The following is a 288,358-nucleotide window of genomic DNA, read 5'->3' as shown; positions in this document are numbered from 1 at the left end:
TGCAAGGACACCTTGCGACTGGCGAACGCGTTTATGACCAGTAGAATCTTGCATTCGACTCCTTACCTGCGGAAACAGGAGGAGGATGCCCTCGAGGTCATCCTCCGCAATATCGTGAAACAAGCGCTGGACCTCCCGGTCTCTACCTCTACCAGCCACCTCATGGCGCAGGGGGTGGTGAACACTTTCAGGGAGCTTCGGGAGGCCCACCTCAACAACCAATTCACTCGTCTCACAAAGACAGGGTCGGGTCGCTACCTTCTATCCCGACTTCACATCCAGCACACCCAATGCACAGAGGAGAGATGCCGCCTTCCGTAACGTGAAGACGCGCCCTCCACGTGCGGCCTGTCCCCACTATGTCCAAAGAGGATAATGGCAGGCGCCTGGCGCGGGCGGAAGCTTTGCACCACCACTTTGGCATTGGTGTTTCCGGAGGATGACACCGTCGGTCAAGGTGTGTACAGCTTGTAAAACGTCCCTTGGTAAAAGCCAAAGGTCCTTTCAATTGTGTAAGCAGTGTTTACGAGTATTTTCCAAAACCGGAGAGGAGGAGGGAAACTTTATTCATTGTCAAGGGTTGGGAGAAGGCGTGCTGTTGCTGGCACTAGGTTCCGGAAGCCCCTGTCTCTCGGCCACCTCCCTCGGTTGAACTCTGCAGTCGAATGAAAGCGCTCGCCTCGTGTATACCATTCATGCAAGTGCAAAGACTCCTGTACGACAGGCGGCAGTACGACGCGAAAGGCCACATCGTTAATGTTCTATTTAGCACGGATAAAACGCTCACAGTTTTGCCTCTAAATGTAAAGGATGAGCGAGAAATTCGCGTTAACAGAGAGAGCAGAATGCTCGGAAAGTCTGTGTAACTGTCGGACGTGGTGTTTAGAGACATGCTGACGCAATGGAACGAAGTTCTGCAAAACTACCGCGATACGGGAATTACGATGTAAAGATCAATGTTTCCAAAGTTGCCGAGCTATGTGAAAGTTCGGAAGAGCCATCCGAGCGCAATGTAGAAGCAATGGGCGGTTGCGTTGATGTCACGTCACCGATTCGGGGATTGCCTCTGGGCCCATGTCTTTCGACAAACATACCTTCCTCTGCGACGATGCTATCGTGATGTGTACAACCCCGGGCGAAGGACGAAAGCGATCAGTGTGTTGTATGACATTCGCGCCGAGGATATTGCCGTTCTCTCAGATTTACCTTGGCCATGCTGGTGGCACCGCACCCAAAGCGAATCCTACCCCCTTCACTATTTGCCTCGAGTGAATTCAAGCGTTCGGACTGCAGTGGTGCAACTCCTGTGAATGCCGTGTGCATGGCAATGAAAGATTGCGATTTCGGATATCGTCGTACATTATTCCAAGCGGGGGCCGTTCTTGTGCACTTGAGAGCCACCACGAGGGCATAAAAGCCTACCCAAGCGGTGAGGCATGTCCTTATTAGGAAGATGATACCGGGAAAAACCTCGATACGCAAACCGCAGGAGGGAGTCTAGTTGCAAAGTAGCGACGGCACAGCAAGTACGCGGTCGGTCAGCGACAGTCGGCGACTTGTGCCGGTGGGCGTGAGGAAAGCTTCAGCCGAGAAGGACAGGACATCGTCGTATTTTCGCTGTGGGGGTCGCCACAACCAGCAGGACTGTCGCCGCATCAAGGTAAGGTGCTACAGCTGTTCGCGGACGGGACATTTAGCTGGCATGGGCACTGCACGGCAGAACGATTTCAGCGGGTAGGAGGACGTGTCTAGTTTAGAAATGTATACACTAGCGGAACGAACTAAGCCGTGCAAAGTTTACATACATAAATGGGCGGTGTTGCAATGGGAATAGACAGACGCTCAGCGGTGGCTATTATTCCTGAAAGTGACCTTGTAAAACATTCTGGTCGTGTGTCCCATAAGCCAATGTAGTTTCGCTTACGGACAGGAAATGGCTCCAGGGTGCCATTGAAAGGCAGTGTTACTGTAACTGTACACCATGAAGGCACTTCTTGTAGGCTGCCACTCGTTGTGGCTGCGACTGAATAAGGACGCGTGGTGCAGACATTAATGGGTTGAAGCATATTCATTTAAAAAAATTAGAAATCTTCGAAGTGAACACAATTAGCAAAAAGGATTGGCTGCAACACAGGTGAAAATGTTTAACTGGGACCAGTTGAAAATCCATCTGGTTTTATTTAACTGGACTAAATGAAAACCAAACTGGTTTCAGTTGGGCCAGTTCCAATCCAAATGATTCCAGTTAGAAGCCAGCTGGCTGACCAGAGTGAAGTCAACTGGTTCCCAGCCGGGAGCTAACTGGCCCAGTTCAGAGCCAATTGGTTTCAGGCAGGTTCCAGTTAAGTCAGTTGGTTCCTGTTTAAGGGTCAAATGGCTCCAGTTGGTTTGAACTGGAAGTGTCAAGTTTAATGTCTTTAATGGCGGAAATGTACTTCTGATTAAGGATGCAGTTGGCAATGAGTCGGACTCGATCAATGGCCATGTAGGAGGATACAGCTAATGAGAGGACCAGCCCCTAAGTGTGCATTCAGTGTTATCAAGTAGAAATCCTAAATGATAACCTATCTGTTATGATTTATTATCATCAGTAACTTATACATTCATATAGGATGCAAGACTTGGCATGCAGCCAGCTGAGACGGGTATAACTTGTAGTTTAGTTTGGTTCACCTTAAGTTCAGTTTTCATTAGAACAATAGTTTTGAACGGCCTGACCCCAAAACTGGGAAAATCAACGAAATAGTAAATCAAGGAAAAACAAATACGGACAGGGAAATATGCATTCTGCTTCACATATTTAACCTCCAATTAGCAAAAACAAAGGTTTTCAAAAATAAATGAAGCATATAAAGTCTTTGAAGATAATGCTGAAATTTCTTTCTTGAAGATTAGTTGTAAGGCGGCCTGAGCGCCTAACTACTGAAACAAAATATACTGAGCGAACAATATTACCTTTGAGTAGTAAGTCTCGCCGTCACAGCTCCATTTTACCCCAGTGTTGCCAGGCAGCCTCATATAATCAGAGTCATATCAGGATGACACTGGCCATACCAAAGCATTGAGATTGTTAGACTTTTGCACCGCATACTTGGGGGCAGCTCATTAATTACCATCTGGACAGGTCAAATTGAATACTTTGAGGAGCTAAACAGTGGACACCCATAGGAACTCATCGTCATCGTTAAGTCCATTGAACTCCCCATCTGTTATGTCACATTTGAGGGCAGTGTCGCGAGGCTGAGATATCCTTTCTAAGGAGGTCATCAGGGCTCTGGCAACTTCTTTTGATGAAAGCATCGATGAAAGCTTCTGCTACACTGGCTAGCTGGCAAAAAAATTGCCCTGAGTAGCAAGAGTACTGCTCCCTGAATACCTCTGCCCGCTCTGCATACATGTCAGACGAACATCTTTCCGCTTCTTTGGATCGCCTTCGCACTCGCCGAGCAGACGCATGCAGTCCGGGCAACAATAATGAAACGTGAGGGTGTTCTCCAAAATTCCAGCAAAATTCTTAGATTTTTCGTGTCGGGAAGATCAATCCTTTTTCGCTTCACTTCTATGCGAGTTTCTGAAAGAGCACTTCATGGGAATGCCAGGAAGACCGCAAGGCGCATTTGACTTGGCCTTAAAATATTATTACGACTGCATAAATGCAAATGTTCGCAAATTAAATGTTGCAAGGATGCCAACAAACTTCGCAAGGTTTTCTCTACCTGCGTCCACGACAGCCCAGATTTGACAGCGAAGTCCATAACTAGTGTCGCCATGTGCTCCGCCGAAAAATCGGATTCGGGGAAAGATGCGCACCCGGCCGGATCATAGTCACTTTCCTTGTTCAGCAAGTCGTATTCTTCGCAGTCATCTTCACTCGGAAAGTAGAACGAAGAACTGGACGCGGATGGTGCATTTTCGGGGTCGTTACTTGGAGAAGGATTCAGTGATGTGGCGCTGGGAGCGTACCGTTCATCTTTGGTGAGTGCATCTGACATGGGAGAGTCGTCGCATTCTTCTGGTGCACTTCTGTCGGCATGAGATCGCCGGTATTCTTTTGATCTCGGTAGCCTCCCTTCATCAAAGAATGACTACAAGAAAACCTTGCGGCGCTTTGGCGGCATAATGCCTTGCCTTGCCACTTGAGCAAATACACTATTCTTTTTACCCTGAAAGCGACGAGAAGTGCCACAATTTTCTAGGTGCACAATTCTAATCCACTCCGCACAGCATATAGCACAGCGAGAGGAAGAAACACAGCTGACGCCGCCAACATGGTCGCCCGGTTGAAGTTGGCCCGATTAACCCGCGTGCAACGGAAGCGGAATGCGTAGGTACTTTGTGACAAAACTCAAATGTATGCAAACATCGCAACCTAGGATTTTCCGGGACACCTAGGGGCCATAAGGCGCTAGGTTACATGAGCTAGAGGGCTGGTGTCCCCACGGTGCCTTTTGCTACCATTGCTCGCTACGGATAGACGCGTAGAATATTACCTAGAGGGAAGGCTGCCGCCACCATCTATGCGAGTTTCTGAAAGAACCTAACAAACAAAAAAGAAGACTGGTGCTTCGAAAGATTTACTCGCTTCGCTTCTATGCGAGTTTCTTAAAGAGTACTTTATGGGAATGCCAGCAAGACCGCAAGGCGCACTTGGCTTGTCCCTAAAATATTACTACGTCTGCAGAAAGGAGAATTTTCGCAAATTATATGTTGCAAGGAAGCTTTGTGTTTGAAATCCGTATGTCCTTAAATGAAATATGCTTACTGTACATTGCAAAATAAGTGAGCAGAAACGCAAACGTTAACCGAATTTGCCCATGGCTGGAGAGAGCTTTCTCTTCATGCCGCCAAATATAGCGAACCGTGGAAAATAGTTTTTTGCTTTTAAGAGACACACTTTTCACAATAAATATTCTTTCAAAAACTTTTTAGCACTTAAAATATTACGCTTTAGAAGCTTCCGTTTTCGCATTGTGAAAAACAAACGTTTCATTCGTGGACGCAAAGAACCATGGGCAAAAAATCTGCCAGCTACTTCCGGTTCCAAATTTCTCGTACATGCATGCATCGCTTATTCACTCATTTATTTGTGCTGCGACACCGCTTATTGTACAGCAGCACCGTAAGATCAGCGCGTGCAGCGTATGAACGCGTCCTGAGTGCAGAAATTGACAATAACTAAAGGTAGGTGTGTTTTGTCATGGTTATATGCCTGAGTAGGCTACCCGCTCTGCGTATGCACGGCAGTCAGTTGGACTAGATTAACGCATTGGTCATTATATATTTGTTTTTTTTGTCGCACTACGATGGCAACGAAGGGCTGAAACGTGCGCAATTTAGCAGGCGGTAGATGTATTTTCCTCACAGCATGTAAGAGCTGTAAGTGGGCTAGCAAGCTATACATACATTCCGTTGTGCACACAGCCCGTCTCAACACATCGCACTGCATACGCATAGAAAGCCGCCTACCAATTTTATTATTTTGGTTGCGTTTCGTGCGAAAAAACATGATGAAGCATGGCAGAGTCGATGTCACGTTGGGCTTGCGATGATGCAATACAATAAGTGGTGTTGCAGTGCAAACAAATTGTGTAAGGAGCTGAGGTGGGCAACCTCATGAGTTCGACCTCAACCTAAAAATGACCTCAACGTCACATCATGAGGTGAGGTTGAGGTGAGGTCATCGACTGCTCGAAATTTTGTGAGTGAGGTCAGCAAAGCAGACCTCAACCTCACGCGTGAGTTTGAGGTTGAGTGAGCTCGTCAATTTCGAGGTCGAGACTTTTTGCACTTGCCGCGGATTACTTCGACGAGTGCCGCTTCCGAAGCAGAGTTGGAGCGCACCACCGCAGTGTTCATGCAGTTGCGCTTGGTGTTCGGTTTCACCTGTTTAGACAACCGGATGCCACAGTCCGCTCTTTGCTTTTGGTGCTGCGCCGTAATGTCCATTCAGCCCGAGCCTGCAGGAAGAAGCACTCTTCTGGTCTTCCTGGAAGCAGTGCGGCTGTCACCGCATGCCACTCTCTCTCGTCCTTGCCCCGCTGCCGTAGCGGCCGTAGCCGCCTGCCGGTCGGCTCAAACTCCCGGTTGGGCGCAAAGCACGTAACTCACGTTGACTCATGGCAGCTTTGTCTGATGCCGCAAACAAATAAGTTCAGTCCAACAGGCACGCTATAAATTCGTCGCAGCGCGGAAGGCCCAAAGCAAGACTGCTTCGAAAAAAGAATGAAGCCAGAAAAACCTGTATAACACCATCGAAGATTTTGATCGGTGTGTTCTCCTTTCGAATCTCACACTACACTTCTTTATATTCCCGTTCTGTAATGCAAGCAGATGAAGATATAATTTAGCCTTTATACCCTTCCCAATAACCTCTAGTTGGTCTCCAGTTCCTTGTTCCTTCACGCAAATTCACATATTATGCCAAAGTACCGCAGCACGGGGCGAACATGCGAGCATAGCGGTGTTATAGCGGTAAAATATGCAAAACTATAATGAATGTATTAGGATGCGCATAGCAGCTGATTCCTTTTATTTTTTAAAAATGAAGATGTGTGAATACAATTGATTACGTGCTGGCGCTGTGCTGCCGAGCCGATGTTTCAAACCTTCTAATATGACGTTTAATTGGGCACACTGTTGTTAGCTTCTGTTTTTAGCGTGAGATTTCTTTTTGTAAGTTTCTAATCGTACTCTTTGTTTTTCCCTTTTCTCGTACGGGATCAATTAGGTTGGCGGCCTGCCTTGCAGACGACGCGGCACTTCTCACACTGTTATATTTCCTTGAACTATTTTGTAGGGACCCATCATTCACCCTAAACGACTGCGCAGAATGCTTGCGCGGTGCTTGCGGGTAAAAAACTTCTAATGACCGGCGTACCATTGATTAGTTCAGTTTTTGAAGAAAAACAAGTGATTGACTCAAACCAGCTTCTCTCAAACTGGTCAACGGAATAGTACCCAAATTTCTTTACAGCCGTATACTATTTAGGCGTTTTTTATTTTTGTCCCGGGCGGGGGGGCTGGAAAAGATTTCGCTGTGGCGAAATTTGAGCGGAGAGCCGTGGTGCTCTTGACCGAGAGAGCAATTCACGCTGCCTACGCTAGGCCAGTTGTTTTGGCCCGTGCGATTTCAATAGTCGGCACCGTGTTCGAAGACGTAATTTAGCCCGTTCCTGCAAAGTGCCGCGCGATCACCGAGTGATCGGAGAATTCCCAGGATTTCGAAACTATTACCATCGCCACCTGGACGGAAGTGGCGGAAACGGGGGAGGGTCTTGACCTCCCAAGAGCATCAAGATAATCATTATTATTACCTGCAATTATTCTTTTCCCCCGCAGAATTATTGTCTTCGGATGTTTTTAATTTCATAGCAGTATATCGACTGTGTTTGCCTATTGCCGGTTACTGCGTGAATGAGCGAGAGGCTTCCAACCGAAGAAGTATACGCGAATCAGTTGCCGAATATTGACACTGATATGCTTACAATTAGTGAACGAAGCGTCATGAAAAAAATACCCTCCGACGTACTGGTGGTAACCGCGTAAGGGACCCCCCTGTCCGCAGGCCATAAACTCTCCGAGAGTTCATCCCAGATTATAAGCTTCTCCTATTGCGTGCACGGCAGTAGTATCTATACACGCCTTATTAAATAATTACAGACTGTTTAGTGCCGCTACTATAATAACTAGTAATCACAATTGCATCACCCTCATTTTAGCTTTCCTGTCTCACAGGATTCTCACAATTGTTTTTAACTTGAAAAACTTATTAATCGCATTTGTTTTGTTTTTTGTTTTGTGAGATCGAGTAGCCGACCTCAACCTCAAACTTTGAGGTTCAGGTGAGGTTGAGTGAGGCGAGGTGAAAATTGAGATGAGGGCGTATCAGGAGACCTCAACCTCAACTAATGAGGTTGAGTGAGGTCAGCAAATTTTTTTTTTTGAGGCTGAGGTAAGGTCGAGATTTTTTAGGTCAAATGCCAACCTCTGGTAAAGAGCAATATCAACACAGTGACTGCTGTGAAGTCAGCGAGAAGGGGGAGAAATTTGGAACCGGAAGTAGCCGTAGCAGACGACTTTCCTATGATCATCTGCACTGAATCAGAAAACGCACCTCACCCAATGCGGGACGCACCCTATGGCCGTGCATAGGCTATGTTCGTGCCGTGAGAAACTTGACCGAACCCCTGCTTTTCTATGAGAACTAGTTTGCGCGCACTAGGTGCCGGCTCTCGGCATTTCCTGGCGCTGCGCTTACAGATTCTGCCAAGAAAACCATCAATTAGGAAGCGCAAACCTCTCCTACGACAAGTAAGAGCCGCGTTCATACTGACAAGTGCAACATGCAAGTGTTTGCGTGAATTGATTCATGAAGTGGAAGTCGTTCCTGCATGTAACGCGCGGCCACTGCCATTCTTTGAAATGAATCAAACCCAGTACTTAGTGAGTACGATAAACATTGGTCACTTGTCGAAGAACTCTGCGCTTTTAAAGTGTCCCCGAGACTCCTACGAGAAATGTGCGCGTTTTCAGTTCACGAAAGCTTGTTCCTTTCTTTCATCCTTCAGTGCACAGGTAACAAAGATTCCCGCAGAGCAAAAACAAGCTTGCTGCGTAAATCGCTCCCAGTGAGGCGTCAAACAGACTTTAGGCACCAGACACTGTGCTCAGCTCACTTCGAGCCAAACGCCGCCTTCGGATGCTTCGGATCTCAAATGAACTGCATGCGTAGCTGCAATACACATCCACAAAGAGCACAATACACCAAAACTACAGTGGCGAAAACGAAACTGAATAACAAAATATGCAATCCGTAGCACAGTCAATCTAGATGTCAATCTAGTATGCTGTCTTCCCACCATTCCTCGGGCGTCGATGGAGGATGAAGTGAAAAGCCACTAGCTTTCTCTCTAATGTACAGAAGATACTCTATGGAGAGACGCGTTCGTGGACGGAAGTTTGCGGACGGAAGTTTTTGGACGAATGTTGTCCTCACGAAGTGTCACTCATAAGTTTTATGGTAAATAAAATAAAATGTAAAGTTTGATTAGGAAGCCTTTCATAAGCATCATATATCTGATGAAATAAAAAGCAGTGATGAAAATAACAAAAATAAAAACACAAGATGATAAATGTAAAGGCAAAAACAAAATAATAGGTAAATAAAAAAGAAAAAACGCAAGCAGAAACAGAGGACAGGGAAATGCTTTCGCATTTCCAGACTGAAGTGCAATCCTGTAATTTTTTTTACCAGCCACTGGAGCCTCCAGACTGGCTAGGACCGTACTAGTGGACGTGTACCTAATTAGGCCTTGGGTAAGTGGACCATGCGCCGGCACGTTGACCTTTTCTTTGATTTCGAGAGCTTGTTATGTGGTATGAGATGGGGTAGTCAATATACTACAGAATGTCGTGGAAGCTATTTTCGTCAAGAAACCTGAGCACGCCTCGGCTGTTATATAGTGTTGTCTGGTCAGCCACGTACGTTGGCTTACTTTCTCGTTCTCTGCGGGCCGTCAAGGTCATAGACTGGGCCAGTAAGACTACCGCCTGGGAACTGCGATGTATTATTACATAGCCTCCCGAAGAAAGTGCTTGAAGCGTTCCCTGGATTTTCTGGTTGATGTTGATCGGAACTGCATAGAGAAAAGCCACTACATTGCGCCGACGCCGCCAAGTGGAGCTGAAAGATAACCCTGGGTTATCTTTCATACCCGCCGCGGTCGCTCAGCGGTCAGGGCACTCGGCTATTGATCCGGAGTTCCCGGGTTCGAACCCGACCGCGGTGGCTGCGTTTCGATGGAGGCAAAACGCTATGGCGCCCGTGTGCTGTGCGGTGTCAGTGCACGTTAAAGATCCCCAGGTGGTCGAAATTATTCCGGAGCCCTCCACTACGGCACCTGTTTCTTCCTTTCTTCTTTCACTCCCTCCTTTATCCCTTCCATTACGGCGCGGTTCAGGTGTCCAAAGATATATGAGATAGATACTGCGCCATTTCATTTCCCCCAAAACCAATTATTATTACTATTTTTATCTTTCAGAGATGCAAGCATAATAAAACACAGGACATTATGGGGATACAACCAATATGAAGCACTAAGAGGTATTTAGAAAGCAGTAATAGTGCCGGGGCTTACTTTCGGGAATGCGGTACTGTGCTTAAGGGCAGAAGTTCAGTCGTGACTAGAAGTAAATCAGAAAGCGGTTGGAAGATTAGCACTATAGGTGCCCACGGCAAAACCACAAACGGGGCAGCAGCACAAGGGGATATGGGTTGGGCATCGTTCGAAGCATAGGAAGATAGAGTAAGACACTGAATGAAGAACGCCTGAGGAAATTGGACGATAACAGGTGGAGAGCTAACGCATTTAAATGCTTTTACAGAAAAAGCGCTGACACTCAATATCGGAAAAGAACTAGGAAACTAACCTAGTAAATATGCCGGACACTAAGACGGAGAAAGAAAGAGCATTAAACGACAGGTTAAAAACGCGGAAGGTAAAAATTGAAATAATTCATTGGAAAAGAAACATAGTGTAAAACTATTTCAGTACTGGAAAAGGCAAATCAGGAAGGAAGCGTTCTATGATAACTCAAGAGGCAGTGCCCTATTCTTTGAAGCTAGGTGAGGGTGTCTTAGAACGCGCAGCTACAAAAAGAAATTTAATGAAGAAGATGGCACATGTGCTGTGTTGTAAATCTGTGTAAACAAGTGAACACCTCATACTCAAATGTGATGGTATGCATCCGGATGTCGATGCAGGCACAGTCACTCTTCCTGAGGCCCTACGGTTTAGAGATAGATAACGGTGTAAATAAACCTGCAGTGCAGTGGAAGTTAGCAAAAAAGGGATGGGAAGATTGGTGGCTGAAAAGCAGGGAGGTGACATAAGGTTAGAGGTGTAGCAAAACGTTTTTAAAGACAGGGGCGAATCTTAATAACAATATACAACAGAGTTAAACAAAAATAAAGAAAAAAGCCGAACATGGTGGCAACTGTCAACACCTCGTTTCAAAGGGCACATCCGTCCGTCCGTCAGTCCGTCCGTCCGTGTCATTCCATCCATCCACCCACCCACCCACGCGCGCCCACCCTTTTCAGATTATGTGGGCGCGCGTGCCGATGTAAACCTTGTTTTTTCCGCGCCTGATAAGCTCTCCAAACTCTGCCATATTGTAAACAGCAGGAATGCAAGGATGGTAGGCTGCGATAAGAAACACCAAAAATGTTTTGTAGCATGTAGCAACAATGTTGTGTACAGGTTCCCGCTTTCATGTGGCAAGCACTACACGGGACAAACTGGTCGTTGCCTCAACGACCGGCTGCGGGAACACATCAACAACGTGAGCGGCACCGCGTCCCGTCACCTTGGCATTCATTGCAGAGACTGCACAGAGGAAAGAAAAAAGAACAAGAAAGCGCCGTGTTATCCTGTTTTCAGTCAGTGCCGAGTGCTGTCAGATAATAGAACAAAAATCTCTCGTGAAATCATTGAAGCCCATGAAATCCACAGATTCAAAGATGAATGCGTAAGCGTTGCCTCAATAGCTCTGTCTGATCAAGAACTACGTTTCCTTGATGAGAATAGAAAAATATGCGCAGCTGGTTTTGGGCCACTGTAGACCTGTCCTCGGGAATTGTCATTATCGCCAATCTGTTTTGTGTATCTGTTTTTTGATTTGAGATTGCTTGCCACTGTATTTAAGTAGTGGAAATCCTCAATAAAAACCAGTTGTAAGTTCAGCGCCGTGCATGTGCACTTGTCTCGTCCTTGGACCCCTGCGCTGCTGAAAAACAATGTCACACCAACTTGCCCAAGCTTCTACAGTATCAGCTGACAGCATGTCTGACGCACCGCGCTTCTGCATTCCGAAGACATTCTTGGCATTCCTGCTCCGGTGCACATCGACATCGGCGCACTCCCTATCATTCAGCCCGGTTCTTCAGCCGTCACCTTCAGACGATACCTTCAGATTGGCGCTTCCTGATGACCATCTGCGGCTGGTTTTCCTAGCTACCACCACTGCACATGGCCTATCACGCACCAACGTCATCGACGATGTAGTGCGCTCGCACCGGCTATTTAAACGACCGGCAACCTGACAACATCTTCAGTGGGCGCGAGAGCAGCAGCAGCATGTCTTATAGACCTTTTTCCCTCTATGCTAAGGAAAGCAGTAATCGGTGCTTGCTATTGCTCCCGTGCCCACAAGTGTTTCTTGAGGTTGTTTGAGTGTTTCTCAATGCTCTTCCTGCTACTGCGTTCCGGGGATGTAGAAACAAACCCAGGACGCAACACTCGCTCAGAATCCGCGCTCGAAGACCTGTCTTTTCCGAGCGAGCCTTCCCAACAAATGGCTGCTGTTTTTAACCTTCCTAAGGATGTGCACACACGTTCTGTTCAATCTGCAAAAAATCGGGCTGAGCTTGCCGCAGACATAAAAGCCAGCAAAAAAAGCGTACACAACAAAATGGGTCGCACTCAAGAAAGGCTAGACACTCTGGAAGAGAAAACAGATGCGCTAGACTAATTTGCTGTAAAAGCGACCCACATTCAAAATTCCCTACAAGCCCTGTCAACGCAGCATGATTCTTTACAAACTCGTCTCGACGAACTCGAGGACAGATCGCGTCGCAATAACGTGCTTTTCCGAGGCATTCCTGACTTACGCGAATCCTGGAAAGAAACTGAAGACAGTGTGAAAGAAACCCTCACGGGCATCATCGACAACCTATCGAATTAATCAATAGAACGTGCACATCGCCTCGGCCAGTATTCTCCCTCAAAATGTCGCCATGTCACAGTCAAGTTCAACATCTTCAAACTGAAAGAACGTGTACTTTTGACACGCAGTAAACTTATAAAGACAAGCGTATAACTGTGTCCGAAGATTTTTCCCCCTCCACGCGTACTGCCAGATCTAAGCTAGTGGAATTCGCGAAAAATCTGCCAGGCTCCCCTAGTTTTCAGTTGCGCTACAACAAAATGACAGTAAATGAGAAATTATACGCCTTCAATGCCTCCACTGATGGCATAGTTGATATTACCAACCCACCGAAAACAGATGCTTTCCACGGCGGGGCGCCGCAACATAATATAGCCATCACTGATAGCACAATCGAGTCTGCCACGCCAGATAATACAGATGCTTGCCACGGCGGAGCACTATCGCACGATACTAGCTAGGAAAACGGGAGGGGAAGTGAAACACGCCAGCCAAACATACAGGTATTCTTTTGCAACATACGCAGCATCCTTAACAAGCGTAATGAACTAGCCTTACGAGTTTGCTTCCGAGTCAGATCGACCCGCTACGCCGTGCATAAGATGTATCAATTTGGTTGTAGCTTGTTTTTTATGCCAGTACAACACTGAGCTATAAGACATCGTGTAGTGGTCGCCTTCGGACAGATTGTGACCTACTGGAGTTTTTTTAGCATGTTTCTAAATCTCCGACGCACGGGCGTTTGTGGGCTACCCGCCAATCGACTGAAATGTGGGCCCCACATCCGAGACATAAAGTTGGGCTCAGCACCTGAGCTCAACTCCATACCAAATGTCTTCCGCCTGTGAAAGCAGTATGAATTCTATGAATAAGTGCGCCTGGCTACGTATAAGTACAAAGGCTTGATCTTGATAAATTGCTGCTCCCTGGGCTTCTTGACGTGAGTCGCAATCGGAGAACGCCGGAATTGTTACCTTTCGGACAAGCGAATTTAAAAGTGTTGATTTCCTGGTAGATTATCAATACAGCGGCATCTTGCTCAACAGATATTTTGCTCAGCAGATAATTTCTTCACTTCCTGATTCACCGCACGGGGTAGCAGTTGCAAATAAACTTGCACATGTACATCCTTGCAGCCTTGCCGAGGTATTCGCAACGTGACAACTTCGAAAACTTTTTTTATTACTGTGAATGTGCTTAACACGTGGACCAACGCGTTTTCATTGCCGACCCAAGGTAGAAGCTTATATTAACCAATATGAGCAGTTGTTCCGGAACGTCAACGGATATTGCACAACATTTGCTATAAAACCCCGTTTTGAGAGTGTTTTCAAAGCAGCCATTGCATCCTCTCTCTGAGAAAGCGCGGGAAACAGTGGTCTGAAATCGGGACGCAGACGAACATGGCTGCAATCGTTTGTCACGTTTCTTGCTTGCTTGTCGTAAGTCTAAAGCGCTGTTTCCCGCTTTTTCTGAGGTCATGAGTCAGCTAGCACGATTTAGCATTCTTCTATTTTTTCACTAGGCACCAATGTCGAGTTTTTGCACTTTGTTAATTAAATTTGTTATTCTATAAATTGTACACCTCGTCAGTTGAACAACGGCCGCAAAGCGGCGTTTCTGGGCTTGCGTTCAGGCCGATATTGCCTCATACCGTACGGCTCATATTACTATACCCATTATTCACATCGACGACAAGCATTGTCGTGTAGTTTTGTGCAAGATGTTTCGCAGAAACGCTCAGAAATTAACTGATTTGCTTCAAGCAAGCAGTGTTACACGTGAGCAGGCATTTTTTTTTTGTTGCTGCAATTTTCGCGACGGGGCATCTTTTGTCCACATTCGCAGGTTTCATTCGAGATGCGATGGGCTCGTACGACCCTCTATACATAGCGTTCGCCGTGACCAACGCTGTTTTCACACCAACGTGGGCAGTCACCCTCTGCTCTAAAAGGTGGCGAAGGCGACGGGAGTGGAGGCTCGTCGACGGTTTCACAGGTGAACGACAACGAGCAACTCCGCACATTTTCACAGAACTGCATCATATACAGCTGCTCAGTGGCCGTCCATGTTTAACTAGTGGGTGCTTGCATTTCCCAATAAATACTACAATAGTCTGGATCATTTACGATTAGCAGCCGCCAGGGTGGCTCAGTGGTTATGGGACTTAGTGTTTCTGTATATGCTCCCGCAGGGAGCAGAGTTGCGCATCTGTTTTCCCCCGCCGCTCCGAACGCCATTCGCCGAGAGGCGGTCACATGATCTTCGTGACGTCAGGTGTTCAACTTTCCGTTGGGAAGCTGACTTCACAGGCCCAGTGGCGAGCGAACACTTCTACGCTTCACGTGAGCTCACGCTGTCGGCTACATTTCACACATTTCCCGTGCACACCTGTGGCGTCAGGTTTGGGGTTCTGCTGTGGCAGTGAGCCACGCAGTCGTCAGCTATGACCGCGTGCAGTGCGCCAAACTGCAGCAATCGCACTGGAAACGGCAAAGCGTTTTACGAACTGGCATTTGGAAGTTCGGCGGCTGTAGTGCTTCGGCGATTACAGTGGCTTTTGAGAATGGTAATTAGGTAAGCTAATTATATCAAGGAGAACAAGCACTTTGAAGGTCCTCTAGAGATTCATGATTTCACTGCATTTAGCAACGGGATACATTTTGTAAAATTTTTTAGGCAAGCAATTGAGTTCGAAATTTTTTCGTTAGGTCAGACTCGCCTGTTCAACGCACTGGTGTTGATTTAGTCTGCTTGCCTGTAACAAGCCGCAGAATCATTTTAATGTGTTTCTAGGGAGTTGAGTTTCCATATTTTCCGTGCATAACTCGCACAGAACACGCGGCGGTGCTAGTTGTTGAAAAAGTTTCATCGCAATGCTCTTTTTTTTTTCTCAAGACGCGCACCGATGAAGACAGGGCGGGAAAGACGCTGTCCCATCCGGCATGGGACTGCTTGTTCATCTGAAATTACTTGTTCCAGAGAAAAAAAAACCTCGAAGCCCGTTTCTAGTATTTTTCGTCAATTTGTCATGACTACAATTTGCTGTTAACCTTTGGCGATTTTTCTTATGCGGTATACAGGCCCTCGGCAAATCACAGATTAGTTTTTGGGGTTACGTTTAAAAAATTGCTGTCGAGTGTAGTTTTTACGCAAAAAAAAAAAAAAAAACAAGCCCAAGCGCTCTACACAGCGAGCCTATGAACGTCGCCCCTGTGCGCACGAGCGGTGGCTTTCCCGCACAGTTTGCAACATGATGGCGGACCTTCGCGCAACTCTGCTCCCTGCGGGAGCATATACAGGAACACTAATGGGACTCGGCTGCTGACCGGAAAGACGCGGGGTCCATCCCGACCGCGGCGGTCGCATTTCGATAGGGACGAAATGCTAGAGGCCACTGCACTGCGCGATGTCACTGCACGTTAAAGAACCCGAGGTGGTCGAATTTTGCGGAACCCTTCACTACAGCGTCCCTCATAGTCTGAGGTTTATTCGGTGTTACAACATTTAGAAGGGAGTTCTCGGTTGGTAGGGATCAGAAAAAAAATTTATACAGCTACACTGTGGTGAAAGTCGGTACATTTCTCGTTAATTTTTAGTTTTAGTTTATATTCTGAAGTCGTACTTCCTACCCGACTGTGCAAAAAAGGAATGCAATTACATTTATGTATCATTGCGGCGAGTTGTATTTATCATAGCCACTTGAGTCATATACTGCCATTTACGAGCATTAATGGCTTGCACCAAATCTTCTCTGCGTGAATCTGCTCGAACATTGCAGCGAGAAAAAATAAAATTGTTGAAATGACCAGAAGATGGATAGGCACCCTCGGCTGAGGAGTAATGCGGGTCATCCGTATAATTTTTACCCGTGTGGCGCTTTGTTACGCTTTCTATAAATCAACTGAATTTTTCTTCACTCATTTGTTATTTTAATAGAAGTTTATGCACGCCTCCCGTGGTTCTCGTACGATCCCTTCGCCTCTCAGTATCTCGAACTTCTATTCGGGCCGCGCGGCAATTTTTTTCACCTGTGCGTCTTTCTGCGCCTCATAACGGCGTCCTATATTTGACCCAACAGCCGATTCCAAAGCCTCCGGAGGCTGTAATACTTTCGTTCATGGTCCATGAGGGTTTAACGTCCCAAAGTTACTCGGGCTACAAGGGACGTCGCAATGAAGGGCTTCGGAAGTTTCGACCACCTGGGATTCTTAACATGCACTGACATCGCACAGTACACGAGCCCCCAGCATTTCGCTTCTATCTAAATGTGATCGGCGCGGCCGGGATCAAACCCGAGTCTTTCGGGGTCAGCAGCCGAGCACCATAACCACTCAGCCACCGCGGCTGCCCACTGTTATACTCGAACGAGAGTTTTGCGTCACGTGAAATAACTTCGCTGCTCGGTGAAAAACACTGAAAATCATAACGATCTTCAAAGTGACATTAAACTTATTTACCACCTCTGGGACAAATAACAAAATGCTGACCAACAGAGTCTGCTGATAATGACATGAACTGTGTTCTTGGTTATCAGTGTGTTTCCCTTCATCGCGACAAGGGATGAGGTGGTGGCGTAGCGCTATATTTTGCGCCACATATACAGTACACGAAGAATTTACTGTTAGTTTGTCTCACGTTGAGAGCTTAGTTGCCAAATCGATTAGTCATTTTCGCGGTTGTGAACCGTCCTCAATCAGAAGCCGTTTAAGACTTTTCTCAAACAGCATGGAATCGCAGCGCTGGCAGACAAGGACACAGAGAGGACACACACATACAACAGCGATGTGTGTCCTCTCTCACCTCGACAACTACCAAGTAGCCCAGCAGCATACCCTGCATTGACTTTTTGCGTATTCTAGATACTTTTCTACATTTTGTAAACACTACAGATCAGCGGTTGGTACTTCAACATACAGCTTCTCTCACCTAGGACTGTTCAAATACGATTTTTGGACCTTTGTGCAACGAACTCTGAAGTAGATCATATGAAGTAGATCATGGTGTCTTTTGCTTTGATCTTAGTGATCAGCGACCTACTTGTACTTTATTTTTGTTGAAGGCTACTGCGAGATAGAAACCAAGCAACGTGATGAAACGATGCCGCAAGGTGCATGATGCTAACATTGCCATTTTTGTGATTTAATCACGACTCGGAGCATTAAAAATGTGTCTGAGGAGAATGATCCCGCCATAGCCTATGATCTTTTCTTAGGCAAAGTTCGAGACGGCTGCAATTCTGCTTTTCCAGAAACTGATTAACCCCCCCCCCCCCTTAAAAAAAAAAAACTTAGGTGTCAAAAGACGCATATAAAAGAATAAAAGGAAAGGTTAAACTTTTTTGCGCACTTGCTGCAAACATGAGTAAAAGAGGATTTTTAAAAGTACAAAAAAAGGAACAAACTGAATTCAGATCTACTAAAGACACAAAAACAGTACTTTACAGTGAAATTTCTGATGCTACACATGCGCATGACTCAGCGAAGATATGGAGCGCTTTCCAAATTCAAAACACTAAAGTCTACTGACATTCATCGCACTAAAATTTCTATGAATGTTAACGGTTCCGAATGAAGCGGCACAAATTTGGCAGACATGTTTAATAACGATGTTCTTTCCTTTGGTAACTTCCCTTTTGGGGAGAGCAGCAATGATTGGTTTCAGGCTGTATGCAACATGCCATGATATGAACAATATATCTGCAGTCTTGCGACTCTGAAGAGGCACTCAACCACTTCATTTCTTATATCTTATCACTCCTTTGGCTACGACTACACAAATCTTAGGCCAATTAAAGCTGCTTCGCGATCCCTTTCTGTTTCATTAGCACATATATTTAATCGCATGCTAGTAATTGGCCTGTTTGCAAACAACATGAAAATAGCGCGAGTTATCGTGCTTAATAAATGTGGATGAACAGATGGCCTCAACAACTACCGCCCAGTCTCGCCTCTCCCCGTTCTCTCTAAGGTGTGGAAATACCAGGGGACAACAACCTTCCGCCTCGCACTTCCACACCGCGGATGCAGCGTTTCCTCTCGCTAACCGCGGAGGGGTTCGTGCTCGAGGGAACAAAGGGAGGGACGATAAAGCGTGAACACTCATATGCTATTTATTACACTTGCAATTAATACACAGAGCTGGCCAGCTAGCTACAGAACACCAACGAGGCATTCCTCGGAAATAGAAGGCTACGTAAGAGGGGCTTCCGACTTACTGGCTGGGGCAGGGGCGCGACTTCGGAGGTATCGGCGGCGAACGTTTGTATGCGCCGATAATGGCGGTCGGGTTTTCCCCTGCGCTGCATTCTTGGGCCAAAGCCATTCCCGAACATTTGCTGGGGAAGGGGCTCACTTTGCTGCCTGGAACCAGAAGTTCAGCGGCAAGGCATGACAGATCTCCGTGAGCCTGCTGCGGAAGGTGACGAGAGCGTGCGGCTGCAACCACTCGCGACCCTGACCGGATACCGAAGAGACTCTCTCCGGCTCTGCTGAGTTCCGCGTTGCCTTCGAGGTGGCGTTCCCGTCACTGCTTCGGCTTCTCTCATGATGGAGACTTCCCTCCTCACCCACCCGGTGCTGTCCTGACGCACGATGATGAAGGTGGTCGGCCGCGTTGAAACGGAGGGGGGAACAGGTTTTCCACATAGGTTGCTGAGCAGATTATTTTTACCCGACTGTCCAATTACTTCTCTACACATTGCACAGTTACTAAAAGTAGTATGGTTTTCAAGAACAAATCAGTCGAAGAGGGCGTTTTGTCGATCATAGACACGATCGTCAAGAGCTTAGAGGAATAGAAACTGTCAGCATTAATTTGGATTTCAAAACGGCTTTTGATTACGCTAAGCACAGTATCTTACTAAAGAAAGGAAGAAGTTTACGGAAGCAGAGGCACGCTATTACAACTTATCAGGAAATAATTAAGGGTGCGCGTTCATCTTCCGGAATTGTGAAGTACGGGGTTCCGCAAGTCTCTATCTTGTTATATAATATTGTTTTTTAACATTCTACTCACTCAAGAGGTCATATTATATGCGGACAACACAAATGTACTTTCTCTGATCAAAAGTTGGAAAGCTTCGAAATTAAATGCAATAATTGGTTAACAGAGCTTGGGAAATGGGTAAACGATACCAGCTACAATTAAAGTTGATGAAAAGTAACTACATGTTATTTCATGCACGACACAAAGGAAGTCAACATTGTTTCGACCTTCCCTTCGCGAGCTACTCCTTGGAACGTAAAGAATCACAAGAATTTATCGAAGTCATTTTTTATGAGCATCTGTGCTGGAATTCTCACGTAGCGAAATTAAACCAAGTATCTCGAGGTCCCTTGACGTCATAAACAAATGCACGTATCGAAAAATTTTACCATCCGGCTTAAAACATTACTACTCACTCATAGAACCCCGACTTTGGTATTGTTTGTTGATCTGGTGCAACACGACAAAGCAGAATCTTACCCCATTGTTTATTGTGCAAAAAAAGGCGGTTCGCGCCATTTACCGTCTATGAACTCAGGATCATAAAATACTTCGTTTAGAATATGTTATTTCGCTTTTTACTTCGTGCTTTGTTACCTCACAAGAAAATTAAAACAAAGCTAAATTATTTCAATGCGACAATCATAAAACATTATGCACACTGCCTCAGACCCACACTTAATGTAACTCCTCGCATTAGAACTATGGTATGCAGACGACCTCCTATGTTGTTTTGGCTTTTATTAGTAAAATTCCTTTCATATACAACTATAATGTCAGGGTTTTAAAACTGTTCGTTCATATAAGTGTTTTTAGAATTTACCTTGTTTCAGCCATTGCGCCGGACATTTGTTTCAATAACCTCATTGTAAGAGGTGTTAAATTTCTTGTCCTTGGAACTTTGTTATTTATTTCGTATCATTACGTGGTGCCCAGAACCCCACCAGGTAGTCTTATCTTCTTTTAGCTCTGGGTTCCAGGATTTTTTGATAATAAAAGAAATAAAATTCCAGTGTGACAGGGTACATAGAGCCCTGCGTCCATGAGGTTGCGCAATCATTAATACGCTTAAAGAAGGACATTGTATCACCTGGGATCCTTGCATCCTTGCCACGTAATAAGACGCTGTCAATTGTTCACCGCTCGACTTGAAGAGCGAGGCCCCGTATGTAGAGCCTGCCTACGAAGACGAAAAAGACGTGCACGTGTAGAGACCTGCTTTTAGGTGTGTTAGGTTAAAAAGAAGAAGAGACCTGCTTTACGCATCGCTCCTTGCACCAGCAGAAAGGAATGCAAAAAGCTTGAACTTATCAACACTTTTGTTTTTAGTTTTAAAGGGGCCGTGGCATGGTCGTTCTTCATATTGCACTTTTGTGCTTCAGTAACTAGTACAAGAGCTTATGATTCAATTTCCGAAATTTGGCTGCTCTGGACGCGCTGTATATTCCAAAAAATGCGATCGAAATTGAGACCGGGAGACTCCTCCCACCGGCAGCGACAGCAATATTGAATGCTCTCGCGACGTCACTAGGGCATGCGCGGAGCAACGTCGTCTGCTCTCGTTGCGGCAGTATGCGCAGCGAGGTCTCATTCCCCCTGTAGTATCGCGGGCGATCGAAGTAGCAGTCGTCCCCCCTATATGAGTGACTGGTGCCGCAAAAGGGATAATAACAGTAATGCAGTTTTTCTTCGGTATATGTAGGGTCCGGACACACTAGGCCGATGCGACGGCGATCGACAGTCGGTGGGCTGGTCAGTATGCAAATGCCGTCGCTGACGCACTGGTTTGTAGCTCTAGACTGATGACAACGCCAGCACGATCAACGACCGCGTATCGTAGTAATGCTAAGAGCCAGCTTACCGGGACCCAAAATAGTGTAGTGGGGGGCTAGTTGGTAGGACATTCTATAAACCTAAGAATTTTAAAACTTATTCGACTTAATGCTAGCCACGGCGACGTAAGCGATGTGCGTGCACCAGCGATGATGTACTTTCAATCGGTGCCTGCGCATAGAACCGATCGGCGAGGCAAGCGACACGGGCAGAAAACGCCACACGACGGTGCCACTCGTCGCTCGCCGCCGTCGACTGGGCTTGCGCGGCCGAGCGAAAGCTTCGCTCCCGGTGAGGCGACGGCCGGAAAAACTGCGCTTGTTTACCTTATCCGTATCTAAAAATGCGAAACGAGCGGCTACATATCATATCTTCGCACTGTTCTTACTAATCAGTGAGGAACTCTTGCCATATTTTTGAATTTCGGTCGACGCTGGACCGCCGGCCCCTTTCGTGACGATGCCTAGCGAGTACGCATGATTCGCATGTGCGATTTCGGCGATTGCGGAGAGCGAATTCGCAATTTTAGTGCCTGAAAACAGCTGTCGAACGTAGTTTTGGCAACAGTGCCCTCAAAGCGACGACTGCTTACATCGCAGGACGCGAGTTCAATAAGGGGGAAGTGCCGATATATGTGACCCGGTCTGCATAGCATGTGCAGAAGGCAGCCGGCAGCAGCCGTCGGCGTCGACTGTGGACAACAAATCTGGCTGTTCTCATTAATTCAAATAATGTTCGAACGTATTTTTAGCTAAAGCGATTTAAAATTAAATCTTGGCGACATAAGAGGAAGCATATACAATTAGCGGGAAGCGCCGGTATCCAATGCGAAGTGTTTGCCAAGCAGGCGATATAGCTTCATTTGCTCTTATGGCAGTGTTATCACAGTGTGTAAATGAGTAAAACTACAATTTGTGAGCAAGAGTACGTAATATTTAAGATAAGGAGAAACCATCTTCCGTTTTCTGTCACGGAAACGAGCAGTAGTGTGTGCGTACAGCCATGTAAACAACCTCAGCGCGGGACTGCAGTTGTCGTAATCGTCGCAGTCCTGTGCCACAATGCGCACGCACAGCAAAACGCTAAATGATGAACTATTATTTTTAAGCACTCATTTATACGTCGGCGATTATTCATCGGTGCGCGCAGTGAAAGCATTCGAGTCGCGTAGGGTTTTTCAAGCGGCATGGTTCCTGCAAAAGGGTTCTACGAGCCTAAGGAAATGTATGTTCGACTTACAAATGCACACATGCAGCGGGGAAGTTGTCGGACTCGACACTTTGCTCCTTTCATGCCTCAATTTTACTCTAGTGCCACATTTTGATAATTTGAGTTAAAATTTCGAGCCGATGAATAGCGGACAAGAACTTGGCAGCCAGCTACAAAATGCCGCGGCTTTCACGGCGCACATCGGCAAAGGCGTGCACGGTACGTGCAGCTTTTCATCCACGGGAGCACTTGACTGCTCCAAAGAGCCCACGCTCATAACGTACGAACAGCATGCTTCTAAGCGTAAATAATAAAGCAGGGGTCCATAGATTTGTTTCCTCAAGAATCGGAAAACGGGTGCCACGAGCAAGTCCGCTTTCTCAAGGATCCTTCAGCTCGCGTACTAAGTTGCAGGCTTCCGAAAAGAAAACACGGAAATACATTTTATTTCGCTAAGCTAAAAGAAAATCTTTTCGAGCGACCGCCGTCTACGGTGTGCATGCAAACACCTCAACACCTCGTAGCAGACGACGCGGGGCGGGTATGCCCTTGTGACGTCGCCAAGCAGAGGTTGCCAAACCAGGAAGCAGTTCGCAGAAGAAACGAAAAAATAGTTTAAAAATATTTACCGCACAGAATCAACTGAATATTTGGGGAATTGTAATTTAACGTGTAGGGAATTAAAGGCAATAAGCAGGGTATGCGTGAAAACAGGCTGCCATGGCCCCTTTAAGGAATGTTGTTGAAATTTGTAGCCTCAATGATACCATCAGTTTGAAACGGTGCTTGAAACTTTTTGCGCTAATTTGGTTGCATCGCTTCAGTTCAGCACAACTTGTCCTAGCTAACACACAGCTTATGTGCAGTGTTAAGAGCTTCGGTGAAAACTAGTCTTGGTTTGCATCTTCATTGGCGGATGTTACGCAGTCTCCGTGGCCATAGAGAAAAACAGTAAACGAGAAGCTCACAAACAACATTATTTACATAGACTCGCTCAGCGTACTTAGAGCTCTTTTTTTTCTAGAAATGAAATCCTTCCGCTGCTCGGTGACATGCTTGGAAACATAAAACTCTGCTGGGTACCGAGTCATGTTGGAATTCAATTCAACGATAGAGCAGACTTGTGCGCTGCTTAAGCTGATGGCAGGCCGCTAAAAAAATTAAATGTACCGTTTAAGGACTGCATAAACTTAAAACCCTGTAGTTTAAAAAACTAATGACAGTCGGCCTGGAACAGCGAAGTAAAGAACAAACTAAATTTGATAAAGCTAGTTTTAGGTGAATGGTAATGTTCCCGCCAGGTGCGTGTCATTCAAGTTATTTGAGGTCGTCTCCATAAAGGCCACTCGCACTTTACACAAAACTTTCTATTGACAAAAGAAGACAAACTTGTTAGTGAAAACTGTGGCGATGAACTAACAGTTAATCACATTTTATACTGATGCATGAAACTTGAAAAACTAAGAAAAAATATTTGACTCAGTTTTACAATGAACGCACTCCTTTACACCCAATCTTGCTCTTGGGTGAAGATGCAATGGTGGACACGTTTTGTGTTTTTATTTTTTTATGAGAAGCAGGTTTCCTCTGCAAACTCTAAATTTTTACCAACTGCTTTTCTTCATTCTTTAATACACCTAAACCATTTTCTCAATCCTGAAAAGAAGATGGAGGTTTTTCATTTTGATTTTTTAAATATCTTACATTTTTCATCGCCAGTACTAACATATTAGGTGGTACAACAGCGATGATTTTTCACATTTGTATGAAACTGTGTAGGAAACTTTTCTTATTTTTTAGCTTGGCGCATTGACGGCATTTGTTGCTGATGTGCCATAAGAGCCAACACAACACAATTTTTGGTTCGGTAACCGAATATGTTCGATAAAAATCTCATGAAAGGTGTAGTCGTATACCTGAGAATAGAATCTTGTCAAAAGCAGTGCGTAACACAAGATCCGTGCATAAGAAGAAAGAACTGGCATAGTTAAATGACGTCCATATAAACTGGGCACCAATTTTGGGATTCCTAAACCTCTTACTAAGGACGGACACACGGCCTCAACCTCTACTAAAGTAAACTGCAGAGGTGGTCCTCGGTGAGACTCCTACCTCTACAAGCGCCTTCGGATCATTTCTTTCGATCGCGGCGTATCTTCCTGAGCTGTCCCTGTACTGTCTCACTGTCAGAAAATCTCTGGCCTGCTGTACCAGCGGGTACTGAGGGTCGGCGGTTTCCACCTGGAGTTGTGAGTGTGTGCGGTTGGGTTGAGGGGGGGGGGGGGAAACATCAGCACGCAACCGTTAACGTCCACATCGCATATACGATGATATCAGAAACACTATGTTTAGGTTCACTGCTATGCAGTAAGTTCATGGCTGTTTCATCTGGGTCAGTGTGAGTCATCATTAATGTATGATTTGAAGCTAAACAGAAGTCCGAAAGATAAAGCAAAGCCACGAAAGGCATCGCTTAAAGTAGCCCTTCAGAGCGCTGTTTAAACAGTTAGATCCTGTATAAATGAAGGCGCGATCAAAAGAGCTTGCAGGCTTCTAGCTTCGTTTCAAGCCTGTTTCAAAGGTGGCACATGATCACATGATTCCATAACGAGTAGTGCACTGTGTTAAACGTTTTCCCAAAGCCATAGTTCAGTGAGTAGGTGCAGCGAGGCATCACCTGATAAGGGGAGAGCAATGATGTCCCAAGGGTGGCTTTGACGTATTTACGAGGCACCTATTTAGCCTTCCTTGTACAAACATGCAGAAAGAGTCCCGGCAGATATCTTCTTTTATGAGCCTGATGTTGCGCAGTTTGTGATGTATGCGCGCGCTTACCGTGAGCCTGAATTCAGAGTCGCTTGACTTGGTGCTGATGAGAAACGTCACCATGCCATTTTTGTCAGTGTGCAGCGCCATCGGCTGCACTCTGCCATTTCCGCTGGTCAGCTTTGTCGGCAAATGGGCAGCTGGCTTACCGTTGGCATACGTCACTTCTGCCCGCGGAGAGGGCAAAAGAACGCACGTCTCGACACGGCCACCTGCTGCGACAAAGAAAACCATATGTGATGGCAAGCCTTGATGACTGTTACTCAAAGCTAGCTACAGTATGAAGCAGCCTGAAACAACACCGCAAAGGAGAAAATGTGGTGTGGAGGCGTGATCACGAAGTGCTAATTGACAACTCATTTTGTCGCCTCTTCTGGGCGGAATATTTAGTTATTTATTTATTTGTTCCTCAAAGGTCCACAATGAAAATTATATGAGGGGTGGGTTGAGAAGACAGTTAACATGAATACAGGTGATCTTCGATGGCGGTTTTGAATCTGCTGCAGTCGACGATGGTTGCCACTTCGGATGGAAGGTCATTCCAGTCTCGAGCTGTTTTCAGGAAAAAAGACTAGTGATATGTTTCGGTGCTGGCTTTCACAGGGTAGACGGCGTTAGGGTGAGAATTACGGGAAACACGATGAGCGCGTGCGATAGGAATATCTTCGTGATTAAAAGTATGGTAAAATTTATGATATAAAGAAAGATCTTGCGATCTTGCGACGACAGGCCAATGTGGGGAGATTAAGCTGAAATTTTTGCTCGGAAACGCTAGTGTGGTATAAAAAATTAGAACAAATGAATCTTGCAGCGCGATTATAGACAGATTCGGGCGTGCCAATCAGGTTAGCAAAGTTAGGATCATAGGCGGCGCATGCAAACTACAATTTCGAAAGTACAAATGTTAAGTAAACGTAAACAAGCAATTTTATGGAACGCGGTGCTAAGGCAATGTTACGGCGCAGGTGCCCTAAAACTTGATTAGCTGAATGGTGAACGTGTTGCTACGAGGTTCGATTTTTACTCAAATAGATGCCAAGATATTTATAGGAATCTACTGATTCAATGGGAAGGTTGTTAATTCTATAAATTGCATCCTGGTGGTTGCGCCGACGGTGGAATGAAGGAAGAGAAGTTCTAGCAGAATTTAATGATATTAGCCAGGTTTTACACTACTCTTGAACGCGTAGCAGGTTTTCTTGGAGGATGGTGATGTTGGTTGACTATTGGTTGACTGGTTGTCTATTGTGCGATAGATGACGCAGTCGCCAGCAAATAGCCGTATACATTGGAAGTGATGTTACAGGGCAACTCATTTATATAAATAAGAAACAGAAAGGGGCCTAAGACAGATCCTCGCAGAACGACAGACAGAACAGGGGAAAGTGAGGAAGAAAGAGAATTAGCGGGAAGGAATTGATAACGGTCCATTAAGAAAACACGGATCCAATCCAGAACCAAAGGATGAAGGTTTAGGCGTGCAAGTTTAAGAATGAGGCTTGCAAGAGGGACTTTATCAAAGGCTTTTTTTCAAAATCTATGAATATGGCATCCGTAGGAATGTTATGATCTAGATATGCATGTATGTCATTAAGAGAGCTAGTTATGTATCACATGAACCACCTTTGCGGAAGCCATGTTGATTAGGATGGAAAAATAATGCGATGATAGAAACTTGGCACTTGGGAATATATTCCATGTTCCATGAACTTACAGCAAACACTTGTTATAGAGATTGGTCCGTAATTAAGTGGCGATGATCTGTTACCTCTTTTGTAGACAGGAATGACCTCCCCGATCCGCCACTCGCGTGGTAGTGAGGACGAAGAAAGCGACTGCTGAAAAATTGGAGATAATATGACACTACACAGAACTTTAGTATTTTTAAGGATTTTCGGGTTGATGCCGTCAACACCGGCAGGTGATGAATTTGGTAATGTTTCTATCATTTTTAATATTCCACTCGGCTCATAGATAACGTTTTTCATAGGGGAATCATTAATACAATGGAGTTCATGGAGTTTATCGAGAGGTTCATCAGTGAATACAGAGGAAAACAGATCATTTCGGATATTTGGAACCTCTAAGGCAGAATATGTAAGTCAAGAATGATCAGTTAGAAAAATTTCTCTAGACTTAGAGGCAGTGCTAGTTTGCCAGAATCGCTTTGGGTTATTATGCAGCAGATTAGGCAAGGTGTAAGAAAAGAAGTTACCCTTAGCTGTGGATATACTTCGGCGTCATAGTTAGCGGAGGCAGTGAAATATTTGTTCCAAGCGTGAGCCATGTTAGTAGCTTTTTCCTTTTCTTTCCTTTTTGTCCTTTTAATTTCTTTTTTTTCTTTTTTTGGCGAATGCTCCTCTTTTCTGTTATTACGTTCCCTCATCGCCAGACGAGATTCCGTCAAAGACTCGACTAGTAGCTTTAGCTGTACGAAATAATCGTTTCTTTTCTTTGTTTAATCTTTTTAGCATTTTATTATAACATGGGGAACTAGGCCGCTCTGTTATTGTAATAGTAGGAATGTGTATACCGATAAGGCGTTGTATTTCGGACTTAAAAAGTAACGAGTTTGACTCCAGTGAATGAACTTGAAAATCAGGAGTAAAGTTATCAAGGAAAGCAGCGAGGTCATGGTTAAAACTGTTGTAATCACCTTTATTACATAGAGTAGGTGTTTTCTCTTTCATTTTGTTATTCTGTAGATGGTATGAGAAAGTAGCATGAACAGCCAGGTGATCACTAAACCCTTTTAGATAAGTTATAGGTGCAAAGCTAGTAGGTTGGGATGTCTGCACAAGGCCCAGAATATTAGCAGAATGATTTGTTATTCTAGTTGGATGATCTATTATTTGTTATAACCCAAAAGTAAGGCATGTCTGAACAAATTGGCTATCAAGAATATTTTTTAAGAGAGTGGATGCAAGATTGGACCAAAATTAGGGAAGGAAAGTTGAAGTCACCGAACAATAAAATCGGAGTGTTTCGATAGAGGATTTCGCCATTGATGCGAGGATGCATTCAGCTAGAATGTAGACCCTCTGGGAGTTGCATAATTGGATGTACACTTAGTTTGAGAACTGCGATGCAGAAGCATGAGGCCTACCTCGGTGTGTGGCCCTGGGCTACACTTCAGATGACATTTGCGGGCTCAGGGTTGCCATGACTTGCCACCTAAGCGGGACTGATGTGCTCCTGTCATTCCTTATAGGGTCAAGAGACTAAGGTGTGCCCCCTATATGGCTTCGAGTGCGCGCACTTCGAGTGCGCGCGAAGGGGTTTGGTTCCAAGCCATGTGGTGGGTCTCTTAAGCACATTTGACAGCCCTGAGCTTAAGCGGGTTGGCGAGTTCAGTTTCTCCCGCCTTCATGAGGTTAGTGTCTCTGAGTATGCGAGAGGAGCCGCGCTGCGGGGCTCAGAACCGGACCCCTTGGACTGTATACTTTTTACGAACACTACACCTGTCGCCCTAACCGCGTAATTTCATTCACAACAACATCTCGGAGTTCGGCTGCCAGATTTTGGTCCCTTTAATTGCAGAGCAGAGTATCTCTAGCTTTTTCTTCGCATAATTTCTGTGCGGAAAGTTCGTCCATGATCTTGTTCAGTCTTAATTTTCAGAAGGGTAGCGGATCGGGCTAGTTGGTGCAGATTTGACATTTTCAGAAGCGCTAAAACACCGAGGACGCAGAGGGAACAGACAGGGAGTTGGAAGTAGCGCTCGTCCCTGTCTGTTCCCTCTGCGTCCTCGGTGTTTTAGCGCTTCTGAAAATGTCTTAATTTTGTGTGTATCTCTTTGTGTAACCTTGTGTGACTGTAATTAGAAAATAGATACGCTGTGTGTTTCAATAATTTCTACCGCTGTCATTGAAGCTGTCTAAGGAAAAGTTATCGATGCATATGAGGCTCCTAAACTTTTCTGGAGTTATAAAATTTTCTGCTACACAGCCGCGAGTAGCAGTAATGTCATTTTCCTCAAAAACTGCGTCCTTTCATCTTCAGAGCGTCACCGGCTCCCTGCAATCCATACCTGCAATCCATAATACAAAGTGACAGAGCATTGGTTCCGTGGAGACGTTTTTGCCAGCGTTGAATTCCGCCGATGAGTCGCTAACTCCAGGTAGCTGTAACAGTACACGTGTCCGCAACAGGTGCAAACCGGAAATAATTGCAAATCAGTGGGAGCGGACTCAATCAGTGGGAGTGAACTCGGCCCGGTGATGAGTTGCAGTAATAAGCTATTTCTCTTTCTAGACTGACGGCAAAGATCGTGGTGATGAATGTGGCGTAACAGAGCAGCAGAATCGGAGCCTTGTAGGGCTGTCCCCAGCTCTCACCATCACGTAGAACTCGACGCCCGCCTTGAAGCTTCTTTCGCTGAGCGCCGTCGATACCGGGTATGGAGAGCTGGAGAAGACGGCTGGACTGCCGTATTCCCGTGGCTTCCTGGACGACATTGGCCTCGACTACCAGGCGTGCGCGGCCGTGGAACAGCGCGGACAGCAACGCCTCTCCCTGCTTGGCGACTACGGCGGAGAGGCTCAGCACGTGCGTGCAGCTGCCGGCCTTGAACTGCGAGCCATCATATTCGTCTTGCGAAAAAACCATTGGAGATTTTACTTCGGTGGAAAAGAGAAAGAAATAAGCATGGCCCTGCAATGCTGCTGCGAGGCATTTTCGCCGTTTTCACCTTAAAAGAAATGAAAACTGCGCAGAAAAAGGACTGAGCAAGAGAGAAGCACAGGGAACGATCGCTTCTTCGCGCTCGTCTAGAGTGCTTCTTCCCTCCGGTCCCGTCTTTTTGTTTATTTGTTTATTTTGGCAGAACGGGTATGTGCTGTGCAAGTGCAATAGTAGATAGCCTAAAAGGTACTGCCGTGGTCAACGAGGCAAAAGGCGTTTAGCTAACTCCTGACGAGGCCTCGTCTCCGAATACGTTGCACTTCTAGATACTATAACGGTCGTTCACGCGATAGATAAGGAACCATAAAGAAGAATCGATTTCAGAACACGCATATACTGAATAATCAATTCACAATAAAATCCAAGTTCACCAATTCATTATACAGCATATGTGCGGGATGTTTCACCTAAAACTTTACAAAGTTTAAAAAATTGGCTTTTTGACGGTTAAAAGAGCGCTTTTTTCGGCATAGCACTGGCAGAAGTGTAATACATCAAAATACAGATATGGCGTGCTGACAAGCAGGCTGTTTACATAATATTGAATAGTTAACTTTTTAGCTATCACTCTCAGGCTCTTTAATTATTGAATAGCGTGTAGTAACCGTAACTAATATCCATATATACACTTATAGAATCTATATAGAAAACGCGGTTACCTTCGGCGCTGTGGGCCTACAAATTTTGGCTACATCGGGCCAAAATACTTGCACTCTGGCGAATCATGTAGGCAAGGCAACCTCTCCAGTGCATGTAACTCGTCGAAATAGCCAAAATTGCCTGTCTGTGATAGTTAAAAAGTTAATTATCATAAATTAGTTAAGCGCCTAACATGTTAAATTTATTCACCTGTTTTTAATGTCCGCCAAAGCAAGTATTATTGCGCCGCAAAAGCCGCCTTCATACTTCAAAAGCGTATTTATACAAATTTTGGTTCATCTCCGCTGAAACGCCTTGTATAGTCACGAAATATGTTCATTAAGTTGAGCTGTTAATATTCATATAAAAACCCTTGCGTATGTTCGCGTAGAGATTAGTGTTTGATAAAGTGATTTTTTTTTGACTGATATGAAGGCGTTACTATTACCTTCTCAAGTTGTGGCCCAGACTAATATGCAGTATTTCAGCAGTGAGTAACTATATGCGTAGTACAACTGTCGCTTGATCCACGTGGGCAGTATGTATCTGAATCTGTTTAGCACACCCAGAGTTTTCGAAATGCAGGTGCAAATGCTGTCAATGTGTTTGTCCAGTTAATGTTTTCATGGTAAAGCACGTGAGTTGAGTTTCCCCTTCCGGTGGCGATGAGAGGAAACTACATGATGAAATCGGGGTTTCTTGATGACCCGGTGGTTCTACTCGCAAACGTTCACATTACTCAAGGAAAGGAGAAGGTTAACTATTTATTTACAACACAGGTAGAAAAACGAGAAGAAACAAAGCAAGGAGAAAACTATTTACATGACTAAATCGTGGATCAGACGAATTCTGCCCCCGCTCAACCCAGAGCGCTTGGTTTTAAACCCTCTGTCTCCGCCCTTAGCGGGGACAGCAACCAATAAGATAACAAATGACCCATCTCGCCAATCAGTGGTTAGGGAAAGGAAAATAAGGATTTCCGCCAACTAATCACAGACTGGGGAAAGAGTGCTGATTAAACATTTGGGAAAGAAGAGGTTGCAATCAAATAGACAAACAGCACAAACGCGACCACCCTCTCCCACGGCACCCACGACCCAGCCGTTCCCACTTTCCTATCGCACACGCGACCAAACGATCCCTAAAGTGTTTACTGAATACACCGCACGAGACGAACACAGTCGTTACGGGAATAGTGGGTTTCCGGTCACTCGGCTAAAGTGTTTATTGAATACACCGCACGAGATGAACACAGTCGTTACGGGAACAGTGGGTTTCCGGTCACTCGGCTAATACTCAGCCATATCTCGTGCGCCCCCGAAACCTCGTCAGCCCCTTAACAACCACATGTCGACAGCTGTACTTGGTTAGCGTTTTTCCCGGCGGGTCATCCCCGTGACGGCGCGGCGTAAACGAGGACCTCCGCTGCACGAAGGGGAGGCAGGGACAGGACGGGCCGGGACTTCCGATCCCGCTGGAGCGGCCTTCCTTGCGAACACAAGGCCAACGAGTTCGCAGAAAGGTCAGCGAACTCCGCACCTCCCAACCAAGAATGTCACGCGGACACTTGCTGTCAGTGTGACATTAAAGTCCGGCCACAAGGTTCCAAGCAGCACTGCGCACACACATACACAGCCTCAATTCGTTCCGTGCACACAAGTTTAGGACACCAATCTGCACATTCCATAATCCACCATGTCAGATCGGTGCACCAAATTGGCAGAATGATTTCTAGCCACCTACATCCCGAAACAGAACATTATGTTTCTGTTGAGCGTTATACACAAGATTCGACCAAAATTCTGATTTATCCGGAACGGCGCCTGTCGTAAAGACTGCCGCCGCTATCGGATCTCCCTTGTCGCTTTTCTCAAAATTAATAGAGCTTACAGACTCCCCACGGGCCACGAAGGCTGCTGTTGGTATTGCGTCTGCATTCGCCCCTACTTTGCATTTTAGAATAGGGTTGGGCCTGTCATCGGTAACTTGACCTACATTTTGACATGCAGTTTCCGGCAGTGCTAGCTGTTTTCAGCGTTGGCAGCCGGCGTTCTCCTCAAAGAAAAGCATGCGCTCATTCGTTATCGTTTTACGATCATCTTCGCCGCCCTGCTTCCACACTTCTGCTAATGGGGCAGGTTGCTCCATGTGGAAACCTACAGGAATGGAGGCACTGCACGCATCCACCAGTTTCCTATGTGCTGCGAAACTCTTTACAGCTGTCCCTGTCTGCTCCCAATCTGATGCAGAAACATTTGCAGCTTCCGGATTTGCCTGAAGCTCCACTGAAGCCTCGAGTCTGTCTCGAACAGATTCGTGCGAGATTCTGAAATGCTCATCGAAATCTGAGCTCTGATGTTCTTCATCTCGCTGGTCCCTTTCTGGCTGCTCTAGTAGCGAGTGTGTTTCCGATGTTACTAGCTGCCCTACACCTTCAGCTAGATCTGTCAGCGCGCACAGTGTCAGCACCGGCTGGCAAAACAACTCATCTTTGGCGGCTAGATTACTATCGACTGCAAAGAGCGTTCTCACAATCAGATCCGCCTTCTCCCCGTCCTCGACCCTTGATGCTGCGTCAGAGTTAATGCACACTGGCTGGGGCGCGATGCTGAACTCTTGTTCGCGAGCAATACACTGAAGTGTCTCCTGGGTCTGGTCTATATTGGATTGATCTGACAGCATGTTCGTCACAGGAGTGACTAACACTCCTATGCCTATCTCTTCTGGCACGACACACAAGGTTAGGCCCTGCTGTCTAACCGCTGCAGCTGTCAAAGCTGTAGTCATCGGCACACACGTCAGATTAGCGTCCGCTACCTGGAGAACCGCACCTTCCTCTTTTGTTTCTTCAGAGCACTCACCCCTAGAAAGTGACTGAATTTGTTCTCCTGGTAACGTTATTTCAGTCCATGAATCCACACAGGTTTCAGAACTCTGACCTTCGGTATGCAAGTCTCCGCATGCCAGATCCTCTGTCCCATCTGGTTGACTGACCTTATTAACAGTCATCTCCGACTGGGAATGTAGCTTATCAGGCGCCAGTATCTCTACCTGAGCTACTAGTTTGCACACATCTGTCCTCACCGCGGGAACATCTTGTTTTTGCTTTGAATTCGGGCAGTCAATAATCGAGTGTCCAAATTTCATGCAGGTATAACATTGAACTGCTGCGAATAAGACCTGGATATCAACTTTCGTCCCCTGTCTTAATTTTAACTGCATCTGTGCAAGTTTTCTCTTTTCCAGTTCAATTTGCAGTTTCAAATTTTCAATTTCACTTAGCTGTTCAGCCTCCTCCTGCTCAATGCATCGCATCCTGCCCTCCTGATCATACCGTACGGCAGCCATCTCCGTTTTCCGCGCTATCGTTTCTAGCACATAAACACTACACCGACTTGGTGAATTCGGAGAAAGCAGAAAAGTCTCCTACCTTACTGGATGCTCTCTGCCCCGGTGATCTCGGCGTCCTCCGTGATGACGACAGGCTCCTCGATGCGGACGACTTGAGCTCGGGATCTCTCAGCAGCTCGCTGACTTCTGCCTCGTGTGACTGGGTTGACTTGGTCGCCTGGTTACTTTTCAGAAGCTCGCTGACTCAAACCAGTTCGAGGTGGACGCCTGGTTCTTTTCATCAGCTCGCTGACTCGAACCCTCGATGGCTTGTTGTTGCCCGGCTCCTTCAGCTCCTAGCTGACTTGAGCCTCCGACGTCCTCTCGAACTCGACCCGTGATCCTGAAGCTTTCGACGTCAGTCTTGCGACGCAGCTTCACGTTTTCTCCTTTACGACAAACAGCTTGTCCACCGACTTGTTCTTCTCACCTTCCGTCCAATGCCTTGAGTAGAAAAAAGTTGCGATCCTGTGTCGACTGCGCCAGTTGCGATCCTGTGTCGACTGCGCCAGTTGAGTTTCCCCTTCCGGTGGCGATGAGAGGAAACTACTTGATGATGAAATCGGGGTTTCTTGATGACCCGGTGGTTCTACTCGCAAACATTCACATTACTCAAGGAAAGGAGAAGGTTAACTATGTATTTACAACATAGGTAAAAAAAACGAGAAGAAAAAAAGCAAGGAGAAAACTATTTACATGACTAAATCGTGGATCAGACGAATTCAGCCCCCGCTCAACCAAGAGCGCTTGGTTTTAAACCCTCTGTCTCCGCCCTTAGCGGGGACAGCAACCAATAAGATAACAAACGACCCATCTCGCCAATCAGTGGTTAGGGAAAGGAAAATAAGGATTTCCGCCAACTAATCACAGACTGGGGAAAGAGTGCTGATTAAACATTCGGGAAAGGAGAGGTTGCAATCAAATAGACAAACAGCACAAACGCGACCACCCTCTCCCACGGCACCCACGGCCCAGCCGTTCCCACTTTCCTATCGCACACGCGACCAAACGATCCCTAAAGTGTTTACTGAATACACCGCACGAGACGAACACAGTCTTTACGGGAATAGTGGGTTTCCGGTCACTCGGCTAAAGTGTTTACTGAATACACCGCACGAGACGAACACAGTCGTTACGGGAACAGTGGGTTTCCGGTCACTCGGCTAATACTCAGCTGTATCTCGTGCGCCCCCGAAACCTCGTCAGCCCTTTAACAACCACATGTCGACAGCTGTACTTGGTTAGCGTTTTCCCGGCGGGTCATCCCCGTGACGGCGCGGCGTAAACGAGGACCTCCGCTGCACGAAGGAGAGGCAGGGACAGGACGGGCCCCTTTGTTGGGGACTTCCGACCCCGCTGGAGCGGCCTTCCTTGCGAACACAAGGCCAACGAGTTCGCAGAAAGGTCAGCGAACTCCACAACGTCTAGAAAGTTTTGCTTTTTCACATGTGCTGTCGTTTCTTTCCTGAAATTCCAACTTTAGAAAAGAGTTTGCGGCCTTTTTTTGCTCAAAATATTATGTAGTTTGTTTTATCCGTGTTAAGAACCAGCTGATTCTGAGCTAACCAGTTAGATAGCTGCCCAAGCTATGTATCTGCATCAGCTAATACACTCGCTATGTCGAAGCCTTGAAAACAGAATATTGGCGTCATCAGCGTATAAAATATTCACTGTTCGTGGTGTACATACAATATCATTAGTGTATAAAAGAAATAAAAGGGGACCCAAGATTGATCCTTGCGGCACACCATACTGTATTAGCTTGGAAGTCTATGTAAAGTTGTCGTTGATTGCAAACTGACGAATGTTTTGAAAATAACTTTTATAAAGTCAAGCGCGATTCCGCGAATGCTGTAGTTATGAAGTTCACTGTAAAATATGTCATGTTCAATCGAACCAAATGCTTTGTTAAAATCTAAGAATATGCCCACAGTGTACAGCTGATTTTCCAGATTAGTTGCCGCTACTTCTTTAACATCCAGCAACGCAGTTTGCACTGATTTCTCTTTCTGAAAACCATACTAGTGTTTGGCTATTGTGACTTTCTTTGACACAAAGCTGTAAATTCTATCGTTTATTATGTACTCAGGAATCTTCGGAAAAATGGGAAATACAGAGATAGGTCTGTAGTTTACGAGAACATTCTTAGATCCACCCTTATGTACGGCACAGACGCGAGCAATTTTCATCTTGTATTGGAGTATACTACGCCGCATTGCGCAGTTCAACATGTGGGAGAAGAGCACGGAATATGGTGTCAGACACTGCTTTCACTGGACGGACAGCAATGCCATCGTAGCCACATGCAGAATATTTCATGTTTTATCACTGTTTCAATTTCAGCTGGCGTGGTTGGGGAAAAAAAAACGAAACATATCTCACTATTACCAAGATTTATAAATGAACTAGACGAGTTTTTGCGAGATGCACCAGACGTAAAAAAATTACTGTTAAGCTTGTTTGCCATTGATTCGCCTTTATAAGTCACGGTATCCACGACTAATTCATGTGGTATAGCGCAACCTTCCTGGGACTTGTTCATGTAATACGCTGTAGAGGCTTCTTCAACTCGCCACTTATTTCGTAATTTTTAGTTTTTTAGTAGTGCGTTGTGGTCTCTAGGAATAATATATATATATATATATATATATATATATATATATATATATATATATATATATATATATATATATATATATATATATATTGAACAGCTCAATTCGCACATTTATCTTATGCCATAAGTCATCAGTAATTTAAGATTTTCTTGCATTTCTGGGATTTGTAAGGATTCTTTCAGGATATGACTCGGAATACTTTTGATGTATTGTACCGAGCAAGATATTCCATGCATAGTTCGAATTGTCAGCATTTAGGACATCTTCCCAAGTGACATTACACAGAATGTAACGGAAACATGCTATTCCAGTTGCATTGACAGATCTTCGCGATAAGGTGGGCTGCAGTGCCTGTTTTTGTGGGGCGATGGGCACGAAGAAAGATATTGACATGTGGTCACTGTTGCCTGTTGACAGAACTCCGGTGCGCAAGTTATGGCCATGGGAACTTCTTAGGCACAACTCAAGATTTGACTGTATGCGGTTATGCGAGTGGGCATGTCAATGCCATTAATCGATTGGCCTTAATCGGTTCTCGTCAGTGCAGTCTCTCGTGCAGAGTGTAAATGTATGAAAATATATGAACGTCGTACGTGGTTCTTGAATAAGATTGTTTTAGGCCACCATTGCAACATTGTTGGAGAGGGCTTTTTTCCGCGTTTTGAAACACGCTGTATTTGGTTCTTCGCTGGCATAGTTTAATTCTGAAAACAAATATCGGCCGATGGCAGTTTGCGACCTTTTATTTCAGCACTCATGGCACCAATGTCACGAGCTGCTTCGCTAATGGCGGCACGAAAAGAGTTGGGTAAATAATCAGTTCAGAATTGTCAGTCTGTTATCCTCCAAGGACATTTTTTGTCTTTCATAAAAACAAAGAGCAAGCTTTTATGAGAGAAAAAAAAGTGAGCCAAACTAAATATTCAGCAATCGTGCCATTTTCGCTATGAATTCTCTTCTTCCAACTTTAGGAAAGAGTTAAATTATCTGATTTTGTTTTCAGTTTGTGAGTTTGTTTTGCGGCCTGGTGACAAAATAAAAGCAAAAAATTAAAACGACGCAAAAACTCGATTTTCGTACCTTCCTGGGTGTCCCGCTGGTGCCGATCTCTACCAAGTGGCAAAGGGTGTTCCTTACGGAGAACCGAAATGAGGCGGAACCGCGAATGATTTGCTGGTTGACAAACCTGTAGAGAAAAGTTGTGGTAGGGATCAGTATTTTACAGGGAAACGCTATGAGCCCAACGCCGGCTGCTCCGCCTGTCGTAGTTTCTGCGGAGCAGCGGAAGGGCTGCTCCCGCTTGCTTGCTGCTGTGCGCTGGCGTTTTGACCGTGCGTCTCCGGAAAATACCTGACATAATTACAATGGCGGCTATACGCAGTCTTTACGGAATCGAGTGGTAATCAGATCAATATACAATTATTAATATTAGAAGCGGGTTTAGGCTAGCAAAACTCGATTCCCCTCCCTGAGGAAAATAGGCGCGCGCCTTTTTTAAGACGTGAATTGGAACGAACCCTTTGGAAATATCGGGAAAAAAAGGATACTGTTATGGGAATGTGATAATTTTCTGTGTGGCTAAGCTGCCTGTAGCTTTTTGTGTGCAGGCCGGCTTCGACAAGCAGCTGCTGAGACTGGTTAGCGCTGGCTACCCGTATCTGATGATAACAGCGATATGTGAATCTCTGCTACAAAGAATCAAGGTCACTTCTAGCGGTGATACGCAAAGCAAGCAGAAAGACAAGAGGCCTACGGTGGTAGTACCGTACATGCATAAGATAGCGCAAAACATCAAGAAGATAGGGGGTCGATATGGTGTAAATGTGTTGTTTTCAGCTCCATGCAAGCTTGCAAAAATTTGCTCCATGATGAACAGAAGACCCCGAAGATGCGCTATCAAACATCAGATACGGTTCACCGATTGCAAGTCCGAAGTCATATATCGCATACCGCTCAGCTGTGGATCTGACTACATCGGCCAGACTGGCCGGTGTTTCAACGAGAGAGCTAGCGAGCACAGAAGAACAATTAAAAACAATGACAGGGGCAACCTGCCGGATCACTGTAGGGAATGCAGAGATTGCGGACCGGTGTTGGAACAGGCAACGTTTATCGACAGAGGCAGGGAGCGATTTGAAAGAGAGATAATCGAAGCCTATCATATACAGAAAGCTGGGTCCACGTGCATTAGCACTTCATCGATTAAACTCTGGCGCCAGGAACTGGGTTTCTTAGACGGCCACTTGTAGTTCTAGATTCTGGGGTTTTTGTTTTTTGTTTGTTCTTGTGGATTTTTCTTTTCTGCCAATGGTGTTTCGAAATGCAAATTCAAGCCATGATTATGTGTTTTCCTGCTTCAGGTTCGTGGTTGATATGATTTGGCTTATAAAAGAGGATGTTTCCGCAATAAACTCAGTTGGTAGTAGGCGCTCTTTGTGTCATTCCCCTTTTTTCCTGTGTGTGTGTGTCTTTTGTGCACTAGTTACGGTTGACATTTAAGGTTCTTATGTGCTAAAGAGATTTGTCCTAAAGGCCTTCATCATAAAGGTATTTGGCCTAAAGGGCTTTTACGTAAAGGCGTTTACCCGGAAGGCATTTACTATGAAGACCTTTTGGTAAAGACCTGGGTTAATACCAAAGGCCTTCACAAAGTTGAAGATCTGCCAGGTGTATACACCTGGCAGGTACACCCGGCAGGAGCCAGACGGCATTTACCATGAAGGCCTTCGCCCTAAAATTCTTTACTATAAGGCCTTCACTTCAAAGGTGGGCTGCCTGCCAAAAAGCACGCTTCAGGGACGTAGGTACAGCTTTTTTCAAAAGTTTAGAGCCTAGGGAGTTTGCTTCCAAGCCACGTAGTGCGGCTCCTAAAACGTTTGTGGACGTCCTGCCCGCTCGATGCGGCAGGACCAAGAATATTGCTACGATCAGAAGATTTTAATCTCTAAGGGTGCATTACAAGCCACACGGTGCTTCTCAAAAGCAAACCCCTTGGGCTCTAAACATCTGAAGAAAGGCATGCCCAAAAACGGAAAACGCGCCTAGTAGCGCTACTGCACTAAAAACAATTTGGGCCTTAACCAGATCCTTCAAGAAAATGCGATAGCATTTGGAAGCTGGGCCATGCGCCTATATTTCAAAGGACCTCCAAAAAGTTGGAGTTGGCCCGCCTGAGAAAATGGCTGAAGATGGATTAGTGGGTGGGTTAAAGTACATTTTCGAACTGCGCAAAGGACACACGCACACGCACACGCACACACGCACACGCACACGCACACGCACACACACACACACACAACGTGCAAGAATGTGTCGGATTATTATAATCCCATATGATAATTCAGTGGAAGGTACTGGTTCTAGTCCCTAGCCGCCGCGGTGGCCGAGTGGTTATGGCGCTCTGCTGACCCGAAAGACATGGGTTCAATCCCGACCCCGGCGGTCGAATTTCGTTGGAGGCGAAATTCTAGAGCCCCGTGTACTGTGCGATGTCAGTGCACGTTAAAGAACCCCAGCTGGTCGAAATTTCCGGAGCCCTTCACTACAGCGTCCCTCATAGCCCAAGTAACTTTGAGACGCTAAACACCTATGAACCAAACCAATCGTTCCAGTCCCCAGATTTTCAAATTTGGCTGTGCTGATGACGTCACCAACCTCTTGACCAATCACACAATTTTGTTACAGAGAAACCGGTTGGGTTTTGCGAAACGGCAACCTAGACGCTATCACATTAACGAGTGGCCAAAAACAATCTTGAAGAATAGGCAGAAAACACACAGACGTTTTCTAAGCACAGAAGCAACTATTAAAGCTGAATTTCTTCGCTGCGTGGAGACGCAGCCTGAAATTTACGTGTACACTATGCCGGTCGCGCAGGGGCTGTGGAGAGCACACATTTCGGTTTGTGGTTGCATGTTTAGATTGTCGAGGAGCTTTTCCGTGGCTTTCTTCTTACAAAGCCTTTTGAACGCATCTGTACAAAAGCCAAAATTGTTAATTGCTAAGAAGGACAAATGAATCTTTTCAAATTTCACCTGCGTCGCGCAAGTCACGTTCCTGATATTCGGGGAAATTTTCTTACGTAATCGTATACCCTGACTGCGCTGACATTTCACTTCAAAATTTCCATGAAATATAATAGTATCCGGGGCCTTCGTCAAGTGCTGTTTTTTGGCAGCTTTTATAAAACAACAATTGAGAGATTTAACTTCACGCTAGAGAGACGTCTGCACAGACAGGTATGCGGTATACATGGGGTATACATTTCTGTGAGCTAAATCTTAAAACAGTCAAACCTACAGTCAGAAGATTACAGCTTCTTACCCCCGGAAACGTCGAGTAATCAGTCCTAGGTGGTTCGCGGTTTAACAGAGTCGTGTTGCCACGCATGACGACCACTCAAAAAACACAAATAGTCACATTGACCTGTGAGTGATGCGGGGCATTAGTGACTGAGGGAAAGTGTACTCTGTATCACGGTCTGGCTAGTGCCTTCGGTCTAGATTCGGTTGTCCAAGCTGGCCTTCGTCGGAGCGTGGAGTTCAGGCTAGAGTGGCCGCAGCGTCTCTGTGTCCTAGCCGACAGCTTTTTACATGTCTAAAGCTATCGTTGTTTATGCCTTCTTACGGCGAAGCCAGGCATGCGAACGGAACGACAACACCAAACACGCAAAACCAGTAGTCCAAAGAATACTGTACTGTGAAAATGCTCCATATGTATACGCTAACACTATCCCGGTGCTGACGAGATTTTGTGCAAGCCAAATCCTATATCTTGCGCACCCATCTTGGAGAGAAGTGAGAACGATTGTTGTGCCGCACCCACTTCCCCCCAAATACTTCCAATACACATAAGGAATTCGAATTCTGCTGTTTCTTTACGAAGCTGAATAGCAATTCAGTGCAATATTCAAATGTCGAAAGTTTTGCACAACCCTTGTTCGCGGCCGCAACCCAGTCAGCATAAAGTAGTACATTTTGCAGAGGCGGTCCTTAACCGTTATTGATTCCAGAGATTTTACGCTTACCGGTGGAGCCCGCTTGGTGAATGCGCTTGTCCGTCTGCAGGAAAAGGTGGCTGGCAGAGGAACCGTCCACGGGATTTACAACTTCGCTCTTCCACAGCACTTCGCAAGTTACTTTAAGTATCACCATCGCCTCTCCTTTTGTTAGCTCTGAGTCCGGCAAATCACCGGGCCTAACCCACACTTCTATGATACCTGGAGAACCTGCGCACAAAACCACTTCTTAGCGTACGCCGTCACAGAAAAAATAAAGTTATTGTTTACAACCGTCACTTATACTTTTGCTGCATGTACAGCTACTGTAGCTGCTTCTATTATTACTGCTATACCACGACCATTTCCACTGCAACAACTAATATCAAACTGTCTCTTCTAATTTACAATTATCAAGCATACAAGTACGCTATACAACTATTACTATCGCTACTCATTATTGTTAGCATCAGTATCTCATCATCATCACCGACGGCTCGCGTAGCGCCCACTCTTACGGTTGGAATGTTCATCGCCAAACTTAACGGTAATATGTTTCTTCCGCGTGCCGTTAAGCGTATTGAATCCGTGTTGCAATCGCGACTTGTTTGGCGTGAACAACGTCCTAATCGCAGTCTAGCTCGGCTGTCTGTTACAGTGGTGCGCTGTTAATAATCTTCTCAACTTCATGACCCACGCGTTAGAACCACTTCATAGGAGAGGCCACCATCGTGTTACGATATCCAGTGGGAGTCCAGCTTTTTATGTCATTTTATGCGCTTTCCTCATTTCGAAAATGTTATAGTAAGAAAAACTCTCGGTCTTCGTTTCTTCCGAGTATGAAAACACGAAGCCCTTTCTATCTCCGTTTCATTGCGAGGCCATCGCTGACGTCTTCTGGCTATTGAGCACTGCTTGCCCTTCACTCTTGAATTATGCTACTTTGGCCGCTATTTCGTGATAATTTGCTTTGATATCTGCCTATGATAGAAATAAATTGGCAATGTTACAAACTTTGACTCTCTTTAAAATTCGGGAGTCGCCAAAAACATGTTTGCTTCAAACAAGTTAAATGCTGAAGTGACTTTGTTAGTGAACATTTAATAATTTCTGCTCTTCATTATTAAAGGGGCTCTGAAAGGGGATCTCTCTAGAGGCATGGTATGCACGGGATGTTAAAGGACGCCGCTCCAATAGCAGGAATTTTTTGAACACGTTCTTTGGAAGCTGAGTTATCTATAGAGACTGAATTTCAGCGTTTTCGCGCCTTTTCCTCTCCTCTCGTCTGAAAGGCCGGCGCTCCTCCGCTAGATAAAACAGTTCTGTTTTCAAGAGCAAGATCGAAGGTGTGCTGACACGTCTCCTCGTGTGGACGGTGAGTACCTTGTAGATTTCCATGGCTGTTTCTCTTGGTATCTTCTTAAAACGCGCGTCCGACGTAGTTTCGGTGGCAGTCTTTACAATTTTTGCAGCAGATTGCTTGCTGCGCAAGTCCTGTCAAGTCCTCAGTTGCTCCAGAAAGCATTTTAAGAAGATCTCAAGAGAAAATACCCTGGGAAATGTACGAGACCTCCATCACCCGCACGACGGGTGCGACTTGCGTCAGCCCAACTTTGATCACGTTCTTGAAGAACTGCTTGCCCTGAATTGTTAAGATTTCGTATCTCGTGGAATTTTTTTGGTCATTTTTGTTGCTTTTTGTCTCCATGACCACGTGGTGTCTTTAAACTTTTGTTGTTGGTATGTATTGCGCATGCAAATGAAGTATTTTCTGTGGGTAGTATTCACCGCGTGCGGTGTAATTTTTTTGCTTCGTTCTTGTTAGTCCCTCTGCTTTGACTCTTCTTAACGAATGAAGCAACTGGACCATTTTGCCACTCTACATCCCTGGCCTCGGATACCTTTGTCGTCACCATCTGCTCTGGTCATTAATTCGTCTGTTGAGCTGCTTATTAAGGTCAGCACATCTGGAATATATATAGCGCAAAACAGAGGCATGGATAGAAATTCATAACAGGTGTTTTTATATTATGCATTAGTCATTATTTGATCTCGTATTAAAAAAAAACACTTCGAGAAGATTTGTTTTCCTGATAAGACGGCCTGCGTGATAGCGTCATTTCTACCCTGGCGCACACCTGTCTCCGTGTTCTCCCTGTATCGTACCGTATATCTTACTATACAAGGTTGTCTATCATTCCCTCCAACAAGTCCATCAAAACTTCAAAATGCGGCACTACCCGCTTTGTAGAGGAAGAGCAGAGCTTTCTTCTTTCACATACCTGAAGCCACGTCCAAAGCCTTCTCAAAAAAGGCACCGCGCACGGGACGAAGGTTTTCGAGCGAGATGTTCACTTTCTGGTCTTTGCCGCTCACCATGGACACCACGGTCTTCCTGGCGCCCAATCGCAGCACATGGGGGCCACGACGGCGCAGTCGCTGCGGGTCAAAATGGAGGAAATGCCGTCTCACGCATCATCTTGACAGTAATACCTTCTACTCTGATCTATATGTGCCCTTGCTTAAAGCGAGGTTAAAAGAGCGAATGCATAAAGAGCCATATAATTTCGAAAGGGACGGCTTTGCATTTATGAGAGCTTTAAAACCGACGAGACCTCAGCTGTTGCAGTGGACACGGTGTACAAACACTGTTCACTGCAATATGAGCTCATCATTACAGAACCATGGCTACTTACCCTAACCATCTCGCTGTCAATCCTGATGAGATATCGCCAAGCAAAAAAACACAAATTAGCAGATCCTCCGCTTAAGGACCTGCAGCTCACTAATCTCGGGAAGTGGGAGACCGCTTTGCTTAGCTCACATCCGGTCGTGCAACTCCGGGCCAGGGAGCGTGCAATCGATGTCTTCAGGGCCCAAGACCTCCTGACCAACTGGTTGTTGGTTGGCCTCAAATAAAGCTGGACTTGCCCACTACGGGGAGTGGCCAAGACACAGGCGGCGAAGTGCTGGAAACAGGAGCGTTTTGAAGGAAAAAGCAGTAGTAATACTATAGTAGCAATGATTATGACCACCATCATGACCTCTACCTCCTTTTCTGGTATCAAATTTATCCAGCCGTATTATATCGGACCCTTATACCCAAGCTATTTTTTACAAATTAGAAAGCATGCAGAAAAAGGTGCTACAGTTCACATATAACTGTGACGGACAACCATAGTTAATATTTCTTTATCAGTGACCGCTATGATGTAGATAAATTTCATGCTTTAATTTACACTGATATCTACTCTCGTTATGAGGCTGCGGCATTACCTGCAAAAAATGACTCTTCATTCATTTCGTCTTTCATTTCATTTATTGATACTGTCAGTCCCAGAGGAACTAATACAGGAGTGGAAAGGGCGAATTTGAACACAATAGCAATAATAAAATACTATGATGAGCAGATTTTCAACTGCGAATAAAAGCACATACCGCATTTGAAAATACAAACTCTTGGCACAAAAAAAAACTAAACATCATAAACGCAGAAAAACAGCAGTTCGCTTGAGAGAGACAATGTAGTTCTACTGCTTTGTCTCAGTGGCAAACACAACATTCTCAATATGATAAAAGCACTCTGTCACTGTAGATGATGATACAGCGGCGTCTGGGAGAGTGCTCCGTTCATTGCAAGTGCGGGGGAAATAGCTGAATTCAAAGCTGTCATTTCCTTTTCTTGGCGATGTCTGGATGCTTCGTTAGTTTTGATTTCGAAATATTCTGATTTGTTTATCTTAAATTAATTGCAGATAATAATATAAATGGATTTGAATCTTTCATATCTGGTTCTTGATTCGTGAGTTGGGGGCTGAGCTTGTATTAAAAAAAGGCTTTGACAAAAGAAGAAGGCGCCGACCAAAAGAAAAGATGGGATGACGTTTCGGCTCCCCCATGGGAGCCCTGTTCACAATAAGGCATAACGTAGCTTCGTCCTTTATTTATACACGGCGCAATGAGCGACCCTAGACACCTGGCGTAGATTGGCGGCAAGTTCCCGTCATTTCGATTGAGCGTGTGCGCTGTCGTCTGAAAAATCAGTGATTCCAGATAGCGCCGTGACTTGCTGTCCCTTTCTTTTGCAATCACACGTGCCTCGGCCCAGTCTATGTTGTGTGCGGCGGAAATCGAGTGCTCGGCAAGCGCATTTTGACCTGCGTGCCGGTTTCTGACGTCACTCTGGTGATTCCGTATTCTTCGTTCAAAGTCATCCGACTCGCCGATATACAGAGATGGGCAGTCCGCACAGGGTATCGAATACACGGCACCTGGGAGCTTTTCTTTCTTTAGCTTGTCTTTGACGTGCACAAGCTGACTCCTCAGTTTTCGAGCTGGCACGTGCGCGGTCTTAACTTCGTAGGGCCGTAATATGCGCGCCAAAGGTTCGCTGATGCCAGGAACATGGGGAATCGCGGCTCGTTTCTGGGTAGCGGGACTAGCTTGCAGCCTAGGGCGTTCCATTTGGCGTTGTACGGAGTCCATGACGTGTAGAGGATAGCCACATGTGGACAAGTCACGCCGTACACGCACATCTTCAGCAATCTGGTCTTCTCCTCTGGAACACATATCTTTTCGTCGGAGGAACGATGACACCACAGAACGTTTCCGGCAATCAGGGTGAACGGACTTAAAACGTAGGTACCGGCCGGTGTGCGTGGGTTTTTTGTAAATGGTGAAATTTAGACGTGAGGACTGTCTGGAAACGAGTATGTCTAAAAATGGGAGGCGGCCGTTGATTTCCTCTTCAACGGTGAACTGTATGCTAGGCTCCAAACTGTTGAGGTGAGTAGTAAAGTCATGCAATGCTTCTTTCTTCAGGATGCAAACGGCCTGCCAAAGATTCACAAGCCTGACGTCCCTCTGCGCCCTATAGTGGATTTTACGCGCTCGCCGCTTCAGAATCTGTCCAAGTTTCTGCACAGAGTTATCTCTCCTCTCGTCGGCAGGAGCCCTACGCACCTGCGCAACACCCAGCACTTCATCGAAAAGGTTCAAAACCTTAAAATCAACGCCGGAGAAATCATGGTTTCATTCGACGTAAAGTCACTCTTCACAAGTGTGCCGATTGACCTTGCCGTGGAAGCATGCACCGCTGCATGCTTGCATCAGACCCATCACTGCCCTTGAATCAGACCCATCACTGCCAGAAAGAACCCCGATATATGTGCATGACCTGACCCGCCTTCTGAGATTTTGCCTGTCAAACACGTACTTCACTTTTGAGGATGTCCCGTTCTGGCAGATTCACGGAGCCGCCATGGGTGCATCGATTTCTGTGACAGTTGCGAACTTGGCCATGGAAGAAATCGAAGGCCGTGCTCTTGCGTCCTTCACGCCTGCCCCAAAAGTATTCCTGAGGTACGTGGACGACTGCTTTTGCATCCTGAAGAAAGAAGCATTGCATGACTTTACTACTCACCTCAACAGTTTGGAGCCTAGCATACAGTTCACCGTTGAAGAGGAAATCAACGGCCGCCTCCCATTTTTAGATATACTCGTTTCCAGACAGTCCTCACGTCTAAATTTCACCATTTACAGAAAACCCACGCACACCGGCCGGTACCTACGTTTTAAGTCCATTCACCCTCATTGCCAAAAACATTCTGTGGTGTCATCGTTCCTCCGACGAAAAGAAATGTGTTCCAGAGGAGAAGACCAGATTGCTGAAGATGTGCGTGTACGGCGTGACGTGTCCACATGTGGCTATCCTGTACACGTCAAGGACTCCGTACAGCGCCAAATGGAACGTCCTAGGCTGCAAGCTAGTCCCGCTACCCAGAAACGAGCCGCGATTCCCTATGTTCCTGGCATCAGCGAACCTTTGGCGCGCATATTACGGTCCTACGAAGTTAAGACCGCGCATGTGCCAGCTCAGAAACTGAGTAGTCAGCTTGTGCACGTCAAAGACAAGCTAAAGAAAGAAAAGTTCCCAGGTGTCGTGTATTCGACACTCTGTGCGGAAATCTGTGTATATCGGCGAGTCGGGTGACTTTGAACGAAGAATACGGGATCACCAGAGTGACGTCAGAAACCGGCGCGCAGGTCAAAATGCGCTTGCCGAGCACTCGGTTTCCGCCGCACACAACATAGACTGGGCCGAGGCACGTGTGATTGCAAAAGAAAGGGACAGCAAGTCACGGCTCTATCTGGAATCACTGATTATTCAGACAGCGCACACGCTCAATCGAAATGACGGGAACTTGCCCCCAATCTACGCCAGGTGTCTGGGGTCGCTCATGCGCCGTGTATAAATAAAGGACGAAGCTATGTTATGCCTCATTGTGAACAAGGCTCCCGTGGGGGAGCCGAAACGTCATCACATCTTTTCTTTTGGTCGGCGCCTTCTTCTTTCGTCATGTACCAGCCCGACCAGACGGGTGTCCGTCAGACTCTAGACTTCAAAAATAGGCTTTATGAGTTAGAAGAGTGCTTTTTTCGGCTTAGCATTATAAGCGGTGTAGCACGTTAGAATACAGATAAAACGTACTAAATATCAGGCTTGTTGACTAATATTGAATAGTGAGCTTGTTAACTGTTACTTTTAGGCTCCTTAGTAATCGAGAGGATTGTCACCACCAGTTTTTAGAATTTCGAAAACACGGTTACCCTCAGCGCTGTGGCGCAGCTATTTTTGCGCATGTATATTGGCGAGATGTAGCCAAAATGTTTTGGGCCACAGCGCCGCCGGTAACAGCGTTTTCGAAATTCTAAAAACTGATATGGATTTTGCTTACAGTTGGCTACAAGGCTCTCAGTAATGAAGGAGCTTAGTCGTGAAAGTTAAAAGTTAGCTATTAAATAATAGTTAAACAGCCTGCCATTTAGCACGTCGTAGCTGTAGTCTGACGTTCTACACCACGGAAAATGCTATGGCGAAGAAAGCGCTCTTCGAAATAAAAAAGCCTATTTATAACAATAAACATCCTGTATATACCGACATCTCGCAGAATAAAAAAAATTGGCAGTGGTTTAGCTCCGCTATGCCAGGATATACGTAGCGGGAGGTACGTTTCCCTAGCTGAGACATTTGTCGCACACACGACAAACGTGTCCAAACGAATTGTTCGCAAAGTCTGCTTCAGATGTCCGGGTCACAGGTGCCCTTTCGGAAACTCGAATGGTGTGATCCGTCACACGACGGGCCTCCACATCCTTTTCGGTTGGTTTCCGTTGACTGACGCCTTCAATAGGCTCCATCTGGGCGGCTAGCGGCGTCTATTACGCTCGGAAGTCCGGCGTCACCGTTTTGCAAGGCGTTCCTATCTCTGTTCGGGCGTCTCCGCTGCTCTCTTCGCCTTCTGACGCTCATTCTCTCTGTGTTGAGTAGCCAACTGCCAGGCGACACTCTCCTTCTGTGCATCCATACCGAGCGTTGTGATACCGCCGCCGATTACATCTCCGCCTTTTATACATAATGCTGCGCATGCGACGACGCGCTGTTCGGGTGACAGAGCGGCGTGCGGCGAGGCGGTGGTGACGAGAGCGGCGCAGCTGTGGGGTCTCTCTGGTTATGATAGTATCAGCGCATGCGCACAACTGCTCATCCGCGTGACGTCACATTCACCTTCGACGGAGGAGCGGGCGCGCGGCCGCGACGACGGCGGCGACGAAGCGCGCGGCGCAACCACTCATCCTCTCCGGTTGACGTGGTAACGGCGCATGCGCAAAACTGGCCTCTCGCATGTACCGCGAAATGCTCGACTGCTAGCCTGTAATGCTTGAAATGCTCGAAAGGTAGTACACTGTAGCCCAGTGTAGCTCCCAGTACAAAACACGGAAATAAGCGCTCTATGTATCCGACTTTTTCTTGGCGCTGGGCTTTTTCGCGTGCTATTTTTTTTTTTTTGAAGTGTGTCCGACGACCTATTCCATACCTTACATTGGGTTCGAGATTCTGGCTCGGTTGGAGCTGGAAATCGCGATTTGAACAAAATTAGCTTTGAATAAGTTTCATCGTACGGGACACACGGGTCGCGACCCATTTTATGCCACACTGAGCTCGTGCGCAAGAAAACCCAACCAGCAATTAGAGTTACTAGACGAGGTGTGTCACAATAAACCCCGGTGAAAATCTGTGTATTCGTGCATTTTCATTTCTTTTCTTTCTTTCTTTTACTAGAGACAAACGCACCTTGTCAGCCATTTCTAGCGCATGTTGTGTTCAGGTTAACGTGGAATCTGAGCACTGACATGCGGTTTGCTATGAAGACATATTATGGACTGTACGGGAGTGCACACTTATTCTACAGGCGGCGACACTTACTCGGTTGCCTGTGCAAATTCTGATAATGAGACGACCACGCAGACGGCCCACAGAATGCGGGCTCCTTTCATGCTGGCGGCTTACAGCAGACAAGTCGCGATCGCCGTCCGGACCCGGCGAGAAGAGTTTGTGGACCAGGAACTTGGCAGCAACTCCCCTTTCCTCACTGAGCGTACTTGCCTCGCGACTTGCAGTTTCTGTGGCCTGCCGTATCACCACGAGATAGGAGCGAATGCGCCGAGCTTAGGTTGCACTGATTTAGAATCTCTGGCTCGGAAAGCTCCATTTGCAGACGTTTTCGTACAAATGCACTTTTGAATTGGTTTTACATAGTATTGTCATGACGTGTTTGCGGGAACGTACGGCACACAGCAGCACAGTGGAAAACAAGGAAAAATCAATGACTCGCGATAACTTGTAGGCGCGCCATTTGTTTCTGTGTGTGGCTTTGCCATTATTAAGGAGTGTGGTTGTCCGTTTTCAAGGACATTATTCTAGAACACTATCCTTTCCGTGGCGAGGCCTTTAATCGGGAGCCTCGTCTGGGAAACGGCTTTTGCTTTAGACTGTAGCGAGGACTTCGGGCAGTTTCTTGCACCAGCTGGTGTTATTATGCCTACAGAGATTATCATCGTCATATTAATAATAATAATAATAATAATAATAATAATAATAATAATAATAATAATAATAATAATAATAATCAGGCTGACTGCACCCACTGCTAAATACTGCAAAACTGCTAAAAATATGAAGTCTAGTTTTCTTAACCGTAGGCTTCTACTTCTTAGAACAAATTGGACGGGAGTACAAAACAACGTCGCGCTACAGTGCCAGAATGTTTTCAGTTACGGAGCCCCCATTCATTTCAGCTGTCAAGCCGATTGCACTTAAAAAAAAGAAGATCTTGAGAGTTGCATGCCATGATACTGGCACCGCTAAGCAACTTTGCACTGTCACAAAGTGAGAGAAAAAAAATTACTGAGTGCTTGAAGCTTAGTCGGGTGGTTTGCCCAAATCCTAGAAACCAGCGTCGAAGGCGGCTCTCCAGGCTTGGCCTTATCAGCTGTCGCTGACGGGGAAGAACTCTATGGGTCAACCTCTCCTCTCATTGTGCACGGCTGAGCCAGAATATCGTTCGAGATGTTCGAGAACGCAATTAGTTACAAAAGCGCCAAGTGCGCAGAATTTGGAGAAGCCTTCGATGTGCTAGGCTGTCGCAGAAGCGTGGCCTTATTCCTTCAACGAAGCTAGCGTGATAAAAAAATAGAACTACTAAAAAAAGACTGCATCTGGACGTAGCAGCGCCAGGCCAGTGGTAATCAGCGACGGCCGCGTAGTTGGCCTCTTCCTTGCGCCTAGAGACGAGGAAAAAGATAACGCCGGCCGATGCCTAAGCTGAGCGTCGAAACTTCCTAGCCATGAAAAATAGCGAGTACTGTACATTTCCAATTGCCGTCACTGCAACACGTCACCAGCGGATGTTGCGTTTGCATTGGGGTTCCGGCGCTCCTCATGCGCTGAGTTTCGGTTCGGTGCGCGAAAAAACACCAGACTTACTCGCATGGCAAGTTTTTAGAAAACGACTTTTTCTTTGCTTTAAAAACAAATACGGCGTCGTCATCTTCCCGGCTACAAACTCCCCATTGATAAAAAGCGCCAAACTTCGATAAATGAAAAGTTAATTAGTAACTTTTAATCAGTCAGCAACTAAGAAGTCCGTCTTTCACACTTAATGACGTCAGCCGCAAGTAGCAGTTTCTTCCGGAAGAGTATTGCTTTTTTTCTCGAATAGTCTATGTTTAAGAAATTTTCGAAAGTGCTCGTTGAAACACCCGGCATATCTGTGGGCGTGTTTAAATGAGAGCGCTAATCGTGGTCTGATGACCATTTTTGTTTTCAATGAAATTTTTCAACATCAATCGCATTTAGGTTTGCAGGAGACGCTGCATTTTTTGTGAAAAAAAATCGCATATAACACTAGGTGGCCATCGTGAATTTTTCGATTTCGCAAAATCGCTGGCTTGGGTCCCTGCAGAAAGTAATATAAATATTTTCGCAATCTACTTATTCTTTCAGTAACTTTATGCAAACGTTCTTGTTGGAAGGAGGCAAAAATATTTTTTGGCTCTTATGACATTTCGGGGAAAAAAAGTTGCAATGATTGCTGAAAAGGTAGGGCATTCCAATATTGCTAAATTAGGACAATAATGTTTCAAGAAGGAGCAAGAACCTCAAGTTGAAATTTTGTTCAGTATTATGTTGTTCTTCTTTCTGTCTCCGGACAAAATTTATGCTTCTACAACGTGCGGATGATTTTTAATTAGGCGTTGAAATCATCTTGAAATCAAGAAATCAAAAATGCGAATTCTGACGGAAATTGAAAATGAAACCTCTCAAATTTTCTTCGCAATTTCCCTGGAACACCTTAAGTACCTGCTATCTTTAGTAAAAGAAAAAAGGTGTTCCGTTATATTGTTTTGAACTATAAAATAAAGGCCTAAGAAACCACCATATTTCTTTCAGTTACCATTAATGGATTTTGTGTGATAAAATAAGCGACGGTCATGAATTCAGCTTCGAAAAAACCGCATGTGGTTGCTTTTTGGTTAGGGGAATTAGCAGAGTCTCATTACATACTTTGGAAGGATGTTTTTCTTTGTTAGAGTTTTTTTAAGAAGTCAAAACAAAAATAAGTTTGTGTCTTCACGTGGTTCCTATATGTCTCGATAATGGGATTCAAAATTTTGCCCTATATCAAAAATATTTCATGTTAATTTGGCTTGGAATCAGATTTAAAAACTCTCGCCTGAAACTTTCATAGAGCTCAGATTAACGATAATTCGTTTAACTTAATTAAACTGAACCAGCGCGAATGGTATAGTTGTGCTTTGTGCTTCTGGTACTGCACAATGAGCCTGGCAAGCTCCATTTATCCCTGAAACAAGAAGGTTCTTTGCATACGTCGGCAAGCTAGTGACGCTTGCGCCTTCGACTGATTTCAAGGCATGCAGGAGAATGTGCATCTTTACTCTTTGTCCATTTCATGCTGTTTAAAGAACACCAAGGTACAAAGCATACAGGATATTTGTTTGGCGGCTGTGGAGCCGACTGAGGAAAGGCAACCCTCAGCCATTTGTTGGATTTGTCCTCAGGCAGATCAGGAAAGCATTTATTCCTTCAAATTATGATACATTTGCATCTTCACAGATGAGAAAAAAGTTTATTGGGAAAACATATTCATGAGGGTTACCAGAGGATACTGCCGTGATTTTCCATACCACACAAAGACTGAGATTGGTATTTCTTATATAAGTGTGAGGTCACAAAAAGATACACTACAATGAATATTCGAAAGTAGGTTTCATTTCCGGCTTCCGTAATGACATTTTTGCATCGGTTACACACAGTACCATCCACTGCAGCTGTAATCTGTGGGCACTGGATTTTCCACTTGCGACTTGCGTTCTGGTATCTGCATAGATGCTCTATAGCTACCACATCAGGCCTTATGACAGCTGGTTGGCCTGCAGTTACTGCAGTACTCTGGGTATCCCGTAGGAAATCATTATAAGATACAGATTTTTTTTTTTTTTGCAGGTCAGAAGCCTATGCACTGTCTCATTGCTCCATCTTTTTCATTGTCTCAGGCCGTCTTGAAGCAACCTAACACTACTTCACAGCCACAATGTCCTTGAATGCATTGCTGCCAAAGGATAGAGAGCAGAGAAGATGGAATTCTTGACAGCACAAGGTTGCACAAGTGCTTAAGAAGAGCCCCAGTCCACCGACCAAAAAGACTTGTCTTTGTTAGGCCAAGTGCGCTCATCATTGGCAGGTGTTACACAGTCCCTTCACTCCGAGGAGGAACTAGGCTGGGGTGGAGAAAGTGCAAGGGGTGGTGTTGGGAGGGTTGAAAGGTTGCGCACTTCTACTTGAAAGAGCTCTCATGAAAGCGCGGAGGCTGTGACTACTGATGCACAAAGTAGGGTTACTGGCCACGATAACCTGAAAACAGTGCATTTAAAAATAGTACTACATCTGAACCAAGCACACAAAGATGACAAAACTATAACAGAAAAAATAAATGAAAAAAGGACAGAAAAGCTTGTCTAATCTGGGAAAAGGAAATGACACGAAGGAAAGCAGAAATAGCCGGTGCGCATGAGGAATTAAGTAATAAAGCTGCCATGATGTACCAGTGGTTGTGGTGCTCGGCTGCTGACTCGAAAGACGCGGAGTCGATCCGGGCCGTGGTAGTCGCATTTCGAAGTATTCGACTGTGCGATGTCAGTGCACGTTAAGGAACCCCAGGTGGTCGAAATTATTGTGAGATTTATAAAACGGCGGCCCTCATAGCCTGAGCCGTATCGGGACGTTGAACGCCATATAGATAAAAAATTAGTGATAAAGTGATTAAGGAGAGAAAGTGGGTGTTTTGAAAAACTCAAAGATGACATGAGCAGGTGATATTCGCATTAGAATAAACCTTTGGAAATCCAAGTTATATCGCTTTTATTCCTGCTGGTTGTAAAGTTCTAAGCTCTTGATAAATATGGCTATCTAGATTTGAAACCTGATAAGTTAATGTATATTTTGAATTCATTAAAGTTATGTCTAAATTGATTAAAAAGTTCAATGCACACCAATTAAGAGGACAGATAATTGTCTTTCTCCTCTCTAGCACAACTTCATGTTGTTTTGTCCCCCCCAGGAAGGTTTTCTTCTTCTTGAATCCTTTAAAGATCAATTTTAAAACGCGCTGGGCTAGACAGAACGAGAATGTTATTCATGCAATTTTTTACAATTTAACAACCAAAACTTTCCTGGTTGGATAGCAACTTTATTCTATGCAATGTGTCACAGGTCGAAGCGGTGAGCAGTCTGAAGGTGGAACTTCTTCATGAACGCCTTGATCTCTGGATGTCGGTGACGAGGGAGATCTGGAGGCCGAGCTCAGTAAGATGCGCCAGTTCCCTCTGTAAGTTCTCGTTTAGTGCGAAAAGCACTACTTCACTATCAAAGGTGAAAACACGGGGTATATGTGAAGCCTCAATCTTTGACCTTTGGCGGAGCGCCAGCGGCGGAGGCCTTGCGCAGCTGCTCCGTCAACACAGCACCAACCAGAGCAGAAGACCCGAAAATATATCTTGCTAAGTACGTAAAAAAAATTCCATAATTTCCTCATTTAAACCTAAATTGATATAAAATCGCTGCCTTTAAAATCTCCCCGTTGGCATAAAAAATTAGAGGCAACACTTAAGCTCCGCCTTAAGGGTATGGCGCGATAGCGTAGTGGCTTAATTGCCGCATATGCAGAAGGTAAATCTCTAGTTTGCTTTCATAGATCTCTGGGAGTCCTCATACCGCTCCCATGGCGCAGTGGCGCAGCGTTAAGCGATGCGCCACTGCCTTGCGTTGGCAGGTGTTTCGAGCGGAGGGGTTAGTGCGGAGGGGTTAGTACAACGCCGGCACCGGATTTTCTGTAAAATGGGGCCTTTAACACTCTCGCGTTAAAAAAGAAAAAATATGTTTAGTTGAAAAAGAATCTTTATGCTTTACCAAAACCGAGTTTAGCTGAAAAATTGCAGCCGCGTATTCTTACTTCTGTTGTACTCCGTTCTGCTCTCGGGGAACACTGCAGCCTGTCTCCTTCTCGGGCAACGGCCGCAAGCACGTCCGAGTTTCGAGGATTCCCTACTAATCACCGATCACTCTAATGCCAACGTCGTTTGCCGCGAAAACAATGGTTTCCTCACATTTATCACCTTGGATTTACATCTATCCGAACTAATACAATCCGATGCAGCCTTCCTGCGAAAAACTGGCGAACTGCCGGCATCCGTCTGGCAGATGCGCCTCTTCGTCGTCGATCAGCCGATGTTCGCCGGCAGCGGCCAGTGCGGGTTGTCAGCGCGGACCAATCAAGGCCCGACCGCGTCTGCTGGCGCTCTACGTTCGGGCAACTTGGCCGCCGGAGCGGGACCTCTCGCATCACCACCAATTCGTCGTTGCCGCTACTCTATTCACTGCGTTCACGGCAAACGAAAGGTGTTCGAAGCTTTAGCTTTGTTTCAAGATGGCGGCACCTCAAACTTTTATTGATGAAACGTGTGAAATTTGCATATAGCTTCTGGATTTTCAAAGCTGCTGAACTTATCCAGCACGCGTTGTTTGACGTCAGAGAAAACGGGAGGCTAAAGTAAGTTAAAGATATCGGTTTAGAAAGGGGTCACGAAGAATAATTTGCCTTCTTTGTCGCCATTGAATAAGCATAATGGCGTAATTATAAATGCAAAGCTGTTCTTTGCAGCATTTTACTGAGCACATATAATCACACCGTATCCAGCAAAGCTGAAATCATAACAGAGGCGGCCAGTTCTTCGCCGCATGTGGCGCCGCACGGCGACGGCCCGCCGGCGTTGTCTGCGCCCAGTTCGTTGTGCAAGTTCGCTCCATGTGGGTTGGCCTTCAGGGAATGATATTGCTAAGTGGCGGCCAGCCGAAGAATGAGGCGTGGTGAACGATGGACAAGAGATGATTAATGGTCGCTTGCCTAGCGCGAGCGCTCCGTCCGGCGCCACTGTCAGCTTCGTTTTCTTGGTCACAATACGCGGGTCCACCGAGCGATCGTCCCGGTCGTGAATGAAAGAGAGTGACGAATATGCGCACCAAAATGGTGATGGGCTTGAGACCACTGTACAAGATTGATGGAAAGGTGGCGCAGTGCTGGCCGCCACGATGAAAGATGCGTGAATGAGTCCTGGTCCACAAAGCTTCCGAGCAACCAGTCGCCAAAGCTGACGGCCTAGGTTCTTGGATGCGCCAAACGGAAGGAGCAGGGGTAGAGTGTATTCACATGTGAGCGGCGTCTCGGTTCGGTAGGTCGGGTCAGTCATGGCGTCGGTTCCAGTTCGTCGTGTCGGGTGGTCGGCGCGGGGGAGCAACTTCGATGTCGGTTCGGGTTTGGCAGGCTGGGGCACAGCCGGACAACGCGGACGGAAAACCCGCAGCCGATGGAGTGGTGCAGACACAGGGCTCCAAAGAACGATGACAAGGCCACAGGTCATTAAAATCATGTCATCTCGTCTGTCTGCATCGGGTTGCCGTCACGTAATAGTATTGGCTCAGATATACAGCGTCGCCGAGAAAGCCATCTTACTGCGACACCAAGAGCCGGTGACCTGCGGGACATAGCAGGAGTGAGAGGCCATATAGCAAGGCTTGTGCGTCTATGCCCTTAGAAGTAGCATCACCGCTTTGCGGAAGAGGCAACAGCAGTATCAAAATTCCGACATCCCTCAATTACTTACGAAAGTAAAGAGCTACGCGTGATCCGGTGCTGTGGCAACGTATGTTTCACGCCATCTTTTACAATGCGAGCGACCAAAGATAATCCTCCAAAGGCCATGGATTCGCCCCAAGAACGTCTTTCAAGAATCGGATCTGACCGCAGATCACCTTCAAAGATGCACTCAACTCACTGGAAAGCTATAAGTTCGAGACGGCCACGAAATATTACCCGCTGCCTCCTCCACTTACCCATCTCATCATCATCCTCATCAGCCTGACTACGCCTACTGCAGGGCGAATGCTTTTGCCATGTCTCTCCAATTAACCCTGTCCTTTGCTAGATGCGGCCACCGTATCCCCGCAAACTTCTTAATCTCACCCGCCCACCTGACATCTGCCGACCCCTGCTACGCTTGCCTTCTCTTAGAATCCACTCCATTACCCTTAAGGACCAGCGGTTATCTAATACCCATCTAATACATAATGTAACTTGAAGATGTGCACACCAAAAGGGAAAAATATATTTACAGGGAAACAGCTTACAGCCACGCAGCCGAACAACCGGGCACGCGAAGCCCAGCCGCAGAAAACGCACTTCGTCCTCTTCGCGTTCCAAGCGCGAGCGCACCAAGCACGACCGTTCCAAGCACAAGCACAACCGTAGCATAACTCCCGGCGGCAAAAGCACCGTCCCGGTGCTAAGTGGATGATGTAGCAGGCGTGTGGTACGGTTTGAGACGGACTACATGAACGATGTCAGTCAAAGGGCTAGTGGACGACGTCGGAGCATGAAGAGGTGTAATCTCGTAGGTCACGTCGGTCACCTGACGGAGAACTCGATAAGGGCCACTGTACTGACGTAGAAGTTTCTCAGAGAGACCTACACGGCGAGAAGGAGACCAAAGGAGGATGAGTGAGCCCGGCGGATAGTGTACTGGGCGATGCCGGCGGTCGTAAACTGACTTCTGGTAGGTCTGAGATGCGGTGAGCCGGTCTCGGGCGATTTCACGGGCCATAGTTGCTCGGGAGATGGCGTCACGTGCATACTCTGAGGTCGAGGCAGTAGAAATCGGTAGTAATGTATCCAATGGCAGCGCAGGATGCCGACCAAACAGAAGGTAGAAAGGAGAATAGCCGGTGGTATCATGCCGCGACGAATTATAAGCAAATGTTACATAAGGCAAGGCAACGTCCCAATCGCGGTGGTCGGGCGAGACATACATGGATAGCATATCGGTCAGAGTCCTGTTGAGGCGCTCGGTAAGCCCGTTCGTCTGGGGATGGTAAGCTGTAGTGAGCTTATGCTGCGTGCCACAGGACCGGAGGATATCGTCAACTACTCGGGACAAAAAGTAGCGGCCGCGGTCCGTCAGCAATTGGTGTGGAGCGCCGTGGTGAAGGATTACGTTCTGCAATAGGAAGTCGGCGACATCGGTTGCGCAACTTGTTGGTAACGCACGCGTGATAGCGTACCGGGTCGCATAGTCGGTCGCGACAGCAATCCAACGGTTGCCGGAGCAGGACGTCGGAAAAGGTCCGAGAAGGTCGAGTCCAACACGGTAGAATGGTTCGAGAGGTACGTCAATAGGCTGTAGAAGGCCAGCAGGCAACGTTGGTGGTCTCTTCCTGCGTTGACAGAGGTCGCAGGAGGCAACGTAACGCCGAACAGAGCGGTACAGACCAGGCCAAAAGAAGCGGCGTCGGACCCGATCGTATGTGCGGGAGACGCCGAGGTGGCCTGCGGTCGGTAGGTCGTGTAGTTCCGCTAGGACAGATGAACGGAGACGGTGGGGAACGCCTAGCAGGAGCGGAGGTCCGTCAGGACGAAGGTTGCGGCGGTATAGGACGCCATCCTGAATGACGAACAGTTGCAATGAAGGATCTCGGCTGGCACAGTTGAGGCGATCAATGAGAATACGCAAGGAAGAGTCTTGTCGCTGCTCGTCCGCGATGTTAACCAGATCGGAGATAGCGAAGAGGCACGGGCCGAGGTCGTTGTCTCCAGGATCAGGCGGCTCTACAGGGTGCCGAGACAGGCAGTCGGCGTCTTGATGGAGACGCCCTAACTTGTAATGAACAGTGTAAGAATACTCTTGGAGGCGCAACGTCCAACGTCCGAGCCGGCCTGTGGGGTCTTTCAGTGAAGACAGCCAACAAAGGGCGTGGTGATCGGTCACTACGGAGAATGGACGGCCAAACAGGTACGGTCGGAACTTAGCTACAGCTCAAACAAGAGCTAGACACTCGCGCTCTGTAATTGAGGAATTTCGCTCAGCTGTAGAAAGGAGGCGGCTGGCATATGCAATAACGCGTTCTTGCCCGTGGTGACGTTGGGCTAGCACGGCGCCAATCCCATAACCGCAGGCGTCTGTGCGAACTTCAGTCGGAGCCGACGGATCAAAATGGGCCAGAATAGGTGGGGAGGTGAGTAAGTCGACTAGCGAAGAAAAGGCCTCCTCTTGGGCAGGGCCCCAGGTAAAAGGGGTGTCTTTCTTTAGAAGGTCGGTCAGGGGGCGAGCGGTGCCGGCAAAATTTTTGATGAAACGGCGGAAGTACGAGCAGAGGCCGACGAAGCTGCGCACATCCGTAGACGACTGGGGAATAGGGAAGTCCTTGACGGCTTTAACTTTAACAGGATCCGGGCGGACACCAGAAGCGTCGACTAGATGTCCGAGAATGGTGAGTTGGCGGCGACCGAATTGACATTTCGACGAATTGAGCTGTAGCCCGGCTCTACGGAAGACAGAAAGAATGCTCGCCAGTCTTTCGAGGTGCGTGGTAAACGTGGGCGAAAAAAACACAACATCGTCGAGGTAACATAGACATGTGGACCATTTAAAGCCGCGAAGCAAGGAGGCCATCATTCTTTCGAAGGTAGCTGGCGCATTACAGAGACCGAATGGCATAACTTTAAACTGATATAAGCCGTCCGGTGTGACGAATGCCGTCTTTTCGCGGTCATTGTCATCAACAGAGATTTGCCAATACCCGGACCGAAGGTCAATTGAAGAGAAAAATTTGGCTCCGTGAAGGCAGTCCAAAGCATCGTCTATTCTTGGGAGTGGATAGACGTCTTTTTTTGTTATGTTGTTTAGGTGCCGGTAATCAACACAAAAGCGCCAGCTGCCGTCCTTCTTTTTAACAGAGATTTGCCAATACCCGGACCGAAGGTCAATTGAAGAGAAAAATTTGGCTCCGTGAAGGCAGTCCAAAGCATCGTCTATTCTTGGGAGTGGATAGACGTCTTTTTTTGTTATGTTGTTTAGGTGCCGGTAATCAACACAAAAGCGCCAGCTGCCGTCCTTCTTTTTAACCAGCACAACTGGTGAGGCCCAAGGGCTCGACGAGGGCTCTATGATGTCTTTACTGAGCATCTTGTCCACCTCTTGCTGTATGATGGTGCGTTCTGTACTGGACACTCTGTAGGGTCGTCTGTGAATAGGAGCTGCGTCACCGGTGTTGATGCGATGCGTGACCACAGATGTTCGAGCCAAAGGGCGGTCATCGAAGTCAAAGATGTCGCGAAAAGACGACAGAAGATACCGAAGGTCGTGAGCTTGCCCTGGTAAGAGGTCAGCAGCAATCATTTTTGCATATTCATCAGGTGGTGGGACGTCAGAGTCGCGGCAGTTCGACGAGGGTGGGACGCTTCTCACCGCCGATACGACGCATTCGGCAGCAGGGCACAGCGTGGCGAGCGACATACCTTGTGGGAGCGGCTGAACGTAAGAGGCAAAGTTGAGAACCGGAAGGGACGCTTGATTTGCCGACATGGTGACAACTGTATGCGCAAGGGCAACACTGCGTGTAAAGGGCACATCAGGAACCGGAGTAATGATGTAGTCACCATCGGGAACTGGCGGGACAGAGAAGAAACGGACATAAGTGGCGGCATCGGGGTCCAGGCGGACAAAGTCGGCGGTGCACAGTCGGTGAACAATTGGATCCGGTGGCTCTGAAGGAACAGGTAGAGCGAGTTGAACGATGCTTGTGGCGCAATCTATAAGGGCGGAATGGTCGGTGAGAAAGTCAAGGCCGAGAATGATGTCATGAGGGCAGTGTTCGAGGACAGTGAAGAGCACAGAAGTATGGCGGCCGGCTATTGAAACACGAGCAGTACACATTCCGACGACAATAGACATACCGCCATCTGCAACACGGACCACAGTTGAGGGGGCAGGAGTGAGCACTTTCCTTAGGCGACGGCGAAGACGAGCATTCATGACTGAGACGTGCGCTCCAGTGTCGATCAGAGCGGTAACAGGGACCCCGTCCACGTCGACGTTAAGGATGTTCCGATGAGCATGAAGAGTTAAAGGAGGGTTTTCTGGTCGGGTCGTCAGAGCAGCATCACCCCCAGACGCTGCAGCCATCAGTTTTCCGACCGGGAGCGGGCATATGGGGCCGGCGACGAAGGGCGGCGAGGTCGGGGCGATGGAGATCGACGGCGCTGAGGTGACGACGAACGGTTGGTAAGCGGGGTCTGAGCGTGGTGGCCAGAAGAGGTCGTTTCCGAGGGCGAGGGAGAGCGGCGGGAATATGCAGAACCCGGCGGGTAGCGGCTGTAGGTCGAGGACGGACGGCTTCGGCAGTGTCGAGATATGTGGCCAACTCGGGAGCAGTTAAAGCAGATGGGCCTGTCATCAGGTGTTCTCCATTCATCTGGATTGCGGCTGCGTCGAGGGTAGTATGCACGTTCAGAACCGAGCTCCGGGGACATGCGGCGAGCATATGGGGCACTAACTGAGCAAACAGGTTGAATCCCAAGATTGGCAAATTCTTTGCGAACGACAGCCTGTATAAGGGATACTGCTGGAGTACTGTCTGTTGCGGGTGGATGAAACGCAACGGGGAACATTGCCTCTACTTCTTGGCGCACAAGTCGTGTCAGGCTCTCAGATGTCGGCAGACGGCTCGGTGGAGTCGAGTCTACACAGGACGACGTCGCAGTCGTATTCGGCAACCGCGTGAACTGCGGAGAAATTCGGCGGCTCTTCGCTTGTTCGAACCGGCGGCATTCCTTGATGATTGCGTCAACCGTTCCGCAGTCCTTGTATACAAGAAGGTTAAAGGCGTCATCTGCGATGCCTTTGAGCACGTGACCTACTTTGTCGCACTCTGACATAGTGGCGTCGACTTTCATGCAGAGAGCTAATATGTCCTGAATGTATGATACATAGGACTCTGTGGACGTTTGTGCACGGCATGCGAGCTCCTTCTTCGCAGCGAGCTGACGCCCGAATGGCTTACCAAACAGGTCACAAAGCTTGCGCTTGCAGAGATCCCAGCTGGTGAGTTCATCCTCGTGGGTCTCGAACCATACCCTGGCAGTGCCCGTCAGGTAGAAGATGACGTTGGCCAACTTTAGGGTCGGGTCCCACCTGTTGTGTGTGCTCACGCGCTCGTACATTGCGAGCCAGTCCTCCACGTCGACGCCGTCCGTTCCGTTGAAGGTCCCAGGATCTCTCGGATGGGCAATGAGGAACGCCGGGTTGGCGGACGCCGACGGAGCGGCCCCTTCGCTGGTCATGGTTGAAGAGCCGGCGAGCTGACGACCGCTGCGGAGTTCCGTGCTTGCTGTGGCTGTACCCCGCACCTCACACCAATAATGTAACGTGAAGATGTGCACACCAAAAGGGAAAAATATATTTACAGGGAAACAGCTTACAGCCACGCAGCCGAACAACCGGGCACGCGAAGCCCAGCCGCAGAAAACGCACTTCGTCCTCTTCGCGTTCCAAGCGCGAGCGCACCAAGCACGAGCGTTCCAAGCACAAGCACAACCGTAGCAATATCAATTAATATTGCGCACTGACCGTTTTCGCTTTTTATAAGAGGGCGCACGCTGATACTACCTAGTTCGGTGATGGTGGCGAAATTTTATAGAGTGCTGTGCTCCTTGAAATTAAATGCAATTACATTTTAAGGAAAAAGCCTTTATAGGCTCATGAATCGCCAGCGGGGATATTCGCTGAAAAGTGCCACACTATAGCTGTCAATAAAACGTGGTTGAGCTGTCCACCGAGATTTCGAGATCTGAGAGATACTGCGTCCTTTCCTCAAAAACCTTTCCTTTGCTCAAAACACATGCTTTCGCATTCGGCTGCGTTTTTATGGAGGAAAAACGCTAAGGCGCCCGTGTGCTGTGCGATGTCAGTGCACGTTAAACATCCCCAGGTGGTCGAAATTATTCCCGGAGCCCTCCACTACGGCACCTCCTTCCTTTCTTCTTTCACTCCCTCATTTATCCCTTCCCTTACGGCGCTGTTCAGGTGTCCAATGATATATGAGACAGATACTGCGCCATTTCCTTTCCCCAAAAATTAATTATTACTATTATTATTATTCGCATTCCTTTACGTAAGCAGACAAGTTACGCCCCGTCAAATGATAATTAGTTGATTAGTAATTAGTTAATTAGTAATAAGATAATTCTTATTAGTTAATTGGTAATTTGTTATTTAGTGATACTAGTGGCCGGTGTAGTATGTCGTAAGTGGGAACTCAGTATACGAGAAGGCACTATGCATATGCGCAAGGCGGCAGCAGACAATGCACCTGCTCTTCAGCCTACTGCGCATGCGTGCGACGTCAATCAGTGGCGCCACCATCGTTCGAGAGGATCGCTCCCCAGGCAATCTTGCCAGACGCCTCCTGAACGCCTATCTCGAAGGATATCGCCTAAACGCTCTCCTGTGTCTCCAGCAACCAAGCGCGCGCTAATGAACGTCAGCGAAGGTGCCGTGAAGCGAACGATTGTGCAGACCTTTATGAACATCTTCACCACACATCAGCGACACAAGCAGCAACACCGCGCTAAAGGCTTTCGCCTCACCGCACTTTAGGTCAACAAGGTGCCCCTGAATTTTTGTCGAGGTTTATTCGCACGCCTTTCCCCCCGGTACGACGCTTTCCGACACACAGAGTTGGGTTGCCTATTCAGGAGGTTCAGGCTTTCGGTTGGGTGCTGCGGCACAAACAAGATGGTATGGGCCGTGATGGCCGTTGACGGGATCGATGAGGACGACTCGGCTTGTCTGCGCTTGGCATTCCTGCTAACGACCGGCACGAACCCTTCGTCGGTCGAGGAGTCATCACTCGGCGCCGAGTACACCACATTGTCCTGGCTGTTTGAGTCACTCAGGTGATAGAGGCGCTTTCGCTGGGCGGCCGCTGCCGACCCTCCGGGTTCTTAAGGAGGCTCATCAGCCTGCACTTCCATCTCCCTGGCAAAAAGGGAGCGGCGTCTCCATAGTTATGGCACAAAAATTAAAAAATCTGTACAGTCGTGAAGGCAGCGTTTTCCCACAGAACTTCAGGCATCAGTGGGCACATATAGGTACTGGAGGGTAGGCAAGCACGAGATGCTTGTCGTATGCAACAACTCAACAGTGAAATGGCAACCCACCTTCGAGAAATCAACTTCCGCTTGTGTTTTTGCCTAGCAGTTTCATCATTTAACTCAGTTTCTTTATCGGTGCTAGCACGTTTTAAAGCGAAAGCATTTAATGGCTCAAACTCGCGTCCATCCGTTACATCCTCGGTGACGTGACCGTGTCGTTCCTTAACATCGCCACCGAAGTCACGTGATCACTACCGGACCTGTAAACTTGGGACCTTGGAACGTGCTGGAACTCTTAACTCGGGAACTAAAAAGGTTGGGAGAAAAACCGCTGAAGAATGGTTGCTTCAGATCGTGGAACACAGCATTCAACCCGCAACACGACGAGAGAGCCAGTTGCGGTCACAGTCTTTCGGTAGGGTGGAAATCCAACCTGGAGTGCATCGCATGTGGCACTGCACAGAATTGGAACCCACCTGCTTTCTCCCACGAGTATGCCGAGCTATCTTAATCACTACGACAGAGCTCTGGTGCTGGTACAGGGTTTAGTTGAGATTTGTATACAGTAATGACAGGGAATGATAATGAATTCTAGCACGGAAAATTCATATTCGAATCAGTGCATTCAGTCGCAAACAGCTTGCGCCTTCCCGCGCTTAAAGGGGGCTCTGAAACGCCTTCCGAGGAGGGCACATTAACTCACTTAATCACTGCACTGCATTTCCATGAAAACCGGAGCCAAATAATACTCTTCTACACGCAGCAGACGACCCACAATCACGCGTCAAAGTTGGCGAGCCCTTCCCGGCGACTTTTTCATGCTCGCTCCCTCCTCCGTTCCCCGCATCTGCCTAGACATGGTGAGAGGCGGCCATTGGTTAGATTCTTACAGACGTGAGGCAGCTACCGTGGCCGCGGCCAATAAACCGCTTAGCTAGGGCGGGTCGGGAAGCTCCGCTCCCATAGGGGGGTCGGCGAAGGAGCGCCTACCTTCCAGCGTGCAAAAAGTGACGAGAGGAGAGGGAAAGGCGCGGAGACGCTGAAATTCAAATTTTACCTACAGATAACTCAGCTTCTACAAAGCGCCTTTAAAAAATCCTTGCTGGACACTATTCGTGAAGCGGCGTGCTTCAATATCCCAGGCAGGCCGCAACTTAAGCAGAGCCCCGTTCACAGCCCCTTTAAGAGATGTCTGAGTGCCTCCAACGATTTTTTTTTATTCGACAAATTTGCCACGAGGCATAAATTGACAAAACGAAATGAAAGCACAGGAATAAGTATCCAATTACAGTTGCTCTGACGTATCAGCGATAAGTTCCGCCGTCAACAACGTTAAATCCGCCTCGTGCGGTACAAGCCCATTTGTAGCCCTTTTTTTCTCACCAAGTCGGACAGCCGGAAAAACCGGACTTGCCCAGGACCGCGGTGATACTGTGAGTCGCCTCTAACGGAGGACCTTAGTGTTGAACTTGACGCTGGTTAGAGCGTACAAGCTTTGATTCGAACTCTTCACTTGTGAGTGAAACACGAACCACCTTTGCAGGCTCAGTGTTGGTTTGCCCCCGAAGGGGCGCAGCGGGGTTTGCGGAGCCTCCTCCAAGCACGCGCCCCTGAAGAAGCCGGGCGCCGGGCCAGGGTGGCTTGTACCCATTTTTACCGGTGGGAGTCCGGCGTTGAGTTTCGAACCAATGGATGGGCGACCAGCGAAGGGAGGAAATGCATCAAACGGGGATGGGCTCGTGCCGCTATCCCGCGCCGTTTCAGCGGCCGCACGCACAGCTATGACAGTTGGCGCCTTCACCAGTGCACCCTGGCGAATGCCAGTTCGAGGCACTGCACTCTGTTGCAACCTGCAAGATTACCGCAGACGCGCGCCTTTATACCGATAGCCATCTTGAGTGCTCGCTTTAAAAAGTTATTCCTGTAGCCATTAGACGACGTGCACTTGGCAAAATGTTCCTGCGGCCTATCATTTCTCTTTTCTTCTTGGTTTCTTGCTGGCGAGATGAATCAGTCACTATCAATGCTGATATGAGTAATTACTTAGAATTTGAATACCATTTTAAGCGCCATCACATAAAAGCGGTAGTACGGTCCTTCGAGCCTATAGGGCACCAAGAAAATTTCAGTTTTCAATTTTTTTTTTCAAGGCGAAAGCCTCACTTGCCCCATTGAGCGAAAAGCCGTCTCTTTGTGTGATAGCACTCGATGGTATTCATAAAAGATATCGTCCTGAAGAAGACGGTCGGCGCATCCGAATGTAACCTGACGCGGCAGCTGGCGAGGGAGGGGGGCGCGAAGTGAGCCGACTGTGTTCACGAAGTCCTTGAGGCTGCTGTACGATCGTTTTTTTTTCGCATCCGCGCACGTCCCTGCGACCATGCCCACGGCCGCGTGAGGGCGCGAGGCGGATGATGTGTTTTACGATCAAGTTTGCTGCATGCGACCAACCGGACGACTCCGGCGTTCTGTTGGCGCGTACGTCAGTGCCCCCTGTGCGGCAGCAAAGACATGTGCCGTAGCAAAGCACGAGGATATCTTGCCGTACGAATACCCACACACCGATATTGTGGCTCACTCGAGACATGCTTAGCTGTGAGATTTTTCGTAGCAGGTAAAACTGCGATCGGCTTTGATAGCCATGGATCTCGGCGCGACCGACTCTGACGTCCGCGAACGAAGTCGCAACAAAATTTGCAACATGGCAGGCGAGGTTCTGAAACCGATCCGCTAAAGACCGCCCATATCTGCAACCTTTGGTTGCATCTAAGACTTTTTTCCCCCTAATATTTGAGGAGTACCCCCATTGAATGTTATTCAGCGTTCAATAACGATCTCAGAACGGCGGCGCTTTTCGTATCGCGAATTCTCTAAGCCAAAGACACGGGACCAGAACAAGCTAGGTTAAAAGTACATATTCTATTGTCTGTAATTAACAGGAAAATTCACATAGGTGAGATCAGAAGCAGGTTAAATCATCAATTATTTAAACTAGCACACTGCAGTCTTTTTTCATGTATTACTAATTGCCCCTTAATTTGTGGCTTCACACTATAGTTGTCATCTGTAAACGTCGGTTGTCACTATCATGTAAACAGGCCTCCTTGCTGTCTCACCTCTTAACTGTTATTGCAAAATACACTTATCTATTCATCGATATAAGAAGTGCATGTTTGATTAATGCATGCGTAAAAAATTCTATATTTTAGCACACTGCTGTCAAATACGAACTCAAATACACGAGAAAATTATGACATTCCCAGTACCTTCAAATATGTAAAACAGTTGTAGCTGAGCAGTTCTGCATTTGACCAAAGAATGACCGTGCAACAATACTGCTTTCTTTCTATCATGTTTTTCATTCCATTAGAAAAGCCAAAATTTAGGCACCACAGTGTGTGACAACTAAAGCGGCCAAGCCATGTATAACTGTGCTGAAATTCTTACCCATGTTTTTTGCACAGTAAGAGTGGGCCACCAGTTTTATTTTTTTAGCAGTCATTCGTGAACTCATATTGCCATGAGAGTTGCTCAAGCTGGAATGCAGTAGTGCAAAAAAGCCTGGAGAGTTATGCTCAGGGAAGTCCTTGGTGACACATGCCGAAAAACGATGGCACATTGTCTGTACAACTCCAAAAAATTCTCAAAGTGCCCATGTGAATGAAAACAAAGTGGTTGCTTTGTACTCAGTAAAAGGCTATATATGCCTTTTACCTTCAGTGTAAACATAATACGATGTGGGAGCTGGTAAAGTGGCTTTCGTATAGACGGCTCCTGGTTGAGGCTGGGATATATTTCAGGGAAACAGGATACACTGACCATGCATAGTGGTTATCTCAAGCAGAATTCGTAGAAATATATTTACAGAGTGAAAGCTGTGTTGTTGCAAACTACAGTTAAATAAAAGTAAGCATGTAAGTGTGTGTAGGGCATAAATGCATATATCCTCTCATATAGCTTTACAGTAGTGTTTAAGACTTTTTCTGACCCCCCCAAAAAATGACGGATTGTAACAGTGATTCTGGTTCCCTAAGAGCAGATAAAATTAAGTTCTGTCTGAACCACTTGCCGTATATAAAATTTTGGAACAGACTAGCTGTTGCTTACTAGCAACGTTTTCAGCAAAGTAAAGTTTTTTTCATTGCCAGTTTGGTGTTCAAACTGCCAAAGTTCTCTTTAGGCATACCTTACGTTAACCTTACTTTGCCATACCCTAAGCTGCACGAAGATCTTTGCCTAGGCTATGCCTACTTTTCGGCTTCATATAGAGAGTGTATGTCACTTTAAGCCGTCTTGGAAGGGCTGCATGTATCAGGCAAACAAATGTCAATTTTTGTGGCCTCATTTTTTCGAAATAATGCACCAAAATTGTAATCCTCATTAAGGCATTATATGAAAACTCGTCTTTCTAATGTAAGGAGAACAGCAACTCTATGAATAAATTAATATTGAGTGTAGGATTGTGCCTTTCCATGCGTTTCACTGCCGTCAGTGTAAGGAAATCCCTGCAGCTGTAATCTGACTTCATTCATGACGGCAGAACTGTATGTGAAATTTTGCTTTATTATAGAGGAGAAGGAGGCATCCTTTTATGAACTCTCTAAACGCTGGCCCCATAACATACCTGGTTGGCCATTTCAGATGAGGATAAGGATGAAATGACACAGACACATAAAAGTCACATGCGTAAACATACGCACCTAGCATTTTAACCAGAACACATAATGGAAGTCTCTGTGTTGCTTCGCTTGACACAAGGTAGGATACAAGCAAAAAAAAACATTGTCATATAACAGCTCGTAATGGAGACTCGTATGGCTGACAGTAAAAACTATTAATTATTAATGCAGTCCTATTAACGTTGGCAAATAGGTTATCCTCGAGCATGCAGACGGTTGTTCTGAAGGGTTGGAGGGATAAGGAAGAGTTAACACGAGCCAACCGCTGTTAGCTCGCAAGGATCACTTAAATCCTGCTCAGAGCAGTACGAGGCAAGGCATTATTCTATAAAGGATTTTATCACATGCTTTCTCAAAGAGACAAAGGTGCAAGTGTGTGTCACAAAGAACGAAAAGTTGGCTATCACAGGAATGCTTTTGAAAAAGTGTACCAATTCAGAAGCAACAATTTAATGGGCCACAACAATTTAGCAGTGTGATAGAACATAGTGTTTTTCACAATTAGGAACCCATGCTAGTCATGGAAATGGTGCAATTATTTGGTGCGTCTTATATTATCAGAACTAAAAAAGCTACCACATTCTGCTGTATGGAGCAACTCCTCGTTAATATCCACTTAGTAATATAATGGCTTGAATTATGGAGAGTTTTTCTGGGGATGAAAATTTACCAAAGCACGCATGCCTTGCTAACTTAAAAACTACCTGTTTAAACAACACACAGGGTTTAAAGGCACAAAGCCCAATGGGACCCGCATATTTTTGTCATGTGATATGGACTGCGATGCCCTGTGTTTGGCACAGTTAACGATAAAACCACAGAAATGCCACTTCGGTTTCCAGGAGCTCCATTTCTTTAGTCTCGTGATCAGTGCTGAGGGAGTTCGTCCAGACCCCTCGAAGGCTGCTGCTATGGCACAGTTCCCGCGCCTTAGCGAAAAAAAGTCCTTTAAAAGGTTTTTGGACCTGTGTGCCTACTACAGGCGTTTCGTCGAGGAGCAGGAGAAGAAAACTTTATTGTGCCCAGCGGTTTTGGAGCATCTTCAGAGATGTTTTCTCATTGGCTGTAGTCCCAGGAGGTGTCTCTGTCGAGCTCGTCCACTCTAAATCAATGGACAGTTGCTCTCTGTCCAGGGCACCGCTGGCCACTACCACCCGTTGAGCTCGCTGTACCAGACCTTGTTGGTCTTGACAGCGGTCGCTGGATAGCAGTCTCCCATTGCTCTGCAGTCGGGTTTCGTCGATGGATGAATGGAGCAAACTTTAAGGTCCATTGAATAAGGTGATCTATCCAACATCCCCCCCCCCCCCCCCACGCAGATCAGGGGGCGGGTGCCGCCGCCTCAGATGCAGGCTGGGAGGCCTTGGGTCCCAGCAGCCTCTTCAGCCAGTTGGACAAGCAGGAGCTGGAGCTCAGGGTCCGAGCTGCGCAGCAGGGTCTTCCAGGTGTCTCGGTTGCGGATACGTATAAGTTTGCGGTCGCCTCCACGCGACTGCTTCTCTGTAGTCTAATTTCGGGTCTGGCGGGGTGCCAGTCTACGCTCCTATCTAGAATGCTGCTCTATCTCCCCATATTTTGGCATTATCTCTCCGCTCTTTCGGTCATCGAGGGGCCCTGTAGCGACTCAGCGGTAGAAATCTCGAGCCAGCTCGTGGACCCCCTCGTTGCCGGGGACGGCTTCGTGCGCCGGAGTCCAAATTTTTAAAATTTTCCTCATGAACTTTCTCTGACCTAGGATTCTGAACGCTAAGGGCGAGGTCCTTTCCTTGCATAAATTTTTTATTGCTGTTTTGCTGTCACTGATGACAAACTTCGCTTCTGTTCCAACAAAGCTATAACACGATCGCAATTTCCTCGGCAACTTTTATGCTCGGCCCGCGCAAAGTGGCAGCTGTCACGGGATTGCCCCGCCCAATGACGACCGTTGGCACCGTAAAACCACCACCACCTCCACCGCGTTTACATAGGCCCGCTCATGTTCCGAAATTTCTCCGAATCTAATTTCTAATGCATCGGCTCAGTTTTGCCTCCTGTGTTTGTTATATTCCGGGTGAATGTTTTTTTGAAGGGCGGGGGGGGGGGGGGATTATCAGAATTTTGTCTGATTTCCTATCTACCTGCACCTTTTGCGTGGGACCCCTGTCCGGTTTCATTCCAACTTTGGTGAGGATGGCTCTTCGTGTCCTCGTGGTGCTAAGTCTCTCAATTTGAGAGGTTCGCACCGCATCTGCCAATTCTCCCCAGGAGATGTGTGCCCCTAGAGCCATCAGTCTCTCTGTGGATGTTCACATGGGCAGACCTAGCGCTATTTTTACGCATTTTATCATTAGAAAGTGAATATTCTTTTTACACCGCTTTCAAGTCTAGATACGGCGTTGCGTAGCTCACCCGACCGAAGATGTACGCCTGTATCAGTTTTATCAAACTTTTTTTCTTTAACCCTCGGCCCCTGCTGGCCTCCCGCCTAATTAGGCTCAGGGTCTGCATAGCCTGATTCTCCAGCCTTCTGATAGTCTTGCCATTATTTCCGTGTGACTGGAGAATCAGGCCCTAGATTGTGATTCGCTCGACTATTTGTGCCTCCTTACCCGCACTTTAAATTTGACCTCCGACGGTGGCTTGCACCTTAAGTGCTTCAGATTATATATAAATGCCTCTGATTTCAGCGGCGAGCATGCTAGGCCTCTCTTGGCTTAGTACTCGACTATGATGTCGGTGGAACCCTGGAGCAGGTTTTCGACGGCCGAATCACTTCCCCGGTTGACACAAGGGGGTTATAATCTGCATATATACTCAATTTTAATCCATCGAGCTTTGCCAATTTCTCGGGGAGCTCTCTCATAGCCACGCTGAAGAGTAGGAGAGGCAGCACCGATACCTGGGGCGTACCCCTACTCCCTAGCTCAATAGCGGATTCCAGCGTTGGGAACTTCATACAGGCAGTTCTGCCCGCCAGGAGGCCCTTGATGTACCGATATGTCCTGGTACCTACATTAGCCTTGTTCAGCCCTTCCAGGACCGCCTCATGCTTCACGTTGCCGAAAGCCTTTTTGAGGTCCAGCCCGAAAATGGCTTTCGCATCTTTAGACCTTAAGTCTGTTATGTCATGTTTGATTTGGAGCTTCCCGTCATGTGTACACAAGTGAGGCCAGAACCCGACCATCTCATGTGGCCACAGATCGCTTTGCTCCACGAAGCTCATCAGCATGGTCTGGACGACGTGTTCCATCAATTTCTAAACGCATGAAGTTAAGGAAACTGGTGGAAAATCTGCCAATTGAGGTGGCTTCCCTGGTTTCGGTATTAAAGTAATGCTTGCTTTCTTCCACTGTTGCGGGAGTTCGCCTTTTCCCCACTATTCCTGCACGTACTCCGTTCGTTACCTAATGGATTCATCGTCTAGGTTCCTCAGCATTTTGTTCGTTGCCCCGCCTGGGCCAGGAGACGACCTCGTTTTAAGTCTTACAATCTATGCCCTTAGTTCAGCTTCTGTGATGAGGGCGTCCAGAGCCTCGTTAGGCGCTCCACCATAGTAGGAAGTGGAGTTCGGGAAGATTCCCCCACGTACGTCTCAATTAATTTGCTCATTAAATCATCATCGCTCCCTTCGAACGCGTGCCCCCATTTGGCCAATCTTATACCGGATTGCGTCTTTGAGTATTTAGGGTTCAGCAAGTGCCGGAGGAAGCTCCATGTCTTATACCCCTGTCACAAGGGCACTCTAAAGGCACTTTGAACTAATGCTCCTTTACGCTCCCAAAGGTGCACTACTTTAAGGGAGTTCTTCCGTGCTACACGGTCGCGGAACGACCTTCGCAAGAAGTTGTTAGCGCCCTCATCGGCGAAGAGCGTTATTAAAATTGCAAATCCCACTGCACATGTAAATACAGAAATGTCACATTTTTTAGTAAATTAGTTTTATAACCGTATTATGTTAAAGAAACGCAATTTTAACTGCAATAATGACATGATTTTTCAAGTACAGAGCATAACATCACAGTGCTGGCCACACTGAGCCCAACTCGCTCAGTCTGGCTCAGGCTCAGCTTCATTCTTCGGTTGTTCCCTTTGGTTCTTTTGCCCCTGCGATCGTTGTTTTTGTGGTCACGTTTTTCTGGTATGCCTTGTGTTCGGCGGTCTCCATCCATCACGCGACGACGAGAGAAAATTTGAAATTGCGCTTGCAATGAGTGTGGTTCTGTCGTCGTCCATGGACCTTGCGCTATCAAGGCGAAAGGTGCGTGAAATAAGGCGGCGTCTCTTGGCGAATAACGCCTTGCTTATAGCACTGGCCTCGTCTCGGCGCACAGTGCGGCGGCAAGTGTGGGCATACCCCCGTAACGAACGGTGGTTTGAAGACACGCTGCCTAGTTTAGGTAACCGACAATTCCGGGAATCTTTTCGCTGAGCAATGGAGCGACAAGTCACAAACATGCGTGAGCCCATCCCCGCAGAGAAACGCGTCGCAGTCACTTTGTACAAGCTCTGCTCTTGCGCTTCGGGCGAGGCCTTGCGTGATGGCCTCACATACTTTGGCGTTTCTCTTCTCTGCCCTGAGGCTATCTAAATGCTCTTCTCATATCGCGGTGAGAGCCCAAGTCTCCCGTTCGGTCCACGTGGTGCGCGGTTTTATCGGTTTGGCACTGTCAGACGCCGCAGGTTCACCGCCACTCATTTTGTCGGCGCACACACACAAAAAAAAAACAAGCACGAAACTGTATAAAAAAAAAAGAGCAGTGCAGTCTCGACGTGCGATAATCGTGGGCGAGCAGTGGCAACCTGAGTCTACTGGCAACAGCACCGCAGATGTGACGAGCTGCTCTCCGTCGCTACTCGCTACAAACAACAAACATGGCCGACATGGCGGCATATTTCCCGTGACGCTCGTATATCTGGAACGAGAGTATGGCGTGGCGAGACTGGCACAAAACAAATGATCTTATATTTTAAAACACCACTAATCTTATGAAGTGAATTTATAAAATGAAAATTGAACGTTTCTTTTCTCAATTTATTTACGCTGTTAACTCGCTGGGAGAGAGAGTACTCCCTTGAAGCCTCAAAGGACGAACTCGAGCTGCCTTGTTTCGAAGCTCCTTTGAGATAGGTGTACTTTGGCGCGTCCGTGTGGCAGCGCGTGTTCGTCCTTAGAGTAATAGAGCATTAGTTCAAAGTACCTTTACAGTGTCCGTGTGACAGGGTATTAGAAAGGTTCATGCTCCCCTCCATTTTGTCACACTTGTCCCAATTTTGTGCGCATAATTTGAAAGTATAATATTTGATTTTTTATTATATTTTGTAATCCTCCTTCTGCGGTTGCAGTTCTATTTCTGCTTTTTGAAACGACGCTCCATGCTTTTTAGCTTCCCACATATGCAGAAGACGGCTGTCCGCAATCTCAGGGGCGTTATCCCCTTCTAGCGCTTTTGTCGCCTCTCTAACGTCCGATTTGAGCGCTATCGCTTATTCCTCGATGTTTCTGATGGGCTCCAGTTTTTGAGCCCTCCTGATATCTCTGAATTGATCCCACTCAACGACGGTTGGCGCGTAAGGCCTGCGCTTTTTAAGGGCTTGTTCAATATGGAGACAATTATGTAGTAGTCGCTGCCAGAATTTTGATCCGAATTATGCCATTTTAAACCTTTTACGTTTTTCTTGAATGCCAGATCTGGAGACGTATCCTTACTAACGCTATTTCCCACCCTCGTTAGACTATCGGTGTCCGTGTGCAGGGTCAACCCTAGGTCATGCGTATCCTCCCACAGCTGTCTACCTTTTGGGAATTTTTGAGTGTGCCCCCATTCCTGGTGGCGCGTATTAAAGTCCCGCACTATCTACAGTGTCTGGTTGCTTGAAATTTTGAGAGCCTTGCGAAGCAGAGCCCTGGACCTCAACTTGCCTTGCCTGGGTGAGCTGTATAAATTTAAAAGGAATAGACTAGAGTCCTGCTTACCGGTTAAAATTGCGACAAACACGTTCTTGATCTCTCTCGACTCTAGATCGTGTTCAATAGCCGCGATATTTCTTTTCACGAGCATTGTGACCGAAGATTTCTCCCCCTGGCCACTATGAAATACCTGATAGCCTGACAATTTTGCCGGGCCCCCAGTTTCCATGGCAGCAATCGCCAATGGAGTGTCATCTAATAGCGGAATGTACTGTTTCAGAATCGGCCACTTGCGCCGGAAGCCGCGACAGTTCCATTGCCAGATTTCATTTTCATTTGTGCGCCTAGCCATCTTGTAGTTGCGAGGCGGTCTGCTCCACACTCTGTTGCCAGCCGTTTATGGCGGCCATCTCATTTTTTACCCTTTGGTGTTCCTCGGCCTGTTTCTGAACAGCCGTTAGGACAACTTGAATTTGGATGTTGATATGGTTCATAAATTCATTCATCTTGGAATCTAACATTTCCATATTTTCTATCATTTTCTCGAAAGCATGAATAGAGTCGTTGTCTTGAATTTTGCGTTTCATCGAAGGCGGATGGGTCGCCTCTGTGACCATCTTATCGTCTCCCTGCGGCTGTTGACGTGCCGCTGGGGAGGTCGTTTGTCTGATGGGTTGCTGCGGAGGAGGGGTCGCCTGCCTCTGTGGTTTCTTCAAGTTTTGGATTTCGTCGAAAAAGATTTCAACACTTAGCGAGCCCCTTACACTACTTGCCAGACATAAAGAAAAATGAAGAATAAAAATTGGTTGTTGAGGAAAGGAGATGACGCTGTAACTGTGTAACATATCTCGCTAGACACCCGAACTGCGCCGCAAAGGAATAGATAATGCAGGGAGTGAAAGAAGATATCACGTTCCTTTTGCATGGCACGAGGATCATGAGGCCGCCTTAAACGAGGTACGCTGGCGGCTCCCATTTTGTGAACAAGCTACCACTGAAAGTCATGCTAATGCCAGTAATTTTCGTTCAGTGGCAAGATGGCAATGGGAAAGTTATAGCGTACGCTAGCCACTCCGAACGCATTTGCCTCATCACTGCAGAGCCTGCGGCAAAGAATACAAGAGCATTTGCGTGGCGAGGCTGAAGGACCCCAAAATTTTAAAAACGAGTAAGGATAAGATAGCCCGTGAACTGGTCTAGACTTTCCTTATCAGAGAAGAAGGCAGTGATTGTGGAAGCACCCTTCAATCACATTGTATAGGAATGAAAGCGTTTTGTTCGAAAGATTGAGGTGAGACGCGTGCGTGCTGCTTGCTGTTTCTTCCTGAAACGCATTCCCTTGTGCTCATGAATATATTCTCCTTGCTCTCTTGATGTACCTTATATTGTCTCGCTCACGCTGTGAATAAACACTTCTAAGTTGCGGCTGTCTACTCTTTCTCGCTGTTCGTTGTCTGATTTGGCGCCAGTTTTGTAGCGATAGCTACATTACGCGGGAGAATTTCGAGCCTTCAGCGTGGCGGCGCAGCCACCCTGTGGCTGCGCCGCCACGCTGTCACGTGGTTGGCCACGTGGTGTGGAGCAGCTGCCGACGGCGCGTCGCCGTGGCTGGTCACAGGGTTGGTCACGTGGTTAGTCAAGTGACCAGGCACGAGGTGCGGAGCAGCTGCTGCTTCCGGCGGCGCGTCGCGCCGGAGAAACCGAACTGCCACAGCTGTGCGCATGCGCCGTGTCAAGTGGGACGAATATGAAAAAGGAACGCCCAGCGAAACGAAGCGGCGAAAGACTGACTTTGCAATTCAACTGAGCAAGTTCCACTCGGTCAGCTGCAGCTATCGCGTCACTACAGGTTTACCCAGAGCTAAACCACCGCCAATTTTTTTCTGTTGATGTGCTCCAGCTAGCCCCTACATGTTCTAGTCAAGGAACACATCGCCCCGAATGAGATTTTTCCACACCTCGATTTCTCTTCGCCACCGCTAAATGCATGACTGTTGTGAGAACGCAACGCGCTTGTATTTCTCAATTTCGATGTTTCTGTTTCTCATTGAGTTTTTCAATCTCATGTCTAAGGGCTCCGTCGCTTATGCCAGTTTCTTTAATGAACACTTCATCCACCCAGGAAGTGCCGGCAAGATGTGGCTACATAATTAATTCCTGCCTTGGAATCAGTAACTGGGCTTCGGTGCTCTCCTGTGTGAGCAGATTAAATTATTCTGCAGAATGTTTTTCACTTCTCGAATACATTTAACGCGAGTGAAATATCCGCTCCAGCATGGAATGAAAATTTACAAAGCATTTCTTGGAGGTTTGGCTCCAGAAGAGTGTTATTATTACTGCCGATTCCATGCTTTCAGTTGGCCAAGCCAAATTTGAAACCACATTTTCCCGGCATTTCTGCTCATCTTCATGTTGGATAAACTACCAAAAGCCCCTTTGCCAGCCACTCGAAGTAATTTTACGAGAATTTATGCTACTTCTAATTTGGCCATTTTTTTAGCATATCTAGGGAAATTTTTTCCATATAAATTTTAGGTAACTTTGGCATTGCGATGCCGGGAACGGGAACTATTTTGGTTACTGTCACGACGCAGCTGGCGTACGTCGTGGTAAGGCGTGAGGAGGGCCGCCGAAGGGGAGCAGGGGAACGCACCGACAAAAGGGAGAGGCTCTCAGGGCGGCGTCGCGCGCGAGTGTCGGGAGCCTCGGCCTAAGCGAAGGGGAATGGTCCGATCAGACGCATGTGTCGTAAAGGGTTTCTCTCCGTTCGTTGTGGCATGTTTCTGGTTAGCCACGGCCGCTTGCTCGATGGGCCAGCGCCGGAGGCGAGCGGGCACCCTAGGCCAGAGCGGCTAACAGGACGCATGTGTCGTAAATGGTTTTTCTTCCGCTCGTTGTGGCATGTTTCTAGTTAGCCACAGCAGCTTGCTCGATGGGCCAGCGCCGGAGGCGAGCGGGCACCCGGGCACCCTAGGCCAGGGCGGCTAACAGGACGCATGTGTCGTAGATGGTTTCTCTCCGCTCGTTGTGGCATTTTTCTAGTTAGCCACGGCAGCTTGCAGCGAGCCGTGTGTTCGATATTTTGTGCTTTTCTTTTGTGTTGCAAGGCGTGTGTTTTATATTGTGTGCTTTTTTGTGTTGTGATATGTTGCTTCCGAAATGTGGCGGGAAAGTCACCTATTGGCTGAGGGTGTAGTTTTGGCGGGAGGAAAAGGGGATGTGCGCGCGCTAAGGAGAGCGCGGGAGGTTGGTTGGTGGCAGCCGGACAGATCGGTCGTGTGCAGCCGGTGGTGGTCCCGGGGTCGCAGAGTTGGAGAAGCGAGTTGCTTGAGCGGCGGCCGGGCGGGTTGGCCGTGTGGTGGCCGACGGTGGTCCGGAGTCGCGAGAGTGTTGGAGTTTTGCCTTTTTTTAGTTAAAGTGGAGAGGCCGAAATCTGTCGGCATATGTAAATAAGTTTTGTAGATATTGTAATAAATAATTTTTTGAGGAAAGCCTTCCCAAGTGCCAACGTCGGAAGACCTGCACGCCTGTCTCAAACTTACCAGTCGCGAAGTACGTCCCCCGGGTCACTCATGAGACCCGCCCTCTACCACTCCACGTTAACATCTGGATGCAACAACATCGCACAAGAGAGAGAGGGAAAATCATAAATCGTGACTGGCGCAGCCGACAGGATTAAGGGACCGCTGCTTTGCGACGGGAACGAGGAAGACAGAGGCAACGCAAGTTGAGAAGACGTCGAGCTAGTCAGCTCACCAGCAACATTTGCCCTTGGGTGGCGAAGAAGAGTGGAAAAACGGACATCAAGAAATAAGAACGCCAGCACAAGAACAAGAGACAGCAGACGGATATTCACCGATCATCGCAGCATCGACACCGATGTAGGTGTGGAGAACAATCGTGGACCCGAACAGAGCAAGGGAGGACGGACTTAATTGCAGCGGGACTTGACAGTGTGGCGGCGATTCGTGCCAGGACTGGCGGCATGTTAAAACGAAAGTGATTGTGAGAGAACTCTGGAACTTGGACTGATCGACGATCTTTAAAAAACAAGACGACGAACGAAAACGGTGAGCGAACAGCGCTGCTCTCAGCTTTTGTTGCTTTATGCTCACGAGGGGAAAGAGTAAGCTACTCTCGCCAGAGATGGATGATAGCACGACTGGGGGATTGAGCGAGGCAAGCACGCAAGGGGGCAAACCTGGACCCAATATGCAAATCCAAATGGAAATTGAGAAGATGAGGCTAGAGAGGGCGAAAATTGAATTCGAGACAGAGAAATTACGCAGACAAGGCACAGCTGATCTTTCAGAAGGGAAAGAAGCAGTATTATACTCCACAATGCTGAGCAGTGTACTGCCCCGAATGCCGAAAGAGGAGTCACTTATTCCGGGGTGGTTTGATTCCGTGGAGATGCTGTTCCACTCCTTCAGGGTACCGGAGAGCGTGCAATCCATCACCCTGATTCCTTACCTCACTGAACGCATGCGATCAATGGCGATACAAATTGGGACAAAAGAAATTCTTGAATACAAACAGCTAAAGCGAGTAATTTTGAGGGAACTGAGACTAAGCCCGGCAGAGTATAAAAGAATGTTTGACACAGCTAAGAAAGGACCGCAGGAATCGTGGCGCCAGTTCGGCTACCGGCTTCGCAGTTACTACTCATATTACACCAGCAGTAGAAAAGTGACCGAAACGGAGGAGCTGATGGAGCTGGTAGTGGTGGATAAACTGAAAGAGGTCCTGCCCAGTGACGCGCTGCGACAGATAGCACTTCAGGAGAACAAAAGCTGGCTGAAAATAGACGGGCTTACAGAAGTAGTCGAGGCTGTGGAGAGCAGCCGGGGGAAACCGTCTGGAGCTAGCGTTCGGCGCATGGGTATGGCCAGTGGTGAAGGACGTAGAAGAGAGATGGGTGGGGCATCGCCACTGCACGGGCAAGAACAGATAGAGGTGAAGAATGCGCCATTTAAAGCACATACGACGATGCGCCAGTGTTACCGTTGTGGCCGACCAGGTCACATGGCTAGGGAGTGTCAAGAAACTGAAGAAGAAATAGAAAACAGAGGTGTAAGTGTTCGTTACGGTGCCACGGAGGGGCATTCCTGCGGCAGGGGAATGGGAGCAGGAAAGAGGAAAGAAGGCTGCGTCACCCCCTTGCTGCCGCTGTGGCCGTTTAGGGCATATGGCCCGAGAATGCCTAGAGACAGAGGCTAGGAAGATTACCGCCAGAGTGATAGAAGTAGCCCCTCGCAGCGCTGAAATTCGGTGCCAGGGTCAGGAGCCAAAAGCGAGCACTCAGTTGGCGGGGACACATGTAGGCGATGTTCCTCTGTGTTCGGGCGAATCAGAAATCTTGGCGCGATTGGATTCGGGCACGGATATCACGGTGGTCAGGAGGTCACTGCTGCCGGAGGAAAGGGTAGATTCACGAGGGAAGGTAGCATTGAAGGGGGCCTTCGGACATCATATTGAGGCTGAGCTCGCGCATGTGCCGCTAAGGATCGATCGGGGCAGCCCACATGTTGCCATCTTGTGCGCAGTGACAGAGGAGTTGGCGAGCGAAATTGATTGCTTGTTAACAGTGAAGGACTGTAAAGACTTGGTCAAGCAGAAGCAACCCCTGAGCAAGGAGCATGAGAGCAGCGATGTTCGAGGCTCGCCTCGGTGGACTGTTGTTGTTGCCTTTCTGTTTATTTTTATGCATGCTTATTGTATACTCTGCCTTCACTTTAAATATGCGATCCTGTGGTGTACAGTGTGGTGTGTAGCAGTGTACCTTGCTTTCATGTACTTGCATGCCTGTATTCTTTTTCGGGGTGAATCTCGAGGGGAAGATTTAGTGCATTCTCGCACTGGAGAGAGGTGTGGCCTCCTGAGCCAGCCTAGGGGGAAAGCTTGTCTTTTTTTTTGAACTGGCAAAAAAAAAATGGGGGGGGGGGAAGAATGGAGAAGAGGGGAGGTGTCACGACGCAGCTGGCGTACGTCGTGGTAAGGCGTGAGGAGGGCCGCCGACAAAAGGGAGAGGCTCTCAGGGCGGCGTCGCGCGCGAGTGTCGGGAGCCTCGGCCTAAGCGAGGGGGAATGGTCCGATCAGACGCATGTGTCGTAAAGGGTTTCTCTCCGTTCGTTGTGGCATGTTTCTGGTTAGCCACGGCCGCTTGCTCGATGGGCCAGCGCCGGAGGCGAGCGGGCACCCTAGGCCAGAGCGGCTAACAGGACGCATGTGTCGTAAATGGTTTTTCTTCCGCTCGTTGTGGCATGTTTCTAGTTAGCCACAGCAGCTTGCTCGATGGGCCAGCGCCGGAAGCGAGCGGGCACCCGGGCACCCTAGGCCAGAGCGGCTAACAGGACGCATGTGTCGTAAATGGTTTCTCTCCCCTCGTTGTGGCATTTTTCTAGTTAGCCACGGCAGCTTGCAGCGAGCCGTGTGTTCGATATTTTGTGCTTTTCTTTTGTGTTGCAAGGCGTGTGTTTTATATTGTGTGCTTTTTTTTGTGTTGTGATATGTTGCTTCCGAAATGTGGCGGTAAAGTCACCTATTGGCTGAGGGTGTAGTTTTGGCGGGAGGACAAGGGGATGTGCGCGCGCTAAGGAGAGCGCGGGAGGTTGGTTGGTGGCAGCCGGACAGATCGGTCGTGTGCAGCCGGTGGTGGTCCCGGGGTCGCAGAGTTGGAGAAGCGAGTTGCTTGAGCGGCGGCCGGGCGGGTTGGCCGTGTGGTGGCCGACGGTGGTCCGGAGTCGCGAGAGTGTTGGAGTTTTGCCTTTTTTTAGTTAAAGTGGAGAGGCAAAAATCTGTCGGCATATGTAAATAAGTTTTGTAGATATTGCAATAAATAATTTTTTGAGGAAAGCCTTCCCAAGTGCCAACGTCGGAAGACCTGCACGCCTGTCTCAAACTCACCAGTCGCGAAGTACGTCCCCCGGGTCACTCACGAGACCCGCCCTCTACCACTCCACGTTAACATCTGGATGCAACAACATCGCACAAGAGAGAGAGGGAAAATCAATATCGTGACTGTTGCCTTTAATGTACCGGACCAGAACCTCAGGTTTGCTTGTGGGTGTCGAAGTACGGCTGCAATGGTTTCTCAACCATTCAGTTTCTTCGCGGGGGGGGGGGGGGGGAAGGGGGGGGAGAGTCGGGCGTTTGTTTTATTTCTTAAGAGTTTTTAAGCATTGAGGGTGCTATTAATCTTCTCTCACGTATAGCTTCAGCCCGTTCAGTAAGCAACGAACATAGCGGCTTATGTAGAAGGTACGTTTTAATGCGTGGAGGGTTGTTTTCGTGGTTAGGCAGGTGAAAGCAGCATTTACTGTGACTCATACAAAGTCACTTGAGGTTTCTCAGTTTCTCACTACTACGCAATCTATGCACGAACATGACTACCATGCATTAATCGACGTCAAGTTTTCATGTAATCAATAAAAAAAGCGCTGGCAAAGAGCAACAACATCCAGTCTTGACTACCCAGCACGCCGGTAGTCGGGAAGCCAAAGTCACGGCGGGAAGTCGTATTTTCACCGCCTATTATCATGGCGTTGCCCGAATGCCGCCACAACCACCAAGTGATCGAAGTTCTGCGCCCGCCGCTTCCACTCAGCCGGACGTGAGGCATCTGAAGCCGCATGCTTTGTTTCTTATGACTCAACGGACGCGATCTCAAAAACAAAAAACGTTGCTGCACCATTTGCATTGCATGCAATCTAATGGTTGACAAAACCCAACGCTGAGAACGTATTATTGGCTTTACTACGAAAGTTATAAAGTTATATGTACAGCATTTTACAAATATTACTGTATTTTGTGACGGCCACGTGGTCTGTGACTCGTATAAGCAAAATCTGTTTAATCTGCTTCATCAATCGCACAGTGCTTGGTTGCGCGGCCGCCAGGGCGGCCGGTATAGGAAAACGAGTCCCGTGCTCCAGAATGAGCGGTCGCGCTTGAAGTGGCAATAGTTTCCGGTAGCATGCATCTGCAAATAATGAGAATTTTTTAACGCGTTTGATTTGAAACCATCAAAGCGCTATTGTGCACGATCTAACACGTCAAATAACAAAGATGTCGTCTATTTATCGTCATATATGTGTGCTTCTCATACAAAAGCCACTTAGTCTCGTTGGTCTTCGTTCGCTACCAAACGTCGGCCGCCTTTTTCTGCGCTCACCTAAATGGGGCCGCATATTCGAACCATCGGGCGCTACCTCCTTGAAAAAGCGCGATATAGCGACTGACACTGCATTGAGTGGACAACAGCCATGAACTTAGCAGGGAGTAAAACTAAATCGTAGCCTCCGCAAGCACGGAATGTATGGGCCGTCCTTCAAGCTTATGGCTTCACCTCCTTGCAAATGGCGTTTTCCGCTCTTGCTTTAAAATCTCACAGAAAAATTAGATTGGTGTCATAGAACCAAGATGGTAGTTACACGGCCTTAGTTTTTTTCCCGCTCACTCAGTGTTTGTCTGAGTCGCGGCGATTCAAGCGCTTCAAGGGCTGACCAAGGAAACGCAGCTTGCGAGACACGGTCAGATAGATGACGGCCACGAGGGCGGCTTTTCCAGGCACGCTATTAAATCAGTGCAACCTAAGACTAGCGCGCTCTCGTCTAGCTCGCAGCGATACCCCCGGCCGGAGCAACTGCCCCTCTCTTGCCTCTTCGTGGTGCAAGCGAGTCGCGGCTAAGTTCCTGGTCCGCCGAACTCTCCTCCTAACGTCCATATCGGCCTCGAGCTCACTCTGCTGTCGGCTGCCAACATGAACACGGGCCCCATCCTCTGGGCCATCTGCGCGCTCATCGCATCAACGCCAAATCGGGCCCAGGCGAATAAGTAAGTTTTACAGTGTGATATTTCGGACCTGTTCATTACCGTGCAATGTTTTCTGATTTACGGCGAGGATAATTAGAGCATTGAGTAATAACAATTTGATATTCGGAAGTAACTCCTATTTTCGACTTCACAGTCGCTAAAGTATTCGTAGTGACAAAAAATGCGTTAGCAACGGCTGATAATGCGCGTTTGTCGTACGTCAACGATGAGCGCAATTGCATGTGACGCAACTTTCATGCCTTGTCACAGTGACGGGAGTTCTGCAGCGTTGTCGTCATGGCCGCGCTGTGTCTCGTCAGGAGGGATGGTGCCTAAATTATACATTTTTACGCTTAGGGTTCACCTTAACGCACTTGAGGTTTGTTGCGAAGCAACTTACTTCAGGTAATTTTATTTTTCTCAGGGATTCACAATAAAGCAGCAAGTGAGCATAAATCCTACCGGGATCATAACTGTTTGCATACATAACTATGCGGCGTAGGCGCGCACAGCTGCTCCGAGAAGTTAGCCAAGGAAGATAGCCATGGTAGTCGGGTTGCACGGAAAAAGGCGAACGAGTTTTGACGAGTTCTGCATACGAGTGCTCTCGCTGCGAATGCATTATTGGAAAGGTAATCCTAAATTACTGAATTTTATGCCCTCTACGTTGATTCTATATTCTTTACCAGCCAACGACTAAAAGAAAGCACAAAGTTGCTGCGCTACCTGGTGGGGGGCTTTACCCACGTTCATAAAGACTCCTGGCAGTACCGCTTTTTCGTTTTTTTTAAGCACGATAGTTTCAGAGTTCTGTGAGCCCTTGTCCCCGTATTGACCTGTGCATGATACCGTTGTTCGACAATGGCAAGCTTTTCCTGCCGCGACAGGCATAATTACACAAGGAACCTCATTTCATGTTTTTCCTGGTTATTTTTGACTGAATTATACCAAGGAAATAGCGTGAAAACGTACTTGTTGGTACGTTCTGGTAACATCATACTGATGCTAACTCATGTTCTCCAGTGGTCTCGAAACGTCTTTTTTTAGACATTTTTTTATTTAGCCGGAATAATTTGGAAGCGTTTTAGCTTCTTGGGTGTCATGCCGTAGGTTGGCTGCACGTCATGACTAAACAGCACCGTTTGAACACTTCGCTGGCATCAAACAAGTCCTTTTGCAGGCAGAAATACTTCGTTCTTTGAACCAAATTTTCTGCTGTTAGGCTATGTGTCCGTTCGATAAGTAATTAATAGGTTAGGATGTATTTTGTTGGTATATTCAGAAGAATTGCCCGTTAATAACTTAACAAGAGTTGCTTATATGAGACAAATTGCTCTTGAACGAGTTGCACGGCACTGAGAAATATTGCTTGCTACTTCATACACTGCGATTGGTAAGCTGTCTTGCTATTGAAGCCGATAATTTTCTCGGCTATGTTACAGCTCGTCTGAATTGCATTTGCTGCAAAGCAAGCGGCAGATGAACGCCTATTCTGTGTAACAATATACACTGTCGTCTAAAGTGTTACAGAAGGACTGTACATAAATTTTATGTACACATCGAGCGTCAGCGCGGTTCTTTGAGTTTCTTCGCAGCGGCAGCACGTCGCTATATGCAAGTTTACGCAGAAGCGTCGCGCAGCTTTTTCGTATGCGATGTTACTTCCGTGTACGTCGGGCACCTTGAGAAATCGCACTTGCAACACTGTTAACATGAAAGGAAGCAATAAAATCAGAACGTTTCTGTGTGGTGCATGCGCTGCTTGTTACTTCCCTGCTAGACCTAAAGAAAAGCTCACTTGCTCCTGCTTGTGTAGAATATAATAGGTATTTCAGAGGCCTGGCCACTCATTTTAATAATATGCTTTCTGAAGTTACAATATGGCTTTTCCGGCATAGTAATACCACTATTGCCGATGCATCGTTTCACCAAGTTAGAAAGGTAGCTGGTTACCAAATCCTAATAGTCAACTTTTTGACTATTAGATATGCGCCCGTTTCCAATTAGAAATTTGTAGCTGGCTGATAGCCATACCAGTCCCTAGAATTTTGAAAACACGATTTGCGTCGGTACTGTGTCTGTGCAAGCATTGGCCGTTTATCAGGAAACTCGAAAACTGCGCGGCCATGGTGGGTGCTGAGCAACGCCCATCAATTCGAGTCATCACGGGGCTTGGGAACCTGCGCCATGAAACTTAGCTATTAGAGTTTAGGTAACCAGCTAGTTAACTAGTTCAAAGACTCAATTAATGGCGGGCTTCCTTGAAACGCGTGGTATTAACACAAAACGTGCTCTGTTCAGCTCAACTTGTTTGCTAGCAACCGAACCCTCCGTGCAGACTACGTGTAAGCTCATGGCACTGTATAGCTTTCCAGAGCCTTACCGATGTCCATTAGTGTATAATGAGCTCTTGTTATGCGGAGAGGAATGGGGTTTATCGCTGACAAGATTTACGGCTTTTATTTTTTAACAGAAAGATGATTGCGGGGCATCTCGTGACGAAAGAAAGGCACAGGAGAAACGGTTGCTGTGAGCGATAAGCCAAGCAATCCGGGCATTTGGGCCCATATTTTCTCGTTGCGAAATTTAAATTAATAATGAAAAGGAGAATAATAACCCAAGTTCTGCAATATCGTCGCCTGTGGCTGCAACACATGCCATACGTAAACATCAATTTTGTGGACAGAAAATAGATCCTACGCTGCTCAATGCTCCGAGAAATTATCTGCACTTCCTGTGCACCTCAATTAGATATATTTTTTTTCCGGAAGAGCAGACGAGTGACCAAATTTTTGCAGCCCTTCAAGGCCGACTGCAGCATAGTTTTAGTTTAGATGAAATATTACTAAATATTACTTTCAAGAAACTTCGCCACTACTTTACGAACTCAAAATAAGAACAACAAAATAGTCTCACAATATTCTATCTCAAAGCGTCACTTTCATTTTGCTATGTTGTCTATATATTTCCGGCGATGAGATTTGTTGAAAGTGTGTGCCCTCTTGTTGCAGTCAGGTTTTCGTGGAAACTTCCTTTTTTCAATGTATAGCTTTTGTTTGTGGTTTCACACTTTCATGCATTTGTTTTGTGGTTGCTGACCGCTACCTGTAGTTGCCAGTGTGGGGGCCTGCGGCCTTGTCAAGCTGCCTTAATGACAGTTTTTTCTGCTGGCCTCCGGCATCATGTACGTGTGATGCAAATAAAGTTATTATTATTATTATTAAATAGTTGATTTTCCACGGTATGTGAAATATAATCGTGACAGAGTTCCACACTTGCTCCTGTTTTCACAAGTGTTTAAAAAGCCCTGTGGCAAAAGAAGCGCGCACCTGGGGCCGTGCCGCGCAGTTAGGCAACTTAGCTGCGATGTCGTACTTTCGGGAAACCGAGAGCCCCGCTCAAGCCGAGCTTGCTGGGAGTGGTATCGTGAGCGATACTAAGAGACTCGAGCCGGTGCGTGCCGAACCGGGCCAAAATGCACGAGCGCCGCCTGACGGGGCACTTCTGGTGTCGAGACCGACGCTCATCTGGAGCAGGACGGCGACGCACATCGCGCGCTGCGTTGGCTTCTACCACGTAAGTGCACGTCAGGTGGCGCCCGCATGCAGTTTCGCCTAAAGTCACTGGAAGTGACTTTAGTTTCGCCAGGATCGGGCCCGGTGCATGGGGTCTCTTAATTTCGCCCACGATATAGTACACGTGAGCGGATTATGGACGCCTTGGAGCGGAAGGCTGGGGGCTAGAATGTGGCTTAATACTCTTAGGCTTGGTACACTGGTAGTGTTTTTCAAAACTTGAGTCTCGATAGGGAATGCAAGCTTGTTTTGGCTCTTCGACACTGGCGCTGCATTTCTCCCCTGGCGGAGAGATGCTGCACCACGAGGCAGCGACGGCTGCTGACTGAGTCGGCGCAGCTCGTCTCGTCGAGCAGGCACCTGTGCCGTTCGCCAAAGAAATAAGGTCTTTTATGAGTTGTATTTGAGAGCGGTAGCTCTACTCAACAGAGAAGTCGCTCCCATTCCATGCCTTATTTGACCTTCGTTTCACCTTGAGAAGCACAGAATAGCAAGAAATTGACTTTGGGAGATTGACCTTAGCCGATTTTGACCAAAGAGATCTCAAACAATAACTAAGCGTGCCCGACACGATGGCGAACACCAAATTTGGCCCGGGCCATTGACAAAATGCTCTCGCTCGACCTTTGGGTATAACCTTTGTTAACCCGTGCTTAACTTTTTTCGATTGCTGGGCTTAAAAAAGGCGCCCGTCTCGCCGCACGTTGTGTGTAGCGGTTTGATTGGGTGCTGCATGATGGCGCTACGACTGCACGCCATGCACGAAGGAAATTCATCAGAAACGCACTTCGCCACTCGCTTAATTGGAATATCTCTATTTTACAAGCTCATAGGTAAATTATCAACGCACGCCTCGGTGCATATCTAGAAGATGCGTTTCTTATATATCTGTGCATTGACTAGACGTGCCATAATTCGTTATTGAATATTCCTACTGTTGTGGCGGACTCAATGTCCTTCTTAATTGTTCGTTTAATATATCCCAGGAGAACACAGCATCAATGTACAGAATAAAACAATGGCCAATTGTCTCTGCTGTACTGGACAGACGGCAGTTCACTGAACAGGGCGCAAGTATCTCCTTAGCATGAAGCCATGCCTTCAAAGGTAGCGTAGATGTGCGTCATTGACATCACACCCTACAATATCCGATTTTTTTTGCCTGTCGAGAAAAACAGTGTTGTGCCATATGATCTATTTATGTTGCGGGGACTACTTAGTGTCTGGAAAAACCGCATGATAGAGCGCCCCGCCTAACAACCACGGTCGACGAAATCTTTGTTTCGTGAGCAATGCGGGGAGATAGCGGAGCCGCCTAGCTGGCTCCGCTATGTGGATGCACGTGTGTGCCTCCCAGACTTTTGATATTTTGGAAGGAGGGGTCACGCAGGGGTATGGTGGCCTGGTGTTTTGTGGCGTAAGCATGCTTACAGTTTCCTTTACGACACTATTTCTATGCGATCAAGAATGAGAAGAACAGTTGTGGCGGAGTGGAAGCCTCCCCTTAATGCGCGCTGGTGGCCCGTGTTCGATTCCCACCTTCAGTACAGATTGCTTCTGTTTATTTTATTAATTGCGGACACTTCCATTCATATGTGCGCCGTAACATGACCTTCAAGGTTTTTACACCAGAAGTTGAGCTTTCGCTCTGAAGTTAATCGCTGTCGCCAGTGTTCAAGGGTTAACGTATCAAACGCAGCCACTTGTTTGGTTTTAATGCGACAGCACAATTCCGATGGGTAAACTCCGAGCAAGCGCTTGCGATGTTTTTGGGTTTGTGCCGTGTTAAATAAATATCCAATCAAATAAATGTACGCGACCGTGATTCGAACGTGCGGCGGCGCGAACCGAGCAGCTTGGCTGGCCACTGCGGGAGGGCATGCACAAGGTTATCGCCGCAGCCGGACACACCTCGTGTTAAGCTGCAACACACTCTCTCGCTGTGCATTGCACATCTTCTTCATCAGCTAATATTGGTATTAAACTAATGCGCACGCTCTGAGCGGCGGCATAGTGACAGATGTGTGTTGCATGTGCTGGCTTGGACAACGCTATGGCAGAAACGCTTCACTAAAGCAATACGCGTTGGCGTTGAAAACACTGCTTCAGAAACGCAGCACTGGAGCATAGGCCGCCGGCGGGCGCAAAATTGAACGCGAGTGGAGGAAGCTGCAATAGCTCTCGCATCCGCGGATCCAAATATAGAACGGTTATAACAGATTCTCCCCGGGGCTATAACAGATTCTCCCCGGGGCTGTGAACACTATCTCGCAGGGGAAATATCACCTCTTGCGCCTCTCGAATTCTAAGACGCCCTGCCGTCGATCCAACTCAGACAAACATAATCTGGGCACCTGGCCATCAAGGTCTACGAGGCAATGAGGCCGCTGATGCGGCCGCCCGAGCGCTCACACACCGGGCTCCTCATCCTAGCTCCCCTGGCTCAGAAGCTCATCAACCGCTTTTGGCCTCTGCCAAGGGGCTGAGTAAGGCGGAGGAGCGATCTCGGCGCCGCCTGCAGACAGGAGCTCTTTTCTGTACTGGCGCTGAGAAACACTTTGATCCCAACAAAGATGGGCATTGCCCACACTATGCAGAGACCTGCGATATCTGTCACATGGTATGGGCATGTACTCAGAATCCGCGCCATCCCCCTTCCCCTACCCCTAATCCAAATGCATGGGAGACTCCCCTCCTCAAATGTTCCACTCTCCAGTCCCAATGACCTCTGGCAAAGCGGGCGCGAGATGGTTCCTCGATGGCGCGGTGTCACAGACTAAGGCTTCCGACCATGTAGTGGGGTCTTCTGACTCCCAAACTCTCCTTTTGAGCATTGAAAAAACTTTTCACTACCACCAGCGTATATTGGGCGAATTGGCATTGACGATGAAAACTTGAAGACGCGCTTAACTGCCTCCCTGGGTCAGTGCACACCTCTATCGCAGTTTCAGTTACGTGGTAATGCTGTCCACCTGCAAACACCTGTCATTTCGCCCGATATTTCGTGCTAGCAATGCTAAACCACCAGTCATTTTTTTTCGTACGGATAATGCAGAGAGAAGCATAGATGTGTATACAGGACTTGTTTCGTCGGAGTGAAAATGTATTCCCTCGGCCGCCGATTTCTCGAGGACTGGGGCGACCATTCGCCGATCGGCTTCGTCGGCTTCGCTGGCCTGAAAGCTTGTCACACTATGGCGGTACGAGAGCCGTTAGTTGTGCTGGAATCTAGTCTAGTGTAAGTCTAGTCTAATTCGAGACATTACCAAGCTGTGGTCGCTACAACGCACCTTTCTAAGGAAGTCCACATCCTGCACGATGCCAGAGTGAGCGCACAGTATGAAATCTAATTCGTTTATAGTCGCACCATTGGGCTTCTTCCATATCCACGTCCAACTTTTTCGTTTGCTGAAAAGGTATTCATGATCCGTAAACTGTTTATTTCTGCGAACTCTACTAATAAACTATTCCTAACTATTCCTAGAGCCAACGCCATAGTCACTGTGACGTTCCATGTGTGTGCTACGAGGGTCCGCGTTCGACGGCGCGGCGTAGACGGAGCCCCCAGTGGCGGCAAAAGCACTCAAAGGAAAGCAATTCAGCTGGAAGAGAGGAGATCGGTGACAGCCGGTCTCGTTTTGGAAGTAGCCAGCACACATGTTTCTACTGTATATGGCTGCAAGCAACTTGAGTGGGATTGCTTTCGGGCCTGCCGCCATGGACCGCACTGAGAAGACCCAGGTGACAGCTGCGTCCAATTACCGAGCCATACTCGTTGAGAGTGAACCACCAAAACGAAGGGGTTTAAGCACAACCGGACCCCCTTTCCATAGTGTCGGCACGTGTCGAACGCTGCCGCCGCCGCCGCGGGGAGACGGGCGTTATCTTCCGCAATTGCCGTGACCGTGCCGGGGACAAAAGGCCTCGTTTCGGCGGGCCTGGCCACGTGACAAGACGGCGGGCATCATCACCAACACTCCCGAGCACATCCTAGGACAAGGGACCTATTTCCCGGCCATTTAGTGACCTCGCGTTCCGGCCTTGAGTGGCGAGTGTCATTTGATGGAGAACGGAGGTCGGTGACCCGCGGGAACCGTCAGCGGGCCAGAGACCGTCTACCACAGCCGACGCTACGTCGACGACAACCTTCTTCCCCTCGGACTCAACACGTGACGGGGGCGAGACCATGAGTGCGGTGGTGTGTTTGTGCGCCCAAGTGAAAGCCCTAGGCCCCTCCCACTCCGGCGTGGGCGTCCTCAACCTAGGGAATGTGGGGAATAAGAAGGATATAAAAATCGACAAGGAGTACGGAAGAAAGAACGCTCAGGACGACAACGTTCGCCAAGGGGGCCTTCAGCGCCGAAGCCCGACGGCGTGCAGCTTCTGCCAGCAACCGTTCGAGCTCAACTCCGGAGCCCCTCCATCGTCCCCATGAAGTCGTCGGCACGTAAGCTCGGACACCCCAGCCTCTGGTGTATAATCATAATCATGTATAATTATTGAATATATCTTTTTGTTTAAACTGAGCCATACGGTGTCTCTTTGCCTCTCCGTCCAGTCCGTCCAGTGTGGACCTGCGCATTATGGAGGGTCGTCACACTGGTGTCAGAAGTGGGGTCTCAAAAGCAAATTTCCTCTGAATGCTGCGACATTCATGACTTCAAAATTGTAATCAAAATGGAATCACGGGACTGATTGTGGGACTTTTACCCCCCTCTGAGAGGCTTGAGGCACCGGAGGGCTTGAGCGAAAAAAAAAATGTCTGTATCTGAGGGAGCTCCCACTCCACAGCCGTCGCTCGGAGCAAGCATGCTGGCGTTAGGAAGCGTCATTCCGACGTTTACGGGAGATAAGACAGGGGTTCCAATCTGCGATTTCTTTTCCATGCTAGAAGAGATTGGGAAAATGGGGGGATGGTCCGATGCTCAAATGCTGGGAATGGCGAGGTGTAAGGTGGCAGGAGCTGCTCATGATTTTGCATGGCGAGACGAAGAAGTAAAATCCACAAAATCATTTGCGGAATTTAAGAAGCTCGCGTTTGAGCATTTCGACACTGAACCACGTCACGTGCGGGTACAGAGGTTCCGTGACGCCCGACAGATGGTAGGGGAGGACGTGCGAACGTTTGCGTCGCGGCTTCAGCGCCTAGCACGCGATACGTTAAGCAGGGAGGAGGAAGGAGACCAGCTAAAGAAGAAATACGCGGAGGATCTACTTAAAGAGGAAATGACCGCTTTGTTCGTGGCTGGTCTGCAAGACCCCGTGCGCCGGTTCGTGCTCTCGCGCAAGCCGAGCAATTTCGACCAAGCCGTGGCGGCCGCATTGGATGAGGAACGAAATGAGGCGTTAACGACAGCCGCAGCGAGAGTACGCGTCATAGAGAGAGCGGTGCTCAACCCTGATGTTGCTCTCTTGACAGAGCGGTTAGATCGCTTAGAACAGCTGCTATCTCAGCAGGTGGAACGCCAGGTTGAAGCGCGCGCTCAACAGCGCCCATTCGCTGGAAACCGGAGACCACCACAAAGCTACAGGCGCGGTATGCGAGGTTTTGAAGAAATCGTATGCTTCGCTTGCCAGGGTCGCGGACACATCGCCAGGTTCTGCCAAAACGTGCGCAGTGGGGAGCCACAAAGAGAGGCAGGCGAGACATGCCCTAAGCAAGCCTACAGCGGGGCTCTAGATACCGAGACAAAAAACCAGATTGTCCTCCCCCTCCTGAGGAGCGTGGGGAGGGAGCAGTGGATGATGAGGTGGTGGTGGTTTGTGTGGCCGACGATGCATGCCCTGTTGTGCGTTGCAAGTTAAATGGTTGTTGCATGAAATTATTGATAGATACGGGGTCAAAGGTGACATTGCTTAAGAGCAGTTTTAACACGCTTCGAAGGAAGGGGGACCGCGAGGTGTTGGAAGCGTCTGGTGGTATGGCAACCAAATTTGTTGGCATAACGGGGGATCCTCTTGGCATAAGTGGACTCTACCGGTTACACATCTCTCTCGGCGGAATTGCATTGGAGCACCCCTGCTACGTATGCCCGGACACGGTGTCTCTGCCAAACGGAGTGTCAGGTATATTAGGGCAGGATTTTTTGAGAAAAGGGAAGGTAGTAGTCTCATTCTCTGAGGAACAGGTTAATGCTGGCGGCTCAAAAGTTCCGTTTTTGAACAGGAGAGGGGCTGAGATTCGCATTACAGATATTGACACCCGTCAAACAGTGGGATCATTGGAGAAGGTATATTCGCGGGTTGCCGTCAGGCTGGTCGATGAGGCGGTCGTCCTTCCTTGGTCGGAGCACATTTTGTACGCGAGTGTGCCTTCAGATGTAGAGAGCGGCGCCGTGGGAGTGCTTGAGCCGGTCGACTCTCTCAGCAATGGCCTGAAGGCAGCCGCGTGCCTCGTGACAGTTAATGACGCCCACAGAGTGCCCCTACGGGTGGTTAACTGTAGCCAGCAGCCACTGAGCCTTCCCAAGAACAAAACATTGGCTTTCTTCACCTCTGCGATAGAGAAACGTGAGCCCACCGATACGGTACTCGCAACTGTAGAGCATGCTAGTCCTTCGGCTGCTCCAAAGGCGTCGTTCGATCTTTCTCACGTAAAAAACAGGGAGAGGGAGGCTCTGGCTGGTTTGCTGAATGACTACTCGGAGGTATTCGCCGCGTCCAGCCTGGATTTGGGCTGCTGTGGCGTTATAAAGCACAGGATAGAAACCGGCACTTCATCGCCCGTTTACCAGCGTGCGTACAGGATTCCTTACTCCCAACGTGAGCAGATAGAGCGGCAAGGGCAGGACCTGATTGATCGCGGCATTGTCGAACACTCAAAGTCACCCTGGGGAGCACCAGCACTATTGGTGGGAAATGCCAGATGGCTCGTATCGATTGGTAGTGGACTACCGCAAACTAAATGCCGTAACTCGCATCGATCCATACCCCATCCCCAATATACAGAAGACGCTTTCTCAGCTGGGCTCTGCCAGGTACTTCCCGGTAGTGGACATGGCGGCGGGATTCTGGCAGATAGCAATGGATCCGGCAGATGCCGAGAAAACGGCATTCAACACGCCCTCAGGGCACTATGAATGGAAAAGAATGCCGATGGGTCTGGCCAACAGCCCTGCTGTCTGGCAGAGAACTGCTGATGTTACCCTGGCAGGTCTTCTGGGGAGGCTGTGCTTCGTGTATATGGATTACATAATCATATACAGTGACAGTTTTGAGAACCATTTGCGTGATATTGAGCAGGTTTTGGTGCGACTAAGAGGAGCGGGTCTCAAGCTGAAGCCTTTTAAGTGCCAATTCCTCAAAAACGAGGTGAAATACCTCGGGCACGTTGTTTCAGCTGACTGCGTGAGACCGGACCCTGAGAAACTAAGGTGTGTCTCGGATTTTCCATCCCCGACTAGCGTCCGCCAGGCCCGGCAGTTTCTCGGCCTGATCGGTTACTACCGAAGGCACATAGAGGAGTTCGCCAAGCTCGCTAAGCCGCTCACCGCCTTAACAGCCAAAAATGTCGCCTTTCGCTGGGACGAAAACGCGGAGGATGCTTTTGGGGCCCTGAAAAGGAAGCTAATGAGTGCACCGCTGTTGCGCCACCCGGATTTTAATTTGCCCTTCGTTATGGCCACAGATGCGTCTAAGTTCGCAGTTGGTGCTGTGCTATCTCAGGTTATCGAGGGCAAAGAACATCCCGTTGCTTTTGCTAGCCGACAGCTGAGCTCCACAGAGCAAAAGTACGGAGCTACGGAAAGGGAGTGCCTCGCCGTTGTCTGGGCAGTAAAGCACTTCAGATGCTACCTTTACGGCCGCAAATTCAAGCTAGTCACAGACTGCCATCCTCTGAAATGGGTGATGAGCTTCAGGGACCCTAGCTCGCGACTCGCTAGATGGAATCTACACCTGCAGGAATACTGCTTTGAAGTGGAGCACAAGTCAGGAAAGACACATCTGAATGCTGATGCACTCAGCCGCACAGCTGCCGTGGCAGCTATAGATGAGTTTGTCCCCGTAGTCGACCCCGCCGATTTACGCACAGAGCAGTGCAAAAATCTTGACCTGAAGCGAATAATCGAAAGCTTAGAGGGCGCACCGTCTCACCCCGAACAGCTAGGTTATTTCATTGGCAAAGACGGCACCCTGTGTCGGCGCACGAGGCCAACCAGGAAAGGGAGACCAGAGAAAACCGCTTGGGAGAGAGTCGTCATACCTCGGTCGTGGACAGAATGGGTTCTTAGCGCGTTTCACGATGCGCCATGCGCCGGTCATGTTGGCGTAGCGAAGACACGCAGGCCTGTGGAGCGTTTGTACTTTTGGAGTGGCATGCGACAGGATGTTAGAGACTACTGTGCGAAGTGTCATTCCTGCCTCGAAAGAAAAACACCCAAGGGACGAAGACCAGCTCCAATTCAGCCGTTCCCTGAGGTTTCGGCTCCCTTCGAGCGGACAGGTATGGACATAATGGGCCCATTGCCCACGACCACTTCCGGAAACAGGTACATATTAGTATTCGTCGATCACCTTTCAAAATACGCGGAAACGGTAGCACTCCCAGATCAGAAGGCAGACACGGTTGCAAGAGCATTTGTCGAACAGATCGTGCTCCGACATAGACCCCCGAGGCAACTCTTGACAGATCGGGGAACGAACTTCGTGTCGCAGCTAATGAGGAGAGTTTGAGAGCTGCTTAAGATCGCTAAGAAGCAGAAAACACCGTACCATCCGGCTTGCAACGGCGCGGTGGAGCGACTGAACCAAACCGTGGCCGGGTTCCTGTCGCATTTTGTTTCGCGCGACCAGCGGGACTGGGACTTGTGGCTCCCGTATACAATGTTTGCCTGCAATTCCGCAGCACACGAGAGCACGGGCGAATCTCCATTCTTTCTTCTCTACGGCCGAGACCCGGACCAGCCTAGTGAAGAGCCAGAGGGCCCCCGTCGTGTCCCATACGCTTCACTGGACGACTATAAGGTTGAGCTAGAATCGCGCTTGCAAGTGGCGAGGGACATCGCAAAGGAGGCCTTAAAGAAAGCGGCGAAGCGCAGGAAGGAGGTGCACGATCGCAGTGCTAGAGACGCGCCGTTTGATGTGGGGGACAGCGTGCACATTGAAAACTGCCAAAGGCAGATTGGGCTAGCTCGTAAGGTCCAGACGAAGTGGAGAGGACCGTGCGAGGTTGTCGAGAAGCTTTCTCCGGTAAACTTCAGAGTCCGAGACGTGAACCGGCGCTTGATAAGGATACACGCAAATCGCCTCAAGTCGGCACGGGTTCCGTATTCACGAAATGAGGAAAGGGAAAGCGCGGATTTTGATGGGGACCGAAGTGAAGCGGAGCGCGCAGATAGTTCGCAAGAAACGCCCTCTCCTGCATTTGTTCGGTAGGCGCCAGAGGTGACGGCCGGAATGCCACCGGATTTACTTCATGCATTGCTAGAAGAATAAGAAGCGCGCGAGGTTGCCGCGCAGATAACGCCAGGAGAGGCTCCTGCCACGAGCCCTCGCGAGTCTCCAAGCAGACAAAGGGTCACAGACTTACTTGGTATGACTCATGAAGGCCGATATCCACTGCGAAATCGGAAAGCTAGGTCGGACTAATGGCGTAAACAGAGCGGAGTTGTGAACTGGTAAGAATTGTGTAATGCCGCAGCTCATAACATTGCTACGTGCTTATGTGTTAAGATATCGGAGTTGGTAGTTAAACATTTCTGCCATTAAGTAACACCTTCACAGGAGAGCATGCGGAGCGCATGCAGAACCTGCCCTACTTCCTTTCGTTACCTATATTTTTGTCTGTGCCGTGATCGTGCTAGAAGTGGGAGCTCCTTTGTAACTGTGGTCAATTTATTTCGTCCAGTTTGGACTAGAAAGGAGGGGCTTGGGTGCTGAGTTTCATGTTTATCTGTAAAAGAAGATCAGTGCTGCCCCTGGAGACGCCAGTTATGACAGCTCAGGCATATGGTGTTGTGCAGTGGTGTTGAGTGCAGCGAAAAGTGTTTTGTCGGACGCACTGTGCAAGGCAATTCAGAAAGAGAAGGGGAGCTGCATGGACTCAAATGTTCGGAGAACATTCTTCTGGAGGGTGAGCGAGTGTGACGTTCCTTGTGTGTGCTACGAGGGTCCACGTTCGACGGCGCGGCGTAGACGGAGCCCCCAGTGGCGGCAAAAGCACTCAAGGGAAAGCAATTCAGCTGGAAGAGAGGAGATCGGCGACAGCCGGCGACAGCCAGCACACATGTTTCTACTGTATATGGCTGCAAAGCAGCGCTTTCAACATTCACGCGGATTTTACAAAGTGGATTACATAGCATTATTACGAGACATTTTTGAACAAAGGAGATAACAAATTGTATATATCGCCATTCAATTTTAGTAATGGGTGCATGGGTATATACTGGTTGTAAATTTAGGTAGATACAATATATTTAAATATTAAGTAAATTTTTTTTTAAGATAGTGAAGTGAGATCTTTTGAGGGAAGGGGGAGGAATTGGGGAATACCTTCGCCAACGACAATATTGAAAGACTACAGACCAAATTGAGGTCACAGTGGCTTGGTCCTCATGAAGAGCTTAACAGCTACCAACCCACAGGAACTAGTCAAATCACAATCAGCTGCGTCGGGATGGCACTTTAGTTTAGAGGGACAGAGCGGGAGCGCTCGCAATTGGGGTATTCACTTCTCATTGGAAGGCCGGACCTGAGGAGGGAGCTTTTTTTTTTCTTCTTTTTTTTTCCGTGTTTTGCTGCAGGGGGTCGGGGGGAACTAATCTATCTTCAGAATATTCCAGCAGGTCCAGTGTGAATTTAAGAGGCCAACAGACTGATGGTAGAGTCGCCAAGCCTGGAAGACCAGGAGTCATGGTTCGAAGATGACGGAGCAACTGTCATCGCAAAAGATGGCAAATTCTTGAATATTTTGGAACAAAACGCAGGAATTCAAGAAGCGGGAACCTGACAAAGATACAGCATCTAATTTTTGTATAATTAACCCTCTTCAAGAAAGAAGATTTTTCTAGACTTTATATAACAGTTTTATCTATATATTCGTATTTGATCACAAATAAACCCCCGCTGATCGGGCCCGCTGCCTTGGCTGCCGTTTTGCTTGTGGTAGAGGACTCTTTTTTTTTCTTTTTTTTTATATCTTTATATATCTAAATTTAATTTGGCTTCGGCCCAGTTTTATTTATTTTACTATTGGTTTAAGCCTGTTATACTTGTGGCGCAGGCAGAGGCTCTATTTTTTTTCCTTTTTTTTTATGCCTCACCATAATTTATGTATATGGCTGCAAGCAACTTGAGTGGGATTGCTTTCGGGCCTGCCGCCATGGACCGCACTGAGAAGACCCAGGTGACAGCTGCGTCAAATTACCGAGCCATACTCGTTGAGAGTGAACGACCAATACGAAGGGGTTTAAGCACAACCGGACCCCCTTTCCATAGTGTCGGCACGTGCCGAACGCCGCCGCCGCCGCCGCGGGGAGACGGGGGTTATCTTGCCCAATTGCCGTGACCGTGCCGGGGACAGAGGGCCTCGTTTCGGCGGGCCTGGCCCCGTGACAAGACGGCGGGCATCATCACCAACACTCCCGAGCACATCCTAGGACAAGGGACCACTTTCCCGGCCTTTTAGTGTCCTCGCGTTCCGGCCTTGAGTGGCGAGTGTCATTTGATGGAGAACGGAGGTCGGTGACCCGCAGGAACCGTCAGCGGGCCAGAGACCGTCTACCACAGCCGACGCTACCTCGACGACAACCTTCTTTCCCTCGGACTCAACACGTGACGGGGGCGAGACTATAAGTGCGGTGGTGTGTTGGTGCGCCCAAGTGAAAGCCCTAGGCCCCTCCCACTCCGACGTGGGCGTCCTCAACCTAGGGAATGTGGGGAATAAGAAGGATATAAAAATCGACAAGGAGTACGGAAGAAAGAACTCTCAGGACGACATCGTTCGCCAAGGGGGCCTTCAGCGCCGAAGCCCGACGGCGTGCAGCTTCTGCCAGCAACCGTTCGAGCTCAACTCCGGAGCCCCTCCATCGTCCCCATAAAGTCGTCCGCACGTAAGCTCGGACACCCCAGCCTCTGATGTATAATCATGTATAATTATTGAATATATCTATATGTTTAAACTGAGCCATACGGTGTCTCTTTGCCTCTCCCTCCCGTGTGGACCTGCGCATTATGGGGGGTCGTCACATCACCCACTGCCTGGTCTCCAGCGTGTTTCTGTTTACCTTGACAGTGAAGTCGCCCATCAGTGCCGTGTACTGTGTTCTTTGCTATGTGGCGACTCCACATCGTAGAACGTTTCGACGACCTGGTCGTTAAGGCTGCATGTTGGCTTGTAGGCCTGTACCACCTTCAGTTTGTACCTGGTATTAGGCTTAATTACTTTAGCTGCCACCCTCTCGTTGACACTGTATAATTGCTCCAAGTTGCCGGCTTTATCCTGATTGATGAGGAATTCCGCATCTAGTTATCGTATCTTCTCTAATACTTAGCATTGGATACACACCATTGGTCCTCCTAACCTCAATAAGCCCTATGACATCAGTTTTAATAGCCGCTTGTTCCTCTAACCGCATTTCCAGAGTAGTCTAACTGAATAAGGTTTTAGAATTAAACGTTGCCAGGTTCAGTTTCTAAAAGGGACCTGTTCGGAGCCAGGGCTTCGTAGCACATTCTGCTGTGTTGCAGGTCAGACCGCCGCTTGGTCAGCTGCTCCGTATCCGCTGGGGACGGAGGGCCGAGGGTTAATTGGTGTATTCATGTAGAAGGCTGTGGCCAAGTAATACAACAAGGTGGCCATATCCTGTTCTGGTGAGGGAGGGCGTTGCCGGTTCTGGTCACCGTGATCAGGCCGCGCCATAGGCCTTCTTATGCAATTCCATCGCCAAGCGGCCTTTTTCTTTTTTTATCCGATGGTGAACTGCGTGGCACAGGGATTCGGGCACCGTTCCTCTGGCAAGAGAGGCGGATGCTATACCTCTACGCCGTCGCTGGTATTTATACGCTATTTATGCAGTTAATTCATCCTTAACCAGTATCACGCTGACGTCGTGCGCAGTGAGTGCGTCGTCATGGCGCCCAACGCTCTTCGGCTGGGTGCCAGGGAGACCGTGGTAGCCATGGCCGGTGGCCGCGCCCAGAAGGTCGTCATTTCGCTCGTGGGGAACCGGCCTGCACGCGGCGCCTTCTTTCAGACGACTCTGGACGTGGCAGCAGGTGGGTGGAAGCTGAATTCTCGCCTGTCTCTGCGAAACGGCGAGTGGTAATTTTTGTGATTCTGGATGAGTCACAGCAGTTCGCATGGCAGCGTTATGATAATGAAGTGTAAGCGGAGTCAGGGCCTTCTGTGCTTTCCTTCGACGGCGGCATCCTCGCACTGTATGAATAACCGCACAGCAGGACCGGTCCTCACGAACCATTCGCATGTCTTGTTCCAACGTGAGGTAGTGTTTATACCCTAGGCGACAGCCAGCCTACGTTGAGCCAAGTACAATGCAACTGCGTCACCATACTGACAATTCAATGGGTTGTGATGGACCTCAGCCGACGTAAATACAAGCGGTTAGCACTGCAGATTCCATCTGGTGACGACGATAACCACTGACTCAACCAATAATTGCATATTTTTAGTGTCCGACAGCTCTATCCACACCATTCTGTTGGTGCAATGAAAGAAATGCTAATAACAAAAAAGCATCCGCTTCCTGATACTGAAATCAATAACATCAAGTTGCCCCAGCTACTCACTGGTTCAGATACACGAGTCACGAAGTTCACGAGATTATACACTGTGGGTTTTCGGGACAGGAAGTTACCGTAAATTAGGGAGGTTTGCCCTCTAATTTGATATAAAGTGCGCAGCGCAGATTAAACTAGCTTCGTCACAACTCTGAATTCATAGATTGGCTTATAACATAATACTGATGTTACTATGTCTGATTTAGGTTTTTTTTCACCAGGTGGGCCCTCAAGAACAAGAACTCCTTTCCTAGTAATGAAAGTAATAATTAAAATGAAAGCTTTATTTGATTTCTTCATCCTCATGAGCAAAGCAGGGACAGCGATAACTACATGACACATTCTGCGGACATGGTCCCTGAGCCCGCTTGAATCACGTGGCCCGCATAGACCCGATGATGTAAGTCCATCTGAAATGGAACACTGTCGACAACGCCTTCGCCGGCACCAGCCTCCATATTCCTTTTAGCGCATGTCAACCTGTATAACAAATCTTATTGGCTAGAAGGCGAACGGGGCGGTTTTAGGTCACTAAATATTACGATGAAGGAGCAGCTTACCGGACAGAGTCCGTTAAACAATTGTCGCTTTGATGGCAACAATAGGAGCACTAGCGGCAACATCTACACACAAGCTTTCCAACCGCTGTGTCCGCTGATGAAGATTATGCGCGTGCTCACAGACTCTACGGGGGTTGCCGAAGTATTGGTCAGGCCCGAAGACGTTCCCGACATGCAGCTCACGAGAGGAGACGCGACGGTGAAATTGTCTGTGCAATGCGGAGCGTGGAGCCGTGACGTGCTGCTGCCTTTGAGCGGGGCATCCGCAGACCACCTCTTCCTGCAGACGGATAAGCCCATCTACCATCCCGGATCCACCGGTGAGCATCGATCTCTGGGATCGTGAATGGTCGCTTCGAAAAATTTGTGATTGCAGAGCAGTGCGCCAGCCAGAAAATCATGCTACTGGTGAATTAAAATTGTGTTAGTAAGTGAATAGATCACGTGCTGATTCTATGAACGCTTTGTTGATTTGTCTTCGAATCGTGTAGCATTTTATTCGTGTATTCAACACTTAAGAAGAATCTTGCATCGGATTTCCCGAAAACATGATTTTGTTCTTAGAATGCCAGGAACGCTCACATTCTAGGGTCGATGTACGAGAAAGATACCTTAAGGCTGGTGTTAAGCGCCATAGTCGTAAATCCGAGAGTGTAAGCAAGCGCCATTTTCGCTCTAAGGTTCTTATGCTAACTGCGGGGCACGGCAGTACGAGTTTCGTTTGAAATATTTAAAGATATTACAGTTCTATCTTAGTACCTAATTTTTCTCCTTCTTCCTTCTGTGTGCTCGACGCAGTGAACATCAGGTTCATTGCTCTGAATGGAACTCTGCAGCCATGTTCTACTCCGTTCAAGCTTGAAGTCAGGGTGCGTATTAATTTTGAAGTATTTTTTTTTCTCGTGGGCACAAATTGACGTTGACATTGAGGAAAATGTTCTGGGAGGCCATACAGCCCCTTTAGCTGTGGTTTCGTAGTTGCTTAGGAATCGTCAACTGTTGCTAATGATTATCAGCAATTATCATCCCGCCAATTTCTTTCGTATTATGTGTCTTTTTTGGTGCATTTAAACCAAGAACCGCCCTGTAAGAATTAGGACGAGTTCTTCTTGGAGGTAACTTTGCGGTGTACATTCCTTTGAAAGCTGACAGACAATGCTCTATCGGCTTGCTACTCGGCACGAAGCCCGTTTAAGATGCAGCTGCGACAAGGCCATTTTAGTAGAGAAAAAATTCGCACTCTGTCATGTGATCGAGAACAGATGCAAGCACAAAATTCATTACAGAAAAGGCGTCGCGGATTCTAGGGCGCCTCACAGATGGTGGAAGCCTTACATGAGTTTTTCAGCCTGCGTCACTGGCCACTTTTCTTAGGTTTTCTTAAATAGAGGTGGTGCCCTCACCTACCTCGCCGATTTTGAAGTGTGGCGACGCGCTTGTCCGGCGTCAAATTTCAGAAACAGAGGTGACGTCAGCGTGCGCGACAGTGCCGACATTTTAATTTTGAAAGCATTAGATGGTTCATCGATACGAAAACTTGGCGTGGCCCAAAAAGTAGCGGCGTTACAAAACTCGTGACTGGTCGAAACGATGTGAAGTCATCAAAGGCGGGAAAGTGACATGTTTAGCAGTAATAGTTAGTTCTAGTACTTACACCTGCAAAACGTACAAAAAAATGGGATAGAATTATGACAGTATTGGAATAGAATTGAAATAATGTTGGAGTGGAAATCAAAAAGGATTAAATGCATTCACTTTACTCACACGTAAGGTATTTAAGTGGCCCCGGTAATTTTGCAGTGTTTCAACGTGGCGGTCGACTTAAATGCAGCGGTGGCTTCCTGTCGAGGCGAAGGTTGTTGTTGTTGCCTCAAAAGCGATACCCACGGCAGGGGATTGGCCAAAGTTTGCTGCAGATAGCAGCGTTCTGTGTGGCGCATGCTGGCACTGCCTTCTGTTCTTCAGCTCGTGGCAGGTGTCACCACTTCGCGCACTTTTGCGTGCGCTCTCAGACACCCTTAGAGCGTGTGGGGTTAGCGGTCTCGATCACAAAGGAGATGCCCTCGACTCAGCGTGGCAAGCTCAGGTGGAGACCAGCTACCAAGTGACAAAGGGGTTGGTCGTTTGATGCCCAGCTTTCGCCAGTCGCAAGCCAGAGACTGGGTCGGAGCCAAAGGTTCACAAAAAATACAGTTTATACAGCTAAGAGACGATACAGAGATTTCATAATCACTCGTACGAGCACATACAAAGTGACTTTCAAATACAATGCAACTCGTGCAAAGTAACAATGGAGAGAGATTACAATTTAACAAAATACCTGCACCTAAAGTGCACTAACACAGAGAGACAATCAAACAGAACACAATTTGTTCACCTGGCACTGCGACAGTCCGACGACCTGAGGAGCTCGACGGGGCCGTCCCGCAGGTTGGCGCACGTTGCCTCGCTGGTCCGGGCTGGGCGAGTGGTGTTCTCCCGGGAGTCGAGCGGGCGCGCTTCTTGGAAGCTTAAACGGCGTTTCGGGCTAACAGAGAGCTGTTAGAGCCCCTCATTTATAGGCGCGGTCTGCTTCTGTTCGTTCTTCGCGCCAAGGCAGGGGTGCACATGCACGCAGTTTCATCTGCACAAGCTCCTTGCGCCGGGCGCGCGACCCAATTGGTCGAGCGCGGAGACAGCCTTCGAGAAATTTCTGGGTCCTTCTTTCGATGTGATTATGCCGGCATGAAAGCGAAGGGGAGAGGATACCACTTTAGCGCGGTCAAGGCAACGCCCTCTCCGTTGACGATGAGTAGAAACTAAGACATTGTAGAGAAATCGACGCCGCGCGTGGCTATGTTTAAGTTGGCGCCCCGCCGACGAGCTGTGTGAAAAGCCCATGCATGGTTTACGCGCGCTCCGGGGGTTCTTCCCCGCTGTTTTTTTGTTTTACTTGACCGCGCGCGGACACGATTGCTTAGGCGAAGCGCCGGTTTTTTTCGAACATGCGCCGAATTTTGTGACAGCAGGTTGCTGCTATAAATGCCGTTGCGTTGAGTTATCGTTGTACACAGCGCGTTGAACGTCTTTCGCTGCTTTCATAAGGCTCCTTCGCTGTTTGAAGCGCCGTAACGCTCGCCAGCCTTTGAACAGGCCTGGAATCGGTTCTCGGTGGCGGCGGCCACGCTTTGACAGAGCCGAAATGAGAAAGACACCAGTGTGTTCTGAGATGTAATTGTACGGTAAAGAACCCAAATTAATACGGTGTCATCAGTTTTCACTCACTTGTTCGACCCACATGGCCCGTGTGAGGCGTACACTGAGAAGTGAGACAGTCATTGTACCTTTCCTTTGCTCATAGCGAATGTTAATAGGGGCAGCTGCAGGCTACCACTTAAGCATCCTCGCGAGAGGCTGCTGCCGACGAGTGGTCGAAAGCAGCGAGAAGTGGAGCTCATCTGTTTCGGCCACCGCTGATTCAAACCGCGCTAGGGCTGAAGGATTTTCTCTGCCGAATACTATTAGGACGGTAAATTTCGGTGTATTTCGGTTATATTTGCTCTCATGTTTCGCGTCAGGTTCGTACGATGTTATTGCCCTTAATTTGCCGAGAAGAGGAGCTAGAATAATTTCATGCTTGATGTCGGAACTGTGCTCTGTTGCACCGAGTTCACTAAGCGTTCTAGGCCTATTGTTCCTAGTTGACGTAGTCGCAATGAATGGCAAGGATCCAGGGGTGGGGGTCATAAAATCATGAAATTAACGCGGGAATAAGGTGGCCGCAACTGGCGCAAGACTGGTGTATTAAGAAATCTGTGGGAATGTCCTTGGCCCTTAGGTGGAAAATATAGGGCTGATAAGGACGATTATGAAGCTCCAGGCTGAAACCTAGTGCGGGTTGTCTGAGCCAATAATCTAAAGACAAAGATGGCCGGTTTCAGCGAAAGAAAAGGAGGAGCTGAGGACAGGAATCGCCGGCAGTCCTGTTACTACCGCAGCATGCACAATGCTGCGGTTTTTATCATAGCGCTTGAAGTTTCTTGCGGGCACAGAGAGACTAAGTGCGCGGCTTTTCTCTTTGCCATTGGTGCCTTTCGTCGCCACCGGTCGATTTAATGAGCACCAGCGTGGCACAGGGTGGTCAATTCAGCAAGTTGCCTATGTTTTTTGACGAGCTCAGCACAGTTCCGGAACTTCGTCTCCCCTTCTTTTTCCATGCGGCTTCGTGACTCCAGAATCCTCAAAACATGGTCTTGGAGGCCAAGGAGTTTAATCCGGAGCAGGACATCATGCTGAGCCACCACTTCGCTGTGCCAAAGCACACCCTTCTTGGCGAGTGGTCGTTGGTCATGCGCTACGGGCACAAGGCAGGTTTCTTTTCTCGTAACGACTTTGTGCACAATGTTGTAATGTCTCAACGCATGTGCGTGACATCTTTGTTTCTCTTAAACCTTTAGGGCACTTTGTACAGAGTTGTATAATCTGCGTACTCTCTGCTTTTTCTCAAAGTGTGCTCATAATTTCTTCCTTCCAGGATCCTTCATCATTCATCTTGTAATGGGGTGCTCTTTCTTGACAACTAGCGAATGCAGCAAATAATCACCCTCGTACCTCTTCCTGTGCCATTTTCTTTCTGACAGATTTTGCGCTCTCTAGAGTGTTATTTCCAAAAATCCTGAAGTTTTATTATTTCAGTTTGCAAATCTTTTGAGAGTTTCTGAGAAATATTGTGCATGTTTGTAAAAAATTAACAGTGCTTGCTTTCTGTTGGAAAACTATTTGACGTGTCTTTCTCGAGGCCTGGGTATAATCGGGCAGAAAAGTATTCTTTTGCATCGAAATGACGAATGGCGCCTGAGGGGGTTAAATGCCGTCCGAACAAGCGCATGCAAGCCTGTTTAAAATCGGGATGAAAAAGAATGCGAACAACGCGGCGTTAATGCGCTCTGCTGTTCGAATATCTTTTCATCTCGCTTTTAACTGCGTGGTAAGAAAAAGACGTTAGAGGCGTTCTAGAATGTACAATTGACGACTGTAGTGTCCTTTTTCTACCGCCGAAGTAAAAGCGTGATGAATAAAACTGCCAATAGCGGAGCGCCTATACGCCCCGCTCTTTCTGCATTTCTTTTCATCGCCCCTGTACTGTTCCTTTCAGTTCTAATTTTGGGAAGAATTTTACGAATCGATTTAATAGATGGCTTGGACCTGAAATGAGAGATAAAGGAGTTTTATGGTGGCCGCGCTCTTTGTGCTTCCATGCTCCGCCAACTACTACCGCAAGGGGGCCGACATGCCTCGCTCTTTTGAGTACAAAATAAATGGGACACGCCTTCGCGATGCCTGCTTCTGCATACCTTTCTTCTTGCCTTCAGGGAAAGAACGTCAAGCATTAGCGCGGGCACCGACTCGGTGCTTGCTACCTGAACGCGCATAGCTGCAGTAATGTGAGGTGTTCATGGTTTGGCAAGAAAACCAAGCATAACATTGGCTTTCGTTTTTTTTTTCTCCTGCTCTGCACCGCAGTTTGAGCAAAACAAGACAACGACTTTCGCTGTGGAAAAATATGGTGAGTGGATTTCATAAACGTGACAGGCCAATGAGGCTATTGACTATACCGATGGTGTTAGAGAGTTTCTGGCTGTTGCCAAGTCTTTAAACAGTTAAACACCTCTGTATTGCGGCGTAACGGTGCACATGAACTGTCGTCGTTTGTTGTCTTACATAGCGCCTAACGGCTTAAGCTTACAGAATATCCAGTATCTCGCATGCCTTGAAGACCAGATAAAATTAAACGTGTAGGTAAACAATAATACTGACTGATGCCTAGAAAAAGGGGACGCAAATAAGTACACAAACCATTATCAGCATTACGCCAAAAAATGATTCTCTGAATGTTTCACGGGATTAAAGGGTACCATTGTGACAGAAAAAAGGTGAGTATAATATTTGAGACTGACATCTATGGACCCATTAAGATGATATGTAAACGTAACGGACCCTTTCGCAAAAGCACGCAAGCACTAATTGTTTCAATACACTGTAGCGCAGCAAAAGACGAGGACACAAGATAGGAGAGACGAACACCACGAGCGCTAACTTCCCAACAAATTTTATTCTCCAGAAGCATCACATTTATACACCAGATAACAGTAATCACACGTGCGAACAGCATCGATTTCTTAGAAAAACGAGCTCTTTATCTTAGAGGAGAATGGAAGGTGTGCTTACACACGAGCATCCTGACCTATTTATCTTTTTGGCTTCAATGATTTCGCGCGTTAATCTTTCTCTACTTTTTCCTATTACAAGACTTTTATCAAAGAAAGGCTTACAGGGTTTTGACTTGCATGCGAGAATGTGGTCAACCAGCGATCCGCCTTGCCCGTTTCTGACATTGCGAGCGTGTTCCATTAGGCGCTCGTTCAGACATCTCCCCGTCTGGCCGATATAGTGTTTCCCGCATGACAAAGGAATTTGATATACAACACCTTCATCGCACGTGACGTAGGGCTTCTGGTGCCTAGTTGCGCATCCGCGCGCTTTGTTGGTGTTGGTTTTTCCCAGTTTGCACAATGTTGCAAGTTTTTTCGGCGCCGAGAACACGACGGTCGCATTCGCTCGTTGACCAATTCTTTTTAAATTGTGGGAAATCTTGTGTAGATAAGGTAATACAACAAGGTTTTTCCGTTCACGAGGAAATGGGTTTGGATTACATTGATTTTCTGGTTTCATTCTCTTAACAAGTTTTTCTGCAACAGAAACTTGAACATGGGAGGGGTATCCGGCATTAGTAAGCCTCTTGGAATGCTCTCCAGAAATCTTGTCCGCACATGATGACCGATAGTTTTCAAGAGCAGTCCAAGAGGCTTACTAATGCCGGATACCCCTCCCATGTTCAAGTTTCTGTTGCAGAAAAACTTGTTAAGAGAATGAAACCAGAAAATCAATGTAATCCAAACCCAGTTCCTCGTGAACGGAAAAACCTTGTTGTATTACCTTATCTACACAAGATTTCCCACAATTTAAAAAGAATTGGTCAACGAGCGAATGCGACCGTCGTGTTCTCGGCGCCGAAAAAACTTGCAACGTTGTGCAAACTGGGAAAAACCAACACCAACAAAGCGCGCGGATGCGCAACTAGGCACCAGAAGCCCTACGTCACGTGCGTTGAAGGTGTTGTATATCAAATTCCTTTGTCATGCGGGAAACACTATATCGGCCAGACGGGGAGATGTCTGAACGAGCGCCTGATGGAACACGCTCGCAACGTCAGAAACGGGCAAGGCGGATCGCTGGTTGACCACATACTCGCATGCAAGTCAAAACCCTGTAAGCCTTTCTTTGATAGAAGTCTTGTAATAGGAAAAAGTTGAGAAAGATTAACGCGCGAAATCATTGAAGCCGAAAAGATAAATAGGTCAGGATGCTCGTGTGTAAGCACACCTTCCATTCTCCTCTCAGATAAAGAGCTCGTTTTTCTAAGAAATCGATACTGTTCGCACGTGTCATTACTGTTTTCTGGTGTATAAATGTGATGCTTCTGGAGAATAAAATTTGTTGGAAGTTAGCGCTCGTGGTGTTCGTCTCTCGTATCTTGTGTCCTCGTCTTTTGCTGCGCTACAGTGTATTGGAACTATGTACCAACAGGCCCAAAAAGCCACGCTACGGAACTAATTGTTTCTAAGAAGAAAACGTGCGCGGCATCCCCTGAAACCAATTTGTCATCGTACAAGAAGTTTATCCGTCCCATACCTGGATAAAGCAGCATATTGTGAAATACTTAACAGATATATCTCATTGATAACCTGGAAAAAATCCACAGCCTGGCTCTCCGATTCATCTCCTTCACGGTACTTGTGCCGTGACAGCTCTGCGCATGCATACCGACTCTTGCTTACCTCCGGCGCGTGAGATCTACGAAATAACCTTGTTTTGCTTACTGTAGCCATACAAAAAGAGAGAAGAATGGTTACCTTAAACGACCTTTCCGAAAACATGCATTGCGCATTAGGCTCATTGGTTGAAAGCATGATAAGGTTAATTTTTTTTTAACTGGCGATACAGTGATGGAAAGCGCTGCCGCCTGACGTTGTGAATACCACATCAGTGGTGTTCACCGATAAAACGGATTTCTTATTTCGAATATGAGACGTGTATGTTGCTTTTGATATTTTTATTTTTCACGCGTATAATGGCAGCGACGCTTCATTGAGCTCGTTTCTAATTTTCAGTGCTGCTTTTTACCGTTTTGTTGAATTTTTGTGCTTGCATTTTTTTCTCTTCTTATTAACCCACTCCTGTATGCACATGCAGTGCTCACAGTGTGTCTAAATGGATGCACAGAAGCTGGCGCCGAACAACGCCAGCTGGGCGAATGAATGAAGCACGCCTTGCTTATTTGGCGCGTAGATGGTCCTACATAGTTGGGGGCTATCCTAATAGCGGCGCGACACTTTGAGACTAAGGCACAGAGTCAGAAGGACGAGTTGCTGTCTTTTCAGACAGTCAAGACAAAGAGGCAGCATCAGTTGCCTCCAACAAGGAATGTGTCAGCTTCTTGCTGTGCACTCAGTGGCTTCTTTCTCCAGATCACAATGATTCAGATTTTTCTTTATTGAAGCGTAATGAATGGCGTCAGTGGTGGCTTTAGTTGTGGCAAAATCATTGTACACGAGTGGTCACCTGTCCTCAGTTATGGGAACGGGGTTAAGCCATGTGAAGAAAAAATCGTCATGACCCAGTGTCATCATCGTCGTCATCAGTCTGACTACGCTTACTCCAGGACAGAGGCCGCTTCAATAACTCTGCTGTGTCAGCTGCGGCAGCATTAGCCCTACAGACTTCGTAATTTCATCCGCGCCCTGCTACGCTTGCATTTTTTTAGAATCCATTAGGTTACCCATAGCGACCATCGATTATCTTGACTTCACATTACATGCCCTGCCCATGCCCATTCCTTCTTGATTGCGACACGAATACGACAAGCTCGCGTTTGTTCCCTGATGTTACACCTGTAATTTTCCTTTCCATAGCTCGGTGCGTTGTCCTCAAACTCCGTTGAACACTTTTCGTTAGCTTCCACGTTTTTGCCCCATGGGCGAACCGGTAAAATGCAGTTGCCTCTCGGGGATATTGGCAAACCGCTACTCATCATCTGAAAGTTCCTGCCAAATGCTCTGCACCCCATTCTTATTCCTTTAGTTATTTAACTCTCGTAGTCCGAATCTGCGGTCACTGCCCTAACTAAACGTATTATTTTAACACTTCCAACGCATCGCTTCCTATCGTAATCAGTTGCTCCCTTCCGGGACTGTTGAAAACTACTCTTTGTTCCTGCAATTTAATAAACAGCGCTTTATGAAGGAGGCTTTCAGGGAAATGAGATTTGGTTTCCTTAAAAGCAAAGATATTTGTAATTTTGTTTTGATCAACAGGAGCGTTTAGGAGAAATACCCGGGGCGTCATTTAAATGGTTGAAAATGGTCGGAGCTTATTAAATGAACTTTTCTCAGAGTTGTCAGCCTTGCAGTGGAACAAAAGGATGGCTTTAGGAATAAGCTGAAAAATGCCCATTTTCTATATGCAAACATTCTTGAACATTCGCTTACTCCCCTTTTCGCCAAAACTAACAGTTTTAAATACAGTTTTTTCCCTAGAACAGTGCAAGATTGGAATTCGTTGCCGGAATCTGTTTTTTCCTCGCAAAATTTTTCTGATGCGTTAAATCGTCTATTTACCTGCTAATATTGATTATATGTATGTTATGTATACGTGTGCTGCTGATATTGTATAAGTTTATTCGTTTGGTTTATTCTTTTGGTATCCGTGCGCTGCTAACATTGTATAAGTTTATTCTTTTGGTTTTATTCTTTTGGTTTCCGTGTGCTGCTAATATTGAATAACTTTATTCTTTTGGTTATGTAAAATTATATGTGCACTCCTGCTTGGGCCAAGCAGTGGCCTGCAGTATTATGAAATAAATAAATAAATAAAGATATAATTTTCTGTTCCAGTACTTCCACGATTTTCGGTGCAAATACGCACCCCCGACTCCATTCTGCCTGATTCTGCCAACATTACGGTTGATGTCAGTGCAAAGTAAGTCTTGGATTTCTAGTTTTCCGAAGGTAAGCGAATGCCACAGTGTTGCAATAGGCGGTGCTTTCTGTCTTGCTTCTTCAGGCACAGGAAGCGGGATGCAGCGAAAAATGGCAGTTGGCTTGAAATTGCAAATATTATTTCGCAGCGCAACGCGATTTACAAAAATCGTAGTCCACTGTCGAGGCGTAGCGGTCTTTGCGAAAGGATTTTTCAAGTGATGCGACGCATGCTGCGTGGCTGAGTTCGCAGCCGTTAGTTTATCCGTCTTCGCGCGCACCTCGCAATAATTTCGATGACTAGTTAAAAACATAAATGCATTTTTACGCACTAAAGCAACATCTGAGCTATGGGCTGCGTTTAAGCCTTTGGATTTATTTAATCCATCACGGATTGTTTATCTGCTTCAAACTTCAGTACGCTGTCATTTGTATAGCACTACCGTTAAAAAAGATCCGCTATCGCTGCCGGAATATCAGGTACGATCAGACCGAAGATGACGGCACAGCCACTGAATCACCTCAGAGTAATCATGAAAGAAATAAAAGTCCAGAGTTCCCCTGTCGTGAAGTTAGCGCCGCCAGCAAGCCTTAAATTAATAACCCGCCATGCGTTTTTTTTTTCTTTATCAAGAATAAACCGAAGGGCTCGCCCAAGGCGAATGTGAGATGCGCGAAAATAAACGTCGGCCAATCACGTTCTCTTCTTGCGCATGGCTCACGCTTTCTTATTCGGCCTCTGATCGGCTGCAGCCAGGTGTAGGCTGACATGAGGACGGACGGCATGCAGCACAGAGTGGCAGCTCCGCGGCGCATCTGCGGCCAAAGTTGTTTTTTCTGACAAAAAAATTCTCTCTCTCCTGCGATGCTGTCTTTGCGGCTTAAACTCAGAAAATATTGAGGCGCTTTCCGCTTTTTTTCCCACAGGTTTTTCAACCAGCAGCCCGTCCGTGGTTTCGTGTCATTTAAGGTTTTCGTCAAGAACGATGTCGGCGACTTGACAAAGATCGGCATGAGCAACAAGCCGAAACAGGTACGGGACATCAGTCCTTGTCTCGCTACCGATTTGCGCGATGTGAAGACTCAATATTTAGCCACCTAACAATCGCGCCATTTTTACGTCCTTCTTTTTCCCTAATTATCCCCAGGTAACTACAGCCTTGAATTTTTGTGCTGTAAATATGCCGTATCCAGTCGGAAGCCAAAGAAAAACAATGAAACGCCTGAACTCTTGATCATCAGCGTGTTTATAGTGAAAAAAGCTCCGGCACTAGTGACGGAGTAGATGTAAAATAGAAAAAAAAGTAAAGGCGTTGCCACCGCCCAGTTTTCACTCTGAAGGCAGTGTTCTTAATGCCAATTTCAGACGCTTCCGCAGACGCATCCCCAGGCGCTCTAAATTAATCTGGAAGCAATATTTCGCTACCATAATCTAGAACGCGTGCCACTCGCGTTAGACGGAAACTGGACTCCTGCGTAACGCCTGCATCTGCTGTGCGCTTGTAAGATGCGGATGGAAAATTTGAATCGCATGCTTCACGTTATGATAAATCTCCGTTTGCTCGCAAGTTTGATGCATGCAGCGTTGCGTATCGCACATGAAAGAACTCTCGAGTGCCAAAACCCATGCCGCGAAATTACCCTCTGAACCACCTCTGGGTCTACACAATATGCGTGTAGGGATCCTTAACGACACGGAGACTTTCGTAGCGTGTATGAAGTCTATGGTACGGTATGTGGCGTCTAAGGACCCAAAGCTGGACGTTGAATATGAGGGAAACCATAGTGGAAGGCCCCAAATTGATTTCGACAACTTGGGTGTTCCTTAACTTGCACTGACATCGCACAGCATACGTGTGTGTTGTGCGTTTCGCATCCGTCAAAGTGCAGCGGCCGTATCCAGCCCTCTATCCGGACCGCCGCGGTGTTTTAGTGGTTTCCTGCTGACCAGAAAGACGTGGGTTCGGTCCCGGCCGCGGTGGTCAGATTTCGATGGAGCCGAAATTCTAGAGGCCCCTGTACTATGCGATGTCAACGCACGTTAAAGAACCCTTGGTCGTCAAAATTTCCGGAACCCTTTACTATGGCGTCCCTCATAGCCTTGAGTCGCTTTGGAACGTTAAACCCCGATAAACCAAGCCAAACCATTCTATGAAGCGACATTCGGCATAACCACTGACCCGCCGCAGACAGAACGCCTTAGAAGAGACCGATGCCGGGCAGTAACCCAGCGCCTTCCGTCTCGCACCAAGCGCGGCATATGTTTCACATAAGCGATTCCTTTAAAACGCAGACATCGTATGCCTAAGACATGTGCGTGACAACTTTACGTCATGGACAATGTATGTGTACTGCATGGCGAAAAACGCACTGTGTTATTGCGTAGTATCAGCAGCAAACGAAACGCGATCAAGACAAGTGAAACACGCGCAGCAGAATGAGATCACCTTAGCTGGGAAGATGTGAGTACTAGCGCACGTTAATTTTACACCGAAGGCGCGATGACCCTCCTTTAGAAGTGTTAATCAACCTGGGTTTACTTTATCGCCATTATAGCTGACATGTTACGGTTTTAGTGTTTGCATTTCAGTTTTCTTGTTCGCGCTTCATTTGTTGCTGATAGTATACTCTGACAATTTCTCCCCTGTGGTCCACTGTTTAGAGGACCTAAGGTTGAGCGGATGCGTAATGAAGGAGTACCCAAGCCCATCCTTACGGCTGTAAAGGTAAGCTATAGAGCTCCGACATAAAATCTGTAGTTGAAGAAAAATCGCGCTCCGGACAAGGACGAATTTTTCTTCAACTACGAATATTCTGTGGAAGCTCTATAGCTTTCGATTGTAGCCGTATGACTGCGCTTGAATGTATGTGAAAAGGTAACTACTTCCTTATCATATTTTCTGTGTTGTGCCACCAAAAGGTTATTGTAATAGCTATATAACTACATCGTTTGTTCATACTGTGCTGCCACATTTTTTCCCGTGTTAACCTTCATAGCCTCAGTCAGACAAGAAGTACTTGATCTCGGGATGCGTCGCAGAAAGAGCAGCAGCCGAACTTAGCATACACCTTTAATTGAACGTTTTGTTTTTAGAATAAATTGCAAATATCGAGTGGCTATCTTTTGCCTTATGGCCAACCCTGCAGCTAGAGGCAGGTGGCGGCACCTACAAGCTGAACCGCGCCGACTTGGTGTCCCGGCTGGGCGAGGGACAGGTGAACGCCCTGTTCCGCACCAGCGCGCGCCTGGTGGTCGAGGCAACCGTCACCGAGGAGGCCACGGGCATCCACGAGACCGGGCGTAATGAGCAGGCCGTTTTCACCAGTTCGCCTTACCTGATATTGACAGCACGAAGCGAGAAAAGCTTCAAGCCGGGCACCAAGTTGTACGTTGTGGTAAGAAATGTGCGCGGTCTCGTTGTTTGCTGAGTGTGTTCCTCCTTTAACTGAAACCGGTGCGATGTCCTTCCCACAGAAGGCAGGACAAAAAGGTGAGTTATTACAATCCACCTGCCTTTTATACTATTTCTGAATTTGCACTGGACATCTCCTCTTTAGAAGTTGGAAAGATCATGCCTTCAGCGGGCTTTAGCGAACTTCCTTTTAATCATAGAGTGCAGCATAAAGACTTAGGGAAGGAAAGTTATGTGCGTTAGTTTGTGAGCGGGTTTCTTTTCTGACGTGGAGTGCTGCTGATAACTACTGTCGCGGACCGTGCGAGCTATCACGTCGATAGAACTGCATTGCGAGGTATCGCGTGAGCCGCATTGAAGATATTTCTCGACTTCAAACTTGAAACGGTGCTTATTTTCCTCTCGTAAAGTTAAGTAGTCATTTTCTCGCTGCACGAATATGCAATGACAAATCCTCACGCAAAGCAAATTCATTGTCTCTAAATTTTGACCTTTTTTCTAAGATGCGATGCTTGTTCACGAGCAGCTCCACCTCAATTATTCGAACACGTGTCATCTAGTTACAGCCATTTGACCTACTACAGAATCCTGTACTGGAGGCGAACCTAAACGAAACACAAATCCGTGATCTTGATTGCGAATTGAACTCTAAAAAATTTTGGCTCGACGCTATGAAAAAAAAGTACAGCGCAGTTTCTCAGCAACTAGATATAAACAAAGGCCCTGCCAAGCTTTGGTTCTGCTTGCTCAGAGTTACTTTCGTCAGCTTTTTTTTTTGCGCGTACTGCGTATTGCTTATCTGATGCGCCACAAGACGCCATAGCTGTGTGTACAACCTCTGCCGCGCCCCACTTTTGTTGTTACGTCATCTGGTTGCCTCGTCTGATCGGGGTGCCAGTGAGATTTTCCCTCCTTTGTTTTATACCGTGATGAAAATATCCCCAACAAAAAAGAGGGAGAATCCCATTTAAGTTTTGACAGGAGGTTTAAGACTAACCACATGCATAAGGTATTGCTCCGGTTTAAGTGTGAAGAGTCAGAGAGAGAAAAAAAAATCGCAGGAAGGTTACGACTGCGTAACACGAGATTCAGCGATAGTTGTGTAGGCATTTAGTTTCGAAGGCGGCTGTTCAAAGCAGGGCCACCCGTTGGCTTATGCGACCCAGGTTGGCCGTGAGATAAGTGACATCCGACAACGAGACACAAACAGACGCATTGCATCAATAAAGGCATTAACACATCCTACGTGGTGTCATGCGGTATGACAACAATACCCGGGGGGCAATGGTAACCGGTGGGTGCGTTGCCTTGGTAACCATAGTAACGCACCCCCCGGTTACGCCGACGGCGACGTCGGCGACGCGGAGGCCAGGGACGGGCGTTTAACAGCTGTCGCTGTAAAACTCTATAGCGATGGAGCATTAGCCGTCGAGGAGATATTGCGCAAGGATCCTCAAATCCTAGCTAGTTCCGCCACTTTGGCAGGAGAGGGGTACGGATATGAGGGGTTCTACGGCAACGGGGCAGGAGAGAAGAGGATATTTCAGATAAGCGCTAGATTGGAGGCAACTTTCCAACTTGAACCGTACCGCAAGTGTGGCAAGCATGAAAGCTGATCTTTCTTTACCTCTTTTAGCATCCCGCCGCCAGACAATTCATTTGAGCCTTTTTCATAAACTATACCATCACCCCACGCTTCGCTATTCCCTCATTTCGTCCCCCAGATACGTGTCAAATCGCATTGATCATCGTCACAAAGTTGGCATTGAATCATGTAACACTAAAAAGGCATTTCAGTCTTTCTTGCTTCGTACATCACGTGAATGGAACCGCCTTCCCGCACATATCGTCGACATAATTGATAACCAGCATTTTCGTTCTGCACTAGCTAACATTGTATAATAGGAGAATGATAATACTTGTTCTGTAATATGCATTGTATCTATTTATGTATTTTTGTTTTGTAACCACTCCCCTCTTTCATGCCTTTGGCCCTGAGGGTTCAATAAATGAAATGAAACTCCGGCATGCAGGGCTGAACGGAGAAGGCAAGGAAAAAGGGGGGGGGGGGAGTGAAGATGTCGAAGAATGCGTAACGGGGGAGTTGAGGAATGAGCAAGGGATAGGGATAGGAAGAGTACGAATAGACTGTATAATAGACTCTATAAATTCCCGTTCTGATATTACACGCACAAGTTACCTAGCGTAAGCTTCTTGCTACTGTCCCTAAGAACTGGCCGGTGCAACTGCTGTTTGTCTCTTTTGTTCAAGATAGCGACTGACGTTAACTGCTTACTAGTATTAGTATTGATACTAGTATTAGTATTAGGAAGTGGCTGCAGGAGAATAAGGAAGACTGGTCACTATCACTGCCGCGGAAGGAAATTAGTTGGATACCTTAAGCCAACCGTAAAAGTGCCCACTATTCCAAGCCAAGTACTGTCCCTAAGTACTGGCCGGTGCAGCTGCTGTTTGTCTTTTTTGTTCAAGATAGCGACTGGCGTTGGCTGCTTACTAGTATTAGTATTAGTACTATTATTAGTATTAGGAAGTGGATGCAGGAGAATAAGGAAGACTGGTCACTATCACTGCCGCGGAAGGAAATTAGTTGGATACGTTGAGCCAACAGTAAACGTGCCCACTATTCCAAGCCAAGTACTGTACCTAAGTACTGGCTGGTGGAACTGCTGTTTGTCTTTTTTTTTCAAGATAGCGACTGCGTTGGCTGCTTACTAGTATTAGTATTGTAAGGGAAGACTTTAAGGGAGACCTTTATTCCAGCCCGCTGGCAAAGACGTGCTCCCAGCGAAGAGCACCAAGCGATGACGATGGGAATGTACAATGCATGAAAAGAGGAAGTCGCAGCCAGAGCGGCGACGACGACGAAAGCGCATAAAGTGCTCACTTGTTGTTGTTGTTTTTTATAGGCTAACAACAACAACAATACTAATTACCCGCGCGGTCAGAAGCGGCCAGCCTGGCCGCGATTAGTCCGATGCAAAGCGCTGAATGAAAGGCTTCAGGCGGGAAACGTGGACAATTTCAGTACCGCGGTAACGGCGGTCCGGGGGAGGATCAACAGGGGTGACGCGGTAGTTCACTGGTGAAGTTTGGTTGAGCACCAAGTAGGGACCAATGAAACGAGGCCGAAACTTGTCACAAAGACCAGGCATCCGCAGAGGGGTAGAAAGCCAGACTTCGTCTCCAGGGTTGAACGACACAACGCAGTGCGTCATGTCGTAGTGACTCTTGCGATCCTGCTGGCAGGCGTGAGTGTTCAGGCGAGCAAGGTGGCGGCATCGGGCCACGCGGGAGAGAAATTGTTCGGGGAGAGACGGTGAGGAGCTCGCAGGCGTCGAGAAGAAAGAGGCGTCGAGAAGGGTAGTGGGAGAACGGCCGTGCACGAGGAAAAACGGGGAGTAACCAGTGGTTCGTTGCAACGCGGAATTGTCGGCAAAAGTGACGAAAGGAAGGACTGTGTCTCAATTCTGGTGGTCAGGTTCCACGTACATAGTAATCATATCTGAGAGGGTGCGATGGAACCGCTCTGTGAGACCATTGGTCGGGGGGTGGTAGATGGACGTCATCTTGTGAAGTGTAGAAGAAGCTTGCAGAACTTCGGCAACAACGGTCGAAAGGAACGTCCGGCCGCGGTCACTGAGAAGCACCTGAGGGGCGCCATGGCGGAGCATGATGGATTGAAGAAAGAAGGAGGCAACTTCGGGCGCCGAACCATCAGGCAAGGCTGCGGTCTCGGCGTAGCGTGTGAGATGGTAGATGGCAGTGACTATCCATCGGTTACCTCGTGTAGTGCGAGGAAACGGGCCATACAAGTCGATGCCGACGACGGCGAACGGCGTGGCGGGGCATGGTAGAGGCTGCAGATGTCCAGCGGCAGGTGAAGTCGCCCGTTTTCGGCGCTGGCTGAGCGGGCAAGATGCGACGTATTTAGCGACGCCAGAGGAAAGACCAGGCCAGAAGAAACGGCTCTTGACGCGGGCATACGTTTTCTGAAAACCTAAGTGACCGGCTGTCGCGTCATCGTGGAGGGCCTCCAAAATACGGGACCGAAGTGTACGTGGCACCACGGGAACCCAGCGGGTGCCATCAGGGCAGTAAACGTAGCGGCAGAGCACATCATTTTCTAGTTTGAACTGGCCAAGCTGCCGACGCAACCGAGCGGTAGGAGGGTAGGAAGCTCCCGTGAGACGGCCGATTAGGGAGCGGCAATACGCATCGTTGCGTTCTTTCGATACAAGGTCATTTAAATCGTCAGATGCGACGCAGGGGAGTGCGACGTGGTGCTGAAGAGCTTGCGACGATGAGGAGGTGCTGTGAGATGTGGAAGGTGGAGTTGAAGACAGACACGAAGAGCCCAGAAGAGGGCAACAAGAAAGAGCATCGGCGTCTCGGTGTGTTCGACCGGACTTGTAGGTGACGTCAAAACGGTATTCTTGGCGACGAAGAACGCAGCGGTCAAGGCGGCCAGTCAAGTTTTTCAGGCTAGACAACCAGCACAAAGCGTGATGGTCTGTGACGACCGTGAAGTGGCGACCGTAAAGGTAGGGGCGAAATTTATGCACTGCCCAAACGACGGCCAGACATTCCTGCTCAGTGATAGTGTAGTTACGTTCGGCAGGTGTCAGAGTGCGGCTGGCGAACGCAATAACTCTTTCGCGAGAAGTAGTATCACGCTGCAGAAGAACAGCACCAAGGCCGTGGCCGCTAGCGTCAGTGTGTAGAATCGTTGGAGCAGCATCGCCGAAATGGCCAAGGACAGGGTCGGAGGTGAGAGCTTGCTTTAATGCTTGAAAAGCACTTTCGCATTGCTCAGTCCAAACGAAAGCACTGTGAGCAGTGAGGATCTGATGCAATGGCGCGGAAATGGTCGCAAAATTTCGTATAAAGCGCCGAAAATAAGATGACAGAACGAGGAAACTACGCAGTTGTTTAGTGTGCTGGGGACGGGAAAAGTTCAGGACAGCGGCAAGCTTGTCAGGGTCGGGTCGAATGCCGTCCTGGCTGACGAGGTGGCCTAAAATTGTGATTTCCATCCTGGCGAACTGGCACTTTTTCGTATTTAGTTGAAGGCCAGCAGAAGCGAGGCAAGTGAGCACTTCATCGAGGCGGCCTAAGTGTTCACGAAAAGTTGAAGAGAAGATAACAATATCGTCCAGATAGCATAAGCAGGTTTTCCATTTCAGGCCGCGAAGGACTGTATCAATCATGCGTTCAAAAGTAGCAGGAGCGTCACACAGTCCAAAAGGCATAACTTTAAATTCGTAAAGGCCGTCAGGAGTAGCGAACGCGTTTTTTTCCTTGTCGGCTTCATGCATGGGGATTTACCAATAACCAGAACGGAGATCTAGGGTCGAAAAGTACTCAGCTCCTTGAAAAGTCGAGGGAGTCATCAATCCGGGGCATAGGGTAAACGGCTTTACGAGTGATTTTGTTGAGGGCACGGTAATCAACACACAAGCGCACTGACCCATCCTTCTTCACCAAAACCACCGGGGAAGACCAAGGACTGGTGGAAGGGCGAATAATGTCTCGGCGGAGCACATCACTCACATTGTCCTCGATAACTTTGCGTTCAGATAAGGAAACGCGGTACGGTCGGCGGCGAACAACCGAGGTACCGTCGGTCACGATGCGGTGCTCTGCCACAGAAGTCTGGCCCAGGGTAGAGGAAGCCACATAAAAAAATCCCTGGTGCTTGAGAAGCAAATCTAGTAACTCTTGCCGTTGCGACACTGGGAGTTCTGGAATGATGGTGGCAGAGAGGACGGAGAGAGAAACATCCGCGGAGGGAGGCGACGAGGAGGAGGGTGCGGTAAGCACGACGAGGGAAACCGGGTGCGTGTCCAATGTGCAGGAAAAAGAAGTGCCTTTGAATAATACTAGAGGTTCACGAGAAGTGTTCAAGGTAGCGACGACGGCTGAGCCATTTTCAAACCGAATCAGGCTAGGCGGCAAGGCAAGGCCCCTGATCAGATGTCGAGCAGAAGGCGCGATGAAGACATCCCCAAGGACGATGGTACCAGAAGTAAGTCGTACAAGATCTTGACCCCCAGCGGGCAAAACCGTATCAGCAGCGGCAATGAGGCGATGACAGGGGTCGAGGACTTCAGATTATGGGTCGCTCTCGGTCGTGTGCACGATGCGGTCACGGCATGAAATAAAAGCACTGACAGAAGACAAGAAATCCCAACCAAAAATCATAAGGTAAGCGCACGGAAAAAGCACAGCAAATTGTGCGTGGTGACGGACACCGTCAATATAAACCCGAACAGTGCACTTAGCGGATGGGCGAATGATGACGTCGTTAGCGCCACGCAGAGAAGGCCCATCGTACGGCGTTTTCACCTTCCTTCAGCGAGAACACAAGTCTGCGTGAATAATAGAAACTGCAGCACCCGTGTCAATCAATGCATATACCTGTAAACCTTCAACCCACAGTGAAATCATATTAGACGGGGGCTCCGAAGGTATTTGTCGGTGTCCGAGGCATGCAGCTTTCCCTTCAAAAACTGCAGCAGCTAGTTTTCCGAGCGCAGGTCAGGCGCCGCAGAAGCCGGCCGAAGCGGAGAAGAAGAGCGGCGGAACGGCGAAGGGGATCGAGCTCTGGAGGGCCGATAACCACAAGGGCGAGCAGAGGGGGGGTAAGGTGAAGAAGAACGTCCCAAAGAGTCAGGGAAGGCATGGCGTTGAGGAGAGGGCGCACGATTAGAGTAGACGCTTTCGAAGGCCGCATACACGCGACGTTCGTCTTGAAGGCGCCGGCGGAAGAAGCGGGAAATACAGCCCCGGAAGCCGCAATAATAATAAATCGGGCGGCTGAGGCGCCAGGGCGAGGAGAACGCTGGCGTTGAGGCTTGATGTGCGAAAGCGATGACATGGTCGCGGGGCGACGCTGGCGTTGGAGGCAGACCAAAGACAGGTGGCATGGCAGCGACCTGAGCGTACGTGGGTTGAGGGCGAATAGCAGGGGTGTCCGGTGCCAGAGAGCAGGCTACTGAGGCCAACTCTTCTTTGATGATGCTACGAAGGCCAGCACCAGTAGAGGACGGAGCAGAAGGCGCCGGTACGGTGAGGTACGGAGAACCGTGAGCGAGAAGCTCCTCACGAATGAGCGCACGAATGAGAGCACGCAGGTCGGAGTCGGCCCGCAAAAAGGAGGCAGCCGGGTCAGGTAGTAAACGGATAGATTGCAGCTGATCAAGGCGTTGACAGTTCGCGATGATATCATCGACGGTAGTAGGGTTTTGGACGGCAAGGGCACTGAACGCCAGAGAGCCGATACCCTTCAGGACGTGGCGAACACGGTCAGCCTCGGTCATGATGTCATTTACACGGCGGCAGAGAGCAAGTGCATCCTCAATATAGGAAGTGTACGACTCGGCAGGGCGCTGGATGCGGTCAGCAAGCTTCTTCTTAGCGACTTCAGATCGAACAGCCGGAGAGCCAAAAATCTGTCGAAACTGCTGCTTGAAACTTGTCCAGTCGGGAATATCCGTCTCATGATTTAAGAACCATGTCCGTGCAACGTCAGTTAAATAAAAGGACACATTCAAGAGTTTAAGGGAATCGTCCCAGCGGTTGAACGAACTCACGCGGTCGTAGTGGTCAAGCCAGTCATCCACGCCGTCGCCGTGGAGGCCGGCAAACATCTGGGGGTCGCGTTCACGGCTGCTCACGGTCCAAGTTGCGGGGGCAGCAGAGGGCGAGCGGGAGGAACCCGGGCCGTCGGCGTTCTCCTCTTGAGGCATGACGGCGAGAGTACACAAGCGACGACCGGAACCCAGCTCCAGCGAGAAGCGGGGAGAAGAGGATACGGGGGATCCAAGGAGCACCTCCACCACGTGTAAGGGAAGACTTCAAGGGAGACGTTTGTTCCAGCCCGCTGGCGAAGACGTGCTCCCAGCGAACAGCACCAAGCGAGATGACGATGGGAATGTAGAGTGCATGAAAAGAGTATGAAGTCGCAGCGAGAGAGGCGACGACGACGGAAGCGCCTAAAGTGCTCACATTATTAGCACTAGTATTAGTATTTGGAAGTGGCTGCAGAAGAATAAGGAAGACTGGTCACTACCACTGCCACGGGAGGAAATTAGTTGAATACGTTGAGCCAACCGTAAAAGTGCCCACTATTCCAAGCGAATTACTGTCCCTAAGTACTGGCCGGTGCAACTGCTGTTTGTCTTTTTTGTTCAAGACAGCGACTGCCGTTCGCTGTTTACTAGTATTAGTATTGGTACTAGTATTAGTATTAGGAAGTAGCTGCAGAAGAATAAGGAAGACCGGTCACTATCACCGCCACGGGAGGAAATTAGTTGGATACGTTGAGCCAACAGTAAAAGTGCCCACTATTCCAAGCCAAGTACTGTCCCTAAGGACTGGCCGGTGCAACTGCTGTTTGTCTTTTTTGTTCAAGATAGCGACTGGCGTTGGCTGCTTACTAGTATTAGTATTAGTACTAGTATTAGTATTAGGAAGCGGCTGCAGGAGAATAAGGAAGACCGGTCACTATCACTGCCACGGAGGAAATTAGTTGGATACGTTTGGCCAACAGTAAAAGTGCCCAATATTCTAAGCCAAGTTGACACTAAGAAAATGCCAATCTAGGGGCGCGATTTTCTGAGTGGGGCTTTGCACACTGCGCTATCGTCCGCAACACTACCCGCTCTCAAGTAAATAAGCGGAAGTTTAAAAGCGACGAGCCTGTCGAGGATCTTCCCAAAGGGCACACAGCCAGCCAAATTCCATCTTGGTTGCTGCGGCAATATTGCCAGCTGTGCCACCCTTTTCCCACAATGTGGCTCAAGCGAGGTTAGTGACATCGAGAGACTGCGCCTATTTCGCTGGGCCGATTTGCTATATCTTTCTGTGGGCCCGGAAGACGCGGCTGGCGTCCGCATGGCCCGACAAGACCTGCGGTGGCTGCAATGGCGACGGCACCAAGCATAGTTTATGGTGTTACGCGACCGAGAAGGGAGGCCAGTTATGTCGCATGAATGCTCTATAGCGTACTGGTGCATTGGCCAGAAACTCTCCAATATTTCTAGATTGCTGGTATCTTCTGATATTCTTATGTAATGAAAGCCTCAGGCCAACAACGGCCATCTGGCCATATTCGCATTTTCCTACTGTTCACATTGCCATCCACAATAATATATCCGGTTTCCCGTCTTTATAGTTTAGAGTAGCCGACCACAGGGTCGATGCTCTTGCCAATATCTGTCTTTCATACTAAATTCAGTTATCTGCCTCTCATTGTGTCTGCACTGCGACGCCACCTTGGTTCGCAGTTCTTCCTCAGACAGCCCTTCCGTCCTGCAAGCGGACTTGCCGTCTGACCTCTCGCACTACTCGCAGGTGGAAGTGACGTACACCAACGGTGAGCCAGCCGCGGGCGTGCCGACAACACTCACGAGTGAAGACGGTCGAGTGCCACCTGTCAGTGACACGACGGACGTGAACGGCGTGGTGACCTTCCTCATAATTTCCAAGCCTGGCGACGGTGAATTCAAGTTTACGGTAAGTGCACACACACGCGGATGCTTTTTGGGCAGCCGATACCAAAGGGAGCGGCTTAGTAAGCAGATGCGCGCCGGCGCCCGCCTTTATGCTTACACTGGCTAGGCTGTATGCTTAGTTAGTGAAGAAGTGAAATTTTGCGCTGTTACTAGACTTTTTCCTGATGACGGAGCACACTTTCTTTTGATGTCGTCTGATCATATATCCTCTTGAGAAAAGGCATAATGAGAAATTGGAAGCTTCATGAAATTTATAGAAGGGCTACCCTACGGAGTACTTATATCTACGGTGCAGCGTTTGTAAAGCATACACACAAAAAAGAACGGGGCTATGCTAGTTGTGCATTTTTAACCTGCTCACAAAATGGCAGGTATGTGGGAAGAGTGCTTGGAATGCTCCCGCATATTTTGCTTTTGAGATCACAAGCTATTTAAGATACGCTTTTGAGACGGCCATCGCACAGAGTCATCGCACAGAAAGCGGGATGTTCAGTGATGCTACATAAATGCATATGTGGGTGGGCCGTGAGTTTGGTATGAAGAAAGTCTCAGTTAAATGTTTCCTTACGTCATTATAGCAGTGTAAATATTGCCTGACAAGTACCGAGTGACTGAAACTCGTTAGGTTACTTGTTTGCTTATTTATTGATACCTCAGACCATTAGGGCAGTGAGTTTTGCTGCCTCAGTGCCTTGGTGTGTCTTTCCTTTGATGCTTCGCGGAAAACTTTCAACGGTGAAGTAACTTGCAGTGAACTTAAAGGAACATCGCTCTTAAGCAGCCAACCGAAATTGCTGCCTTTGCCACTATATGTGTATTAAGTAGCGTTGTGAAGAATGTGCTGTCTTTCACAGGTGGAAACCGCCGACCGACACTTGCCGCAGCATCAGCAGGCTAAAGCTTTTGTCACGCTGCAGCCATACACGGAAGGATCAAGAAAATACATCGCCATCGACAGGAAGGATCCCAAGGCTTTAGTTACGGTAAGTAACGACCTCACCTATATCCACCGATCAAGCGCTCTTTCGCGAGCACTCAAATTGTATTCGTTCTTTTTACTCTCTATCACTGATTTTGTACCTTGGAAACGTGAGTGCGAAATATTATTTATCTTGTTTTATTTATGGGTATTAGAACACATTTTGTTTCACTCGTATCAAAGAAACTGGCCAATTATAGTTAGTCATGTGTAATTTTTAGAGCCTGACCAACTACAACCAGTATGCGAATTTAGTGCACGCTCCTACGTGCAATTATATACAGCTTGAAACTAAAAGCACATTTTGAAAAGCGTCACGGTGTCACGAGGGAATGAGGAGATAAGCTAACAAAGAGCTTGCTGACTTTAATGTGCCAACCTTACTCCAAGTTGAGTGTGATGGTGCTTTTATGTTGGGCGTATGTATATGTTCCCCTGTTACCCTCTCCGGTCAAAGACGCTTCCGGTCAAAGATCAGTTTTCAGCACAATATGTAGAATGAGCTGCTTCCTTTGCGTGTGTAAGCTATTACTTATTTTGGTCTTGAATGGCTTATTTCGAAAGAATGACGTATGGAAGTGTTTTCTTTTTAAATAGAGTATCATACGGCAGAGAGGCTTCGGCAGGGCGAGGGCACCTTCAAGAGAGCTCAATGTTTGCGTGCATCCCACCCCTTTGTGGATGCAAACAGCGAAGTGAAACAGGAATTCCTGTAAGATCGCTTCTTCTTTGTTTGTGTGCAGGCGGGCTCCAAGTATGAGGCCACGATCTTGAAATCACAAAACTCCCAGCTGACATCAGCATACTACGTGGTAAGGAAAACAGCCCGGAAATCTCATTCCAGCCCATGAGGTTTCCTAGCTCCACCGCTTTACGCGCGCATCAGTCTACCTGAGTACGGCATGATTTTTCTTTCCCCTACTCTAAGAAATAAAAGAACCTTGAATATTTGCAGATTTTGCACGAATTGCCCTCTTCTGATCACAAAGTATGAACTATCACTACAGGAAGAGGCACAGTGTTAGTAGAGCAATAGACAGGCGAAGCGACAAGCCAAATCACCTTTGACTTGCATCTAACTTCAAACACAGCAGCACCTCTTTTATACATAAACAGGTTCATTGCCTTCGGTGGAGAACCTTGCGATTTGTTGAAGACTTGATTCGTGGTGCTGATACAGTTTGTCTAGACGTTCGGCGGTGCATTCTCATGTTGGGAGGGTCAAGACCGTAAAGAGTAAAGCCTCGCAGCCTTTATCGCTACATTGTGTCCCCTTCAAATTGCTGTCCACTTGTAGGAAAGTTTGTTCTTGCTCCTGAATAGTAGGGATAATTGTAGCTGCTCGAGCTGATTTTGCACAAAAAGGTGCCCTTAGCGGATACCCTTCGCGAGATATATTACGTTTAAAATCATAAAATGCGCCCGTAGTTAGGGAGAACTGCATTCTTAAGCCCCAAATTCCAAATGCCCTACAGTTACAACAGTGTCACGTAATATCGCCGTCCAGCAGGCAGCTTTTTACAAAAGTCGCGAATGATGCACGGAACTCGTTCTATCTACTTGTTGCATCCGGCTGGTGAAAGTAGAGGGAATGGAGAATCTGCTCTTTTTAAACTTGTACCGAGACATCGCCTGCCTCTTAGCGAACTCCAATTAATAAACAAATGAACGCGCCTGGAAGGATTCCACTTGGAGTAGTTAGAAAACTTCTTCCGGTGATTATGAGACTGCGTAATAGGAAAGAACTCGTGCTAATAAACTTTCGCCAGAGATCGGGACACGGGAACGGAGACCGCTTCGCAGGTTCCATGACATTCCACTTAGAGCGGTGTAGAAAACATCGTGATGTTTTGGCATGAACTGTGCCTAGAAAAGGGCATATGTCTCGAATCTGACATTTTATGCATGACATTATTTGTGTACGGGGGTGCACCCCTCTGTCAAGCCAGTCATAGGCCTTTTGGGTGCACCTCTAACATCCCTGATGTTGAAATAAAGGTATTTGAATTTGAATTTGAAGAGAACACAATAAGAGCATCCAGATCAATATATTTCCAACGAATTGAGCATTTGCTGCTAAAAACATGCGTGAGCAAAAAAAAATAAAAATCGATGAAGGCAGTTTACAGCTGGTGGTGTCGAGTATGGCGGCTTTGTATTCAATACTCTTGTAATTAATCAGAATATTGAGCTTAGGCTGACAGCCTTGAACTCGCTCAAGCTACTCGAATTATTCATCCTAAACATTCACGGACGCACACTCTTCGCAGATTCCTGTCATGTGACGCCTGTCTACACCATTTGTTATAATATCTGCAACTAACCGCCTTTGTATTTAAGATCATGAGTGGTTTTACTTCTTTGGCCTTAAACGTTAAATATTTCTTAGAACATTGGGTACAATTTTAAAGGTATAAAAGAATAAATGACCTTTAATTTTTCCCGGTGCATGATTGCTTGGTTTTAAGGACCCGCTGTGTGCGAAGAAAAGTTGTTGTTGGTTAATTCTGTTAAAATTTAGGTTCACTTTTGGTTCACGCTTTCTTCTGCACACAGATACTCTCCCGCGGCCGGGTAATGAAGGCAGCGAAGATCATCACGGACGGTGGTGTCCTAGACCCAAAGGTGGCCTTCGTCGTGACTCCGCAGATGACGCCCAGCTTCCGGCTCGTGGTGGTCGCCTTTGTGGACAACGATCTGGTCACAGACGCCGTCTACGTCAACGCTGTGCCTACGTGCACGGCAGACTCGCATGTGAGTGCAAAATCAATGAAGAAGCAGACCCGTTGCTTACCATGGCCGGCAAAAAACGTGCGTCGTTATTCCTGAATATATGGACTGAGGCCACCCAGAAGGAACGGGCCTGGCGAGGGCCAGTTGGTCCAAAAGGGCCACTGAACGCAAATAACAAACTAGGCAAGATGGATAGGCTTATTCCACGGGAACACTGCCTCTCGGTAGAGTGGAGCACGTATCCTCTTGGCGAACACGCCTCTAGCTGATCTGAGGCTAGCGAGGCACTACACGAAAGAGAGGGCGCGGAGTGGAGATAGGGAAACTGAACAATAATAATAATTGGTTTTTTGGGAAAGGAAATCGCGCAGTATCTGTCTCATATATCTTTGGACACCTAGGTATATGAAGTGGGGAATTCGAGAGGGCAGTTATAGCATGCAGGGGAAGATATACATGTCCTAGGAAAAAAGCCCCTGCTAAAAGCTTATCTTGGTAAACAGAGTGCATATGCTTCAGGGCAGTTTCAGCATGCACGGGAAGATTTATGTGCTAGGAAGAGAGCCCTGCTAAGCACCTATCTTGCTAAACAGATTTAAAGGACAGCTTGGGATCCAAAAAGCTTTCTCTTCAGAAGACTGCTTTCATCTTGGGTCGTTTGTTCGCTGGCACCTACACTCCATTCACGATTCCTGGACATTCGGTGCAGTTCACTTTGACCCGGAGAAACCCTCAAGCAGAGCTGGAACCCGGTTACACTGAGGCCTTCTTGCTGAAGGGCAGAGAAGGCACACGAGTTGGCTTGCTGGGCGTGGACCAGGCAGTATACCTTCTGCGACGCAAGGACCTCCTAGCTCGTAAGAAGGTGAGCGAAGCCTATAAAGACCCCTGATGACTGAGTACAGCTGAATCACGAAACATTAAGCTGTTAAGGATGGAGCAGTCGCCTAGTCAAGCTGCTGGCAGCAGCCGCATTTTGTAGCTGCTCCATACTTGTACCTCGTACGAAGTAAAATAAAATTTGATTTGATTTAATTTGATTTGATCAGAACCTTGGTAAAAGTAAAAACCCCTGATCATTACAGCGTGAGCTTCGACGATACAAAATACAGCGGTGAAGAACGGAAGCCAGACCCAGTGGAATAGCGGGGTGGTTTGGATCACTGTGTGTAATGGGGGATCAACACCTATTTCTGGGCTGCTAAGTGTTACGTGCTTTATATTCACACCTATCTAAACGGCTGCTGAGCACCGCTAAATTTGATTGCTCAATATGATATATTGCACTGACGATGTACGTCTCGTTTGGTTGCATGACTTGGTGCTGGGCGCCTCTATAGCTCCGCACAGAAAATAGCGACGTTCTCGTCGTAACTATTTAAAGGCTGTTATAAATGTTCCACCTTTTTCGGGGGGGCATTCCGAGACACATGCATGAGAGCTTTTGGTTTAAATGAACAAAATTGCGTTCAAATAAATTTCTTTTCGGTAGTTTCGCTGTTAGGGCAGGCATTACTACAAGTGCTCCAAGAAATGCTGCAAATGTTAGCAGTGTGAATTCTTAGAACGGCTCCTGTGGGCAGACACGGGCCTCTGATTGTACTTCTGCGCCAGAATGCTTCTCTTCGTTTCAGTGGCGCACCTTCTGCGTGAGATTTGTCACAATAAGGAGAGTACACTGATTGGTGTAACGTCGACAACTCGCGTGCACATTGGTCCTTTTGCAGGTGTTCCAGTCTATCGAAGCGAAGGACATGGGCAACGGACAGGACGCTGGCAGGAAAGCGGTGGAAGCCCTTGAGAATGCGGGCGTTGTGCTGCTCACATCCCAGGCCAGCTACGGCGCACCAGGCAGGCGAAACGCTTTCACACTCTTTGTGTGTAGACAAAGTACTGCGTGTCGCCCTGTTTCCTATGAGTAAACGAGTTCTGCGCATTGCACACTGGAGTCTATATTCTTGAACATGCAATAGAAAACAAATGTAGCCATATGGTAATGTGTTCGCAGTTGCTGTCACAGAGAAAAGAAAAATAGAGGACCTTGCTGATGGGGATAATAATACTGCGACATAATGCGATGTCATCAGATTCCAGCATGACTCTCAACGATGTAGCATTTAGTCAAAAGGCACGTGCAGAATCTTCCCTTACGAAAGCAAGTTGTTCAACCTGCGTAGCTTTTCACGCGCTGTGGCCTGTGTGACGAAAAGCAGGATAAGCCTTATCCTCTGAGGCGCCGTTTACAGTCTCTTAAAGCTCCCAAACTTTAATTGTCTCGTCTGTGCAATGTTTCTTGTTGTAAAGGCGAAACTTTACTCGCATGCGCTCGGATGGTGTGGTGAGTCTGCTGATGTTGCAGTCTTATCAAATCTACATGTGTTTTTCATGCATGACACGTAAGCTACAATTAAGAAGAGAACAGAAGCGCACAGTAGGTTGGTGTTACGACCCCCTGACCACACTTAAGTGACGTCAACTGCCTATGCGCTGCGTCTTTCACGAGCTCTACACTAGTGTGCGGAACATCGTACGAACACCGTTATTAATCTGAATCTCATCCTAATTGTTTTCGGCTGTAACTGCTGCCTCGCTTCCTTATCTGATGGGCTAATACATAACACAAAATAGGAGTTTTTTCAGGCTGTCACGCCGTAGAAAGTAACGCTGCGCGCCTCAGTGAGAGAGAACATTCATAGCTTTTCCTCAGTACTGCACATTTAACATCATGATGCAATAATATGGCAATGAAATGTGATGAGGCATTCCAGAAATCGTGAAGTTTTCCTCATCAACCGAACAGAGCGCCTGTGTTTTGTGTATGTCTTGTGTTACTTGACATCAAAGAAACCAGCCTGTTTTAAGAATGTGAATTCTTGTTTCAGCGGTAGAGCGATGGCGCGAAAAACGTGAAGTCAAGTTGGACGTAGGTAAGCAAAACTTGATTTTCAGAGCACCTAAATTTAGCCTGATTTACCTCTGTGCCACGCAACTAAGGCTTGGAGGCTTGCGAGGCCAGACGCTGGACGTTATCGCTTTGCGCTAGCGATGGTTCGAATGCAGCTCGTAGAGCTACCAGTTTTTATTTCTCGTGTGGTTACAATCGTGACGAATCTTTTTTTGGTTTCAAGGACTTTGAGAACGAAACCGCTGTCAAGTCAGAAAAACTTGTTCTTGGTCTATGCTCCTCCGAACTTTCACTTCCCTCATTGGTAATTGAACGCGCTCACCGGCTAGGTAAATTCGAAGCCGGCAAAGATCGGCCTGTCATTGCAGTATTTTCCTCTTTCAAGGTACGGCAGTCGGTGCTCTCAAGTGCTCATTAGCTGAAGGACACCTCTTACAGCATATCTGAAGATTTTTCACGTGCTTAGTGCGAAAAGAGAAAGTTTTTTCGGATTACGCAAAAAAAAAAAGAAACAGGATGGAAAGAAACCAGTTTGGTACGCTGAACAGAAGACGTTATCAGTATGATAGCGAGTCAGGGGGTGTGGTCGAGTTGTGACCACTGGGCTCGTCCCTGAAAACAAGGCCGCTTAATTTGCTGCTCATCAACTGCCAGAGCATTAAAAAATAAAATGGATGAATTCTGTCTTCCAGTCTATAAATACCTCAGTTGTTCTTGGTACTGAGTCATGGCTCGACTCGTCTGTCTTAAATTCTGAGGTTTTCTCTTCCGGATATCGGTGTTTTCGTCGCGAACGTTGCACAAAAGACGGGGGTGTGTTCATTCTCGTTGCAACGGGAATACCATGTGCCATGGTGTAATCTTTTGCTGTTACGGAGTCTGTGTTTTGTAAATCAAGATTATCAAATGGAAAAGGCTCAAAAGTTGGGGTATTCTACCGCCCACAGCGTTCATCACGAGCAGGATTCGAGCATCTATCACATATTCTCGACACTGTTGAAGGTGATCCTATCTTGTTAGGCTGTGACTTCAACCTCCCCAGCATAGATTGGTCAGCCAGTTCCCCGAGCGACAGTGCTCAAGGTTCCTTGTGCTCGACATTTTTTAATTTAATTTATTCATTTAGGTTCCATCAGTACATTCATGATGCGCCTCGGAATGATATGTCTCTGGGAATATTCTTGATTTATTGCTGTGTAATACCCCAAACATTATAACAGATGTTAATGTACTGCCGGGAATAAGTGATCACAATATAGTGATAGCTGACATTTCTATTGGCAATGTGTCAGTCGCAAGGAAACCCGCGCGAAAGGTTTATGTATTTAGTAAGGGGAATTACAATAGCATTGACATAGAATTAGAATCATATTTTTCGGTTGTAGATACTGTAGCTGATGAACTTGGTACTGAGCAGTTATGGACCATACTAAAGCACAAACTCCTACAGCTACAAGACATGTTCTTCCCCGCGCAAACTATATCTCCTAGAAGAGCTAAAAGCAAACCATGGTTCAACAGCGAGTTACATGCTCGAACGAAAAGAATAAAGCGAGTCTACCTGAAACTTAGGAAAAGGCTTCGTCCTGCGAATTTGGCTAAAATGGTTGAAGTCTGAGTTGAAATCGCTGGCAGGAAGAGCGAAACTTTCTTACTTTTTTCACTAGGAAACAAGTTGGTGCAGGATTCGAAACAATTCTGGAAACATGTTCGCAGTCGAGGGCCATAATGACTGCTCGGTACTAACGATAAAAAGTGGTGAAACGCTCATTGAAGATGACGCATGTAAGGCTGCGACCTTTAGTAAATATTTCTTGTCAGTATTTATTTCATCCCACTCGTGAGTTCAACAGATACTAACAAGTGCTGATCAGATGCCAGAAGTTATCCTTAGTATAGCAGGTATTCGCAAGTTATTGCGTAATGTGAACACATCGGTTGCAAGCGGCCCAGGTGATTTGCCAGCAGCCGTTATCAAAAATTGGGCTGATACATTGTATTTCTAGTTTACTCGATTATTTCGAAAGAGTTTGCAAGAAGTGACTCGGCCAAAAAACTGGAAATTGTCTCGCGCTGTGCCCATCAGTAAAATTGGACAGAGAAATATGGCACAAAACTATAGGTCAGTGTCGCTAACAAGTATAGCTTGCAAGACAATGGAGCATGTAATTTACAGATTTATTATATCGCACCTCATTAAACATAATTTACTTAATCCTGCTCAGCACGGATCTCGCCAAGGTTTGTCTTGCTCTACACAGCTGGTTGAGTTTACATACGATATTGCAGTTGCTATTCATAAACAGAAAGTTATTGATTGTATTCTTTTTGACTTCCCGAAGGCATTTGATGCTGTTGCACATGATCTCCTTGTTTCTAAATTACGCAGCTACAATTTGAACGAAAGAGTCATTGTATGGATTTCTGAATACCTATCTCTACGACAGCTGTGTGTAGTTGTTGGTGGTCGCTCCTCGAACTATGGCCCTGTCACTTCGTGCGTCCCCCAGGGCTCTGTTCTGTGGCCGCTTCTTTTTTGTTATATATAAATGATCTTAATGCTGATGTTACTTCTTCATTTAGAATGTTCGCAGACGACTGCGTGATTTATAGAAAAAATATAGATAGCGTACTTGGTGTGCAAAGCCTGCAGGATGACTTAGACAAGACAGCCGCGTAATGTAATAATTGGGACATGACTTTGAATACTAAAAAGCGTGTACACGTCACCTTTTCGAGGAAGCGCTGTTACCCTTCTTATATATACACTATAAACCATACGGCCTTGAAAAAAAAATTATATATACTTAGGCGTTTATCTTACTGCTGACCTGAGGTGGTCAAAGCATGTTAATTACATCGTAAAGAAAGCTGCTGGTATTATAGGTTTGTTAAGAAGAAATTTCAGCATCTTCCACAGCATCTCAAAGAACAGCTATATTATACTCTTGTCCGCACGGTACTCGAACATGCGTCAGTGTGCTGGGACCCGCACACACAATAACTTACTGATAAATTTGAAAAAATTCAAAATAGGGCAGTCCGCTTGGTACTTGGAAAATATGACAGGACACTCAGTATCTTAGAAAGCAAAAGAAATCTTCAGCAATCTTCAGCGACCAGAACTTAAAACTCTTGAAAGAAATCTTAGAATAAAATTTTGCACAATATTATCTATTCCAAGATGGATATAGACGGAACGAAATATTTGGAGCCGCCTTTCTATGTCTCACAACGAAGGAACCACAATTTGAAGCTTTATAAATTTCCTTTTAAAGGTGACGTATTCCGATATTCGTTTTTTCTGCGTACAGTTCGCGAATGGAATGCCTTGCCGCCACATTATTTTAATGTTGTACCAATTGAAGCCTTTTTTCATGCGTTAAGTGCATGATTTCGTGTTTTGTGAATGTTAAAGTGGTTCCCTAGGTTTATGCCGAAAGGCGATGCAGGTACCAAATAAATAAATAATAAATAAATAAATAGAAGTTATGCCTTTGGAAAAAGTTGCTTTCCACGTAAGCTTCGGGATTAGTTTCGGCGTCAACATTTCCGCGATTCGGAGATAAAGTTCGATTGTCGAAAACAGGAAGCTACAAGCATCTCATGCTTTATATGACAAGTCCTCTCGATGGCCCCACCACTGCTGTCCACATCAAAGAAAGCTGCCGTTGAGTCGCGAATTTTTGGCTTGCTATTAACAAACACAAGCAATTCAGGTCGCCGAAACCTCAATGTTAATAGGAGGGTGAAATGGTTTTATTACAATTTGAGGTTATTCAAGAAATCGAATCTACGAACCTTCAAGGCAAAGCATATGCCAAGTATTTTTTCATGCCAAGTATAATGCCGTAATCGCCGATTAAACCGCAGTGATAGTCACGCTTCTCAGCACTACGTTAGATAGGTGCGGAGAACCGCGTGATGACGTCATTGTTGCCGAGATTTCAAATGTCTGCTACCTTCGCCCACGAGCTGCAGTGAGCCTTACAACGCCGCCAAACAATGCTTCGTGGGCTTCACCGTCAGGTGCGTTGGTTTAATTCCTTAAAACAACCGTCTATTAGCTGGAAACGGAGCGATATTATATGTGACGTCATCGTTGCAGCCTCTGCCTATCACTGCGCACTGCAGAGAAGCCTGACCACCAATGCGGACTTATTTTGGAATTACGTCACAATTTCAAATCCTAGCACAAAAATACTTCGCAAGCGCTACCTCCAAGTGTCACACATTCTCCCCTTCAAACGCTTCGAATTCTAAAACCTCTTCACCTGCCCTGGTGAAGTCTCGAAGCATTCAGCTTTGCTGCGGAATACCACAGAGGTGGCAGTAATAGATACACAGATGATGTTCACCGTAAGTTTCTTGTGTGGTCAAAAGAAAGTCTTAAGTATGTTCATGAAGAACAAGGCCATTGTCTGCCCTCAAGGTGTGGCGCACACTGCAGTCAGAAATTGAGCTATCAACTGTTATGGCCTTAAAGAGATACACCGAAGGCAGCTCCATTCTGTTACTGGCCTGGCTCTTTATGAACAACTTTACCCTTTGCCCGGCAGTAGAAAAATTTTTGTGATTGACAAAACTGAATTGAAATGCTTCCCGCCACTTGATTCAAACAGGGGACATCCTTAGCGAGAGGGGCTGGTTGCCGCCCTATTAAACCTGAAAACCATTTGGAACCATTGAGAAAAACTCTGGAGTAAGCAGTTGATTTGTGAAACCGAGCGATGATAGCGACCCATTTTTTTCGCTTTTTTTGTAACTTCTAGCTTATAGGAGCTCGCTTACGGCAACAGTTTCCTCTTCGTCCATAGAACGCAATAGTCGATCAGTACAGGCCAATTTCAATTCGTCCTCTGCATCTCTTTAATTTATCACGGGGCCCCATTTTCCCAACACGGGTATTGCAGAGGCCATAAAAAAGGGGCCTGAGCTTCTGGGCTGCATTGCAAGCATCACACTTGACTGGCGCAGTGGAGTCAGTGGGAGATCAGGGAGATTGCGATGGTGGCTCTTGCTCTGTGGTCTAGCACCTTGACCTACCTGCCCCATGGTACTCCTCTCCAAGTTCAAATAAACAGCTCATCTGATTAGGTACCTGTATCACCATAAAAGAAGAAAAGCGGTAGCACTCCTACAAATAGGAAAAGTCCGCCCAGAATATTCGGAGCTACGCTAATTTCTTCCTAGCGCGTTGTAAAACGCTTAATGCAATTATGCGCCCCTGAAAATTAAATGCGAAAGTATTTGAGTTCTCTTCCCACCTAAACACCGCGGTTTTCCGGAGCCACTAACTTAGCTTATTCGTCGAGAGAGTTCACGTGGCCTTGCTACGCCATTACAACCTGCTCTCTCTGGCAGGCGGTAACCTGCCAACCATGGTAGGTGCCAATTAAATTAAGGATTAGAGATTAATCAGACCTCCTAACCATCAGAGAACCAGAAACCTGTCCACCTGGTTGTGAGCAAATTAGTCGGGGTACAGCAGCCTAGATAATGAATCTGAATTAAAAAGAAGAAAATGCGATACATGCAAACGTCGGCACCGTCACAGAATAGCGGATCCGTGCAAACCCCTCGTCAGGAAGACTCCCAGATGTAGAAGCTGTCCTTGCAATGGAGCCGTTGGTGTCAGTCTCCTACGCTCCGCAGGGGCGTAATACCACACTTCAGTAATCATGGCTTCCACAGCGAGAACTTCACCGCAGCTGACAATCCACAACATCTTTCGTACATGCACCATTTTCCAGTGGAACGCTCGCGGGCTACGCTCTAAACTCTCAGATTTCCGACAGCTCGTGCGAGCGTACCGCTTCCCCTTCATAGTCATCTGTGAATCACGCGTCGAGGAAACTTTCCGACTCAATGGATACTATTTCCATCATTCACAACGACCAGATAACGTCAGCAGATTGCTGATAGGCTTTCGCAAGGATATCCCGGCCTCACTGGTTGATGTCCCGCCTCACAGCGACAATGAATACGTATGCGCTGTCACAGTTATTGCCGGACAACAGTACACTCTGATTGGAGTATATTTTGAGCCAGGCACGCCATTTGATGCTTTGAGACTTGAAGACTTGATAGCAAGGACGCCCTCTCCGCATATTATTTGCGGAGACTTCAATGCTCATAATGAAATTTGGGGCAGCTCACATACATGTGCCCGAGGTGCCAAGCTTGCAAAACTTCTCTCCAAGCATTCAGTTCAGCCAATAAATGACGGCAGCATAACCTACCTCCGAGGCCCGACGACTACCAGCGGCATCGACGTGACATTTGTCACAAGTTCATTCGCCCACAACTTTGGCTGGTGCACTGATTTGGAGACACGTGGAAGCGACCATTACCCAATCCTCATATCGGCTTTCCATGCGCAGAGGAACCCAAAGAAATTCCTTATAAAATCTACAGACTGGGACGCATACAAGGACGCTGTAAGCAGAGGAGTTACTGCGGCAACTCGCAATGAGGAATTAGCATCGACAATTGCGTATTGCCTGAGGGCGAGTACACAACTTAAGCTAAAAATGATAACCTACCTTCAAATGATGACACATTCCAAAGGCTTTGCGCTATACGCAGGCGAGCTGAAAGGAAAGCTCTGCGCACAAAAAGCCTCGATGACCTACGTGCATGCCGACGGGCACAACGTCACATTCGACGCTGCATGGATAAACTCAGTCGGCAAAAGTGGCGTGCCTTTTGTTCTACGCTGGATGTGCGCAAACCAGTAACCAATATTTGGAGGATAGTTAGAGGTATGCGCAAGCCACTTCAACAACTCCACCCCTTCGCTGCACTCTCCCTTCACGAACAAAAATCTATAAAAGAAGTCTCAGAAGAATACTGCAAGCTGCTGTCGGCAGGGTCAGGGCATTCGACACTCTCCGCAGATGGTCAAACAGGCATCCCAAAGGCGGCAGTGCCAGCGTTAGACCTGCCTTTCACAATGGAAGAACTATCCACAGCTATCGCGGAGACAAACAGGCACACGTCTCCGGGTCATGATGAGGTGACCTATGACGCCATTGCAAAGCTACCCCACACCTCCCGTCTTCGACTCCTGGAGTATTAAAATTCTTCCTGGATGGCTGGTGAGGTCCCCACGGAATGGAAGCTGGTGAAAATCGTGCCCGTTTTGAAACCCTGTAAGCAGCCAACAAGCTACGCATCATTCCGGCCCATTGCCCTACTGAGCTGCGTAGGTAAGCTCATGGAGCGCATGATCTGCAAGCGCATAACTTGGTTCCTAGAAAGCCGAAATGAGTTCCCCCAAGAAATGAACGGGTTCCGTCAAAACAGGTCTGCGACTGACAATATCATCGCCCTCGTCTCATCAATTGAGGAGTACCTTCATGCTGGGTACATCCCAACAGCCGTTTTCCTAGACATCAAGGCCGCTTTTGACTCCGTCTTTCACCATGCAATTCTCGCAGCCTTTGGCCGTCTTGGCCTTAGAGGAAGGCTATACAAGTGGATTGGGCATTATTTAAAAGAACGACAAATTTTTATTACCACTCCAAACGGTCCAACACGCTTTCACGAAGTGGAGAGGGGCGTACCACAGGGAGCGGTGCTTAGCCCTCTCCTGTTCAATATTGTCGTTATTCACATAAGAAGACACCTTCCGCGAGGGGTCCGCATAACAATTTATGCTGATGATATCTGCCTCTGGACCGCGTCACGTTCGCGCTGTATTACCCAGCAACGTCTTCAGAGAGCACTATTGCACATTTCGATGTACCTGGCTTCCAGAGGTCTTCGTCTCTCGCCAGAAAAGAGTGTTGCAATGGCGTTTACAAGAAAAACGATGACCCGATATCCGCTGCTCCTAGGCGGACGATCGCTGCCATATGTACGATCTCAGCGATTCCTGGGTGTTGTAATCGACTATAATCTGTCATGGTCACCTCAGATAAAAATCTCCGTGTGAGGATTACTGCAGCATCGCAAGCGTTCAGGTTCATGGCGGGAACAAGGTGGGGTAGCAGCTGCCGATCAATGCTTCTGCTTGAAAAAGCCTACGTTGAAGGAACCTTGCGCTACTGTCTACCAGTGCTTCAAAGATTATCTACATCAAGCAATAAGACTCTCAATGCCGCACGGAACAACTGCCTGCGAATATGTCTTGCTCTCCCAAAGGGTTCCTCTGCATCAGGAACAGTAGCGGAGGCAGGATGTCTCCTACTAGCGGTAATTGCCGCCCAAGAAACTATGCGTACCCATCTCCGCCATGTCCTGCAAGGGAAGAAGCACTTCCTACACCGTGTCCACCTAACTCACAGCAACTCTATCTTTGGCCAGGCAGTGCAGCTCCTGCCCCTTCCTACTATTATTCAGCCTCAGAAACTACTACCTCTGGCCTTTCCTCCATGGACACTCTCTCCTCTAAAGGTGAAGAAGTCTGTTCCAGGTGTGAATGCAAAGAGCCGCATGCCACATGCAGCACTTCTGCAAGCTACTCTCGCCTACTTAATCGAAGAATATACGCAGCACACCCATATCTTCACCGATGGTTCAACTACTAAAGAAACTTCTTCTTGTGGCCTTTATGTGCCCTCAACAGGCCATGCCCTTTCTTACCGGCTGCAGCGGAGCACCTCCTCTACAACAGCTGAGCTTCACGACATTAAGGAAGCTGTTTCTTACATACTGCGCCGAACCGCCGGCCGTTGGGTTATCTTCACCGATTCAAAAGCATCTCTGCAAATCCTGGCCAACCTGCTGAAGAAAACGAATCACCAGCCAGTTTCCCTGGACATTGGGTATATCCATCATTTAGCTATTGCCGCAGGCCACCGCATAACATTTCAGTGGGTACCTGCTCACTGTGGCATTATGGCTAATGAAAAAGCAGATGAAGCGGCCCGTAAGGGCCATCAACATCAGAGATACATTCGAAGTTTTCTCACGAAATCTGATGCGTCCCAAATGGCTAAAAGTTCTGCGTACGAAGAAACGTATCGGCTTTGGAGTTTGCCGACACATCAGTACCAATTTCTTCACTCAATCGAACCACAGCTTAGATCAAGACTCTCACCCAGAATTCCTCGACAACTCGAAACACTTTATCACCGACTTCGTCTGAATGCTGCATATACAAATGGCCTGCGATACCGTTTTGGACAAATGAACAGTCCGCATTGTGACAACTGTGCTTCGATAGAAACTGTGGAACATATCCTGCTTGAGTGCCCTGCGTGTGCTAACGAGCGTGCGTACTATGAACATTGCATGCAGAAGCTCTGCCCAGTGCCCCTAACAATGGACAAAGTTTTAGGCCCCTTAGCCTGCTTCAGGCAACAGAGACTTGCAATGAACTTTCTTTTTACATATTTAAAAGACATTGGACATCTCGATAAGCTCTAAATTCACTTGCAGGTTACCTTCATGCATTCTTCTTGCAGTGAACTTCGTCAGCCCATTCGTCGGACTATGCACTCCATCATCCCATAGGTTACATCAATACTCGCCACTGCATCCTTAGTACCCATTTCATGGCTGCATTTTATCTTCGTTTTTTTTCCCAACTCTTCCACGCTGCTCTCCTTCAGTCTTTATCTCCCAAATTCCCCTCCCTACGCAGAGTAGCATGCCAGCGATATTGAAACGCCGGCTAAATTCTCTGTTTCTTCATTAAAGAGTCTCTCTCTCTCTCTCGGATACCCTGCATCTGCAGCTATATACCGTTTCAAACATCATGTGCAACGCTGTCAAAGCTAGCGCTCTTCTTTGTGCTGCCTGCATCCGCGTCCAAAAAGTAGTGCGTTATTTGTGGTGAGTGAAACATTGTTAATGCTTTCCCTGTAGGCTTACCGCATGACACATTTTTCATGATCTTGATTAAATTCACTGTTATTGTCGACAACACGCGGTCGCTTTCTCGTGCCTTAGACCACTCGGGCACAGAACAAGCGCGGAGTAACACGCCACCCTTTATTTTCCCGTCCGGACTACTTCCGTACTTTAACTGCGTTGCACCTGATGTATGAAACGGAGTATTGCAGTCCGAATATGGCGGTGCATCCATCTGCACTATCAAACGAACTGACGCAAACACAGAGAAGAGGGAACAGAAGCTGCGGCAGATCTAAAATCTAATGCTATTGCTTCCATTCTGAATGTGAATTAAGCGTCGTCATAGCTTTTTTTTTTCAGCGGCTTGTGCCTACGACGCCGCATCCCTTCATTTTGGTTGTACTGGTAGACACAGCGGGGTAGACATACACCGTTCACCTGCCTTTGCTCCATGCTGTCTCTAGTTTCAGTTCAAGGCAGAGGAGCGCAGCCTTGGGCAGGTGCTGTCCGGTGACGTACTAACCCCGATGGATTTGAAACACGCAGAAAGTTCGCTTAATCGGTCACTTTTGTTTTCATTTTCAGACAGCCAGGCTGCCGGAAGATTACTTGGTGGGGAAGCCGACGTGGTGGGCTTGAGCTACTTCAATGATTTCGAGGTTGAAGAACGGCGGAACCTAATGGAGACGTGGCTATTCTTTGAACTAACCCTACCGTAGGCAGCCTTCCTCAAAATTATGATTTCCGCGCCGTTGTTTAATTGCAGAACTTTCGACTGACTGAATGCTCATGCTCATGTTCGGACTCATTAGTTATTTCTGCTTTTAAGTAATCCATCATCATTAACTATGTTTTAATGCAGACTTCAGGTCATTTCCCCCCACATGCGCGAGAACGGAGGCCTTTTTGTCCAGCATTCAACATCGACGAAATTATGACTTTTATCCTGGCTTAGAAGAAAATCGTCTAAGGGTAGTAACGAATTCAGTTTTTATTATTGACTTCTAGTCGTGAATAGAATCCCGTTGAAAGGCGCACCTTCATGACTGATGCTAATTCTACCATGTATTTGAAAATGAAATTCGCAAGTTTCTTGCGCACTATCTTTCAGAAGTAATTGCATTCTTCTAGAACTGCGTATTCAGTAGCTTTGTTTGTTGAAAGATTCAGCTGTTGACTGTAATTACTGAGAAAGAATGAGCAATTCATGAAAAAAAGCAGATGTATTGTAGTTGGCGTTCGTTTCAGGAGTGCTCTGAATGGATACTGGACTGAATTTAGTGTCCTTTTCACTGGTAATTATGTAATGAAAGTTATTTATCTTTCAGCGATTATGACAAATGCAGTTGTGAAAAGCATCTTGTGGCAGCTTTTAAACTGTGGGTGGGTAAGGCAGAGCCTAACCTAAGATTTACAAGAGGTGGTGGCTCAAGCAAGTTAATTCTGAATTTTAATCGCACTAATTGCCTAAAGCCAGGCAATTTGCTTCGTAGTAGCATTAGGTTACCTAAATGCGTACAAAACTGGTGAATAGCGTAGCTGATCACAGCGATGTACAACGACTCCATAAGTACAGAGGTATCCAACCAGGTATCCGACCATGAAACACGCTCAGGTAAAGATGAATGAATACGCTTGTGCGGTTATTTTCGCTGTACATGTTTTCTTTGTGCAACATTCTAGGGAAGGAGGAGAGGCTATCTATGAGGTGACTGTCCCAGACTCTATCACCACGTGGGAGGTCAGCGCTGTGGGCGTGGCCCCATCTGGCGGGATATGTGTCCATGATCCTCTCGAGATTCGCGTCTTCAAGAAGCTCTTCGTTGAAGTCAACCTCCCTTACTCCGTCATCCAGAACGAACAGATCGAGATACCGGCGACGGTGTACAACTACGGCAACGAGGATCGCATGGTACGCCTTTCTTCTGTTGGGTCAGCTTTGTGCCTGAGAGATATCTTTGCAGCATCTCCTTTCGCATATGTTTATTGAAGATAAGGACGCAACGTGACACCCATCAGAACATAAATGTGCCGTTCTGCGCAGGTTAGGGTGGCGATGCTCGGGACGAAGGACGTGTGCTCGGGTGCCAAAGAAGGCCAGCCTTCATCCGTGCGCACGCTGACCGTGCCGGCGGGACAGGGCCGCACAGTGCTCTTCCCCGTGGTGCCATTGGCTGCTGGCGAGAGGGAGATTCTCGTGGCTGCCCATGACTATAGGAGAGTTATGGACTTTGTCAAAGCAATACTTAGGGTAGAGGTGAGTCTCTTCCGGTTTATGGCCCTCCAGAGCAACTTCATGAGTCATCTGTCTGGTCTAGTAAACATTTTTGTGCTTGCAGGTAAAAGTTGCCCACAATCATCTACAAAATATTGCAGGGTGCGGAATTGTGGATTAGGCTGCATTCTTGCGTTGTTCCGCTATACAGTGAAGTGGTGATAGTTCCAGCGGACGGAGCACGCATGTTCACTCATGCTTCTGCTTTCTGTCGACCTGCAGGAATAATTTTTGTTCCCGCGAACCAGTATCCGTCCAAGTTTTTTCTGTGACTCTACGTGACTCGTACTGCCTTCGTCGAACTTAAGAGCCCAAGACGTTTGCTCCTAAGCCTCGTGGTGGGACTTCAGTATAACCTGTCGACGTCCAAACTTCCGAGGGGCGGCGACGAGAGTTCCTCTCAGGGTGATGATTTTTGCGAAGCTGGCGATGCATTGCGAGCTGCGCAGCATGACCGTGAAGTAAGCCCATTGGGCTCTAAACGTGATGTCAATCCGCGCATTGTTCTTAAAAATCTGCCAGCACTACCAGTGCTCTTGTGTTTTCTCAGGCGATGTCTCTGATAACGAAAACAGAGTTCTCCCCATTGTCCCGTTCTCTCCTATTGGCCAAGACTGACAAATGTGTGGCCATATTTCTGTTTTCCAGCCACCTGGTGTCAGCAGGAATAAGAGCTTCAGTCTCATTCTCGACCCTCAATACACACAGAAAAGGCCAGCGCGGAACGCCGCGTGCCCCAAACACGGCTACACAGGTGAGGAAGATAAATTCTGATAAACCGGTCGGCATAACTGTTCGAACGTGAAGCCTTGGGCATAATATGCTGACAAGCCTTCATTTTTAAATATATTTCTGCATATTATTTTACAGCAGCCTCCTTTAATGATTAGTCAATCGGGAATGGCATTCCATTCGTCAGGACAGGCTTACAATGAAACAGTTTTGTCAATATAAGGAGACAGAGCGAGCGAGAAGGTATAATCTCCGCCCTCAAATCAAACTTCAGAGTGAGGGCAACTGGCCGTATAATGGAGCGCGCAGCAGCTCTCACACGGGCCGCGGCTGAATAATGGAGAAAAAAGAAGAGAAAAACGGGGAGATGGAAATAGTAAAGGAGTAGAAAAGACAAAGCATTTGAAGAGCGATAGAAAAGGGAAAGGAGCGTTAAGCACAGCTCTCGGCGCACCGGGAGGCCGCACTTCCTCCCCCCCCCCCCCCCCCCCCCCATCCCCTACGGCACTCCCGCAAGACGCCGCCGGGTCCGCTCGGGCGGCCCGTATCAGGTGTCCTCAGACGCTTGCTGTGGACGCGCTCGAGGGGCACTTGTTTCGCACCGCAACGGCAACCTGCGGCCGTGCCATATGCATACTTTTCCTTCATTTCTTCGTTTGGCTCTTCTGTCGGGCTTTTCACCAGACATCCTGGCGCCCTTGGTCCCATAAATATACTAGGCCGTTTCAACCCGTGTCCGGCAGTGCGCTTCCAGTGAAAAAGCGGCAGCCGTCGGAGAAAAGAGATAAAGAAGAGAAAAAGGAAAAGTAAGACAAAAATACTGAGCTATAAGCCCGAGCGCGTAATGAGAAGGCAGAGAGGAATTTGGGAGTGAAAACGAAAGGGAGAAAGCGGAAAAAATATTAGCACAAAAAACTTTGAACGATAAAAATATTAACACACACACAAAAAAATGAATTTAATCGGGAGCCAAATATATACTAAATGGTAATGAAAATGAAAAAGGCACGGAAGACATAATATAGAATACAACAAAATGTAAAAGAAAAGATAAAAATAGGAAATAATAAAAATACATGTGTGCGGAAACCGCGAAAGGTCTGCGGCCCGCGGGGCTGCCGCATGGTCCCAGTGGGCTAGGTGATAGAGAGAATATAAGTGTCTATTTCGGTTAGAACATCGATGCTGGCTGTAGGTTGGACAAAAGAGATTGCTGAGAAAATAAACAGCTAGAATCCCAGCCATTTCAGAGCGTGGTCGACGTTGTCAAGAACAACATCAGGCGTATTGAAATTTCCTGCGTTCTCTCTTCCAAGTAGGAGAGCCTCCCAGGAGTAGAGTTCATGCCATGGAAGAACGTGTCAAACTTGTGAATGAAGTATGACTCCCTTTGTTCCATCTTAAAGGTGCTACGGAACCCCGACTGGAGAAGGATGGCGCGTATGTTTTCGAAACTATTGAGTGGCAGACGAAGCTGCTTGGAAAGGGTTAAGCTCGGTAAGAATGACACGTGGGCTTTGTGGTTGTTAAAGCGGAAGCGAAATGATGTCTTGGTCTGACCAATATACTCTTGTCCACACACCTCACAATGAAGTTTGTAAATCACATTGCTTGAGTCGCAGTCGAGGTCTTCGATTATGTGAAACACAAAATTGTCGAACTTAGATTTTGCCATTGTGGTGTCTAAAATGTGCGGACAGAGTTTGCTCCGGGGTTTTCCGCATAGGTGGCACCCATCGTGGGTATAGTTCTGCTTTGTTTTCGCATTGACAAGCAAGTCTCTCAAGTTCTTGTCCCTACGGTGCACCACTTTGGGAGGTTCCTTGAATATTAGTAGGCTTAGTAGGTTACTTACTCTGGCAGCCGTTGAGTAGATGGTAAGGTTTAGGTTTGTTTTGCTGTCGCCTTCCAACTTGTTTTCTGCCAGGATGGACATGTGGTCTAGGTTGCGAGCGCTTTCAATCGCGTCAACGACTATTTCCCCGGGGTATTTCTGTCGTGAAATAGCGGCGTTCAGAGTCCTTGTAAGTTGGTCAAATTCCTCAGTGGTAGATATTCTTCGATATCGGTGGGCCTGAGAATATGTAATGCTTGTTTGGCAGTGTTTCGGATGGCTACTCTAAAAATGAAGATAGTGCTGTCTATCCGTGGGCATTTTGTACGGGGTAGTCGAAAGGCAGTTACCGTCCAGCGATATCTTCACGTCGAAAAAATTAATTCTCGAGTCGGAGATACTGTGCGTAAACCTTACTGATGGATGCAGGGTATTAAACTGAACAATGAATTTCAACAGGCTTGCCTCATCATGTTCTCATACAAGAAAGATGTCCTCCATTAAACGCTTGTAGAAAAGTGGTTTTTTTTGGCTTTTCCTCAAGGAAGGGAATTTCTAGTGACACCATGAAGATTCCGGCGTAGTTAGGTGCCATTTTTGTGCCCATTGCAGAACCGCTTATCTTGAGGTAGTGCTCACCACGAAACTCAAAATATTTCGAATTCAGGACCAATTCAAGAACGACCGAAAGAGTTCCATTGTCCAAATATACCGAACAATTTGAGCTTTCGAAGTCTGCCAGCGTTGCTGCTATGTTGTCGGCGTCCGGGATGTTTGTATACAGGGAGCAGACATCCATAGTCGCTAGATGGCCTCCTGTGGGGATGGTCAAGTTGGAAATCTGCCAAAGGAAATTGCTTGTGTCCTTGATATGAGAGGGAAAACTGGAAGGGATGCCCTTGTTGAGAAAGTTGATAAAATTAGATATGTTCTCCGTCACGGCCCCATTGCTGGACACGATTGGACGGCCAGGATGGTCAGCTTTATGTATTTTAGGGAGGAGATAAATCCAGCAGCGATGTAGATTGCTTGGAAACATTGATTTTTAACATTGCCTCACTTATTTTACCATCCTCAGCGAGTCCAGCTGGAATTTCCTCTATCTTTATTACTAGTGGACGTGTGGGGTCGTTCGGAAGTTTCCTGTGAAACTGAGCATCATTAAGCTATAGCTCCATCCTTGTCGACCGATTCTATTACGATGTTTTCGTATTTACGCAAAGTTTCCAAAGCCTCTCCTTCTTCGTTCGAAAGATTGTTGCGCATCGCACGTAGTTTTTCATACGCCTTGATGATATTCTTCTGCACCGCAGATATATATATATATATCAAGGAGTCTATCGCGTTGTTCGTTCGGTGTCCACAACTTATTTGAGAGAGTGGGCGCCGTTTGTTGTCGGTCACTGGTGTGCTCTTGGAAATACTTCCTAAAGCGGAGGTTTCGCGCGAAATTGTCCAGATCCTGAAAGAGTTCAAACTGGTTTAACTTATCAGATGCCGGACAAAAAGTTAAAACCTTGGATAGAAGGCTCAGCTCGGCAGGTGTGAGAACCCTTTGTGAAAAATTCGCCACATGTGTGTACCCACATGTTATTTTACAGTTCTTAGCTGCACACGCCGAACCAACAACATCCGGAGAATTATGAGCAGTTGTGTCACTCTCTTGAGATGGGACAATGGTCTCACGGCCAACAGCTGCCAATCTACCGTTAGAGCTTAACTTGGACGATTTGTTTTCCGTATATTCGTTTGAAGGAAGCGGAACGTTGTCGAGTTCTAGCCTTTTGCTCTTATCGTAGACTTCCTTTTTTTTTATCTCGTAGTTTTTGAGTTCGCTCAGTTGGGCAGGAGATAGAGCACGCTGGCCTATCTGCGTTTCCTCATTATCTCGATGTCCGGCAACCTTCCGCAAACGCCAACGACGTCGAGAGCCGTGATTAACGCTCCTTTCCCTTTTATATCGCTCTTCAAAGGCGTTGTCTTTTCTTCTCCTTACTATTTCCACCTCTCTGCTTTTTCCTGCGTTTTATTCAGCCGCGGCCCCTGGCAGAGCTGCTGCGCGGTTCATTATACGGCCCCTTGCTCTCACTTTCAGGATTGCTTTGAAGGTGGTTATTATACTCCCACGCTCGCCCTGTGTCCTATATATATATATATATATAAGCCTGTATGTTTAACTTGCCGCTGCATCATAAAGCAAAACTTTCGTAACGTTATATTTTTATATCGCAGCACGGGTATGCTTCTTATTTCTTCTATTTTTGAGCCCGGACAGAACAGGCAGATAGCGTCATGAGTCATTTTTGTGAGGAGGCAATAAAAGATAACACAGTTGCCGTTTATGCTGCTCTTCCCGGACCGTGTTTTTCAGTGAACGCGTGTTTGTTTAGTGATTTTAGAATGTACAACTTCTCGCTTCTTAAGTTTTGCTGTCCAGTAATTCTGGTTTCTCATCTTTGGACTGTAAGCATGACACGTTTAATCATCGGTCATCGCATTCTATAGCTAAGATTGTTAACGCACTAAATTTCGCAACGTACCCCTCCTTTTCAGCCATTGTGACCCACATTCGTGTACCTACATATCTCGTTTTAGACACGTATGTGTTACGTTTTTAATCTTCTGTGCAATATATGTTTGCACGTTTTCTGCGCACCCGCCGTCATATTCTGTGCCCTCTATTCCTATTCTGTTATTCTGATGAAGGCCGTTCCGGGGTCGAAACGTCAAATGCATTGCTTAAAGTGTTGGTCCCTGTTTAGTCACTACTACTGGCCGTGCCAAGAAGACTTTTTACCTAAAACACACACACACACACACACACACACACACACACACACACACACACACACACACACACACACGCACACACACACACACACACACACGCACACGCACACGCACACGCACACGCACACACACACACACACACACACACACACACACACACACACACACACACACACACACACACACACACACACACACACACACACACACACACACACACACACACACACACACACACACACACACACACACACACACACACACACACACACACACACACCTTGTCTTGAAGACGGTGTGTATGTAACATGCTGTTCGCAGAAACGTTCACGCTTGGAGGCGAACACCTCATCCAGATAACGAGGCCTCGCCGATCCCCCGAGGAAGTGATTCCTGGCTCCGAACACTGCGAGATTTTCATCGTCGGTGAGCATGCATTGTCTCTTGCGTTCGACAGCTCTACGCTGAAGACGGAAAATGAGAGATTGTTTTAATAAACGTCAGGAAAAGATTTCATGTGTAGAAGCTGTTCTGAGGTAGATGCTTAGAAACCGCCTAGTTTGAGATTTTGTAGCAGTAAGAAATATTCTTGTGGCCAGCTTCACACAGCTGTAGTCTGTTTTCTGTTTGCTGCGACGTAGCGTGCTTCGTTAAGAACGCTGCTATTGTCGGCTACCCGCTTAGCAAAGTCTGATTCGTCGCTACTAGAAAACATTTCACGACAAGCGTATTTTTCGATATGTGGACGACTTTTTAATCATTTTAAGCTTATCAACTTTCCAGCTAACCTCTTTGGCGGACCAGATTATAAATGTTTTTAGTGCCTGTTCAAAGAACATGGTCTTCACTGAAGATTTACCCTCTGACAACACCATTAGGGTTCTAGATTTAGGCCTCAAGTTTTTAACTGACGGACACGTTTCCTGGAAAAATGCTCCTCGGTCTAAAAAGGCATTTTTGCCTTATGCTCCCGCTCACTCGAAGCTGGTAAAACGTGGCATTGCCGACCCGTGCTCCTCAAATGCACTGAGAAGTTGCCCGCATGCTATGCAACAGAGTATTGCCTAGCAGGTGGTCCGACTAGAGGCCTCTGGGTTTCCTACCTCTTTGCTATTGTCGGTTGCTGAAACCTTGAGGAAGAAAATGAAGAAGCCTGCTGCCGATACCGAGCATCCAACAGAGAGGACAACGAACTTTGAGGTGATTCCCTACTACCATGGGATTTTGCATGGGCTGGAAAAAGGGTCAACAATTTGCAGTGAATTTAGTGTTTTCAGCCCTCCGAAAGCGTTTCAGTCTTTGCGCCCGCATCTTTGGCCTCAAGCGAGAACCTCCCTGCAAAACAAAGCACCAAACGAAGTTCACGAAGTGTGCTCTTGGAGTAGTGTATTCTATCCCTACTTCTTGTCGAAAAATTTACATTGGGTAGACGGGGCAGTGCTTGAAAGAGCGACTCAGGAAACACGGCAGAACCCTGCGTTTTGGTACAGGGAGCAACCTGGCCATACATGTGAAGGAGTGCCAAAATTGATCAGCTTTTCTTAACAGCACTACCATTACCGGCCGCGGTAAGTCTAGGCACGAGCGCGAACTGTTAGAAGCGTTTCTAATCAAAAAGAACGGGCGTGTTGTAGCACGACCCGTCTGTTAATCTTACTGACAAAGATTGGCGTTTTTATTTAGCTTGCAATGACGTCCGGACTTGGATGAATGTGGCAGTATGTGCGCTTGCGCAAGTGTGGCTTTAATTACGTGGGCTTTAAATAAATTCGTTTTAAGTCCGGCGACAGTCTGTGTATGTCTTCTCCTGGTCCTGGATCATTTTTCGCTGGCTTGTTTCTTTTGAATACAGCAAATTTCACGCCGTTGCGATAAGCGGCAGTGCTAAACGTGCTTTAGGATTGTCTACAAGATATCGCTATAAATGTGCACCAATGCTGCGGGATAGAAGCACTCGCAATGTTCACGTAACGCAGGGTGCAGCCCACGTCACTTCCGCTAAACTCATTGCCGCCAGTAAAAAAAAAATGTCGTCACATTACGAACAGCATACTGTTACGTGGTTCTGGTGATAACACCCTCTGTCGCGGTGAGCGTATTGCTGATTTCTTGTTCATCATGACGCGATATGAAAAACGCTCATATCGCTGATTATTTATATGCGCCACGACAGAGCTCTCCATGTGTTTTTCCTGCCCGCTTGACGAGACGGAATAAAGACATTCTTGATAAGCTCAGTGTTTCCCCTGGCTCATCGTTCTTAGAATCGGCCAGAAACGTAACAGCTGGTGGCAGCGGATCGACGACGCCGGATTCCGCGGCGGTTATCGGTCAGTGTTTGAGCGGTCTCTTCTGTTCACCGAGTAGCTCAAAAGATGAAAGTAGGAGAAGGGGCAGTGGGCGGAAAGCAGCCTGACTTTTTTCCTCGAAAAAATTTCGGTCGTAGCAAGTTGGATCGCAGTGCGATTGTGAAGCCCGAATTAATGCTCTCAGCCGAAGAGTTTGGCGTAAAAGTGACGAAATTCATGAGAAAGCACGAGATGACCTCGGCCATTGAAAAGTGTGGCGCGGGCGCCGACGATATTATAGAATCTCAGACAGAGGTGCAGAGGCAACGGAAGAAAGAACTTGAGATAGAAATGTTTAAGCAAAACGTTAAGAAGGAAGAGGAAGCCATGGCGGTCGATATATCGACAAAATTAGACATGCGAAGCCTTTTGCAGCCCTTTCTGCGTCGGGGAGACATAGGTCTATACTTGGTAAATTTTGAGCGGGTGTGCAGAAAGATGGGCTTCGTGGAGTCGAGCCGCCCACAAAGGATTGAGTTTGCTGCCAGCGGGAGTGGCTGTCGTTGTGGCAAGGTTAGATTCCAAAGAGGCGGATGACTACTCGTCCGCAAAAACCAGCCTACTGAAGAAGTTCAGGCTGTTCCCTGAGGTTTCTCGAATAAAGTTTCGAGAGGCAAGGAATAAGCCAGAATTAAGAAAGCTATGCCGAGTTCGCTGACAAGTTAACGGGCTTTTTGGAGAGTTGGCTGCGTGGTGTAGACTTTCATGAGGACCGCGAAAAGGTGCTAACACTGACTGCGCTCGAGCAGTTTTTCTGTTCCATTCCTTCTACCCTGAAGGATTGGATTCAGGACGCGCCAGATGTAAAAACCGCACACGTCAGTGAAATTTACTTTTCCTCCAAGATGAAGAAAAGGGGCGACGTAAAAGACCTGCACATGCGCAGTTTGACAAATCCCGGCCCCTTGGGTGCAATTCAGCAGCATTCAAAAATATACAAAGAACACTGAATATGGCAAGATGTATTGTACAGGATATATACATATAGACGGCAATGTCGGGGTTTTAAAAATGAGATGCAAAAAGTAAGCGGCTAACATAATATAATGCACTCGATACAGGGCGTAGTTCTACAACATGTAAGCAAGAAATGACGTTAGCTGTACAATATAAAGAAAAAGGAAATGGATATGAAATCAGACAGTTGGGAATAGCGAAAATTAAGAAATGAAGGCAGAGACAATGGTGCGGAAATTAACAGAAAGCGTATGCATTACGATCTAAATTTGTGAAAAGTGAGCGTGTAGATGCTGGGTCAGCATCAACACCAACGCGACTAAAAGCGTTCAGTGGGACGGCGATGTGGAGCGATAAAGATTGACTGCCATATGTTGTGCGGCAGAAACGTTCGACCCATGAATTATTTTGTCTCGTGTTGTGGCTATGACTGCGCGTGGCAAGGTTGAATAGCTGAAAAAAGTACTGATTATTAGTGCGAACAGCAGTCTTGTCCTGGCAAATAAGGCGGAATGTAAGTACATGGATTCAATTGGAAGTACGCGATAGGATGCGAAGTATGCGGGCGTATGATCCCGGTATTAAATGTTCGCAATGGCTCGAATGGCGCGTTTTGACATGTTGTTAGCTTATTAATGATTTGTTTTGATGTGGTGGTCCATACAAGATGATAATAATCAAGTGTGGATAAAAATAAGGCGCTGTATTTCATTATTTATACTTTTGTAAGTAGTATATGCCGGTTCCTGCTTGACGATCCCGCCATTGATTCTATTTAATTTGCAGCAAACGTATTCAACGTGCCTAACCCAAGTTAGGTCTCCTGAAAAAAAAGACCCCAAGTGATTTAACGAGCGTTCGTATTTCAATTTCATCACTTGCTAGGAAAAGCTTTTCTGCGGGATGGATAGTGGTGTGTCTTGCGCGAAAAAGTATTGCTTGAATATTTTTTTGCATTAATTCTCATGTATTTATTATCAGACCAATGCTTAACAAAGTGTAATGCTATGTGTGCTGCGTGTATAAAATTATTTGGGGTATCTCTGGTAATTAAGAGCGCGGTATCATCTGCATATCCAATCCATTGCACCTCGCTAATAGTAGAAAAGATATCATTTATGTCAAGAACACAATAGGAGGGGACCGAGAACACTGCCTTGAGGGGCACCGGAAGCAAGATTTTCGCGCCAGAACTTTTATTATTGTGGCTAACATACTGAGCGCGGAGTTGAAGGTTCGATGATTAGAGAGCATTAGAATTTCCCCGTACGTCATAATGCTAAAGTTTCTTTACTAACGTTTTGTGACGTACGCTATCAAATGCCTTCTCAAAATCTATATATATATACACCCAAAATTAGTTGCTTATTTTGTAGGGCATCAATATTGACTTATTTTTGCGTTAAAAGAGCTAATTCTGTGTATTTTCACTTCAGAAATACGTGTTGGCTTGGCGAAATGAGTGAATTCTTTTCTAAAAATGAATAAAGACGAATGTTCATAATTTTTATAGTCCATCAGATAACACAGAGAATTGAAAGGGGCCTAAAATTATATTTTTGTCACCTCCTTTATGTATTACAATCACTTTGGTTATTTGCATTAGTTCTGGAAATGTATTTTGTTCAAAGGCTAAGTTATACATACTAGTCAACAGTGGAGCGATCATTGTTACGGGGATGTTACGGCGGTAAGTCTATATTGGCGGCTGCTCTGAGAAGGCCAGCACTCAGCTCAGAACCGAGCGCTTAGCTACCAACTGTCAACGTCGTCGTCGTTCAGCGCACCGCCACTTCTTCGTTCATGATTCGTCCACTTGTAACACTATCCCCCTCGGCTGAAGGCAACGTCCCGGTGTGTGTTAGGCGTGCGATGTCAATGGTGGGTGATAGGGCTTGAGGCGAGCTACATGAACGACTTCGGACTTCAGTGGAGCGGACGTCGACCTTGGGTGCAGCGGCGTGATTTCATACGTTACGTCGGTCACTGCCCGTAATACACGATAAGGACCTGTGTAGCGCGGCAGAAGTTTTTCACATAACCCCACACGACGGGATGGGAGCCACAACAAGACGAGAGATCCGGCAGGGTATTGCACATCACGGTGCAGGCCATCGTAGCGGTGTTTTTGAGCCTCTTGGGAGGCGGAGAGCTTGTGTCGAGCAACCTGGCGGGCGGCGTCTGCTCGGACGATAGCGTCACGCGCATATGTCGTGACAGGGCCAGCTGTGGACAGCAGAGTGTCGAAGGGCAGTAAGGGGTCTCGTCCAAAGAGAAGATAGAAGGGCGAGTAACCAGCGGTATCATGGCGCGAAGAGTTGTAGGCGAAGGTGACAAAAGGCAAGCTTATGTCCCAGTCCCGGTGGTCGTCGAATACGTACATGGCGAGCATGTCTGTCAGCGTGCGGTTGAGACGCTCCGTAAGGCCGTTCGTCTGAGGATGATAAGCAGTGGTGAACTTGTGACGAACGGAGCACGAACGAAGGATTTCGTGAACAACTCGGGAAAGGAAGCAGTGGCCACGGTCGGTAAGGAGTTGACGGGGAGCGCCATGGTGTAATATAACGTCGTGCAGAAGGAAGTCAGCGACGTCAGTGGCGCAGCTGGTTGGAATGGCGCGAGTGATCACGTACCGCGTGGCATAATCGGTGGCGACGGCAATCCACTTGTTCCCCGTGGAGGACTCCCGGAAGGGCCCAAGTAAATCTAGTCCAACACGAGAAAACGGGTCGGTCGGGGTGGGGATCGGCTGCAGGTGTCCAGACGGCAGGACAGCGGGCTTCTTTCGGCGCTGACAGACGTCGCAAGCGGCGACGTAGCGTTGGACGGAGCGGTACAGACCAGGCCAGAAGAAACGCCGGCGCACGCGGTCGTACGTACGGGAGGCACCAAGATGACCAGCCGTAGGTGCGTCATGCAGTTGTTCGAGGATAGTGGACCGTAGGTGGCGGGGAACAACGAGCAAGTGCTCAGCGCCATCAGGTCGCATGTTGCGGCGGTACAGCGTGTTCCCTTCCAGCAAAAACCGGGCCAGAGAAGTGTCGAGGCGGTCGGTGCTGAGGCGGTCGATAAGAGAGGTGAAGGAGGGATCCAAGCGCTGTTCGTCGGCAATGTGGGAGAGGTCGGAGATGGAGAGGACACAGGCATCCGACTGACAGTCTGTGGAAAGAGGATCGACGGGATAGCGGGACAGGCAGTCTGCATCTTGATGGAGACGACCGGACTTGTGAACCACGGAAAAGGTGTATTCTTGCAATCGCAATGCCCACCGGCCAAGACGGCCAGTAGGGTCCTTGAGAGATGAGAGCCAACACAGGGCGTGGTGGTCGGTTATAACAGTGAACGGGCGGCCGAACAAGTATGTGCGGAATTTTCCAATGGCCCAAACAAGAGCCAGGCACTCGCGTTCTGTGATGGAGTAATTCTTCTCGGCGGAAGAAAGAAGACGGCTGGCGTACGCAATCACGCAGTGCTGGCCGCGTTGTCGCTGAGCAAGGATGGCGCCAATTCCGTGACCACTGGCATCGGTGCGAAGTTCAGTCGGGGCAGACGGGTTGAAATTGGCCAGTACAGGAGGGTTGGTGAGGACGGCGATAAGGCTGGAGAATGCAGTAGCCTGCTCTGGGCCCCAGGAAAAAGGAACGCCTTTCTGCAACAGATTGGTGAGAGGGCGAGCGACGGCTGCGAAGTTCGGGACGAACGGGCGAAAGTAGGAACAGAGACCGATGAAGCTGCGGACATCACTGGGCGAGCGGGGACAGGGAAAAGCACTGACGGCACGAACTTTATCAGGGTCAGGTTGTATGCCACTCGCTTTCACCAAATGGCCGAGGACTTTGAGTTCGCGGCGGCCGAAAGTACATTTTTTTTAGTTGAGTTGAAGACCTGCGCGGCGGAAAAGTGCCAAGATGGACGAAAGGCGAAGCAGGTGGGTTTCAAAAGAGGGCGAGAAAACAATTACATCATCTAAGTAACAAAGGCAGGTCGTCCACTTGAAGCCCCGGAGTAACGAGTCCATCATCCGTTCAAATGTGGCAGGGGCGTTACAAAGGCCGAAGGGCATGACCTTAAAATGGTAAAGGCCATCAGGGGTGACGAAAGCTGTTTTCTCGCGGTCTCTTGCGTCAACAGAGATTTGCCAATACCCGCTACGAAGGTCGATGGAAGAAAAGTAGCGGGCGCCATGTAAACAGTCCAGGGCATCATCTATGCGCGGAAGGGGATAGACGTCTTTCTTCGTGACCTTGTTGAGATGACGATAGTCGACGCAAAACCGCCAAGTTTGGTCTTTCTTTTTCACGAGCATGACAGGAGATGCCCAAGGGCTGTTTGAAGGCTCGATGATATCGTTGGCCAACATCTTGTCCACCTCCCGCTGGATGATCTGGCGCTCTGGTAGCGACACACGATAAGGCCTCCGGTGTATAGGTCTGGCATCGCCGGTGTCAATGCGGTGAGTCACTACCGATGTTTGACCCAGAGGAGCAGAAGCGAAGTCAAAAATGTCGGAGTAGGACACCAAAAGGTTGTGAAGATCCTGTGCAAGCTCGGGGCTCAGGTCAGAAGCAATCATCGCAGAAATGGATCGCGGAACGTTGGCCGGGATGTCGGCCGCTTGAGAGACAGTAGAAGGCGGTCCAGGTGAGAAAGCAGTGACGGTACAGTCGGTGAGAGATGACAAAGTAGCAAGCGATATGCCTGCAGGAAGAACTTGTGGTGACAAGCTGAAGTTGAGGACAGGAAGGGAGGTGCTATTCTTGGTGACGGTCACAATGAGGTGCGGAAGAACAACATTGCGGGAGAGAACGCAATCGGCGAGTGGACAGGCAAGATAATCCCCATCAGGAACCGCAGGAAATGGGGACATAGGCAGATAAACGGCAGATTCGGGGGGCAGGCGAGCGTACTCGGTGGAGCGAAGGCGGGGCGTGGAGCTTGAGGGTGTGTCGGCTGAGCTGAGAGGCAGGTCCAATCGTAGAAGGCCGCTGGAGCAGTCGATAAGGGCAGAGTGAGACCAAGGACCACATTGTGAGGGCAGTGTTCGAGGACGGTGAACAAAACTGGGATGTGACGATCGGCAAGAGTGACGCGGGCAGTGCACAGGCCAGTGACGGCAGCAGTGCTGCCATCGGCAACGCGAACGGTGGGCGAAGTGGCAGGGGTCTGAACTTTTTTGAGGCGACGGCAAAAGGATGAGCTAAGAACCGAGACTTGGGCACCAGTGTCAATGAGGGCAGAAACAGGAACACCGTCCACAAAAACGTCGAGCAGATTACAGGGCGAAGGCTGGGTTAGTAGAGGATTTTCAGGTCGGGGCACCAATGCAGCATCACCTCCGGGAGCTGCACTGGCTAGTTTCCCGCGAAGCAGCCTGCAGAGGACGGTGAGTAACTGCGGTGCGGAAGAGGTGAGCGGGAACGGTGGGCTGTCGGGGAGGGAGAGCGGCTGGTTCTACGAGGAGGCGGTGTGGACTCGGCGCTGGGTGGGTCATTCCGAGGCGTGAAGCGACGGGGTCCATAGTCATAACGGCGGTCGACGTAGGGCAAAGGTCGGGGAGGTGTGGACCAACGGCTGCGGCAGTGGCGGGAGATGTGGCCTACGCGCGAGCACGTAAAGCAGATCGGCCGGTCGTCAGGGGTACGCCACTCATCCGGATTGCGATACCTTGTGTAACTTGGGACGAAGGTGTTGCGGGCCGTAGCAGTAGCGACCACGGGAGAGATGGGGCTCGCACTCCGAGGTTCGACGGGACGATGGCTGGAGGGCATGCCCAAGTTGGCGACCTCCTGGCGGACGACAGCTTGAATAAGGGATATTGTGGCCAGGGTGTTGTCCGACAAGGGCGCGTTGGGCGTAACAGGAGCCAGCGCCTCCAGTTCACGGCGCACGATGCGAGTCACGTTGTCGGGGTTAGAAGGCTGCCTTAGTGTCGGCAGATCCTCGCACGTGGAACTGGCAGCTGTGTTAGGCAAGCGGTCGAAGCGGTGTGCAATGCGCCGGTGCTTGGCCTGCTCGAAGCGTCGTCACACCTGCAGAACGGAGTCAACCGTAGAGCAGTCCCGGCATAGAAGAAGGTGGAAGGCATCGTCGGCAATGCCTTTAAGAATGTGGCCTACCTTATCGTCTTCGGTCATGTTGGGATCGACCTTTCGGCACAGTGCCAAGACGTCTTGAATGTACGTAATATATGATTCAGTGGCCGTTTGGGCGCGAGCTGCAAGTTCTTTTTTGGCAGCAAGCTGACGGCCAATTGGTTTCCCAAACAGGTCGCGGAGCTTTTGCTTGCAGGCATCCCACGTGGCAATCTCTTCTTCGTGGGTTTCGAACCAGACGCGTGCGGTGCCGGCGAGATAAAATATTACATTGGCCAGCATAAGCGTGGCGTTCCACCTGTTGTGCTGGCTAACACGCTCATAAAGCGAGAGCCAGTCCTCGACGTCCACGCCATCTGTACCGCAGAATGTGCCCGGGTCGCGAGGGTGGGCTACGACGACAGTTGGCGTGGCAGGCGCAGACGGAGGGGCCGGGTCGGTAGTCATCTCGCCGGTTCGGCCCGTCGGGTCGTCGGCATGTCGGCTCGAACCCGCGACCTCCACCAAAAGATGTTACGGGGATGTTACGGTGGTAAGTCTATATTGGCGGCTGCTCTGAGAAGGCCAGCACTCAGCTCAGAACCGAGCGCCCAGCTACCAACTGTCAACGTCGTCGTCGTTCAGCGCACCGCCACTTCTTCGTTCATGATTCGTCCACTTGTAACAATATCAATGTACTTAATAAAAGCAATTTGCACTTCAATCGCATCACGTGATTTAGAATTTTGAGGTTGTTATATACATGAATCACTTCACTTTCATTAGTGGGAAATAATGCCATATTTCCGGAGATATTAGGGATGCAATCTGTAGTGGGAAAGTAAGCTGTGCCTGCGTGGTCAGTTTCCCCAACGGAGACGAAATGCGCATTGAACGCATTAGAGAGATCAGTGCGGCTTATATCTTCATTATTGATTGTTATGATGGTAATGGTGGAATGCCTGCTTGGTCAGTTTCCCCAACGGAGACGAGATGCGTATTGAACGCATTAGAGTGATCAGTGCGGCTTATATCTTCATTCTTAATTTTTATGCTGGTAATGGTGGAATGACTTATTGGTTTAATGATGCTATTTAAGCGTTTCCACAAGAGTTCGAGGTTTCGGGATGCCTAACGCAGATAGGTAGCAAAGTATTCTTCCTTGGCAACTTTGAGCGTTTTATTTACTCTATTTCTGTATTTTTCATCCGCTTGTAATGCATTTATGTCCTTGCTTTTCACAAATATCCAGTTAAGACTTACTTATATGAACTTTATTGACTAGATCACGTGTTACTCACGGTTTCCGTTACTTTTTGCTCCTTCGTCGCACTACAGATGGAAAGTGCTTTCGGTAAAGATGTCTAATTTGAGATACAAGGGCTATGTACATTGCATTGACATCAGTGCTTGAAAGAATATCGATCCAGTCATGACACTGAACATCGGCTCGACAAGATGGCAAGGAAGATTCGGTTATGTCTTGTCTACAAAGAGGCGTATCGTTTGGGGGTGCAGGATAACCTTTGCAAGAATAAAACCAAAAATCGGCAAGTGGTCACTGCTGTCGCTAGTAAGCGCACCGCGAGATAACAATAATTGGTTTTCGGGGAAAGGAAATGGCCCAGTATCTGTCTCATATATCACCATATCATATATAGTTTCACCACGACGCCTGTTCCATCACCGTCTTTAGGAACCCCTTTTACTTCAAGGTTATTTATTCGGGAATATTGTTCCCGTTCATATATATCATCTGCGTCAGCTCATCTACAGTTCATCTGCCTGAGACTGCTGCATTCAGTACAATCTTCCGCATCCCTATCCGGCTTTGCTCTGTGACATTGTTGGAAACGACGAAGCGGACGTTGCAGCTCGATCAGGGCCCGGATTACGGAACTCGCTCCGACCGCTCTACAATTGAGAGCGCTCTAAAATGCCCGCTCCTATTGGTCGCCGGCGCCATTTTGAAAAGTTGCGTCACGGGAAGCTGCAATGGCGTCACGGACAAGAAAAAACGTATGACGTTGAACACCTAATTATGCCCGCGGTTTTAGACTGTTTTTTGCGACCGCGAAGAGTCGGTCTACAGAGTTTTAGAGGGAAAATGGCGGCGGCGTCGTCTGCTGTTTATTGGTGGCGGAGGGGGCAACGTCGGCGCCAGCAACGACGAAGGACGGTGTACGAGGACGAGCTGTTCCGTCGGTTATTTCGACTCGATAAGGAGAAAGTGGAGTGGTTGTGCGGCGAACTTGCAGACGAACTGCGAGGCGTACGGACGAGCGTTTTGTCGGTGCGGCGGCAGGTGCTGTGCGCTCCGTTTTTTTTGCCTCCGGGGGCTTTCAAGTGTGCGTCGGCAACGAGCAGACCGTCGGCCTCGCACAACCGACGGTGAGCAAGTGCGTGCGGCGTGTGGCTGAGGCCATCTGCAAAGTCGGCGCACAGAAGGGATGGGTGCGTTTCCCGGCGCACCCCGAGGAAAAAGCGGCAGCGAAGGCGACCTTCCTTCCCCGCGGCACCATCCCAGGCGTCGTCGGCTGCGTCGACGGCCCGCTGATTGCCATAAAAGCGCCGCGGGGAGACCCAGCAAACCGGGCAGCATTCTGGAGCCGCAAAGGATACTATGCGATGAACACCATGATCGTGAGTAGACTGGCTTTCTGACCGCATGGGTTCGAAAGCCGCGACCTCGACAGTGGAAGTTCACGTCCAAGATTGTCTGCCTGTGTTTCTCGCAGATCTGCGACGCAGACATGAAGATCCTTGCGGTCGACCCTCGCTGCCCGGGGTCTTGTCACGATGCCTTTTCTTGGCGCTACTCACGGCTGCGTCGGAAGGTGGAGCACGGGCTGCTGGAGGATGGAGAGTTTCTTCTGGGTAAGCAGCACTTCGAAAGCACGTATTAAGCTACAGCAGTGGCTCATACCTAAAAGAGGCGGGTTATAACATGGATGACATGCAACAATATGATGTATTTATTTTTGTGTATTTACTGTTACTGCTGGTGCAGAGGCACAAGAAACATTGTTATAAAGTGAATCGTATTTCAAGCGTAAAACATCAAGGCAGAAGAGGTGTGCACATCGTTATTGTCGTGTAAGATATCACAGTACATCATTAACCTAGAAGGCTGTGCTTACAGAGGTACCCCTTAGTCATGAATATTCTGCATGCCTATGAATTCTGGTTCAGCATACTGGCTTTGAGCTGCTTGATATGAATCATTTATTACATAGGCAACAACACACTTCACTGCAAATTTTGGTCGTGCAGGAGACAGTGGATATCCACTGGAGCCGTGGCTGCTCACACCAATGTCAGGGCATCCTGGTGCAAACACTGCAGAAGGGCAGTACAACACAGCACACGCCTCAATGCGATGTGTTGTGGAACGCTGCATTGGTGTTCTCAAAAGCCGCTTCCGGTGCCTTCAAAGGTACCGGACACTCCACTACGAGCCGGAGCGGGCGGTGGTCATCATTGCAGCGTGTGCTGCGTTGCACAACATCTGTCTTGAAGAAGCCCTGGCTGCAGACGAAGACGACACTACTGATGACCCTGACAACAATGGACCACCTCTGCTTGCCGGGTACTTGGCGGGGACAGGATCCCGCATGACCTACCTGCGTGGTAGAGCCATGCGAGACCGTATAATTGGCCTCTTTGGCACAACCCGTCCGCAGAGGCAAGCACACCTGCAGATGGTGCGGCGACAGCAGCAGCGGCAGCAGCAGCAGCAACAGCAGCACCACCGGCAGTAAGCCCTAGACCATCTGGCAGCTGTGGCTGCAATGACTCGCCGTGCTGGCGTGGCGAGTTGTCGTAGCCACTCTTGCTACGGGCAGTGCCATTGCCCTCTGTTAGTGCGCGAGCCCCTGTGTGATATGATGCCCTTGGCCACTGGTAGCCACATTCCAGCATTTGTAAATTACTTTTTCTTACGTGTGCTTGAAAGCCTCCAGTGTCAAGATATGAAGTGCACACACCAACTGCTGCTCCACCGGCAGTGGTCACCAGTACGCCTTTCAGTGCATCAGCAAGCTTGCCGCACAGCTACTGCACTTTCTCCTTCTCAAGTCGAAATACACGCCGAAACAGCTCGTCCAACAAGTGAAATGCATCCTTGTACACCGTCTTTCGCCGTTGCTTACGTCGACCTGCCCACTTAGGCAAACAGTTGCTTGCTGTAACTATGTGTTTGATGAATGTGCACAAGGGAAAAGTGTGGTGTGGAGACTGCTAGGAACCAGTAAAGCGTTTGTTTTTGCACCACGTTTATTCATTGGTCACAATAATTTTTTTCGCCACAGCTGTTCATACTAGTTTGCCAACTGTAACACACAGCAGGGAAACAAAAGCATGCAGCATCAACAGTGATTTGCATATGCCTTGTCGAGTGCTGCGCAGAGATTGCACAATAACAGTTGTATCTTACACTATGGCCAAACGGGCGAGTTGGCTGTACATTTTTAAGGCGAACAGTGCGAAAGACATAGCCGGAAAGCACAGGAAACACAGGATGAGCACTCGTCCTATGTTTTCTTTGCTTTCCGTCTAAGTCTTACACGCTGTTTGCCCCTTAAAAAAAAAGCTTCATCTTGACTGCCAGCTTGAATGCTAGTAATCACAGGTTTGGCATGTTGTGCAGACTTGTAGGCTCGATGCAGCCCTGGTTTGCAGTTTTCTGAAACACATTGCATAACTGGTGGAATGCACAGCAAGTGCTACACGACATTGCTCTTCGTAGATTTTACTGGACTAAAAAATCATGTTACGTGTAAAAGACACACGAGTATCACAGACGATGATGCCAACATGGCTGCGTTTGAAGTTGTAAAGGGATCCACAAACGAGAGATATTAACATTGTTGCATCATACCTTTAAAGGCGGAGCTCAAGCATCCGCCAAATTTTTTTTTGTCTGCATTCAACACTAGTTCAGAAGCGACTTTGGACGAATGCTGGCAAGCCTCATTTTTCCTCGGGTCTACTGAGGATAGAACATGTTACAATGCACACAATGGACACTTTACGGAAAAGCAGGAAAAGTAATGCGAAAAAAAAACGACTCAGGAACATGCAAACAACCTTAACAGACACAAAATCGAAGTGTTCAAAATTTATCCAGAATCCCCATATTATGGTGCCCTTCATAACTAGTCACTTCAGAACAACTTTGCCCCACATATTGCAATGAAAGAAAACAAGCACTAGAAATTGCACCTTGTGCACCTGCCACAGCTGCAGGTAAACATTTGAAAGGAATGGAAAATAAAAGAGTATAGGAGGCTTTCACACCTGGCAGAGCTTAAATTACATAACTGGAAGAAAATAAACAGTCTGAAGCATCCGGGCCTGCAGAGCTTACAAGAAATAAAAAAATGATGCTATGGCACATGACAGAGATGATCTTGAATAAATACAAAAACAGAAACCTGACAGAGAAGCAGACAATGTAAATAAACAAACACATAAAACAGAAATTTTAACAAGCAAACTAAAAATAGTTCAATGAGTCTGCACCTGGCAGAGAAGTAAATAATGTTCTTGAATAAATATAAACATATGAAGAGGTTCTTTCATAAAAATAAAAACAAGCAAATAATGACATAAATATGAACAATTCAATGTGGTGCAGGTGGCTCAAGCTGCTTTTGTAAGATTAGCGTCAGTAGGTTCACATTCTGGATGAGCAGCTCTTGCTGACCATTTGACGCCTGCACAGCATCTGTCACCTCCCATATGGCCTGCATGTAAAAATACTTCCAATTACAAATTATTACTGACAACCAATTTTGAGATCTCGCTTAAGCTTTATGTAAAATTTCAGGTGCTGAGATATTTTGGACAAAGTATGGCTGTAGAAGACTCGTGTCAGTTTCATAAACTCAGCTGTCCCAACCACCTCCCACAAGAGGCGTCAAAACAGAAGTAGAGGTGCTCAAAAGAGAGCACTGATATTTATGCTTCAGGTGACGGCTTCGACTCTTCAAAGTGCAGTGTGCGCAGCGAGTACACACCTCCAGCATGCTTTGCTGAAAAGCAGCGTCCTGGCGGTTCCGGGCGTCAGTAAGGGAATCCAAACGATGCGATTCATACAGCATCTGGCGCAGCACCTTATTGGCCCCATCGTCTCGCCGTCGCTTCCCAAGAAGGCTAGGCGTGGCACATGTTGAGGGCTGCAGTGGGGGCTCTGGTGTGTGCTGCTGTGAGGGCTGCGGCGAGGGCACCGGTGTAGCTGTCGGGAAAGAAAATGTGCTCATCACGTGGTGGAATACGCAAAACATTTGGTACAATGTGTTAGAGGGCTTGACATAAATATACAGGACAGCAATCTTGGGCAGCATTGTAGTAGCATATTTCATGTGCACATTTGCTAGACTGCTAGGAGATGTCACAGCCTCACTGCAAGAGAAATAAACATTCTGCACTGCGTGGCAAAGCCAGAGAGAGATAGTTTTGTGTGTACTGTAGAATCTCTGCAGTATTTTGGCTACTGCTGCAAATGCTGCCAAAGAGTATAGTGCTATTACTTTCAATCAGCTGCCAGAAAGGGTAGTATGGAGCTTGAATAATGGAAAGCCAACTCACGGTCTGTGGGGCTCCGTGTGTCTTGTCGACAACTTGCTGAGGCTCCCCGTTCATCTCCTCTGCTGTAACAGGGTAAAAGGTGCGGCTGATTGGTACTGGCAAACCATGAAACTAAAAGAGCACTAGCAAAAGAGAAGCAATCAATAATGCTCAACCACTTGTCTATGCATTCCTGCACCTCCTCCGGGACTAAAATACACCACAGATGGAATAAACAGTGCTAGCAAGGCGCAAGGCAAAGACATCATGTTTTTAAACGGCCGACCCCTTGTTGTTGAGAATCGACGCAAGCTGGATCCACAGCTCGCGCTTTTCAACAGCTGTGTATGAGTTTGTTAGGTCGGCAGAAGCCCGAGCCAAGAGCGGATGGCTCTTCATAGACTCTATTACGATTAGCTCTTGCTCGCTCGGCATTCTTCGTGTTGGCGCCATTTCGAGACTATAATTCCCGCTTAGAGAATTGCAGCAGCGAACACAGCGGGGAAAACAAACAGGGAATAGTTTCTGTTCCGCTTTTCGAAAGCAGGGAATAACAGAGAAAAACCTTTGCTCTGAGTTCGGGCTAATATGTTTTTACAGGAACATATGCGTGTGCTGCGCTGCAGCAACTTATAGCACAGCCAAGAACGACCGAAAACGAGCAAGGTTGTTAGCGTGCGCCCAACCGCCTTGCTTGGTTCTTGCTCCTTCCCAACTGAATCATTTGTGCCAGACGTTTATGAAGCCAAAAAAGTTGATTTTATCCAACAAGCCGTGCTTCGTGGACGCCTTGTATTTGCTAAAGTGAAAGAAACAGAACCCAAATCATATGCTTGGCATGTGGCATCTTTAAACCAATAACACAGGCTTACCTCAAGTTGTCTTCGTCGATTTTCGGGCCCGACGTTTCGTGCAGGTTCCTTTCTGGAGGCCCGTGACCTTCACTGGCTTCGATAATTGTTATCCGCTCACTTTGGACAACCAAATAGAACCTTGATTTCAGACGACGCCAGAAAAGCAGGAACTAGCCGTGGGATCAGCTGTTTTTTAGAAGGCCGCCATGTTCAGTGTTTACATCTGCCAGCGCGCCCTCATGGCAACAAAACTTACCCACGAAAGCAGTTATTTGCAAAAGTGAATGTCCTTCTTGTTTTACTTCATGGCAGTGAGAGTGAAATACACTTTTATGAAAGAATAAAACAATGTTTATTTTATTCACTGCGTATTCTTATAAAAAAGTTAGCATACGGCCCCTTGCCGTGCAAATTGGCCTCTTGTCGTTCAAATAAGCGCTTCCGGGGCGGCACCCTACTAGCCATTGGTTGATTCCGCGTTCCGTCACGCGTTGACGTCTAGCCTTGTCGTCATGCTGTCGTCATTTTGACGTAACGCTCTACAACTTTAGAGCGAGTTCCGTAATTCGGGCCCAGCTCACGGCGGTGCCAACATAGTCCAGATACCGTTAAGAACCGACGCAGCAAGTCATCTGCGAATCTTTGGCCGAAATGAGATTTTAGCGTCATGGTCTTCTGGAAACTCCGCATGTCATATGCACCACCTAGACCCCTTACTTCAATTCAACCCTCCGCCCGGCCTCTCCCGCTGCGATGCTACTCTGTTGTGTCGCCTGTGGCTGGGAGGGGCGTTTACAAATACCTACTCCCACTTAATCGCAATGAAAGACTCTCCTGCGTTTGAGATCTATGTGCGCGACGAGAAAAGAGAACACCTTCTTTGTAACTGCCCTCGGATTCAGCGTGAGCGTGCCCTCCTGGCTGCAACACTCCGCCGCTTAGATCCTCCGCCCCTTACTCAAGCCAAGATTCTGGGTCCTTGGAGTAAGCCTTCATCGCAGAGGGCAGCTTACAAGGCACTTTTCAAGCTCTTAAAGGACTCAGGACTGAGTGCAAGGTTCTGAACTATCAGTGTGTGCCCGGTGTACCCAGCAAGTAATGGCCAACGGACATGTGGGAAAGTGATCATCTCTTTCCTCTCTCCCCTTTTTATCTCACCCTCCGTTCCCCTTCCAACGCGTAAGGTTGCATACCGGGCGTCGCCTAGTTAACCTCTTTGCCTTTCCTTTCTTCTTTCTCTCTCGCTCTTCTTTGCTCTGGTTCCTGTTATGACTCAATGGGATCAGAAGAAGGCTACGCACACAGGGAAAACAGCTGTAAACTCAGGGGATGCAGATGGCGCTCCGCGGGCGTGCGCAGTAGCAGGGGTTGGTGATAAGCAGGCTTCAGAACAGGCTGGTGCTTGTCATGCTGATAAAAAGGGCCAAGTCTTGAAGCGATCCCATACGTAGTGTAGGCTGCAATATGCAGGGAAATGAGTACATGCGCCACAGAACCACTGCTGCCGAACCAAGCATAGAATTCGAGAGCAGAGCATGTGTAGCCTTCTCAGGTGATGCAGATGGCGCTCCGCGGACGTGCGCAGTAGCAGGGGTTGGTGATAAGCAGGCTTCTGAACAGGCTGGTTCTTATCATGCTGATGAAAAGGACCAAGTCTTGAAGTGATCTCGTACACAGTGTACGCTGCAAAATGCAGGAAAATGAGTACATGCGCCACAGAATTACTGCTGCCGAACGATTACAGCACGTGGCGGCTGATTACACAGTCTTGTATTGCTCCAGAGATGGGAAAAAGTTTGACAACGAGAAGCTTAGCTTTGTCCGAATCCAGGAGCGAGGAAGGGTTCGTCCGTTATCTAAAAGTGCAGTGTTCACGGCGCATGTTTCATCTTCAGAGGAAGTTTTGAATTCAGGCAAGCAAAACCTAAAAACAAATTCGTTTGAAGCAAGAAAGCCTATTTTTTGCTACAAATATCACCAACCGGTTCATCTCGCTTCCCGCTATCGTGTGACCAGAGTGTCCCCGGTTAACTTGTGCATGGGTAAGGCAGAAGACCTGCTTAGGCCATACCTGTACGACATAGAAGTAAATGGTGTCTTGCGAGGCTCTGAGAGCCACCGAAACCATGAACGACCTGGTTCATTCCTCGCAAGACGATTTCACAGGCGACTGCGTGTGGGTTCGTCATTCCTTGGAAGATTGTGCAATCAGCTTTCCAGTAGCCAGAGTAAAACTAGACGAGCCTTTTAGTGTAGTAGACACTGAGGCAGCAGTGTCCGACGGGGTATTGCCTAGCGTTCTGTACATTATTTCGAATAGGACGGCAAGGCAGCTCGGTGACTCGTGCGTCTCGCTTGACATGAATCCCTTTCTTGTAGTCATTCGCTGCATGACGACAACGGCTCTGAGCCGCAAACGCTCGCGACGAGGACAGAAGCTGATAAGTCAAATAATGAAACGGCAGGAGTGATTCCGGAGGATATGATCGAAGAAGCGGACGTAACCACGCTGGTCTCGCCGGGAGGCACAAATTTCTATGATCTGGTAAAGGTTGAGAAGTCCACGCTTACCAGTGAACAGGCCATGGACCCAACGCTAGGAAAATGCCGAGATAGCCTGGGGGAAAACTGTAACTCCGATTATCTTGTTTTATGTGAAGAACGGCTTTATTTATCGACACTTTAAGGACAAAGGCGGGAATGAAGTAGACCAGCTGGTAGCTCCATACATGTAAAGGCGTGACCTCTTGGAACTTGCTCATGAGGATGGTCGGGGAACTTAGGAATCAGGAAACGAAGTGCAGGCCATTGGCAGAGTATTATTGGTGCGGTTGTTTCAACGACGCTGAGGAGTTTGTTCGTGTCACACGTGTCAAAGGACGGACGACCGAACGAGCGACGAAGGGCGCCCCTTACCCTAGTGCCGATAATTAGGGAACCATTCAAGAGGCCTGTGATGTCGTAGGTCTACTACCTACCACTAAGACTGGTTACAGGTGTCTATTAACCATGGTCTGCCCTGCTAGCAAGTTTCGAACCGAGGCCGTGGCCACGAAAGACCAGACTTCTGTCGATGTGGTAGACAGTTTGCTCACAATTCTCTGTCGGATCGGGTTCCCAACTGAGATCCATTGTGATCATGGTAGTGTTTTTACCAGTGCTTTAACAAGCAGCTTTTTTCAAATGTGTGGCATCAAAATTTTGCACAGTTCGGTAAACCACCCACGAAGTAATAGCGTGGAGAGAACGCATTCGGTCATTAAACGTATCCTTAGGGCCTTAGGCCACGAGCAGAAAAAAATTGGGACTTGGCTTTGCCAGCTATGTTTTGCGCTCTGCGAACCGTCCCTCACGAGTGCACGGGTTTTACGCCCCCGGAATTGGTTTATGGAAAAAAACTTTGTTCGCCTTTGCGATTGCTGCCTGTGGGCTGGGAAGGCGAAGCTGAGAACCTCATGGTAACCGAGTGTGTACTCTCACTACTGAACCGCCTCCACAAAACTCGAGAGCTTGTAGAAGCAAATCTAGAGAAAGTTCTGGCTCGTGGTAATATTTTCTGCGACAAAAACGGTCGCCTTCGAGTGTACAAGGAAGGAGAAAAGATGCTACTCTTACGGTCTGCTAAGACTAATAAATTGCAGGTGCAGTGGGAGGGGCCAGCAATGATCCAGCAGAAAATATCTGAGACAAACTATGTCGTAAAACGTCCTGGACGTCGCAAAGAGGTTCGCATATATTACTGCAACTTAATGAGGCCGTACCTGGAAAGGGTACAAGTCGTCAGCATAGCACTAAATCAACTAGAGGAAGTTCAGGCTCATATTTCTTATTTGGGGAAAACCGACGGGGCGTCGAAAGTCAGAAAAATCTAAGCTGTTTCGACAGATGCGATACAGCTTAGTCGGGATCAACTCGCGGATCTGACTGCCTTAAACGAAAAATACCACAATCTTTTTTCCACAATTCCCGGAAAGACCAATCTAGTCCAGCACGATATTGAATTGACCAATTAGTCGCCAATTCAGGGCAACTCCTATCGCTCTTCCCCGCGCCAAGAAAAGCTTTTAAAAGATGCTGTAGATCAAATGCGTTTGCTGCAGTTAAATGAGATGGGTGAAAGGGATTGTGTCTCCGATGATTTTGTTAGAGCCCCGGCAAAGATCCGCGTCCCTGTGTTGACTACCGTAAGTTAAATGCCGTTACAGTAAGCAAGGTCTACCCGATCCCGAATATGGAAGCCTGCATCGAGAAAGTAAGCAGGACAAAGTAAATTTCAGCCATAGATCTTGTCAAGGGGTACTGGCAAGCACCACTAACTGAACACGCGAGCAGCCTGGCAGCGTTCATGACTCCGTTCGGTGTCTTCAAGCCGCTTGTTCTATGGTTTGGTTTAAAAAATGATCCGTATGCATTTTCAACGCCAATGAATCAGGTTCTGGCCGGAATAGAGGCTTTTTCACTGCTCTACCTGGACGATATAGCAATTTTTTTCAGACACATAGGCGGACCACATCCAACACTTGCAGCAGGTCTTTTTCCGCTTGCGCATCGCAGGGGTGGCTAAGTGGTTGAGCATTCGCCTCGCATGCGGGAGGTGCGGGGTTCGATCCCCAGTGCCACCAGGTACCCACCGGCGATGCAATGGGTACAAGCTTTCCCCTGGTATGGTGCTCGGCCCCTTTGGGGTGAAATGCTTGGAAAATGGGTATCTGACCCCACCCTGAGAAATAAAAAATGCCTTGAGCCATGGCGCACTTTTGCCGTAGATGCCCTTTCGCCATAAAAATGCACAACCATCGACCATTTTCTCGCTTGCAAGAAACAGGGTTAACGATTAAGGCTGCGAAGTGCAAATTCAGCCATAATTAATCCGAATATCTGGGTCGTGTCGCCGGTCCGGGAGCAAGACGACCACAACAACTTAAAATTCAGGCAATCAGAATTTTCTTTGCCGAAAACGAAGAAAGGTTTGATGTCTTTCATCGGACTGGTGAATTACCACCATCAGTACATTCCCGGTTCTCGGAAAAAGCGAGTCCACTAACGGATTCCCTCAAGAGAAATGAGTCCATTAACATTGTGTGGGACGATCGTAAGCGTCAAGCGTGTGAGTCTGAAGCTGGTATTGAAAATTCATCCTGTGCTGGCCACCCCAGACTACGCGAGGCCTTTTGTGGTGTAATGTGACGCTAGCGAAAGAGGAATGGGCGTGGTACTAAGCCAAGAAAACGACAAGGGGGAAGAACACCCCATTTTGTTTGCCAGCAGGAAGCATACTGCGAGGGACCAAGCTTACAGCACTGTTCAAAAAGAATGCGCTTGCCTGGTGTGGGCTGTCGAGAAGCTTCGCTGTTACCTTTGAGGCTCTCAATTTATTCCAATTACTCATCATCGACCGTTGACAAGGCTCACGCAACTGTCTCAAAAGAACGGCAGATTGCACCGGTGGATTACTACAGGAATATGCTTTTTCGGTAAAGCATAAGAGAGGTAAACTTCATGCGAACGCCGACTTGTTAAGTCGCGTGCACGAATAAGCACGCCATCTAGTGTTCTTGTTTTTTTTGTCACATCTGCATCACTGTAAATAGTCTCGTTATGCAATCATTCATGCTATCTTCTTTTTTCAAAATTTTAGCTACTAATATTTTTTAGGCTAAAAATCGGTTTGTCTTTAGGAAGACTTTTGGGCAGTCTAATGAGGCCAACGGAGGCACTTTCGGTGAACAGAATTGACATCTTGGACACCTGGGTGGCTTCTGTGCGCTTGGTTGTTGTTTGTTTCTCCGCCTGCCCAGCGATCAGCCTCTTTCAAGAATGCGTCACCGGTGGCTTCGGCCGAAGGTTCCAAGGAACACCGTCGGGGCAAATCTTGAGTCCTGGGCAGTGCAGTCTACATCTCTTTAACGGCACGGATGTCGTCACACTGTTGTGACTGTTCTCAATGTCACTGCCGTCACTGTTGTGTGGGTGCTTTCATCATCTTGCTACAACCCCCCCCCTCTCGCCAGATCTCGGAACAGTGCGCCTATGTGCTTTTGCCTTCGCCTGTAGACTCCGCGGCACCGAATCTCGGAAGTAGTATTTCACCTGCGACGAACTTGTCGTCATGACGGTGCTATATGGAGCAATGGTGTTGCACTCACGAACTTCATTATTGTCGACTTGCCACTGTAGGGGAGCTCTTCACAGCGGTTTGCACAAACGCGGGGAACTTGTTCAATTTGGTGATGCCCTCCTAAAAGGGGGAGAAGTTGTTACGCTGTTCTGTTAGTAGCACCCTCTGTCGGACTGAATGTATAGCTGATTTCTTGTTAAACATGACGCGATATGGAAAACGCTGATATTGCTGGTTATTTATATGCGCCACGGCAGAGCGCTGCGTCGCTCTTTCCTGCCCGCTTGCCGAGACGGAATAGAGGCATTCCTGACAGCCTTCGGAGTCGCCGCTTGATCGTCGAATCCCCCAGAAACGTAACAATACATATACACCTAGCGAGAACGTAGACGTGTACAGCCGGCATACTTTCTGAAGAAACTTCCGGCGAGCGACATGTTCTCGGAAGCTCTCTTTTTGATTACCTGTGCCTGTGAATCCCTAGGCACAGATACTGAAGGCCAGTACACTCATATAGCATGAACTCCTGTGGTAAGCACCTTTCTTCCAGCCTAGGGACAGAAGTTGTTAGGAGTGGGTGGGGAAGCAGCAAGATCGAAAAGTACTCATTCGTGTTAGGAGAGTCGTAAAAGTTCAATATTTCTGCCATATGACCGCGCAGTCCACCGCGTGCCTCATGATCTTATCTATGGAGACAAAATTGGCATTATTTTAAGAGCTTCTAGGACCCGCGCTTCCTAATCCACAAGTACGTTTTTCATAAATCAGTTTGTATTGCCTCTAGGCTCTAAAGGAATGATAGTTCGACTAGAAAAACATTTAAGCCATAAATATGCAAACCACGAGTACTGTTGGAATGTCCACAAAAAAATGCGCATAAAGCATCGCCATCTCTTCTTGCAGTGGCAAACGCAAAAACGCAAAAAAAGTTGAGGGCTCTGTAGTTATATCAGGAGTGAATAAAGTATACGAATTTTGCACGCAAGCGTTCAGAGCAGTAATATTGCTGGGCCCGTTCAATACTAGTGCTTGTTATGTCGTTTTTGTTAGTTGTGTCAGGTTTAAAGATGCGGCGGCACGAAGCCGCGAGTGACAGACTCCATTGAGAGGAACGGCTCTGGAGGCCACGACTGGCCTAGCCTTTACTAAAACAGTCGAATTTGTAGCGGGCGCCAGAAGATACACAACACGCCCCTTTCTGAGTGATAATTACAACAATAAAACACGCACTTCATAACGTTCAGTTCTGGATTCTGGCCGGTGGCCGTATGGCTCTTTCAACCCTTGTCACGTATGTCGAAACATGTCTTGCTTCTTCAGGATAGTTGTGAGGTGTAGCATCATTGGCACTTGTTCGCCCCGATTCGTCTATGGTGCAGTCTTCTGCTGTTGGAGTGGCTTCACGGACCACCTGAGTGCGCGGCCTCAGGTGCACACGGTTACGCACATAAATTGCTCCACTTGTGGATTGCACTGTATAGCGCCTTTGTTGAGGACCAACCTGTGTGACAACTGCTTTTTTCCAGTCATTGTTGTGCCTCACCCATACAGGTTGACGTTTCTTCAGAGGTACAAGTATGCGAGTGTGGTTGTCTCCATATCTGAGCTGTGCACTCTGTCCGAGTTTGAGGAGCCTCTGATGTGCATCTGTCGGGTAGTATGGTTTCAGGTTATGGGGCAAGGTCGGTACGAACATTCTCAATTTTCTGCCCGTTAACAACTCTGCTGGGGAACATGCTCCAATGGTAGGGGTGGATTGGCAGGTGTCACAGCTTGAGACAAGAGTGGAAATGTCCTTGTTGAGTGTGGGCCAATAAACACTCTGGCTTGCTAGTCCTTAACAAGCCATAATGCCACGATGTGCCTGATAGAGTTTCTCAAGAACATCAGCCTGGAGAACTGCTGATTGACAAGCCGTTGACCACAGCAAATGAAGCCACCCTAATGATATACAGTTCACTCCGTATGTGAAAGTATGGTCTAGCCTGTTGTGCTCACGCTCCCTTCCTGCTGTTGAGTTCGGCAAATTTAGACACGGGGAGTATTCCCTGAAAACCATCGCGAAGGTGAATGAGCCCGCTGGAAGAAACGTGGCTGCAGGAATGTCGGAAGCAGCGAAGACAATGGCGTCCCCACGTGTTCGAACATGCCATAAGGTCGAGGAACGGAGTGTTGTCCTCTTCAGTCACGCTGCGGTTGAACAGTTGCCCCAGAGCTGCGCCTTCGACAGAGGTTCCACGTTCCGGTCATCAGACGACGAAGTACACAAGACCTTTCAACCTCTGCTGGGAGACAGCCCGCAATCCTGTCACGCAGGCGCCTTCCTGTTCCACATGGGCGCAGTCCGCACCCACGTGCGCGCCCACCTGGAGGCCGCGTGGACGAAAACGTGACCGGGCCCTGTTCGTTTTCCATCGACTGAGCTGCGAGAGAACATCAGGACCGCCCGGCCGGGGGTAGTACCATCAGTGCCATCGTTTGATTAAACATCATTCTTCGAACTGCATTCCCCAGCTAGGGACCTGGGGAATACGAAGAGTATTTAACGAGCTGCTGGTTTGCTACCAGAAGAGAGCCCCCCTCATGAGAGATACCCTTTGCTGGGAGACATTTCCGACGGTCAAGAAGCTCTCTTTACTGAGAAGCACTCTCATTTGCTCTCACCTGTACAGTATGTAGTCTTTGTATAAAGTTTTCAGTTTTCTTCCTCCGATCGTCCTCGAATCTTCTCCGGCAGAGTCACGCTACATGAATACCAATAACTGGATGGCAGCTGTGGTTCGTCCACGTGAAGTTACCGGCTCCAACGGACCTCGGCAGCTACGGGACTGACGGGCGTCAGCTATACCTTGGCAGGGTGAGTGCCCTATGTTTTCCCTTCATTTCGCCAGACCGTACTAGCACAGGCAGATGGTAGGTGCGGATTCCTGTTGTCTGGGAAATTGATTTAGGGAAACTGTTCTGTTCACTTAAAGCTAGGGCTTTTGTTTTAGTGGGCTTGCTAACGAATGGTGGAACTAACGACAGAGAAGTTAAAAGTTCTGGAGCTGCTCGAAATTTGCCAGGAGCCGAGACTTCGCGACGTTCTGCGAAAAGAAAAACAGAAATTCTCGAGGTTATGCGGCAGGACGAGGTGACTACTGAGGACGTCGACGAGGCTTGGGAAAGGATTGTTGAACGCAAAGAGCAGAAAAGTTGTTGTTCGAACAGAAAGAAGAGCTTCGGTTGGCTTAAGAAAGACGGCGGGTCCGGGAGGCCGACGAAAAAGCGAGAGAACATGCTAGAAAAAATGAAGGAGCTCGAAATCGCGTCGAACGAACGGAGGGAATATGGCGCGTCTTAGCCCTGTAGCTTCGGTAGAGGAGAAAGGTAGGCAGAGATTGCAGAGTGCACATGTCGTCTCACCATACCGCGTGGGAGGCGATGTAGCACTCTTTTTGGTAAATTTCGAACGTGCATGCGGGAAGGTGCACATCGACAAGAGCGCTTGGAAGGAGATGTTACTTCCTCTCCTTCCGTGCGAGGCGACCGAAGTGGCGGCTCGCCTCTCACGCGAAGAGTGTGACGACTACGAGAAGATAAATAGCGCACTGCTTAGAAAGTACCGGCTTTCTGCTGAAGCCGTTAGGCAGCGATTCAGGCAGGCAAAGAAAGGTGGAGAGTCGCATGCTGACTTCGCGTACCGGCTTAAATTCAACTTAAACGAGCGTCTTAAGACCGCTGAGGTGCACGGAAGTCATGACAAGGTACTGGAGTGCATCGCACTAGAGCAGTCAGTACTATAGCGCGACTCCAGAAGATCTGAGGATATGGCTGCAAGATAGGCTAACAGATATAGACCTAGTCAAAGCGGCACAGCTCGCAGACCGGTATTACGTTCGCCGATACCGCCAAAGCAAGGCAGGGTACGATAACAGGAAAGGAAAGGGAGAAACCTTTTTAAGGAGAATCCCCGACCGAAGGGTGCCACCAGCACGCCGGGATCACCTAACAGAGGACGCGGGATCAAAAGGAGGAGGTTGCGAAAAAAAGATTGAGTCGCACAAATCAACCGATTCGCCGAAACAGCAGGCACCAGCAGCTCGCGCGTTTTAAGTGCAGCAAGGAGGGTCACATCTCATTGAACTGCAAACAGCAAAAGATAGCGTTCGCGTGCATGAGAGAGTCAGAAGAAAACCTTAAATTGATGGATCCATACATGCGGGACGTGGTGATAAATGGCAAGAAATTCAGAGCACTGCGGGATTCAGCGGCTACCATGGATGTTGCTGACCCGTCCTGTGTTTCCTCCACGGACTACACCGGCGAATGCGCCTGAATTAAGCAGGTCGCCGAAGAATAGAGTGCATGCTTGCCTATAGCGAAGGTGTCTCTAGACGGGACTTTTGTCAGGCTAGACACAGAAGCGGCAGTTAGCGCAAAGTTGCCGACACACTTGCCCTACCTGTTTTTCGAACAAATCCGAGCAGCTGATGAAAGAGAAAGGTCTCTCTTTCACCTCGCATTTGGCTTGCATGGCGCTAACACGTTCTCGAGCGCGAGAGCTCGCAAAGAAACTCGACTGCGCTCCGATAAATGAGCAGGTACCGAACCATTATCCCGATCAGCCGGGGGATTCTTGCAGGAAAACTGATCCGTCTAAACCGCATGGGCATGACCATGAAAATGTTCCCGAACCAGCGGTAGCTCATGAAATTCAAGGAACTGCCGATTCCGTAGAGAATGGGGCGAGAGGAAACAATGCGAAGGGTTCCACATTAACACCTGCTTCGACTTGTTGGGAGGAATTGACCAAAGGTTGATTGGAAAGCACTCATTGCAGAGCAGAAAAGCAACCCATCGTTAATAGCTTTAAGCAATATTGTGAGAGAGGGAGTCGCCAGAAAGAACATCAGCTTTCATGAAAAATCAGGCCTTCAGTACCAGAAATACTGCGACTCATAGGGACACGCATATGAGCAACTCCTGGTGCCTGAGAAGTACCGGCGGCAGCTTCAAGAGCTCGCACACGGAAATGCATGGGCGGGCCACCTGGGCCTAAAGAAAACAAAAGCTAGATCAGCTCTCGAATATTACTGGCCTGGCTGCTGGAAAGATGTGGAACAGCTTGTTAGATCTTGCGACACCTGCGAGCGGGTCGGCCAGTCGACGGATAAATGGAAAGCGCCCATTACACTAGTTCCCATCATTACAGAGCCCTTTCGGCGTCTCGTAATAGATACTGTCGGCCCGCTGCCAGCGTCCAACTCTGGTTGTCGCTACATTCTGACCCCACGGGGCGTGGCAACCTAATTTCCCGGGGCCATTCACTTAAAGGAGCGAAGTTCCGCATGTGTTGTAGACGCCCTTTTGTCAATTTTCTCTCGCGTGGGGTTCCCTGCAGAGATACAAAGCGATAACGGGAGCGTATTCACAAGCTGATTGACAACAACGTTCTTTGAACGGTGTGGGATTAAAATAACCCGCAGTTCCATTCACCACCCTCAGTCAAATCGAGTCGAGCGCATACACTCAGTGCTAAAGCGGATACTTAGGTCTCTGTGTTATGAGCATAAGAGAGATTGGGAAGGCTGCATTCCAGCAGCACTCTTTGCAATGAGATCCGTCCCCCGCGAAAACACAGGATTTAGCCCCGCTGAACCAATCTACGGGCGTGACCTGAGGACCCCGTTGCGCATGCTGAGGGAGTCATGGGAGGGTTACGGAGAGGATCCCTGTGTAGTGGAATACGTTCTAAAGCTACTGGAAAAACTGGCGAAAACCAGAGACCTCTTGGAAGCAAATGTCAGAGCAGCGCAGTCACTGTCTAAAGTGTACTACGACAAATCTGCACGCAAGCGCACCTTTCAACCCGGCGACCAGCTTATGTTGCTACGTCCGTCAAAAAGGAACAAGCTTGAGGTGCAATGGGAAGGGCCAGCTGAGGTGGTGTCCAAGATTTCGGACACCAACTATGAGGTAAAATTTCAGCACAAACACCATCGGATAATCCACAGTAATTTGATGAAGCCTTATGTGCAGCGTCAGGCCATGGTTAACATGGCGCGGAACATGCCAGAGGAAGAGATCTCAGTCATACCTTATGTCCCACATGAGGACGAGCAAGCAGCCAATAAGCTGCTGAATTCAGTCGACAGAGAGGCACATTTGACGTTTGACAATCATTGTTGTAGAGGTTCCAGGGAAGGATCCAAGACCTTGCGTGGACTACCGGAGACTGAATTCAATCACAGTGGACCAGACCTACCCCCATTCCGAATATAGAGGAGAGGGTTGAACCAGTCGCAAAATCACAATATATATTCACACTGGATTTAGTTCATGGTTACCGCCAGGTGCCACGTGCTTAGCGCGCCAGCAGGTACGCAGCATTCGTGTCCCCCGTGGGCATGTTTCGCTCTGTAATGTTGAGCTTCGGCTTGAAAAATGCTCCGTACTGTTTTTCAAAATTAATGGACCAAGTGCTGCGGAACTTACAGATTTCGCTCTCCCCTACCATGACGACGCGGCCGTTTTCTCACAAAACTGGGAGGAGCACATTGAACACCTGCATATTGTGCGGAGCCGACTGCTTGAGGCTGGTTTAAAGGTAAGGGCGGGAAAACACCACCTGGGGTGCGCCGAAGTGAACTATCTTGGGCACGTAGTTGGACGAGGCCAACGCAGACCTGCAGAACTTAAAGTGTCTGACGTGGTGGAGTACCGTCGCCCAATCACAAAATCGAAACTCAGGTCTTTCCTTGGCCTAGCAGTCTATTATCAACATTATGTAAAGGACTACTCTGATTTAGCCGGCCCCCTTACCGACACGCTGAGAAAAAGCGAGCCTACCACTCTTTCTTGGGACCAAAAGAAAGAGAATGCATTTCAGAGTCTGAAACCGGCCCTAAGAGAGCGCCCAATACTGGCAGCGCCAGATTTCTCGAAACCCTTTACCATACAATGTGATGCCAGCGATTGCGGGTTAGGCGCTATTTTTTGCTAGGAAAGCGATGGCGGGCACACACGGCCTGTCCTTTACTTGAGCCGCAAGCTCAGCACGCGGGAAGAGGCGTATAGCACGTCTGAAAAAGAATGCGCCTGCCTCGCTTGGGCTATAGACAAACTGGCATGCTACGTCCGGGTCCCGTTTCGCAGTAGAAATGGACCATTGCCCTTTGACTTGGCTGCACAATATTTCGCCAAAAATGGTCGTCTACTGAGGTGGAGCCTGGCACTGCAGCACTACAGCTTCGAAGTTCGCTACAAGAAAGGCAAGCTCCACACAAATGCCGATGGGCTAAGCCGAGCCTTTTAGCTGGTAAAGATTTTACCAAAAGAAGATGTCCCCAAAACTTTTACTTTTGGAGATGTACTTAATATTCTCTTCCTAATGGAGAGCGTATATCTCCCACTTTCTTTTCAGTAACGTTGTTCATTATCAGGTAACACACCTAGGAGTACGTTTTCCTTATTTCGGCCAAGGATAATTATGAGCGAGTGGTGGCCTCTGAGGTATTGGGGCGGGCAAAATTGAACGCCACGTCGGCCAAAACCAATCACCAATTCCCGTACCACGTGCCCTCTAAGCACCAACCTGATTTCATTTAGCGAATTTTTTTCCCTTCCAAGTGCACCTCGAGCGGGAGCACACGCCTTGGACAGGTGCCTTGTCTAAACTCCTCGTCGGGAGACACCATCTGGTCATTCAGGCAAAGCATTTGATCTCTTATCTTTGATCTCTTAGTTATAGATGAAGTTTTTAGCTGAGTGCAGTCTTGGTCCTGAGTTTTGGTCTGGCGGGACGAGTGGGTTCGGAGGGCCCTTGCTTTTGTCAGGTGTGGTTTGGCGTCTGTGATCCCTTTTGGCTAGCATTGCAGAGAATTCCCCAAAACGGCCATCTGACGAAGGAAAGCGATGCTGAGCTTCGGCACAGAAGGTCATCAGAAGACTCCCAAAGAACGTCTGGTTCCTGCCACGCCCAGTCAGTCGAGCTACGTGCGAGCAGTTCATCTTCCGGGCGCAACATTTGGCTGCGGGGTTGCCGTTGTGCTCATGCTCTCTTCCTGCTGTTGAGTTCGGTGAATTTGGACGACAACGTGACCGCGGACGACAACGTGACCGCGTCCTGTTCCCCTTTCCATCGACCGAGCTGTGAGAGAACATCAGGACCGCCCTGCCGTGGGTGGTACCATCAGTGCCATCGTTTGATTGGACATCAATCTTCGAACTGTATTCCCCAGCTAAGGATCTGGGGAATGCAAAGAGTATTTAACGAGCTGCTGGTTTGGCCCCTGATGCAGCGATGGCGTAGAGGTAGAGCATCCGCCTCGCGTGCAAGAGGACCGGGGTTCGAATCCTGGTGCCGCGCTATTCTCCACCGGGGTTCAAAAAAAAAATCCGCGTGTCGATGGAATTGCGTACCCAGGCCTGGAGTGCGGCATGATCTCGGTGACCAGAACCGACAATGCACTCTCTCATCAGAGCAGGATTTGGCCACCCTGGTGTAGTACTTGGCCACAACCTTCTATGATCAAACTAATTAACCCTCGGCCCTCAGTCCCCAGCGGCTGCGGAGCAACTGACCACGGCGGTGGTCAGACCTGTGACCCAGCGGAGGGTGCTAAGAATCTCTGGCTCCGGACAGGCCGCCATTGGAATCTGAACGTGGCAACGTTTAACGCTAGAACCTTATCTAGTGAGGCTAGTCTAGCTGTGCTGCTCGAGGAACTAGCGGGAATTAAATGGTATCTGATAGGGCTTAGCGAGGCTAGGAGGACAAGTGAGGCGTATACAATACTAAAGGACGGACACATACTGTGCTATCGCGGATTATAGGATAGACGAGAACTAGGTGTGGGATTCCTGACTAATGAGGACAGCCGGAAACGTAGTGGAGCTCTATAGTATTAACGAGAGGGTAGCAGCTATAGTAATTAGGCTGAATAGGAGGCACAAGCTGAAAGTAGTGCAGGCCTACGCGCCCACATCCAGCCATGATGACCAGACCGTTGAAAGTCTCTATGAGGACGTAGAATCGGCAATGAATAAAGTAAAATCGCAGTACACTGTGCTGATGGGCAACTTCAATGCGAAGGTGGCAAAGAAGCTGGCTGACGACCACGCGGTAGGTGGCTATGGGATAGGCTCTAGAAATGGCAGGGGAGTGTTATTAGTCGAATTCGCGGATAAAAATAATTTATGGATCATGAATACCTTCTTCCGCAAACGAGAAAACACCAAGTGGACCTGGAAGAGCCCCAATGGCGAAAATAAAAATGAAATCGACTTCATACTATGCGCTAAACCTGGCATCATTCAGGATGTGGCCGTCCTCGGAAAGGTGCGTTGTAGCGACCACAGAATGGTAAGGTCTAGACTAAGCTTAGACTTGAAGAGGGAACGGAAGAAGCTAGTGAAGAAGACCATAAACGAGTTAGCCGTAAGACTGAAAGCGCAGGAGTTTAGGATAGCGCTGCAAAACAGATATTCGGCTTTAACTGAGGAAGACGATCTTGATGTTCATACAATGCACGATAATCTGACATCAATAGTTACGGAGTGCGCAGTAGAAGTAGGCGCTAGGACAGTTCGACAGGATACCGGGAAGCTATCTCAGGTGACGAAAGATATGATTAAGAAGCGCCAAATCATGAGGGCGTCGAACCCTACAAACGGAATACAAATATCAGAGCTTTAGAAATTAATAAACAAGCGCAAGGTAGCCGACATAAGGAAGTTTAATATGGAGAGAATCGAACATGCTTTAAAGATTGGAGGTAGCCTAAAAGCAGTGAAGAGGAAACTAGGCATAGGTAAAAACCAGATGTATGCATTAAGAGACAAGCAGGGCAATTTCATTAGCAATATGGATAAGATAGTTAACGTAGCCGAAGAGCTCTACACAGATCTGCACAGTAGCCAATGTAATCAGAGCGTTAATGAGGAAGACAGCGGTGCACAGCAATGCGTCATCCCGCCAGTAACGAAAGATGAAGTAAAGAAAGCCTTAGAAGCAATGAAAAGGGGAAAAGCAGCTGGGGAGGTCCAGGTTACAGCAGATCTGTTGAAGGATGGAGGGGACATAATGCTAGAAAAACTACCCACCCTGTGTATGCAATGCCTTATGACCTCGACTGTACCATAAGCTTGGAAGAATGCAAACATTATCTTAATTCTTAAGAAGGGAGACGCCAAGGACTTGAAAAATTACAGTCCGATCAGCTTACTATCCGTTGTCGGCAAAGTATTTACTAAGGTAATCGCTAATAGAGTCAGGGCAACGTTAGACTTCAATCAACCAAATGATCAGGTAGGCTTTCGTAAAGGATATTCCACAATAGATCATAATCACACTATCAATCAGGTGATAGAGAAATGCGCAGAATATAACGAACCTCTATATATAGCTTTCATTGATTACGAGAAAGCATTCGACTCAGTGGAAACCTCAGCAGTCATACAGGCATTGCGTAATTAGGGGGTAGAAGAGCCTTATGGCAAAATACTGGAAGATATATATAGCAACTGCACAGCTACTATACTCCTCCATAAAGTCAGCAATAAAATTCCAATAAGGACGGGCGTCAGGCAAGGAGACACGATCTCGCTAATGCTGTTCACCGCATGTTTACAGGAGGTATTTCGAGGCCTGTATTGGGAACAGTTGGGAATAAGAATAAATGGAGAATACCTAAATAATCTGTGATTCGCTAATGACATTGCCTTGCTGAGTCACTCAAGAGGTGAACTGCAAATCATGATTAATGAGTTAGACGGGCAGAGCAGATCGATGGGTCTAAAAATTAACATGCAGAAAACCAAGGTAGTGTTCAACAGCCTAGCAAGGGAACAACAGTTCGCATTTGGCAGCGAGAGCCTTGAATTTGTGACGGAATACGTCTACTTAGGGCAGGTAGTGACAGCTGATCGGATCATGAGAGGGAGATAACTAGAAGGATAAGAATGGGGTGGAGCGCATATTGCAAATTCTCGCAGATCATAAGTGGCGGTTTACCAATTTCCCTCAAGAGGAAAATGTACAACAGCTTTATCTTACCGGTACTCACCTACGGGGCAGAAACATAGAGGCTAACGAAAAGAGTTCAGCCTAAGTTAAGGACAACGCAGCGAGCCATGGAAAGAAAAATGATAGATGTAACGTTAAGAGACCGGAAGCGGGCAGAGTGGGTGAGGGAACAAACGCGGGTTAATGACATCCTAGTCGAAATCAAGAGAAAGAAATGGGCTTGGGCAGGGCATGTAATGAGAAGGCAAGATAACCGCTGGTCCTTAAGGGTAACGGAGTGGGTTCCAAGAGAAAGTAAGCGTAGCAGGGGGCGGCAGAAGGTTAGGTGGACGGATGAGATTAAGAAGTTTGCAGGGAAAGGGTGGATGAAGCTGGTAAAGGACAGGGCTAATTGGAGAGACATGAGAGAGGCCTTTGCCCTGCAGTGGGTGCAGTCAGGCTGTTGATAATGATGATGATGATGATGATGATGATGATGGTTTGGTATCAGAAGAGAGCTCCCCTCTTGAGAGATACCCTTTGCTGGGAGACACTTCCGACCGCCAAGAAGCTCTCTTTACTGAGAAGCACTCTCGGTTGCTCTCACCTGTACAGTTTGTAAATAGTCTTTGTATAAAGTTTTCAAAGTTTTCTTCTTCCGATCGTCCTCGTCTCTTCTCCGGCCCAGTCACGCTACGTGAATCCCAACGAGCCATAGAATGAACATCACTAAGGCGATCAGGCCAACCTTGTTGAATCTACTTGGTTAGTTGCTGCAAGACTGGATCCCGACTTGTTGCTTCTTGGATCTGCTTGAGCTTGGTGGGCGACGCTTGAACCAGACTGAACACCAACAGTCCTGGATTACTGTCTGCCGTTTCCATCTTGGATTCGGAGTTTGGGGATCTTGACAGTCCATCAGCCACAGCCTGCTGTTTCCCCGGTACATACTCAAGTTTAGTACTGTAGCACTGTAGCCAGAGCGAAAGTCTTTGCAGTCTTGGTGACATTTTTGTTAGCTCCTTTGTCTCGGGTCCAACAAGAGGTTTGTGCTCTTTTTCCACTTTTACAGGGCGGCCAAAAGTGTAATATTGGAACCGCTCACATACGAACACTACAGCTAAATGTTTTTTTCTCTATTTGTGCATATGTTGTTGGGTGTGCGTAAGGGCTGCAGAAGCGTATGCGATTGGTCTGCCTTGCTGCAAGAAAACCGATACCAGGCCGTATGAGCTGTCATCTGTTGAAATTGTGATCCGCTTGGATGGGTCAAAATAACGCAACACAGGTGCTTTTGTGAGCTTATGTTTGATGAGCTGAAAGTCTCTGTAGCTACATCTGCCTTGAGAAGCTCACGCAGAGGACTCGTGGTTGCCAAAAAATTAGGGATGAACTTCGTGAGATATGTCACCAATCCTAAGAATTTTTGCTGTTTTGACTTGTTTGATGGAAGTGACATGGCCTCAATCGATCTGACCTTGTCAGGGTCTGGGGATAGCCCATCTGAGGAGAGCTGGTGACCCAGATATTTATGGACTGAAAGTCCTAACTTCAGTTTTGATTTGTTAAGCTTCAGGTTGATTTGTCTAGCTATGGTCAGAACAGTTCTGAGATGGACTTAGTGTTCTTCCGAAGTCCTTGAGGCAACCAGTATGAAATCAATATACGGCTTCACAGTGGCTTGCCTTTCAAATACCTTTTCAATGAGCTGCTGGAACCGCTCGGGGGCTGTTGCAAGCCCAAGCGGTACTCGAAGAAAACGGTAACGGCCACATGGCTTTGTGAATGTACAAAGCCGTGAACTTGGTTCATCCAAAGTCAGTTGCCAAAAAAGCACTCTTGGCATCAAGGACAGAGAAGACTGTTGAGCCATTCAGGCTTGCAAAAAGCCCTTCTGGTAATGGAATGCGGCAGTGTTGCCTTTTTAGTGCTGCATTGAGGTTCCGTGGATCAAGGCACAAACGAAAAGTTCCGTCTTTTTTGGTTATCACCACTATGGGATGGACCCATTTACTATGTTCTGCCTCTCGCGTGATTACGCCATTCTCCTCCTTGCGCTTCACCTCTTCTTTCACCTTATCCTCGACAGCACTTGGTACTCTGCGAGGAGTACAAACTGCCGGCACTGCATCTTCGCGCCACTCGGTGATTTAATGTCCCGGAAGCTGGCCAATTCCTTCAAATATGTCAGGGAAATCAATCAGTACATCCTGAAACTGTTCTTGCAGCACTGTGTCATTTGACTTTCTCGTTGCTTGAAGGGTCTTCACACGGGAAAGCAAGCGCATGGTTGTGCATGCAGCAGCTCCTAGTATCGGCTTGAGTGGCTCCATCACCAGCAGAAATCTCAGGCGGCAATCCGTGTTGTTCACCGCACAAGACAGTTCACATTCACTGTCTATTGGGAGCTGGTGGCCACTTTACGTAGTCACTTTAGCTGTGGATGGTTTGGTTGCTGGTCTGCATGGCCACTGCTTGAACATCTGTTCTGAAATTATGTTGACGTCCGAACCGATGTTGAATGTCACCTCGTGTCCATTAACACTGACAGTTTCGTTCCAGTCAGTTGCGTTGGCACTGACACTACACGTAGTCAAGCAGCCCAAGTATAACTCCTCCTGCGAGCCTTGTTGTGGAGGCACATGAAGCAGTACGACTCGCGGTCGATGCGCTGCTGTCGGCCGACGTGGCTGCTTGCACAGGTGCGTTTAATGGCCAAGTTTGTCGCAGTTGTAACAGATTTTGCCAAATGCTGGGCACTGTTGTGGAGAGTGCGAGGTTCCACAGCGAGAATATTTACGATTAGACCTTTGAGACGAGCGATGATGCTGCTGAGGCTTGTTGATACCTAGCGGAAGAGCATTTAGTTGCCTACGTGGGTTTCCGATTATACGTGTGAACGGCATTCACTTCTGGCTACTGATCACTGGTTACAATCTCTTGCACATGTTTCTTTGATATTTCCGCTTCCTTCCACGCTGAGACGATTTTTTCCAGAGTGAGGTCGCGCTCCCGAAAGAGCCGTTACCGGAGAGCTCCATCGCGGATTCCAACCGCCACGCGGTCGCCAATCAGTCTGTCGCACTTGTCACCGAAGTCCCATTTCTGCGCCTGTCTTCGAAGGTCAGCAACAAAATCGTTGACTGACCTGGCTTTCGTATCATCGAGTTGAACACCACTGCTGCTTGTATGACGTTCTTGTACGGGTGATATAACTCGTCAAACTTACCAAGTATGTATTTCACTGGGTCTGCGTCTTCGTTTTCGTAGGCAGGGTCTGGAGGGAACGTCTGTGCGATGCGACGAGCATGCGGGCCAAGAACATGAAACAACAATGCCTTCCGCGCTGATTTAGGCTGAGTGTTGTGCTAACAAGCCAGTTCATATATGGTGAATGCTTCCCGCCATTCTTCCCATGCGGCCGGAGGAGTGGCAACATGTTCGAAGTTAGCCGGGGGCTGGTTGAAAACGTTAGCCATTTTGTTGATTTTAGGCGTTGCGGAGACGATCTGCTTATACTTCTGACACCATGTTATGTCGCTTGTGCTGGTTGCGTCAGGTTTAAAGATGCGGCGGCACGAAGTCGCGAGTGACAGACTCCATTGAGAGGAACGACTCTGGCGGCCACTACTGGCTTAGCCTTTATTAAAACTGTCGAACGTGTAGAGGGCGCCAGAAGATACACAACAGTGCTGATTAGGTTTTGTGCTGCCCTATCAATCAGTACTATACTCCCTTTTGAACACCCTAGTCCCTCTTCAGTCAGGTGTTGTTCTGTTTTAAGCCATCGCCGGGCTCCGTAATTGTTGCAGGTGATGACATGGGCGCTGCTTCGGAGGCGTGGGTAAAGAACCTGGTAACGCTTCTGAGGATTTCATTAGGCAGTGGTGAACAAACCATGATGTTCCTGGCACCAGCGCTGTACACCTACGAGTATCTGAAGACCGCCAGCCGCATATCGCCCGAGGACGAGGACCGAGCGCTGGGCTTCATCCGCAGTGGTACGTGACTTGTATCAGGCCACTCGGCACTCAACACCTGCTTCGATCTTCATTAGCAACTCTCGTTGTCGGCAATTCTTCGAACATCCCTAACTAAAACAAGAGGACCTGGGACCTAAGGTCCTTGCTCTGGCGGGAAGCAAAAATGACGTCATCGCAGATGCTGTACTCGCGAGGATTATGACGGCATAGGCATGAGACAACACTGACATCCGTAGTCTCCTTAACATGTCAGTTATGTTCCGGTGCTCGTGCTCGCCTTTTCTCTTTGGGGTTTAGAATAATGCTCAGTAGCACTTCCTCTGCTGGTTTCTTAAAACAAATCGCACCTTAGCTATCGCGGATGCCTTGCATATCGGTACAGGGCATTTTGAGAAAATATTCACGGGCGCATCTGTCATGAATGCTCTTTCTACAAAGAATCCCTTAGAGCGACGCCAAGGACGCTGCGCTCATACTGAATGCGCCCGCCAGGAAAGTTGGAGTCTTGGTGGTTTTTGTTGCGTTGTGCCCAATGTTTGTGCTGGCCCTTCCCAAGTTTAGCCATGAATGAAAGAATTGCTTTTATTCCGCTTGTGGAACTGAGCTGGTAAATTCGCACCTACGCTTAAATTCGCACCTAACTATCTGCAGTGCGCCTTTTCTTATTTTCATTTCAGCGGTTTGCTTAATTTTGCTTTGCTGTCTTCTCTCCGCAGAGAAAGCCATCATTATGTCGTGGCAATGACATCTATGCTGACAAAGGAAGCTCAGGGCGGGAATTGCATCTTCCATACACATTGCGTTTTCATTAACAGCACTGAGTAACCTCTAGTCATCTTTAAAGAGTTTTTCAGAATTTGACGAGCATTTAAGGTGCACTAAAGCAATATTTTTATTTTTAAGGTCCTCTGGCCAACACTCTTTGCGTGTAAGAGCGACTCGTCACCCGCATTTTGTTGTTGTTGGCGGTGATGCAAAAAATAAAGAAAGCTCGCGCCATTCTTGTGGTTTGTCTATGCGAACAAATAGTTCTTCCTATTCTAGGCTATCATAACATCCTCACTTTCCGGAAATCCGGCGGGTCCTTCGCGTTTTGGCCGCATTACAATTCCAGTCTATGGTGAGTGTGTTTAGAGCGCATTTTTCTGTAGCTAGCATGCAAGGGTGTTACCAAATCTTTGCTCTCGCGAGCCAAAGGTCTTGAGCTTCTTAACACTCGTCGAAGCGTTTCTATACTCTCGCCGAACGGAGGAAACAAAAATCTTGCGGGATTTCTTAACCACGTTATTGAATAATAAAATGCGATAGCCTATAGTTTGCCTCCTATGGTGCCTACTTGAGAGTCTAATGATTTTCTTAAGAACTTCCCGCCAAAACTAAGGCTGGAACCGATTTCGGTTTAAAATTATGGGGGTTTAATATCCGAAAGTGACTCATGCTATGAGGAACACCGTTGTTATGGGCTCTGTAAATATCGACCACCTAGGGCGCTTTAACGAGCACAGACATCGAACAGTACACGGGCCCTTTGAATTTTTTCTCCACCGAAATTCGACCACCGCGGGCGGGATCGAACCCGCGCCTTTTGGGTCAGCAGCCGAGCGCCATAACCACTGATCCTCCGCGACGGCTTCTATTGCCCTTATATGGTACACATGAGTCATTGCTTTCGCGAATGTTCAAGTGCCTTCCATTGAATTATTTTATGGAAGTCTTGCTAAACTGACCCACTTAATCACCTTAATTCACCCACTAATCCACCTTAACTCATTTTTCGGAGTATGATGGGCGTACTGCCAAAATTTATGGTTCCTTTGGAATTAGGGGAGTGGGCCAACTTCAAAATTTTGGAAGTCATCAGACTTTTAAATGTCGCGCTACTCCATGATTGATCCACTGGTGGTCGCGTGGTGTTGACCTCCCGGCCATCTCAGTCGCATTCATAAATCGGAGGGAGTCTTCATAACAATACTGGAGCCGCGGTTAAACATGCATCACTGCTCCGGCAGGTGACTGTCTCAAACACAGCCACGAGTGGGGCTTGTGAGACCCAGGTGCTCTACTCGAGCCCCCGTAAGGCGCATGCGCAGCGCCACGATGGGCAAGTGGCAGTTGCATTGAATAGAAGAATGGTGCGAAGTTTGTTCACATTCCGGTGGGCAGGATGTGATGAGGTCACACGGTCCCGGAACCTCTCTCTCGACCAGTCAGAGAATTTCGTGACAAAGAAGCACTACTTAACACGGTAGCAACCGAGAATCTTATCCGAAGCCTACAAGTAACTCGGGCAAGCTCAGGTTAGGTCGGAGTAGCGTCGCTCCCGCATGCTGTAGACAATGGGAGGGTGACCTTGGCCTAGCCGAGCAAAGCAACAGCCCATTCAGAAATAAAATAAATATTGCCCCGGCTTGGTTTCGAACCCGCGGCGGCGTGAGCACATGAGCTTCGCTGGCCACTGCACGAGAGCACTATGCTGCAACGGCATCCGATCACACCATGTGTTCAAACTGCGACGCACTCTCGCGCTGTGCATTGCACATCGTCTACATCAACTTCCATCTGCGGCACGAACAGATAAGCTTAACCTCGATAACAGCTCAGCCTCAGCCTAATACCGTCGCCAGACGTGCTGACGACCCAGCAGTGAGACAACCAGAATAACCACGTGATTTCACACCTCTACTAGGTATAACTACGCTAAATCTTTGCCACTTTTTTGTGTGAAACGATATAAATGCTATTTTATTTAAAATCTTACCAAGTAATATTCTTTTTCAAATGCCTATGCTGTACTGAAGGAGCTGCAGGGTGGCCTCCAAAGGTGAAATGGAAGGCTGAGGGTGAAGCAGCGATTACAGCTGTTTGCTAGTGGCACCGTACGATGACCTTGTGCGATACACGACGTCGCACGCATGTGAAATTCTCATCTCCTCGCAGGCTGACAGCATTCGTGGTGAGAACTTTGTGCGAAGCCCAGAAGTCTATCCTCATCGACGAGAACGTCATCACAAGTGGGCTCCGTTACATTTTGACCCAGCAGAAGCAAGATGGCAGTTTCCATGACATTTACAACCTACTCGACGGTGACCTCCTGGTTTGCGCCCCTTCGCTTTTCTGTACAGAACTTGGTGTCTTACTGAGGCAGCGTGGTTGTTTCGCCTAGACCGCAGAAACGATCCTTTGGTCAGGCAGGCAAAACTTAAGACCACGTGCCTCAGGCGCTTGCAGTAAGAACAGTAAGGTCGCTTTAGGGCATTCCGCTAACTGTGCTCTGCGCTCTCAGAGCACAAAAAATAGAGGATTCTCACGCACGAATTACTGGCTTGTATTCGCTTGGCTGAGGTAATTGGACTCCAGTACCACTGTAGATGTTGAGAAAAACGTGTTGCACTTAAGCGCTTAGAGTACGTTGGAAGCTAAAGGAAGAACTTAGATATTTTAAACGTGCAGGTACAAGAAGATATACTGCATGAGTGTCAAGCACAGGGCTGGGCATATTATGCTTTCCTCAGACGGTTTCAGCGGTGAAGCAGTTTTTGCAGCTTTGGTCATGAAGTGGAGCGTTCGGTATAAAGCAAACGTTGGACGAAATACTACCCGCTATCCCCTAAACAACAAATCAGCTGGGTACACAGCAAATCATAAAAAAACATGCGATTTTCGCTTCACTAGTCTACCCGGAAGTCTTTATTGCATATTGTCACAAACAGGTTGCAGAACCAACAAGGCCTAGGCACAGGCCGCAAGCAGTCAAGCAATGTCGCAGCTGCAAGAGCACGCATGTCTCAGTCTCACTTTGTCCTCAAGGCGCCGCCCGGGGACACCTGGCGGCATTATTCCCCCCCCCCCCCACAAAAAAAAAAGAAACAAAAACGTGGGCGCAAACAAGCGAAGGAAAACAAGCGAAGAAACGATCACGGGCCGCCGAACGACTGCAGGCAAAAAAATAAAACAAAAGAAAGCGCGAAATAGGCGCCCGTTACTGCGTAAAGTAACGCTTCATTGGCAGTACGTGCAAGACCTCAGGCAGAAGTCGACGGCGCGAACTCGGCAGAGTGCCATAGGGGAGGACTTCATACGTCACATCCGTGATGCGGCGCTGCACTGTGTAGGGTCCAAAGTAGCGGCTTAGGAGGTTCTCCGACAGGGCGGGGCGACGTACTGGAGTCCATACCCACACTTTGTCGTCGGCTTGGTACTCGACGTGGCGATGTCGTTGGTTGTAGCGTTGTGCATCCGTTGCCTGCTGCCGGCGGATGTTTATACGGGCCAGTTGGCGGGCTTGCTCTGCGTGCCGGGAAAATTCCTCGGCGTCTGGTGTGAGCGCCTTGTCGTCAGGGGAACAGGGAAGCATGGCGTCTAGAATCGTTTGTACATCACGCCCGTAGACGAGGAGAAACGGAGTAAAGCGAGTCGTTTCGTGAATCACCGTGTTATAGGCAAACGTCACATAAGGGAGGGTGGTTCTGGAGGGTGTAGTACGCGGCGCCTTGCATGATTGCTTGAGGGGTAGGCGCCGAGGTAGAGTCGAATTCCCTGAGCACATGATGTAGTCGACCAGGCGGCGAGGTTGTCTTCAATAGCCCATGCTCAGGGGCAGTTCAAGATTTCGGCTGCTGACCCGGTGCACTGGCGTGACGACAGGGAGAGGTCTGGAGTCCTCGGTGTTAGGAGTGGTGTGCGACATATTCCAGGGCGATTTACTTGCACACTCCACCACAAAGTGTCCCAAATAGGTTGCGGAACCAAAAAGGGCTAGGCACAGGCCGCAAGCGTGCACTTGCAGCAGCAGTGTTGCTGTTGTTGCCTCAAATACGATGGCACATACCCACGGTGGGGGATTGGCCAGGGTTTGGTAATGGTCCTTTGTTTGACAATGCCAGAGAGCCCTTCCACAGCAACTGCTGCTAATGCCTGCCGCCATTTGAAAGACGTGTGCATATCTCAGCGCTCGTGTTAAGCCTTCTGAAAGACTCCTCCCCAGTTTAAGACCGTGATTAAACGAGCAATCCGAATTGCAGATTTCTCGCAACTTGAAAGTGGAAATGTGTTATATCACCTCACGTGCCTCATTATCCCTTCAGGCCTGTGGTTGGTAACAGTGCTCGTGCAGTCGCGCGTCTACTGCCGCATGACTGCGCGCTAAGTGATACAGCGAGTGTCGCATACACGTAAAGCCAAGCATAGTATAACATGTCATGGTATAGAATTTACGAGAGGGTGGTAATTATCGCAATTAAGCTTAATAAGAGGTACAAACTGAAGGTGGCACAGGCTGACGCGCTGTTGTCGCAGCCATGATGACCTGATCTTCGAAAGCGTCTATGAAGACATGGAATCGGCAATGGGCAAAGGGAAAACACAGAAAACTGTGCTGATAGGTGCATGAATGCCAAGCAAAGCGAAAAGCTTAGGCAGTGGACGACAATGGCAAAGGATCCAGGGATTGCAGGGGGCGCTGCGTATAGAGTTCGCCGAGAGAAATCATTTTTCTGATAATGAATACCTTCTTCAGCAAATGAGGGAGCAGAAATTGGACGTGTAAGAGCCCCAAGGATGAGACTAAAAGTAATATAGACTTCATACTGTGCGCTTAGCCTGGTATCATGAGCGAAGCGGAGGCCCTCGGAAAGGTGCGTTGTAGCGATAACAGGAAGGTAAGATCTGGAACTAGCCTAGACAAAAAGATGGAACAGAAGGAACTAGAGAGGTGGAAGCCCATTAACAAGTTAGCGATGTGAAGGAAATTACAAAAAATCGGCTGTAACTGCGGAATACGACCTTAATGTTCAAGCAGTTAACTATAATCTCACAGCTTTCACTACTGAGCGTGCCGTAGAAGTAGGCGGTAGGATCGCTAGAAAAGATACCGGATAAGGGAAAGAACGGATAAAGGATAAAAGAAAGAATGGAGGTAGCCTAAAAGCCGTGTAGAGGAAACTGGGTACAGACAGTTGTATGGTCCCCGCATTGCGCATGTGATATTAAAAAGTTGGAATGTATTCAAAATGAAGCAGTCAGATTTGTTTGTCATCGCTCATTCGTCGCATAGAGCATGATGCGTGACCCGCCGGACTTTGTACCTTTTCATGCTCTTTTAGAGAACACTGCCTTCACGTCTTTGCTGTTTTTTGGTAATTTGTGGCATAATTAGGGAGGCGCCGCTCCCTTTTTGCCACGGCGATAGAAGTGGAAGCTTCTGGGCCTCTATTGGAACCCGGTGTGTCGGCAGCAGCCGCCAGGAGGAAGCGCCTGCACCGCCAGAGTGACTCGAGCAACCAGGGCACTGTTGTCTCATCATCATCATCATCATCATCATCAGCCATACTACACCCACTGCAGGGCAAAGGCCTCTCCCATGTCTCTCCAATTAACCCTATCCTTTGCCAGCTGCATCCACCCTTTGCCTGCAAACTTCTTAATCTCATCCGCCCATCTAACCTTCTGCCGCCCCCTGCTACGCTTACTTTCTCTTGGAACCCACTCCGTTACCCTTAAAGACCAGCGGTTATCTTGCCTTCGCATTACATGACCTGCCCAAGCCCATTTCTTTCTCTTGATTTCGACTAGGATGTCATTAACCCGTGTTTGTTCCCTCACCCACTCTGCCCGCTTCCGATCTCTTAACGTTACACCTATCATTTTTCTTTCCATGGCTCGCTGCGTTGTCCTTAACTTAAGCTGAACTCTTTTCGTTAGCCTCCACGTTTCTGCCCCGTAGGTGAGTACCGGTAAGATTATGCTGTTGTACACTTTCCTCTTGAGGGAAATTGGTAAACTGCCACTCATGATCTGCGAGAATTTGCCATATGCGCTCCACCCCATTCTTATCCTTCTAGTTATCTCCCTCTCATGATCCGGATCAGCTGTCACTACCTGCCCTAAGTAGACGTATTCCGGCACCATTTCTAGGCTCTCGCTGCCAATTGTGAACTGTTGTTCCCTTGCTAGGCTGTTGAACATTACCTTGGTTTTCTGCATGTTAATTTTTAGACCCATCGATCTGCTCTGCCTGTCTAACTCGTTGATCATGATTTGCAGTTCACCTCCTGAGTGACTCAGCAAGGCAATGTCATCAGCAAATCTCAGATTATTGAGGTATTCTCCATTTATTCTTATTCCCAACTCTTCCCAATTCAGGCCTCGAAATACCTCCTGCAAACATGCGGTGAACAGCATTGGCGAGATCGTGTCTCCTTGCCTGACGCCCTTCCTTACTGGAATTTTATTGCTGACTTTATGGAGGACTATAGTAGCTGTGCAGTTGCTATATATATCTTCCAGTATTTTGACATAAGGCTCTTCTACCCCCTGATTACGCAATGCCTGTATGACTGCTGAGGTTTCCACTGAGTCGAATGCTTTCTCGTAATCAATGAAAGCTATATATAGAGGTTGGTTATATTCTGCGCATTTCTCTATCACCTGATTGATAGTGTGAATATGATCTATTGTAGAATATCCTTTACGAAAGCCTGCCTGATCATTTGGTTCATTAAAGTCTAACGTTGCCCTGACTCTATTAGCGATCACCTTAGTAAATACTTTGTAGGCAACGGATAGTAAGCTGATCGGCCTGTAATTTTTCAAGTCCTTGGCGTCTCCCTTCTTATGAATTAAGATAATGTTTGCATTCTTCCAAGCTTCTGGTACAGTCGAGGTCATAAGGCATTGCGTATACAGGGTGGCTAGTTTCTCTAGCACGATGTCCCCTCCATCCTTCAACAGATCTGCTGTTACCTGATCCTCCCCAGCTGCTTTTCCCCTTTTCATTGCTTCTAAGGCTTTCTTTACTTCATCTTTCGTAACTGGCGGGATGACGTATTGCTGTGCACTGCTGTCTTTCTCATTAGCGCTCTGATTACATTGGCTACTGTACAGGTCTGTGTAGAACTCTTCGGCTACGTTAACTATCTTATCCATATTGCTAATGACATTGCCCTGCTTGTCTCTTAATGCATACATCTGGTTTTTACCTATGCCTAGATTCCTCTTCACTGTTTTTAGGCTACCTCCTTTCTTTAAAGCATGCTCGATTCTCTCCATATTAAACTTCCTTATGTCGGCTACCTTGCGCTTATTTATTAACTTTGATAGCTCCGTTAGTTCTATTCTATCGGTAGTGTTAGATGCCTTCATGTTTTGGCGCTTCTTAATCAGATCTTTCGTCACCTGAGAAAGCTTCCCGGTACCTTTTCGAACTGTCCTACCGCCTACTTCTACTGCGCACTCCGTAATTATTGATGTCAGGTTATCGTGCATTGATTGAACATCAAGATCATCTTCCTCAGTTAAAGCCGAGTATCTGTTTTGCAGTGCTATCCTAAACTCCTGTGCTTTCCCTCTTACGGCTAACTCGTTAATGGTCTTCTTCTTCACTAGCTTCTTCCGTTCCCTCTTCAAGTCTAAGCTAATTCTAGACCTTACCATTCTATGGTCGCTGCAACGCACCCTTCCGAGGACGGCCACATCCTTAATGATGCCAGGTTTAGTGCATAGTATGAAGTCTATTTCATTTTTAATCTCACCATTGGGGCTCTTCCAGGTCCACTTCCTGTTTTCTCGTTTGCGGAAGAAGGTATTCATGATCCGTAAATTATTTCTATCCGCGAATTCGACTAATAACTCTCCCCTGCTATTTCTAGAGCCTATCCCATAGTCACCTACCGCGTGGTCGTCAGCCTGCTTCTTGCCCACCTTCGCATTGAGGTCACCCATCAGTACAGTGTACTGCGATTTTACTTTATTCATTGCTGATTCTACGTCCTCATAGAAGCTTTCAACGGCCTGGTCATCATGGCTGGATGTGGGTGCGTAGGCCTGCACCACTTTCAGCTTGTACCTCCTATTCAGCCTAATTGCTATAGCTGCTACCCTCTCGTTAATACTGTAGAACTCCTCTACGTTGCCAGCTATATCCTTATTAATGAGGAAACCCACACATAGTTCTCGTCTATCCTCTAACCCGCGATAGCACAGTATGTGTCCGTCCTTTAGTACTGCATACGCCTCACCTGTCCTCCTAACTTCGCTAAGCCCTATCACATCCCATTTAATTCCCGCTAGTTCCTCGAACAGCACTGCTAGGCTAGCCTCACTAGCTAAAGTTCTAGCGTTAAACGTTGCAAGGTTCAGATTCCAATGGCGGCCTGTCCGGTTGTGTACTGTTGTGTACTCGGTGCCAAGTGAAGACTCCTCGTCCTCGGCCGCCGACGGTTTCATACCGGTTGTTGGCAAGAAGGCCAAGCGCAGACTGCGTAGACAAGCCGAATCGTCCTCATTGAGCACGTCAACGGTGTCCTCATCAAGAACGCCAATGATCATCACGGCGCGAAGTTCCTCGGCGCATACAGCCTTGTTTGTGCCGTTGAACCCAACGGACAACTTGAACCTTCAGAACAGGCAAGCCATCTCTATTTATGTGGAGAGCTTCGTACCGGGAGGCATTAAAGATGTCGGAATAAACCCGTTCAAAAACGTCATTGCTCTTGATGTGGTGGAGCGAAGTGCACTAGAGAGTTTAACCGCAATCACCAAACTCGGCAACATCACTGCACGACCCCTTATTCTCCAGGACAGCGGCACTACGGCTGGCGTAATCTACAACGTCGACATCGCCATCAGTGACGCAGATTTACCCATGCTGATCAAGCCGGCAACCAACGGCATTTCCATCATTCATGTTCAGCGGTTAGGAAGATCTACATGCATCGAGCGTGACTGCATACCATCGTACGTGAAGGTTGGACACTTTCGTCATCCAGTTCGACCTTTTGTGCCTAAGCCCCTTTAATGCAAGAAGTGCATGAGGATCGTTCACGTTAGCGGCGTCCGCATCAACTCCATCGTGTGCCCGCGTTGCTCCAAGTCACAGAGCGGTGACGTTTGCCGCGCGACTACCTTGAAGTGCGCCAACTGCCACGGCCCTCATGACTCTTCCTCGAAAGACTGCCCCCGTCTGAAGACCGAGCGGGTGGTACTGAAGCAGATGGTGCAACACCATTCTACGCACAAAGAAGCCACCACAAATGTGCGACGACGTCGTTTGCGCCGCCGAAGGTCGTCAAAGAAACCAGTCACATTTGAGAAGAATGCCCCAAACACAAATGCAGCTGTCCACCTCCACCAAAAACTGTGCCAAATCAAGGGAGCCCGGCGCTTGGTGGGGCTGGACCTGCTGCCTCAGATGCAACTTGGCCCCCACTGCCAAAGCCTTCGAGGCCTACTGTGTCAGGGATGTGGGCGCACTCAGGGTAGTGTGCAGCGCCTACGACTGATCCAGCCAACAGGCACGATCAAGGCCATGGCCCAGATATGCAAGTGATTGCAATGCTAACGTAACTAATTATAGCGATGCGTGCTCTGCTTTCCAGCCTATACACGCCAGCAGCAAATAGCGCACTTCAAGTGCTGGACGCGCTACATCCAGTTCTCACCGCTCTACAGTACAAGGCATCAAGGCTCTCTCGGACCTGTCTTTTTAAAAGAAAGTCAAGCAAACTTTCATTTTCCAATGGAATGCTCGTGGACTCCAGTCCCGGATTTCCGATTTACGGCACTACGTATAGGGGAATCACTTCCCCATTCTTGTGATTTGTGATCACCAACTCGCCCGCTTATCTATCCTGATGATATCTGTATTTGGTCATCAGGGGTGACCCGTCCTCAAGTTCGTGCAAGACTTCAAAAGGCGGCATCGATATTGACATCTTATCTTCGCTTGCAGGGCCTGAACATTTCGACCGAAAAGTGTTCACTTGTAGCGTTCACAAGCAAAATAATGTCACGTTACACCATTCGCATCAATGGCGAAGCCATTCCCTCTGAGAGAAGCCACAGATTACTTGGTGTTGTCATCGACAGGAATCTCTCGTGGAGTCCACACATCTACGACATGAGGAAGAGACTAATTGCGATTGGCCACGTCCTCTCTTTCCTCGGGAGAAAGTCCTGGGGCGCATCAGTGCGCTCGATGCTATAACTGTACCGTTCCCTATTTCTGGACTACATGCGGTACAATCTTCCGATATTCAGTTCCGTTAGAAAGACGAATATACAGACTCTTCAAAGTCTGCAAGCGCAAGCTCTCTGTATCTGCCTTGGACTGCCTAAATGTGCATCAACAGCAGCAACTGTTCTTGTTGCCAGGGAACATCCTGTTACTACATACATTGCTGTTGGCACCATGAGAACACATATTCGGCACCTCACACGGGTTCACTGTCATCACCTTGCAACACTCCCAAAAATTATGCCGCGTACTGCATTCGCCAAAGTCATTGAAGCCCATCGCGCATATCTTCCATCGGAGTTCATACCTGTGTCAAAACTGTGCTCACCCTTATGGAGTCTTCATGAACCTCGGGTTCACCTCTATATTTCTGGCATTACTAAGAAAGCAGGTGTATCACTGCCCGCTCTCAAAAAACTGACATTGAATCACCTGCATGCTTACAACAGTCACCGCCTACATGTTTACACAGATGGATCAGTTCACTCGACCAGTTCTGCGGGGTCGGTGGTGATACCGGCCAGATCCATCTTCATGAAAGTGAAGACGACCTATCCAACATCTTCAACTGGTGCGGAACTCGCAGCCTTACGGGCTGCGGTAGAGTTCATCAGTGAGGAACCTCCACATGACTGGACGGTTTTCACCGACTCTAAAGCAGCCGTTCAAACCCTGCAAGCTGCGTTACGCCATGGGTCGCAGGAACAACTTGTTGCTGAGATCCGTCTACTGTACCACGGCACCGTATCCAAAGGTCATGACATCATCTTTCGATGGCTGCCAGGACACTGGTATTAACGGCAATCACCAGGCCGATGTGGCAGCGCATTCTGCTCACAACGACGGGCTTCCAGTGAAGATCCCAATATCAAGACCTGATGCTGCGTGTAGGCTTCGCCCTCTGGCGCTGGAGCTCACACTTTCAGCGTAGTACACGGGAGAGTTTTGCAACCTCCGCATCAAGGCACTGGACCCTGGACTGCGCCTTCGTATTCCACGTAACTTATCACATCGCGAAGCAACATTGTTATCGGTGTTGCTTTTACCAACCACTATGCTTTCCGGATGGGGATGGCCGACAGTCCTGCCTGTGAAAGCAGTGGTTGTGAGGAGACCATCGCTCATCTTCTCTGTGAGTGCCCTGCTTTTGCGAGTGCAAGACATACACTGTGTTGTGCCCTGGACCGCATCGATGCTCGCCCATTAACAGAGCCAAAGATCCTCGGTCCGTGGCCACAGCAGTCGACTGCCCTCAAGGCATACAAGACACCCTTTGCCTACTTGAGTGCGACTGGATTGAGTGACAAATTGTGACAGCGTTGTGCATGTGTGTGTGTTATGCCTTTTTCTCCTTCTCTCTTCCTCCTTTTAGTCCCCTATTTCCTCTTCCCCAGTGCAGGGTAGCCAACCGGAACCCCTTTCTGGTTAACATCCCTGCCTTTACCTCTTCCTATCTATCTATCTATCTATCTATCTATCTATCTATCTATCTATCTATCTATCTATCTATCTATCTATCTATCTATCTATCTATCTATCTATCTATCTATCTATCTATCTATCTATCTATCTATCTATCTATCTATCTATCTATCTATCTATCTATCTATCTATCTATCTATCTATCTATCTATCTATCTATCTATCTATCTATCTATCTATCTATCTATCTATCTATCTATCTATCTATCTATCTATCTATCTATCTATCTATCTATCTATCTATCTATCTATCTATCTATCTATCTATCTATCTATCTATCTATCTATCTATCTATCTATCTATCTATCTATCTATCTATCTATCTATCTATCTATCTATCTATCTATCTATCTATCTATCTATCTATCTATCTATCTATCTATCTATCTATCTATCTATCTATCTATCTATCTATCTATCTATCTATCTATCTATCTATCTATCTATCTATCTATCTATCTATCTATCTATCTATCTATCTATCTATCTATCTATCTATCTATCTATCTATCTATCTATCTATCTATCTATCTATCTATCTATCTATCTATCTATCTATCTATCTATCTATCTATCTATCTATCTATCTATCTATCTATCTATCTATCTATCTATCTATCTATCTATCTATCTATCTATCTATCTATCTATCTATCTATCTATCTATCTATCTATCTATCTATCTATCTATCTATCTATCTATCTATCTATCTATCTATCTATCTATCTATCTATCTATCTATCTATCTATCTATCTATCTATCTATCTATCTATCTATCTATCTATCTATCTATCTATCTATCTATCTATCTATCTATCTATCTATCTATCTATCTATCTATCTATCTATCTATCTATCTATCTATCTATCTATCTATCTATCTATCTATCTATCTATCTATCTATCTATCTATCTATCTATCTATCTATCTATCTATCTATCTATCTATCTGTCTATCTGTCTATCTGTCTGTCTGTCTGTCTGTCTGTCTGTCTGTCTGTCTGTCTGTCTGTCTGTCTGTCTGTCTGTCTGTCTGTCTGTCTGTCTGTCTGTCTGTCTGTCTGTCTGTCTGTCTGTCTGTCTGTCTGTCTGTCTGTCTGTCTGTCTGTCTGTCTGTCTGTCTGTCTGTCTGTCTATCTATCTATCTATCTATCTATCTATCTATCTATCTATCTATCTATCTATCTATCTATCTATCTATCTATCTATCTATCTATCTATCTATCTATCTATCTATCTATCTATCTATCTATCTATCTATCTATCTATCTATCTATCTATCTATCTATATATTTATCTATATATTTATCTATATATTTATCTATCTATCTATCTATCTATCTATCTATCTATCTATCTATCTATCTATCTATCTATCTATCTATCTATCTATCTATCTATCTATCTATCTATCTATCTATCTATCTATCTATCTATCGTTAGATTTAGACTGTTTTACATACTCTTTTCTCCCATGTCGACTGAAATTTGGGAAACATTTACGGTTCCTTGTATAGTTTGCCTCCTGAAGAGTTTGCAAGTACATTGCCTTTACATTGCTAGTACATTGCCAGTACCTAATATCATGTTCTTCTTTGTATTTCCATTTATAGCAACCATTGCAACCTCTCTCAACAAAGACAGCAGCCTCTGTAAAGAAATAAATCATTTGTGTGCGTTATGCGACAGAGCGGGAAATGCCATTAGCAATATTAAAAAGATAGTTAAAATATCCGAAAGTTCTATTCAAATCTATACAGTAGCCAAAGAAATCAGGACGTAAATGAGATGTGCAGTATTACAAAACACCCGAACATGTCACCACTTATGAAAGAGGAAATAAACGAAGCCTTAAGGACAATGCAGATGGAGAAAGTTGCTGGTGAGGAACAGGTTGTGTCAGAAAACTAGCCACCCTGTATACGAAAAGTCTTTTGACTTCGAGAGTACCTGAAGCTTGGGCGTCGATGACTTGAAAAATTAACACTGATAAGCTTACTGGCCTTGCAAACAAGACATTTAGCAAGGTAATCGCTGATAGAGTTGGGACACTTTTACATTTCAATGAACCAAATGACAAGAGGCTGGTGATAGGAAAAGTCTTTTGACTTCGAGAGTACCTGAAGCTTGGGCGTCGATGACTTGAAAAATTAACACTGATGAGCTTACTGCCCTTGCAAACAAGACATTTAGCAAGGTAATCGCTGATAGAGTTGGGACACTTTTACATTTCAATGAACCAAATGACAAGAGGCTGGTGATGAGAGTTAATAGAGAATTCCTTTGTAATCTGTCATTCGCTAATGACATTGCCTCGCTGAGTCACTCAAGACAGGAATTTCAAAGCATGATCAATGACATAAACAGGCAGAGAAAAATGGTGGGTGTAAAATTTATATGCAGAAAACCGAAGCTGTTCTTAACAGTCTCGAAAAGAAACAGCAGTTTATGATTAGTAGAGAGGCGGTGGAAGTGGTAAGGGAATGCGTTGACTTGGGGCAATGTGATGCAACTCCAGATAATAAGAGTTAAATTACTAGAACAATACTAATGCATCGTGCATTTGGCAGGTTCTCCCAGATCATGACAGTTTAGTGATTTTCCTCGAGAGAAAAGTATATAACAGTTCTATTTTACCCCTACTTACTTACGGAACAGAAATGTGGAGGCTAACGAAAAGGGTTCATCTTAAATTGAGGACAATGCATCGAGTTATGGGAAAGGAAATGAAAGGGTCACATTAAGAGAAAGGAAGAAGAGAGACTGAGTCGGGGAACAAACACTGGTTAATGACATGCTGATAAAATCAGGAGGAAACGGGCTTGGGCAGATCATGTGACGCGAAGACAAGATAACATATTGGCGTTGTAGGTAACGGAATGAATTCAAAGAGAGGGCTAGCGGAGCATGCTGCTAAAGAAAGTCAAGTGGGCGGATGAGACTAGGCAATTTGCGTAGATATGGTGGCTGCAACATTGATACAGGACAAGATTAGTTAGAAAGCTTTGGCAGAGGTTTTTGTCCTGCAGCGGGTGTAGTTAGGCTGCTGCCGATGATGAAGGCAGTTTTCGTCACTATGCGCACTCAGGCGAATATGGATGCATTGCAATGCTAAAAGAGACTGACAAAAAAGGTGCAAGCACTTGCGGTTACACTCGTTAGCATCCGAGAGTGGGAGCACCTGGAAGCGGAGTGGATTCCAACAGAAGGCAAGCATAGCAGTGGGGACAGAAGGTTAGTAAGGGCAGGTGACATTAAGTTGGCGGGGAAGGGTGGCCACAGATGGCAGAGTAGAAGGTTAATCGGAGTGATATGGGAGTGGGCTTTGTACTGCAAAGGACATAGTCAGGATGATGATGATGATCATCATCATGATCATGATTACGATGAAAACCAGACAAAAAATTCGATTGTATCGCGCCTTCACTTTGTGCCAGAGTGCAGAAGAGCCGAGATGGCTTCGCAGTTACCGTTTAAACTGTTCGCGTTAAACACGCGAAAATTGCTTTTCCTCCACCAGTGCGTTGAGTCTTATGCGGATTTTTTAATCTGGATTGTTGTCCTTCAGCAGTTGCACAGCCAGTGCGGTACGTCGTGCCATGATAATGAGCTATTTTGTTTTCTCTTAGAAGTGCAAGACGTTGATAATAAACCCCAAGTTGATAATTAAGCCAAAGTTTGTGACCAACAAAGTATAGCCTTAAATGCGATCAAGAGTTCGAGCCCTCAGTTCTCATCGCGAAACGTCGTTGGAGGGATGAAGGACTAAAGAATATGCAAGAAGACAGGCACAGGATTCCCAACAGAATTTATTGCGAAACAAAGAAAATAAATCAGGCAACATAGGCGGCAACCTGCGCACTTGGAACAGACATAAAAGACCAAAAATAATAAAAAAACACTTTAATAATTGCTTGCAAAGGAAAAAAACATTGCCATGCCAACTTGTGCAGTATAGACAACCTGCAACAAAAATGAGTTCTTTTGGTGCAAGAGAGGCCGGTAGCGGACAGCAGCTGCCCCACTTTCTTTCTGTTTGATGCGAAATAACTTCACAATATTTATTGATTGCAAGTGTTTACATCCTGTGGAAAAACGTTTAGCATTGTATGATACTTATTTTTCTATTTCCTTCCAGGGTGGTGGGAATGGACCGGTTCCACTGACCGCGTACACCCTTCTCACCCTGCAAGAATGCGCCCGAGAAGGCGTTCAGGTGATAGCTGCTTTCTGAACCCCGTAGTATATTATGCAGAATTGTCTGTGTTTTATTACTACTTTGGAAGGAAAATAGTCGACAGAAAGACAAATAGGTTTGCTAACAAGTGAACAGGGTTCCATGGAAGCTCATTTATGAGGAAGAAAAAATAAATAACTCAATTTTTAAGGGGGCATATGAAATCGGGACCTAGTGCAAGTACTGCTCGTTCGGGAGATATTAATTATCTTCCTCAGTGCGGACACTACTTGTAGGGAGCGTTTACCGCTCAGCCGAACGAAATATCTTGAGAAATAAGATTTTAGCCTATATGCTTGTTCTATGACACTTGCTTCAGTTAAAATTATGTTTTCATTAAAAAAATGTGTGCAAATAGTTCTGCCAGAATTTATTATATATTATTGTGATTTTCCCGCTTTCCTACAGAGGATAAGGCAAGGGCAATGTCTATTCCGAAGAACGGACAACGCACATACGGTTAATCCACAGACATACGGACAACGCTGCAAGCTATGCAAAAAATATAGGTGTAACGTCAAGAGACCAGTAGAAGACAGTGTGGGTGAGGGAAAGAACGCGGGTTAATGACATCCCATTCAAAACCAAGCAGAAGAAATGGGCTGGGGCAGGGCATGTAATGTGAAGGCAAGATAACCGCTGGTTCTTATGTGCGACGGAGTGGATTCCAAGAGAAGGCAAACGCCGCAGGGGGCGACAGAATGTTATGTGGGCGGATGAGATCAAGCAGTTTGCGGGGATACGGTGGCCGCAGCTGGCAAAGGACAGGGTTAATTGGGGAGACATAGGAGAGGCCTCTGTCCTGCATTAGGCGTAGTCAGGTTGATGAAGACGATGATCGCCGATAAGCCTTACCGCTGTCACTCAAGAGGGAAATGGAAGAGCTTCTTGCTAGCAAAGGCAACATACCTAAACTTCAATTGGACGTTTTTGACGCAGGCTATCTTAGAATAAATGAAAGTGGATGCACAAAGGAGCACAAATGCGAAATTCAAGCCGGAAAGTCGCTTCGCGGGGCCTGGGCGTCGCGAGGCCTAGACGCCTACAATGGTATACGATGAGCTATCATGGAAGAACACTATTGAATTACGGCAGTTCCTTCGTTTAAACTGGAGCCGATCGTATCGTTGCAGATGGCCGGCCTGGCAGAGCCCTTCACAAAAGCAACAATGTTCATCGAGGGACGGCTGAAGCCAAACATTTCGCCCTACGTGCTCTCGCTGGCAACGTACGCGCTCTCCTTGGGCAAGAACCCCGCAAAGAACGACGCCCTGCGCTGGCTCCGCGACATTCTCCAGGGAGGAAATGGTAAAGTGCCCGCAGGGGTGTTTCATATACCGGGTGTCCCAGCTAACTAGAACCAAGGGTCAAAAAATGTATTATTAGAGACAGCTGAGTGAAACCAGTTTCATATTAGTGACAGCCATCTTGCGCACTACAGGCAATTTTTTGTTTCGCAATTAATAGATTAATTATTTTAAGTATCAAAATTCATAAATATTGACTTCAGGCAAGAAATTGGATTTGCAAAGTTGTAGAGCACCTTCAGAAACCCCCATTACACCATTTACGATAAGGATCCACTCCAGTCTGTCTTTTTTTCCCGGCTGCAAAGAAAGGCCGCGAAATACAACAAAAACCACGTGACTAACGCATTCGGCGCCATGATCGTGCTGCTCTCAAGTGTAGTTTGAGCAAACGAAATAAGCTGCAGCCTTGACTCGACAGCCCCGCAGCAGCGCCAGCCGACGTGTTGGCGGTGGTTTCTCGTCCGCGTCAGCCAGTTGGCACGCGTGACGGTGCAAGTTGCAGTTAGCGCGCCGCGCTTTTGCGATAACGACAAAGTCCCAATCTCACAAGTTACTGAGATAGCGAGTTTGCTTTGTCACTGAGAAGTAAAATAGAAATTCAAGACATACGTTTTCGTCGGGAGTTGTTTGCGGCAGCGTTGTCACTTCCTCAAGAGGATTTTGAATGCTGGAAACAGTGGTCAGGCAAACTTTGGCGTGTGCTTTTTTGATGCCTGTCACAAGCGAGATAGAAGCTTTGGTGCAGTGATTTCCAGAGTTTAAGACATGCCGTTTAAAATGAAGAGAAAGCAGACATGGTTCTGGCTCTAGGAGCGTCTCATGGGAACAGGAGACGCGCTGCAGACCTTATGCAACAATGACACCCAGGCAGACGGCCAAGTCCAATAACGATCGTGCGTACCTTCCAGACGCTGCGACGGACGGGCAGCTTTGCGTCTACACGGTGCAGAGCACCCGTTTTTGGTGAGGATGTTGAGACGAACATTGTATCGCTATTCGCTTTGGATCCCCAGGCAAGCCTCCAGAGCGTGAGCCAAGGTACCGGAGTTTCCAAGACATCAGTGCGGCGGATACTGCGGAAGAACCGCCTGCACCTGTACCATGTACAGTTGCATCAAACTCTGGTGGCACGGAATTTCCAAAGCAGGACAGAGTTTGCTAATTGGATTCCACTGGAAACACAAAACGATCCGGATTTTTTTAGCAAAGTGATATGGAGTGACGAGGCGAGTTTTTCGCGAAATGGACAGGTAAACTTGCACAATGCCCACTACTGGAGCGAATCAAATCCCCACTGGGTTTCTCGGACGCGGCACCAGTATTAATGGTCGTTCAGTGTTTGGTGCGGAATTTTCGACGGTCGTTTGCTCGTGCCTGTGTTTTTCGACCAAACTCTGAGAGCAGAGCGCTACGTCAATGACATCCTCAAAGGACCCGTTGATGATTTCCTTTCGAATTTACCGCTCGCCAGGGCTACAGGTGTATGGTTTCAGCACGATAGCGCCCCTGCGCACAGCAGCGCCATGGCTCGGACCTGGCTCGGCGCAGCGTTTCTGAAGAAATGAATAGGACGACTAGGTCCCGTGAGTTGGCCAGCCAGGTCACTGATATGAACCTCTGGACCACTTTTTGTGGGGTTACATTAAGGACAAGGTGTACAGGGCGCCAACTTCCACACCCCAGGACCTGAAAGATAAAATAAGGCAAGTCTGGTTGAATATGCCTGAGGCGGTCGTAAGAAATACAACGGCCCATGTGGAAGCAAGATGCCAGAGCTGTATTGTTGCCCAAGGTGACCTATTTTGGCACTTGTTGTAACTGGTCACAAAAGAAATGAGATGGTATCAGGACAGCCACGGGCCACGGATTTTGTCGCCGCGCAGCGAAGTTGTGAACCGCCACTATCTTTTCTTTATAACTGCCAAATAAAGTTCCTCCCATTTGTATCCTTCGAGCTTGGTAGTCTGTATTGCGACCGCAAAGAGCGGCGCGCTCTTTGCAACTCGCACCGTCATATGTGTCTGGCTGACACAGACGAGAAACCACCGCCAACATATCGGCCTGCCGCTGGTGCGAGACCGTCGAGTCAAGGCTGCAGGTGATTTCGTTTGCTCAAACCACGCTTGGGAGCAGCACGATCTTGGCTCGCAAGTGCGTTAGTCACGCGGTTTATTTTGTATTTCGCGGGTTTTCTTTGCAGCCGGAAAAAAGCCACACATGAGTGTTTGCTTGTCGCAAATGATAGAGTGGGTGTTTCTGAAGGTGCTCTGCAACTTTGCAAATACAATTTGTTGTCTAAATTCAATATTTATTAATTTAGATAAATAAACTTAATTAAACTGTAAATAATTGCGATACAAAAATTGCCTGTGGTGCGCAAGATGGCTGTCACCAATATGCTACTTGTTTCACTTGCCTGTCTCTAATAGATTATTTTTTAACCCTTGGCTCAAGTTAGCTGGGACATCCGCTATGTATCAGCCTTGGAGAGAAACTTTTGTAAGTCATGGATCTTGTGTGTCATCATACTTTTAATCAAAGTAGTCCATGTCGATCCAAATCACTAAACTGATATTATATATACATGGGTAAGTTCAAAGTTACCGAAAACATAATTTTAGGGATTTTTTTCCTCGCAGCAGGCAGCCTAGTGTCCCTGGTGCCTGATTATGGTACTGCGGTGTTATAAATGTTTTGTAATACTTTTAACGAGATTGCCTGAGTCTGTGGGTGAGCTCGTTTTTATTTATCCTCATGCTGAAAACCATGATGAGTGAGAGCGATGTGATCGAAAAATGTGATCAACTAAAACTTAACGTACTCATAGCCGCCAGACAACAATTAAACATCCGTAGTGCAGCGTAACATTTACTTCACTTCCCACAGCCAAACTGTTACGGCACGGCTGCGACTTGTGGACGACAATTTAGCCTGGTTAGCGCTTAACCAAAAGATGCGTACAGGGCTGTGGCGTCATTAGTGATGAAATCACAAAGCACTTTAAAGAATGTAAGAGGGAAGCACTGCTTTTAGTTTAAGTATACTCTGAAGGAAGCATAAACTATATTAAAACGTCGCCAACAAATCTGAATGAATGAACACTATACCCAGTTTACGAAGATGTAGTCACGTGATATGGCACAAGAAAATAGCAGTTTAATCACAAGTTCTGGCATCAGTTTCATTTACGCGGTTTTCAGTGCCCCATTAAAATGAGAAATTCTAGTTTCTTCAAAAATTAGAGAGTTGGTTTCCTACATTATGACGCAAGTTTTATTTCTTTAATGCGGAAGCATTACTTAGGTTTGTCGGCGAGATCGTGTCAGCGAAATGTTTCGGCAGCTGTTGTGTCGTTTTAAGAAAAGTTACGATAAAACGAATGAGTGTAATCGATAGAGGATGATGTGAGGTTGATATGCGAAGACATTTGGTGTCCATAGAATTATTAGTTAATTAATTAGAGTCGAAAATAAAAAAAACCGTCGAATAAGTGCAGACATCGACATAGTAAGTGGACGGTAAAATAGTGGACCGCGGTCGGGTAAAATAGTGGAAAAATAGGCAATGTAGTGGAAATATAGATTGCAATGGATTGAAGTGTGTTTAATGAGTGGTAATAAGTAGAACAATAAATTCTGACACACACTAATTAGTTAATCACTTAGAAGCAAAAGTTTTTGAACGATAGAATAGGCTGGGCGGGGATATAGTAGGTGGATGGGAAAGCAGCAATGGGCGCCAAATTTGAAAAACAAAAATCTGTGAGCTGAAAGGGGGATTTAACTACAGTAACTGCGCGAACCTTTATGTGAAATCCTCCTTTGAGGAGAAAAAGGAGCAAAGAGAGGCGACGAGCTATCCTCAAAACGCATACTTTCGCATTCCCCCACGTAAGCAGACTCAAGTTCCCTCAGAATTTTTTCCACCATAATCTCATGACACTTTCTGGTCAGCTATCGGCCCCTTCACGTATTAAATAGATGAAATTCTGTTTTTCTTCATTGCCTGCAGCACCTTAGTGCCACTGATAAGTTTTTGCTCAGCCAGTTTCTACGTCGGAAAAGAATCGAACGCGTTGATAATCTGCACCAGCGCTTGAATCAACCGAATACTGACTGCTGCTACCGCTGCCTCTGTAGCCTGTAGCTTTCGCTTGGTGCTTCAATTGTTGTTGTCAGCTGTGTCCTCTGTCACTCAACACGCAGGAGGAGGGCTGTATGTGTCCGCCGGTTCCGAGCCACTGTCGGTGCAGGCCACGTCATACGCGCTCATGGCACTGCTCAATGCCGGCGGGAGCAGGGACAACATCACGGCCATGGTGCAGTGGCTTAACCTGCGAATGAACCCCAGCGAGTCGCTGCGGTCCAGCCAGGTACGCACTCGTGGCTTTCCATTGTTGAACGGAAAATCACTCATTCCTATATTTCTACGTTTTCTCGCAATGCTTGCGCCGCGCTTCACAGCATCAAATGTGTGGCGTCTACCTGCGCTTTAAGTGGGCGCATTAATGTTAACGAAGAAGAGCGGACATCTAGAATAAGCAATAGTTGCACAGCTGATGCTGCATCAATCAGTCAGCATATCTCGGTGAAACAAGTTCAGCAAGTGATTAGCAGGAGGTGGCTGCCGACTGCAATTGTCCAGTTCGCAATGGACAGCGTCTACATACGTGCCCTTTTCTGGGAAGCAAGATGTGGCCTGCTTCTGCCCGCGGGTTTCGTAGTTGTCATCTTGTTGCTGTGCCGGTTGCACGGTGCGTTTCAACAATTTCTGAAAAACCAGTACTGTTGCCACTTTCAGAATAATTCTGTATGTATTAGCAGGAGGAATTATGGTTTGCTTGATATAGCAAGTTAGACTGAATGTGGTTGATTCAAGACGACAGCATTTTTGTGGCTCATGAGCCTGCTGGCATTGAACATGGTGCGGCGCCGTTTCACCTGGCATGGTAAATTACCGCTAGGTAGCGTGCCGACATGCCCATTATGTATGCACCCTATGTCAGAGAGGCCGCATATAGTTTTCACATAGTACACCTCAGAGTGTGTTGGCGGCCAACCGAAAGGTGCATCTGACGCCAACACAACTGGCGCCAAGCATCTTAAGCTGCGCAGATAGTGACAAGCTTGGATCCGTCAATTCGGAAGCAAGAACTAGTCTTTGCAGGGAAAACGAGCTTAGCGAAGAAATAAAAACTGGAGGGGAAATAACAAGTTGACAGTCAGGAATTCCACGGAAACATGGTCGCCAAGTGCTCGCTTTGAAGCACGATCTGCGTCACTTGCTGCAGTGCTGTTGCGCAATCACAAATCGAACCCCACTTCAACATCAGGTTGCATTTGCCGCTTTTCACACTCGAGTGTCTTTGAGAAGCCGTAAAACCCCTTCAGGCACTTTGTTCACATATACACGCATTGACGAAACCTAATTATATTCTCTGCCTTTCAACTGCGCGCCCTTAATATTTAGACCCTTCCTGTCAAGTCACTGGTGCCATTTCTCGCAGATACTGCAAAAAGTACTGTACGTAAAAATAAAAATAAAAATGGGCATCTGCACGTTGAATGGCGGGCAGAAAAAGGATCTTTTATTTTCGCGCGCTTTCTATCCAACTGGCTGCTTACGACCAAATTCGACATGAAGAATGTATAGACAAGGTAATGCGCAAATCACCCACTAATTTAAATTTCCATATACAAAGTAAACGTGCTGCGGTGGACTTTGCGTCCACAAACAGTGACATAGTGCATTAATGTCTAAAATCTCCGAATGTCGTTCTGTTGAATCAGGGTGCTGTTTTTGTGACCAAGTACTGTAATAAATGCTCTTATTAATCGCCGCTGTTCAAAATCACGGATCGTAAGGGATGAACTTGAATGAGTTGGGATCTCAAGCATTGTTCTTGTAGATCTCTATGGGGATGTTCCTAACGGTTACTGTTGCGATGATAAAACGGGTGGGAATTCTTGTGAGTGGCACTGTCAGGGTGAATAGTTTTCATGGTTGTTTAATGAAGAAGAAAAAGAAACTTGGAGGGCGGTTAAGCTTTGCCTTAAGAGTAGAACACGGTAGCGCTATCGGCCCGCCGCTCTAATCGGCAGTTGCTATCGGGAGCCGCCTGGGGGAGGGGGCATGCACTGCAGGGATCAAAAGCTGCACAAGGCCTCCGCCGCTGGTGCTCCTAGAATTCTTCAGGGGCGAACAACGCGACAGAGCCACGGCAGCCTCAGATTGTGGCGACGCCGCCCCTGACGACACTGGCTTTTCCGCCTCACAAGCTGCACTCTCGCATTAAGAGATCTGAAGGTAGTGGAAGGAGAAATAGCCCAGGAGAAGACGTTTGAAAATGGAGACCTTATTCTTGTCTTTTACCAATAATCGTAGCCAATATGGCTTCGACCATCGGGGCCATGGGTGAAGCTGGTGCAGTTCAAATGAGCACTGAAGATGCAAAACCTCACGACGACACTGAAAGCACTAAAGTCAGCGTCGAATACAAGTTTGTGGGTCCGTCGACAAACTGGTCTTTTATAGTCCCGGTACCCAATGCTCATATTGTCACGGTGTTGGTGACAAGACAGGGTCCCAGCAAGACAGGGCTCGGCAGCGCGTCCTTCAGGAGGGGAGACGGCGAACTTCAACGTCCTCTAATCCAAGCGCCACCAGCGTCAACGTCTTCTTGCCTTAACGCAACATAGCAATACGAATATAAAAATAACTGCCTTGGGTCGCTTTGCAATTTGCTTCATTTAACGTTTACAATACAGGGCTGGAAAACCTCCAATGTGTGAAAAAAAACTTCTGAAAAAAGAGCGTTCAGTTTTGTTGCCTTTAACACTTATATAGCAAATAGAGAACTCACCTAAAAGAGAGCACCTCTAAAGAACCACAGCGCACCGAGAAATGAAAGACAATATATGGCCCAACGAAAACTTCACAATACTGAGCCAGCTTCACGTTAAAAGCGGTGTTTGGTACAAATATTATGGAATCTTTTCCTGTGTATCTTTCAAAAGCACTTACCTCTTTCTTGAGTTGCCCACTAAAAAATATTCATGTCAATCACATTCTGCAATAAACATATATTTATCAATGCCAAACATTGAATTAGTAAAGAAAAAAAGAAAGAGATGTTGCAGTGGTTTTGTGTATGCACCAGATTTGAGATGCGATATCTCTTTTGCGCACGCCACTAAAATGCGCGGAAATGTGAAAATGTTAGCGTAATTTTAAACATTTACCTTTCAAAAGCACTTGTGATCATTATTTACGCAAAAAAAAACCTTTTTTTCTTTCACCACATAACAGGCTCCCGTGGAACCTACCCTCAGTTACATTTTCTGTGCGGGATCGACAAAAGTTCATTTTACCTATTCTATCAATTCTGCCGTAAAAACCGCGACAGTGCCAACAGCACAGCTGCAACTATGGTGCGGTTCATTCCACGTTTTTTAGCAGCTACTTCACGCTTGTGGGATATCGTCTTCGCAGGACACCGTGGTGGCGCTTCAAGCCCTGTCCAAGTATGCCCTCTACGCACGTGACGCAGCCACTGACCTGACCTGTGAAGTGACGTTGAGCGGGGACCGTAACTTTAACCGCACCCTTCGCATCACGCGAGACAACGCCCAACAGCGCAACAGGATAGAGGTAGGTGCACCATAAAGATACTGCCTTGATTGCTACTGGCTGTGTCACTAGCTGCCTATTCTGATTTGTCACCTCACCTAGAAGTGCGAAGCGTCCTTATCATGTCGGTCATTGCAAACGCCCTTGCCCTGCCATTCGATTTAATCGTGGTAAGGTTGGTGTATGAGACGCGAAAGAGGAAGATGTGGTCAGACGTGCGATTTTAACCTTGCTACGTAACGTCGGTTCTTGATCCGTCCGCGGGCTGCTTTTTTCAAGCTAGTCTGTGCAGCGACATCGGAAACATCTTCGTAGCACAGACCCACCATACATTCTCAAGTTAAATCCTAGTTTCTGAGACGCGTCAGTGTCACTTGCACGAACTAACCCAGCAGTCATCAGTGTAGAAAAATTTTAAACTGAAAAACTTAAGCAAGCTTAAATTAATAAATTACTAAAAGTACCAGGTGGGAAGCTGTTTCTTTCTGTTTTCTCTTGATTGCTTGAGTCACGTGTAAGGCACATTGTCTTTGGGCCTTCATACGTTGACATGTGATGGCGCAATGCTATTGAGCGATTGCGCGTCACTTGATTTTTCAGTGCTTTTTCGTGAGCAGGAGTCTGACAGAGACAAGAGCGAAACTGCGATGCTCAAAATTGAAGGACACCTCATTACTATTGGCCACAAGAATGTGAATGCATAAGTACCTAGTTATGAAATGCCATAGCATGACCACATGTGTAATGTAGGACGGGAAACGGGTTTTTCCTACTCTCGACACATCCACCAGCCAACCGCGGCAGGTGGAGGGTCGCAGCTATCACTTCTTTGTGCTAACCTTGGCAGGTTTGCGCCCTTCCATGTGTGAAGTATGTGACACCGCCGGTTTCTTGTCCCAATAAGGCTCTTATGCTATCGAATAAAATTTGGCGGAATCCGCCGCGCATGTGGTATTTGAAGCTCGAGAGCATCCGCCGTGATATTTACGAGGAAACTGTGAGCACAATGGCGCAATGCGAGTATTTCGTGGCGTCGTTCTTGAACAAGCTTGACGTCCGACGTAAACTAAAGTCCATCGCACACTCTGCAAGACACTCCCTAACTCGTCTTACATGAAGTTTTTCGCGGCTTATGATTCGGCCCCTGGAATAGATGTTTTTTCTGGGACACGACGACGCCCAACTTCACACATCTCGAGCTTAGCCTCATGTTCCTCGGCAGTTTCAAGGGTGCGCCGTTGTCGGGCGGCTTCCCACGTCTGTTGGAGGCACCGCTGCTTCCAAGCCATCGCTGTGCATCGGCTACGCCGAATCTGTTGGAGGCGCCGCTGCTTCGCATCATCTTGCTTCGCTACGTAAGATAATTTTCAAGGAGCCCCTCTTCTGTGGGTGGTGGTCTCTTGCGAGGCCCCATCTTGTATAACGCGACGAATGCTCCAAGTTCGGTGGGGCAGCGGAGCTACGTCCAGCAAACCAGCTGGGCGAGTGAGCGCCGGCGCGCAGGTGATCCGACCGACCGCCTATGTGCATGTGAGGCGCGCGGCCCGGCATGCTGCCCATAAAAAATAGGAACAGGTAAAGAAGCCCTTCGTCGGCGCGTGCGTTGTCTCTTGTGGTCATCCGTGTTCTTAGCGCTGCTTTGCATATTCTCTAATGAACCAACTAGCCTAAATCGCCACCCTTTGTCAGTTCGCATTAAAACTACGCGCAAAGAGTGGCTGTAGACTATTGATTCCAAAGTCTGCAGCAGGCACCGCACATAATTCCTGTTCCACTAAGTTGTGCCGTTTGTACGATGTACACCTGAGTGAAAATTGAGTAGATATCAGGCACACCACATAACAAAATATTTTCAGCGTTGTGCCGTGCAGAAACACGCTAGTATTCCTAGGAGTGTAAATATTTATTTATTTGTTTATTTATTTATTTAAAGATGCTGCTGTCTTCAGTTTGAGAGACATTGCGATAGTGGTCACAGAGAACAAGGTATAAGGAAACATGAGTCCGCCAAGAGTTTATGATCTTGGTAAGCCTGTCTCTTTCTTCTTTTTATTTACAAACTGCTCTTCTCGTGTCGTTTGCGCAGATTCCAGATAGCAGTGAAAAGATATTAATCAAGGTCAAAGGGACTGGAACGGCGACTATGTACTTTGTCACAAACTACTACGAGTCCCCTGTCGGTGCGGACCTTTTTTGCAAGGTGGGGCACTGTTTGGAGTTATGCTGTTTATCGCCCTACCCACACGTCAGTTTGCTGTGTGGCATCCCTGGAGTGTTATACGCGTGTTTTAGCTTGGATGAAACGCACGCTGGTCTAGTGCTCGTCTTTTGAGCTAATTTTCGTACCCCGATGGACGATGCGGATGTGATGAAATATGATGCAAGGACTCTGGGACGGGGACTTTAGGACCCAGCTTATGAGCATGTTCTGTAGGCCTAAATGTGTTGTTATTAATATCGAAAAACAAACACCAGTTGGTAACAATAAATAGGCCATGGTTCCCGTCTCCTGTAGTATTCCGCTGACCAATTATAGTAGTAAAAGAAATCAGATTTTAACCTTGATTATATCGAGTGCGTCTGATGAATAATATTCTCGAGGTTATTATTTCGTCTGGTGGTTAGCTTCTGTTGGGGAAACAAGAAAAGCTTAAATAAGGCCTTAATTTTTTGTTGCGAAGAAATTCTGCATGTTGGTCCTCAACATAGACTTGCAGACTTGTGTCGCACTGCACACGTCATTGCCTGCTTTAACACAGGACGCATCTCCACAAACTGCACAATACGCCACTCTCAGAATATCAGTAAGAACAGTTTCTGACAGGAACGTCATGTCGTCAACACTGGACGCACTTAGTATAATAGCAACAAAAGCGTGGTCTCATCGTCCACCGTTAAAACGGGGGGATGACCTTGAATACCGGTCACGTGGGTTGGTGCTGGACGCTACGGCTTCCACAGACTGCTTATTGCTCCCAAGAAAAAGCTTTCGGTACACTACAGTCGGTAATATACGTCTCCATTCGGTTCGGAGAGTGGCAGAAGCAAACGGAATAAACAGATGCTTGTGGCCAAATGCGTTCAAGAAACCCTACATGCTTACAAGCCGTTTATCCGGGTTGTGAAAGTTTTTGCTTTTTTTTTCCTTTGTGACGCTGTTTGATACGTTACTTGCAGTTTGATCTGGACATTACCTTCACACAACACAAGGTCAACGTGTCGAAAGCGTTTGAAGGTAAGGTATTCTATTTTCGTTTCTGGATAATGTCAGAAAGTTTTGCAATGCGCGCAGGTGCTTCAAGGCCGAATGGTCCTAGTAATAGCTCAATTTTAGATGCAGCTTTACTTTCACTACGTTTTGCTTCTACAGCCTGCCATCTACGGTTGTTTGGTGCAGGAGGACGTCACAGTGGGTGCGCTATCGTGGCGAGAAAAGAAGGGAGGGAAAGGGATTGGAGGGCTGGTGCGAGACACCTATCGTCACGTTTGCGTTTCAGTGCAGGAAAAAAATTCTTGGAATTGCATTTGCTTCCGATTTCAGAGGAATAATCTAGATTGCACTCGAGGTGTCGACACGTTTCTTGCATTTTTTTCAACTCGTGTCTCTCGCAAGAAATGCGACGAAAAATTTAAGGGCGTTTTGTTGCATCATCTGTTTACAATGCGTTAGATTTATAAGCCTTTGCGCACTACGTAACGATTTGTGTAGCTGCGTTTCTTGGCGGACTTTGTCTATATGCCAGAATGCTATCGCTTTTTTTTCGGCCATAAGGTCATTTCTTTAGCAAGATTTTTCGGAGGGATCCCTTTTCGTCGCAGCCATCATTGCGGCTTCTCCTCCTTTCCCCTGTAAGCAGAGAGGGGGCAGCCACTTCTGGCAGGTGGCTCTTGCATGTACGAAACCTTACATGCGCTGACATCGGCGGGTGCGGACAATGGGGCATCTAATGCTAGCATATTAAAATTTCTTGCTTTTCACCATCCACGGGGAAAGCCTTGCGGCGACAGCTTTGGCTCTCATTAGCGGTGGCGCCCTGCATATGTCTCGAACGACCACCTTTGAAAGCCTTTTCAATTCTCTGCTGCTTTTGCGTTCATTTTTGTGTGCAGGTAAAAGGAGTCTCAAAGAGATTTACTCAATGGAAGTCTGTGCGAGGTAAGAACAGATGTTCCATTCTCACGCGAGAAGCTCGACGTGTCTCTGTCTGCAGAGACCAGAGTATGACATTTGCTGTACCGCGTTAGATAAAAAGTCAGCTTTATAGTGAATGACTGCTAAATTTCAGCGCCTTTAAAACATATCAATCGAAAAGCGACCACAGAATAAAGTGAATTAACCTTATATCGGAGTATTTTAGTAATAAAACTTGAACGGAATGATCTGCTTGGAATATACAGTGAGCCGCTCTACTCTTATTTACCTTTCAAAGGTCACGCCCGTGGCAGATGCATATTGATAGAGGCAGAATAGAAAGACGCCAGAGACCTGCGAGAGCTCAGTGCATGTTGAAGAATCCCGGAAGGTCGAAATCAGTCCGCAGCGTTCCATTGCAGCATGCCACATATCTCGCAATGCTTTCACCCATAAAGTCCCTTAGCCCGTTAAAATGCTGCACCAAACAGTGTAGCAGCGCACTGCAACGTCGCTGACTAAGCTCAGGTGGTATGTAATGTATTTTTGTCGACTCTGCTAATACGGTGGGGATGACCAAAAACATCTGGAAAAAAAGGCGACGAACATGCAGCTCAGCGGAGGTAAACCTCACTACTTTGCTAACAACACAGCCAAATTGCCAACATGAAATCTGAATATGCTCCTAAAAGGGCCACATAATTGTATAGCTTGGATAAAGTGTCGTTCCGTACATAAACGCCGTTGTCATTCACGTATTTTTACTGCAGGTCTCTTGAAAAGAACTTGAAAGGCATGGTCGTTCTGGACGTAGGTCTCCTGACCGGCTTCAAGCCCGTGTCGTCCGACTTGGACAAGGTTAGCATCGAACCGCTCTCTCCCGCTCACCGAAATCATGACAAGACATCTTGTACACGTGAAGCCTGCTATATTCTGCCATTTAGTTGCGCGTACGGGCAGCTCTGCGGAACTCAATGGCAGCCAGTAGTCAGTAGCGAAAAAATGCACTAAACATTTTTAACTCAAGACGGAGTAGTTATTTGTAGTGTGCCGCATTGGTTACAACTTGCCGTAGTGCAACGTACGGGCGGTATCAGCTGGTTGCGGTATATATAGGCTTCAAAATTCTTTACTGGAGCGCATTGAGAGTGTAGCGACCCACGCGGCCTTCACTTGCGAAATGCCGAAGAGCCCGATGTTTCCCCAGCACGTGCTAGGCCCTGGCCAATCCCCCACCGTGGGTATGTGTCATCGTATTTGAGGCAACAGCAACGTGCTAGGGGGAAAGCTCGGGACCTTGGCCAGAGCCGGATGCCGCCGCCGCCGCTGCGCTGCTAACTCCTCTTGGGCAGCCCTCAATGAATGTGGCCGCGGTCGCCTTCCTGGGCGACCTCCACATTGTGGTGGCTCGTCGAGCCGCACCTTCTCCCGCAGCTGCGTTCCCGGATGGCGGGCTGGCAGGACCCAGCCTTCGACGCGCCGCTTCCGGCGTTCCGGCCTCAAGGCGTCGGCGGGTGCTTCGCTCAATTCGAGGCTGCGCTGTACCTGAACGGCATCACCATCCAGCCATTCATACACGCAGTCCTCTGCGATATCCTCCCGCCCGACCTGCTGCGCCGAATCGCCTACCCTGCCTTCGGCAGCCGGCCGTACGACGAGCTGCGCGCTGCCATTCTGGCGGACATCGGCGTCTCCTTCTGCCCGCTGCCGCTCTACGACGCACCAGACCCGCTTTCGCTGGTGCCAGCAGCTGGCCCAGCCTCAGCCTCGCTATCGCCCACGCAGCCTTCGTCACAGCACTGCCCGCCTCGGCAGCCGCTGGCCGCCTCCCCGCTGCTCCAGCTCAGCGTCTCCGGCCCAGCCGTCCCTCTCCACGACACACCAGGTAGGCTCAGCATGGGCTTCGCCGCTTGTCCTGCTCCCACAAGTGCCATCTGCGCTTCCTCGGACATGCCTCCTTGCGTTTCTTCGTGTCAGCCTGCAACCACGTCTGCCCAGTCCCCACCACACCGCCCTCCACTTACGTTGTCGCCACTTACTCCTGTCGACATGGCACGCTCTGCAGCAGCATGCTTGTCGCGGTTTCCGGCACCCCCTTCTGCCTCATCCCAGCATCCAGCACCTCCACAGGCCTCCGTAGCGACGTCGACTCCGCGGCCTGCTAATCTTAAAGAGCTCTCAGAAAAACCCGAGCCTGCTAGCCACATCCCCAGCCCTTCCAAAGGTCCGCAACGCAGTAAGCGTCCCACGAAGCAGGGTGAGCAGGCCACACTGGTGACAGCGGTACCGAGCATCGCGATAGTCACCCGCCCTTCTTTGCATGACAAGGACCCCGAACCGGTGCCAGCGCCTGTCCTCAAGAAAACCAGGCTACTAATGTGGGCCCTTCTTGCTCCCTGCCAGTGTTCGAATATTCCAAGAAGCCTGATTCCAGTGGCTCGGCGGAAGCCACACGCCGGTTCAATGGGAGACTACCGCCCACAACCTTTCCCCCAACAACAGAATCAGGTTCCAATCACGCTGAAACTTCATCAGCTCCTTTCTAGCAGGATAACAAGGATGGCCCGGCCCGCGGACGTGCCCACGGTTGCTGCCACGCTGCCGCGGCCGCCTCAGATTGCCGCTACCTAGCCGGCATCCTCCTTCGTGAACGGCTCGGCGTTAGTGGCAAGGGCGCCCTAGCTCGTGCGGCCGCGCATCGCGTTCAGGCCAGTCAGTCCACGGCTGGCTGTGTGCGCCTCCCAGCGGTCACATGCAGTCCACCACAGCCATTCCTTCGCCTGGCCCCTCGCTGTGCCTCCCGTAGCTGCCCGCCTGGGTACCGGGTAGCTTGGACTGGTAACCGTCGCACGACTCTCGTGACCCGCAATACACTTGGCTACATCTGCTGCGCCGTCCGTCCAGCGCCAGCCGATAATTGCTGCACCACAAACGCCGGCACTGGGTCCACGTCGCAGGCCTACTTACATCCTTCAACTGCCACTACGCGTCCCTCAACGCCCTCCGAAAGATCGGCCGCAGCGCCACAGCCAGGGTCGCCCGCCTGAGATTCACATTCGGAACCCGGACGCCCTGCACGATTCTTCACATACCGGCTTCACGTACTGACTCATAACCTAAGGGGGAGCCGTGTAGCGAACCACGCGGCCGGAACTAGCGAAATGCCGAAGAGGCCGAAGTTTCCCCAGCACGCGCTAGGGGAACGATCAGGACCTTGGCCAGGGCCGGACACCGCTGCCACCGCCCCGCTGCTGTCTCCTCTCTGGCAGCCCTCTAATAAATGTGGCCGCGGTAGCCTTCCTGGGCCACCTGCACCAGACCAAGCATTTTGCATAGGTCTAGCGGTATCCGTTCTAGGTTTGAGGCTTACGATTATCTTCGCATACGATTGCATTCGCGCTTTGTGGTAACTGTGAACAACATGAGTTGGTGACTAGACCAGAAGTATTGCTAATGATTGAAAGTTGGGAAATTGGAATGCGGGGTTTCAACTCGTCATGGATTGCAGAAACATTATGTTGCACTGAATTTTCCAAAGTTGTATCTTCAGGAGCAATGGCTCAGAGATTTAGTGAAATGTCGGCCCAATGTTTAAGTCGTTGTAACTTGTGCGCTTGACACTTCATGTGTATATGTCATATTCCGCCTAATTTGTTGCTAATGAATTTATAGGCAGAACATTCGAAATATGCTCACAAGGTTCCTCGGAGAAAATTTACATAGCAAGCATTTTCAGTGCGACTGTTTCTATCTACTGTATTTAAGTTTTGAGCCCTAAAAATTTTTTGCGACCTGCCAAAGGCAAAGTACGCAACAAAGAACGTCGGGTTCTGAAATCCCGAAACGGCGTGCTCACACAATTAGGCGCACACGTTCCGCTCACATTAGACAGAAGAAACGCGTGTAAGGTGTAAGATGTCCTTATAATCACAAGAGTAAAAGTAATTTGTATATTATCTAGGTAACGCGCCGGAAAATAAATTGAGCAAAACTACACAGTGGGCGCTTTTGGACACCTCGCCGATTACTGGGACGAAAAAGTTCTCAATACGCGATGTATGTATGCATCCACTCTTAACTATCATATGAGGTCTCAGAATTATATACAGGAAAAAGTCGTTGATACTTTTTTTTAATTGCGGGAAAAAACTCATTATCCGAGAAAATATGTGATCCAAACCGCCTGATTTGAAAAATGTAGCGGTTGAATGAGCAGAAAAGACATTTATTGACTCTTTGACTTAAAAATGTCTATTGCATTTCTTCGCACAAAAGCTGCACAGACCCTATTCCAGTGCTCGCTGAATTCAGTCCGCGTTCGCGCTGTCTTTAGCACGGAAAGAAATTTGTAACGCATCCGGTCCGTCAACGGCAGTGACGAAAGTAACCAAAATCTCTTCCTTGTCATTTCGGATGCTTCGCCCCTTTTCACCTAAATACTGTGAGAAAGCCACCGCGGCGGCTGATTGTCGCAGCGTTTCTGCTTATTAAGCTCCGTTTCACAGACCCGGACCATTGGTATATAAGCGCATCGCTGTAGTTCGTAGAACCTTCGCCTCCTTTTCCTTATGCACCGTTAAGAAACCTCAGCGTTTCTCCTCTTCATATTTCGCCCCTGCAGAAACGGCCATCGGGAATGCTAGCGAGCCGATTTGATTTTTTTTTTTGTTCTTGAAGTGGTGGTCGTGGAGGTGCTCCGCCTCGTCGAAAGAAGGCACTGCAAAGAAGCCACCACAACGGGTGATTGTCGCAAAAAACAAAAACAAAACACGTCGCGTGCCCTCTCGTTCTGCCCACTTGTATGTTTGCACATGTGCGGTTGGTCAATAAATGCCTTATACTGGAACAATTTGACCACATTTTAGGCGTAGTTGCTGCGAAATCGTGTTTTCCGGGAACGTATTAACAGGAAAAAATATTGTGTAACTCTACGGGACATTTTTAATCTCCGTGACTTTGAGCGTACGAACCGGGAAATTTTATGAACCGGGAAAGTATCAAGGAGGTTTCACTGTATATTACATAATGCTAAAAATAACGTGGCACTTCCCGCAAATAAAAAAAAATTGCCACTGATTTACCTGGCTAGGGTATATGCGACTTTGGCGCGTTCACAAGTTTGCCTTTGTTTTTCTTTGTTTAGGTTTCATTAAGCTGGTAAATTTGAGTTGCACCTGTATGTTCTTGCAGTCGTTCCTCAGCTCTCCATCTGCGGTGAGCACTGTGAGCTGCTCATTGCGCTGCGAGTCGCCGTTCCCTCTGTTCGGTGGTATCTAAAAGACACTTGTACTTACATGCCTCTCGGCAGCACCATCCTCTGGCGGCTTTATCATTCGCTTCTTTTTCTCTTCGCGTGTCTCTTTCTTGGTCTGTTTCCGCATCCCGTTTCGCAAGCTTGTACATTCTTCGCCGCATCGCCTCGGCTTACCGCCTCTCTATATTCACTGGATCGATTGACTCAGGTTGTCGCTCTCTCTTTTTTTTTTAGCATTGCTGTTCAGCTCACCGCGCACTTTGTTCGGTTTGGGAACCTCTCGAAAGACTGGCTTCCTCCATGATTTACCGTTTACTGCACTGCACGTGCCTCCGGGGACCTCAGCATTCGCCTTTTATTTCCGATATCCGCACGTGCACGGAACCGCGTTTGTCGCTCTTCATCTTCACACCCTCTCTCGAGTCGGCTGCAGCTGGCGCGACGCTCCGCGGAGCTTACCCGAGTTACTGCACGGCTTCAACATGAGGAGTCATGGCTGTGTCGCCAGTGACCCATCTAGTGTTAACGCACTAAAGCTACGTAACACACATGAGACACACATGAAGCACCTAGTATTATGCCCCGTGAGGTCTTGACTAGTATCGCCGTGCTCACGAAGGCTTGTGTCCAGTCCAGCTATAACGTCACGGCTATAGATCGTTGTTAAAACATTTTGAAATTACTACAATAGGAGGCGGGCTGATACTACTTCATTATCGGAGATCTTACCTCGACACCCCATTATTTGCACTGTCTCAGCTGGTGGCCGACAAACGTGTGGACTCGTACGAATTGAGCCAGCGTAGCGTGGTCTTCTACCTGCCGACCATTCCTTCGGACGCCAACGTGTGCGTCGAGTTTGGCCTGCAGCAGGCATTCGGCGTCGGCAAGCTGCACTCGGGCTCCGTGAAGGCGTACGCCTACTACGACCCCGGTAAGTCGCATGCGTCAGCGTACAAGTAAAGTGTTGCTTTCGACCGTCTTTTTAATTCTCCCCCGAAGTGACTTCATTTTGAAGAAAGGGGCTGAGGTGTGTCAGTTGGCGTGGTACACTATAGGAGTCACTGTGCTCTAAAGCTACGCTTATAAGGCATGAGAGAAAGTAAGCGAGATACAAATTTAACCCTACAACCGCTACAACAGCTAAACCTTTCAGCCTGGTCACTTTTAGTAAGCTGCACCAAGTGACCCACGAAAACACCTCGTTAGTCATATTATGCACGTATAGGTTTAAGAGGCCCCATTCTATCCCTCCTTGCCCTCAGTAGCGTGGTAACTGAGTAACAGCGCCAGTTAGTTCAGGCGTCGTAATTCTTCTATACTCCCGATGCCTCGCCGTCCGGCGTAAACTGTTGTTTCTTGGGTAGAATGTTGAAGACTACCTCATTTCAACTCATTTAATGCTTCAAGCGAACCGTTATATATCGGCGTTTGTAAGCCACCATTACCCGCTGCATTTAGTCTTTAGGATTGTCTAATATGTCAATGCAATTGAAAATTAAAGGATACTTATGTGTACTCCAGTATCCTCCACGCCTTCCATACCTAAAGCTCTGAAACCTTTCAGGCACGCAATAGATAAGTGTCAGTTGACCTTTACTAGCTTGCATGTTTTATTTTTTCTCATTCCTCTTATTAATAACTATGGTCACTTCGTACTCGCTGTTAATACGTTTAGCGTCTTTAAAATCTACTTTGCATTCAATGTTCTTCCATGCAACTTACGTCATACACGAGAGTGAAGCTGTCTGTTTTTTTTTTCTAAGTCGCTCTTTTACTTCCCTCAAAAAAAAAAATTTACAAAGGAAATGAGTTTCCTAGAGCTGTGTCACTATGTATAAAACGAGTTGCGTTAGTTTTTAGTTTAGCATTTTTGCTGTCCGGCACAAGCTTTTTCTGAGAGCGAATAGTGTTACTTCAGAAAGAATATCACTATGCTTGTTGAAGTCGCCATCCTTTCGTTCACAGCCTCGACACCAGTTAGGTATTCGCGCACGCGACATAACTTTACAAACCGTTCCAACTTCGAATTGTTGATCAATTCACTCTCGCCCTACCATATGCTAGCTTTTATATCTGCGTGAGATGCCGATGAATTAGACGCGGCTGCGTCTGCCGAGCAACCCGCATATCAACTTTCTTTTATTCAAGGATACGCATGCTTATATACATAGGGCGACACTCGTGCCCCTAGCGGCAGCGATGGACAAAACAAAACCAAATATACAACATATTCTCTTTCTTACAAAAACAAAGATATACGTATTAGTAAAGTAGTAGGTTAATGCATCTATACAAAATTAGAGTGAAAACAGCGTTCTTGTCTGTACGCTGTAACGAAAAGCACAAAACACAAAAACGCACAACAGCAAAACAAAAGCAAGCCATCTCAGTGTTTGTCTTTCGTAGTCCCAATGAAATACGCGTATAACACTCGCGAGGGATCTAACCCGATCTTATTAACACCAACACCCATCGTACTTGGTAGCCGTAGCGATCTGGGGGTCGCCTATTTCTTGTTGGCTGTACCCTTCTTTGCGGCTCTGCTTCTTTAGGGGAACCACTGGCGACTGGAATCAACTTGGGCTCACTGCCAGCTACAGGTGCCAAGGCAGGCTCTTTTGCCACAACAGCTGATGTCCCGGTGGTCGCTTCCTGAGTGGGGCCCTGTCTAGCTGTACAGTTTCTTTTACCCCACGTATGAAGGGTAGCAGATGCTCGTGGCATATTTGACAACATTTTTCGTTGTCAAGGCGGAAAGACGATGGTCCCTTCTTGCTGATCACTTTTCTTGGGCAACTGAATTCCAGGTCACCTTTAAAGAAAATTCTGGGTTTCTTGACTCGGAGGAGGTCGCCTGCAATCCACCCTTGTTTCTCGAGCGGCCCTCCGAGCGTCCGTGTATCTTTTACTGTAATTTTGTTTTTGCTTCACTCGCTCGTGTAGGTGGCGAAGTTGCGAACCAGGGTCAGAAAATAATATGGCTGACGGCTGCCCGATTACATCCAGCCGAGTTCTTGGCAACCGTCTGTGCAGGAGAAGGGCCGGGGCACTTGCAGTTGTGGCGTGTGCCGTGCAACGGTAGACGCCCAGGTATTCTGTTATCGCCTGGCGCACGGGACGCTGATATAGTGTAGCTACTTCAATGTAGCTTTTATAAACCCTGTTAAAGCGCTCTACTTGGCCATTTGGTTGTGAGTAGTACACGGACGAACGTCTCAAGCAGATACCAGGATCTTTTAGAAAAGCTTCGAATTCCCGAGATGAAAACTGTGGCTCGTTGTCGCAAACAATTTGTTCCGGGCAGCCTTCGGGCGCGAGCACCGACAGCAAGAAGTTTGTTACCGTGCGGGTGGTGGTTTCACTGCAAAAGTGCACTTCGGGCCGTTTTGCATAGTAATCGACCAACGTGATTGCGTATCTGCAATCGTGCGGTGCTCTCTCAAATGGACAATGTCCATTCCCAGCTTCAGCTGCTGTTGGTCTGGTAACGGGATCGGTTCCAATGATGTAGCCTTGACCTCGGGGCTCTTGTCCACGGTCTGGCATATGATGCACATTTGGATGGCTAGTTTTACTTGCCTGTCCATGCCTGGCCACCAAAATTTTTCTCGCAGCGGTGCTTTCGTTCGCACCACTCTGGGATGAGTTTCGTGAGCAGCGGCAATGACCTGTTACGTAAGTGATGCGGGAACCACAAGCCGTTCTCCAGGCAAGACCAAATTGTCCAACACTGAAAGTTCATCGCGTACTATGAAGAAGGGTTGCAGCTCATCCGCTAAGGATTTGTGTGCCGGCCAGAATGATTGGATATATGCCTTGCTTTGTTGCAGCACGCTATCACCAGGCTGGTCCTGCTCCAACTGTTCTCTCGTGATGCATGAAGGGGTTTAGAGAACCGATATCACTTCATCTAACAAAGTTCCTTCTTCCTGCGATGGTGACACGGGGAGACGTGAAAGTGCATCCGCTACTCGGTTTGTCGACCCCTTGAGATTCTTGACGGTATAGTTGTACCGTAAGAGGCGCTCTGTCCATCGTGCTACCCGCAAGGGACGCCTTCCTGGTCCTTGAGTTAACTGCAATGTGACCAAGGCTTGATGGTCAGTCAGAAGGAAGAAATGGCATCCCCACAGGTGAATATGCCACCGCTCACAAGCCCAAACACACGCGAGTGCTTCGCGCTCTCCTACTGAATATTTCCTCTCTGCTGGCGAAAGCACTCGAGACGCGAAGGCGACCGTGTGCAGTTCATGTCTGTCCACCTGCTGTAGAACCGCTCCAAACCCGCAGTCGGAAGCGTCGGTGGAAATGACAACTGGAAGGGATGCATCGAACATTCGAAGTACGGTGCTGGACGCAAGTACTCTTTCACCTTTCTAAAGCTGGCATCGACCTCGCTAGACTAAACAATGACTGCCCCTTTCTGAAAAGAACACGCATTGGTTCGACGATGTCGGCAAAGTTGGGAATAAACCTTGAGTAGTACTCGACCAGTCCCAGAAACGATCGAAGTCCGGCTGCATCAGTGGGCGCCGGGGTATCCTGGATGAAGGAAACCTTTTCTCTCAATGGAATAATACCGCTTGCTGTTACCCCGTGGCCCAAAAAGGAGAGTTCTTGCGTTTCGAAGACACATTTCCTGTTCAGCTTGAGTTCTGCCTCTTTTATGCGCTTTAGCACTGCGGCAAGGTTTTTTAGCTGCTCCTGTCTGCCCTTCCCGAATACAATGACATCATAAATGTAGAAAAGGACGCCGTTACTGCCCTGTAGAATTTTTGACATCATACTCTGAAACGCGGAGGGCGCGGAAGCCAGTCCGAAACACACAAGCTTAAAACGAAAGAGGCCGTCGTGGGTTATAAATGCAGTCAAGTCGCGGCTCTCAGGGTGAAGCAAGACCTGGTGATAAGCAGACGCGAGGTCTAGCTTAGAAAAATGTGTGGCCCCCACTAGGCTATGCAACAGCTCTTCAGTATGAAGAAGGGGAAAGCTGTCTGGAACGATGATTTTGTTTGCCTCTCTGAGGTCTACACACATACGAATACCTCCCTCTTTTTAACCACCACAATGGGGGACACCCATTCCGATGCCTCCACGAGCTCTATCACGCCAATCTTTTCCAACCGACGAAGTTCTTCCGAGACTAATGGTCGCAATGAGAGCGCAAGGCGCCTAAGTTTTGATGCCAGTGGCTGCAGTGTGGATCGCGTTTTGATACGGTGAACAAAACCTTTCCCGAGGCCAAGCTCTGGTTCGAATGAAGTTTCAAACTATTGCACTAATTTTTTTGGGAAGTTAATGGGCTGGTTTGCCTCTATATGGTCAGAGGTCTCTTCCCTCCATGAATTAGTAGATAGCGTTCTTTCAAGACACCAAAGCGACGAGACATCTATTTGCAGACCTACTGCTTTGATGGAATCAATACCCAGTAGTGAGCTGCCTTGTTCAACAACATAGAAGGGAAGGCATGTTATGCAGTCCATAAATGTAACTTCAGCGAAAAAACAGCCACGGACAAAAATTGACTTCTTTGAATACTCTACTAGCCTAACTTTATGGTGAGAAAGCGCCTGTCCTTCGAAATGCTGCCTAAACAGGATACCGTATAATGGAAACCGATGACGCCGAATCCACGAGGAAAGTCATGTCCGTACGACCAATCGCCACGGTAACATTAACTGCAGGGCGAGCTGACGTTGTCACAGCCAGAATGGTAAAAACTTCCTCGATGGATGAATTTTCACTTTCCACCTCATGAACTAGAGCGACATCTCGTTTGCTGCAAACAGAGCGAAATTGACCGATGATACCACAAAGGTGACAACGCTTCTTTTTGGCAGGACAGCGAACTGAGGCGGCATTGTGCTGGACTGACCCGCAGCGGTAGCAAGTTGACTGGTGGCTACGTGAACGCTTCGAGCTGCGTTCGGAACATGATGCTCGTGCTGGCGCGTTTTCACGAGTTTTTATGCGTGCAACATCTGCAGAGGCAAATTCTTGTAAATTGTTGGTTGCCTGTTCAAACTGTGTTGTCATGATTACAGCTCTAGCGAACGATAGAGACGACCCCTCATCGCTCACTCAAGCTCTGAGACTCCACACCCGCAACAAATTGGTCACGCAGCGAATCTTCCAGGGAAGGGAAAGAGCACAAAGCAGAATGTTCACACAATGCGGTAACGTATTCATTTATAGGTTCACCGGCTTGCGGAATACGGTTACCGAAACGGTGTCGCTCGGCGACAACATTGGTTGCTGTTGTAAAATGAGCGTGCAGGGCTGCGACTGCGATGTCGCACGGCGACGGTTCAGGCCGTGTGTCGGCGGTGCCCTTGCTATCTCCTGATGACTTATCACTAGCAGTTTGCTCACCGGGCTTATCGTTGTCCGAAGATAGAAGCCGCAGTGCGCAAAATATGCGCTGGCCCTCTACGCCGACACTGTGAAGTAGCATGACCTTGCGACGATCGGGCGTGCAGTCGGAGACACCCGACGCGAGCAGAAACTTCTCGAAGATGCGGAGCCAGTGCGGCCGTGCAATAGCAGGACGACCAGGTGTCGGCAGGAACGGGGGCGGCGGGGCGAGCCCTGAAATGCTCGTGGCGCCGGAAAGCCGATGACGAAAATCACGCCCCCCCCCCCCCCCCCTCCCCGAAACGATTAACCCTCGTCGCCAATGTTATGAAACGCCGACGAATGAGACGCGGCTGCGCCTGCCGAGCACCCCGTACATCAACTTTCATTTATTGGAGGATACGCATGCTTATATACATAGGGCAACACTGGTGCCCCTAGCGGCGGCAATCAACAAGCCAAAACCGAAACCAAATATACAACACTAGCCTTCCCGGTTAGCTCAGTTCGTAGGGTGACCGTGAAGCGGCGGCCCCGGATTCAAACCTCGGACCAGGACGAATTTTATTTTAACTACGAAATTTCTGTGGGAGCTGTGCAGATTTTCTTTGTAGCGGTATGGCTACGCTTGGGTGGATGCCGATGAGTATTTACTTCTTTAATATAATCCTGCTCACCCTTGGGGGATTTTCCTAAACATTGTACCAAATGCACACTATATGTGGCGCTGAACGACGTGAGAGTTGTTAAGTATCTCTTCGTCATGAAGCGCAGGCAAACATAAGAAAAGAAAACTAAGAGAATGCGGCAGAGATTCGTGCCATGTCCTTTTCTGTTGTGCAATGTCGCAATATTTTTCATCATCCATGGATGTGCCATACGCCTGGCAAACTGTACAGGCTTGGTACTGTAGGCAGAACACAAATGCATCATTGGAAGGAGGTTTTTGGGCTTGTCGCAATGCGAAGCTCTGGTGTTTGTTGGTCTTTTCTGGGCTTCCAAGGTTACAGCCTCAGTTTGTCTTAATTTGCCATTTCTTTGTCAGATATATCTTGCCGGAAATTCTACTCGCCAGACAGCACCAGTCCCTTGCTCAAGATCGACTGCTACGATGACAATGAGGGTCACTCTGACGTGTGCAGATGCCTGGAAAGTAAGCTACACGAGCAGCTCCTTTTCTAGTCCTGTGACAGTTATAATAAACTCTATAACTGCTATAGTTGGTACAATGCATTAAATCAGACACTCAGCAAGAAAACGCCTTCTTTTTTCAAATAATGCGTCTTTGCATTCAGATTGGTGCTGCTGTTTTGGGTGCACCTACAGGTTGTAGATGAGCCAAAGTTGCAGAAAAATGTTAGATTTTGCGTACTTGAAACTGTACAATGATGTTTGTTGTAGCCTACTTCAAGGAGAAAAATATCTTAGATATTTGGTGTTCAAAGATAACCTAATTAACACTTCAACTCTTCTAGAATCATAAAATTCGTAGTGAAAAATTAAGCATGCATAAAGAAACTATTTTGAGGCTGTAATTTTCGTAACAATAGGAATAATATGGAAGTGTTTTCTAATCTCACTGAATATGCGCGCGAGATTCTTTTTTCGATATTGAAGGACATTTTATGAATAACACGCACCATGCAGTGTTTCCTGGGTCGCTCTCAGAATTTCATGCTCAGGTTAGCTAGGTTCCACTCGTTACGAGTGTGTGGAAGCGTTCGCAGTTTTTTGTGTTCCTACAAGCCTCCAGGTGTCTGAGAAAAAGAAACGTTCATATTAATCTACCTCTACAACAACTCCGCGAAATATAGTTCCTTGTGGCATTTCAAATTTATTACGAAATTTTTGTTTTTCGCCTCTATTTAAAAGTTAAAACAGTGATTTCACCAATTGTGTTATATTAGCAGTTAGCCTTGATAGCTTAGTCTTAGCTTTGATTCGCAAGGTTACTATAACGCACAGGTTTCATTATGACAACGAGCTCCACTTTTCTTCTCAACTGTTTGCTGACGCGATGAACGGCAACACAGGCCTTGTGTTCCAGAAACTAGGATAGCAGAAACTTATATAGGACGACTACAGAAAGCTTTATACTCGCCAAGAGGATGAAGAATATCTTTCCGTTCCGAAAAGGGGACGAAATAAAATGGGCCAGGATGAACATTAAAGGTTCCTGAAATGATTTCGACGGACATGTTCTAGTGCAACAGATCTGTATAACTTGCCTTTGTAGGTATTCGAGTGAAATTTGAAAGCTCTGGCTATGCTCGCCCAGACGGCTCACTGACGTCATCGGGACAGAGGACACGCAGTGAGGTGTCGACCTAATCTGTTGCGAGCTATTGCAAGCAGTGATTTTTAATAATTATTTCATAATATACAGTTGGATAGACAAGCCGCTGCGGGAACAAACGCTCAGGTGAACACGCACGATGAATTCGGAAGACGAAAGAAGTAAATGTCCCGTCTTATTGCGTTACATGCAATGGTTGTGAGCCACGGCCCTAGAGTGTCACGATTCTTGGCATAAGTAAAGACAGAGTAGGCCGTGTGCTGCTAGAAGCATACTGCATCAAGTTAAAAGGCGATGAATGTATTAGTGACACACCAGTTACCCTGTGTAGTGCGGAAAAAACTTTCTGCTCGCATTTTGTTGATTTGTGCCTGGGCTTGATTTGACCTCTCTCTCGCCTCCACCCCCCTCTCGTTTAGGCACATGTGTACATGCTTATATACGGAGCACTGATCCGAATAAAACCAGCTGATAGTATGCGCCCTTTCCGTCTACATCATCTTTCCTGTGTTCGTCCTTTATGTGTGCGCATTTGTTCTTAACAATACCCATGCACCAACTCACCCAGCAAGCAGTTCTTCGAAACTACCCACAACGACCACCTCTACAGATCTGTCGAACTAGAATATCCCAATCAAAAAAATTTCATCGTCCCTTTAATAGTGCTTTGAGTTAATTAAGTTGGTTTTTTTGTCAGATTCGCTATTTGTTTTTTGCATGAAAACGTTGTGCGACAGCCAAGCTCCTGAAAGACAAATCATTACTGACTTCGAGAAAGGATCTTGATTCCTACGAAGCACATTTGTGCGAAATGTTTGGTGAGCTACGCCCCCATTATTCTTTACCTACTTCAATGTAACCAAACTTCTGCAGGTGGTTGCCCGCCCCAAGACATCAAGGAGATGTTCACGAAAGAAGAGGGTGCTGTTATGAACACCTCAAAGTGCCGAGAACGCATGAGATACCACGCTTGCGAAAAAGTTGAATTTGGTACGCATTTATAACCTGTCCATTACTGGTACATTGCTACAATTCTAATGGTTCGCGTAATATAGAATGTACTCTTTTGAAGGATTTATTTCAAAACTGTCTCTTTTTTTGCGAAGAAGTTGATTAGGCAGTATCCCCATAGTGTGGAAGTCGGATAACGTGTTTTCACTGACCGCATCTTTGCAGTATCGCAGAACGCGATAGATTTGTGCTCTTTGATGTGAATTCCGGAAGTCATGTTGTGGTTAACATTAAAGTCAACCTATCTAAGGTAAGATGCCTCGCCAAATTAGGTAATCTGACGGCACTTCATCCGCAGTTAGTCCCATCAATACTTACCTTAAATGCGTGATTTTTACACCGCCAAAGTTCTGGCAAGCCGTCACTAACGCGGGCGCAGGGCGCTGTGCATTTTCTATGCTACACTAGTAGGTTTTATCTCGAAAACTGCGGTGTGTCGGCCCCGTTTTCTCAGTTATTTTCAGGGAGGCAAGAACAGGCAAGTGGGACTAAGGTAAATTATTTGTCCCCAAAGCAACCGAACAAGAAATATAAACAAAAGAACAATAGAATTATCCAAGAGGAAGAGTGACGAACAGGCGAACGGAGTAGGTGATTACTCTGCAGCATACTAAATAAACAGATTGCTGGGTTAATTATACATTCTATGCATAATAATTTTAGCTGATATGTTTGTGCTGAAGCCTCATATTTATTAAATATTTAGTCATCATATACTTCTCAAGTCTTGCTTTCTAGGCGAAAATTTACTTGAACAGCGATTGCAAATGCTGTGATTAACACGTAATCATTGGAAGCAGAAATGCATAAACAGTACCTTCGATGCTTTAATATGAAATAGATGTTACCGTAAACCCCAACAAAAGACTCTGACAGAAAAGTGGCAGCCACATGCGATGAATGCTATTCCAACTCGTGCAAAGCTTGGCATTAGAAAGGTTAGATTTCACAAGGGTAATTTCGCTAACACCTTTTATCTTTTGTGCAGTATGGTTTGGCACGGCCCTTGCTGGGTCCCGCAGAGATGGATTCATCACTGTTCCTTTCATTATCAACAAAATCCTCAAGCCAGGTAAGACGGGAAGATAGCTGCATTTAAAATCAAATAAAATCACTTATTTTCCTTTTTTATTACGAAAGTGGTGCCCAGCCGGAAAAAAAACTTCTGTCATCAACAGATTGATCGGTTGGCCGCCCCGGCCTGGATAGCAAGGCGTTTTTGTGTAAAGTGAGTTTCTCATGTGGAAGTGTCCCGTGTACAGCTCTGATAAATGAATGGCGGCTACAGGCAGATGGTAAACAGAACGCTTGGTCTGGTTTTATAGTGCTAAAGCAACTCAGGATATGGGAGACGCCGTAGTGGAGGGCTCATGACAATTTCGGCCACCTGGGGTTCTTTAACGTGCATTGACATCGCGCAGCACACTGGCATCTAGCACTCCGCCTCCATCGAAATTCGACTGCTACTGCCGGGACCTAACTCGCGTCTTTCGTGTCAGCAGCCGAGCACCTTACATAACCGCTAAGCCACAGCGGTGGCCGGGACGCACTTGGGCGCGTGCATATATGTAGATAAGTACTGGGAAATTAACAAAACAAACATAAGAGCATTTATGAGAACAAATTAAGAAAAGTGAAGGTGGAAAAATGAAACGTGCACTCATTGAAGCCCTGATAATAAACAAAGAGAGAGCTTGCAAACTTTCTCGTAAGAAGCTTCTTGCATCCATCTTGTTCCCCTTAAAATTTGTAATGGATCTTCATCATAGATTGTAACCCATAGTTGTTTTGGACTGTGGGTAAAAACCGCCTGTATTATATGCGCTTGACTATTTTCAACATTGCTGTGTAAGCTAGAAACGAGTTATTCCTTCTTACAGGCTGATGAAATGACCGCGCTAATTTATATTCGTAAAAAATTGAGTACCTTAATTATCCAGTGCCGATAATAAGGGATTACCATAATTATCTTTTTCTGCAACAAGAATAGCTTATCGAAAATTTTCTTAGCACATGGGCGGAGAAAAACTTGACTAAATAAACGAAGTAGGCTGCAATAATTTTATGTGGTCTGGTAGCTTGAACCTATGATGTGTAGGCTTCTGGTTCGGCATAGTTTGCTTCGGATATTAGTATGTGGGGGTTCCAACTGAAATTGCTTGAGAAGTGCACTCCCAAAACTTCAAATGACTTCACTCTTTCTACCCTTTATGTATATACCAAAGGATGCTCTAGGTGCATTATCGGCTGTGTTCTTGAGCCGGAAAAGGATTGTTGTTGCTATACTGAACTTTATTGACAAAAACTTCATTTGCCGAAGCTAGAGGGACAATATTTCTTCACATGCTTCAGTGTGTTTAAATTTTTGCCTGTAACTGATAAATTTTTATCGCCTGCGTTGCAAATGAGTAACAGTTATGGTCCTAATATTAGTTAAATAATTTCGTGTAATCACAAAATAATGTATCCTAAAATACTTCCTCGCGATACGTCGGCGGTCATGGGTTTTAAGTCTGATGATTATTCATTTAGTGAAACGTATCGCTTTGCGGCACTATAAGTAAGCGGCTCAGATATTATATGCGACACCATGTTCATTACTTAATCGCATCTTTAAGCAAAGAACTCTGGCACACTCGGAAGTTTTTGATAAGCCGATGCAAAACCCTGTGTTAAGAATTGCTTTTTAAAAGTTTTAATAACAATTTCGTTGTTCTTCAGTAAAGCACTTTGTGTAGCACATATTTTATGTAATCCACGTTGGAAATTAAGTTAGGAGAGTTACTATTTAAAAAGCGGAAGGGTTGTAAATAAATCAGTTTTTCCAATGCACTCGAAAAAAGAGTGGAACTGTGATTGGTTCCTAGGTTTTCGTGTCTTCCGGCTGCACTCTTGAATATTACAGTGACTTCAGCAATTTCAGTGTGCTGCGGAAATGCGCCAGTCTACAAACCTAACATACGCTTCATAGGGTGAGCTAATAAAATTGCAACATACTTCGCCAGTTTATTTCTCTTTTTATTCAAATGTGATGCATTGCTATTATTTAGTTTTATGATACTAACCGGACCTGTGAACTGAAGACAAAAATAAGGTGTTTTGAAGGGGTGTTATGTTTGCTGGGTGCAACAAATTATCGACCCAGAAAGAATTCAAAAACTGGTAAATGAAAAAGTCTTTGAACAGGTTTGCAAATAAATACGCGGATGCCTGAACACTTTCACAAGTGATAGCCTCAGTTTAATTGAGATGCTGTAGAGAATATAGTTTTTCTTCATGTAAGACCGAAATTTTGCATATCACGCGAAAAAAAAATCTTAGTGATACGATCTCTTAGCTTTTTTGGTTATCTTAACCAACCTGTTGCACAAGCTTTTATATGTTTTAAGAATGTGAAAGTCCCTAGTATTTTCAAAGCTCCTATAAAGGCGGTTCTTGAGATTAATTCTTCCAAGATATCCTTGCTTACTTATAGCTTAAGGCACTGTTCTGCGTTCCTAACATTTCAAATTGGAAAAAAATACGTATATACATGACTAAACATATATTCCTAAACGCCGTACGAGTTTCATCAGCCTTCTGTGTTTCTCTTCTGAACTCTCGTAAACTTGTTTCTGAACTGTGCTGAAAGACTTTCTCATGCTTACTGGCACTCTCTCGCATCGGACAGAAAGATAAAAACAGTCGAATGGTCGCTAAGGTCTGTTACGATAACATCCGGCTTAATTATACTCAGCTGCAACAATGGAGTTGGTCTGTTCTCATGATGTCGCGATTAACCCCTACCGTCACATTACAGGTGAATGACAGATGCATCCGCGAAATGGGATTAATGCGTTGTCATGACGAACGGTCGAAGCCATTGGCTAGATGGCCTCCTTTGAGGGGCATTCAACACTGGTTTCTTGAGTTATATTACCAATATTACGAACAAAAATTTGTGCGCTTCTTTCCATAAACCCATCCATCGCATGCCCTTATAGAATTTATTGAATGTAAATATCTCGGTGTTACCATAAAAAGCTCTCTAAGCTGGAACAGTTATATTGCCAACTTTTCTCAAAATAAAAATCGCTCCTTCCAGAATAAAGCACTTAGCTTACCCTCATCAAACCAAAACTAGAGCCTGGTTGCACGGGCTGGGATCCCTACGCCAAACAGAATATTGAGGCACTGGAGTCAATCCAGCGCAATGTCATACGCTTCATTTTTCAAAATATCGCACCAACTTTCTATGAGTCCTCAACCTTATATTAGGCACCGTGCTACTCTACATACAAGGCGCCAAAATAAATATTCGAAAGTATTTCATTATAAACAAAAAATTAAGGAATATAGCAAGCTGCCTTCTAATGTGAATATTATCATTAACTCTATTGACAAATTGATGACACTTATACATAGCCACGTTTCGCATTTCTATAAATTTGCGCCTGTTACTGTTCAAAATCTTCTATCGGAAATGAATTGTTACTTGTGTTTCATGCTTTTATGTTTCGTGCTTTTGCTGCATCATGAACTACACGCGCCCAACCTGGGCACATATCTTATTGTGTAAATGGTTTGTGTACATTACCTCTCCCCCTATCCTCCCTTCCTGTCCTCTCATCTCTTTCATTTCAATTTTCCATTCTCCCGGCTATCCTTTATTTCCGCTGCCCAAGCACAGGTGCTTCAGTATTGATGGCAGATGCCGGGGCTAGCAAAACTCTTTTTCCTTCCTTTTTGTCATTATTTTAATAAACAACCACTTACTACTACATGTTTCATGCCCTCCTTATGAATTTATATTGTGCAACATCGTAAGCTTCTTGCCCCTCCTGCTAAGGCCCGTTGTAAGGGACTCCAGTATTTGGTCTACTACACATCGCTTACCCCTGCAGAGCACGCTTGTTGCTATCGCCACCGCCAAGTCATCCAGCTCGTTGTAGGTGCGAGTCAGCCCAACGAATGATTCCTTTTTGTGCATTTTTGCTGTCTTTATGACTGCAGGACTGCCACACACCACTACGCGACAACAGTATGACTTTGGTGCATTCTTCTATGAACTTGTCACACCAGGTTTCAGTGCGTTGAAGCACAGTGAACAATAAGTTGATAGCATAAAAACACAGCTCTAATTAAACACCCTTAGACTTCGCTCAGCGAAGACAGTTAGATTTTAAAAATTAAAAAAAAAAGGCTCGTACCTTCTGCTCAAATATAAAATTTCATGCAGCAAACGCCCGTACTGCGTGCTACACAAGTTCGCGTATCAATTCAGAATTCAGACCGTTGAACGGGGATAATGATTTGAAGGCAGTTGCCGGGTTACCTACGTCCATCTGCAGCACAATTTTGCCGCTTGTGTGCCAAGCACAGCGGTATGTATCCTTGACTAGCAGACGAGTATTTTGTTCCCTGAAGAAGCTTGAGGTTTTGTTCCGTTATGTTTTCGCCACATTATGTTTGAAACGTTTACGCTTTTTCAGCCATAACCTCTGTCTACCTAGCGGCTGTAATGTAGCAGCATGCCTTTGACCTAAGCTGCTTTTGCTGGAGGCGATGGATGTCAGCTACGTCATTGAAATCAAGACAAGGACCGTCGAGAACACTAGAAAGGTCATTCATTTAAATCTTGCAGGTATTCGCCGGGCGTTGCCGGTATATGCCATTAAATTCCTGATTCAAGCGTCTGTTGCGCTATTTCAATTTATTAACGGTCCCTCGTACCTATTGGAAATCCTTTCAAAACTTGCCTTTTTTAGGCTCTGTCAACACTTTCTTTTAAGTCAGTTTATTTTCTTATCTGAACCCTTGAAGCGTTTCAGAAAGTCATCAATCCTGATGTGTATGTCGTGAACCAAGCACTCCATGTCTAGCGCTGTATCCCTTTAAGGCATGAGCTGGTTTAGCTTTAGAATTTCGACTGCTAATTGCAATGCAACTTCAATGCTACTGGCATCATGACTGGGTTTATTTTCTCTAAAAGGTTGACATTTCCAGCTTTTCCGAAGTGATCAACTGTCTGATCTTAGTGACTGACCAGTAGTATCACAGTATGATTCAACATCACAGATATTGCGACATGTACTACACACGCAAGAACGAAGTCGCTGTCTCCGCAAAGTTTCTTGCACAGAGGGCACTCTGGATCAGACATGGCATGAACAACAACGTCAGTCACAATCAGCGAAAAGGCGCATTATTATGTTACTAGTCAGGTTCACGGCTCGAAGAAAAAAACACCTGCAAAGCATATCGAGGTAAATTAATGGCGCAACCTGCAAGCTGCCCCTTCTGCAGATGAAGGGCTGGTCGAGTACACCGGTCTTTTGCACACAATCTGTCCCGCGAAGTGGCTCAACAAATTGCCCGCTGTTGGCACCAGTTAGATACTCCTGGCGGTGATGAACCAACGGCAGACCCTGGCTTTCCTGTTTCTTCACACGATGCGAGCGCCTGCAAAGTGTGTTGGAATAAGTCGGTACACCGCCGTTGCTACCAATATGAGCCACTCTTGTTGAAAAGCCTTCGTACAACTAAACCGATTTTAAAGGAGCATAGACTCCTAACTCTTGTGTGCCTGTTTCCTTGTTTGTAATGATGTGTAAAGCATTATTATACATGCATTACCACGTGGTATTCTTCTACGAACCGCTAAATAATTTAAAATCGAATTTCTTTCTTGTGTTATTTCGATTTCAAAATCAACAGCCAAATGAGTATTGTGACGTCAAAATGTGGTTATTGGCCAAGTGAGGCATGAAAAAAAACGGCAATATAATCGCTGCTTCCACACTCGCTGTCATTCCGGCTCTTGAGAAAGGCTGGCTACAGCACTGCAGTGAATTAAAACGATGAAGCCGCGTATATATTGACGTTCTTCCATGTCTCACGTGCCACATAATTACACTTTGAGGTCACATCCACTGTTCGGCTGTCGAAACCGAAACCGGAACAGCATGTCAGAGCAATTCGATTATAAATTATTTATCGGTCGTAGGCGAATCCCACATGGTGATTCATGCATAGTAGTGCCTTCTGCATCATTGAAGAGAAGAAAACAATCCCCCAAAATTATATGTCTATACACCTTTAAGGAAAGAAATGTGATAGCTGCTCGCAAGTTGTTTGGAATCGATGCAGCCTTCACATTCGGCTTTTATTTTAACCCCTGTACCACAAATGTCTCCCAAGAGACGTATGTACCATTAACATTAAAAAATAAGCCGTACATTCAAAACCTTTTCTGCAACAAAATATGGGCTTTATGCCGCTTCTGGCTGCACTCGATAATGCCAAATTTTGTCCTAGCACATTACCCTTGATTTGTTCGTTTGGAAGGCGTTATGTTTACGCACCCCAGAAGGGTTTTCGTCGGGAGCTTGCAGAAGTCAAAAAACAAAATGAACATTATCAGAAAACAAATGAGCTTCTGAGAAATGAACTGCAAGAGACAAAAAAGAGATGTTAGAGCTAAAACAGTTCACCAGGAACATAAATCTTGAAATCAAGGGACTTCCGCTTGCTCCGAATGAGGACCTTGTAAACTCTGTTCAGAAGGTGGCTTCTTGCCTGGGTGTCGCACTTGCCGATTCTGACATTGATGTAGTGCATCGAGTGCGCTCTAAAGATAAGGATAAGCCAAACGTGGTGGTCAAGTTTGTCACAAGGTCTATCCGAGATAAAGTGCTCAATGCAGCTAAAAAGACCAAACTGAACACGAGACTGCTTGGTTTTGAAGAACAAGAACCCTTGTTTGTTAATGAGCACCTGTGCGTTGAAAACAAAGTACTACTATCTAAAGCAAAGAAAGCAGCTAAGGACCACAACTGGAAGTTTGTTTGGTTGTCACAAGGAAAAATTTTGATGCGTAGGGCAGACAACTCTACTGTTCTGCACATCACAAGTGAAGGTGACTTGGCCAACGTTGTGTGACTTTTCTTTTTTTATGTCGTTCAGATCTTAGCATGACATTTTTCCTGTTTCTTTTGACATGGCTTTTACGTTTCAACAAGTTGATGATTTGATGCGTGATAAAAGCTTTTCAATTTTGCATTGTAACGTGCGCAGCATACGAAGTAACCTAAATAACTTGATTGTACACATGGCAAGGTATGAATCCTGTTTTGATGTAATAGCCGTGAGTGAAACGTGGCTTAAGCGTGATGAAGTAGTCTCTTTCCCGGGTTATAAATTTTTATCCCAGCCACGGGATACACGAGCAAGGGGAGGTGGGGTAGGGATGTTTGTCAGAGATAGTGTCTCCTACCAGCTAATGGGAGTGGCGTCTGTTAGTTTTGACTGCATTGAAACCCTGTTCATAAAACTTCAGGATGGTTTGATGGTTGGTGTGGTTTATCGGACACCAAACACATCGATAACGGAGTTCCTTGAGAAGTTTGAAATGATTCTAACAGAATGTTTTCATGGGCGTCGCTCTAATATTGTCATAATGGGCGATTTCAATTTAGATCTATCACATGGAGTACAGAACAGCTACACTTTCCTTCTCGAATCATTTGCCTTACGTAACATTATTACAGAACCTACCCACGTAACAAGTACTTCAAGTACTCTAATAGATCACGCCCTCTGTAATATTGTCCCAGGTGTGCTGGCCGGTACCTGCGCTGAGGTGGTAGCCGACCATTCACCCATTTTTCTTGTAATAGAAAAAGACCTGCCTCCACAAGCGCACTTGACGCAGTGTAAAATTCGTAGTAAGATAAACTATGTAGCACTGCGTGAAACATTAGAACAAGGCGACTTCACTACGGCATGTGATGAAAACGTCAATACTGAGTGTAACAACTTTTTAGAGATCCTTAAAAATGCCATTGAACAGAGCTCTCTGCCGAACACAATAAATACAGCCAGCCAACGTGTCCTTGGATGAATACTGAAATATTAGCCGTGTTAAAAGATAAGGACAAATGGTATCGCAAATGGAAGCAGTTGAGATCAAACGAATACTACCTAACCCAGTATAAGCGCTGCAGGAACTTGTCTGTATCTCTTATGAGAAAAAGAAAAAAAGAATATTATTCATCACTGGTGAAACAGGCGCATGGAAATACAAAAAAAAAATTGGGATATAGTGAACAACGCAATCGGCCTGCGATCCAGTACGGCAACACTCCCTGAGACAGTTGACGAAGACACAGTAGAATCATTCAATACCTATTTTACCTCTATTGGGCCTACGGTTGCCGCGCAAGTTCATGCTGACGCACCTACGGCGAAGATGCCGGAACGTGTTAACAACAGTTTTGCTTTGCCTGACATAGACATAGAAGAAGTAATCACTGCAGTCGGCAGCCTTTCAGCCGGCAAGGCGGCAGGACCTGATGCAATACCCGTTAGACTGATCAGAAACAACATTGATATACTAGCGATCCATCTACTACACATATTTAACCATTCATTGGCAAACGGAATATATCCTGACGAGCTGAAGGTTGCAAGGGTTGTACCTATTTATAAAGGCGGTGAGCGATCTGATCCGCGAAACTACAGACCAATATCGGTATTAAATGCAATTAATACAGTTTTTGAAAAGGTTCTTTGTAAACGTATACAAAATTTTCTAAATAAATATAACATTATATGTCATAATCAGCATGGCTTCAGGCCCCAAAGGTCAACGTCATCCGCAGTTCTTGTTCTTTCACAACTTATAAATTCTGCACTGCATAATAACAAGCTGGCCATAGTAGTATATTTAGACATATCAAAAGCTTTCGATACGGTTGATCACACAATACTACAACAGAAATTGGAAACCTACGGTTTAAGAGGAAAAATTCGTGATCTAATTAAAAGCTATTTTACAGGACGGAAACAATATGTTGTCGTGAACAATTTAGCCTCACTACCGCAAAGCATTAATCTAGGTGTGTCTCAGGGCTCCGTGCTTGGGCCGCTATTCTTTTCCCTGTATATTAATGACCTTTCATCAACGCTGAAATATTCGAAAGCTGTAATATATGCTGATGACACTGCACTGCTTTTTACAGGGGAAAATTTAGTGGCACTTAAATGTATAATTAATGAAGAGCTTGGTGAAGTTTCGCAGTGGTTTAAAAGTAATCGGTTAACCCTTAATACTGAGAAAATAAAGTACACCGTGTTTCACTCGCGCAAGAAGAACATGAACTACGAACGTATATCTGTAACTATTGACAACACGACTCTGCTGAGGGTGCCTCAATACAAGTATCTTGGTGTCCTGTTCGCGTCTGATATGCACTGGAAAGAACAAATTAATAATGTTTGCTCCAAATTAGCCTATGGTTGTCATGTTTTACTAAAGGCCAGGGACTGCTTTGATCTTCCAATTCTACGCGTTCTGTATTTCGCCTTTGTGCACAGTCAATTATCTTATTGCCTGGAAGCGTGGGGTGGTACATATAAAACATACCTAGATCCTGTTTCTCGCCTTCAAAAACGAGCTATTCGTATGATAACTTATTCAAATAATACACACCCCAGCAGGCCACTCTTTCAGCAGCTTCGCATCTTACCCCTATCAATGGCATATAAACTGAAGATAGCTGAAATAGTAAACAATGTAATAAAATCTAACAACCCCCTGCCCCTTAGTTTATTTAGATTACCAATGAAACAAACAAGAGCTGCAACTAACAATCTATTTAATTTACCACCTTGTTACAATATGTACGGCCGGAGACTCCTAGAATACAGTGGAGCCCATGTGTGGAATGAAATCCCGAATGAAGTTAAAGAAAAAAATAACTTTTCAGCATCTTTAAAACACTATTTAATTTCCATGGAAATGTAGGAATCAATTGTGTGTGTTAATCTTGAAGTTTTTTATTTTACACGGTCTGCGGTAGTATTGTGCTTGTGTTGTATTTGGACCCCTCACTAGCCGTAAAGGCTATGGGTCCAACCAACAGTTTGTGTACTGTTTCTGAGAATAAAATATGTCACTACGAAAAAAAAAAAAACCTGGCGACAGTCATGGAAAAGGGTTGTATTAAAGGCAGAGGGGGGCAAACGCCCTCATTTTCACTTTTCCTCTCTCACCCTCAATTTTGAATCCATAGTTCTCTCTCGCCCTCGCCCACATTTTGAAAAGTTATCCGGCCCTCCCTCGCCCTCATCTTCACTTCGTCGACCCTCCCTCACCCTTACCCTCACTAACAGCCACTTTAAAAATCCTGTTATATTTTCATGACTGAAACTTTTGGAGATACTACCGAGTAATAAACGTGCAATACAAGCCCTGAAGACTCTATTGGACGAGAGGCTAGATGCCTATACTATTTTGTGTGTGCGGATTTGTGCAGATGTGCAGATTTGGAATCACTAACCTGGACAGCAAAGCAAAAAGGATTGCATGAAGCCTCGTTTGCTGGTGTCATGCCCACTGTGCTAAATTTGACTGCTAAAATCAGTCAGCGCGTTGCTGTGCCTGTATACAAAAATTCCTGCATGCCAAGAGTATTTAAAAACAATTCAGTAGCGTTTACCACGATAATTACATTAAGTGCTAAGAACAATATAGATTAATAAAGGGAAATTTTTAGGTCGCTTAATGACATTGCGATTGCTCTCGGTCTTATGAATTTCACTGTTTCTAATCTCCCGGCATTTTTTGCGGTTTGCTACATGCTCCTCTGATGACGCTTCAACGCGCACTGATGGAAGATGATGAAGGCCATGCTTTCAAACTTCAGCGTGAGAGACCGACACTTTCAATACTAACTCTTGTGAACGCGGCTACGTGACGAGAATGACATTGCAAACACAGCACGAGAGCTTGGCAGTACGTACAGGCATGATGTTAGGATTTCTGCGAACAGATTGTTCAAATTGAGAAAGTGTATGAACCGACCAACTTAAAACCGGAGTGGCGCTCCTTCTCGGTGATGCTCTCAGCCTATACCTCGCGTCCGCTGCTCTGTTGCTGTTTTTTGCGATGTGTTTCGTGGCGCATACTAAAAGCGTTGTAAATAATTTAGTTAATGTATATGTAATTTCAATCTTATAAATGTCATGCTTAAAAAATGCTGTGGTTACGGGTAGGGGTCTGAAGTAGGGGCCTGCGGAACAGCTTTCCTAGCGCCGCCGCGAGTTCGAGATCCACCCCCCGAGATTTAAATTTTTATTTCTTTAGTGTCTTCCCCCGGTGCGGTGGCGGCTTTCCGCTGCGGTGAGGCTCTTATGCGGTCGATTAAAATAAAAAATTATTGAGGCCAATTGAAAGTGAGACGGCTCGCCAAAAAGCAGCATTTGGGTTGAATAATAGTAATCCCCAACTCCCCGAGTATGGAGTAAATGATTCCTGTGGTTGCCATTTTAGTGCTCTAGCGTTTCCAATCCGCAGTAAAGTGGTTGTCTCTCTGTCCGAAGCCTGCTTCTAGCACGTGAGCCATCTTGGCCACGTGACGTTGTGACGTCATCGCAAGCTGCCCACCATGGCAGTTAAATTTAATTATTAGTCGCGAGAGATTCCTCAGGAACAACATAGATCGCACAAGCCCCACCGATAGCAGCACCTGCCATCGCAGGGCAGTGGCGCGTAGCTTAACCGCTGCAACACTGCGCTAGGAGCGGAATCAGGATTCTCAGGGATTTGTGAATGTAGAGAATGACCAGCTATACCGCGGTACAAGTCCAAAATGATGAAATAACACGCAAACTTACATCATATTGTAATGGCTTGCTTGAAGTAGAGGCCGGCGGCGTGCACAGGCGGTGATAGCAGGAGCACAAGAATACAGGAACAGGCAGGTCAACCAGCAACAGCGTCGTCGTCGGCACGCGGCAATCGCGCTTCAACTTTAACTTCGCTACACTACCTCCACCTATAAAGAAGCATCGTCCCGACGCTATCCCGAGAGCAAAAAAACACTTGGCGGAAAACCACACAAGGGCCCAGAAATCTTTCTGGCTGTTGTAGAAGGCAGTGGGAAATGCAGGCGATTATTGCGTGTAATACGGCTTAAGCCGGACAGCGTGCGCAATTTCAGGGCGGGGGGAACGACAAGATGACGGTCGCATTCCTTCGGGCAGCACCTCGTAGTTCAGGTCACCGATGCGTCGAAGAACCGTATACTGGCCAAAGTAGCGCTTCATGAGTTTCTCGGAGGCACCTCGACGGCGTATCGGCGTCCACACCCAGACCTTGTCCCCAGGGTAAAAATGGCCGTCACGTCGACGGAGATTGTACCGACGAGCGTGTTTATGCTGTTGGTGCTGGAGGCGGAGTCGAGCGAGTTGCCGAGCTTTTTCCATGCGCTCTCAGATTAGACGGGCATCATCGACTACGTCGAGAGACGCCTCGTGTGGCAACTAGCGTCAAGCATCGTGGTGACCTGTCTGCCTTGCACCAGTTGGAAAGGGGACATACCTGTTGACTCGTGGACAAAAAGTATGGTGGGGCAGCCAGAAAAAGAATGTAAACCAATAGGCCCCTGCCTGTGCCACTAAGTATACAACGCTATTATACGCGAATGTAACGTAGGCCAGTACCTCGTCCCAACTGCGATGGGCGACGTCCACATACCTAGCGATCATGTCAGCCATCGTCTTGTTCAGCCTCTCCGTCAGCCCATTGGTTTGCGGGTGGTACGCCGTAGTTCGGCGGTGGCTGGTGCAGCTGAGACGGAGGATCTCCTGTGTGAGCTGTGCCAAAAACGCGGCTCTCCAGTCAGTGATCAAAACGTCAGGGGCGCCGTGACAGAGCACAATACACTCAATAAAAAACTGAGCTGCCTCAGCAGCAGCCGCTGACAGAAGTGCTCGGGACTCGGCGTATCGTTTAGGTAGTCGGCGGCTATGATAACGTACCTGTTACCCGATCTTGACGTTGGAAATGGGCCGAGAAAATCCATTCTGAATGTGTGGAACGGAGCATGCGGTGGGTCGAGCATCTGGAGAAGTCCAGCGGGTCGTGCAGTAGGTCTCTTCGGCCTTTGGCACTCTCGACAAGTTTTCACGTAGTGACGGACGTGCTTAGGAAGTTGGGGACAATAATATTTTTCTCGAATACGTGCAAGTGTTCGGCTGGACCCAAGGTTACCAGCTGTAGGATCATCGTGACAAGCTTTGGCCACCCCGGCGCGCAAGTCCTCTGGTACAACAAGGAGCCATAACTTCGGGCTGCTGTCGAAGTTCTGCTTGTACAATACGTCGTGCAGAATCCGGAACGCCGGCAGAATACGCAGGAAAACGCGGGGCACCGCGTCTTCGTGGTATTCCAGATGTGCCATCTGTTGACGAATCTGTGGATCATTGCGTTGCCGAGTAGCCATATATGCCTTGTTCAATGCCCAAAGGAAGCCGTCCTCGTCGTCATTATCGCCCCTGGCGCCGGATTCACGGCGGCTCGAGAAAAACAGCATCATTATGTTCGCGGCCGGATTTGTAGATGATGGTGACGTCGTACTTCTGTAGCTGCAGGCCCCACCGAACAAGGCGGCCTGCGGGATCCTTGAGATTGGCCAGCCAGCATAGCGAATGGTGGTCGGTAACGACGCGAAAAGGGCGACCGTACAGATAGGGCCGGAATTTGGGGATCGGCCAGATGACAGCGAGACACTCTTTTTCAGTTGTCAAGTAATTGCCCTCCATCTTCGAAAGAGCTCGGATGGCGTAGGCAATAACCCGCTCGGCGCCGTCCTAGAACTGCACTAGCACTGCCCCTAGTCCTTGGTTGCTGGCGTCCGTGTGGAGATCAGTGTCGGCGTCTTGATCGAAATGGCCTAGTACGGGAGACGTTGCAAGGGCGTACTTTAATTGGCGGAATGCTGATTGCTGCTCCTCTGTCCACTCAAAGGTGACGCTATGCTTCGTAAGGCGGTAAAGCGGCGCTGCGATCTGGGCGAAGTTGCGAACGAAACGTCTGAAGTACGTGCAGAGGCCGAGAAAGCCGCGGACAGTCTTCTTGTCGGATGGTGGAGGGAAGGACTCTATGGCAGCCGTTTTCTCTGAATCTGGCTTCACACCAATTTGGCTGACGACGTGGCCTTGGAACTTCAGCTCACTGTCCGGCGGTCCGGCGGTCATAAGAGCTTGAAGAACCGCTTTTAGGCGCACGAGATGGTCAGCGAAAGTGCTGGGGAAGATGACAACGTCATCCAGATACACGAGATACGTCTGCCACTTCAGTCCGGCGAGCACAGTATCCATGACACGTTGAAACGTCGCGGGCGCTGTGCACAGGCCAAACGGCGTGACCTTAAACTCGTAGAGTCCATCCGGTGTTATAAATGCGGTCTTCTCGCGGTCGCGCTGGTCCACTTCAATCTGCCAGTATCCACTCTTCAAGTCGATGGACGAAAAATAGCGGGCATGACGGAGACGACAGAGTGTGTCGTCGATGCGATGTAGTGGATACACGTCCTTCTTGGTCACCTTGTTGAGTCGCCTGTAATCGACGCAAAATCGAAGGATCCCGTCTTTTTTCTTGACCAGTACTACTGGGGCGGCCCACGGACTGTTGGATGGCTGGATGGCGTCGTCGTTAATCATTTCGCGCACTTGCTCTTGTATGGCTTCTCTCTCCTTCAAGGAAGCGCGGTACGGTGGTTGGCGAATCGAGGGCGTCGAGGTATCGACACTAATTCTATGCTCGGCGACGGACGTCTGGCGAACTGGGGATGTCGTCGCGAAACAGTTGTGGTACCGATGCAGAAGAGAGAGCAGTTTGCGTGTGTGGGCAGGCTCAAGCTCGGGATCGATGTCCAGGGGCAACGTTGTAGGGTCACATGACCCGGGCGGGGCCTCCTCCTCAGGCAGCGGAACAGCTTCGCGAACGTCGCTAAGTTCTTCCAGTTGGACTATAACTACCCCTTTCGTCCGGTGCTGCGGCTCGTTCCTGAAGTTGGTCACTAAAATGTTGGCACGCCCACATTCAACACTGGCGATCCCCCACGCTACACCAATGCCCCGTGTAAGTAGCATCTGTACACTTCCTTCGAGAACGCCTTCGCCACATGCGGTTGTATGGGCTCGGACAGGAAGAAAAACTGTGGACAACGGCGGCAAATGAACATGGTCGGCGTCAACTTTCATCGCAGCGCGAGTGGCTCGAGGAGGTATTGGCCATGAAGAACATGCGCGGAGGGTCATTGTTCCTCCCTACGTCGATTATAGCGCCATACTCACGGAGAAAGTCCATGCCAAGAATAACATCTTTGGAGCAGTTCTCCAAGATCACGAATGTGGCTGGGCACATCTCACCGTGAATCTCAACGCGTGCAATGCACTTGCCAACAGGGTTTACGAGGTGACCTCCCACGGTAGGTATGGGTGGGCCGTCCCACTAGGTGGTAACCTTGTGAAGACGCCGAGAGAAATTGCCGCTGAAGCTCGAGTAATTGGCGCCGGTGTCGACAAGCGCTGTTACGTCGCGACCTTCGATTAAAACGAGTGCATTGCTAGAGGCCACAGAACAGTCGTCGCTTTCAAGGGTGCCATCAGTCGAGCGGGAACATTCTATATTAGGCGGAGGTTCTTTACTGCGTGCAACAACCGGCAACGCCACCTCCAGGCGTCGCCGTGCTTAGTTTTCCCGAAGTGGCGAAAGGCTCTCACGGCGAGATTCGCGAGAAAGGGGGGATGATCGGCGAGGTGGCGGCTACCGGGAGGTGCGAGATGGAGCTGACACTGGCGATGGAGAGCGTCGGAGGTAGTCCTGTATCTCTCGGGGCTGTTCACCGGGGGGGGGGGGGGGGGGGGGGATCTGCCCGGTGGAAACCTCTAAGGCCGTGTTCGCGGTACGGACAGTAGCGGTACTTGTGGTCAGGCTCACCGCAGTGGAAACACAGCGGCCTCCGTTCTGCAGTCCTCCAGATGTCGGTTTTCCAGCGGTTGCAGGCGTGCATCAGACGGGGGCACGAACTCGTGGCGTTGAGAGACGGAATCGGCAGCGGTCTGGTACTGGCGATGTACGGGAGGTGGACGACGGACGGCGGCGGCGTAGCTCGAAGGTTGTTGGTCGGCTGCAGCTACAATGGGTACGTCTTCGGACGCCAGCGCGTGCCGCAGTTCGTCCCGAACAGGCGCCGCGATGGAGACAGATTCAGTCTGTTCAGGGGCTGGGAACAGCCTTTTCAGCTCCTCTCGGACGACGTCGCGGATAATTTCGCGAACATCGGCGAGGCCAACACCGCTCAGGTCAGACGAAGCAAGACTTGAGACGACACAAAAAGGGCGCTCAGTCGCTGGAAGTGACTGGTTCTTGTCGCCAATGCGTGCTCGATGTTGGTAGCTTCAGCGAAGAATTCGGCCACTGTGGTAGGAACGTTGCGGATGAGCCCTCCAAAGATGTCATTCCGGACACCCCTCATCAGGGCCCGCACCTTCTTCTCTTCAGTAGCCCGAGGGTCAGCGCGGGCACTCAGACGCAGTACGTCTTCAATGACAATGAAATTTTTCACGCTCTCGGTGGGAGCCTGGATAGATTGAAAAATAAATATTTTGACAGATTCGCTTGTCTGGTTGGGTTTGAAGACATAATAAACTGTACATCTCCAACCAAAAATTTTACCTTTAACCCAAAGTTTCGAAGCCGACTCGTATCCTTCATCAGGGGTGACTGGGGGCAGTAGCTGGCGTCTTTTAAGTATGGAGGGGAGGAGGGGGTCAAAAGAACGACAGATGTGATGCGAAAGGCGCGGGGGAGTGGGGTTTAGTCTGTTAGTCACGCTGGCGCACTGCAGAGAGGTGGTGAATGGCGACTTTTTTCTTTGAGTTGAGGAGCGAAGTCCCTGGGCACTTACTGGGGGCAGGTTTCGTTTTGTCCGGTTGATGTTGCTCGGGTGGTTTGGATGTGCCAGAATTTTAGAAGGAGCTTTTTGTGGTAATTTGTTACGGTTCCGAGGATGCAGGTTTCTTCGAAGTTGATTCTATGGTCGGAGTCCTCGGAATGTTCGCCTACTGGATTGCGCTCTCTTGCGAATTTGCGGACGTCTTTTTTATGTTGCCGAATACTTTCTTTGATATTTTTGGTTTCGCCGATGTAGCTTGCGTCGCAGTCAGCGCATGGAATTTTGTAGACAATGCCTTAGGCTCTTTCTCTCCGCGGCCGGTCTTTGGGAACAGGCAGGCAAAGCGCAACAGTGTTTGTGGGCTTGTGCGCAACCAGGAGACCCGTTTTTTTCAGCATTCGGGCGAGGGTTTCGCTGACACTTCCCACATAAGGTAAAGTGACGTATTTTGGTGATGGCGTTGGTCTTTTGCGTTGATTTCTTGGCGAATGTTGTATTTTTGACGTCGAGTGGTTTTTTGAATAAAGTCTTTTGGGTAGCCGTTCCTGATGAGTTCTTTGAATATCGTGCGTTGTACTTTTTTGCCATAAATTCAACGCAAAAAGACCAACGCCACCGCCAAAATACGTCATTTTACTTTATTTCGGAGGAGTCAGCGAAATCATCGACCAAATTATGAAAAAGCGGGACTCCAGATTGCGCACAAGCACACAAACACTGTTGCGCTTTGCCTACCTGTTCCAAAAGACCGGCCGCGGAGAGAAAGAGCCCAAGGCATTGTCTACAAAATTCAATGCGCTGACTGCGACGCAAGCTACATCGGCAAAACCAAAAATTTCAAAGAAAGAATTCGGCGACATAAAAACTACGTCCACAAATTCGCAAGAAAGCGCAAGCCGAGCCGAACATTCCGAGTACCCCGACCATAGAATCAACTTCGAAGGAACCCGCATCCTCGGAATCGAAACAAATTACCACAAAAGGCTCCTTCTGGAATCCTGGCACATCCACACCACCTCGAACAACATTAACCGCACAAAAGGAAACCTGCCCCCAGTATATGCCCAGGGACTTTGCTCTTCAACTGAACGAAAAAAAGTCGCCATTCACCACCTCCCTGCAGTGCGCCAGCGTGACTAACAGCCTAACCCCCCTCCCCTCCCCCGCGCCTTTCGCCTCACAGCTGTCGTTCCTTTGACCCCCTTCGCCTGTCCATACTTAAAAGACGCTAGCTGCTGCCCTCAGTCACCCCTGATGAAGGAGCCGAGTCGACTTCGAAACATTGGGTTAAAGTTAAAATTTTTTGGTTGGAGATGTACAGTTTGTTATATGAGCCTGGATACGAGCGTGGAGCAGACCTTCAGCATGTTATTGCCGGTGCTGGTTTGCGAATGTGCGTACCAGTTCGCTCTTGCACGTCTCCCATGATGTTAGCGAAGCCTCGTGGTTCTCGAACCAGTATTTCGCTGTGGCATCTCAGGAGAAGTACAGGTTGGTTGTCCACCAATTATGTCGAGCTACCCATTCATAGTGCTGGATCCAGTCTTCAACATCATCAAGTCCATCGCCACGGAACGGGGCGACAGATCTTAGGGTGACAGGCATGTAGACGATCCTCGGCGCAATCGCGGGGTCGGCTTGTTTTGACTGGGACGGCATGGTGGCGTTGGCCCTAGATGTCCTCGGCCCTGGGGCAAGAGTCCGAATTACGGCACTTGGCCTTGCTGACGTCGGCTAGCGCGAGCCTCTGTTTCTCTCGAGGGCTCCAGGAAAACCCGACGGCCATGGCTTTGTACAGGGTTCAAATTGCGAGGCGGGGTGCGTTCCATGAGATGCGTTACCCAGGACTTGCACCATATGTCACGGCTTGCTTCACGTAGAGTCCGGCGGCGTGCACAGGTGGTGATAGCAGGAGCTCAAGAACACAGGAACCGGCAGGTCCGCCAGTAGCAGCGTCGTCGTCGGCACGCAGCAATCGGGCTTCAACTTTCTATTCGCTTAAATATAATATATCAAGCAAACTAAGCATATTCAGGCCACGCAGCAGCATAGAAAGTGAATGTAAACAACGCGAAACAGGACTAACGGTGCTAACGCACGATAATTGATCCAAGGTTAATCCCAAACGAAACCGCCCGTGATTTTTTTTTGCTTGCACGTCTACGCCTTACTCAAACGCTGATAGTCAATTCCTTACGATGCCTGCTAGAAATCTGGCTCATAAAATCAGGTGCTCGATTATGCGGTCACTGCTCTTACCAGGGACAGAAATAAACCAAGAGATGTTTATGTTATTTGGAGAACGCTGCAACCTTTTCTTTTTTAGCACATCGTACAATGCAAGGCGGAGCGAACGATGATTCAGACCAAAGTGGGTGAGGTGCTGCTTTATTTTCATGGTAAGACAACAGTGGTCGCCTTTGCCCACCACAATGCGGCACCACTTTCCTATACCGCAGTTCCGGAGAAAATCGAATACAGAAAGGAGATATGACTGTACTCAACTATTCACATCGTGAATAAAAAATTTTTACACCAATGCCCCGCAGACTTTGATTTGAGAGTGAAATTTCGCAAAAGCATTTTTTGAGCTGCAGCCAACTTTGCGAAACCTCTATGAGCTGAAATCAGACTTAGTTCCGGCAAATGTGGCCTTTGAGCTTGGTAATTTAACAGCATTACTTGGTATAATTTCTACGTATTTCTCTCTACACTGTTATCATCTGACAGACTCGGGGCTGATAATGAAAATGTTGACTGCGGTACCATGGTTCCCGTTGGACTGGCGGCCACCTGCACGGCCCGGCCAGTGCCCTCTTCTTAGTGTAATTCACAGGGTGCTTCACCAAATATTTTACGCAATTTAAAAAAGAAGTTTTTGGATTAGAGGAGCGCTTTTTGGGGCGGTGTAGTACATCACTGCGAGGAGATGTGCTGCACCCGCGTTTCGTGTTCGCCTATCGCACCTCCAGAGTGCAGGAACTACGTCTTTCCCGGGAATTTTCACCCTAAGAACTAGCGCTTTAATATAGTAACCCATAAACAGCGGCACCGACAAAAGCACCTTAGCCACACGTACAGTTCCGGCCACCAGCCTCGCCCTCAAACACTGAATTCCGCCCTCCCTTACCTTCACCTCACCATGTCTCTCCTCTCTCACACTCACCTCATGTTTTCCCTCCCTCGCCCTCACTTCACCATGTCTTTCCTCCCTCACCCTCGTCCTCACGTATTTTCATCGGCCCACCCTTCCTCACTCTCACCTCACCGAGTGAAATCCTCATGAGGTGAGGGTGAGGACGCCCTCATGAGGATTCGCCCTCGTGAGGATGCCCATCCCTGGTTATAGGCAGCCGTCTTGAAAACAGCTGAATGCTGGCAGCGCCGCGCACAAGCTTGCTTCATGGAGGCTCTCGTAGGGATAATACCCGTGTGCCGAGAATAGCGGTTGCGAACTCGGGTAGCCTTTCCGGTGACAATTGGTCCGCCTGGACATGCAAGCTAGCAATAGGGCTAATATTTTGGAAAGCACTGGCCGCCACACGGAGCTGCTGGAAAGTTTTACAGTAGCTGAAACCTATTAGTGTAGGCGTACATCGGATTAACATATCAGTTGCGTACGCGCAGTTGCACAAAAGTTAAAACGCTTGTCTAGAACACGTTCTTACCGTGTTTCGGGTTGATAACGCGATGTCTAGCCGTAACGTTTAGTTACCAATTGTATGGGTGCATGAATATGTAGTTAAACTCGTAGGATATTTCATTGTCATTTTTTGGCTTCCTGGTCGCAGCCTCTATGGGAGATGCGGAACACACAGATCGGTCGTTTTGGACATGTTTTGCCGTCTGCACAATGTGGAACAAGGCAGGGCACACACCTGCCATTGCGCGTGCTTAACTAGTAGACACTGGCTAATCCGCACACGACTACGATGACAAGTTTCCGAAATATCTAAGCTCTACATAATAATAGGCATTTTGAATGCTAATTAATAGGCACTCGATATGATAGGCACAACACGCCAATTCCTGTACCGCAAGCACACCTAGGCAAATTCCCTCTTTGTTAAAACACTTGTTGACTAGAATCGGTTAACGGAAACGCGAGTGTTCTGCGTGAATGAAGATGTATTTTTTGTAGCGATAGCTACACTACGCCACTCCTTCGAGCCACCAGCGTGGCACCCCTAGAGCTCCGTGGCGGCGCAGTGGCCTCGAGGTTGGTCCCGTAGTGCGGAGCAGCGGCTGCTGCCAGCGGCGGGGCTCTCCGGCGAAACCGAGTGGGTGGGGGGTGGGGGCGGAGAGGGAGAGAGAGTGAATCCACGTCCAGGGACGAAGATGAAGGAACGTCCAGCGATACGGAGCGGCGAAAGACTGACTGACTGCAGTTCGACTGAGCGAGTACCACTCGGCCAGATGTAGCTATCGCGTCACTCCAGGTTTAACCAGAGCTAAACCACAGCCATTTTTTTTCTATACTTGTAACCCCCTTCTGCTGTGCATTTGCACGCTTCAGGGTAATGTCTGAATAAAGAGGAAAGAATTAAGAATCTCGATGTATGCAATTTTAGAAAAAATAACAGCGCTAACACATGCAACCACAGAACGAGAGACAAAACACTAGAATTGCACCCGCCGCGGTACCTCAGTGGTTAGGGCGCTCGGCTACTGATCCGCAGTTCCCAGGTACGAACCCGACCGCGGCGGCTGCGTTTTTATGGAGGAAAAACGCTAAGGCGCCAGTGTGCTGTGCGATGTCAGTGCACGTTAAATATCCGCAGGTGGTCGAAATTATTCCGGAGACCTCCACTACGGCACCTATTTCTTTCTTTCTTCTTTCACTCCCTCCTTTATTCCTTTCGTTTCGGCACGCATGGTTCAGGTGTCCAAGGATATATGAGGCAGATACTGAGCCATTTCCTTTCCCCAGAAACTAATTATTATTATAAATACTAGAATTGGGATGTAAGCCCAGAAAGAAGATTTAATCGGTGTATACGGCATTACTGAGGGGAAAGATTTTTGGCAAATAAAGGTTTCTTTTCGATGTTGTAAACGTGCATGTTTGAGCGCTTTACCTTCCATTTGTGTGTTTTGTTCGTTATAATTTTTGCTCTGCCTAGCACCAGCCGTGTAATATTTTTGTAATTTACCTATTTTTATATCAAGCCCCCTCCTCCCCCCCCCCCCTATTGTAATGTTCTGGCAGTGCGGGTTCTTTAGAAAATATATAAAGAAATAAATGCTTTCCAGCATTTCATTAACCGTAACATGTCGGATGCCCTTGACTTTACAGACTACTCAAGAGCAACAAAAACCAGCTGACGCTGTCATTTCCATTCGAATTTATGTTACTGAAACGGTTCGGAAGAGGCGAACAAAATTACGTCTTATTCGAAATTTCAGCGCAAACTATTTAGGTGAAGGGCAGATACATTAATTAACCGCAGCGTGTTTTGACTGAACACAGTGCATCTGTCGAAGCACCGCTTTTCGAGGCAGCAGCATCGCGAGGTATCTTACATGTTCGGGAAAGATGCATAAGGCATGCAAGCAGTTTCTCATCTTTATGCTAACCACCCTTTTGGTTCTGTGTAATTCCTCTAACGCAGGCACTGAGTCAGAGGAGGACCTTCTCAACAAGAGACGAGTGGTCAAGGCTCGCGAGAATTGCGAAACCTTCGAATTGATGGAAGGCAGCCAATACATCATCATGGGCATGGACGCCGAGTACAAGGAGACGGACCGCTTCGGCGATGAACAGTGAGTACTGACTGCTGTCTGGCTTGCTTCATGTCTCCTAGCGGGTTGTAATTCTTTAGAGGCTACTTTTCTCTGCAGTTTATAAGCTAATTGTTACAGTGTTGCTACTGCATTATGCAGGGTACAAGCTTAAAAACAGGAAGATTTAAATGCTACGCTGCTGAGTTGACGCGAAGGCTAACGCTGTTTGGTGCGTCGTCTGATGCTGATGAGGTTATTTAGAATTTTTTTTACTGGACTCTTTTATTAGGACGACGATATACTCCGATACCTAGCATCAGCAAACATTGGCTTTCCATTGTGAGCAGTTTGACAGCTTTGAAAGAATTTTTTATTTTTTCTCAATTGTTTCAATTTATAATAAGTCAATTACGCTCTCTAAATTTTCTTAATTAGCATCATCAAGCACTTGCTTTTCATTCTGAGTATTTTCCAGCTTTGAACCGTCTTTTCTCATTTTTTCCATTTCTTAATTTCCTTCAGAATCACTTTATTAAAACTATTTTTTAAACTCGTCATAGCCTGTCACACACTAGACAATCACTAGAACCACAAATTACCATTATACCTTTTGTCCTACGCAGCCCCCGATTGTTTCCGTCGTGCGGTGCCGACTACGTACTACTACGCCGACGGCTTTTCTACAAAAGGAGCTGTGTACGCTATCGCGCAAAATTATAGCGTTCCTAGACGTTGTGGGCAGCAGTGATTAAAAATATCATTGCAGCTGTACGACTGTATATATGACAATATTTAGTCCTTACCAAGTCTAGCATTCTTGCACAACATTTCGGGATATTGAAATATTGTTAGGTGCTGTTATGGAAATATAAAAAGTAATGGTCAATTCTTTCTATGCTTAGCTAAATCTTTCTTTTGAAGTTTTCTATCGCTTGCATCAAGTTGTTACGACTCCAATAAAAACCAGTGGAGAACGTTTTTGACGACACCCGAACGTCATAGCAACAAATGGAAAGCCTGCGGAGGCGAAATGTGCGGATATATTGATTGTTATAGTGAAATCTTGCAGTCTATGAAACGTTGCGTTCATCAACACTTTTCCGCTCAGAAATGTTTTTTGCAGAATTGCTTGGTATGGAAAACTGCACAACGTTTTCAGAAGCATTTGAATTATGTAGTCCCTCTAGTTTCCTTTGGTGCGTCCCCTCTCTTTTATTATTTCCTTTTTGTTTCAAAAAGAAACAAAGGCCTCTAAATGATGTCTAGCAGGTCACCTAAACACACTTCGATTGATTACAGTGCTTTCATTCACAATCCGGGGAAAACAGCCAGCCCAGATCGTGGAGCTGGGCTGCCTGGGCTGGCTGGCTGGAGCTGGGCTGTATGCATGCGAACTTCCGCGCTTATCTCGGAACCAACACCAACGCGAATCTCTGTTCCGTAGTGGCTCAGCAGCCGCGATGGTTTGCTGCGAGCTCAGGGTGGCGGGTAGAGATCCGGCCCCCACGTTCCTTGAAGCGGGTAAACCACCGATACCAGGCCATACCGAAGCGACGCCGCGGCTTCACAGGCAACGCAAGAAATCCACCTTCTCGTGAAAGGATCAATGAATGCGCTTTAATCATGGCACAAGGGTTGCGTGTCACGTGTACTGACAGACAGCATCTTTAATTTGTTGCGGGTGTTTCTTTTCTTACCGAAAAAGAAAAGCTGAGGGGTATTGGTATTAAGGTATGCCTAGCACCTGAAATAGACTTTCGTTGCAATGCATTAAAAGCGACTTCCTAATGGCTGACTGATTGAGAGAATATACGATAACAGCACTGAACAGAATATCAACTTAATTAGCTCGTCAATGTCTTTTAGTGGACAAGGCGCGATCAAAAACGGATCATTCCACGCCAACTAACCCAGATTCTGGGTTCAACCATCATTGATTTCTCTTAAAAAAAATCATGGGTTGTTTAATCACTATATGGCATATATTTTCCAAGCTTTTTTTTTTGCCTAAACATTTTTTGGGGCTGTGGTCTCAATCTAAAGTTTTCACATGGTAACAATACCAAACATAACAAAACAATGTGCCAAGGATGAAATATTTGATGCATGACTTTATAAGTTTGTGTTGATGTGAACAAAAGACATTACCCTTTCACACAAAATATTTTTAGATTAATTTGTTCTGTGTTTGTTTATTATAAAACTCGAAAAAAACTCAAATCAATGCGACTCTAAAATTTTTTAACAAATTGTATTTTCCCACAAGAGTCGTCCCAACTGTTTTTTCAAGTTTTCCGGAACGCAAAAGAGGTGATAAAAATGTTCTAGCGATCAGAAAACAAAAAAGCATTGTTAGCAAAACAAATCAAATTTTGACAAAAGTTACTTTTCGCGGAATGTTCAGCCGTCAATTCCGTTGAGTTGGCCCTAGAAAAAACATGAAATATTGTAAGTTGCACAGTGCCAGTCAATGCATTTATTCTAGAAAGATTAACTCAGAGAATTTCGTTTTAAGCACGCAAATAATATTGCAACTTGAGCACCGATACTTTGCTGTGGTGTTGCTCCGTGCCCGCTCTTCACTGCAGTGCACGATGGAGCCGGCTGCAAAGAATTATAAGCACCACTGTAAGCTGCTGCAGTTCAAGCTCTTATTTCCGGGGTTGAAACGGCGCTGATTACGACGTAAGTCCAGCATACACGGTTGAGGGTCATGAGTACCTAATGTGATGAAGTGTTCTTTACTAACTGCCCAGTGAGTTCAACTTCTCTTCCTTGAATATTTTTTGCGGAAGCCAGAGAGCGGCAGCTTCTTAGAAAGTGTTGTCAGTCCTTCTAAATAGCTCATAAGGGCAGTAGTCGACATTTGTATGGCCTCTGAAGACTGCTCTTGCTGCCAAGCGCCTCCTAACCCAGCAGACGCAAACTGAAAATGACGAACTCGTTCGCCGCGACATCTTAATGCCACGGATACTGCCAAACTCACAAAAACTCCAGCTACGTTTGGCTCACAGAATATGGCACTGTTATCAGACCGCAGAGAGCGCTTCTTGGCAGGAGGGAAGCTCAGGGCTGGTCACGTGGTGCAACACTCTCCTCATGCTCGGACGAAAAGCCGCGGTCTGGCCTGATGCTCCTGATACGCTGCCGCTTAATTTTTACTATTATTTTTTATCTTATTTCTGTAATGCCGAAGCTGAAAGCGTCCAAGACTAGTGAGGCATCTTATTCGGGCAGTGCAGTGCTGCTTATGCCTGCATTTGCAGGTGGCTTCACTGCACTGCGTGATTTGCAGTCAACAGCACGCACAGAAAAACGCCAAGTTGGGCGTCGGTGCTCAATTAAGATGCGAAATTATTTTTTCGCTTTAAGCAAAGGTCTCTCCAATTAAACTTAACCTATTACCTTTCATACTTTTACTAAGACCACCTCATTTTGGTTTGCAAATGATAGGCGAAAATTCCGCAAAAGCATCTTTTTTGCGAACTATATATATATATATATATATATATATATATATATATATATATATATATATATATATATATATATATATATATATATATATATATATATATATATATATATATATATATACATACATACACTTATGAAAGGAGCCAACTGTCACAGAAACGAAGGTGCATAGGGGAATGTCATTTTTATTGTGTTGCGCTTCTTAGTGGGATAATACTACTTAGATTAATCTATCGCTTAAAGAAAATTCATTACAAAGCAGCAGAAAAAACAACCATGCCGCCGGTGGGATCCGAAGCCACGACGTCCGAATATCGCGTCCTGTGCTCTACGAACTGAGCTACGGCGACGGCTGTCCAATCTGATGCTCTCGTGGATATTTATGTTTATTGGGTGTACGCGAACCTTGAGAGTGTTCACCAGCGCCTCTGAATATCGCGTCCGGTGCTCTACCAACTGAGCTACGGGGAGGGCTGTCCAATATATATATATATATATATATATATATATATATATATATATATATAATTTTAGCGACGTGACTTACGTATTGTGCTCGCTGAAAGATTTTTATCGGTTCCGTTGCCTTTCAGAAAACCTGAAAAAATAGTTTGAACACCTACTATGAGAACACAAAATTTCATAAGAAATTTTAAAATCGCTTAGATTTGAAACTTTTTTCATATTATTGTGTGCGAGAGCGTAATATCTTTTATTGACGAGGAAATAAAATTAAGACAGGCGCAAAATATTTCATTTTTTACAATGTGTTTTGTTACGCTTGCTTTTACTACCGTTTGGAAAGTTAAGCTGGTGGCCAGGGCACGACAAAATTTATTTCAGCAGAAATTAGCACGGATAATATTTCCCAAATAATGCAATAAACCATGATTTTTTTAAGGCTATCGAAGATGGTCGAGAGCGAAGTCTGGTTCACTTGACGTGGAATGACCCAAATCCCAGCCTCTATGCGCGTAACGTCTGAGTACATTTGCTTACGTATCTTCATGAACAACTTTAATTTTCTCTGGGAGCAACGGAGTTTGCCGTGACTGCAAAAGTAAATGATATGAAAGAAAGTCTGAAGGAACTCCCGGCAAAGCCTAGAGGATGATTTGCCACGAAATGTGCCAGAATAACCTGGTGTGACGAAACGTAGAGTTGCGTATAACTTTTTGAATGATAAATTTTCGCACTTTACATCATTTTTGTTTCGCAGCAGCAGTAAGCGCAATGTAAAAAGGTTGACAGGTAGATTTATACTTGAAAAGTTGTCTCGGGAATTTCTGCGCAGAACGATTCCTGGCGTAAGGATATATACCGGCTGTTTCAGGGAATTCTTTAAGCAAGTTTCAAAAACACGATTTTTCAAGTAAAAACATGGCGTTCGCGGCCTGGTAGTGCTAGTGTTGGCGGACACTACGAAACCGGAGTAAGCTGGCGAACTAATTTCCAATATATAACTTTTTTAACTAATGGAGTTAGGCGCCAGGTTGCAATCAGCGTTTTGTAGCCGGTCGTCAGTAACCACCTTACCAGTTTTTAGAATTTCGAAAACGCAATTACCTTCTGCTCTGCGGCTCAAAAAATTTAGCTATTTCGACTAGTTACGTGGACTGGAGGGGTTGCTTTCAATGCATACTCTTCGAATGCGCATGTATATTGGAACGATGTAGCCAAAATTTGTTGGGGTTCACTGCGGAGGGTAATCGCGTTCCTGAAATTCTAAAAACTGATATGGCGTTACTGGCGACTGGCCACATCTCTAATTGCAACCAAGTGCCTAATTGTAATAGTGAAAACTCAATTACAATTAGTAAATAACCAGCTTACTAGTTAAGGTGACTCATCAGTTTTCTGGTGTCCGCCAACACTGGCAATACGATGCCTCGAAAGCCACATTTTTCCTCAAAAATCCTATTTTTGAAAGTCACTTAAAATCTTCCCTGAAACGCCAGGTATATTTGCACACAGCGATGTTTCACAGCTTCTATGTGTTTTTTGCGAGCGCAAAGCAGTTGCCATTTCGCTGCGCCCGCGCTAGCATAAGACGAAAACAAGAGACTTGAATGCGGTCTGTCGATAGGGATGGGACGGCTAAAAAAAAAATAATGATTTTGGACAAAACCTGTTTTATTTCTCTTTTTCCGAGGGGCCGGGGGATATGAAAAAAGCCATACATGGTCTTGAGGGCTAGTCAGAGACGTAATAAATAATTATTCTTGTGGACATTGAAACGTTGATGGCCTGTTCTTTAAAAAAAATTCTATCGCCTCCATCGAAATTCTAGAGGCCCGTGTACTGTGCGATGTCAGTGCTCGTTAAGAACCCCACGTGGTCGAAACTGTCCCGAGCCCTTCACTACGGCGTCCCTCATAGCCTGAGTCGCTTTGAGGTAGGGCTTTGACTCAAACAATATACACCTATGAAATTCGTTTGTTGTTAAGTAACCGACAATAGCTGGCAGCCTTCGAGCTACAGTAAACTGGACTCGCAAAGCGGGCTGCTTTCGACGGCATTTTAATCGAAGATGATGTGGCAAACACCAAGAGAAAATTTTAAAAATCTAAGGCGCTCTCGCGCGGTCTCGGCACACGTTGCATTGAAAGAGGGTGTTGAGCTATAATCGCACTTCATCACCACGCTTGTGCACTGGCATCGCACAGTACATCGGCCTCTAGAATTTCGCCTCCATCGAAATGCAACAGCCACGGCCGGCATCGAACCCGCGTCTTTTCGACCAGCTGCCGAGTGCCGTAACCACTGAGACACCGCGACGGCTCATCCAGGATTGTTTCAAAAGCCTTCACATGAAGGTCAAAGCCTAGGCTATTTTTGGTAGTGACAGCTGCGTCAACTCCGTGGCTTTGTGTCTGCTGAGTTACTGGGGAAGACACGCCAGCCTCGCCCGAGTCGCCGGTTTTCTTTTCCGAATTTCATGTGCCTGTTACAGATACGTGTACGTGATTGGCAGCGGCTCCGTTGTCATCCCAGTGGAAAGAGTCAAAGCCAGTCGAAAAAAGGGAACACGCGGACGCTGGCTCGGGAGGGGACCGGACGGAAAGAGGCGGCGTCTACATCCAGAATACCAGCCGTGCGACTTGGGAAGTCTCGTCGCCTGGTTCATCAACGAGTTCTCCGACGATTCGAAGCGTTGCTTCACATGAGCACAGTGTCTATGGGCTCTTCTTCTGCTAAATTTTCTTGAAGTTAATAAACAAAAAAACATGTGCAGGAAGCCCATTACAAATTTTGGTTACTTGGATATATGAACTCTAGATTCCTGGATTCATCCGGTTATTTCTAGCTGTAAGAAGAGCAGTTTATTTCATAGGTACTTGGTCAGTTAGGGAAAAAAATTACAGCATTGGACAGTAAACTTCACCTTGAGTCTCTCGCAGAAACCGGCGTGTGGAGCCATGCAACTTAGTATTTACACGCGACTGCCTCCGGCGCCTTGACACTGGTAACGCAAGATGTAGGGTTCGGCGCGCTGTCGCATCTTTCTGTACATATGTTGCGAATATCCCGCGAGAGGGCAGTGACCTAGGCTGCGCGTCCGGTTTTGTTTTATTTTGTTTTGCTTTGGTGCACGCCGTTAGAAGGGGACTCATGCCTTTTTGGTTAGTCTCCCCATTCGTCGTTGCGGTTTCCTTCGCCGCTCCGGACGGCGGGGCTATCTGCCGGTCTCGACCTTGGACCCCTGTCCCCTTTGCGAAGGATTGCGAGACCACCTAGGGAGGGGAGGAAGTCGGGAGTAAGGGAAAACGCTGACATCAGTTCTGAGCTTTCCTATGCGTCAAAACTGATGAGCCGCAGTTAGCAGTTTATTTTTACGCGTGGAAAGGGGCGCGGGCATCATCGGGGTGCACCCGCGAAAGGAGCCGCGCCCGTGTGCTTTGGTCTCTAGCTACTCCTAGCTGGCAGGCGCTCGGTCTGGCCGAGTGCGGAAGGAGTGACAGTTGAGAGCTGGTGCAAGGTGCGCCAGTTTGACTGTTGGGACGCGGTGTCCCTCGCCTCCGTGCAGGCGGTCGGCTAGGCCGGCCGCGGATAGTTGTGGTCGTATACTGACTTTTGTTTGTACCCATCTGTAAATAGCCTGTATAAAAGTTCGTTTCTCACTAAATCGCTTCGCCTGCAAGTCATATCATCGAGATGCCTTCAAGCGGTGCATCCAGTTTCTGGAAATCACCGGACCAACACCACCGGCAAACATTTACTCATGACATGCATCACCATAGGACAAGCGGCACAAAACACTTGAAAGAGCAGTGCCTGTGTTCTGTCTTTGTGTTCGAAGCCTTTCATCTTGCCTGCACGACGATTCAAACGTGCACGTGCTTCGGAACTTGCCTGCTCCGTTACAAAAGCGGCGGTAGAAAACCACGAAACAACTCCTGAAAAGGGTGGGGAGGGAGTCCATCCAACATCGTTGTGAAAGGCAAGTGTTACCGTTTGAGCATTTTATTCATAATCTTGGCAGCATAGGAGTGGCTACTACAAAACAAAAACTATAGCACCCCGCAGTTAATCTAAGGATTGTCTCAGCCAGAGCTTTTACGATTTCGCCAGCAACTGCGGTGTCTAACGAAAAAATTCCTCGTTCTCCATGCCCAACGAACGTTAAGCAAGGCGACAAAGTGCGCGCTCCTTAGCATCACGGAAGGCAGGATTTGCTACATTTCCTCAGGCCATTGATGTTTTCACTACGTGTTTAAGAAAATCCTGAGCCGTCGTATGTATCCGACGATGTCAATCATCGGTTGCAAGTTGCACTACGCCCTGTTTGCTTCGACGCATATTAGCGATAATTCGAATAAGGACCCTGGTTTGGGCATTGCATAAGGGGGGAGGGGGTAACGAGTAAAGTATTCACGTGGTCACATATTTATTAAGCTGAATAAAAAGCAGAGAGACAAAGTAACATTATACATTCTCACGGAACCGTGGTTAGTGAAAGGACAATGCGAAAAGAAAGACGAAAAGAACACCCATGCGATTGATTTCCGCATATGTTTACAAATCAATACAAAGGTTTATACACACAATTATTACCAATACAGAGAAAAACATACAAGACAAAGCAGAATATATATATATATATATATATGCGTGGGCTTAGGGAAGAGCTACAAAGCAAAATTCGCGTTTGATATATGAGTAAAGCAGGAAATGTTTACCGATAAGGAGATTATTTGGCAAAGTGAGTTGATATTTGCTGCCTGAATTTAGAGTTGCCACTTTCATAGACTATTGGTTCAGGAATCGAGTTCCATTCTTCAATCGCCAAGGGTAAGAAATACTTATTAAATGCGTTTGTCGAACCAGTTTTGCGCTGCATGCTCATAGAATTGAAATGAATACGTGATGTTCTTAACAGATGGTACTCAAAGGAAGGTTCTCAAGTTCAGGGCGATTGTAATATAGATTATGAAAGAGGCACAGCCACGAAATTTTCCTTCGGTGAGCTAACCCGGCTATCATATTCTGAACAGATGAAGGGAGCCGCCCGATTCTGGATGCTTTCAACTGATGGAATTAATTATTGCTGGTCAGGGCTCCACATTGCGCTGGTATATTCAAGTTTCGGTCTAACGTACACCTCGTAGGCTAGTTTTCTGATGTATCTGGGGGATAAAGAAAGAGAACGCTTAATGAAACCAAGTGTTTTGGATGTCTCTGCCACTAATTTCGTGATGTGTTCAGAGCAGTTGAGTTTGTCGGATATAACAACACCTATGTATTGGTACGAGTCAACACGTGAAATGGCAGTGGAGTTTAACGAGTATGAATGCTTTCGGGATATTTGCATACTATTGCATTTGGATATGTTCAGATTCATCAGCAAGGTGGTGCATCAGGTTTCTATTATATCGAGGTCTTTCCGGAGGAGTCTCTGGTCAGAGGTGGCAGTGATGCGACGATAAAGAACGCAATCGTCAGCGAATTGTGGAGGAGGTATTCGCAGGAATCTCGTTGAAAAAGATTAAACTTAAGAGTGGTCCGAGGACAAAGCCGTGGAATACTCCTGAAATAACTCTGGAGGATTTGGAGCGGTGATTACCGATAACCGTAAACTGGGTGCGGTCTGGGAGGAAAGAAGAAATCCATGACAGTATTAATGGATCTAGGGAGAGAGAAGAGAATTTAGCCATAAGACGTTGATTAGAGTAAATAGGGTTAGTGTAAATAGAACTAGTAGTATTAATCCTGAATACGTTTTTTTTTTCAAGAGTGCGCTGCCACTCTCCTTATTCAGGCTTTAATTAGATCTTCCTCGAACGCATGCGGCACGTATGCGGTTAGTGTCCGACTGTAGACTTGTATAAAGGTAAAGATAATATATATGGAGCGATTCACGTTCCGCTATCGAGATTCGGCTTAAGCGGGGGCCCAAATGCGTCTGCACAGTGATAGGTGCGCGCACGTCGACGTCACCTGCACATGCACAAACAGCTCCCCGCGGAACAGAATCGCGCTGTGCTGAACTTCTTTACCGTAGGTATTTATTGACTGGTACCGCTTTGCGAACATTGATGACTTACCGACGACACTGCCGGGAGTAGTGCAGTTAGCAGACAGACCTGAATCGGGTGTGCAAGCAAACGGTCCTGTCAAATTCGTCGAGGCTTTATATAAAGGGGAAAACCCCGCGGGGGGGGGGGGGGGGGGTTAGCCTTTATATAAAGCCTGTATATAAATCCAAGAAACAGTTTTCAATGCACTGATTGGACGAATTGTAAAAAAGTGAAAAAAACTGCAAACCCAAACCCAAACTCGGTCTGTGGCCAGGAACGACGCTCCATGTGAAGCAGTGCTGACATTACACATATTATTAGAGAGAGACTCATACATTCATTGAATGGCGGAAGTAGCGATTTAGAAAATTGCCTAATAAGGGCGAAGGGCAGCCTCAAAATTTTGTTGGCGAAGCAGGCAGCGGGTACTAACGTGCGGGAAATATTTGCGGCATCAAAAACGCAATGTTGCCAGTAGAAATAATCTGAACTGAGGCCACGAAACGGCAAACTTGAAGCGCGCTTCGTCAAGAAAAAAAAATTTTGGATGCTTGCAAGGTTTGGTGGAAGTAATCAGGAACAGAAGAAAAACCTATATTGCAAGATTCATTAGAAAATGGTAGCCTCGAAAACCACCGTTACTGCCATTTAAGCGACACGCACACACACCCACTCACACACACACGCGCACGCGCACGCGTTTTAATTAAGTTTTAATGAACTGTCGGGATGCAGAAGATGAAATGAGCTTGGCTTCGCAAAAACCTTCGCGTTAAAAACACTCTTTCGCCTACTTGTTTTCGTTGCACAGCCACAACCATGTGTTAAAGCAACGCCGACACCGCCATCCGTGCCGCCGATTTGTCCATCTTATTCAAACCGTCGACAGACAGCATTTCGATAATGCTGGTTCAGCGCCTCGGGATGCCTAAATGCATCAACTGACCTTCAAGGGCGACTGTATGCCTTCAGTACGTAAAGGTTTGGGCATGTACGATACCCAGTTCGTCCTTTCGTACCCAAGCCCCTTCAATGCAGGAAGTGCACGAGGATCGGTCACGTGAGCGGCGTCTGCAACAATTCCACCATGTGCCCGAGAAGCCCCGAGCCGCACAGCGGCGAGATTTGCCGCGCGACTACCTTGGAGTGCTTCAACTGCCGTGGACCCCACGACTGTGCTTCGAAAGGCCGACCTCGTCTAAAGACTGAGTGGGCGGTATTCAAGCAAATGGTGCGAGACCATTCTACGCACAGAGAGGCCGCTGCAAAGGTGCGACGACGTGGTCCGCGCCGCCGAAGGTTCTCAGACAGGGCAATCACTTTCGAAGGGGAGGACTCAAGCGCCGCTGAAACTTGACCGCCTCCTTTAACAACTACACTAAATCAAAAGAGCCCGGCGACTGGTGACGCCGCACCTACTGACTCTCATATTAATTGGCCAAAGGGCTATGTACAAGCAATGGGAGTTGACGCGAGAGCGTCCGTCCGAACACATCCGCACATCCCACCAGAGTCCCCAAGCCGCTTGCTCTTCTAGCTAAAGAAGCAAACGAACAATCAAACAAACAAAACACGAGAGAGAGATACAGAGTAAGGAGGGGGGAGGCCCCGCGGCGTACGTCTCTGCCGGCCCCTCCCCTCCTTCGGAGGACCCGTGCCGAGTCGCTCCGCAGGCCGCACGGTGTAACGTGCAGGTTCCCTAAAATCCAGCGACGCGACGCCATGCTTAAAGGCGTGAGCGATCTCCTCCGGTCGTCCGTCTCTGGGCGTCCGCAACAACTGGAAGCGTCGGTGATAGACGGCCGCAAAGTGACCGTGAAGCTCCCTTCGGCTAGTGGGCGCCGCACACCCACCACACACGCACATATACTCGGGCTGCCTGACTCTCTCACGGGTTCAATGAAACTATAATGAGGCATCGAGCCCGACATATAGCATGCTGGGGCACCAACATGAAAAAGACGTGGCCCTGGGGCAATTGAAATTTTGCCACCCGAGGATGGAGCCGGCTCCTAATGGATAATGGGCTCGTGCCGCTGTTTCCACACAAGGCCTCCCTTATACCGTCCAACGGTCCTTCGCTGTCCTCCAGGAAGGGCACCCAGCGAAATGCGGAAAGACCACACCCACACACGCACACACACGCGAACACATACACACAAACACACGTACACACAAACACACACGTATGCTCACACACACACGCACAGAACATACACAAACACCCTTACACTGGGTATGCACACATATGCACACACAAACATACAAAGAGTATACACACATAAACATGCACACATAAATTAGCCTGCAGAAACGATGTCGCAAACACACACACACGTACATACAAACACACACAGCGATTACAGACATACATGAATATGCACACACATGCGCACACATGCATACTCACACAGGCACACGCAGAGCATACACACACATGCGCACACATGCATACTCACACAGGCACACGCAGAGCATACACACATGCACACATACATACACGCACGCAAACATACACACGTACGCACACACAGAGCATACACACACAAACAAACACATACACTAAAATTCGCTTTCAGGGCGCAAGAAAAAGCATGCAAACTATCAATGTAAATCTGAGCTGCACATTTCAGCTTTCCTAATTTATTTCGAGGCATTACAGAAAGAAAATTGTTTCGACTGACGTAAATCGTAAAGTAGGCCTCGCGGTAATGTTTTTCAGCAGCGATCGCTTGACAAGCGAAGTAGCTACGGCTTTAAAGGATGTTACGTTTCGCCTACGACGCGTGGTATAGCCGGCGCGGATGCAACGGACGCCGGGGCTTCGTTCAAAGTGGCGGTCATTTTGGGCCCGTTCAGTGCTGCCGTAACGCCTCCCGCCAAGCGCGTCCAGGCAGGTATCAATGCCACGTGTTGTCGTGTGTGCGTGTGTGAGTGTGTGTGCATGTTGGTGCCCACGCTTGTCAAAGCGCGGCAGCCGGGGAGAGGAGCTCCCCAACTGGGAGGCGAGGAGGTCTGACCGGCGCCGGCCCGGCGGACGCGTCACTTCACGTCTCAACATGTCCGCGCGTCGCCGTCTAGTGCGACTCATCCCGTGCCGTTCCTTCTTGCCCTCGACTACGTGGGTATAAAAGCAGCTGCCCCGGACGCCCAAGAGAGACTTCGATTTTCTTCCTTCGAGTAACGTGGTCGCCCTGACCGGCTGCTCTTTTGCGATGCCAGAATAAACAAGTTGTTCTGTTGCCAGTCGACTCATCCTTTGCCGGGACCTTCGGATGTTCCCAGCTGTGCCCCAGGCCGCCAGGCCAACGCTACCCTTGGGGCTTGCAACCCATTTGCAACAACTGGTTGCCAGCGGTGGGATCCCGACAACGGAGGCCAGCAGCGAAGATATGCGGTCAACTGTATGCTGAGCAGCCCAACGACCACCCGGGAGCAGTGCAACGAGCCCTGTGTGATGACTGGTTGCCTGCAGCGGAACGACTGCGCTGAATTCTTGGCTGCGAGGTTTGGTGAGTGCGGGACTTTCTTCTTCTGAGTTTTGCCAGGCTTTTGTTAGTGTCAGAAACAGAGCTGGTAATTGTGTTGTCGTTGCTGCCGGGTTAGTTTGCGGCAAGACAATAGTAGGCAGTAGAGAAAGCAGCATTCGGAGCAGCCATGGATTTGAAGTCGTTGCGCAAACCGAAATTGCTGGAGCTTGCAAGAGAGTTGGGTCTGGATGTCTCAGACAAACTCAGAAAACCAGAACTGCTAAGGGCTATTCTTGAGTTGGAGGCTGAGGATGACGAGCTGTCGGAATGCCTTGAGACCATTGAGGAGAGGGAGCAAAAAGAGGAGCGCGAACGTAAAGAGCAAAAAGACGAGCGCGACCGTCAACACGCTTTGGAAATGAAGCGTCTCGAGGTAGAGATGGAACGCGCTCGTAATGGAAGTCAGGCACACGGTGCAGGAGAACGGGTATCGTTCAAAATGACTGACCTGATACGGTCGTTTAAGCTTGGAGAGGACATTGGTATGTTCCTGGTTAACTTTGAGCGAACGTGCGAGAAGCAGGGGTTCTCTCGGGAAACGTGGCCACAGCGCTTGCTCACTTTGTTACCCGGTGAGGCGGCCGACGTAGTCGCTCGCTTGAAGAGAGAGGAGGCAGAGGATTTCGACCAAGTGAAATCGAGTCTGCTAAAAAAGTACAGGCTGTCAGCGGAAGCCTTCCGTCGGAAGTTTTGGGAAAATGAAAAAGGCAGAAGTGAGTCATATACTGAGTTTGCCTACAGGCTTATGTCAAACATGCAGGAGTGGCTCAAAGAAGAGAAAGCGTTTGGTGACCACGAGAAAATTCTGCAGTGTTTCGGGCTGGAACAGTTTTATAGTCGGTTACCTGAGAACGTGCGGTACTGGGTCTTGGATAGGCCAGACGTTAGTACAGTGGCTAAAGCCGCCGAGCTAGCCGAGGAGTTTGTGACGCGTCGGGCTCGCGGAGCTAAGGACGGTCAAAGGGTGAATTTGGCTCCAAGTCTGAGAGGCCGAAGTTCACACCCATGAGAGCAAGGGGGGACACACGTAGTGCGGATGCAATTGAAAGCAGTCCGACCGAACGTAAGGAGACGGCGGCAGCCGAAGCCGAACGCAGAAAGCTGTTCGAGACGAGGCAAGCGCGCGTGTGTTATACGTGTCAGAAGCCGGGTCACTTTTCGGCGCAGTGTCCAGAAACAAAAACAAAAGTCGTGTTTTTGTCATTATGCAGCACTGACGAGAGCATGAAGCTTCTCGAGCCTTACATGTGAGACTTCCTCGTGAACGGGAAAGAGTGCCGAGTGCTTCGTGATTCCGCAGCTACAATGGATGTAGTTCACCCCTCTTACGTAGAACCCGATATGTTCACGGGCGAGTGCGCATGGATCAAGCAAGCCGTGGAAGCTCATAGCGTGTGTCTGCTCGTAGCAAAAGTGCTTATTGAAGGACCTTTCGGAGCAATTGAGACGGAGGCCGCAGTGTCATCTATGCTGCCCCCCCCCCCCAGTACCCGTACCTATTTTCGAACAGGTCCGATCACCTCCTGCGCGAGAAGGGGCTTTTGTTTGGTGAGGCTAGCGTTCAGGCCTTAACCAGATCGAGAGTTCGGGAGCTCGCTGCAAAGGCGGTAGTTGCGGGGCCGACGTTGTCGAACAATGAGAAAGGGTCGGAGGCGCAGCAAGCTGATATTCAGAGCACGTCCGAACTGAATAAAATTGAGTCTGTAGCGCTGAAGGCACCAGGTACTGGAGAGGAAACGCCCGACACGGGAAAGTTAGAAGAGCTATCTGCAGATTTGCTCATCGCGCCTACGTCCGATGGACTTAATAGGTTGCTAAATGTCAGCCGGTCGGCTTTGATAGCCGAGCAAAAAAAAAGATGGCAGCCTAGAAAACATGCGCTGCAATGTCAAGGAAGGTATCGCCAAGAAAAATGCTCGTTTTGTGGAAAGAGGTGGGGTCCTGTACCGGAAGTATCTAGACCGCAGAGGAGTCGAGTTCGATCAGCTGATAGTGCCTCAGTGCTACCGTCAGGATCTGTTGCGCTTGTCGCATGGCGGTTCGTGGTCCGGACACCTAGGAGTTAAGAAGACTAAGGACCGTCTCTTGCAAGAGTACTATTGGCTTTGGCCAGGGTGTTTTCGTGGCGTAGAACTCTTTGTGAGGACATGTGACACCTGTCAGCGGGTTGGCAAACCAGGGGACAAATCGAGGGCGCCGTTGAAGTTGGTACCTATCATTACGGAGCCTTTTAGACGGCTCGTTATTGATACAGTGGGACCTCTTCCGGTAACAGCCACGGGCTACAGACACATTTTGACTGTGATCTGCCCAGCGACAAAGTTCCCTGAAGCAGTGCCGCTTAAAGAACTCAGCTCAGTTGAGATGGTCAATGCACTACTGTCCATATTTGCGCGAGTTGGTTTTCCTGCGGAAATCCAGTCAGATCAGGGCACAGTGTTTACTAGCGCTTTGACGACAGCCTTTCTCGAAAGGTGTGGGGTAAAGCTGTTACACAGCTCAGTGTACCACCCACAGTCGAATTCCGTTGAGAAGCTCCACTCCGTCATGAAGCGCGTGTTGAGAGCATTGTGTTTTGAGCAACAAAGTGATTGTGAGCTGTGTCTGCCTGGGGTGATGTTTGCATTAATGACCGCGCCGCATGTGGCTACGGGGTTTTCGCCAGCGGAGCTGGTGTACGGTCGCTCGCTGCGGTCTCCGCTTCGCATGCTTCGAGACTCGTGGGAAGGCAGGGGCGACGACCCAGTCGTGGTCGAGTACGTGCTTAGTCTCCTCGAACGCTTAAGAAGGGCACAGGAGTTGTCAGGTGAAGCAATGGCAAAGGCCCAGCAGAGGGCCAAGGTTTATTATGATCGGACAGCCAGGGCCCGTCGTTTTGAGGTGGGCGATGAGGTAATGATATTGCGCACATCGCTAAAAAACAAACTTGACGTGCAGTGGGAGGGCCCAGCACGGATTGTTCAAAAACTGTCGGACGTTAACTACGTGGTGAGTCTGCCAGGAAAACGGAAAGCGCAGCAAGTTTACCACTGTAATCTGCTCAAACCCTATAGACAACGGGAAGCAGTGGTGTGTATGATGGTAAACGTTCCCGAAGAGCTTCCGGCCGAGCTTCCGGGAATAGGCTCAGTGACGAACAGGGAAGACACTGATCAGGTCATTAGTGACTTACTCAGTAAAGCACCGCTGTCGCCTGAGCAGAAAACCGAACTACACCAACTCTTACAAGAGTTTCAAGGTCAGTTCTCTGAGAGGCCTGGTAGGACTTCTGTCCTTACTCATGATATAGAACTTACCTCCCCAGAGCCAGTACGATCCAAGGCGTACCGGGTGTCACCCCGCCAGCGCGATATTATGGAGGCTGAGGTAAAGAAAATGCTACAGCTCGGTGTTATTGAGGCGGGTGAGAGTGATTATACCTCCCCTTTGATTTTAGTTGAGGTACCGGGCAAGGAACCTCGTCCTTGCGTCGACTACCGCAGGCTTAATTCCATCACTAAGGATCAAATTTATCCGATCCCTAACATCGTGGAGCGCCTTGAGAAAGTTAGTAGCGCTCAGTTTATTTCCACCCTATATCTTGTCAGGGGTTATTGGCAGGTTCCACTTACAGAAGAGGCTAGTAGGTATGCGGCGTTCATTTCACCAATGGGAACATTCCGTCATAAAGTTTCGAGTTTTGGTTTGAAGAACGCGCCATACTGCTTTTCAAGCCTCATGGACAAAGTGTTGCGGGGACAGGAAGAATTCGCTTTACCGTATTTAGACGACGTAGCGATATTCTCCACATGCTGGTCTGAGCATATGGCACACTTGCGGGCAGTGCTAACCCGCCTGCGCGAAGCGGGCTTGACAGTCAAGGCTCCCAAGTGCCAATTAGCACAGGCCGAGGTTGTCTACCTCGGTCACGTGATTGGACAGGGTCGTCGCCGCCCCTCTGAAATAAAGGTGGCCGCTGTGCGAGACTTCCCGCAACCGCGCACGAAGACCAATATTCGGTCGTTCTTAGGTGTCGCCGGCTACTATCAGAGGTACATCCCCAGGTACTCCGATATCGCGGCTCCCCTGACGGATGCTCTAAGAAAAACAGAGCCCCAAACAGTCGTCTGGAGCGAGACAAAGGAAAGAGCTTTTAGCGCCTTAAAGAGCGCCCTAACAAGCCAGCCTGTGCTACGATCGCCAGACTACACAAAAGGGTTCGTTGTTCAGTGCGGTGCTAGTGAGCGAGGCATGGGCGTTGTACTGTGCCAAAGGGACAATGGAGAAGTGGAACACCCCGTCCTGTATGCTAGTCGTAAGCTGACCTGTCGTGAGCAGGCGTACAGCGCCACCGAGAAAGAGTGCGTGTCTCGTGTGGGCCGTTCAGAAATTGTCATGCTACCTAGCCGGCTCGAGGTTTATCATTGAGACGGATCACTGCCCTCTCCAATGGCTGCAGACCATCTCTCCCAAAAATGGCCGCCTCCTGCGCTGGAGCCTCGCTTTTCAACAATATTCCTTTGAGGTGCGTTACAAAAAGGGGAGTCTCAACGGTAACGCCGATGGCTTAAGCCCCGCCGGGAGAAGGAGATCCCGATGGTCAGGGGACTGCATCCGCTGTCCGGAGGGATGTCGCTCGATGACGCTCGTAATCGAAACCGGTCGTCCCTCGGCGTTGCTTGAGCGCAGCGCACAGAGAAGGCCTCGTTCTCAGGTTCAGGGTCACACAGGACACTGCAAAGTGACTTCGGGAGAGTTTCCATTTTTGTGCTCGTTCCCAGCAAGCGTTAGAACTACGCCGAAACGCAGCCGCTCAGTCAGCAAGCACGAGACAACCCTCCCTAAGCTCTGCCAGGCTATTTCCCCTTTTATACTACTGCCTAGTTCCTTACAGTAGTCAAGCAGCACTCAGAACGCGTCCACAAATTGGAAAATTGCACTAGAAAGCACATAATCACTTTTAAACACTAAACAAAAGCAATATGTTAAAAATCCTGCCTCAGGAAGAGAACATCTGCACACCATCTCTCCCAAAAATGGCCGCCTCCTGCGCTGGAGCCTCGCTTTGCAACAATATTCCTTTGAGGTGCGTTACAAAAAGGGGAGTCTCAACGGTAACGCCGATGGCTTAAGTCGAGGCCCCTAACGTGGGAATCCGCCTCAAAGTTGTTTGTTACTGATGTTCTCTTCCTGAGGCAGGATTTTTAACATATTGCTTTTGTTTAGTGTTTCAAAGTGATTATGTGCTTTCTAGTGCAATTTTCCAATTTGTGGACGCGTTCTGAGTGCTGCTTGACTACTGTAAGGAACTAGGCAGTAGTATAAAAGGGGAAAGAGCCTGGCAGAGCTTAGGGAGGGTTGTCTCGTGCTTGCTGACTGAGCGGTTGCGTTTCGGCGTAGTTCTAACGCTTGCTGGGAACGAGCACAAAAATGGAAACTCTCCCGAAGTCACTTTGCAGTGTCCTGTGTGACCCTGAACCTGAGAACGAGGCCTTCTCTGTGCGCTGCGCTCAAGCAACGCCGAGGGACAACCGGTTTCGATTACGAGCGTCATCGAGCGACATCCCTCCGGACAGCGGATGCAGTCCCCTGACCATCGGGATCTCCTTCTCCCGGCGGGCGGTCTGTTACGTTTCGCCTACGACGCGCGGTATAGCCGGCGCGGATGCAACGGACGCCGGGGCTTCGTTCAAAGTGGCGGTCATTTTGGGCCCGTTCAGTGCTGCCGTAACGCCTCCCGCCAAGCGCGTCCAGGCAGGTTTCAATGCCACGTGTCGTCGTGTGTGCGTGTGTGTGTGTGTGCATGTTGGTGCCCACGCTTGTCAAAGCGCGGCAGCCGGGTAGAGGAGCTCCCCAACTGGGAGGCGAGGTCTGACCGGCGCCGGCCCGGCGGACGCGTCACTTCACGTCTCAACATGTCCGTGCGTCGCCGTCTAGTGCGACTCATCCCGTGCCGTTCCTTCTTGCCCTCGACTCCGTGGGTATAAAAGCAGCTGCCCCGGACGCCCAAGAGAGACTTCGATTTTCCTCCTTCGAGTAACGTGGTCGCCCTGACCGGCTGCTCTTTTGCGATGCCAGAATAAACAAGTTGTTCTGTTGCCAGTCGACTCATCATTTGCCGGGACCTTCGGATGTTCCCAGCTGTGCCCCAGGCCGCCAGGCCAACGCTACCCTTGGGGCTTGCAACCCATTTGCAACAAGGAAAACCGTGCGTCCTCGATATCAGAAACGGGCTGCGGATGTAGCTGCGTGCCTCGGTAAGGTTCAGTACACACTCTGAATTCAGTGCGTATCCGGCGGACTCTTTTTGCAAGCACTCCGTACATTGATTCGAACAGAAAGCATGTTTTACACGTCTTGGGAAACACTGGCACGCTGAAGTGATCTCCGTTGAAAAATGTCCTCGAGGCTGGTTCACATTCTACGTTATAGTCCAGATCACTTGAACACACGTTTTAGAATGCGAACATTGATTACTCTGCGCATTTAAGGAGCATAAAAAACTGAAGACGACGAAGAAACAAGAAGACAGCAAAAGCCTTAGTGATGTCGTTTGTGCGTTTCTTTGCTGACCGCATTTTTTCCCGCTGCTTTGAACTTTCATGATGAGTGACCGACTTTGCCGCCTTTGACTGCATGGTTCAAGCACTGCGGTAGACAGCAAATGCGAATGATTTTGCCGGTGCCTACTGTGCTCTTTACGCGCGCGAGTAGATGTTATATTAACCGGTTGCCTTAGCTGAGCGATGAACGAAGCCCGAAACGCAGCAAAGAGCTGAAAGCATTGCAGAGGTTTGGTGGGAAACACTGGACGCCTTCTGTTGGTATCATCGTCCAGGTGGTTCCAGAGGAGGTCGCTTGGCGGCAGCACCGTATGTGAAAGTTGCGAATGCCCGATTGATATTGTAGCGAGAGCTACACGGGGCTACCAGTCGATCATTTTTTTTAACTCTTTATCGACACATAGCCAACTAATCTGTTCTGAATCATGGCTCCTTCTGCACTAGCCGCACTAGTACTGTTGTGTCTCAGTTAGCTCATGCCACTGCATTTCAAGATTGATTTTTGTTTTTGCCACTAAATGCTGGAATGGCATTCCACCTCACAAGGGTTACTAATCTCTTGTCTTTTGTGCTGGTCACTGTAGAAATGCACCCAGTAAATGATGATGTTCATCCACTGATTAAAGTGATTACCGCAAGGCAGAGAATATTTGTAATAAGGGAGTAAATACTCATTAACGTCCACCCAAGTGCAGCTATAAGGCCACAAAGAAGAGCTACAAGACTTTCCTTTGTAGCCGTACGGCTGTGCTTGGATGCTAATTGTTGATTACTTCTTATTAGTAAATTACAAACTCATCAAGTTTCTACCTGGCACAATATGTCAAAGCTGACCACTCAAGAATTGTCATTTAGTGCTGTTTACGTATAATAAATGTTAAAATAAATTGTTCTAATGAAGTGCTTAGTCGCTTGCTCAGCTCGGCAAACCAATACAATGCTCTCTTATGCGTAACAACTTTCCTCACGGTATACTTCAAGTAATATGGGGGCAGAATCACACAATAGTCTTGTCGGACGGTATACAGTAGCATTTACGCTAATTTGCACACTGTGCACAAGCTAGGTCTAGCCAACTGAACCTGTGCACTGAAAAGCTAAGCATGCATTATTGTGCCTATCTGTGTCGAATTTCTCTTGGTTTTTCTCTCTTATCGTCTGTTGAGCTAAGCAACACACCGCCTTCATAACATGGCTCAGTGAGAATGCCAAAAATGCATGTTTATGCATGCGACTTCTCTATATTCATGATAGTGTTAACAGGGCTGTTGATTCATCTTGAACACAAAAGGCGGCAACTTCAATTTGCAGCAAAGAGACCCCACTAAAGACAAAAGCCATCGCTGCTTTTCTGTTTTCTTTCAGCATTCTTCCAACTAACTTCAATTTAGTCTTTTCCAAATTTCTGATGCCTATCCATGCCTGAATTAATTTCTTTCTTTCATATCCAGACCGGCAGTGAAATAGGTATATTTTGCTGAAAATTTTGATAGTCAGCAATAAATAGCACACTCTCAAACTAAACACATGTTGAGAGGTTTAAACATCAGCAATGCTCACTTTTGCTAGCTAGATTGGGTATTCGTCACCTTTACATTCAATCAGTCTACATTTTACTAATGAGTGAAAATAGCTCTTAAACATTAGTTTAAAGTTGTATAAGAGAACATACGCATATATGCCTGTCACACACTTAAATGGCTCAATTTTTATTTCACTTCATTGTGCAGCATCATCTATCTCATGCAGGAAATCCAAGTTTACAAATTTTGCTTGAGATGTTGATGTTTGCTCGAGATAACTAGATTATAGGGTCAGTGTATCCTGTTTCCCTGACTGTACAAAGTATTCTTTCCCAGCCTAAGCCAGGAGCCATTGCAATGCAAACCCTCCAAATTGGTTCTTGCATTTCCTCTACCTGTAATCCACTTTACTGGCTCCCACATCTCATTATGTTTAAAGTAATAGAAAGACATGTGTAGGTCTTTATGCAATACAAAGGCGCCCGCTTTGTTTTCCATGCACAGCGACATTTGAGAATGCTTTAGAGTCCACGCACTATATTCCAGCTTATTTTGTACATGCAGCAATGACATAGCCTTCAGCAGAATTTCCCATACTTGTTTTCAATGCTGTACTCTGACTTGTGCAACGGCAATATCAGCTCATGAAGGAATGCTAAATGACTACCTGATGGCCTGCTGTCACCGTGGAGAACAAAGTTGTGCACTACAGCTAAGTGATGCATGTCTGAGCACCGTTGCAGCCACACAGTGCTATTTCTATTTTCGCTTTTATAATGAACTCAAAAACAACAAAAATAAGTCACTATTGTTGCTTTGTCACTGTTCCATAAAATGCTAAACTGCTTTAATTACATTCGATTTTACCTGTTCCAAACAGCTGGAAAAGTCCATTTCTCATGTGCATTGGCATTTGTGTTTGACAGCAGTGCGCTAAAATATGAATTTTTAATGCATACACAATTCAGACACACGCACACACACAACCTATATATTGAATAGATCAGCATGTCTTTTGCATTAATAGTCAGCTGACTGTAGGTAGCTGGGGGGGGAGGTTGTTTACATATTAAAGTGACAACAACTGTGCAAATGCTTAGGAAAGGCTGCGAGTGCAATTATTTTTTTCTCTGTCAGCAGTGCAAAAAACACTGCAATGTGCAATTTTGAATGACTAAAAATTTTAAGTATGTAATCTTAACTATTTGAAAAATATGATTATCACGATTATAATTACGGTCGGTTTATAGCAGCCTGTACTGTGGCCTGACCCTATCGAGAATTCAAAATAAAGATCGCGTCGTTGTTCTGAAATCCTGACGGTAGCCTAGCACTCAGAGGGGGCAGCCTTCTGTTATTTTGGCAAATCGTCGACCATTGTGAAAACATCGCGTTTTTCGGTCTCTTGGATATAAATGGTCCACATGTTTCCCACAGCATCGCTTCAGATGGTCAGACTGTCCTGCGATGTTCCAAAGTTTTGTCAAGAATTGGTTCTCGACCGTTGGAGTCAGCCGCACCGAGATCCTAACTATATCACAGCCGACCACGTTTGTACCTTCGACGAAAATTTTGCAACAAAAAATAAAAAGACCTTGACGGCACGGATGTCTCGAGTACGCCGCAATTAATACTGGCTATTCCTACTGCAAGATATCTGCATGTTTTTCTACAAACATGCATGCCTGTACCGCCGCACGCGGTTAGTCGACAGGCACTGCCCGGCTAGCCAGTCGGAATGCTTGGACCATCTGCCTCGTTTGAAAGCGCCAAAGTGATCGTTCCACACATTTCCGCGCCCACGCCCAACTGGCGGCCGAAAACGGGCGGCCCGCTCGCGAAGCGCGCCTGGCGGAGGCCGCTCTGAAACGATCGTACGACGGCCCTTACCCCTCTGGCCGCGTATGTGTAGCCCCGTGCTACTCCGAAAGATGGTCGATATATATATATATATATATATATATATATATATATATATATATATATATTGTAAGTAAGGGTTTATTCTGAGAAGCTTCTTAACCGGTGCAGGGCCAACAGCAGTCCCAGGTCAGCTAGTCCAGCCCAGGAGCGTGCACCACGCGATGACCATGCTGCTCGCGCATATGCTCTTCGTCTTCCTTACAATGGCCCCCGAACCTAAGAGGAGCCATCCTGGCGACTTAATGGGCGGACAAGACAGCGGGGTCGTAGTATCTCTTGAGACGCTGGATATGTACATTCTCACGCCCTCGGCGTATGAGATCGGGTGACGGCGTGAGGGGCTCAACAATATAGTTGACTGGAGATGTTTATTCGGAGATGCGATATGGCCCTTGATATTTAGCCAGCAGTTTCCGTGAGACAGCCGGAGTAGTGGGGGGTATCCACAGGCATACAAGAGAGCCGGGAGAGAAATGCTGGGGACGTTGATCTTCATCGTGGCGCGTTTTTTGAAAGGACTGGGTAGCTGTCCTGAGCGAGCGGGCGATCTGGCGGCAGTCTTCGGCGTGCCTGGCGGCTTCGGAAACGGTGGCGCACTCGGATGCGCCAGGGTGGTAGGAGAGAACAGTATCAATGGGTACGGAGTGATGGCGGCCATAAAAAAGGAAGAAAAGAGAAAATCCTGTCGTTGACTCCGTGTCAGTATTGTACGCTAACGTAATATACGGGAGCATAAGGTCCCAGTTCGTGTGGTTCGAACCGACGTACATAGCCAGCATGTCCCCCAGAGTGCGGTTAAAGCGTTCAGTGAGGCTGTTGGTCTGAGGGTGGTAAGCGGAAGATGTCCGATGGATGACGTTGCACTCACGAAGCAGAGCTTTGATCACATCAGATAGGAAGACACGGCCTTTGTCGCTGAGGAGTTCTCGAGGGGCACCGTGTCGAAGGATGAACCGACGCAGAAGAAAGGATGCCACATCCTGTGCCGTGGCAGCAGAGAGGGCGGCGGTTTCAGCATACGGCGGGAGGTGAACCGAAAGGAGCCATCCTTCTTGATGAAGACAACCTGGGAGGCCCAGGGGCTGGTGGAAGGCTGAATAACGCCGCTCTGAAGCATGGTGTCTACCTGTTCTTCAATAACTCGTCGTTCAGTAGCCGAAACACGATATGGGCGCTGTCACAGAAGGGCATGGGTGCCGGTGTCAATGCGATGCTCGACAGTTGACGTGTGCCCCTAAACGCGTTGGTGGCAATCGGAGGAGCGAAACTCCTCAATAAGCGCTATTTTAAGTTTATGCTTCCTGTTGTGCTTCTGTTTCTTCCACCTCTTGATTAAAATAGCAGAAATTACAACGAAAGCAGAGGAGTACGCAGTACAGTTGGCGAAAACGAACTGGCAGCAATTTAGTGACTTCCTCAATGGAACTCTGAGCACAGCTAGGACATGGCATATCCTGAAAGCACTCATCGATCCGACCAAAACCAAAGCAGAAAACAATAAAGCAATATACCGATTAATCCACCAGTTCGAAGGAACAGATGAACTCCTGGACAAAGTGCGCATCAAGTGCTTCGGGGACACAAACCCGAGAACCTATGCAAGAGATTATCGGGGGAAAGAAAATCCAAACCTAGATAGACCCATCACACGAAAAAGTCTATGCAGCAATTCGAAGCACAACTAGGAATACGGCAGCGGGTGCGGACAAAATCAACAACGCACTCATCCGCAACCTCAGTGACGAGCTAGTCGCAGAGTTAACCGATTTCCTCAACAAGCACTGGGCAGCGGAGACCGTTCCCGAGGATTGGAAGCATGCAGAGGTGGTTATGATTCCAAAACCGGGCAAAAAGCTACAAATCGAAAACCCAAGGCCCATCTCCCTCACATCGTGCCTCGGCAAGCTGTACAAGAGAGTGGTAACATTAAGGCTACAACAATGCATCGAGGATCACGAACTCTATCCCCACAGTATGTTCGGATTCAGGGCGAAGCTGTCGACCCAAGACGAACTTCTACAAATAAAATAAGGAGTTCTAAGTAACGTCCCTAAGAACGGAGAGAACGTAATAATGGCACTGGATATCAAAGGAGCTTTTGACAACGTAAGCCACGAAGCCATCCCGACAGGCCTGGACGACTTGAACTGCGGCAGGAGTGTCTTCGGTTTCGTCAAAGCTTTCCTCTCAGATAGAACAGCGACGATAGGGCTGGGAGAACTCCGCTCGGAGAAGTTCCACACCCCTAACAAGGGAACTCCCCAGCGCTCGGTCATCTCACGTACGCTTTTTAACGTTGCAATGATCACCCTTGCAAAACAACTTAAGGAAGTCGAAGGAATACACCATGCCATGTATGCCGACGACATCACCATCTGGACAAATACGGGCTCACTAAAAGAAAAGGAAGAAAGACCACAGGAGGCCGCGACCTGCGTAGAGAACTACGTAAACGCGAGAGGGCTAGCATGCTCCACCGAAAAATCAGAACTGCTCAGAGTCTGGAGAGGGAAGCAAAACCGCACAGTCCCGAACAGCGACGAGCTTAGGCTCAACGTCAACCTAGAGGGAAAACCCATACCAGAGAAAACACTCTTAAGAATCTTGGGCATGTGGATACAATCAAACCAACGGTGTACACATGCACTTGCTCTACTCAAAGCTTCCACCCTACAAGTTGCCCGCATGATCACGCGTGTCTCCCATAAACGCTCGGGCATGCGAGAAGAAGACACGCTAAAGCTGGTCAGGAGCCTGGTGATCAGCCGAGTCACCTACAATATTCCATACTACAGCCCAATCAAAAGCGAAATCCAACAGATTGGTGCGATTATACGCAAAGCATACAAAACAGCACTCCATCTACCGCAATGCACATCCACAGAGAAGCTTTTAGCACTAGGACTTCATAACAACTTTGAAGAACTGAGAGAGGAACAACACGTCGCCCAGTTGCTGAGACTACAGCAGACTCCGTCTGGCAGGGAGCTTCTGCAGAAGTTGGGATGCAACGAGCAAATACAAGAAATCCAGCGAACCGCGACTATCCCGGACGGGATACGGGGCACAGTTAGAGTGACCCCCATCCCCAAGAACATGGACCCCAACCTACACGATGAACGCAGAAAGGCGAGAGCCGAGCACATCCAAAAATCACTAGCCCGCCAGACAACAACGGTGTATGTGGACGCAGCCACATACCCCAGAAGGACGGGACAAAACAACTCCAACGCGGTAGCGGCTGTGATAAACTCGGACATGCGGGAAATCAGCGCGTCGCTACGGGACTGCACGGCAGTCGAGGCTGAAGAAGTGGCCGTCGCTTTATCGGCAGCAGAGGGCTACCGGACTAAGCGATCCTTAACAATACTAACCGACTGTCAAACGGCATGCCGAAACTTCATGTTAGGCAGAATAGGTCACAGAGCGCTGCGCATACTCCGCTCTGGGGACCAACCCAAACAAAGCACAGAAGAAGAACCAATAAAACATACGATAGTATGGACGCCTGGACACGCGGGAGTGGAAGGCAACCAAGCGGTCGACAGGGTATCTCGAGGGCACTCTTTTTACCGAGCTGCCCCCACAAGCGACCTCGAGGAAGCCAAACCTGTCCCTAGAGATTACTCGGCAATCTTAAACCACTACAAGGGCTGCAGGAAACGGTTCCCCCACCACATAAATCTCTCTCCAGGGAAGACGCCGTCGCCTGGAGGCTGCTACAGACGGGCTCATACCCGAATATAAATACACTCAACAAAATACAACCCACCCAATACACAGACAAATGCCCATGGTGCCATGAAACACCCACGCTCTAGCATGTAACGTGGGCCTGCCAGAAAATAGAGGTGGCACCAAAAATACCAAACCCGAGTGTGGAGCAATGGGAAGGAATGCTGTCCAGCGACCGTCAGGACGTCCAACTTGGGCTGATCCGGCGAGCTCAGCTGGCAGCGGCATCCAGCGGAGCCCTGGACCATTGCTGAGAAGACGGAAGACGCCATCTGACTCCGCCAAATTGCTCACCTACTCTCTAGAGCTCAATAAACGTTTTCCTTCCTTCCTTCTTTCCTCAATAAGCGCAAGAAGCTGGGTTCGCTGAGTTGGAGGTAGAGTGGCGTCTATGGAGCGAAAGAATAGGTCGGTCAACAACGGGGCGGGAGCAGGCGTAGGTGAGCTGAGGGCGTCCATGGCGACTGGCGGTGATTCAGCGGCAGGGTCGGGATGGTTGAAAACAAAATCAAAGAGCTGCACGGTGCCGACGCATTCTCCACGGCGCAAAGTGAAGGGGATGTAAAACGGGTTGAGGACCCACAGTGCGGTGAGGCCGGCGGAGAAAGTGAGCAGGGCATAAGGCAGCGGCAGGTAATGGCGACGGAGAAATGTAGGAGACGGCGTGAAGAAGACACTGGCATCGCGAACACAAGCACAGGAGAGAGGCACAATCAAGGAAGAGCACGCAGGAATATCGGTACTGTCGGCGACAAAAGCTTTGGCAGGAATAGGGGCACCGCAAAATTCAGTCTCTGGCACGGGATTCGGCAACGTAGAGAGTGCTACTTGAGCCCCAGCACTGTCGATGACCGCGTCATGAAGCGATAGGAAGTCCCAGCCCAAGATGATCGAATGCGAACATGACGCAGAACGATGAACTCAACCAAATATAAAATGTCTTCTATGACTACTTGAGCAGTGCACGCTGCTAACGGCTGGATGAGGTGCGCACTTGCAGTTCGTAACGACAGGCCAGAAAGGGGCCTCTTCACTTTCCTCAATGATCGGCAAACTGCTGCATTCATGACAGAAACCGGAGCACCGGTGTCGACAAGCGCAATCACAGATACGTCCTCTACAAAAACTTCAATTAAATTGGCGGCAGACAAACGAGGCCCTTCAAATTTTACGACTGCGCTGTTCTCGCCTCAGGAACTGCGGCACCTAGATTTCCTTTTGAGTGGTAGAGGGACGCCGTCGCATCGGAGAGATGGAGCGACGACGTGGAGAAGGCGAACGACGTCCAAAGAAGGAGGTGCGCTCAGGAAACAGAGAGCGGCTTAGGAGCGGCTCAGCAGGAGGTGAGTACTGACGCTGGGACAAGTAACCGGAAACTTCAGGAGGTGTTCGTGAGACGTGCATGCGTCGACGGCAAAGCCGCGCCACATGACCTGGCAAGCCGCAGAAGTAGCAGATTGGGCGGTTGTCAGGCGTGCGCCCGGAGTTTACCAGCTGAGCAGGCGGTCGATTATTATCAGGCGTGCCCCAGGAGGTTCGCAGATGAGCAGGCGGCGGAATAAAAGCAGCGGGCTCTCGAACGGGACCAGGAGGCGGAGCATAGGTAGGTGGACGAGGTCGCGCAAGAACGTCCTCATATGTCAGCGGGGCCTCGAGAGGTGTGGGCTGAGGGGCTTGCGGGAGAGCCTCAGCGACCTGTTCTTGAATGACGTGCCGCAAATTTGGAGTTATGCGTGGTGATGGCTCTTGATGGCGTGAAATAAGCGAGAGCTAGCGAGCAACTTCTTCACGGATGAAGCTCTGGATGTGCGGTAGGAACGATGAAGGCCAGCAAGCGAGTCGACGTTCGTCTTGTGTTCGCGTGTCAGAGACCTCTATTTGCGTAGTTCGTCGAAGCTCTGACACAGGGTGACGACTTCCGCGGCGGTGCGCAGGTCTCGCGCCAACATTTGAAAGGCGTCGTCATCACTGCCCTTGGGAATATGCCTGATCTTGTCGGCTTCTGACATCTGAGCGTTCCCCCTGTTGCACAGATCGACGACGTCCACGATGTAACTCGTGAAGTTCTCGCCTACCTGCTGCGACCGCGCACTCACGCGCTGTTCGGCACTGAGTTTTCTGACTGACGGGCGGCCGAATACCTCTGAGAAGTTTGCTTTGAAAACAGACCATGATGTAACGTCCGCCTCGTGCTTCCGATACCACAGATTCGCCACGCCCGTTATATAGAAAATCACATTGTTCAGTTTGGTTTCCGCGTCCCACTTGTTGTATGCCCTCACCCGCGCATACGATGCGAGCCAATCCTCAACATCATGGTCGTCCGTGTCACTGAAAATAGCGGGGTCTCGCTGACAGTGAGAACCAGCACACACGACGGCGGCCGGGCTCACATGGATGGCTTGGTGGTCAGGCATCGCGGTAGGGGGTAGCGTTCGGTTGCGGAGTTCCAGGGCGATAGGGTACAACCCGGCACCTCCACTAAATGTAAGGTGGGGTTTATTTTTACAATACCATTTGTTGGGCGAGTTCGTGCTCACGATAATCCATAACAGCGCGACAGACGGGAAAGAGAAGAGAGGACACAACACAGAGCGCTGACTCACAACTAAAACGTTTATTGGCCGGCAGCCAGTATAAATACTGCCCTGGCGGCCGGGAAGGAAACAAGTACGCTTGACTTGCGTGAAATTCAAAATCACCAGTACATCAGGCACATGTCAACAGGTAAGAGTCATACGTGGGGAATATCACCGCTACAGCAGGCAGAGAGTTTGCATTAAAAAGTTCGCATTCACAATCAAAGTAACGGTTTTCCTTATCTGACAGTGCTACAGAAGGTGTACTGATACATTGGTCTGATTTCATAGCTATCAGGTGGGCTTCTACTTTTTCTCTAGCTAGCGAGTCACGGTTCTTTGCTATCAAAGAGCATTTATTGTAGAGTGGAATACAGGCTTTTGAGTCATCGTCTTCCTCGTCTTCATCATCTTTGCAGTGTCTGCAATGTTTTGCTACGTGGCCTGTGGTGGCGAAACGAGAGACATTGTATTCGTGCTCCTTCAATCTTTCGTTAACACATCGGCCAGTTTGGCTGATGACACTTGCCACATGACACAGGCAGAAAATAAACAACTGCTTCCTGGCAAGGCACGAATTGTTTCGCGTGCCTTATCAAGCAGCTGCCTGGTTTTCTCTCCACTGCATTCACTTTTTCCAGCCAGGCTAGGCACTCGTTTAGGCGCCGAGAAGACCACTTCAACGCCAGCATGTTTCCCAATTCTTTTCAAGTTGTGCGAGACTTGGTGTGGATATGGTACCACGGCAATCCTTTTCTTTTCCTCTTGTGTCGCTTCACCTATCCTTTCAAATCCGAGCTTTTTCTTCAGTTTTTCTGCTACGGAACTTAAAACGTCTGCATGGTACCCAGCCTTTTTCAGGTGGAAAAGTTGGTTACAGAAGCTGTGCTCCAACTTGTGCACACAAGATTTCTAAACAGCTTTATAAACCAAAGAATAAGCGATGGCTCTCTTAACCAGCTTTGAATGAGCTGATTAAAACGGCAAGATTGGCTTTGCAGCACGGGGCTCAAAAGCCCAGCAAACATGAGATGAAGTGAAATGAAGCGAAAGATCTAAAAACCTAATAAAAACCTTCACTGGTACATCGTGTGTTAAAATCAATGGATTAAGGCACTCTGAGAATACCGAAAAAACGTCATGCAATTGCTGCTCGAAATTAAGGCTGTCAAAGTCTAAAAACACGAAGCAGTCGTCCACAAAACTAAAAATGCAACAAACACTGGACCTGTCAAAACGCTCTTTCATCATTCTGTCGCGTGTAGCTAGGAACACATCGCTAAGAAAAGATGCTAAACACGAACCAATACAAATTCCCTCTTTTTGAATAAATACCTCGCCTTCCCATTCGGCAAACGTCGAGACAAGATAGAGTGAAAACAATTCGAGGAAGCCGCTAGTGGAAATTCCGCACTCATTTTGAAACGCTATAGCGTCATGGTGGTCAATGAGGTCATTTACAGATGACAGCATTTCTGCTTGAGGCAAGATCTAGTACAGATCCTTTACATCAACTGAAAAACCACTGCGCTTCTTCTTCTTGTAGTTGACTTTCAAGAAATCGATCATGACGTCCGAGCGATTTATTTTAAAAGGATCATCAATTGACAAAACATTCAGTTTCTTCTGCAGGAATTTCGCTACATGCTGCTGCCATGTTCCAATTTCGGAGACTATTATGCCGAACCGCCACTCTGGTTTATGGGTTTTAGCTGTGACAAACAATTCCAATAAGGATTTAGAGCTGCTGTTTATCTTACTTGACAGCGTATTTAATTTAAGCTTATCGACGAGTTTTTTGCCTTGCTCCTGACCTTGGCAATTGAGACATCATTGCGCTTGTCAAACACAGCAAGAACAGCTTCCGATGCTTTTGACATATACACATGCCTGTCCAGAACAACAAAACCTCCGTCCTTGTCAGCAAGAAGGAGCGAGAATGAGTTATCTTTCAACCAGCTAATTGTCTTCTGCAGAGGGGAAGAAGCTATCTCTGCAGAAGAATATATATATATATATATATATATATATATATATATATATATATATATATATATATACAGTATAGAAAGATAAACGTATTTGGTTGCTAGAGGCAAAAATTCAAAGTTGAAAACGCTTCATTTAGCCATAGATTTATTTTGAGTCGACGTTTCGGACAGAGGACAGGCTCTGTCCGAAACGTCGACTCAAAATAAATCTATGGCTAAATGAAGCGTTTTCAACTTTGAATTATATATATATATATATATATATATATATATATATATATATATATATATATATATATATATATATATATATATATATATATATATTCTGTAGGGGTTCCAATGCGCCAGTTTACAAGTGTAAGTACAGTATTACGACAAACGCGACTGTTCGTTTTAAAGGTTTATTGTGCCAACAGTTTCGGGAATGGTATTCCCTTCGTCAGGGCAGGTTTACAATGAAACAGTCTTGTCAATATAAGGACACAAAGCGGGCGAGGATGTATAAACTCCGCCCTCAAAGCAAACTTGAGAGTGAGGGCAAGGCGCCGTATAATGGACCGCGCAGCAGCTCTCACAGGGGCAGTGGCTAAATAAAACACAGAAAAAACGCAGAGCAAAAAGGGGAGGTGGAAATAGTAAAGGAGTAGAAAAGACAACGAATTTGAACAGCGATAGAAAAGGAGCGTTAAACACGGCTCTCGGCGCACCGGGAGGCCGCGGTTGTGGTGATATTAGAAAAAGACATAGTACAGCACAATGGGACAGAGAAAAGGAGCACACAGGATAAGTGCTCATCCTGTGCGCTCCTTTTATTTGTCCCGTTGTACTGCGCTATGTCTTATGATATGCTACACCAACAAGCCCATACTACCACTTTGTTAAGATTGTGGGCATGATAGGTTTCTTTGATTTGGCTGCACTCTCTGCACTTGTTCTGTGAAGTTCCACGGTGGTGCCGGTAGCATGCAGTGTCAGTTCAGATGGTTCAAATGCAGCTTGGCACTGTCCGCTTCCAAAACAAATGGTCGAGTGCAGGCCCGATTGATAGCCTTGCTGTTGTCACGAAATTGCAGCCAACTGCATGCTGCCGACGCCAACGACCACCAAAATCCTGAAGCACTTGGAAGAATTTTCAAGCAGCAAATCGCAAAGAAGTCTTACAATGAACCTGCTCTAGGAAATCGTCGTTCCACAGAAAAAAAATAGTTGCATGTATACACACAGGCTACTTACGAATTAGCGCTGAAATGCTGCCCATGCAACTGGACTTGACCGCTTAGGTTTTCATTATGACTCCTCAAACAGGCACTCAATTCTTCCATGTGTAGGTCGAAGAAGCA

General features: G+C 47.5%; 2 protein-coding genes across 2 annotated transcripts; one reads left to right on the top strand and one right to left on the bottom strand.

Annotated features, from left to right (window-relative positions):
• Window positions 1-37,999: 37,999 nt before the first annotated feature.
• Window positions 38,000-51,739, bottom strand: LOC144098100 (uncharacterized). The gene is made up of 4 exons (XM_077630648.1): window positions 51,734-51,739; window positions 50,174-50,377; window positions 44,190-44,346; window positions 38,000-38,097 (listed from the first exon to the last, which is right to left on the bottom strand). The coding sequence occupies exons 1-4, from the start codon at window positions 51,737-51,739 to the stop codon at window positions 38,045-38,047; spliced, it is 420 nt and encodes a 139-aa protein (XP_077486774.1). The 3' UTR covers window positions 38,000-38,044.
• Window positions 51,740-84,049: 32,310 nt separating this feature from the next.
• Window positions 84,050-262,766, top strand: LOC144096617 (complement C3-like). The gene is made up of 38 exons (XM_077629433.1): window positions 84,050-84,209; window positions 100,821-100,978; window positions 102,183-102,380; window positions 102,859-102,929; window positions 106,275-106,406; window positions 107,563-107,605; window positions 112,053-112,137; window positions 113,064-113,169; window positions 115,284-115,532; window positions 124,925-125,086; window positions 125,940-126,068; window positions 126,808-126,876; window positions 128,621-128,818; window positions 129,507-129,662; window positions 130,525-130,648; window positions 131,680-131,724; window positions 142,092-142,221; window positions 143,190-143,418; window positions 143,551-143,763; window positions 144,430-144,535; window positions 149,459-149,563; window positions 186,855-187,043; window positions 188,070-188,145; window positions 189,963-190,119; window positions 203,660-203,737; window positions 204,892-205,066; window positions 209,274-209,440; window positions 212,560-212,718; window positions 214,784-214,897; window positions 215,875-215,932; window positions 216,808-216,853; window positions 217,600-217,687; window positions 222,843-223,017; window positions 229,486-229,593; window positions 231,610-231,726; window positions 232,736-232,819; window positions 255,086-255,236; window positions 261,628-262,766. The coding sequence occupies exons 1-38, from the start codon at window positions 84,136-84,138 to the stop codon at window positions 261,839-261,841; spliced, it is 4,938 nt and encodes a 1,645-aa protein (XP_077485559.1). The 5' UTR covers window positions 84,050-84,135; the 3' UTR covers window positions 261,842-262,766.
• The last annotated feature ends 25,592 nt before the right edge of the window (window positions 262,767-288,358 follow it).

The sequence above is a fragment of the Amblyomma americanum genome, chromosome 7 (assembly GCF_052857255.1).
Source record: "Amblyomma americanum isolate KBUSLIRL-KWMA chromosome 7, ASM5285725v1, whole genome shotgun sequence".
In the NCBI taxonomy this organism is placed as follows: domain Eukaryota; kingdom Metazoa; phylum Arthropoda; class Arachnida; order Ixodida; family Ixodidae; genus Amblyomma; species Amblyomma americanum.
This window is presented reverse-complemented; position numbering and strand designations above follow the sequence as displayed.

Coding starts and splice junctions, on each gene's coding strand:
- LOC144096617 (XM_077629433.1), top strand. CDS start 84,136: ATGAACACGGGCCCCATCCTCTGGGCCATCTGCGCGCTCATCGCATCA. Junction 126,877..128,620: donor TGACATCAGCATACTACGTG/GTAAGGAAAACA, acceptor TTCTGCACACAG/ATACTCTCCCGCGGCCGGGT. Junction 229,594..231,609: donor CGTGTGCAGATGCCTGGAAA/GTAAGCTACACG, acceptor AAACTTCTGCAG/GTGGTTGCCCGCCCCAAGAC.
- LOC144098100 (XM_077630648.1), bottom strand. Junction 44,347..50,173: donor GAATTTGCACAGGCAACCGA/GTAAGTGTCGCC, acceptor TTTGACCCGCAG/CGACTGCGCCGTCGTGGCCC. Junction 38,098..44,189: donor GGCTTTGGACGTGGCTTCAG/GTATGTGAAAGA, acceptor TTTTCTCTACAG/GTTTGTCAACCAGCAAATCA.